Source organism: Musa acuminata, chromosome BXJ3-7 (assembly GCF_036884655.1).
Source record: "Musa acuminata AAA Group cultivar baxijiao chromosome BXJ3-7, Cavendish_Baxijiao_AAA, whole genome shotgun sequence".
NCBI lineage: Eukaryota > Viridiplantae > Streptophyta > Magnoliopsida > Zingiberales > Musaceae > Musa > Musa acuminata.
Genome location: NC_088355.1, coordinates 9,205,431 through 9,448,252, shown reverse-complemented (window position 1 = coordinate 9,448,252; position 242,822 = coordinate 9,205,431). Strand labels below are relative to the sequence as shown.

General features: G+C 37.4%; 27 protein-coding genes and 1 long non-coding RNA gene across 47 annotated transcripts in view; 15 read left to right on the top strand and 13 right to left on the bottom strand.

Annotated features, from left to right (window-relative positions):
* Nucleotides 1–1,779: 1,779 nt before the first annotated feature.
* On the top strand, nt 1,780–2,942 carry LOC103991849 (ankyrin repeat-containing protein At5g02620-like). Its single transcript, XM_065161136.1, has 3 exons — nt 1,780–1,958; nt 2,267–2,742; nt 2,851–2,942. Exons 1-3 carry the CDS (start codon nt 1,780–1,782, stop codon nt 2,940–2,942), a joined length of 747 nt encoding a protein of 248 aa, XP_065017208.1.
* Nucleotides 2,943–4,638: 1,696 nt separating this feature from the next.
* LOC135643176 (aspartyl protease family protein 2-like) lies at nt 4,639–6,460 on the top strand. The gene has a single exon (XM_065159836.1). The coding sequence runs from the start codon at nt 4,789–4,791 to the stop codon at nt 6,160–6,162; it is 1,374 nt and encodes a 457-aa protein (XP_065015908.1). The 5' UTR covers nt 4,639–4,788; the 3' UTR covers nt 6,163–6,460.
* A 5,133-nt stretch (nt 6,461–11,593) lies between these two features.
* LOC103991506 (MADS-box transcription factor 23-like) lies at nt 11,594–28,111 on the top strand. Its single transcript, XM_009410993.3, has 9 exons — nt 11,594–11,719; nt 11,802–11,996; nt 15,273–15,351; nt 25,419–25,480; nt 26,909–27,008; nt 27,090–27,131; nt 27,204–27,287; nt 27,375–27,529; nt 27,610–28,111. Exons 2-9 carry the CDS (start codon nt 11,815–11,817, stop codon nt 27,626–27,628), a joined length of 723 nt encoding a protein of 240 aa, XP_009409268.2. The 5' UTR covers nt 11,594–11,719; nt 11,802–11,814; the 3' UTR covers nt 27,629–28,111.
* Nucleotides 17,532–34,588, bottom strand: LOC135643382 (uncharacterized). Of its 2 annotated transcripts, none has more exons than XR_010498229.1 (3): nt 34,436–34,588; nt 29,238–29,299; nt 17,532–25,496 (listed from the first exon to the last, which is right to left on the bottom strand). It is a non-coding gene; the product is annotated as an uncharacterized LOC135643382 (long non-coding RNA). The 2 variants fall into 2 exon arrangements; XR_010498228.1 differs by having other exon boundaries at nt 34,449–34,578.
* Nucleotides 34,589–36,450: 1,862 nt separating this feature from the next.
* On the bottom strand, nt 36,451–40,791 carry LOC103991505 (cysteine-rich receptor-like protein kinase 43). 2 transcript variants are annotated; one of them, XM_009410991.3, is made up of 6 exons: nt 40,466–40,791; nt 40,256–40,395; nt 39,940–40,153; nt 37,929–38,329; nt 36,879–37,277; nt 36,451–36,773 (listed from the first exon to the last, which is right to left on the bottom strand). In XM_009410991.3, exons 1-5 carry the CDS (start codon nt 40,527–40,529, stop codon nt 36,888–36,890), a joined length of 1,209 nt encoding a protein of 402 aa, XP_009409266.2. In that variant the 5' UTR covers nt 40,530–40,791; the 3' UTR covers nt 36,451–36,773; nt 36,879–36,887. The 2 variants fall into 2 exon arrangements, with proteins under 2 accessions (XP_009409266.2, XP_009409265.2); XM_009410990.3 differs by having other exon boundaries at nt 36,451–37,277.
* Nucleotides 40,792–41,964: 1,173 nt separating this feature from the next.
* Nucleotides 41,965–44,760, bottom strand: LOC135642556 (uncharacterized). Its single transcript, XM_065158804.1, has 5 exons — nt 44,331–44,760; nt 43,494–43,587; nt 42,874–42,911; nt 42,634–42,769; nt 41,965–42,520 (listed from the first exon to the last, which is right to left on the bottom strand). The coding sequence occupies exons 1-5, from the start codon at nt 44,652–44,654 to the stop codon at nt 42,102–42,104; spliced, it is 1,011 nt and encodes a 336-aa protein (XP_065014876.1). The 5' UTR covers nt 44,655–44,760; the 3' UTR covers nt 41,965–42,101.
* A 9,862-nt stretch (nt 44,761–54,622) lies between these two features.
* Nucleotides 54,623–62,718, top strand: LOC135583384 (carbon catabolite repressor protein 4 homolog 3-like). 3 transcript variants are annotated; one of them, XM_065157703.1, is made up of 14 exons: nt 54,783–54,921; nt 55,954–56,054; nt 56,924–57,084; nt 57,211–57,276; nt 57,366–57,418; nt 57,493–57,574; nt 58,851–58,937; nt 61,026–61,118; nt 61,408–61,440; nt 61,529–61,605; nt 61,708–61,816; nt 61,896–61,981; nt 62,054–62,138; nt 62,359–62,718. In XM_065157703.1, exons 3-14 carry the CDS (start codon nt 57,010–57,012, stop codon nt 62,437–62,439), a joined length of 927 nt encoding a protein of 308 aa, XP_065013775.1. In that variant the 5' UTR covers nt 54,783–54,921; nt 55,954–56,054; nt 56,924–57,009; the 3' UTR covers nt 62,440–62,718. The 3 variants fall into 3 exon arrangements, with proteins under 3 accessions (XP_065013774.1, XP_065013773.1, XP_065013775.1); XM_065157702.1 differs by lacking the exon at nt 55,954–56,054 and having other exon boundaries at nt 54,623–54,921; nt 62,049–62,138; XM_065157701.1 differs by lacking the exon at nt 55,954–56,054 and having other exon boundaries at nt 54,625–54,921.
* Nucleotides 62,719–64,530: 1,812 nt separating this feature from the next.
* On the top strand, nt 64,531–99,714 carry LOC103991848 (mediator of RNA polymerase II transcription subunit 13). 3 transcript variants are annotated; one of them, XM_018829064.2, is made up of 23 exons: nt 64,531–64,871; nt 65,712–65,824; nt 68,167–68,240; nt 68,346–68,485; nt 68,581–68,667; nt 68,810–68,897; nt 68,983–69,057; nt 69,857–69,934; nt 70,048–70,130; nt 74,236–74,314; nt 76,184–76,507; nt 76,581–76,667; nt 78,490–78,751; nt 81,137–81,406; nt 85,522–86,859; nt 89,666–89,906; nt 89,977–90,112; nt 90,213–90,300; nt 90,407–90,485; nt 92,712–93,007; nt 94,181–95,267; nt 95,362–95,733; nt 98,424–99,714. In XM_018829064.2, exons 2-23 carry the CDS (start codon nt 65,801–65,803, stop codon nt 99,050–99,052), a joined length of 5,937 nt encoding a protein of 1,978 aa, XP_018684609.1. In that variant the 5' UTR covers nt 64,531–64,871; nt 65,712–65,800; the 3' UTR covers nt 99,053–99,714. The 3 variants fall into 3 exon arrangements, with proteins under 3 accessions (XP_018684609.1, XP_065016631.1, XP_018684610.1); XM_065160559.1 differs by having other exon boundaries at nt 64,731–64,871; nt 92,712–93,011; nt 94,185–95,267; XM_018829065.2 differs by having other exon boundaries at nt 64,731–64,871; nt 89,666–89,929; nt 90,009–90,112.
* A 644-nt stretch (nt 99,715–100,358) lies between these two features.
* On the bottom strand, nt 100,359–101,918 carry LOC135583376 (zinc finger protein CONSTANS-LIKE 6-like). 2 transcript variants are annotated; one of them, XM_009410983.3, is made up of 2 exons: nt 100,860–101,918; nt 100,359–100,761 (listed from the first exon to the last, which is right to left on the bottom strand). In XM_009410983.3, exons 1-2 carry the CDS (start codon nt 101,853–101,855, stop codon nt 100,717–100,719), a joined length of 1,041 nt encoding a protein of 346 aa, XP_009409258.2. In that variant the 5' UTR covers nt 101,856–101,918; the 3' UTR covers nt 100,359–100,716. The 2 variants fall into 2 exon arrangements, with proteins under 2 accessions (XP_009409258.2, XP_065016632.1); XM_065160560.1 differs by having other exon boundaries at nt 100,359–100,774; nt 100,860–101,917.
* A 6,539-nt stretch (nt 101,919–108,457) lies between these two features.
* LOC135642291 (uncharacterized protein At1g66480-like) lies at nt 108,458–110,665 on the top strand. Its single transcript, XM_065158307.1, has 2 exons — nt 108,458–109,149; nt 110,185–110,665. The coding sequence occupies exons 1-2, from the start codon at nt 108,583–108,585 to the stop codon at nt 110,233–110,235; spliced, it is 618 nt and encodes a 205-aa protein (XP_065014379.1). The 5' UTR covers nt 108,458–108,582; the 3' UTR covers nt 110,236–110,665.
* Nucleotides 110,666–110,696: 31 nt separating this feature from the next.
* On the top strand, nt 110,697–112,219 carry LOC103991847 (HMG-Y-related protein A-like). The gene has a single exon (XM_065158308.1). The coding sequence runs from the start codon at nt 111,615–111,617 to the stop codon at nt 112,008–112,010; it is 396 nt and encodes a 131-aa protein (XP_065014380.1). The 5' UTR covers nt 110,697–111,614; the 3' UTR covers nt 112,011–112,219.
* Nucleotides 112,220–119,404: 7,185 nt separating this feature from the next.
* Nucleotides 119,405–122,290, top strand: LOC135642072 (protein TIFY 6b-like). Of its 3 annotated transcripts, none has more exons than XM_065157892.1 (7): nt 119,405–119,663; nt 120,377–120,567; nt 120,653–120,912; nt 120,994–121,084; nt 121,166–121,529; nt 121,715–121,772; nt 121,909–122,290. In XM_065157892.1, the coding sequence occupies exons 1-7, from the start codon at nt 119,594–119,596 to the stop codon at nt 122,105–122,107; spliced, it is 1,233 nt and encodes a 410-aa protein (XP_065013964.1). In that variant the 5' UTR covers nt 119,405–119,593; the 3' UTR covers nt 122,108–122,290. The 3 variants fall into 3 exon arrangements, with proteins under 3 accessions (XP_065013964.1, XP_065013963.1, XP_065013965.1); XM_065157891.1 differs by having other exon boundaries at nt 120,323–120,567; XM_065157893.1 differs by having other exon boundaries at nt 119,406–119,663; nt 120,360–120,567.
* A 16,979-nt stretch (nt 122,291–139,269) lies between these two features.
* Nucleotides 139,270–140,628, bottom strand: LOC103991498 (transcription factor MYB20-like). The gene is made up of 3 exons (XM_009410978.3): nt 140,410–140,628; nt 140,109–140,238; nt 139,270–139,966 (listed from the first exon to the last, which is right to left on the bottom strand). Exons 1-3 carry the CDS (start codon nt 140,621–140,623, stop codon nt 139,339–139,341), a joined length of 972 nt encoding a protein of 323 aa, XP_009409253.2. The 5' UTR covers nt 140,624–140,628; the 3' UTR covers nt 139,270–139,338.
* Nucleotides 140,629–142,548: 1,920 nt separating this feature from the next.
* On the bottom strand, nt 142,549–144,386 carry LOC135642274 (GDSL esterase/lipase At5g37690-like). Its single transcript, XM_065158282.1, has 6 exons — nt 144,022–144,386; nt 143,795–143,922; nt 143,590–143,716; nt 143,404–143,516; nt 143,078–143,327; nt 142,549–142,951 (listed from the first exon to the last, which is right to left on the bottom strand). Exons 1-6 carry the CDS (start codon nt 144,344–144,346, stop codon nt 142,725–142,727), a joined length of 1,170 nt encoding a protein of 389 aa, XP_065014354.1. The 5' UTR covers nt 144,347–144,386; the 3' UTR covers nt 142,549–142,724.
* Nucleotides 144,387–145,632: 1,246 nt separating this feature from the next.
* On the bottom strand, nt 145,633–148,864 carry LOC135642619 (uncharacterized). Of its 2 annotated transcripts, none has more exons than XM_065158912.1 (2): nt 148,126–148,864; nt 145,633–145,989 (listed from the first exon to the last, which is right to left on the bottom strand). In XM_065158912.1, exons 1-2 carry the CDS (start codon nt 148,837–148,839, stop codon nt 145,831–145,833), a joined length of 873 nt encoding a protein of 290 aa, XP_065014984.1. In that variant the 5' UTR covers nt 148,840–148,864; the 3' UTR covers nt 145,633–145,830. The 2 variants fall into 2 exon arrangements, with proteins under 2 accessions (XP_065014984.1, XP_065014985.1); XM_065158913.1 differs by having other exon boundaries at nt 145,633–145,986; nt 148,126–148,854.
* A 2,775-nt stretch (nt 148,865–151,639) lies between these two features.
* LOC135642436 (uncharacterized) lies at nt 151,640–157,089 on the bottom strand. 2 transcript variants are annotated; one of them, XM_065158584.1, is made up of 5 exons: nt 156,255–157,089; nt 155,578–155,636; nt 155,353–155,481; nt 152,479–152,614; nt 151,640–152,093 (listed from the first exon to the last, which is right to left on the bottom strand). In XM_065158584.1, exons 1-5 carry the CDS (start codon nt 156,954–156,956, stop codon nt 151,782–151,784), a joined length of 1,338 nt encoding a protein of 445 aa, XP_065014656.1. In that variant the 5' UTR covers nt 156,957–157,089; the 3' UTR covers nt 151,640–151,781. The 2 variants fall into 2 exon arrangements, with proteins under 2 accessions (XP_065014656.1, XP_065014657.1); XM_065158585.1 differs by having other exon boundaries at nt 151,990–152,129.
* Nucleotides 157,090–161,096: 4,007 nt separating this feature from the next.
* On the top strand, nt 161,097–162,799 carry LOC135642703 (nudix hydrolase 21, chloroplastic-like). 2 transcript variants are annotated; one of them, XM_065159068.1, is made up of 5 exons: nt 161,097–161,353; nt 161,871–161,976; nt 162,067–162,150; nt 162,253–162,381; nt 162,473–162,799. In XM_065159068.1, the coding sequence occupies exons 1-5, from the start codon at nt 161,277–161,279 to the stop codon at nt 162,578–162,580; spliced, it is 504 nt and encodes a 167-aa protein (XP_065015140.1). In that variant the 5' UTR covers nt 161,097–161,276; the 3' UTR covers nt 162,581–162,799. The 2 variants fall into 2 exon arrangements, with proteins under 2 accessions (XP_065015140.1, XP_065015141.1); XM_065159069.1 differs by having other exon boundaries at nt 161,144–161,353; nt 162,082–162,150.
* Nucleotides 162,800–164,663: 1,864 nt separating this feature from the next.
* LOC135642198 (plasmodesmata-located protein 7-like) lies at nt 164,664–166,725 on the top strand. The gene is made up of 3 exons (XM_065158133.1): nt 164,664–165,492; nt 166,271–166,373; nt 166,482–166,725. The coding sequence occupies exons 1-2, from the start codon at nt 164,706–164,708 to the stop codon at nt 166,369–166,371; spliced, it is 888 nt and encodes a 295-aa protein (XP_065014205.1). The 5' UTR covers nt 164,664–164,705; the 3' UTR covers nt 166,372–166,373; nt 166,482–166,725.
* An 8,200-nt stretch (nt 166,726–174,925) lies between these two features.
* LOC135642593 (uncharacterized) lies at nt 174,926–175,713 on the top strand. Its single transcript, XM_065158869.1, has one exon. The coding sequence runs from the start codon at nt 175,062–175,064 to the stop codon at nt 175,455–175,457; it is 396 nt and encodes a 131-aa protein (XP_065014941.1). The 5' UTR covers nt 174,926–175,061; the 3' UTR covers nt 175,458–175,713.
* A 1,369-nt stretch (nt 175,714–177,082) lies between these two features.
* LOC135643782 (pectinesterase-like) lies at nt 177,083–179,065 on the bottom strand. The gene is made up of 2 exons (XM_065161135.1): nt 178,195–179,065; nt 177,083–177,780 (listed from the first exon to the last, which is right to left on the bottom strand). The coding sequence occupies exons 1-2, from the start codon at nt 179,063–179,065 to the stop codon at nt 177,083–177,085; spliced, it is 1,569 nt and encodes a 522-aa protein (XP_065017207.1).
* Nucleotides 179,066–184,565: 5,500 nt separating this feature from the next.
* LOC135643174 (pectinesterase-like) lies at nt 184,566–186,495 on the top strand. The gene is made up of 2 exons (XM_065159834.1): nt 184,566–185,467; nt 185,688–186,495. Exons 1-2 carry the CDS (start codon nt 184,591–184,593, stop codon nt 186,377–186,379), a joined length of 1,569 nt encoding a protein of 522 aa, XP_065015906.1. The 5' UTR covers nt 184,566–184,590; the 3' UTR covers nt 186,380–186,495.
* A 20,138-nt stretch (nt 186,496–206,633) lies between these two features.
* On the top strand, nt 206,634–210,432 carry LOC103991490 (NF-X1-type zinc finger protein NFXL1). Its single transcript, XM_009410971.3, has one exon. It carries the CDS (start codon nt 206,930–206,932, stop codon nt 210,218–210,220), a length of 3,291 nt encoding a protein of 1,096 aa, XP_009409246.2. The 5' UTR covers nt 206,634–206,929; the 3' UTR covers nt 210,221–210,432.
* Nucleotides 210,433–218,588: 8,156 nt separating this feature from the next.
* On the bottom strand, nt 218,589–219,576 carry LOC108953393 (uncharacterized). Its single transcript, XM_018828948.2, has 2 exons — nt 219,377–219,576; nt 218,589–219,291 (listed from the first exon to the last, which is right to left on the bottom strand). Exons 1-2 carry the CDS (start codon nt 219,413–219,415, stop codon nt 218,776–218,778), a joined length of 555 nt encoding a protein of 184 aa, XP_018684493.1. The 5' UTR covers nt 219,416–219,576; the 3' UTR covers nt 218,589–218,775.
* A 600-nt stretch (nt 219,577–220,176) lies between these two features.
* LOC103991489 (protein trichome birefringence-like 16) lies at nt 220,177–223,863 on the top strand. Of its 7 annotated transcripts, none has more exons than XM_065159202.1 (7): nt 220,177–220,638; nt 220,763–220,813; nt 220,906–221,109; nt 221,768–222,017; nt 222,100–222,312; nt 222,572–222,767; nt 222,900–223,863. In XM_065159202.1, the coding sequence occupies exons 4-7, from the start codon at nt 221,870–221,872 to the stop codon at nt 223,726–223,728; spliced, it is 1,386 nt and encodes a 461-aa protein (XP_065015274.1). In that variant the 5' UTR covers nt 220,177–220,638; nt 220,763–220,813; nt 220,906–221,109; nt 221,768–221,869; the 3' UTR covers nt 223,729–223,863. The 7 variants fall into 7 exon arrangements, with proteins under 7 accessions (XP_065015274.1, XP_009409245.1, XP_018684222.1 ...); XM_065159203.1 differs by having other exon boundaries at nt 220,202–220,298; nt 220,399–220,813; XM_009410970.3 differs by lacking the exon at nt 220,763–220,813 and having other exon boundaries at nt 220,177–220,328.
* A 649-nt stretch (nt 223,864–224,512) lies between these two features.
* Nucleotides 224,513–226,483, bottom strand: LOC135642708 (vacuolar iron transporter 1-like). Its single transcript, XM_065159074.1, has 4 exons — nt 226,233–226,483; nt 225,463–225,548; nt 225,195–225,309; nt 224,513–224,961 (listed from the first exon to the last, which is right to left on the bottom strand). Exons 1-4 carry the CDS (start codon nt 226,478–226,480, stop codon nt 224,658–224,660), a joined length of 753 nt encoding a protein of 250 aa, XP_065015146.1. The 5' UTR covers nt 226,481–226,483; the 3' UTR covers nt 224,513–224,657.
* Nucleotides 226,484–233,779: 7,296 nt separating this feature from the next.
* LOC103991488 (probable xyloglucan endotransglucosylase/hydrolase protein 27) lies at nt 233,780–235,804 on the top strand. 2 transcript variants are annotated; one of them, XM_065158225.1, is made up of 4 exons: nt 233,780–234,145; nt 234,238–234,317; nt 234,777–234,985; nt 235,117–235,804. In XM_065158225.1, the coding sequence occupies exons 1-4, from the start codon at nt 233,947–233,949 to the stop codon at nt 235,619–235,621; spliced, it is 993 nt and encodes a 330-aa protein (XP_065014297.1). In that variant the 5' UTR covers nt 233,780–233,946; the 3' UTR covers nt 235,622–235,804. The 2 variants fall into 2 exon arrangements, with proteins under 2 accessions (XP_065014297.1, XP_009409244.2); XM_009410969.3 differs by having other exon boundaries at nt 233,788–234,145; nt 234,217–234,317.
* An 800-nt stretch (nt 235,805–236,604) lies between these two features.
* On the bottom strand, nt 236,605–238,364 carry LOC103991487 (non-functional NADPH-dependent codeinone reductase 2). The gene is made up of 4 exons (XM_009410967.3): nt 237,973–238,364; nt 237,617–237,860; nt 237,358–237,537; nt 236,605–236,943 (listed from the first exon to the last, which is right to left on the bottom strand). Exons 1-4 carry the CDS (start codon nt 238,278–238,280, stop codon nt 236,719–236,721), a joined length of 957 nt encoding a protein of 318 aa, XP_009409242.2. The 5' UTR covers nt 238,281–238,364; the 3' UTR covers nt 236,605–236,718.
* A 2,140-nt stretch (nt 238,365–240,504) lies between these two features.
* LOC135642550 (probable potassium transporter 17) overlaps nt 240,505–242,822 on the bottom strand; it is a 13,608-nt gene continuing 11,290 nt past the window's right edge. Inside the window, exons 3-8 of the mRNA XM_065158791.1 lie at nt 242,714–242,822; nt 242,542–242,592; nt 242,215–242,475; nt 242,082–242,134; nt 241,625–241,994; nt 240,505–241,533 (exon numbers count right to left, since the gene is read on the bottom strand). The exon at nt 242,714–242,822 is cut by the window's right edge and continues 134 nt beyond it. Coding sequence (XP_065014863.1) covers nt 240,686–241,533; nt 241,625–241,994; nt 242,082–242,134; nt 242,215–242,475; nt 242,542–242,592; nt 242,714–242,822 — 1,692 coding nt within the window. The 3' untranslated portion in view covers nt 240,505–240,685. The remainder of the gene's footprint in view (nt 241,534–241,624; nt 241,995–242,081; nt 242,135–242,214; nt 242,476–242,541; nt 242,593–242,713) is intronic.

Sequence of the window (242,822 nt, the reverse complement as noted above, 5' to 3'; positions counted from 1 at the left end):
TAGATAATAGAAAAAGCATTTCAGAATTTATATTCAGCCTTAGCTCATGATTTAATGGATAATAAAAAAATAAGAATATATTGCTCTGGGAATATATTACGATTATAAGTACGTCATATCAAACAATTTAGTTTGGAAGAATTCTAGTAGATCTTTAAGAAAAGAAAAATAAACCAAATAAAATCTACTACAATAATAAGTCTACTATTGCAATATCGAAGAATCCTATCTTTACTAAACACATCGAAATTCAACATTATTTCATTCATAAAGTGAACTGATTGAAAAAGAAAAAATTCAAATGGACTACTGCAGCACTGAAAACCTACTTGCTGTCATCTTTACAAAAGCCTTGACAAATTTTTTTTTTAAAATAATTTTAAGTTACAATTATTTTGAATTAAGAATATGTAATAAAATAAATTTAAATAGTTAAATTAAAATAAATAGATAAGAATAAAGAAATTTATTAGGTTATGATTAATTTCTTCATTACTAAAAAAAAATATATTATATTTTTTAATTAATATAAATAGATTTTTTTGATGAATGCAAAATATTATATATTAAAAATGCTTCTTGCTATTTATACTCTCTTCTCTACGATCTTCTTGAAATTCTACATAAAACCAACTAGCCTCTGTGTTTTTCATCCATTGACCACGATATACCCGCCCATGCTAGGTCAATCAGTCGGCCCCGCTCTCATCCTCGATATGTTGAGAGCACACCATACACGACTCACAATTTATGTCACACTTCATTTATATTCTCCATGTTGGATTTAGCTTGTCCAGATGATACTATGGGTGATCATATCATCGAAAAATAAATAAATAAATAAATAAATTCTCAATTTTATCTCGAGTACATGCTCAAGTAAAATGATATTATGGCAAACTTGAATCTTAGGTTTAGAAAGTTGGATCATGCTTTCTTGCAATGAATTTAATGTAGAGAAGAGAGTCACCATCCAGTTTTTGATATGGAAAGACACCACAATCATTTCTTTCTGATTACCTACTTTCAATTATGCTCTCCACGTTGGATTCAACTAGCTTGGATCACAACTGCGATGATTAAATCACCAAAAACTTTAAAAAATCAAATAAAATAAAAGAACTTACCATGAAAAAAGGAAAAGAAAACCTCAGTTGTAAAGAGTATAGATAATCAAAATAAAATAAAAATGACAAAAGATATCATTCTTTATAAGAGCTTCCATGAAATGGTTTTATGACACAAATCATGTTTATTAGAAACGGAAGTTATCGATTGTGATGTGCCATCCAATAAGAAATTTTTTTATGTGATTGAAATTATATCAGGTTATTAAGCACATTTTTTGAAAGAGAAATACGATCTTGATTGGCTACGTTTTTAGAAATCCGCAACATTGTTTTCCTTTGGTATGTAGACCGGACATCACGTACATCACTCTCTTGCAATTGACCGTTTGCCCCCACAGGATGGGATATTTGGAAAGAAGAATAGGAAGGAAAAGCTTGTTTATTATATAAGGACTACAAGGGAGTCTTACTGTCTGTCTATCTATCTTACGCGTGCATTTCCAATTGCTTGGCAACAAGTTGCATGACTCTGAGAATCTCATTTCATTAATTTCATCATTTCGTTTCATTTAAACATGAAAAGATTTGCTTGTAGATCTTTCCGTTTGGTTCGACATCATAGATTCATATATCTGTTGAACTTTCGGCATATCTAATCTTAAGTACCCACGAGATTTGTAGATAGAAGAGGGGAAGAAGCAAAAAGGAAATGGACCGCGAACTGTTCGAGGCAGCAACCTCAGGAGACGTAAAGTACGTGCAAGATGCAAGCGGCCCTCTTGTTAGCAAGGTCACGGTCAACGGGAATTCAGTGCTCCACATCGCAGCAAAGCTCGGTCTCTTGGAGCTTGCAGAAGCTGTATGCCGTAAGGAGTTCTCCCTCCTGAGGTTGTCCAACTCTCGAGGAGACACCCCCACTGCACCGTCCGACAGCAGCTGGCCGTGTAGACATTGTGAGACTCTTTGTGGATCACGCGAGGCTTTTTACCTTTGCAAGCGAACGACGAAGAGCTGGGAGTAGGCCTGCCGTGGATGGCGAAAAATCCAGTGGGGCAACCACTCCGGGAGCTCACAGACGCCATGTGTGCATTGCAAATCCAGCTACTGACATCTATAAATCTTGAAGCATTCAAACAAGAGTTCAAAATGGAAAGAGAAAATTGTTATTTTTGTACTTCATGCTTTTAACCTGACAGATATAACAAAAATGAACATGAAGATGCCACCAAAAGCACTCCTTTCCACTTTGCAGCGGCCCACGGTGATACGAGGATGGTACAGCTGCTACTTCGATCCAAACCCTCCGCCGCTTACGTCCAGGATGAAGATGGATTCTCAGCTATCCATGTTGCAGCAAGTGCAGGACATCCGAAAATAATTCAAGAACTACTGAGGCACTGTCCTGATTTCATGGAACACAAGCATAACAAAGGCCGGAACTTTCTACGCGTGACAATCGAGAAGAAAAAGTTAGAGGTGGTAAAGTATGTGCTAAAATCCCCATCACTCGGGGGACTTGTGAACGAACAAGATGATGAAGGAAACACACCCTTACATTTAGCAGTCACCTCACGGAACGAGGACATCATTCGATGTTTATTGTCCAGTGGAAGTGCAGACGCTAACGTCACCAATGACTTGGGATATACTCTTGTCGGCATTGCTTCGTCCCGTATCACAACCGTGTCACAACACGCATCGGTTGAGCATTGGAACTACAAAGGAGTCGAATTAGCTATCGTTTGTGCATCTTATCAATGTTTGTATGGTTCATATGTAGGATTTATGTTGAAAACAAGTTCAAATGCTCGTTTACATATTTCAGTTTCTTTTGAGGAAGCATATCTACTCCATTTATATAGGTTATACTAACATTAGAATTTTCCAATTATCAAAATTATATACATATATATATTTTATATTTATCTTTTTCGGAGTCATTGTCTTCTTTAACTATAAATAACCTTTCCTCACGTCAAATCCCGCAATGATGCAGGAATCAGATCCAAAACTCCAGCGGAGGTAATTCACAGAAAAGACCCTAAAAGAGCTGCTGCCCCCTTATTATTAGTATTTTATCCCTATGTAATCCATCTAATTAGCTGATACTAACATATTTCATCTGGTTCTTCGACTCTTCTTTTTTCTCTTCATTTTTCATCCTTTATTTTCCTCCTTTTTGAATGCTACCCAAAGCGTGTTGTCCGTGATTTTTAAAGCCTACAAAGTGTACGCTGCAGGCAATATGAAATTGGAATGAGTTCTGATCAGGTTTGATTGAGCTACAAGTTATAGAACGTTAAGATTAATGTAGGTTAAGAATTAAGATGTTCAAATTTCTTTTGATCGATTTAACCTTGTGTTTCAGATATATTTTGGATTAGAAATGTTGGGTTAGTTTATAAGAGTATCTTGTCCAACATTAATAATAATAATAATAATAATAATAATATATGTTTTACTAATTTTGAGCCAAATTTGATTATCAAAAAAGGAATATAGATGTTAGGCTAAGTGGGGAAGACAGGATTCAAAAACAATAAAAATTGATCGTATTACATGTATCTTAAAAATTGGATCGAACTGTTAAATTATTCTAAGCAAAATATGGAACCGTTAAATCAAGCCGAAGTATGATACATGATTTGATTTAGTTTTATGATGCAACCTTATTTGTAATGTTTCAACAATAATCTGGTTGTATTTTACTTATAATCTTACAATCATTCTATGGTCCGCTTAATGAGTGTATCCTAAGTTAAATTCTGAAGTCGAGTACTTGTGGGTTTTAGTTTGTCATTGGAAAGCTTACTTGGCTGTCGATGAAATTAAATGTCCACTTCGTGAGACGTCACGTACCAAAACCAACCCCATAATTTTTTCGTACGATCCGAGTCTTTCTCACGTGCCACACAAATAAACGCTGAACGCGGAAGTTGAGGTGTGAGAGGGAGTCTGCGAAGTCCGAATCAGATGGCAGCGGACTTCAAAAAGTATTTCGAATTCTCGAAACAAAAAATCTTTCATAAATTTTCATAAAATAGTCTAATTTCAAAAAAATTCTGTAAAATATTTTTTTCATAAATAACCTTTTTACCATGGTCTCTCGTCGAGCTTATCTTCGCTATCGCTATGCACTATCTCCATCATCATATTTTCTTCTTTTATCTCATTGAATTTATTATGAAAAAATTTGAACGTAATCGTACTAATGAGACGAACAATAATAGATCTAATAGGATAGACATAATGTAAGGACGAGGACGATTATGATGCAAGGACAGTGTCCAATAAATATAAAATAAAATAAAATATTTTTTTATACGATGAAAAATACTCTATAATTTAAAAAAAATTAAGACGCTACGTAAAAATTTATCTATCGGAGCTTTTTTTTTTCGAAAATTCGTCCTAACTTTTATTTGCCATCGATGTTTTTTGAATTTGAACGTGGGCGCGTAATTACTACGTCGTACGTAACAATTGGCCTTCAGATGCCAGATAGCAGGAGCTCCCGCACATGCCATGTGCATTGGGATGCCCCCACCTCCCCTTACGTCCGTCCTCGCACGTAAAACGCATCACGACAGACGTAACATCTCGACAAGGTCCGCACCGACCGAAGCAGCACACTTGGTCTCGCCCTCTCCTTCCCTTCTCCTAAGTTTCACTGTCTCCTCTCGCTAACGTCGTGCCGATCAGAATACAGAATCACACGATGTTCTTTCTCTTTCTGTTGATCTGCTGGTCCTCTTTTAGCTCCGACTCTCGAGCTGCAGACTACGTCAAGCTCCCCGTCTTTCGCCAGTCTCCCTTCCCAACCGCCCGCGAAGCTCTGGCCTTCGACTCTGTCCGTCTCTCTTTCTTTTCCTCCTCTTCCTCCATCTCTAATGTTTCTGCCTCTCATCCTCCTCCTCCCGCGGCGCTCTCGGCTCCCGTGGTGTCCGGCGCGTCGTCCGGCGCCGGCCAGTACTTCGTGGACTTGCATCTCGGCACGCCGCCGCAACGCCTCCGCCTCGTTGCTGACACTGGCAGCGACCTCGTCTGGGCCCGCTGCTCCGCCTGCCGCGACTGCTCTCGCCACCCTCCCGTCACCGCCTTCTTCCCCCGCCACTCCTCGTCCTTCCGCCCGTACCACTGCTACCACCCGGCGTGCCGCCTCGTCCCCCACCCCCGCTCCTCTTCCCACGACGCTGCCCCTCCTTGCCGCCGTCAACCGCTCCACTCCCCCTGTCGCTACCGCTACTCATACGCCGACCGCTCCTCCTCGGCCGGCTTCTTCTCTCGCGACATCGCAACCCTCAACTCCACCTCTGCCGGGTTCCTCCGCCTCCACTCTCTTCCCTTCGGCTGCGCCTTCAACGTCACCTCTCCCGCCGGCTCCGAAGCACCGCGCGGCGTCCTGGGCCTCGGGCGCGGCCCCATCTCTTTCCCGTCCCGCGCTGCCCGCCGGTTCGGCGACGTCTTCTCCTACTGCCTCGTGGACTACACCCTCTCCCCGCCCCCAACCAGCTTCCTCCTCATCGGCGCCGCCGCTCACACCACGCTCGCGCCCAAGAACCTCACCTTCACCCCGCTCCTAACCAACCCGCTCTCACCTACCTTCTACTACGTCCGCGTCCTCGGCGTCTCCGTCGACAGCGAACCCCTCCGCATCGAACCCTCCGTGTGGGCCCTCGACCACGCCACCGGCATCGGCGGCACCGTCGTGGACTCCGGCACCACGCTCTCCTTCGTACCCGAGGCGGCGTACCGCGAGATCGTGCGGGCGATGACGGGGCGCCTACCGCCAGCAGCGATAGTCCGGGGCCCACCAGAGTTCGACCTGTGCGTGAATGCGTCGGCGGAGGCGACTAAGCGCGTCCCGCGGCTGGCGTTCCGGCTGCTGGGCGGGACAGAACTAGCACCGCCGGCGGGGAACTACTTCATCGACGCGGCGGACGGGGTGCGGTGCCTGGCGATGCAGCCGGTGAGTGCAGCCGGGCCGGGCTTCGGGGTCATCGGCAACCTTATGCAGCAGGGCTTCCTCCTCGTCTTCGACCGTCGCGCCCACCGGCTCGGCTTCTCTCGCACTGGCTGTACCGACGCCTAATCAAATTATGATAAGCTGAACCGGTCCGGTTTATTTGGCCTCTTTCTGTGCGCACTTTTGAAGCTCTTTTTTCTCCGGCATCGGTTTTTTTACCATGTAAGGCAATTTAAAATGGCGGAGTGCGGTGGAGAAGAGAACGACGGGATTCGGGAGAGGGTTTTGTTGTGAACTGCAGACCATAGCGAGTGGAGTCACGAGTATGTACTTAAACGGAGGAGCTGTCATCCGTCTGTCATGTTGTCCGAGATCTTTACCACTGTAGCTACAATATAAATCATCATCGTTTTTCTCTCTTCAAGATGAAGCCGGGGAACATTTCGGGGTGGCGAGTGAATGCGATTCGACAGAGGAAACAGGAAGGTGGGCCTGCTCAGTGGGGATGAGTGCTTTGCCTGTCGATGGTCGATGGATAGATTTGCACTTCGTGATGATTGCCTGTCAATAAAGGACGGTAACGCGGTGAGGAAGATGAGTTCCGTGCCTAGTCGCTATCCGCTATCTGTTTGCATTGTTGAAAGCTACTCGACTGCCATCATTTGCTTCGTTCGGCTTCTCTTTTGTTGGCATGTACATGCACCTGTGGGGGCATACGTGTTGCTGTACTCTTTTTGTTCTCTGGGAGAGGTCGGTGACGGAACTCTTCTTGACGTGGTTGCGTATCGTTAGGTTAACGGATCAATGATGTATATACTGACTAATCGGAAACTTATGCCGGCATCTTTAATGAAGCAAATTTAAACTCCACACTTCTTCCGTACATTCGTCTATCTATCTTACCTGACTGTGTACTCATCTCAGATCTGCTCAAAAGATGAGCCAGGGAGGAACCAAATCCCAACTTGAGCTCAAGCGTGTGTTTGACCGCGTAACTCACTTCGTACGAGATTCTATTCAAACATACTCAAACAGGAATTTATTTGCTTTACTTTGATAGTAACGAGATTCATCATAATTTATAGAATTAAATTAGATAAAAACAAATTCTTCCATTAGTACTCTTTCATTTTTTATGATAATATAGAAGATCGTAGAACCAAAATGACACACAGAAATAAAGTTTTAGCGATCATCAATATCTCTATTGCAAACCATTCAACGAATTGCATTGGAATTTTGGAGCTATGCTTTTAATGGACGCTTTAAGATAGACCTAATTAAAAGAAGGTTGTCAGTATTATTTCGCTGATTAACTCTAACGATATAGGAAAACACGGCCAAATGACGTATTGAGTAATTTAATGATCCAAAGACATTGGGGAGAATATGCCTTCGCCTAATGCGCCCAAATTAACCCGACCCAATCTATCTGAACTCGACTACAAATTAAGGTTACATTGGGTTCGGTCGGCTCATTTCACAATGTCATTTGCATGTGCAGACCAACAATTAACTATACAATTTCTTCTTATCCTCTTTTATAAACCAAAACACCCTCATTTTGGTTTTGTTGAACAGTAAATTCTAATTGTCTTGTTGACCGTCGTCGCCATTATCATTGATTCTCTTTGTCATGATCTCAGATTATGCTTTAGGCCCATAAAAATGTTGAGATAGTGTGCCAACAGACGTAAAGCAAATCATGGGAAAGAATGAAAGAGAAATGCACAAAGAATTCAACTAAACCTTGATCGCTCAATCTGTATTGACACCACTTGCAGAATACATACACAGAAAAAAAAAAGTATCAAATGAACTTATCTTAACCTATCACAGATTACATCTCCAAATACAGGATTCAGAGGTAATTTAAGTCGGCTTGATGTTTGAGCAATCGCCATGGTAGTGAGCCTTCATAGCATATCTATCATCTTCCAGCCACTCGCGTACTTCTTCTTTGATTCGAGTTTAGAATGATTATTTAACTTGCTGGTTCTTTTTTAAGCTTCGCTGAGATCTTGCTAAATCTAAAGAAGACCAAGGAAGTATACGGCGTATCTTTCTTGTCCGCAACATGGTCCAACTCCGTCTAGGGTCCACGATCCGCTTCCCAGGAAGTGAACCCTCCACCCAAAGCTCCTCTGAATCATTTCCAGCTCATCTTCCTCATCGGAAGCTGTGTTCGAACAACCAAAAACATCGTCTTTCACAAACTTTGTATTCCCTTTGTTAACTTCTTCAGCAAACTCATTATTTTATGCTGCTGCTGTCTCAAGCTGAGTGCACCCTCTGCTGTTCCGAGCTGTAAACCAGTGGCGTGGTCTCAACGAGGTTGCCTTTCTTCTTGGACTCCGGAGCAGCATGATAGGACGATGATTGACACTTGGCTCGGCACTGCCACTGCACTAAGCTCAATATATTGCATCCAAAAGCCTCCCGTAGGATTCCGTCACTTTGCTTGGCTGAGACGGATTAGATTTCCAAGCCATCCGATTGGTCGACCGTACCGTGAGCACGTGGACTCGACTACTCTGAATCGGCGGGGTTGTTGATTAAGCACTATAAAAAGGTGCAAACTTGTCGGAATTAGAGTAATCAGGTTCTCGCTGTCAAGTGTTACTGCAAAGTCCGATGGTGCCATGATGTTTGCCTATGACCTGCTGCATATAAAATATGCATGGCATCCTTGGCCCTTCTTTTATATTGTCCTCCATGCTGTAAAGTTCCGCTGAGAAGTGAGCTCGACGAAGGTGTGCTACATATCACAAGGTTTCATTCATGTCTTCACGTTGCATGTAGCCAACTAGGGTTTTGACACGTAGAGAAACTTTAAGATCTTGGTTCGAATGAACAGAGTTTTGTTATATTTGTAGTTTGGAAGCACCATCTAACGAGAGAAGCAATTAGACGTTGTATGTATTACGCTATGTTCTAACTTTCAGCGATATGATAGGTTTATTTTCTAAGCCAATGCAAAATTTAGTTCTTGATGTAACATTTTGGCAAGTGGTAATTCTCCGCCTGAAAGAGATCACCTAATACGAACGTATTATTGTTCTGAATAAGGAAAACCCCTAATTATTATCGTTATCTTTCTGTAGCGACAATGTTTGGTTTCTTATTTTTTTTGGTCAATAAACTAAATTGCTTTATTACCATTGAACTTTCCTACTTTGTGAACGTTCCTAGCTTTATTTAAAGTAAGCTGTATGGACTAATCATTTGTCTTCACGATTCGATTGGCTCACTTCGTCGAGGCTTAAATTAGGATTTCTATTCTCAATACGTTTTTGTATTATATTGATTGTATTTGAGAACATATTTTATTTTATTAAAATGTATTTGAAGAAAAGAGTATGAGTGAATATACAGTTATAAAATGCTTGAGCATTTAATAAGTAGGATATAAAAATTATATTTTAGATGTGCATTGATGTAAATATACATATATAAAATAAAATATTATATATATTAAAAAAAATTGTATGGTCCAAAGTAGGAAACTCGGTTAAGTAGATGGAGCAGGCGACCCGATGAAACAAATGGTATGGTGAACTTGTAAGAGGAGTCGGCAATGATAGAAATCGAGAAAAGTGGAAAGAAAATGAGGGTTAGGATTTCTATTATCTAGTGACAATCTTGTGATTTCAGATAATTCCATCGATAACTTCATTGAGATTCCACAAATGCTAAAATGCTAATGATACCCTAAGATAACTTCAACATTTGAGAATTTATAAAATAGTATCCAGATAAAATATAATTTGAAAATTAATATCAAACACCAATTCACATTTGAATATACATTATGCCCTTAATATACATTTTGAATATGTTTATAAAGGCAGCCAATATTAATGAGTAACTTAGCCAACTAGAGATAAAATTTGGAAAGTACATGTTACACAGTATTTACGTTTTTATTTTGTTATCGATACTACCAAATGATTGCTAAAAAATGATAGGATTTTTAATTAATAGCTAATAAGTTGTGTAATTAGTTCATCATACCTTTCTACATTTTCTAAGATTTAATGCAAGTTAACATGATTCCAGTAAGAGTTGGCTGGCTTACACGAAAACAGCCAACAATACTGACGCAATTAGCAAAATCAAAGTTCATTTTGTCGGCCATCGCTATAATTTTATTATATATAAAGATGTAAAGTCAAGCATCGATTCATGTCAAATTCCTCATATAAAATGGACAGTCCAAGGCGTATCATATCTTTGTTTAGCAAAGCATAAGGAGAAAAATATTACCATGCAATTCATCCACTTGAGTTATACGTGGGTTTTGACTAAGGAATCTAATCTTCCACCCAAATCTCATATGGTCAACTAATTGGCTAATGTTTTTGGATTTGAAATCGCTAAATTCAATTTTTGTCCAAAAATGAAGATTTTGATTCCAATACATAAGTTTTCTAGTGAATTTTGAAGAATAGTAGTAACATAAACTAGACTATAATGACTTCATGTGAAATCTAACTAATTTATGCATGTAATAATTTGATTAATCTTATAGTAGAAGTAGATAAGATTAAAATTGACTTATGAGGATTTGATGAGTATATCATTTTCAATTTTAACTTAGATATATATATATATATATATATATATATATATATATATATATATATATATATATATATATATATATATATATGTATATATATGTATATATATGTATATATATGTATATATATGTATATATATGTATATATATGTATATATATATATATTATAATTTTTCTTACTTCTTTATTCATTCAACATGCTAACTAAGCTCAACGAGTCTCTTCCAATAATACACGAGTTTTATGTCTTTGTCCACGCTTCTTAAGACAGAAACAAATCTTATATTTTATAGTCTAGTGATCCATCAACAGGTGATTGGTGAGCTGTAAACATCAGAGAATATATCTTTTATTATTTTATAGTCTTATATTTTCTTATCGAAGGAACCCCATCTCGGAACTTGTGCACCAAACCTTTGATCAGATGGTCGGTCCACTACTGAAATCGAGTATGCACAATTATATAATGGAATCTTAATCAGCACACGCAAAGATATACAAGATACAATCAAATTCCAAGGCTAATAATATAAGCGAGCATGCATTAATTACTTGACTCGTCCATACTTCTTGAAAAGATGAGTGTCTACCCGATGATACTTCCGATACAATGCCATTTGTAACATCAATAATATATAAATTGGCATGGGTAAAAACTTCAGCTACCAAAACACCTTTAGTTTGCATGCCAAAATTCTCTTAACGACCAAGAAAAGATTAGGCGTCCGTCTCCGGGCCCGCGCGGGGCCCGCGAGCAATGCGGTCGCACCTTTTCTGCTTCCGCCTCCGGTTTTCTGACAAGAGAAGGGGAGCCGAAACCGCAGGAAATCAAATGCCGAGGCAAATGTGCTTCGATTCGACCCCCTGCGCACGATGGGATGCACGAACGAATCCGTCAAATCAGGCAACGGAGGGGTGGTTTGGTTTAAGCTTTCTCCTTCTCTTAGGGCTGGCCTTTTTGCATAAGATATTATGAGCAGAGAGACAGCGCTGACCTAAAAGGTGGCATCCCCACAAAATAAAGAGAGAGAGAGAGAGAGAGAGAGGGGTAATCAAGAGCTCCAGTTCAGTATTTTCCTCATCCTCCTCTCTGGCTACAGGTTTGTACGCGTCTCTTCCTCTTGTTTATAATCATCTCTTCCATCTCTGTTTTAACTGGTGATATGTTGTTGAGGTGGTCAGAGGGAGGAGGAATATGGGGAGAGGGAAGATCGTGATCCGCAGGATTGATAACTCCGCAAGTCGGCAGGTGACCTTCTCGAAGAGGAGGAACGGGTTACTGAAGAAGGCCAAGGAGCTTGCCATCCTTTGCGATGCTGAGGTCGGTGTGGTGGTGTTCTCCGGCACCGGCCGACTCTATGATTACGCCAGCACCAGGTTCTTTCTCCCTCCCTCTCTCTCTCTCTCTCTCTCTCTCTCTCTCTCTCCGCTTAAACTGATCTAAAGAGGTTCTGCTGATACTTGTCTTGGTAATAAGGACGTTAGTGTTAGGGCTTGGTTGGGGAAAACGTGTGCTTGCTTGTTATGCCACGACTAGACCCCTTTTAGTGGGTTTGGCGACGAGATCTGAAGCGAGTTGAAGTCGGGGAAAGAGAACAAATGTGGATCCGGTTCTCTCAACACTGGTTGTTCTTCAACTACGACACAACTCCATGTGTTAGAGATATTTATACTCGATGTAGACTTCTTAGGCACTGTCTCAGACTTCACCACTATGGAGACGACGAAATGATGTTACCTTCATCTCTATAGTAACAATAACTAGGACAGTTCTTGTAACTTGGTGATCATTTGACGTAGATGATAGCGCAAGAATCCCCGGGATGCATATGAATAAAGAAGAGCCATAGTTCACGTAAAAGGGTTTGATTAAGCTGTTTGTGTCTGAGTGATTATAGCTCAGTTTTTTCCCTTCTCTCTTTGCCTTTATGCTGTCTAAATTGGTGCAAAAATCTGAAGGTTGTCAATTTTAGTCTCAGCTTCTCATCTTTAGTACATATGTAACCAACTAAATCAGATAATTAAATATGCAAAATGGTATGATGAAAGGCAATGATTGTGTTGACAAAACTTGGAGATTGGATTCTTGATATGATAACGAGGAAAAGTAGGTTAGCAGGCAATATTTCTTTGTGTTTGAATTGCTTTTTCCTACCTCTGAGGAAAGATAGACGTTTAAGTTGGATGATACAAGAATAGATCGATCATGCTGTAGTTTCATGATCTAGTAATTTGAACTAGTTAAACAAATAAGCTCTCACTCAAATTGGTTGGTTACTTTGGCAAACATGTTGTACACCTTAAGATGTGTATATACTGCTGTGTTAGCTGAAACTTAATTTCTTTACCTCATTCAGATCTGCAAGTTATCAGCATGATATTTTGTGGACATAGAAAAACTGTTGGATCTTTTGGGCGAGTTAATTAATCTACAGCAATGTTTGCTAGATCGATTGCTTCTGTCGAATCTTAAATTGGAGTAGTTGTCTTGTTATATCACACGACTATGAGCTGATGAGTTGTCTAGTTCTGTATCTCGAGTTGATTCCTATCTCGCTTGTTTTCAGTGTCATGAATGCTCCTTTACTTCAGTCACATAGTCAAAATCCTAAAGACTAATGTAAACATTTAAAAGAAATATTTAATCACTTTGAACACTGTGTCACTTTGAAATCTCATGTTTCATTAGCATATATGTTTGCTCTTTGTTTCCCATTAATCTCACCATTCTACAGTTTAATAGTCTGTCAAAAACAATTTAAACTTCATTGAATTAAAAGATGGAACACCTTAATAACAATCCACCCTGGAGTTTGTTGTCCTATCCAATATTCACATTCGGAATAAGCATGTACATAAACATAGTGGTTTTAGGACATTCAGAATAAAATATTGGTTATCAACATATAGGAGAAGAAACCATTTTGGCTGTATTCCGAAAAGGAGATACATTTTCTCAAGTCATGAACACTTCCACAGATTTTGATGATCACTTTTAAAGCATGACCTTCGTTTTCACGTCTATCTTAATCCTAAATTTGTGGTATACTTTGCTTTCTTCATGGCAAAAGTACATGCAGGGAGGAATACGGTGTAATAACATATTCGTACATAGATGGACATTATATTTTTGTGTCGTGTGCTTGTAGATCTCTTCCGTATCTCAAAAATAAATTCTCTTATTATTACTATAGAAAAAAAAAGGAATGTGTTTTTGTGTTCAAGTAGTTTTTTTTTTTCACAATCTTTGAGTGGTTGAATAAAACCATTTATTTTGCATTTGAGTGAAGGGAGGACCTCTTAATTATAAATTCGAATAATACAAAAACAAAATCGTAAAGCTGTAACTATTTGGTATCTACTACATAAAATGAATATGAAAACTTAAATAGGTTCACATACAAACTAAAAGGAAGAAAATTTCTTTTTTTTTTCTTGTGTATGTATGTATGTATATGTGTACGTGTATATATGTATTATACGTATGTATGTATGTATGCTTTTAGTTTTAAAATTATCAATTATATAGGTAAAATCAGTGAGAAAAATTATATAGGTAAAATCTGTGAGAGGAAACTTGATATGGATGATTATAATCAACGCTGTTCAGTGAAAGGAAATGTCTAATTGATGAACTTTATTAAGTTGTACATTCCCTCCTTTAGTTTTAAAATTGTCAATTATATAGGTAAAATCTGTGAGAGGAAACTTGATATGGATGATTATAACCAATACTGTTCAGTGAATGGAAATGTCTAATTGATGAACTTTATTAAGCTGGACATTCCCTAAAGTCAAATTTTGATGTCAATAAACAAATGCTTGCTACACCTGTCAATGGTCTTGCAATAAACCATTTCATTGGCCTGACCAATTTATAGACCTCAATTAAAGAGGTTTAGAACCCTAGATCGTTAAATGTTTATGCATTTATGTCTGCGGCTGTGATAGGATTGTAAATTATCATGAAATCGAGATAAATTAGATTTTATTGTTTTAGTATAGTGCTATGTCTACAATGTATTTAACTGCATTATTAATATTGTGGGAGTGGATTGGAAAGGTGAGGCTTCCTTCATTTGCTTTCAATTCAAGTAGACACTGAGAAGCCAACTGCGACTCTACCAAATGCATGATTCCAGAAACAATATGGTGTGTATAATTAGCAATTAGAGGGGAGTGTGTAAGTGGGAGTTCCAGTTGTTAGAATCCTTCGCCTGTCATTGTATATCTAACTTCATTCAATGAGTTATTCTAAACTGCCACTTCCCTAAGATGAAATATAGGAATTTGTAGAAGTTTCAGTTTCTCCATATTGCCAGTTACTCTGATGTATTAGGCAAATGGAACACAATATATAATAAATCAGTTATGTATTCAGATCATAAAAAAAGTAAAATGTGAGCATAAGTTAGTAATCTTTATGTTATGTAATTTATTTATATTTTATGACAATAAGCTTCTTTTTTTTTTCTCTCTATTTGGTAACAGAAAACTTCTTTACCTTAGTTTGATTGATCCTCTGTCTTCTCAATATGCAAGCCAGTTACAACTAATCTTATTTTACACTCATCATATACAATGCATATGTTTCTCATGTGTAACAATTGTATAAAATGTCAAAATTAAAGTTAATATAAGGTACTTGTGCAGCATGAAGTCTGTGATAGAAAGGTATACTAGGGCAAAGGCAGAGAACCATCTGATTGTGGACACAGCTTCAGAAATAAAGGTATGTTTTATCCTCAATCATAACAAGTATTTTTTTACTATAGATTTGTATGTTTGTAACCTCCTTGGTTAATTAACTCTGCTCATTTCATCATCATGTTATCCTATTAGGGTACAACCAAAATAACTTTTACATGAAAGGTAATACGCAAGCAGTCTACAAATATATTTTATAGTTCTATTAACCTTTTTCTTTTTTTCGAAAAAAAAATTCTTTGCTTTTTTGGGTCATATAAAGGTTTGGTAACCCTTTAGTTAGATTATTTTAAGGAATATGTGTTTAAGCTATCTTAAGAAAGTCATTTTTTACAGAAAAAGAAAGTATGCTTAACTAATGTGGAAAGTACATTTAATTTTACTTCGAGTAATATCACATGAGAGGAAATAAATTTTCTTGAATAAACAAATCACGTTACATTAGCGAGAAAAAAGCTGTATAAATACCTCTTCATGCCTTCTCTTAAGGTTGTGGAGGTGATATTTATGCTTGGGATTCACCCCACGGTTAAAGGATGGACTTCTCTAAATCATCCTTTCACCCTCTTGTTAAGCAGCAACTTCTCTTTTACAACTAAATTGGTTGAAGATGTAGAATGGATAAAAGTTCAAGGATTTCACAATTCAAAACAATAGTTAGATTCTTGAAACAACCACTTTTGACACTCTCAGATACCATGCTCAATATCCTGATGAGGTAATTTTGGAGGCCCTAAGTCTTCCATCCAGCTGAGAAATAGTGTACCAACAAGATTTTTGCCATGAGAGACGGTACAGTAGCTTTTTGGCAGTGCCACCATCAGATAGTTTTAGGCGGTGATACCATATCAACAATTCCATCTGTCTCCCATTATCCATCGCGTGGTTGAATTCATTGAACATCTTCAAAGTTGGATAATCGATGCCTCTTTATTCTTTAGAGTTCTTTTGGAATCAAACAGTTATTAAAGTAGAAAGGGTATCTCAGTTTTTACGATCATCATCCTCTTTGATTAAAAAAATAACATATAAAACAACCATACGGTCAATTAGATTGAGGGTTAAAAATTAGAAACTATATGCACAAAATAATGTTTGACATGAATAAAATCACTGGATAGAATAAGAAGTTTTTTCATTTACGATGGAGAGGAAAAAAACACAAAAAAAAAATATTTCAAATGATGTGGATATACTCGAAGGAGACCAATAGACTTGACTTCACGATGTCAGAGTGGAGGTAAAGATTGATTGACAAAAGATTTTACCAGAACCAATAAAAATTAATCTGAATGCTCTTGATTTAACTAATGATATCACATTTTATAACTAATGTGAGAAAAGATCCATATAACCAATTTTGATAACTTATTGTTATACGCTAAAAGGCAATGATTGTAACTATATGAAACCTGCTAAACTCAACTTACAATGATTGTTGAATATTAGGACGCCTATAATTAGATGGTTACTAAACTTCAACCACAAATATGAAAATAAATTGCAATGTTTTCACTCATTTAACACTGCTTCAGATTTATGATCTATTGCAATGAGTAAATTGGTTGGTAATTCAAAATATTCCAGATTAAGATATTATAGAATTAGCAAAAAATAACCACTTGGTTTGTCTTTGATAAGCTCCCTTAGTAATATCCTTCTCCAAGTCACACAAAGTTCAAGAAGAATATTAACAAATATGTAGCACAAACTAATGTTACAGATGACGAATGTTATCTGCTACCACTAAATATGTATGTTTCACAAGATTATGCCTATTGTAATAGTTAGTTATAATCCCAGCATATGAAAAACAACCTGCCAGAATTAGTAGGCAAAATCGGACCAAATATTTTGTTGATAAAAAACAATCTATCTTGGTACTCTGGTTCGAGCTAGATACAGAATGACAGTGAATATGACAGACATGAACAAACAATAGAACCAAGCATGAGCAGTTTAGAAAACCAAAAAAAAACAAAGAAATGAATGTATAATACAAGTTGATATCACAGTTATATGAGTACTGCTTATTCAGTAATTAATAGCAAGGTCCAGGGCTTCATGAATCTTTTATTACCATTGATCACTGATTAGAGCAATATCTCTACTTAAATCAAGAGAATTCAAAATCTCTTTCTATTGTTTATGGTGAAGTTACCGCTTATTTCGTAATAAAGAATCAAACCATCAGGAGCAACCAAAGACAGCATATCTCATTCCATATTACATATATGTCACATCTCAACCACAGTGAACACAATGAAGTGCAGGGACTGTGGCTACATCATTCCAGTTGGGAAGCAGTTGCCAATACTTAAATACAAAGTTGGCAATGCATAATAATCAAGGGTATGTTATAATAGGTGGTCAACATCTGTAGCTCATTCTGGAAGCTCTTGCAAGGCCACTGAGGGTTAGGCAAAAGAAGGTATCGGCCTCCATTGTGCTATCATAATCCATCTTGCAAAGATACCAGAATAGCAGCTTCAGTCCGTCTCTCAACTCAGTCATCAAAGCCATTTCATTTAGGTCAGTGCCCATTGACTCATTCAGTTCATTCTAAACAGACATTTAAATCTTCATGCCCATGAGATCGCATCTAATCCCAGAGAACGCAAAAGTAAAATGCTCATTTAGACCCTATGGCTAGCTTTGACAGAAATGCTTGCTGCTCCACTCAGTAAAAGATGTGTTGTCAAAAGGCTAGGTGCTTTGCTGACAAACTATAAATTGCTCTTTACAATTTGAAAAAGCCAAACTTATACAATCCAAACCTGCTCCTCATAAAATCCAGACTTGCTGGAAAAAGTAACAAATGAAACAAAAGAAAATATTTTATGGCATTAAACTTTCAAAAGAAACAACACTACCATTTTCTTGCTGCTGATGTTGACTTCTATGATCCTTAGAACTTACATATAAGCAATTGAATTGATCAATATGTGTCTTAAATCACTGCCTATGTGGTTTCTTGTCATATTTAGACAGATAAATATTGGCTTCTTGTTCTCACAAGACCTCGAAGGAGAGAACCAGCCACAACAACATTTTGCTTACAGTCATAGTCTCCTTTCAAGATACCTATACCATGATGGCAGTTCAACAGACCAATATGGTTGAACGGTCCCACATGGCAAAGAAGATTTTGACAGAAAGAGAGATGAAGACAAGAGGTAAATAGGGAAAGGATCATAAAGCTGTGCCAACAGAAATATAGAGAAATCAACATATATTGATGGTGCTTTAGGAAATAAACAGCAAATAGTAGGAAATAGTTTTGTAAGAACTAGATAATAGAATTTCAAAGATAATAATACAAGGCTTTTAAAATGTAGGATGAAGAAAGAAGACGTTCGGAATCTAAATGGGAGTAACTTCAATAACCACTAAGATTAAGAGTGTGGTAAAGGAGATTGTTGAAGAATCTAAAGGTAGAAATGATGATCCAGGAAAAGCGTTGGTGGGATTAAAAAAATTCAGAAGGCCATTAATACAAAACATGCATTAAAGATTGGTAAAATCATTAGAAACGAGAAGAATTTTAGAAGACATATAGTAGCTAAAAAGAGAAAAACTATATGGTTGGAAAAATAAAAAACATGAAAGTTTTTGCAGCAAGCTAAGTTCTAAGGATGGGGAAAAAGAAATTTATTAGATTGTAAAGCTACAGATAAAAAAAAAGGAGTTCAGTAAAATTAAATGTATAAAGATATAGATGAAAAGGTGATTGTTAATTGTATGAACAATAACAAAATAAAACATTGTATTCATAAATTATTTAGCAAGCAATAGACAACTTAAGCCCTTATTTAATCCATAAAACATTATCATCCTTTCCTTAAAACCTTAATTCAATAGGCTTGAAAAACTGCATAATGTTTAATGATCTAAAATAAGCTTATATTTATCCCTCAAATAAAAATTTCTGTCACGAGCAATAAATTCTTTAGAAAATTTGTACATATTTATTGTAGTTTTGTGTATTGACTTACCTTACGATCCTCCAATGTGTTAAGATATAATGTCATTTACCATTAAGTGTATCTAGATTGCGTGAAAATATTTAACTGATTTTTTTCTTTTTTTGGATATTGAAAAGTTATGTATATTTTAAACAATAACTCATAGGTGTCCTTGCATATACACCAGCATACTGCATATGCAATATATGATGACATAACTACCCGTACAGTGCTTTGCATTTCAAAAGCATGCTTTCATCAATGAAAATTAGAAGTAAACAAAATACATCATGAACATTCAGCCTGAAAATTATGAATGCAACAATTGTAAAGACAAAAAACCCATAATTGAGTCATAATGTGAAATTATAGTGATCAGACAATTGCTAACATTCCATTTGCAACTAATGCTAATAGCAATTCTCATACAATGTTAAAAACCAATCAAACTCGTAATTTAGATTTGAATGGACAGGTGTAACCATGAACCAATATATGGCTCCATGGAAACCGATCAATACTGGTTCATGCCTGGCATTTCACTGATTTGAACCAGCAGACTAGTTGTACCAAGTGGTAGGTTGTTCCCAAACTATGCCAATTCTATTTCTTCAACTAGCAGCCCCCCTCGTTTTTATCAAACCAAAAGAACCCTTTTCCTTTCATTTATTCATTCTCTTGATTTATCATCAAAAGATTGGATTTCAAGCCAGAGTTGGCATTGTTCTTGAATCAAGGTAAATTTGAAGATATTTCTATAATTTCTTTGCTTATTTTTCTTTTGAATCAATTTTTTAGTTAAATTTTATTCATCTATACGTGATCTTACTATGTTTTGGTGTATCATACGTAATTTTATTATCAAACCAAAAGATCCCTTTTCCTTTAATTTATTCATTCTCTTGGTGTATCATCCAAAGATTGGATTTCAAGGCAGAGTTTGCATTGTTCTCAAATCAAGGTAAATTTGAAGATATTTCTATAATTTCATTGCATATTTTTCTTTTGAATCAAATTTTTACTTAAATTTTTATTCATCTACACGTAATCTTACCATGTTTTGCTTGAAGATGCTTTCTTCATTCAATTGAAGCTTGATCTACACATAATTAACATTTTTCCAACATAGATTACTTGAACATACATAGGATCTGGTCTACATCAGTGTCAGACTATGCTAGATTTTCATGTTTGACCTAAGTTCATGCAAATTCGATCTAGATACATACAGATCTAGGCTACTTCCATCAGGACCGACCTATATATATACAAATTGATGCTAGACTTGTGTGGATCTGGTTTATCTCCTCGTAGATGACCAAAATTGAGGCAGATCTGGCCTGCACCCACAACAATCCAAGTGTATGCTAAATTTGTTGTTCATGTAGTATATAGGAATGTGTCAGAAAAGGTTTAGTAAAATACTGATCTAACATGGCAACACATTGATCACTTAGTGCACACCACAAGAATTAACATTTGGTATGAACTACTATGACTTTGTTGCTCATGGTCGAGGAATAAGAAGGCTGAAGTAACATTTGCCTGATGGACATCTTGACATGGCCAAACGCACACCAATCCCTTAAGAAATCAGAAAGACTTTCGAGGTAGAGTGGGAATAGAAAAAATCTCGAGCAGAACAAACATTTGCAGAGGAGCTTGATAGGCAGGCATCTAAGCAGCATGCCTATGATCAGTATGAGTCAACGATGATGTTGTTAATGACCCTGAGATTGCTGTCAACATTTGTAATCAATGAAGCACTATTAAATGTATGAGCAGACGAAGAGGCACAGACATACTTTGCGACCATTCCAATGAGCATAACAGTGGCAATGGTAGCAACTACATTATTGGACCTTAAATATGGTGCCCATCAGTTTATCAGGATAACCAATACGGGGAGTGCTAGTGATGATGATACAACTGGTGGTGCTCCACATTCAAGAACAGTATATGATGAGGTCAATCACATTCCAATCCCTAGCAGGGGGTCCCTTTAAACAAGACATCAATACCATATATGGTTGATATTGACCCCATAGTATCAATTCTCAGTGTCAAAACCACTAAGATCAATGATATACCCATGAGAACAAGAATGATAGACAGGCACTCTCATAGTGATTCAATTTTAATTCTCAACCCTCCTTTTGCATCTTCCAACACATTATATATCTATAATGTCCATCTAGAAATACAATTGATAAACAAAGCCTCCAAATCAATATTGCAGAAAGATATCTTGCTGATCAAGTTGGTGAATTCTGCATATGGATAAAATCCTTCAAGATAGCCCTGACCCTGATTACAAAACGAGGAGTTTTGGTTTCCAAAAACCAAGAACCAAACCAAACTGGGCTGTTTTCTGGAATCAGAACTGGAACAGCTGGTTTCGGTTTGAACCGCTAATTTTTTTAAATATTTTTCATATTTTTATATTTTAATTACGAAATAACCAAAATACCCCTAGAAAATAACAATTATATGTCTATTGCAAGGGACAAACTGGTCATTTGCCCCTCTATCCAAGCGGTGGAGCATTGAGCCGACCGTTTGAGCCCCAACGATCAATCAAGCCCAACATCGATCGGGCCTTTTTTATTTTCTTTTTGAACCATCGGTTCCGGTTTCCCAACCCAAAATTCGAAACTGAACTACTCGGTACCGATTTCGACTCCATTTGGAGCCAATGAACTGTTGGGCCAGTTCGGTTCCGGTTCCAGATCGATTCAAACCGAGTCATGGTCAAGGTTACTTCAAGATGCAACAAGATCTCTATGGTATGATTCTTACATGTGGTAGCTAATCAAAACCCACTAGGGTAATAATCATCAACTTCCTAGCCATGATAGGAAGTCGTGTACCATAAGTCCATTGATTAATCACATCATTGACCCATCAGAGACTATTGTAGATGATATTGGAAATCACACTAAATACTCCAGGTGGCAATGGATAATGGCACCAATTAAGAAATCGATGAATTGATAAATACACATCTAAATCAATTTAGGCCATGTACCATATATCATATCGACCTTATGATCGACATTGATGACATCCCACGTGAAGAAAACAATGGACAAGGCACAAGAAATAATTTGTTTTATCAACAACCATCAACGAGTGCATGCCTCAACGAAAAGATTCATAGAAGGGAGATCCTATGAACGAGGGTCACTAAATTTGATCAAGCAAAGAAAGATTCAAGTGGCTTTTCCAACAAATGAAATAATCTTTACCTTCATATCATTTTTGGAGATGGGATAATCAAATTTCAAGCGATCTTAATTGTTTTAATCTCTTTATCCATAAAATTATAACATTTTCAATATCAAATGGTGGCTTATTGTCTCTTTTTTGTTTTTTTTTTTTTGGGGGGTCAAAGTGGCCTATTGTCTGGCAAAAGAAAAGTGGCCTATTGTAGCTTACTACCTAAATTTAACATACCAAAATTGATATGACCCTGTCTTGGTGACTTGTTCACTCTTTGCAGGGTCATCATCAGATAGAACCTTAGAACAAAATATAGAAAGTGCAACAGCTACTATTAGTGAGGTGAAGTATCTGATCATGTTAATTTTTATCTCACAGAGATAGTATCAATTGACTTACCCTATTTTTTACCTTTAGGGGCGTCTATTTTGATTAGCCTACAACAATATCAATAAGAATTCAACACAATTTCATATTTATATGACATGGATCCCATAACAACATGACATTTCACACAATACTAAACAAAATGTGTTCCTATAATATGTTTTATAATTGTAATTGTGTAGATGAGTAATGAATTCACATGATCTGCACCTCAAAGAAAATTGTCCGTTAATTCCTATCACAAACTACGTCATCCAATGGTTGCGAGTATACTTAACCACTTTCTACTTCATACATATTGCAATCACCTTTTATATTGACACTTGGAAAAGAAAGATTTTGGGCACTATTACATGCATAAATGGCTGCATCATATAACCAAGGATAGGACAACGACGAGGCCAAATAAAAACCATTTGACTCATAGTTTGTCACCAATGATTTATATCAAAGTTTCCAATATCCACCCAATACAGTACGGTTCGATACAAGTGGTGAATACCAGTCTAATTGATTATTGACACACAGAGGTAAATCGAGCATTATCCCCATACCCAACTTGTACCCACACATACCATATGGTACAGGACCAGTACTTTTTTTTACTATGCAGTCTTTTTTAAGTTTTTTTTTATTTCTGAAACTCGGCACATACCGTACGCGAAATTGGAACCCTAGACTTATACCCTTTGATGCATTGAATGTGTAGAGCTGAGAAACCAGATTATTATTTGATGAGATGGCAGATTGACCACACCCATCAAAGCTCATTTCTGAACAATTTATAGAGAGAACCAATAAGACGAGATGGCCCAATACGTGAACAATAGTAGAATATCTGAACTCGAATTGTAAGGCATGGTTAAGCCTCAAAAATCTCTTCCATAGGTCATGCTATTGGAAGCTAGTTATAATCATCTATGTACTATTGGAAACTAGTTTTAATCATATACAAGGCGCAGCAAAGCTAGAGGCACATTGCAATCAGTTGACTCATCAGACATCATTGATGACTAAGAGATCAGAAGGAAAAAAAAGGATGGTAGACTTCTCCCCAAGTTCTAATTGTGAGATCCAAAATGACAATGGCGAACAGATGCAATAATGGTGACCAAAGATCCTATGTTTTTGCTGACAATAGATTGAGCAATCATTTACTCATACCACCCAGGATGAAAAACATGATGATAGTGAATTGTGAGGATAGCAAGACTTTGCTCCATGGTTCCAACCAAGGATTGAAATATCGTACCGTACCAGAGTTTCGACATTCGCTCGGTATGATACTATATACTGAGCGGTATACCGTTCGGTATGTGTATATATATATATATATATATATTTATTTATTTATTTATTTATTTATAAAAGGCGACGTCGCATTTTCCTTCTCCCACACGGGGCGACGTCGCTTTTTATAAAAATATTTATACATTAAATATATATATATATATATATATATATATATATATATATATATATATATATATTCCGTTCGATAATGGGCGATTCGTATACCGATCAACTGACGGACCGATACGTATCGTTCGGTATGGGCGGTATTATTCGAAACTGTATACCTTGGTTCCAACTGTGAGGTCCAAATTTGTGAAAACAAACAGCAGCACTAATGGTGACCAAAGATCCTATGTTTTTGTTGTCCAAAGAGGTTGACAATAGATTGAGCAATCATTTATTTGTATGATCCGAGACGAAAAACATGATGCCATATCTACCATTATTATATTAGATAGGAAAGGAAAGTCGAGAAGAAGACAGTTCGTATGGTTAATCACAAAAACACCAGAATCCTTGCCAAGATCTCGTAAAGGAAAAATGAGCCAAGCTAAGTTGGTTTGGAACTGCGAATCAATGAAGAGAACCTAAGGCTTCTCCAAAGAATCTCTAGGTTTTAGTAATGTATAGATTGCAACTTGAGCTCTTTTACTTGTTTGTAACTGCTACTTCAGATCATATTTGTATTTGTTCCATGTATAGAAATTATTTATCTCTCAAAGTTTCTACCTTCTTCTGAGTCAAATGAATATCCAAGTTATACTACATGTCTACCACTCAAGCCATATAACATTTTCAAATGTCATGATCATACTCCTAAATCGAGATTACTCCACTTATTAGCTATCAGAAAAAATCCAAGTTTGCTGCATATCCAGATTGGTGGTTAATTTTACATGATAAACAAACCACCAAAAAGTGGCAACAATTGAATCACAATCAAAGGTCCAAAACATTGACATAAGACAACAAACTGATTAGAAAAACAAAATCATATTATTATAGGAATCTGAAATAACTTAACATGTTTTTAGGAGCTTTAACAAATAGATTCTTCAGTGTTTGATGCCATACCTCACAATTGAATTTCAGAATTCAGATTATAGTTCACCACTTCACCTTATAGGATGATTATTTTCGAAGCCTAGTTAACTGTGAAAATATAAATCTAGCAATACCAAGAAATATCTAGTGTGGCTAAACCTGGGCTTTGTACTTACAGTTTTGGCAAAGGGAGGCAACAAGCTTGAGGCAGCAATTGCATAAATTGCAAGAAACTCATAGGTATGCTCACTTCACCCTACATGACAAGAAACATTAGCACTTAAAAGTCATCATTCTGTAACTTAGCCAATAACATGTAGCATCAAAAATATAATTGCAATCACATACAAAATAGTATCATTAGTAGACTTCAACAAAAATCATCAGTAATATGAACCATGAACCACAGATGATTATATATCTGTTACATATATGTTCCAGGTCAATCGCTGCCCATAACTAGATAATATCATTAGGTACAAGCAACCAACATCTTTGCACAGTACAGGCTAATTAGTCAGTATTATGAACAAATAGAAGCCAAATGGCATCCTTTTTTAAGTATTAATAAAAAAATATTAAATGCACTGAATGGAGTTCATCATTCATGTTCTTTTGATAAGGGGAAAAAGATCTGAAATCTCATGAAGATAGTTCATGATAATATGAAAATACATAGGATGAATGAGTACAAGATAGACATTTTACAACATTTTTAACAATCAAACATGAAAAGTATAGTAAATACCAAATAGTAATCATGTTTTCAAAGTGATATATGAGATCATATCAACAAAAGCAACAGTCCATGACTGGCAGTACATACTTTCAAATTATCTGATAACAAATTGTAAACGAAAGATAATTATCATATCATTTCATAATTTTATTCTCCCCGCTAGGTAAGTACTCCTCTGCTTGCTTCCAAGTGTGCTAGAGACACAGATAGTATCTATGCAAAGTACAAACACACAGTGAGCAAATGCAATCTAACATTATTACCATGATAATAGTAGTAATAGTCAAGGACTGCTGTACCACCTGAAACAGTATGAAACGATCACCTGGTCCAGTTCAGTAAAATTAATTAAAAAAATCAGAAAATAGCAGTGGGGCCCATCCATCTAGGCATTAGAAAAAAAATAAAATCCATCTAGGCTGCTGCCACTACCATTGCTTTGCAATCCTGCTGCCATCGTCGTTAAGTGACACCGCTGCCAACATCATTGCCGCCGCATTTCTTCTTCTTCCCAGATACGCACCTACCTCTTCTCCTCCTCTTCTTTCTTTGTCTTCCTTCTCCTCCGCCATTTCCTCTTCTTCCTTCTGCCTTCGTCCTCCTTCCTATTCTATTCCTCCACCGCCTCTTCCTCTCTCTTCTTTTCCTCTCTAAAACACCAGTACATACCTATGTACCAACACATGGTACACCAGTACTAACTGGTATGTACCAGTAACAGATCACCGAAATTGGTCTGATACCTGAAACGGCGATCTTTGGTAATAGTAACCATAAAAAGATATGGTCAATGGCTTACCGGTATCCTAACTGCATGTGTGACGTCTATACTTGCAGAAGTGATACTGGGTGGCTATTCATATGTGTTATATCAGCCATATAAAAACTTGAGAACTTATATAAAAGAGCAACTATTTCAACACTTGTAGGCAGTTGATGGGAGAAGAACTTTCTGGTCTAAGTGTCAAGGATCTAGAAAATCTAGAGAACCAACTGGAGATGAGACTCCGTGGTGTTCGAAAGACGAAGGTCATATTTACATTTGCCTTAATGCTTGCTTAATGTTACTATTTATCTCATGTATACTTGACTGTGTTGTTCATTTTACAGGAACAACTTCTAATTAATGAAATTCAAGAATTGAATCAGAAGGTACGGCAACCTACTGTCTCTATGATACTCATTGTGTTTGAAGTAATGCAATTTCTACTGTTTTCATTGCAGGGGAGCCTTATTCACCAAGAAAATATGGAGCTTTACCGGAAAATAAACATAATGTATCAAGAAAACAGAGAGTTACACAAGAAGGTATACTAATATCCCAAGAAAATTTGCAATCAAATTGTTTAAACTGGTGATAAACTATAGCACAAAACTAAGCATGTGCCTCCTCAGGTTTATGCACCAACGGAGGAAAATGACCCTAATAGAAATTCAGTTATCCCACATGGTTTTCATATAACAAAGGAAGTAAATGCACTCATTCATCTTGGACTACACCAACAACATCAGCATGGAGAAGAGTTAAAACTTGGAGCTCCAAAACTAGGGTAATGTTTTTCTTCTAGTATGGATATTTGACATATATCAACTATTAGTTCAATAATACAATGTTTAAAATACCATGCAGCATATTTCAAGTGAAATAAGGAGAGAGATAACAGATCAAGAATCAGCGTTCATGGTCTTCATCATATTATCCCGAGGTTATAACAGTGTTGTAATTATCCTAAGCTATGGTGACAGCACCATACTACTGCTGGTGTGATACAATGGCGACAGCAGTACCTACTTATGGTCAACTTTGGCCATTTAATCCTAAATTTTCCTCATCCACTTCTTCCTATTATCTTTCCCAACTTCTGCTTTTCTGTCTAAGTATGAATTAGAGCTGTAGTAGCATTTTCCTCTTATCATCATCCTAATCACCAATGATTTCTCTCTAATCATGACGAAATGCGACAAGTCTGTTCCCTTTAAACTCAATCAAACTGCACTTGGCTTGATCAGTCCTAGAGTCTAGAGATCCTTCTGTTACTCAAAACAGATCAAACCAAACTGATTTAACATATCAAAGGGATCAGTTGATCCAATTGAAACTCTCATAAATTTCACCAATTCCAGTAGATGCTAGTGGGTTTCGAATATGATTTGGTGGCAAAACTGTAATAAGACTAGAATATGAAGTGAATCATGTCAGACTTTAATTTTACAAACTTTGCTCTTGATGTTTCAAGGCAGCACCTCTTTATCTTCCATTTATATTTCCTCTTTTTGGCAAGGAATTCAATCTAGTAAGATCAACCACTCCATGGCCAAGGTAAATTCATAGTAAGTTTCAAGGCACGCACAAGGACATAAATAGCAGATAAACTAGTGAATAACCTGGTAATCAAAGTAAAAGTATCCATTTCTGTGAATATAGTCCTGAGCCTTGGGATTTTATAAAATTTTATTATTACTTAATCTTCACGATAGTATTGCTCATCACTAGTTTTTTTTTAGTTATCTGATTCCATTTGCAGCTAGTTTGAACACTGAAATAAACATTAAATTATTCACTGGTAGCTATGTTCCATGAAAACACCTAGGTCAATGAAATTACCTCATGACAATAAGTATATCCAACAACTCTTCTCCACAAAAGGTGGTGGAACCATGTAAAGAACAAATAATAATGGCCATAACTTTAGATCATATTTTTCTTGAGCCCATTCTCTCTTCAAATTTAATCCCCTATTTCATTTTCTAGTTTGTCCTTCCTATCGTTCTAACTTGCTATTAAGGTTAACGAAATTGTCGTGCACAATTTACGAATTTGAAATCCAGTTAATACAAGAACATGATAGGGGCATGGATGTGAAACCAAGATCAAGGTATTGTACCTTGAGCCAACGAGGCATTTAACAAAGACAATAATTAGGCTAGTGCCATGAATGTCTCAACCATGCTCAATTTTTAATGTCTTTTCTTTTGATTCATAATATTCTGTTTCTACTAGTCCTATTCGGTTCACAATTATCTGTACCTATGTATAACAGAAAGCCTAACAAAAGCTACAATGATGTAGAATTCTTGTAGCTATGATAATTGACCATACTCTACAGGCACAACCTGCTAACCGTGTATAAACAGAACCATAGTGATTTTTGCATAAAACAGAGATACAGTCTTCCAGATTTTCAGGGTCACAAACCAAGATACTATTGGCACAACTTACAAATATTATCAACAAGTCTTAAAAGAATATTAATATACCACAGAACTTCTTGCAGATTATGCAGCTACTACCTCAAGCTTGTTGCCTCCTTCTGCAATAACTAGTGAAACAAACCACAAATCAGATACATGTGAAATACAAATAAAACTTGATCGATATTTGACTTGGTTAAGAGTTAAGGCAACAAAAGAATCAAAGCTACTTACTAATTGATGTGTGGCCTATGATTGTTGAGCACACTATAACAATACAACTAAACAAGAAAATATATTACAATCACAGGCATTTGTGACAACTGTCAGCAACAACAGCAAGTCACACGACAAGACATAAAGCCCCAACAACAGCAAGCAACCCATAATGTACCAAAATTTGTGAGAATTAAGAAATACCAAAATCTTATTGCTATTTGGATCTCCGATGTGCCCTCAATCTATGCCTTCCCAAATTTTGCATACCGCTCGGTGTTTACCAGCCCAAGCAAGGATCAATACCAAACCATATGATCAGGCACTGACCAGTACTACTTTTTAATATTTGCTTTAGCTGATATTGATGGCACGAGTTGATATTCCGCCCAGTATACTGATATCTTTCTGGTCCGTTAGATTATTGAAATTGGTATCAGAATAATTATTAAAATAACTATAAACCAAAATTCGATGCATATTATAAAAATATTTTAATTTAGCAAATGAAAGGCTAAATATTTTTCTACCTGAAACTGTGAAGACAGTGATGAACCATGTTATAACCCCAATGCTTCTCTAATCATCATAAGGGAAAAGTCCTAGGTAATGTGTTGAGAAGCAAAGAAAACCTTTATTTGAAATGAGTCCACAGAGATTGTGATTAATTATGAATCAACCCTATAGTCAAGGATTAAAAACAGATCTAACTAGATGGTACTGATTAATATTTACTGGTCCAACCATGTTTTGACACCGAGCCAAATTGCCTAGTCCAGTTCAAAACCAGGCTTGCAATCTGATTTTAATGATTAAAACCATGGCAGCCGGGTGGCAGCCAGGCAGCAGACTATATTTTTTTAATTAGTCCTCTTTGTCATCTCAGTGTCGCCAAACAGCTACATTATCATCACCATCACTGGTTCCACCTTGGCCTCTGGAATTTATCCTCGTTCTCACCTCTTCCTCTACCTGTCCTCCTCTTCCCGTCTCCTCCTCTACCTCCCTTTTCTCCTCCATCTTTTCCTCCCCCTCCATCAGTCCTTGTCTCTCTCCCCCCTCAACCTCCTCTGTACTCTCCACTTTTCTCTTGGTACGTTTAACACCGGCCCATATCGAGTTTCGATAAATCGATCCATACAGGTTCTGTCATCAACCAGTATCTTCAATCACCAATGAGAGTTTAAAGATCTAGGATGATCAAAAGAGAAGTGATAAAATGAAAAGCTTTTCAAAAATATACATGAAATATATTCCAACACATATTTATACATGTACACAAGCAAGACCATTCTATATTGCTCAAAATCCTAAAATGAATTTCTTTTAAAAATGTAGAATGTTTAGTGCAAAAGTCAAGATGTTTCCTAAGTTACCTTTCAAATTCAAATAGATTTTAAAGTTCACTTATTTTCTTTGTTTCATGGTAAATCTAAATTATCAACTCCAATAATTACTCACATTTACAAAAATAAAGAAATCTAATATGATTCATCAATCAATCATAAATATGGGAATTTAAAAGGGAACCAAAGTGTGCACTGGCTTGCATCTTTTACCAAGCTCTCCAAATCTGATTTGATCTGGAGGGGAAACTGGCATCCTAATCTGATATCAATTTTATTCTGAGCAAGGTTTACATTGTACTAGAATTTTGAAGTAATAAATATCTCTTTTCCTTTCAAAAAAGAAAAAACAAATCATCGTTAATTTATAATGGTAAATATACAGATTAAGCAAAATCGACTGCCCATATTTATGGATCTTTTTTTTTTCCTCCAAGAATGATGTACTATGGTTTCTCAACCTTCGGCCAGCATCCTCTACTGTCATGACCCAACTAAACCAGAATAGCAACCCTAGTTACAAGGATATCTGACCCATTTTTTGTGGAGTATAGCTCAAAAATGCTTCATCTCAAATTAACCAGAGTTCATCCACCAAGCACTTATATATCAATTCAAGTGTTTATCCACTTTGGATATAGGACTAAATTCTGAGATGTTATAGTCTCCCACTTAAGGTCTTTATGTCCTCTTTTAATGACCAACATGACCTATAATCAAGCCCTAGCATAGTGCACATGAGAACCAACCTAGTAGCTCCACATTGTGATGTGCCCTCTGATTCCGTCCACGAGTAGCCCTTTGCTATTAGAAACTCTTATCATGCCCAATACTAGACTAGATCTAAGACCAATTGTCACGACCCATTAACCCATTTACTTTGTTGAGTTTAAACATTTGGCCCAAAATGCTTTAACTCCACCCATTGACGGAAGACCCATCAAGCCCTTATAAAAAATTCAAGTTTTTAGCCACTACTAATGTGGGACTAAATTCTAGGGTATTACCTCTACTCTGGGAGTTAAGAAATACCTTATAAGGATAATTAAAGTAAGAAAAGAGATTTCTGTACAAATAGAATAGCTAGAAGCTTGACAGACTCATAAAGGCTTAAAGATCTAGGCAATGATTTAAAAAAGCGCTCGGGCGCTCGCCTAGGCGCTTAGGCGAGGCGAGGCTCGACGGCCTCGTTTAAGGGCCAAGTGACGTGCTTCAAAGACGCTTCGCCTGGAAGCTCGCCCAAGCCCAAGTGTCGAGCGCTTCGGGCAAGCACTTGGTTCAATTAAGCAAACCGAACCAGACTGTTAAGTTTGGCTTGGTTAAATAACGTAGTTTGTTACCTCAAAAGCCACCCTTCACACTAGCGCGACCCCAAGGAACCCTAGCACTACTTCTGCCTCCGTCGTCAATGCTTTCTGTCGCTGCCTCCGCTGCAAACGCAACTGACCGGGCCTTCCTCTGTCACCGACGGACGAGTTCGACGACCCCCATAGCTTCCTTCCGCTATCACTCCGTGTGCAGTTCCTTCCACTATCGAGGGAGTGGACCGTAAGTTCCTTTGCCACTGACGACACCCTCTGGAGCTTTCACCGCTGCCACTACTACTTTCCGTAACTTTCGCCGTTGTCGTCCGCAACTTCCGTCGTTGTCGCTGCTGCTGTCCACAGCTTTTGCTGTTGTCACTATTGTTGTTCGCAGTTTCTGCAGCTACCACTGCTACTATTCGCAGCTTCCGCCACTGTTGCTGCCATCGTTCGCAGCGCTGCCACAACAATCTTAAATTAATCCTTTGTTACTGTTAACATTTTTTCTCCCCTTTAACTACTTTAACAGTAAATAATATACTGTTAACAGTATATTTTTAATTTAATATCATATTTTTATTTAAATAATTATATATTTTTTTATTGTATTATAACAGTGCCTCGCTTCGCTCGGGCAAGCGCCTAGTGCCTCAAGCGTTTTGGGACCTTGGCGCCTAGCGCTTTTAAAATCACTGGATCAAGGCAATTTAAGCTCGCAGCCTCGCAAAAGGTGAACTTTACAGGACAAGACTTGGCACCATAGTACGTGGTAAGGTTGCTTCTTTACAATCTATGCGACAAAGGTGCAAGTGCTAGAAACAAGTTTCTTGTTTGCTAGGATAACCAAATCCCACATTAGTGCCTGAACTCGAAAAAGGAGAAATTTGTGCACTGGGCCACTCTATTTTCGTAGTCAGCAAATAACTTTCAAAGATTCTGTTTCAGCTGGAAAGTGTTCAATAAAATGGCAAGGCAAGACAAGCTGCAAATAACATTCCATGAGGAACATACGATCTCTAGTTATGATGTTCATTCCTCATCAACTAACAATTAGAAGCAATTCATAACACAAAATTGTTGGTATAAAACGCATTAGGCATTCTATTATGAGATAACATATGAAGTAGTCGTTTCCAACATAAAATTTCTGACTAGAGCATCAACCTTGTTCTGCCTACAACAGACTAACTTCTAACCAAGCAATAAAAGTGTATTTCTAACATATAAACTAAAAACATAAGATCATCACAGACACTTCAACTACAAAAGGATGCATGCATGCGATACCATCCACATTTCAAGAACACCAATCTAATACCAATGAAAATCTAAGGGACACTATGTTTCCAAATCATCAAAGTTGAGATTTTATTAATGACAAATACACTAACTCGGTAATAAAAGCTGATATCAGAAGCAACCTATAGTTCCGTTATATAATGCATAAAAAATAGCAGTAAGTCATTGATATGTGTCCACGAAAGGCCATCATGACCATTTGAAATCTGTGTCACACTAACAAAAGTGGCAGTTGGTACACCCCAAGTACAACAATTGCATGCTTTGAAGACGCAGACATATTCTACATCGAAATCAGTAATAATCGAACCCCATACTCCAAAGTTAAACTTAAAATAAATTATTGATTCAAATAGCCCGTACAAGTATGTAAAAACAGGTACTCCTAACTAACCAACACCAAACTACCTGTGTGCCCAAATCCTATGGTTCATTACCGAGAATGATGGTCCGCAGTTTCTTAAACTACCATTATCACCCTTGTGCTTGGGACAAAAGAACATCCTATGAACAAAAGTGAAGCAAGAAAAAAGTCGTGTTAAAGCAGAAAAGCTAGTTGCTTGAACCAGCTTTGCAAAATTCAGTTGCGGCCAGAAAGAGTGTGGAAAAGTGTCATAGGAAAACAAGTTGTGAAGAACTTAAGATGTGTTTTTTTTTTTCCTCAACAAATTATGATCTATTACAAATATATTGGCTCAAAATCCATCAAACAGCATGTTATGTGTAACCATATTCAAAAGCTGTTTGCAAGACAAACAAGTTCAAGTAATGCAGCACTCCTTAACACAGAAAACAAATACTTGACAAAGTGACAGACCCCTCGACCAAAACAACGGAAACACCCAGATTATAACCCTCATTTTCACGAAAGTCAATCTCTAATGCCCATGGGAACCTAAACACTGGCACATTTGTGAATGACCATGGTTGGGATCTCCGTCAACTCTAAATCTTTGCAGATACCGAAACAAAACTCAAAAATAAAAGAGGAAACCTTATCAAGATCGATCCGTGGGGAACCTTCGATTTAGCAAATCGAACCGAACGAGAAAAAAGAATCAATGTTCGGATCGATCAGATCAAGCAAAACAGAACTTACGTTGGTGAATTACCTGATATCCTATCGTCGCTCCAAGTTAGGGCAACGCTCGCTCTCGCACTCTCGGGGGCGAAGTCAGGGAGCAGAATAAATATACTTGGAGATGTGCAATAAAGTTTCCCTAGAAATAAACAAAGGGGCCGTAGCTCAATAAATGGGCCATTGTCGCTTTTCATCGGTGGGGGATTCGATCCCCAGCCGCGTCGGTACATATATTCTATGTATGACAATAGCGGTTTGGTTTGGTCCACGTCGCTGTCTAGGATCCCCACTTGCTGTTTAGAGTCTTAAAGCCTTAATTTATTGGCCACTGCGTACGGTGGAGCACCAAAAGCCATGCTCGCCAAGCAACGTGAGCAGGCACTCGCGGTTTTCCGACGCCATCCGTCTCGGAGGGCAGCAGCCAACGCACCTGCCTTCTGATTGGAGAGATCATCGTCGCACGACGGGGTCCCACGTGGTCTCCACCACCACGTCGATCGCGAGGCGTCGGCACCACTAATCATTCCGTCGCCGCTACATCTCCGTTGGCGCCCACCTTTCCGCTGCGGGTTATTTGAACTTAGCAGCACAATGCGGAGGTGCGAATGACTCTGCTGTTTAGCTTAGATTACCAAGTTTTGACTTGGAAGCGTTTCATTTTATATACTGGATTTTTATTTTATTTTATTATGATGCTTACTTCGTGATTCGAAGGGCTGTTGGATTTTAAGTCCACTGTCGGAAACTCTCGTGTTACTACTTCGGTAACACTACCCAACGCAGCGATAGTGTATAGCATCGAGAGACGGTGCACCGATGGATACGTGATACTTCCAGTTCTTTATGCCTCGAATTCTGACACCTTTAATGGAATAGACACTATAATATGTGCTCATTGCCAAATGACGTATCTCTTATTATGTATGAGAAACTCTGATCCACAACATCAATCTAGAGTGATCCAATGATAAAAATTCTTTATGCTTGCACATGGATCTTAAATTTTATATTACGTCGCCTGGTGCCTCATTCTGTTCTTGTATTGTTCCATAAAAGAACACGAAGGCAACTTACATTTGTGAATCGGACTCGACACGATTAATGGTCGCCGAGATTGCAAAATATCGCAACCGGATCCGATCGGATGATATAAATATACTGCATAAAAGTTGGCTCGCTCACGACTTAACAAGCCGAGGTGTAAGAGAGACCGGAGACTGCTAGAGCATTCTCGAAAGGAGATGGCACAGCACATGTCGACTAGAAAAAGAGAGACTACTCCCACTTGGGAGAAGAGTGGATCAAAGATTAACGGTGACAGCGGCACATAATGCGGTTGTGTACAGCAGCATATCTGAAAAAGGTGGCCACTCTGGCAAATCATTATTAGTACGTACATACAAAAAGCCCAAGTGGATCCAAATTATTGTGCATGCTGGTAAGGAGAACACGTGATAGCAGTGTCGATCACGTGGTTCCTCCTCTTCGCCTTTATTCTTTGAGCATTTTATTAAAAAAAACGCTCCTTTTTATCGGGAGTTATTAAAAAAAATATAATCTTTATTTTTTTACTAAAATAATTTGTTCCCATATATTATTTAAAAAATCTTTAATTTTAATAAATTAATTATTATAAAAATTTTTTTTTTAAAAAAAATGATACTAATCATCTTAGAATCACTTCAAATTATTTTAGTTAAGGTTTGAGGGTATTTCCGTTTAAAAAAAAAAACACATTCCCCGATAAAAATGAATATGAGAGACAACAATCATTCGATAAAAAAGCAATGATAAGAAATTTTTTTTGATAAAACGCCCTCCCTGCTGATTGAAACAAACTGCATCGATGTCACAAGACAAAATAGAAATAAAGAAAAGTGTTTAGACCATAAGATTTTAGCCAAGACTATCGGTGATCAAAACATCTTTCGGTTAACAAAGGGAAAGTTTTTATTTCAGACAAATGGACAGTTGTAGACAGGGTTTGTTTAGTCAACGACCAAAGTGTAAACTCATTGATTGGGGAAAGTGACTGAAGGTGGTGCCTCGAAAGGCAAAGATTAAAAGCAACAAGAAAACACAGTCGTGTATGGACTACATAAAGTATACACAACATTTATACAATTCGAGCCAAGCCTAATCAAGCTCAACTACATGAAAGCTACAGCATCATACTAATTCCGAATTCAGACTCAGCATACTTACATTTCTGTTGATCGTGTTTGAGCTAGGAACCGGGCCAACCTCGCCCTGTTTACAAGTAACTTTGATTCATTTATCCGCCCCCGTGTGTCAGGAAGATGGCCAAACACTCGTTTCCTTGGATCAAACGAATCCCTGCCCCCAGCATGCTCGTCTGGAGCACGACCAAGTAAGCCCATCAAAATTCACATGCACGAGCATTTGACAAAAATGAACAAAATATCAGCAAATATGAGACGCAATTTCAAAAAGAATCAACCACATAAATCTATCGTCGCGCGGAGCGCTGCTCCCGGTGCGATGATCGATTTACGGTGATGGTGGTTGAGGTGGTGGCAGCGGTTGTGGTGGTGGCAGCGGTTGAGGCGGAGTTCACGGTAGAGGAAGATTCACCGGAAGAGTAGACGGAGCCGCGGGTTCCATCGAATCTTGGATAACTGAATGCAGGGGTCCCAGGCCTGGTGGGCTCCTCGAGTGTTCTTGGCTTCTTGGAGAGAACGATCACGACACGCTTCATGTCTGGCCGCTGCTTGGGGTCAGACTGCACGCAGAGCAGCCCGAGCTGAACACACAATGCGACTTGCTCTGCGTCCACCGTCGATTTCAGAGCAGGATCCAGCAGCTCCAGACTCCGTCCCTCGTTGTAAAGCTTCCAAGCCTGAGAATGTAAGCATTTGATACAAGTCAACGGGACAACATCCTACTCTTAAGTGTAGGATAAATTAAAATAGGTTAAACATGTAGAAATTGAGATAGAAAATTTAAAAGAGGAACTCGGAGACGTGCAAACACTGTCTTTAGTGTATTCTTTGACCTAGTGTAAATATCTTACACTGTCTTAAGCGTATTCTTTGACCTAGTGTAAGTATCATCGAGGAGTTATCCAAGATATAACCAAATGAATCTTCCATGAGTGCGATCGTGAAAAATCTAAAGACTTTTCACATCAAAGGTATTAATGAATGCACATTATTAATAGCCAGCACTGCGACGGTACGCTCTCGCGTGATGCACACCCGCGCTGTGCGTGGGCATGCGTCGCGTGGGCGCACGTGAACGTCACGCTCACACATGACGCACACAACACGTGAGCAGTAACTGTGCAACGACGATTAATTAATATAGTTGGGATAAATAGCTAATTTTATAATTATTTAACATGCTACAAAATAAATTAAATATGCTTTGAAGAGAGAGTAAGGGAATTGAGAGAGAAGTCTCCCAACTGTCCATGTAATCCCTGAACATGAAAAGGAATTCGGGTTTTTTTCTTTTTTAAGTTCCAACAGCAAGGAGACAGTGGACGTACCCATTCAAGAAGGCTGCTCGCTTCCGGGTCGGAGATTCGAGCAAACGCGGAGTTCTTCAGGCCCGAGATGAGCTCGAGGACCACGACGCCGAAGCTGAAGACGTCGACCTTGGTGGAGAGCGAGCCGCGCATGACGTACTCCGGCGCCATGTAGCCGTTGGTGCCGACGACGCGGGTCTTGACATTACTCTGGTCCTCGGGGAAGAGCCGGGCCAATCCGAAGTCGGCGATCTTGGGGACCCACCCGCCGTCCAACAGGATGTTGCTGGCCTTGATGTCGCGGTGTATGATGGTGGTGTGCGCGTCTTCGTGCAGGTACAGCAGCCCCCGGGCCACCCCAGCTATCACCTGGAACCTTCGCCTCCAGTCCAACTGCATCCTCTTCCAGTTACCCTCTTCTTCTGCGATCCCATCGAGAAGCAAATGTTTACGCAAACAGCAACACCAAAAAATTGTTAGCTATCATCGTAAACAAGATGCTCTGCAATATAGTAACAAGATTTATTCCACCGAACACTTGTATTCTAGATCGACTCGGCATTCAGATACTGTCAGATGTGATGCATGATGCATACGCGGAAGAAAGATCCCTTGTTGCCGGTCTACGCTACAGAGACATCTGGACTCTGATGTTTCCGACCATAATGAGGTTGATGGTAAGAAACCATAGATTATAATTGACTATCAGATGGCAGAGGTGGTAGTCAAATCTGACGAGTGCTACTTTTCCTTAGGACTCTTCCATTGACCGCATGGACATAAGACGAATCCAACTTTTCTTCTTATCTGACCAAGTAAATGTTAATCATTCCATAACATAGAAAACGTAAAGGTTTGGATACATTTCGATCGGTCCTTTCAATCACATATTCTAGTTCTAATATGGACCAGGAAGCATCGCAGAAGATCCACTGGCGTTGTGTGGGAATGCAACAAACAACGGATTAGATTATTACGACTTGATCCGCTTGCCTGACAGGAACCTTTCACTTAGAAACGTCTCTTCCGAAGGGAGGGGGGCGACGAGGTCAAGTACCCATTGGCCAAATAAAACTCCCATCACATCAATGCCATTAGGCAAATGTTACTTTTTGCCTACTTCTGTTTATACAAATTATACATTGAGAAAAAAAGGACTCCCGTCAAAATCGACGCCGTCGTTTTGTGTTGCCGATCAGATCCAGCGGGGATAACATGGTTTCCAGAATGTACAACATCCGTGTCTAAATGTACAGTTTCCTTTTCCCCAGCTACGAACTTTGCGATGACAAGAAAACAGGCGTCGGGGCACCTATGGTATCTGGCTGAACCTTAAATGACCCATTGATGACCCATTTAAAGAATTATACTTATCAAAAATACCTATCTTTACCAGACTAAACTTTTATGGGTATCGTAACACCATTTTTAAATGGTGGAAAATTGGATCACTCAAGAAGCATTTTAAAATTTGACCACAATTATTGGAAACTGACACTCCCAAAAGGGCTCCGATGATTGGCTGCACCCAGCGTGGTTATCCTGTTGAGATGGATTTGTGCTTCTCTTCGTGGAACCTCAACATGAAGGAAAATTCCAAGATCTTTTGGGGCTCACCGTATGCGAGTCGCAACAATAAGCACCAGCAGTAATGGATGGAGCTAGCAAATGTGTGGTGTTGAGCCATGGGAGGAACTAAGATGTGAAGTGTAAGCGACCTTGAGACTTCTAACCTACCTCGAAGGCACACGGGAAGTTAAGGTCTTAATGAATCACAAAAATAAATTAAATGTATATTAAGGTAAAATAACAAATATATTGGTCGTCCAATACCATCTAAATAGTGGGAACCCTATCAGCTGTACTGCCTTTAGATTTTTGCTATCGAATTTTTTTATGATTTTCCTGGAATTACTAACTTGAATTGCAAAATGACCCAAATTTAACTCTCTTTTTTCTGAAATCCCTAATCCCAAGTGCAAAAGGCAAAAAGATACGGAATCGGAGAGAAACAGAGAGGGGCAGTGCTTACCCAAGAACAGGAGCTTGTCGAGACTCTCGTTGGGGACGTACTCGTAGACGAGGAGCTTCTCGTTGGCGTGGGCGCAGTATCCGTGGAGGTTCACCAAGTTCTTGTGTTGCACCCTCGATAGCAGCAACGCCTCGTTCATGAACTCCCTCGCCCCCTGCCGCGACCCCCACCCCAGCCGCTTCACCGCCACTTCCCGCCCGTCCTCCAGCCGCCCCTGCAGGCGTGGGGTGCTTCCTGTCAATCGATCTTTCGAAACCGCCCGCTCCTCCCCGATCGAAATCGCATACCAAAACCCTCGTTATAATTTCTTACTCACCTTGAATACGGAGCCGAACCCGCCTTCGCCTAGCTTCTGCTTGGGATCGAAATTGCGGGTGGCCGCCGCCAGCGCCTCGTACCGGAACGCCTTCTGCTCCTTGGCCGCGATCGCCTCCAGTTCCTTCTCCTCTCTCCCCTCTAAATCCATCACAAATGATCAATCGAGCCGAAAAAGAAGTCAGATTGAAATAGCAGCGGCAAGGTATACCTTTTTTACGGCCGTCGACAAAGGGCTTGAAGAGGCGCTCTAGGAATTTCTTAGGTTTCGTCATCAGCGACGATGACGAATCGAGGGGCTGGGAAGGCGTTGGCGATCCACCATCCGACGCGAGGTGGCTTCGGAATGCCAAACAATCAGGTAATTAGCTAATCCATCGATCACAATTTTTCTTTGCCTTGTCTTCTTCAGTTTCCTTTTTTTCTTTTCTTCTTCGTTTTATCTTAAAATTTTGGTCTTTTGACACATCACTAGAAGGGACGACGCGTCCCGTGGACGAAGAGACGCCGTCGGCCAATTAGAGTCTCAGTGACGGCGTAAGGGAAAGGACGGAGCGGGAGACCAAGAAACCTTCTACTTAGCCCTACCACCACCCTACTAATGACGACGTACGAAAATGGGACCCTTGAAGTTTTCTCCCGGTAACAATCGAGTGTGTTGAGGGGTTGGCGGTTGATCCCTGCTTGTGCTGCGATGCTCGATTCAAGGTTCACGCAAGTTAATTAATAATCGAGAATATCTCAAAATAACAATAATAATAATAAATGCTAATAAAAAGGACAATAATGACGAGGCTGATGAAGTCATGACCTCTGAGTCGCTGGCCGCCACAAGTACATTGTGAAGCAAGTGAGAGATTAACTTTTAACAGATTCCAAAGACGAGACTTCAATTTGGGTCTCATCAAAAAGCAGGATGTAGGTGTTCTATAATGACCTTTTCCCTTTACAATATTTAATAAATATATATATGCTGTTTTTGAATAAATTAGTAATCATATCAAAGAGATATATAGTGTTGTTTAAAAGATACATACATATATATATATATATATATACATATATATATATATATGTATATATATATATATGTATATGTATATATATATATATATGTATATATATATATGTATATATATATATGTATATATATATATATATATATATATATATATATATTGTGGTAAGGTTGATAAGTATTTTGGAACGTTAATGAAAATCAAATTGCTTGAAGAACTAAATTATTTTTATGATAAATATTTTGAGTATGAAAAGCGATTGAACAAATCAATTTGATCAAATTCATTCCGAATTAGCCTCATAATCAAAATCCGTTAAGAATTTGCTTTAGATTTGTTAGTGCAACATTAAAAATATGCAACAATCTATTACAAAAAATAATAACAAATATTTTAAAATTACAAGTTGCAACTATGATTTATTTTTATACTAATAATATTATTTATGATAGTATATTAATGTTTACCTTATAACACTTGTCCTCGAGAAAATTATCAAGATTGGATCATACTAATAAGACTGCTCCATTTTTCCTGATGTAGTCGTCCCACTGCTTCAAGTCACCCAGACAGAAAGTACTGTTACCTGGACTTGATGAACAAAAATGTCATCATCGAGTTTGTCCTGTGCCCTGAATTTGACTTGAAGAATACCTGCTTAAAATTCTAAAGAATAAAATTGCAATAACCATTATAAAAGCACTCTTGATTTCAAGTTCTCATTTGGTACAGCCAAATTCTCATGCAAGCTGTTGTTTACTTAAACCCAAGCTGACAAACAAGTTCAGCTCCTACATGTTTTGCAGTGCATATAGTTCAAGCTCATATTTAGCTAATGCTCTTGTCATCTTCTAAACACAAAGTGTAGGCAACCAAACCCAGAACAGGAATAAATCTTAGATTCCTCACAATGCTCACACTGCTTTTCTTCACGTTGTGGAGGTTGTCACCTATCAGCCATGGCTGAAACATCGTGTAAAGGCAAATATCCCATATAAAGGCATAAGCAAGCCTCTCTGATCCAACATATCGCAGCAAAAAGTCCCACCGGTCTGCAATGCCACCGAATGCAGCATCAGGACGGCCAAAGAAAGTCCAAAGCGCTGATGCTACACAGACTGTTCCACCAATTGCACCAACGATTGATGAACCCTTGGTCATCAATGAACCTAATTGAGACAACTTATTGTAGGAGTGCTTCACATCCATGTCATTGAGGCGGATCGCCATGTAAGGTATCAAGAAAGCTAATAATAAGCAAAAAGCAAAAGCGAAGGCTGTTAGCAGCAGTATGGGTTATAGAAAAGCATCATAACATAAAGTTTTCATTTATCATAATTGATTATCAAGTCTGACATACTGTTTGTGAGGAACATCTGAAAGCCCCATAAGACATCTAGGGATCCACTGTATCTGTCTCTCCGGTGATCCGTATATAGCACTGGGGCAAACAAAAGTGTCCACCCAATGACAAAGTTGAACAAACCTTCAGCGGCCTAGAAAATAAGTTACTTGTTAAGGAACCAAGAGATGAAGTTTAGCATATGGTATCCGAACAAGGAAGAAGGAGAAGCTTATCAACTAGTGTTGAGTTCCTTACAGGATGCAGCACTGGTGCTTCAAGTACATGAATGCCAACTATACTGCCAACAAATGCAGATGAATTAGTAAATCAAGGCATTAACACCTGTGCATCAAGTATCAAGTTACAAGCACAAGAATAGCTTCATTGCCATTAGCATATGTGTGACTGACTTTAGGAATGATAGAAGTGACCCTAATTAATGGGATAAATCTTTGACACAATAGAGTTATGCTTTTAGTTTGACTTTAGCTTTTGCTATTCGTTCGATGTGTTTCTTCTTCTCTCTTTTACAGTCTATTTTTCCTATTCATCTTCTTTTAGCTTCTTTGTTTTCGTCTTTCACCGATTCATGTAAATTCCTTGGGAAAAATGCTCGCAATAGTGATCAAGCTGTTCCGTCAGCTATACTGACAAAAGTTCCACTAATCTTTTAGCAAGTGACCTACCATACACTTGCAAGACATTGGAATTTTTCTCAAGTCTAGTTAATTAAAGAAATTATAAAATAATACTCTTTTATGGAAAAAATGAAAAGCAAGGTTTATGTTTTACAGTAAAAAAAACTCGAGGCATTTGCTCTCAGAGCATTATAAGAAAAACATTAATACTTGACATGACAAATAGATCAGAGTTACCAGCATTCATCCATGGCAGAATAAAGAAGAAGTTGAGAGACAGTCCCACGAGGTCATTTATTGTTGTGGATTTAATCGCCCATATTGGGTCACCCTACAAGAAGATATTAGTCAAATACCATACATGAAATTAGAAGTTCTCTTTCTCCAAACAACTCAACTATGAGATTCCAAACGTCAAACAAATAACATATGTTCATATAATATGCACCAAGTAACAATGCATAAGAGCATTAAAGCATCAGCAAACGACAAGTAACTCATTCGAGAACAGAGCCACAGATTTATATAAGATTATGTTGAATCCAGTGGAAACAGCTTACATCCATTCCTATTCGTGCTTCCCCATGTGACAGACAGTATAGCTTGATTTTGAATCACCAGATCGTCCACAGTCATTACCAGCAACAACATACACAAGTAATTTTGATTAAGACTTTGGATTCTAATTTCCTAAATTTCCACACATCACTACAAGCAATCAAAAGATGCCCAGCAAAACCACAAACATCTTGCATGCACTATAATGGAGTCAGTAGAACGGTGAATCCTGCCCATCTACAACATCCGCAACTGGGACATCTTCTTGGTGGATTAAAAGGCAAACTTGAATCGATCGGAGATCCCTAAGAAAACCTAAGCAGAATGTAAACATATATATGAGGGAGAAGTGATCAAAATGTCAAAAGCAAATTACACTATTCGGCTGCCGCTATCGAGAACGCATCGGATGAGAAGCGTCTCTCGTATGTTGTAATATGAAACTATGAGACTTTGATCACATCTAACTGCAGCTAAAAGACGCAAAATGCCAGAGAACAAGCAGAACAAACATACCGGAGCATAAGGGAGAAGGAAAAGCCAGAGAATATAAGCTGCCTCGGCTGCCCACAAGGCCGCCTGCTGCACCTGCCGCAGGGGCCGGCCATCTTCCCACGCTTGCTGCTCATCCTCAACCATGCCACTTCTTTTCTTGGCTCGGCATGCAATTAGGCAAGCAGATCGTCGATGGCGGCTTCTTCCGGACACCTTTAGCCCATCTCGACCCTCTCTTTCCCTGGCTGACGCTGCTGGTCTCGGTAAAGAATGCGAGGATAGCAGTGCAGGAGGATAAATCCAGCTGTTGCTGCTTCTACTACATAGAATAAGTCTCCATGCCATCTTCGTTCCTCTACACCCTTTCGACGCCAAGCGGGTGATAAATTGGTCACCCTATGTCATATGCTGGAGTGGTAGGCAGACGCGATGGCCACGACACTTAACCCAATCCACCCCTCAACACGGCATGCCCATATCTTGTGGAGACTTGGCCTTATGAGTGTGATAATATTTTAACTATTTGGCACCTGATTTGTTCCTAATATCAATTCTATTCCGTAGGAAAGAACCCAAAAGCCATTTTGGACGAGATATTTGGAAAAAAAAGGTCAAAGTCTTTATAAATAAAATTTTGAATGTCTATATAACGAAAATTCGGATCGAACAATGATCCACTTTTGAACCAATCATATGGAATAGTGTTGATAAGATGATTGGAGGGATTATCATATAAAAATTATATCTTTATGCGATAAAAAATCCTTTCATGCTTTAGTCAGGATTAAAAATTAAGAGAGTTATTATTTTTTTATGATTCCGTTAATGCTTAAGTCAGGAGACTTTTCAAGATATATCAGTTAAGTCAAGATCAAGAATATTTATTTAAGTTATCCTATTATTATTGATCATGAAGTGTTTATTGAATCCATATTATAATCGTGATGTAGTTGTTTGTGTTAATATTAGGGGATACTAATTACCATAACTTATAACATTCTACTCCTAGTTCTACTTATATTACATATACATAACTAAAGTAAAATATCTTATTTTAATTTTCATTAATACTATCCATATGAGTGTAACGAAAAGTAAATAATCTTAAAATTAAAATGTGCTAACTTAGTAAACAAAATGATAAGGTTTTCCCTATACATAGTATTTTTAATACTTGTATATAATTATATCTAACCAAATGAAAACACAAACATTAAATGTTCAAAATTTATACACGCAAAATGCCCACATGTAATCATTTATATTTGTGTTGGCATGCAAGTACGTGCTCACTTCCCTACCCAATCACTTAGGTATGATACTCGTATCCTTACCAATAAAATAAGGTCTATGAGTAATCACTCAATAAAAATAAGTCTTTATAACTTTATTCAAATAAGTATGCATCATGTCATGTATACAATATTTTAAAATTATGAGCATAAGACATTTAATGGTAAATACTTCATCATATAATTTCTTTAATAAATATAATCCTATAACATAGTATATACAAAATAAAGAGATAAAATTCTACGTCAAAAAATTGAAAATATTTATCTACATATGTAAGAAACATAGACTTCTATTTCTCTGCATGCACCTTAGGTCATAATATATGCATGTATACAAGATATTTTATTATAATTTATATAATTTATACTTATAAAATGTATACATTCATATTAGCTCGTGCCTAGCTTATGACAATCATAAAAATATGCTTTCTAAAATATATTATAAATATGATAACATATATGACCACTATTTTACAACGAATAAAACTTAAACTTATCTATCTAAACTTAAAAATGAAGATGTTAATGAAAAATCACATTCCTTAATGATCGAGTTACACCGGAGTGTTGGGTCATTTGATGTTTTAATTAAGAACCCTATCTTTTGAATTATTGATTCATAATAAGCAATGATTCATACAAAATGTTTGATAAAATCCATAATAAATTAGACTATATTCAACCAAAAAAATAATCTAAATTTCATCATTAAGAATTAATCAAATCATCACATAAATTTGTGAAGAAATTTTCTTTCACTATTTTAGCTAATTAAATGATCTTGAATTATCATAAATTTTTATAAAAAAAACTATCAGACATATAAAACTAAATACACGTCAAATTTTAGCTTAAGATAAAATCATTTAGAGGCTAAACCACTCTCCTTATCCATTACCAATATCTATTTTATTCTACTAGAACAAAGTTGGGACTATTTAAATTTATAAGCCTATCTTAGTGCACAAAAGAGGTATTCAATCGGACACTAAGAGAAACTTTTAAAATATATCAAAGGGATAGAACTTAATCATATCCATAAGGGGATCAATTCAACTCAAATAATACTCCTTAAAAATAAGTGATTCTGAGTATCTTAGATTAGGATAGTAATAACTCTATACACGGATCTCAAATTAAAGTTATACCAAAGGCCTTAGAACCATAATAGATTTATATAAAATATATCTTAAAATTAAATATTAATTTAAAGTTTAGGCTACTCAAAAGTAGTTAGAAAAATTAGTCTACAATATGTAAGACTAAAATTTTACATATAACAAGGTAAGAATTGGGTTTTTCTTACCTTAATCTTTCTTAGAGCTGGGTTTCTTAGTTTCTATGAGAAAAACTAAGAGAATGACTTAAGATCTAGGATTCAATCCCATTATATTTTATTTTTATTTTTTATTTTTATTTTTATAATATAATTCTATTATTATAGTAACTTCAATTGAGTCAAATTTAGTTTAGTAAATATATATTTTTTTTTGTATAAACTCATTTTCCTTCAATCTCACTTATGTATATCAATATTTTTAGTATAACGCTTCTATTTGATTTATATTTTTATTACTTTATTCATGCCTAAATAGCTTATTATTTTTCATATATATGAGGTCTAGAATTTAAACTTCGTTACTTTAATCATATCTAAACTCATTCAGTTGAGATTCACTTAAGATATATTACTTTGACTTTGTATGATGCTTAAAGTAAATAATAATATTTATGCATCTTCAACCAATATTTTATATAATACTAAGAAAAATATTTTTTGAAAGTATATACTTTAATTTTAAAAGTTAAAAGCATGAGTATGCCATTTATCATATTTATAAAGCATATATATCACAACTTATATTATTAAATAAGGATAATATATATATATATATATATATATATATATATATATATATATATTATTTGTGCTTCTCTTACTATACTAGTTATAGTTAAATGTACTAGTCATTGGTATCCTATAAACCAAACCAATCATGTGAGTGATGACATATGTAATATGATATGCACTCTTTTTACTTATTATTATTATGTCATTTTATCACTTTATATTGTTTGATGCATAAGTATGTTGTGATGTCCATAGATTTATGCAATGAGAATCGAATCATGATGAGATCATGATAATGAGATAAATTCATCTTTAAACACATACCCTAAATAATCCTGGTCATATGTTACTCGAGAGGGACATCGAGATAATCAGACAAACTTATGATGAAGGCGGCTGATATCATAGCTGCTCGTGTAGGGACACTAATGCTATAATATATGTACTCATTGGAGAATAAGTTCACTAACTGATCTGCTCACGGAATACTGGATGGTCGATGATACCTCATTGTCAGACAACGATTTCGTCATCCTAATGGTGTACTTGGTCCTTAGACTTGAGACATTAATGATGTCATGTATGAGTACTTCATTCTTTGATACTAGACTTATATGTTTAAAAGTTCCAAATCTAGCGCAATCGATCATCGAGAGTGATAGTCATTCTTACGAGGGTTATTGAGTGTCGATAGAGAATCATTCACTCTCGGTATCATAAAAATAATATCTCATATATTTTTGCTCAGATTAATTCTTAGACAAGGTCATTCGGATTGAAAAAGAAATAGTTATTCGGGAGAATTCGATTTGAGCGAGACTTGAAGAGAAATTGTATAGGTTTGATCGCACCATGCCCAATATATGGTCTCTTTGATATTAAATAGATGAAGGACTATATGTATATGGTAACCGAGGATAAATAAGTCCAAATGATTGGATTCCCCTATATCATTTGGGGACTGTGGTATAGTGGTCTAGCACGTCCGTAATCGATGAGTCAAGTGAATTATTATAAAGATGCTAATTTATTGAGCCAGAAGGAGTTTTAATAAGTATGACTCACGACCAACTCGATATTGGGCCTAGAGGGTCATGCACATATAGTAGGTGTTACGACGAGTATAGGTTCGGATATAAGATATTCGTCGGAATTCCTATCTTATTAGATATCCATTAAGCCCATGAATTATTGGATCCTATAGATATAATCCAATAAGAGATTATTTAGTAAAGACTCACTAATCTAAGAGATTTGAGTAATTAGATGAAGATCAAATATCCAATAGGACATGATCCATCAGGGTTAAGTTGATATAGGGCCTCTATAAATAGGAGGGAACCAAAAGGTTGAGTTCTTTTTTGTTGTCATCTATTCTCCTCTCTCTCTCTCTCCTCCTTAACCTGCAGCCCCTATTTGGGGCTTGTAGACAGTAAAAAGAGGTAGCCCCTTCTTGATTGCATGGAGCACACTATGAGGAGAATTGTGTAACAATTTGAGAAGCGTCTTCGTAGCCCCTGTCATGTAGATTACCGCTAGAGATGAGGACAGTTAACCTCTTTCATCCTTTCATATAGATATGTAGGAATTCAGTGATATACGATCTCCCTAGGTCATATAATCTCCTATGTACATGCAGTTTTTTGGTTTCATAGGTTTTTACGTGTTAATCTTTGCACGTTGATAAGAAACCTTTTTCTCTAGAAAATTTATATTTTTTTATTTATGTTCTTCCGCTGCGTGTTTGATGTCGTCCTAGATTTCCCAACATAATGTATGTGAAACTCGAGCATTACAATCCTCTCATTCTAATAAAAATCTCATCCTCGAAATTTTTTACCTGAATAACTCTGAATATTTCTCTCACATCTTTTCTTTTTTTTTCCAAGTTACTTTATCCGTTATGTGATTCTTCTATAGTACTTTGACTAAAGTGATCTTCAAAGTTGTTTCTCTTTTTTACATAAGAGTTATCTAAAATATCCTATTATGTACCTTCGTAAATGCAAGAAGTAAGATTAGTTTGCAAGTCGCATTATCAATTTTATCAAAAAAAAAATTTGTATGATCCTATGTATTGATGATTTAACTTATCTTTCTTCCTAAACCTCATAACTTCTTTTATTGGAGCTCCTTAATACAAGATTTATTCGCCTTAACTTTTTACCATATGGTGCATTAGTCCTATTTGTAAAGAAAAAAGATGAAACCATGCGATTGTGCATAAATTACATAGAATTAAATAAAGTGAATGTTAAGAATAAATACTGACTCTCCAAAATTGATGACTTATTTGATCAATTATAAGGTGCATCGATATTTTTTTAAATTGATTTGAGAGTATGGTTTAAAAATTGATTTGAGGATATTCTCAAGATTGTTTTTAGGATTAGATATAGACACTTTGAATTTCTAGTGATATTATTTGGTATGACAAATGCACCAATCATCTTTATAAACTGAATGAACAAGGTATTTAAGGAGTATCTAAATAGATCTGTGATAGTTTTTATTGATGATATTATGATATACTCACACATTAAGGAAGAACACAGAACATTTAAGAATGATCTTTAAGTATCTTTAAAGAAAAATAATTATATTAAAAATTTAAGAAATATAAATTTTGGCTAGAGAAAATAACATTCATTAGGCATAATGTATCCAATGAAGGAATCTCAATAGATCTAGCTAAGGTGAAAACAATTAGTTACTTACCCAAGCCTAACTATTATAATTAAGGTAAAGAGTATTTTTGGAATGACAAGTTATTATAGACATTTTATAAAACGATTCTCAAAGATAACATTACCTCTCACCCAATTAATAAGAAAAAAAATTAAATTTGAATAGAGTAAGACTTGTAAAAATAGTTTTTGAGAACTGAAAGGGAGATTGATTTATGTTCCAATTCTTGTAATACCATTTGGATCACGAGGATTCATGGCATTTAGTGATGCATCAAAAAATGATCTAGAATGTGTTTTGATATAAAATAACATAGTTATAGCTTATGCCTCAAGATAACTAAAATAATATGAGAAGAAATATTTGACTCATGATTTAGAGTTGGCAATAGTGATATTTTCCCTAAAAATTTGGTGACATTAACTATTGTGAAACTTGGGGCAACATCATATGCACTACGGAAGAATAGAAAAAATAAAACTGGTTTCCCAAAAATTTAACGTTGGATTGTCATTTGAAGATTGGTGCGTAAAAATCGTAAATCTAAAAAAACTATATAACACTTGTGAGATGATTTACTTAGGGGAGATCGTATCTCCCGAAAATATAAAACGAGCATAGATGAAGATGGTCAGATGTCCTCCTCTCTAGTGGTGATCTACATGACAAATAGTGGAATAATGATTCTCCTTTCACAGCGTGATCTTTCCTCTCCTTGTGCACCACAAGACTACATTAAGATCAAGAATGGGCTGACCGTTCTTGTTGTCCATATGTCTCAAATAGGGCTATCGGTTAAGAAGGAGAGAAAGGGAGAAGAATAGGAGGCGACAATCAAAAGGAGTCTAGCCTATAACCCCTTTGATTCTCTCATATTTAAATAGGTTTCTATCAACTTAACGCTAATGGATCATGTCATATTGGGTGCCCAATCTCTATCCAACTACCCAAGCCTCTTGGATTAATGGATCTCTATCCAATAATCAATAATCGTTCTCATTGGGTCTCACCTAACAAATCTAATAATTTATGGGCTTATTGGACATCCAATAAGAAAGGGGCTCGGTAGATATTTTCTATCTAAACCTCTACTCATCGTAATATCTACCACATGTGTGTCATCCTTTAGGCCCAATACCGAGCTGACTGTGAGTCGCACCTATCAGAACTCCTTCTAACTCAGTGAATTATTATATTCATAATAATTCACTCGACTCATCGACTATGAACATATTAGGCTACTACATCATACTCCCTAGATGATACAGGAGTATCCAATCAATTGGATATGTCTATCCTAAGTTATCATATATCTATAGTCCCTCATCTATCTAATATCCAAAAAACTGTATATCGGGTATGGTTATCAGACCCATATAGAATCTACTAGAGTCCCGCTCTAATCAAATTCTCTTGGAGAACTATTTTCTCTTTCAATCTGAATGACCTTGGCTAGGGATTTGTCTAAGCGAGAACATATGAGATATTCCTCTCATGACATCAAGAGTGGATGATTATTTATCAATATTCAATTACCCTCATAAGGTTGGCTATCACTCCCAATGACCAGTTGTGCTAGATTTGAAACTTCTAGACCTAGAAATCTGATATCAAACAATAGAGTACTCATACATGACATTCTTGGAATCTCAAATATAAGGACTAGATGCACAATTGAGACTACAGAATTGTTGTCTAATAATGAGGTATCATTAACCATCTAGTATTCCATGAGCAGATCAATCAGTAAACTCATTCTCCAATGAGCATATGCATTGTACCCTTAGTGTCTCACACGAGTAACTATGAGACTAGTTGCCTCCATCATAGGGACATGTATATAATATACTAGTTTGTCCAACTATCTCGATGTCTCTCTTAAGTAACCTATGATCGAAAATATTTAGGGTTTATATTTATAGGTGAATTGGTCTCATTATCATGATCTCATTATGATCCAATTCTCATTGCACACCTCTAAGAATATCACAATATATGTAACATGCAACTATGAAAATATCAATAATAATAATAATAAAAAGATTACGCAGCGTGTCACATATGTTATCAATCACGTGATTGGTTTGTAAGACACCTATGACTAACATTAACTTTATGTAGATAAACGAGAAATATATAAAGATTACAAGAGTTTAAAATTTTTTTCTTACTTAAAAGGAATTGAATATTAGACAAAAAAAGATAATTGGAATTAGTAAAAGATTATAGTCATGTGATAAATTATTATCTTGGGAAAACGAATATGGTTGCTAATGCATTAATTAAAAATTTAGTCATTTTTATCCATAATTTAAAGATCTCTTTATATAGAAATACAAAAGTTTGAATCTAAGATAATCCTTAAAAGTTTAATTATAGTTAAAGGTTGACGATCCTTATTTGAATCAATTGAAGTTTGAGATTGAAAGTAGGAGAAACAAAAATTCATATTAATGGAGGGGTAATTAGATTTTTAGGTAGATTATGTATAGCAAAGGAGCCTAGCATAAAATAAAAAATCTTAACAAAGGCAAACTCTCCTTATATTCAATGTACTATAGAACAACTAAAATATACATAGATTTAAAATATCACTATTGGTGGTGAAGAGAGATATAATACAATTTATTTATTGTGAAGTGTCTTATAGTAAATCAAAATATAATATCAGAGACCAATAGGTACATTAAATCCATTATAAATATCCCAATTAAAATAGAAGAGATTAATATAGATTTTGTCATGGGTTTACTTAGGATCAAGAAGGGACATGATGAGATTTGAGTAGATTAACCAAGATAACTCACTTTCTACCTATTTGTGCTAACTATTCTATATATTAATATGTTTAATTATATTAAAAAATAATTAGGCTCCAAAGTGTATCTATTGTGTTAGAGACCCAAATTCATATCAAAATTTTTGAAAAGTCTTCAAGAAGCACTATGGATAAAATTAGCATTTAATATTACTTTTTATCATTAAATAGATTATTAATAAAAAAGAATCATTCAAATATTAGAGGAAATACTAAGAGCATGTATCATTGATTTAAGCGATTATGATGTCAAATATATATATATATATATACATATATATGTATATATATATATAAGTTAACTATTTATATAGATATCCATTCGCTATAGTATAAGTTAACTATTACCCAAATCTCTAATCATCATTAATATCCTTCATGTTAAAAATTAAAAATATTATTTATATTTCATAATTATATATCTTTCAACTTAAATAAAATAATATTGGCAATAATTAACCTATTTTTTTGGAATGATACATGTCGTAGTAAAAATATGTGTAATTTTAATATTTTCAAACACATATATGACATGCTTAAAAAAAATTGAACAATTCCTAAATAAATTTATAAGTTCTAATTTATTCCTAGCACCTCTTATTTTCTAAATAATAAGATTTTCCTTTGTCTCTGCCCCATCGATCGCCCCTTCGCCTTCATCTCTTATCCACTACTATCGTCCTGCTCTCTTGCTTCTACCCATTGTCCTCATCTTACTTTGTTTGCGTCTCATCTTATTCGTTGGATCTCAACTCCACTAGCTCCCCGGAGAGTTGTTTGCTATATATGGAAAGGAAAACGGAGGCGAGGGTGGTGGTAATCATATAGTTGAAGAGGTAAGAAAGGTGAGAGTAGTGGAATGGAAGCGACAGTGGCAATAAGTGACGAAGAGAGATGATGGTGATCGAGACGATAGAAAGGAAGAGGAGAGAGGAGACGAGGGCGATGGGACAAAGATGACAATCAACGATGAGATGTGATATCAATCATAATGATGAAGATGAAGATATAAGAGGAAGATGAGACGAGAGAGGAGGTGAAAGAAGAGAGAGGTAGAGGCGATAAGCGATGTCGAAGGATGAGAGTCGAGTGATAGGAAGCAACAATGGTGATGAGATAGAGTTTAAGGGCAATCATATTTTTTTAAAAATAAGAGGCGATACATAAGAATAAAAAAAAGGTGTTATATGAGAAAAAGTGAATTTTTTTTTTAAATTTAGCCAAAAATATAACGATAAATATGTTATATATATATATATATACATATGTATATTTATTATATATAATATTTAACTTCTAGAAACACAAATAGTATTTATCTTATATTTAATGAAAAAATAGTTTTAATAGGATGTGCTACTAAATCACACTCTTTATAGTAATGATTATATTCTTGGTGGACTTTGGATTCAAGTCAACATTGGGCTTTCTTGACTATTTATGTTTTCATACTTTTAATCTTACCATTGATTTGAGTTCAATTATTGAATCTTGAGACCCGGGATAGTTTCGGCAACTAACCACGTCTGTTCGGCTCGAATCGAAACCTCGAAACGAACCAACCGAACTTGACTTGACCAGACTCGACTTTGAACCACGAGTCTTCGGCGGAGGTCGCCCCATTACACGCCCCCCGCTGGGTCTCCAATAAACTTGGGGCGTCTCCACCCCATTGTTGGGGTGACACAGATTAAAGAATGGGCTACGAGGTTTCATGGCTGGGAAGCGCCGGCGCCCCTCTCGCCACGTCGGCCCGACGTCGGCCCTTCAGTCGCCGCTTCTCCTCGAAGTCGATCTCCGCTAGCAGCGTCGACGGAGTGCCCGGGTCGGCGGCGCCCGTGGATCGACGCTGGTATAATCCAGACAGGAGGAAGAGAGAGTTTTATTCCCCTCCGAAACCCGTTCGGCGTTGGGTCCAAGCCGAGCACACGACGCTTCACGATTGCCCAAGCAAAGGTACCATTTCAGACCTCATCCACTTCAAAGTAGTCTTTGAGGTCAAAGATGTGCTTCCGCGTTCTTTCTTTTTGTAGAAAGCGAGAAACCGATGCTTTAGTTTTTGGCAATTGGAAAACCAATCCTAATTCTGGAAGCTGAATTCTGACATGGGTTTGTTTTCCTATGGTTTTGGCTACGTACTCCTGCCGTTGATACTCTCAGTTCGGGGACTAATTTGATCTCTTCTATTCTATATTTATATAGGACAGAATATCCCCATTTTTGCTTGCATCTAATATAAAAGTTTCTTTGAAGGTCATTGATGAAATAAAAAAAAATCAAATCACAATTATTGAAGTTCCAAGAGAAATATGTGTTACAACTTTTAATAGGAGGATTGCTTTTTCTGCATATCATGTAAGGAACTTAGCTATTTGCCTAAATTCTGTGGAAGTGACGTGAACCTTCTTGAAGATGATAACTAAGTGGAAGAAGAATCGATGGGGCAAATTTTATCGAGGAAAGACTCCAAAACCTTCAAAGTCTACGAGACGATGTTCGTTAAGGCTCCAACAAACGTCCACCCAGTTCAAGCAACATGAGACATTTTAGAGATTGGCGCACAACAAGGAAGGTCTTTTATGACTGTTTCGGGCTTATAAACGTAGGTTGCATGTAGACGCCATGTAGAGGCAAAACTGCCTAGAACTAGGCCATCTAGGCAATCATTTTGGGAGTTTTCTAGCTTCACATAGTGGTGCGGAGTGTTAGCTAGTATAGCACCTAGGAGCTTCCCAGGTGACACATGGCTGGATGAGCCTTTGGGATAATGTCTAGGGTTGGTTTGCTACGTTGTTATGTTGCAGTGTCATGTGGGTACTCGAGGGGATTTTGGTTTGTGGCAAACCGTCTTGGATCTTTTGTTGCATAATCGTTCAGAGTATGCAAAATCCATGTTTGTAATTTACATTGCCTATCAAGTGTTTGCTGGAATAGTTACTTGTGTATCCCGAGATAAACGATTTATCGAACCCATATTCTCTTTTGTAGGTCCTTAAGGGACTATGAGAGGTTTCGGGGAGACTGACCCGGACAGACACGCAAGGGTGCTGCACGACATAGACAAAACCAGCTAAGTTCGTGACAATATGGTACTAATTTTTGGATGCTATATCGACAATGGGGTGCATTTTAGTGTGCTTTGATGCTTATCAATGTTCTTGTGGGATTACAAAAAAAAAAAAGATGTAAAATATGAAAGCACGTTAAATGAAAATATAATGTAGTGTTAAATGCATAAATGTAAGTTGTGTCCATGATTCCTTGAGAATAAATTGAGGGGTTTGAAGCTCCTAGATTCATACTAGAGTGCACAAGAAAAGAGTGCACTACCTCTCCTCCATTTTCATCGACAAAAATGTGCAGTGGAAAGCTCTATCTAGGGATTCATGATTCTTAATGAAGATGAAATTTTCATATATAGTGTTACCCTTGCTGATTTTCACATAGTCTTATGGATGTTGGTACAAATGTCTCGCAGTTTGAAGACTAATAGAGATCAAAACAATAATAAACTCTATTTTTTAAAACAACATGAGATAAAATAAAATAATAAAGGTGTTTGAGACCTCTATTCAACGACACTTCTTTGAATGACTTAAATTCATCTCCATAATGTAAGTGTTCCCGATAAATTAGTTCCCTAGGATTCAACAAGCCATTGACCTTTCAATTGACACTTGCTTAGCTCCTATCGAGCACTAATAATAGTAAATCTTTTCCTACTACTTTCGCACTCTGTAGCAGTGTTAGGGGCCATTATACAATTCACCTAAAAGGGTTCATAAAATATAACTGGATCAAAATTTCAATACTAATGAGTATTATTTAGTATGAGCATCTTTTGTCTTTTTCCATTTGTTTTTGGGTTTATTCTCTTTTCAAAATTTATGCAAATTAAACAAATTTATTAAAAATTGTACAAAAATATAGAAGTTTATTTTGTGTTTTTCTTTTCCAGACAGTTTTGTGCTTCTTTCATACAATATCTTGGGGGAATATAATGCTTCTAAACATCATGAGCTTTATTGGAATACTCCTGATTTTATGAACTGGAACTCAAGGAAGAGGCTCATCTGCAATGAAATCAGAAGGTGGAATGCTGATTTACTTTGCCTTCAGGTGAGTTTGTTTCCTACAGCTGTATTTTTTAAGATTGTGCTTTGTGGTTCTTTATCTCATGCTCGCCTACCAAATTATAACTTGCATTGTACTTTTTGTTGTTTTGGTGTTTTCTGATGTTTCTAGGAAGTCGATAGGTATGAAGATATCTCTATATGTATAAGGGGAAAAGGTTATGTTGGCGGCTATAAGGTAAATGTTTTCTGTGTGCAGTGAGCATTGACTCAGTTTTAGGTTCATGTTGTCTTGTTAATAAGATGAGAAGCAAATATATGTACTAGGGACGCACTGGAGGGGCCAAGGATGGATGTGCTTTATTCTGGAAAAAAGAACGGTACTGTTTTTTTTATTCTTTATTTTCTGCTTCTTATGAACCCATTATGATGATGTTTGGTTACGTAACTCCAGGTTCAAATTACTTGAGGTGGATAACATTGAGTTTAGGTCTTTCGGTCTGCGTAATAATGTTGCTCAGCTCTTTGTCCTTGAGGTACTGATGTTCAAATTTGAAACTTAAGTCTCTTCTATCGCTTTAGCATATTGTTTTTGTCTTTAGTCCTTTCCTTTTAGAAATGAAATCACAAAAAAGGCATGGGACAATTTTGGAAACATTGTTTCTGTTTTTTGTTTTAAGAAAACATCCAGTCTTTCTACAACTTTTGGTAACAACCTTAAGTTTAGGAAACAAAGGTTGTAAACAAGGTTAGGGCAGTGATCCCAACAAAATACATAATGAATAACAACTATCATAGCACAACACCATGGTTGTTGCCACAACCAACCTGCACCCACCAACATTGCTGTCCACCACTACTTTACTGCTACTTGGCCTCTACCACCGCTACCATCATTGTAGCACCTATCTGCTACTACAATCACCAATATGATCTCTAACACTATTGTCGCTGCTGCCACCACGCTTCATTGTTATCAACACCATCACTTTCACCATCATCACTATTATCACTGTGATTACTGTCGCTGCTGCTACCATAGCACCACTATCATCACTATCACTACTGCCACCACCATTGTCCCACCACCACTATGATATAATTGTTCCATCACCATTTTCATTTCTAACCAGAGAGACTAGGATTTGAGTCTAAAAAATGACCTCTGTAAATATAGAGATAATGTTGCATATTATGATCCTTCCTAAACCATGGCATTTGCCAGAGCCTTGTGCAACCTTTTTATATAATTAAACTTGTTTTTTTTTTTTTTTTTCATTTTTCCATGGAGAATGAAATAGAAACAAATGTTGAAAAACAAGGATGAAAGTTGGAATATGTTTTCTAGAAGTAAACATGCTCTTAATCTTGATACTGAGGTCTTCAATTTTGCAGCCATAAAAATAGTTTTTTACCTAAGTCTATATGTTGGATAGTGGAGGAAGAATCTTTTACATAAATTATGTGCTATATGCTATCTTACTTATAGCTATGTAAAACCATCATGCTTGTTATGCAACTTTGGACTTTACTTGCTATGCTCATTTTTTTTTCATGGAGAATGAATTAGAAACAAATGATGAGAAACAAGGATGAAAGTTGGAATATGTTTTCTAGAAGTAAACATGCCCTTAATTTCTATACTGAGGTCTTCAATTTTGCAGCCATAAAAATTGTTTTTCCCCAAGTCTATATGTTGGATAGTGGAGGAAGAATAATTTACATAATTATGTGCCATATATTATCTTTATTATTGCTATGTAAAACCATCATGCTTGCTATGCAACTCCAGACTTTACTTGCTATAGGCAGTTATCTGAAGATGATCAAAGGAGGGTAGTAGTTGGAAATATTCATGTACTATTTAATCCAAAGCGTGGAGATGTCAAGTTTGGACAGGTATGCTATTAAAAACTTTGATTTCCACTTGGCACACTTTCCGGCATATGGTATTTGGAGTCAAGAGAATATTATTTTCCATTCTTCATTTGTCACCATTATGCAACTAAACCCCTGAGTCTGTAAAGTTTTTTGGTTGTTTCCTTACAGTTTGGCTTGTTAGTATTTCTTTATAAGATATGTAAATCACTTCATTGTTCTACTGAAAGGTACAAGGAAGTGAAGAAATAAAAAAAGAAAGAGTTGTTTCCACTTTCTAGCATTTCGTTCTTTCCATATCACAATGTTGAACTATTATTTTCATGATGTATTTGATTATGTACATCCTGAATCGTGGTATGATGGGCATTGGGATGTTTCATGTTACAATAATTCAATAGTTGGTTTGCTATTTTGGGTTGTGATACATTGAACGTTTACTCGTCTCACTTGCAACAATAGATTAGATAATTCAGCTTTTCCAACCCATTTAATCATTTATATGACGAACAAACAATAGATGCTAGAAAGCCATAAAGATATGGATCTGATGATAGATTATGATTGTTTTGTGTTGTTTTGAACTTTTCTTCAGCGAAATCTAGAATAAGAATACTTCATACTTCATTGGCATTTACTTGGTCACATTTGCAAAACCAAGAAATGTTTGTGGTTATATCCCCAATTTGTTTGATCTAGATCATCCACTCTACATTTTCTTTTTATAACTTAAAAGTTACATACTGTCAAGACATTTGTTTCTGAAATTGAAATTAAATTAGACTATTGGGTGAAACTTATTATCGTTGTGTATTATACGAATCAAACCATTTTGATATATATCAAAAATTTCTAACTAGAGAGACGAGCTATCCTAGTATTATAGCTTATCAGTAAGCTTATACACTATTTTATCTTCTAAGAGTCATGCTACTATAAAGATCAGATTTCATGTTTATGACTACTGCACATCAAAACAAACCTGAAGTTTTCATGCCCCAAGTCCAAGTATGAGTGAGGAGTGATCTGATCATGACTTTATAAGGTGTAAACTACAAAATCATGAAGCCTATGGAAACTTGTACATTTATTAATAAGAGAAGGAATAAATAACAACTATTGAGGTTGTCATGTTAGAGCAACTTTTTGTCTGAGACACAAAATAAATTATACCAGTAGCAATTCCTTTACATTATTAAATGAATAAAACAAAGACAAATAATTGTATCTAGCAAAAAACTTACTATTACAGCCAAAAGATCACTTCCTATGGTCCTTAATTTGAGAATTTGAGCACCATTTGGGTGCTTCATGTACAAATTTAAGATGTCACATCTTCAAATCTTAATTATTCATGGTGTGAGATGACAGGTGATTGGACGCTGCCATGAACTGAAGAGGATCTTAACTCTTCTAATTGTAGAGATGATTTTTAAAAAAAATCAGATTTAAGTACCTGATTACTTGCCAAGATATAGTTTTGTTGTATGAGGTTCTATAGCAAGATTACAAGACCTAAGATTTGGCTTTATTAGTGGAGTAATCCATTTTTTTTGTAAACTATGGATATGTTTTTGTATTGTTGCCACTTTGCATAAACTGTTAGCTAATATGATTGAGATTCTCATGTTGTGAACCTATTTTGATCTCCATGCAGGTAAATGTGTGTATATGTATGTGTGTGGGTGTGTTAACTGCTGCCTGTTTTTGTGTTAATGAAACTGTTCCTCGCAACTTACAACTCTGCTCAGATTAGTGGATTTCCTTCCGTCTATGGTTCAGCACAGTAGTTGCTCTTGCATTTCCAAAATCTCTGGTCGACAAAATTTTTATGTTTCAGTTATTGTATTTGATTGAAAATTGTTTTGTGCAACAGTAGTAAGTGATGATTTGGCATCATCTTCCTGATTTTTTTCTGAAACTCATTGCTGGCCACTTCTTGTTAAGTAGTGTCACTGTATATCTGATACTAGATCAAATGGTTTATTTTTTCCATTTTTTTCATGCGTGCAAATTCATAATTTTAGCATGTACATTATTAGACTTAATTCTTCCTAAAGGTTTTGATTTTCCTCTTTAAGTTGCTCGAGCTTCTCTTCATTTTCTCAGGTTCATAGACTATTGCTGAAGGCAAATGCGCTTTCAGAAAAATGGGGTGGAATTCCTGTTGTGCTTGCTGGTGATTTTAATAGTACACCGGAGGTATACCTGATCCCTTCACATATATTTGGCATTCTGATGTTCCTTTTTGTTTAAGTATCTCTTTATTTTTTTATTATATTCTCTTCATTAGAGCTAATGATATACTCAATATCGGTTGCAAGAAGAATTTAAGTAAATTCCATAAAAGTTGTTCCTAGCCCTGAGCTATCCTCTTTCTGGTTCAGACCACCAATGGTACTTTCAATTACCAAAATGTTTGTAGTTTGTGTGAAATATGTGGCCATTATTCTGATTGGTGCTGACCTCCTTTAATTTATCATATGTACAGAGTGCAATCTATGAGTTTTTGTCAACATCTAAGGTGAATGAATCTGTTATTATGTTAGTTACATCTAATTTTCATCTTTGATAATTCTAATTGAGAAAATACATGATATTGTTTCTTACAGCTGAACATTGCTTTGCACGGCAGAAAAAAAGTATTTAGGCAGGATAAATGTCAGTTTGTCCTAGATGATCTGCCTTGGTAATTGCAAAGCTCTGTTGTTTGGTAAAAGTGTGCTTGTTATCCTGTAGCTACAGTAGATTTCATCCTGATTTTTTTTTCACTATCTGTGTTCCCTTGCAGTTTAATCAATGATTGGACTGGTGAAAATTTGACAAGGGCAATTGTGAATTCACACGATTCACTAATTACACATCCATTGCAGCTGAAAAGCTCTTATGCTAGTGTTCAGGTTTTTATTTCTTTTTAACCTCTGCAACATTTCCTGGATAATATCCAAAAGTAGTGCATGACTGGCAACGTCTTTGCAGAGAAATGCAAGTACAAGAAATTCTCAGGGTGAACCACTAGCAACCAGCTGCCACTCCAAGTTTCTTGGGACTGTTGACTATATCTGGTGATCTCCTCTCATTGTAGGCATTACTAGACCAATGGATGCATATTTCTGACTTAGATGCTCTTAGTGAAGGTACTCAACTGGACTTGCTTGTACCAGAGTTCTGGATACACTGCCCTTGGACACGCTAAGGAAGCTAGGTGGCCTACCTTGCAAGGTAAGACATTTTTGTCAATAGTGAATCACTTAACGGCTAATAACCTGCCAAACTGTATTATTGAGATTCTTGATTAGTGAAAGGGCTTTCGGAAAATAATACACTGATGACGATTAGAATGTTAGATAAAAGTGTTCCATAGTATACTAATACGGTGAATGTGTAATCGATCAGATTCTGCATGTATTGACTTTAAATCAATCATTTGTTCTTCTTTCAGGATATTGGAAGTGATCACTTGGCTCTAGTAGCTGAGTTCAAATTCACAGGAGGCAATGAGTTACAACAGGATGGGAACTAAATTGATAGGAGCTAGAAGAGGAGGAATTGATACAAGAGCAGAAGCATTTCGATGTTGTCTTTGGATTAATTTAGCACCGTCATCCTTTTTTCATTGGACATTGCACTCCCAGATCAAGCATCTTTGTGAAGGTCAAGATTGTGGCAAAAGCCACCGTATTCCTCTGCAACATGCGAACAATTGAAAAAAATTGATGTACTATATACTTGTTACACTAATATAATGTAAACAGCTGTCTTGTACACACAACCAGGCGCCCTTAATTTCCTTGATCAATAAGCTCTCACGAAAAACTGCCAAAGATGAAAATAATTTGAACTTCTCAGGAACATTTTTTATTTAATTTTACTCTTTCCAGTCAGGTAATGCATAATAATGTGTCTTATGACAGCTCTCCAACTCTTGTTCTCATAACTCTGCAGCATTAGTCTTCTCGAAGACAGAGGCAGCTTAATGAGTATTGAAGTTTTTCACGTTGAAGGTGTAGCTAAATGATTGTTCAGTGGCGGCCAAACAATTAAAATAGGATGATTTTGATCACAGCCATCCGTTGCTTCATTGATTCATGTATTCTATGTGTTGACTCTGCATGGCAACATGGATGACATAGGGCTTTAGCCCAACACCTCAAGATCCCATCACCCAAATTCTTTTTATGTTTTATACTGATGTGACATGTTTAGTATACGTGATATGTTTTAGTAGACACTAAGTTTGCAAGTGGGGACCCTTATAATATATGTTTAAAGATGATAGTATTATATTTTTGTCTTGAGCGGATGTATAGAATATATGTATTTTTTTTGTCTTAGGCAGATATATCATAAAAGGAAACTCTTTAGTTGCGTCCAGTGTTTTGAATTTTTTTTCCCAAGCATATCACGTGTAACAGTGACGTTTTGATCATATTTGATGTTTCAGATATTTTTCACTAAGCAGATGCATTATATACAGAAGAACACTTTGACTTGTTATATATATATATATATATATATATATATATATATATATAAGGAGATGCTTTTGGTCATATCATGCACTCGGAATGATTTATTATTTGATTTGAATGTATCATATAAAAGGGATATTTTGACCATATGCACGTCAAATATTTTTTTAATACGTAACACGTAAACGAGACATTTCACTCGCATGAGGTGCTTTGGATGGACGGGCACAACATGATATTATGGTTCTATCGAATGCTTTAAATATAAATATAAATATTACATATATATATATATATAATATAATATAATATAATATCACGGAGACATCACAGACCTTTTTTTATTTTTTTTCATCCGAACCATCTTACGTAAAGGTACGTTTTTTATTTTTATGTTCATCTATTACAAGTGGCCATTTTATAATCAGCTAAGCAGTCATCCAGAAAAATCAAAGTAACTCCCAGGGTGCAATAATCGATACCTCATTATACAAGGGGAAGAACGAACACCTTTCATAAAAATTAATTGAATAGATCAATATACTCCAATTGTTGTAATGATGATGACGCCAGTGATCGTTGTAATTGTTGTTTGTTTTTGTTCCCTTTTTTAGTTCCCCTCCATACTGTACTTTCCAGATTTATCGCACTTTTAAATGTCCTCCTCTCAAATTTAATCTAATTTTTTTACGGATAAAAAAATTCATAATTTCGACATGCTAATCATTTTTATTGAATTTTTTTAGTTTAAAGTAATATATGAATACAAATATGGCTGGGTCATAAAAAAGCTAATTTGTAATTTCGAGCAATATATCAATCATGGAAGGATTGAACCAAAAATGCTATCGGCAAATAGTATGTATGGGTTAACGGTTATACGAAGCATTGGCGTACATCGGTACTTCTATCATCAATTTATACTTGCAGTGTTACGATTTTATTTTTCAATAAGAAGTAGAAGATTTGGCGTGGAAGAAAGTATGTGCTTTAAGATTGGTGCACTTGCATCTGGTGTCATCCATTTGGCCTCCATCATCATATCCTTCACGAAAGGGGTTCTATAGACTTTTTATCCAATATACCAGTCCATCTATGTACCGCTTTCCTGATCCGCCGTTCAGCGGGGAACGGGTTCGCGTGTACTCGTAGAGGCCCCGTAACGCCTACAGATATATCGATCTGGAACTCTCCTACTCGGGGACCTTGCCTTCTCCCCGTTTCCACCGCTTGCGGTCCGTCCCGTTGTCGCCGGCGGGCTCCAGCTCCACCTCTCCGCTGCCCATCGGGGAACGACGCTGCCCTACCTCCCTCCTCTTCTCCCCGAGCTTGTTCCAAGCGGATCCTTCAAACCCTAATTCTTGATCTGTCACCGGGGCGTCAGCGGCTTCGACACGACGTCGGAGGTCTATCCTTCCTTCGAACGTCGCAGCTGACGGATCTTCCCGACCCTCCACCGCAGGCTCGTCCTGTACCTCTGCAGGTAATCCTTGCCTTGTCTCTTCTTGTTGACTAAAAATGATCGAAGGAACATTCCTCATAGCATTTTTGGCATTCTATCATTATACGACATATACTTGTGTTTTATGTGTTTTTTGGTTTGCCATGTGTTAATTTTTTTGGTAGAAGAATTTTTTTTGTTCTAAGCACTATTTTAGTTACTTGGTGTCTAATCTTGTGGTCAATAAAAGTAAAAACCTACATGGACTTTTGTAATCAAAGTAGTCAATTCTTTTCTCATACTTGAATCATACTTATGGTTGGACTGTATTCCTTGATCAGTAATTTCTTTTGATAAGATAGTAACATGGGTGATAATTGCACTCGAAATGATTTAAATTATTAAGGAAAGTATTTCTTGATACAATCTCTTGTTCTCAGTTTTATTTAGTTTCATGTATGGATAGATCAAAGCATAGCAAAGTCAGCGGGCTTCGAAGAAACCGTACTATTACTGTTGTATAGGAGAGACGTTGCAAGTGTTGCCAAAAGTCCAACTTCCTCATATTGAACTTGTTATTTTGATTTATTTGTTTGGTTCACTTCTGTTCAACAGCAGGCATTTCAAGTGTTGGCTAACACATGATATGAGTGTTGATCATGCTGAAGGTCTTGTTCAGATGTCATGACCCTAATGTATTCATTTGTTAGGCGTCACAGTGTTTTAGTTTTTTTTCTTGCACAATTCTTTGTTTTCTACCCTTATTTGCACTGTTTCTGCAGTCTATTTTTTTGGTTTAACTAACGAATTTATACTTAGTATTTTTTCTGGATATCTTGTGTTGGTCCCATCACTTATAAGCTTCTTGCTATTTTCTTGTAGTGGGCATCAATATGTGCAAATATATCATAGGCACGTTGAAATAGAAGCAGTGGAAAAATTTCCAAATTGAAGATTGCGATCACTAGGATATGTGGACAAATGTATTTAGAATCGTAAGTCCTCCACTTGTTGCTCTAAATCTGATTTCTTATGCACCTTTTGTCACCATGCAATTCAAATAAGGCCTTCAAGACTGTTCTAGGAAACTGTTTCTAAGGTCAGGATTTTATATGCACCTTTTGTCACTCATGCAATTTAAATTAGACATATTTTAGTCATTGCTTTAGTATTTAACAGTTGGCAAGAGTTAACCTTCTATGTGGTGCATTCTCACATATCTGTATACCACCTGTCTGTTTTGACCTTGGAGCAATTCCTGATGTTGGGTGTTAGTGCTAGTAATTGAAGTGCTGCAGTTTGCGGAGGTTTGAACCATGGGATTGATTAGTAAAGCCAACCTGGGTATACCTTGGAGCAATCCTAGAGGATATACCACCTGTCTCTCTCTTCTTTTTCTTCTCCTTTTTTACCGTATGCCTACATCAGTATGATGGAAAACTATATCATGTCTCTGCACTTTCATTTTCTTTTCAAGTGCCTGATAATCGATGCACAATTATAGGTTCTCGTATTGTTTCTTCTGCATGAACACATGGGTGAAAAGGTCTAGATGATAGGTTGCACACTGCATGATGCAAATCTTTCATCTGCTTGCATCACTCCTGGATGTAAGGGACAATTATATAGAGTGCCAGGGCTGATTGCTTGACCCAAGAATAGACTCCATCTCTAAGTCTACCTTCTCTGGAGGCCACTTCTTTGGCACCTCAAAGCACTGACATGCATAACCAACAAATATCCTGTACCTTTTGCACTATATTAATTATTTAGATAAACTAACTATATCTTCAATTCTCTTTGATCATATGGTTGAAGGAACCCTGTAACATTCCATGCTTACCTTGTTAGGTGTTGTGTTTACCTTTATTGCATATGCCTTACTTTTTCTCAGCTAACATTGTTCAGGAATTTTTTTCGTCCATGTGGTAACATAAGAACAAAGAATTACAACCAAAGGATTTTAGAATAATATGCCATCTCTAGAATGAACACAGTGGTTGCACTGCCTATGCACTTTAAGTCAAGGACTTGAGTTTTACTTGGAAATGTTAATAATATGCCAATGCCATATCACGATAGCTTCATGATGGCTGACACACACTAAAATTGCAGGACAGGGCTTGTTAGCACATTTTCTCAATAGACATGTATCCTTCCACTGTTACCACTCTGATGTGACATGCCATTGCTGTCCCGATGCCCAATGCCTGGATCCTACTATCCTCATGATGCAACCATGAAGGCCTAGTTCAAGATGCTTGGTTATGGTTTAGGAAATGCTTGGAGTTAAGGACAAGATGGCCATACCATTAACTAAGCCAGAATTTGCAGGGACATTCTTCTTAGTTGTTGGTTGAACATACTTCTGTTTTATGTGTTAGAAAAGATTTTTTGTCCAACCATACCAGCCTTACTGCGAATCAGTGTAGTATTGTACTAACTGTACCAAGACATACCATACTGGTCTCTGTAGGTACATGTACATGGCCATGTGCTTTGTTGAAGGAACTTGCACTAATACCACAACCTTTCTTTCTTTTTTGCATCTTAGTTGGGCCTATATATAAGATAGATTATCATGTAATTTAAATGTAAGACACCTTGTCTAATATTTATCTTTTCTTTGCTAGCTTTTCTTTGGCTAAAACCTTGTCTAATGTTTATTTTCCATTTGTTAGCTTTGGTTTCTGCATCCAGAAGCTGGTTAATGTGATTCAATTGATTGATTGGATTCTCATGTTTTTAGATTACTAATTCTAGTTTTTCTAGTGTAACACTCAGTATTTACTTTGTTCCTGGTCCCTTTGTTTTTTCTTTTCTCAAAGTTATGCTTCATTCTTTGTCCACCTATCGGGTCTTGAGTATATATGCTTCGGAGTTGGCATAGAACAAAGGTTTCAAATATTTGTTTGCTTATTTATTCAAGAGGAATTTCTCCTATATTGCAAAGATTGATAGGGTGCCAAGAAGATGCATTGAAGGGGAAGGTTCTTGTTTTATGCTTAATCGTGCTCTACACAGAATGGATATAGCTGAGCAACATATTATTTGTTGATTTATGACCCAGGAGGAGGTCAAGACATGCATTTTACTGGTAGAGCTAGGATACTAATGTGTTGAGTGACATGAAGTAGTTATCCACTTATATTGATAATGCTTAAGATTTTATATAACTTAGTAGCCAAATCGAAATCCATTTCTATGATAATGCTTTAGATTTTATAAAATTTGAATCCAAAATGATATCCTTGGATTATTTCATAATATGGTGGAGAATTCTAGATTACATTTTTGCATTAGTTACTCTGATTGCCTTTTCCCTTCTTCTCTGCAGGGAGAACTTCAAGCTGTCTCGTGGTTTCAGTTTTTCCCTTGTGAAGCTGATTCGAACTCTCTATCTGAGAAGAGGTATAACTTATGATGAAGTTGTTATTTCATTAACAGACTCCTCTAAATGGTTGTTCTAGTAACTGATATGTATCTCCTTTTGCTGCTTTACATTACTTTTTCCAGATTGAAAGCAGAACAGAAAGATGCTGCGACTCATTTGGTACTTTCGGCTCACCTGCAGCTCCAGAATGAAGGCTTTCTCAGCACATGGACTAATTCCTTTGTTGGTCCATGGGATCCATCTCAGGGTGCACACAATCCTGGTGGGTGTCTAACCATCGTCTCACTTTTCATGTATACATCCTGGATTGTGTTTTAAGGTTTTATGATGGTTTACAAAGGAGTTACTTGTGAACAGATGAGAAAATAAAACTCTGGCTTTTCCTTCCGGGTCGCCATTCTTCAGTAGTTGAAACTGCTCATGCTGCAATATCCAGATTGAGAGGTTTTGCAATTTATAGAAACTTCCTCATGTTTTTCCAAGTATCTTTATTTATTTTTGTGAGGTAGAGGAATGCATCATCCTTTATTTTTATGGAACTGATCAGTTTCTTTTTTTTGTAATATGTTCCTGTTCTGCTTGATAGTTGTTGGAAGTGGGATTTGGTTGGCACCTGGAGATTCAGAAGAGGTTGGAGTAGCATTAGCTCAGGCTTTAAGGAACTCCTTAGAAAGGTTCTTTTTCATTTTTGCTAGTTTTGTTTATTAAGCAGATATTCTTGTCAATATCATCTGATCTGTATTTTATTGGATTTAATAGATCTCTGAGGGAGCTTTCTTATGTGAGGTTTGGAGATGTTTTCACAAGATGCCATCCTTTGACATCAAATGTTAGGTATGTTATCCAAATGGCTGTTCTCTTTGGTATTATGAAATGATGATGAATCCACCTGCTAATCCATTTGCAATTGAACTTCTACCATGTTGGAAAATTTCTGGAATACATGCAAAATTCTTTTACGTGGCTAATTATAAGAAAGAAGACTACTTTCCTCTGAAATGCATAAATATCATTGTTCTTATCGGGAATCCTAATGGGTTTTGGTGCGTAACATGATCTTTCAAGAAAGAAGACTACTCGCCCAATTTTTGTTTAGTCTGGTTGATGGCACCTATATGCTAATTTGAAGGCTTTTAAAGATTGTGAATCTTTTAAATACATTGGCCTATGAACTATGATTAATACTGAGATTGAAGCTTAAAGCACATGAACAAAGTGGGCTATATGATTTTTGGAGCATGTTTTGACTTTTGATGTTTTCAGATTTTCTTAAAAATGAGTGTACTCACAGCAAGTTTCTGTGGACTACTTTTACTTTATTTGTTTCTACGTGAGCATTTCTGTTCTAAAAGGAGTAGAAGGTTACAAAGCAATTGATCAGATAGATCTTAGAAATATAAAGTACTGTTTCATACTTTTTTTTATCATTTAATGTGGGTTTATCTTGTATAAATATGTCCTGTGAGCTTCATGTAACATCATGTTTTTTTAGCTTGTGATTTGTTTATAAGAACACTGAGAGCTGGAAGTTTGTTTAGGCTGGATATAATGCTGGTTTCTAATGCTGTATTCTCTCTAAGAATTTTTTTTCTTACAACTAACTTCTATATTAAGATGTTCATTACTTTTGTAGGAGACCACAGCCGACAATTGAGTTCACCTTTGCTGCTACTGAAGAAGCAATTTATGTTCATGCAGTAGTATCTGCAAAGTCTGTGAAATTCACAATATTATCATTTTGATTGATGATTTCCAGATTTCCTTTTTAGTTCTTATAAAGTTGGCGAAGGAACTTGTTTAATTTTTATCTGACGTGTTCTACAGGCATATTCGGGGGCTTTGCAGTAGTGACATGGAAAAATTGTTATGGCATTGCTCCTCTCACTCGATTAGAGATGGAATTCCAGGTACAATGTTTCTTCTGATGTGAAGCTTATGTGCTGTACCATCCCTATTTTATGAAATTGGCTGACCATGGATTTTATCATTTGATGGCTGATATCTTTTGAAAATCAACTCATCTTGGTGTGTAGGAAAAAAAGTTATACTAGAATTTTTTTATGATTTTCACTATCATGTATGTGTCAGAGTCAACTGATCTTGGTCTGACGGTCAGACCATTATTATTATTAGTTTATGCATTTTAATTCTTGACTAATTCTTTATTTATGTTGTGTTATTGATGGTCTCGCCATATCTACTTTTGCATTTTCTTTGAACTTAATGAAACATAAAAGACCATCTTAAACTTTTCCATGAAGAGTTGAAGACTACTTTTACCGAAGGACATCTCAATTATTTTGAGTTTTATGTTGTAGTTTTCTGAGTTGGGTTCAGCAAATCTTCATCTGTTTTACCTTTGGCTAGGAGTTTTTATTAAAAGACAACTCTTGTTCAGATGAAAATATACTGATAGGTTAAAATTCATTTGTATTGGAAAGCTGTCCTGTCTAGTCCCGGGGTTTTTGTTTCAGCTTTTATGGTTAAGACAATAGAAGTGGTAGCCACATTATATCTGACCAATCGTCAAATATTTTTTTTCCCCAAAAAGGAAGCTGTATATTACTGCAAATCTCTAGTAACAGTTACACCATGCTCCTCGGAGAACAAAAATGGGCCAACTTAGATGGCTAATCTGACCTCCACAAACTAGAGGATTTAGAGCAAGGAGCAAAATGTGCTAACCATTTAGCACTATTGTTTCTCTCCCTAAACACATGGCAAAACACACATACTTGAAGTCTCAAAATAAGTCCAAATACATTTTAAACAGTTTAATAATCTCCATGGAGGAGGTTCATCCTTGTTAAGGAACTTGATAATCAACTCAGCATCAGATTCAATCACCATTTTGGAGTCCCCCTCCTCAATCACAAGCTCTATCTCACGCTTGATTGCAATCAACTCAGATTTCCAATATGTGCTTTCTGATAGATATTGTAGCCTACCATCATGCATGTCCCCGCCCTCTTCCTAAGAAGGAACCCCTGCTTCACTATTGCCATCCTGCACATTAAATGCACCATCCAATTTAAGCTTAACCCATCCACACTTGGGTTTAGCCCAGGTTACAAGTAATTGATTTTGCCCCAAACATCCCTCAAACATAATTAAAGGCTTACATCATGACATAAGCATGAAAGATTTGCACATGATGGAGAAAGATGATCCCTTAAGTCTATTGAAGGTGGCCTCACTGCGGGCCTTCCAAATCAACCAAATGCAATGGGCAATCAAGGCTCTCAATAGCCAACGACTGGTTTTAGTATGGCTCTCCTGGTGGTAGGGAGCCTGCAATGAAGCAGCTTCCAAAAAAAACCTTGACTCTAGAGAGGATGGGAACCCTCCATAACCTCACCCAACACACCTCACTCTAACCAATGTCACTAGATGAACCCCTCAGAAACCTATAAGAAGATGTAACTGATGGTTGCCCTTTGAGGTTAGCCTTCCATATCCTTCTATCATCACAGGACTAAAAGAAATATTAATTCTTGTAACCAAAGGTCCACTCCCTGACCCAAACAAGTGCAGTATCATATCCTTATCGCACGAGTAGTTTTTAGTCAAACTAGAAACCACAACATTTTCAAAATTGAAATCCATGTTTAAAAACATCGGCTTCAATGAAATAGGAACATCAAACAGCCAGTTATCATGCATCACATTAGTAGAAACACCATCACAGATGATAAAAGAGTAACCCTCACGGAGAAAATGAACAGCTCGGAGAAACAGGCACCGACACTAACTAACATGAGAAGAATTAACATGCTTCGAAGGGGAGATAATGCTGTATTTAGCAGGAACAACTTTGACCCAAAGATTGGACCCCCACCATAGAAACTCTTTTAATTTGAAGAGCAAGGCTAGTAGTGGCCAAATCATGAATACCTAAACCCCCATCTTGTTTGGGGAGAGTAGCAGTGTCCCATGAAATCAGATGAAGGCCCTTAGTATTATCAAATTTCTGCCATAAGAGTCCTTAATACACTGTTCCTTGCGGTGAAACACTTTCTTGGGTGTCCAAGACACATTTAAAACATGAGAAGGGGTGACATTTAAAACAGAGTTTATGAAGGTGATCCTACCAGCCTGGGATAATTTAGAACCATTCCAAGAACCAATCTTACCATTAAGGCTTTGAGACTTACCATCAAAGGTCGATATGGGAATTCTACGAGGACTGATTATAGTATCAAGGTATTTGAAAGGAAAATTTCCCTCTTTGACATTAAAGAAAGAGTAGATATCATGTCTCATATTGGCTCGCATGCTGTGAGGAATGAAACATCTCAGTTTTACCAAGATTAATGCGCTGATTCATAAGAGTCTCATAAACCTTGAAAATATCCTTAATGGTTTTACAAGATCTTCTATTAACCCTAAAGTACACCAAAATATCATCCGCATACATAAGATGTGAGATGGAGATCCGATTTTTAAATTTGAATAGGGTTAACAACTTATCATCGACAACCTTATGAAACTGACAAGAAAGGATTTGGGCCACAATGATATAAAGATATGGGGATAATGGGTCCCCCTGACCGATACCCCTATTGCTCCTGAGATATCTAGAGTCCTCACCATTAATAAGACACGAAAATATAGGAGTAGAAATACAAGCTTTAATCCAAGACACAAATTGCATCGGCAATTTCAAAAGAGTAAAGAGTGCGAAGGATGGTATCCCAAGAAAGGTGGTCGTAGGCTTTTTGAAGTTCAATCTTAAACATAACAAAAAGATTCTTGCCCTTTGAATCAAACATAGAATGAGCCACTTCTTGAGCAATCAAAATATTGTCATAAACACTCCTCATGAGGAAACCCGATTGCTCAATACCAATCAAATTATTTAGGAGAGGTTTGATACAAGAAGCCAAAAGCTTAGACAGAATCCTATACACCACATTATATAGAGAAATGGGCCAAAAATCCAAAATTCTCCTTGGATTGGAACATTTAGGGATGAAGACAAGGAAGGTTTGAACCCAATCAATTGACAAAAAGGCATGAATATGGAACTGGTCGAAAGCCTCAACAAGATGATCTCCTATAGTATCCCGATGTTACCTATAAAACTCAACCATGTACCCATCAGAAACATATTCATAAGAAATAATCTCAGGTTGATAAATGCACTGTTGGTCAGTCTGAATACTATGAATAAAATTCCTCCTATGCCTAACAGTAATCTAATTGTGGTAAAACCTCATATTCCTATTCCCGTGCTGAATTCATTTACACTTAAGCCTTGACCCAGCTCTTCAGGTCAATCTGCCTCATGACTGGAGCAGGAAACAAATCTTGTTGCTACTTGACCTCATGGAAAAACAACCAGATATACTCAGTGCTGGAGATTGGAGCAACACTAGATAGGCTTCCCCCTTTCTTGTTCTCTTTTGTGTTTCTTTTCTTGTTTCTGAATTAGATCTATTGGCATTCTTGTGTTGGAAAGTTATCAGCATGGCAGGCTTTGGTGGACACAATGCACAAAGCAGCGGTTGACAAAGGGGATTTGCTGCTGAAGTAAAAAAACCTTTATTTCACATATTAATACAAATTAACCCAAACTATCAGAGCTGAAGTTGCCTAACCATTCATGTGATAATGTATATGTACAGAAGTACAGCTGTGTAAGTATGTGTAGTCACACATGAATAAATTTGTGTCTAACGCCCTCTATCTCTGGACTAAGATTGATAGAGAGGCCCCATTCTTGAACTCTATTATATAAGTTGGGTGAGTGCTGCAACATTTGTTTGTTTCTTGGATTCAAAATACTTTTGATTACCCCGATATAAGAACTTAAGGTATCAGGTACTTCATGTTTTCATTATTCATTTATTTTTGTTTAAACATGTGAATCATAAACAGTGTTGCAGGATTGTGTTCAATGTTATTTCTGATGATCTGATAAGCTCAAAATATTCTTCCAACTTTTACTGTTTCCTATGATTTATACTATTGTCTCCTATTCTATAAGTTTAAACTTGTTAATTGTGGCAGCTATTGTTGCCCCTACTGGCATGCGGGGTAGGCTTACTGGTTGTTGTCCTAGTGATCTTGTGAAGCAAGTTTACAGCAGGTATTAGGTTCTTGCTTCCTTTCTGTTGTGTCTTTATTGCTTTCATGTTTATGGAAAATGAAGACTTATATGGTAGTGGTCCAAAGATTTCCTTTCAGTGTAATAGTTCCTTTTGTTCTCTCTTTTTTTTTTCTTTCCGCCTCTTCCTTCGCCACTTTAAGCTCAAGTAATGTGTTAATTCTTATGCTAAGCGAGTGAAACCGTTGCTCCATTTCTCGTACACTTTATAATATTAAGTTTACCCCTAGAGTATAGACCAACGTTTTCATCTTCTTTCCCTAGTATTGTGGCATGTCATCTGGCCAACTCTCTGCAGCTTATTTTAAAAGCATCAATCACCAATATGTACGAGTTACTTGAACATGTTATATTGATATTCTTAAAAATAGGCTGATATTCTTAAAAATAAGTTGATAACTAATGCAAGATCTTTGTCTATCTCTCCTCATGTGACTAATACCCATTGCCTCAGTTTCTAACTTCTGTTCTTATATGTACAAAATAATTAAATAAGCAGACCCCATTATTATAATGCAAATATTGGTAAAAAGCAGAAGTCTAAAATTTGTAAACATGGTTGTCCTAGAAAATTGAAAATATTTTTAACTATATAAACCTTTAAAACTAGAATTTATTAACTAATTAACTAATCAAATTTGAAATGCTTTTGTTTTATTTTTTTAAACATGCAGAATTTCATGATTATAGAATATTTAATTATATAGGTAAAATCAGATATGGATTTAAAAATTATAGTAATATTATGTATACTATTTATTTGGAAATTTGAATATTTTCTATTTTTTTTTTGCCATTAATACTTTTTTTTTTTACCAAAAATAATTATCTGTTTCAATGTTTCCTTTTTTTATTAATAATGATTGATGCCTGTCTCTCTATTTTTTTAAAACATTGATATGCATTGAAGTTCAAATATTTGCCTAGTTTGACAAGGCCTCATATAGTATACCACTGATCAAGGACAAGCCATATCACGAGTGGCTGTTGTTAATGACCAGTTGGGTGTTTTTGCTGCAGATATTTATATGTGGTTTTGACTTTTGACATGATGTTACACCTTGTGACAAGACCTTGTTTTGTTGGCATATTTATATGCAATGCATGGTTAACATGTGGAGAGTTAAAATTAATATGGGCTTGCCCTTCATCAATTCTAGGACTGAAGATATTAAATACATATGTAAAAGGTTTGGAGATTCCTATGCAAAATGTGTAGGCCAGCGTATTGTGATTGACCATACTCAGTGGTGCATGATGTTTTGCTACCACCACACGGGCACTCGATTAATTGTCTGATATGGTCTTCCAAATTTAAACTGTGAAGCTTGATCCAACTTAAATACATAGCTAAGTTGTATTTTTAATATTTGTCATAACAAGGTATCATAACCTCAATTTCAGATAACAGGAAATTGTCAGAGCCAAAATATTTTGTTAGTAACTTAAGCCCTTGCACGATAGTCATTAAGAGTCTGAAAGTCCCCATCTTTGTCATAGACAAGCAAAAATTTGAGCAAGTATGATGAAAACCTTTTCAAGTTTTGTCTAAGATGGGGAGCTTTTGGTAGAAAAGATGGATTATGGAGTTTTTATTTTAACTTCTAGTTAGCTATGTGAATTTTCTACCAATGGATGGAATTGTGTAATGAAAAAAAGGTTTGAACATAATGCACCCCTCTTCGAGCCCTTTTCTAAGGATGGAAAATAATAAATTTCATAACACCTTGATTATCCAGTATTCACCAATTAATATGTGATTTAGTATTAAAACCCTATTACCTTGGTAATAGAATTATGACCAAATATTTATTTGTGGTTTCTGAAAGTATGGCTTATCTTCTTTGTCAGCAAGCTGAAGGGGTCAAATGGCATCGCAATTGGAATGCCATCCCATATGGTTCAATCTTCTAATTGCCAACTGAGAGGGCAAAGATGTTATGTTGAAGTCACTTTTGACTGCCATTCTGACATTGTTATGGGATCGAATAATAAGCAAAATACCAATGAATCCCATGTGCACAATGAAGAGCCCCATCTTATAGCAGTTGGGAAAGTCCAGAAGAAGCATGGGGTTGATCACCTTCCAGTTCTTGAAAGAACATTCATATATCCAGCAGAAGCTGTGGTGATCCCTATGATGCATAGAGCCTTTGCTAGATCTTTCAACAAGAGGTACTTCTTTTAAAAATACATTTTATCTATATGAAGTTCGCTTTTGTTTTTTGTCATCTTCTTCATTTTGCAGTCTCTGGTTACAAAATTGGGTGGGAACATCACTATCTGAGATGTGGCCTTTATGGAACTTCTCTGATTCCTCTCAACCTGAGCTCTGGTTAGTTTTATGTTCCAGTGGTCTCTTTTGAACCTGTTTAGCACATTAATTCATGTGCTCAAGCATATCTGCAAAATTTTTACTGCCAAATTGTTCTAATGAATTTCTTGTTCTTAGTATTCTAATAAATTTCTTTTTCATTGTTTTTCTAAATTATTTTTGTGTTAGTATGGCAAGGTTTTATGTATTTGGATGACATAAAGGTGGCCTATTGTAGTATGTTTATGCTATTTTTACAATCATAGTATCCACCTCTTCTTAATATGATTAGATTTGACTTCTTTTTGCAAAGCAGAGCTGAATGACTAGAACTAGTAAATGTCAGGTAGGTTAAATAAATTTCAAAAATGCTAGTTGAACCTTTTTTAAGATCATTGGAGATTGTAAGATTTCCCTTTTGCTTTGCATGAATTTTAGGTTAATATATATTACATTTTCTCAAAAGCTAAACCTTTTTAGATCTTCTGGTTCAGTTTTTACATTGATTCTGATAGTAATGTAATTGTTTTTCCACTCTTTTGTGGCTTCACATGTCATCAAGCATATCCATTTTTTTGGCAGTACCAGAATTTAAAGATGATAAAAATCTTGCTAGGCTTGTTGAATCGGTGATTCCTTTACATATGTTCAAATCACCCAAATGTTTCAGGAGTATATAGTCTTTGGATGTCATATCTGTCCATGATGTTAGTATTGGTCTTTGACAGATGAAATGGTTAATGTAATCACAAAGATGAACAAGGCGGATGATATAACAAGTTCAATATACAGAGAAGAGTAGACTAGTGAGAACTAAAAGGTTTCTGGCAGTAGTTGCAGGCTTCAATTCTTGACCCATGTCCAACAATATCGTGTTACATTCTACAACTTAGAAAGTTTGGTAATATAATTAAATAATAGAAAGGAAATCAAGACCTTGAGGATTGCAAAAGTATGGAACTAACAGATAGTGACCAGCAATGTTGCCTGGCTGCTGCTCTTTCAATGTTATAGATTTTCATGGTGATTAATATTGAAGAGAGCACTTGTTTTAGGTAACACCATTGGGATTCTCAAGTACATTTATATGGTTTTAGTGAGAGGAAAATTTAGCTTTTTTTTTAAACTCCAAATGTTTTTTGTTAAAACAAGGTGGATCTAGGTTTTAACACATAATATGGTTTTCTTTCTGGTCAGGCCTGCAGTGTTATGCTTTAATAGTTTCAACAAGTGTTCAAGTTTAGGTTATGAATTTAAAGAAAAAAGTAGAAAATGATAAACAAATGAAGTAAGTTGGCCAACAAATTTATTGCACATCAAGGAATGAAATTCTGGGTATTGGATAGTGTGGAGAGGAGTACAGGCTCACATCTCCTTGCACATCCTAAAAGGCACTGGCCAAATATGTTAAAAAGTTGGTTCTTGTCCAGACCGATAAATACCTGTCGGGTATGAACCAGTCCAGGTGAAATTGAGGTTCTTGCTGCACATAATTATTATTTGTGATAGGATATTTTCTTCCTATCGGTATCCTTTTCTCTAGGTAGGGAGATATCCAGAATGGTGAAAAGAGAGATGATAAAGTAGAGAGGGGAGAGAGATGATGTAGAAGAAAAGAAGGTACAGAAGAACTCTTGAAGATGGAATTCTGTTGAGAATAATATTATAGCTTTCATAACATAGTATTTTAATTTTGAACATGTGCTTTTCTAGGTCATTTGACATAATATATGCTTGTCCTAGGTATATAGCTTGTTAATATGCTATCAAGTTTTTATACTTGTGCTTTAGATACTTATGTATTCTTATATTATTGTTTTTTGGTACATCCTTTGCTACCTAGTTTGGCGCTTGGAGATGCCTTTATTTCTGATCCTTTTAATGGACTGGGAGTTGAGTTCAATGGCATGAGACTTCAAAAACAATATAATAGTAGCAGCAATAGTATAAGTAGTAGCATCAGCAGCATAAGTAGAACTTCTAGTGAAAGTGAGCATGCAACGGCTGTTGGGGCTGGTGATCTTGAAGCAGATGCTGACTCTCTCACATGTAGACAATCTGGTTTATCTTCCAATGATCAGTTTGAGAATGATGGCCCCAGAAAGGTACTGTTGATGCCATTTGGTTTTTTATTTTTTCATTTAAATATAAGAACTGGCAATCTTTGTATAATTTATCTTGATACTTTTGCTGAAATGGCTCAATTATTATTAGTCTATTTTTCCTGATTTTTACCTAGATACTCATGTTCAGATAAAATTGGCATCCTCATTATCTGTCTTCTTCATCGAATTGTTAAGTTCCTGTTTCTTGACCGAGTCAATGCTTTGGAAGTTCTGGTTCACCCTTGTGCTTACCACTCAAATCTAGTAATCAAAATTTGCCTGGATCTGTATGTTCCAAGTGATGTTTACTGATCCAGATATCGGCACTTGGCACAGGGCTTTTCACCCGGTCATTCTACGAAGCAGGTTGCTGCCTGTTGCTGGACCTGTATCGCCAATTAAGATTTTCAGCTACTTGGTTTAGACTTTAAAATATTAGACTCTTTTTTTTTCACTGAAATGCTGCTCACAATTTGAAAAGGTTGGGATAAATGCAATAAAAGTGAAGAAAATGAAAAACAACTTTAGTCTTTAGATGTTAGAACATTTAACATCTTCAGAACTTTAAAGACATTACTTCTATATTAAAATATGTGTTGGAAGAATAGATATTGAATAATATAAAATTTTGATTCCTTCAAATTAGGCTAAGATGATAATACTAAAAAAGAATTATCTCAAATTTAGATTGAATTATTTAAGAAGTATTGGTAGTGAAAAACCTATTGTTGGAGAATATTTAAATGAATATTTGAAGATGTCAAGTTAGTGCATTGCTGATAGTAAGGTCCTGCGATTGAATCCCATTTCATCGCTTACCTTTATGCAATATATATTTGAAGGACATTGATAATCTAAAGAAATTCATGGGATTATGGATGCAATGAGAGGAGCAAAGAGAGATATGATTTCAGATTGTTTTCATCTTATGTCCTCATAATTGTCAGTTATTACCGTAGTATATGAAATGAGAATTATTGCTTGTACAGTTATCCTTTATAGGAGTGGGCAAAATTACTGAGATAAGCATTAGAAACTAATTTTTAGGATGAATAGAGTAAGACTAAATATGTGATGTAATTTTTGCAACACTAATAAAATAATCGAGGGTTTAGTTAAGGTAAATGGACAAGAAATTTCTGTAACAAAGCTTAGTGATTTTGGATGACTGATAAAGGCATTCTTCATAAGTTTAAGTCAGATAATCAAAGTGGAGAGAGTTAAAGTTCTTGTGTCATCTTTGTGAGCCCTTTAGAAAAAAAAAGTGAAATAATTGTAAGGCCAGTCTAGCTATATTATTGAGAATGTTGAAATGGATGTTTTGGGTTAGCAGAAAATATAGAATAAATATTTTCATTTGTGAATAACTAGGTCTAAAGAATATATACAATGGGAAATCATTTAAGGTGGTATGATGTGTTCAAAGGAGATTGTATATAGCCTAGTCAGATGAGATAATTTGGTTGGAACTAGCAATGCAAGGAGAGAAAGAAGCGACCGAAGGAGATGTAAGAATGGTTTACTTGAAACAACAAAGAGATTCTACTAATTAGTTTGAGTAGTGATATTCCCTATTTAGAGCTAAATGGTGGGAGAAAGATCCATGTGGCTAGTCTTAAATAGTTTCAACATTATGGCCTGTTGTTTTGTTGTTGATGATGATGTTGTTATTTGTATTTTGATGCTTGATCTCTAACTTGAATGTCAACATAAGGAGGATCTTATGCCATTTTTTTTTCGTTTGGTGATTTCTCCTGTATGACTGGCTACTTATTTCTGGTTGGTTAACTGCATCGGAGTTTTAAAGTAATCCTCCTTAAATGCATTAAATCATCCACGTTAAAAATTGGTCTTATGTAAAATAAGGCATTTTTTGGCATTTATTTTTTTACCAGTTCTCTGGTAAGATAATTGATGCTTTTGATATTCTAACTATGGTTAGACTTTCCATTGTTTGCTTGAAGTTGCCATGGTAAATCTAACGATGAGCAGTTGTATTAATGTTTATATTTGTTCTTTAAATCATTGCTTTAGAAACAAGCACATGTTTTCAACATCCAGGGACATATAAAACATCTTATAGTGTGTGCTGAAATTCATTTAATTAAGTTCATGCTTATGTCTGTAGAAGTTCTTTCTCACACAACTTCTGTTCTAACTCTTTTGTGGCTGCCTCCATTTCTGGACTATCTTAGGAAATTGGATCTTTAGATCTTTAATTTAGCTGTTAGTATTAGTAATGGCTTCGGCAAGGCCGTCTGACAAAGTTAAATGAGAAAGGATTGTTCAACCCAAGGCAAACTGTTACATGCTTTTTAAATTCCTGTCATGACAATTCAAAGAAACAACATGAGTTGTTCTTAATGAACTTGTCAACAAATGTAGGTTTCTAAACGTCCCCGCACAGGTGCAACTGATACATGTGTTCAAACCGGCACAGTTTTGAGTGCGACAATCCAGGATGCTTTCATGTCTGACTATAGCATTGCTGAAGTAGACAACTCAGGTGCTGCTGGGGCACAGAATACTCAGGTTGGATCTCACTGGGATTGGGATGGTGATGACAGAGGCATTGGCATGGATATCCAAACTCTTCTTTCTGAATTTGGAGGTTTTGGTGACTTTTTTGAGGATGATATTTTGGCTTTTGGTGAGGTATGATCTTATAATTTCCTTTTTTTAATTCTTTCCTTTATGGGGGACACAATTGATAACTGCCTACATCTGAGCTGCTAAATTAAGTTTCTTTTATATCCATTTGTCATTGTGCTACATCTTTGTCCTGTTTGCTTTTAATCATCAACTTCAGATACTAGAGTAACAAACTCATAATTTGTTACTGATTGTTGGCTAATTTTTATTGTTCTCACTGGTGGCTAGTTTCTTAGGAGACATTTTTGCCACCAGACATACTGCTGATTCTTATGTATGCAATTCCTTTTCTCGTGTGAATCTAATTTGTTCGTAAAACATAAATGCTTATGATAAGTATGTTTAGACATGGTCTGCAGTACCGGTCCATACCGCCCGGTACGGGCAGTATGTACCGGTCCAACAGGCTTCCGGTACGCGGACCGCATGCTACAGTGCTCGGCACGCCTGAATATACCGCTCGGTACACCTGGGTGTACCGAGCGGTATACCGTACCGTACCGGTACCGAGCCCAGGTCGAAACTCCGGTACGGTACGGTATTGCGGACCTTGTGTTTAGACAAATAACAACTTTATTGATCCTCTTTTTGAACTTTACGTTGCATTGTTAATGTTCTAAAAATTGTTGGCCGCAAATGATCAGCTGAGATGCTTCCAATTGTCATGGAGTTTGTAAAGAAAAAAAAAAAAAGAAGCGACTACAAAAGTTGTCCATGCATTTCATCAAATGAATAAAATATAACAAAAAATGTAAATGTTATAACTTATATATATACTTTCTATTTGATTAGGAGAATACACTAGTTATTCAGACCTGATAGCAAGATGTTCAAATAAAAAGGAAAAGGTCGGATTGTTTTAGTAGCTTTGACTGCCTAGGTATAATTGGACCTTAGAAGATTGTTTTCTTTCTTCTTTATTTTCCCTTATATTTTGGAAGGGGGTTGAGGAAAGGAAAAGAAGGGGCAAAATGAAGTATTGCTTTCCTCTGGTTCGTTTTGGTAATGACTGTCTCATGCTTGCCTGATGTTAACGCAGTTTCCTTTCTCTTCTTCTCACTTTCTTGGAAGATGGACCTACATCTTGGTTGCCTCAAGGAGCAAGCCACAGAACTTGACCTTTTTTTTTCAGTTATCATTTTGTGCACTCTGGAAGAGTTTGCTCCCCTGTCTTTTGGGGTTAAGTGACCAAATTAAATAAGGAGTTGGAGAGTGCCTAAATGCTCTTGTAGGTGTTGGTCACAGGATGGACCATTGAGTGTTGTAGTGAGGCCTGCAGAATTAAAAAACAGTGCATCAAACTCAAAGTTAAGACAATGCTGTGGCTTGGTTTGGTAAAAACACTTTCCCACCTGTTGATTGCATCGATCATTTACTATAGCATTGGCTTGGTTTGGTAAAAAAAAAAAGTGATTTATCTTGGATTTGTGCGGATATTTTCTAAGACACTAATACAGTAGATGCCTTCTATTTAGTAATAGTTATAAGCGAGTAGCTGCATGTGACGTTAACAATGTGAAAATAATTAATCCTTGGTTGGAGCGAGTGACTAGAAGAAATGGACGATCTGCTATAAGAGTGGTAGCTAGCTGTTAAGTAATATAAATGAAAAAAAAATGCACACTTGCACAAATATTTTCAGAAAAAAATTCATTTGAATGAGGAAAATGGAATGCATTTTAGATATGTTATTATGTACTAATATCTGAAATCAAAATGTGTCTTTTATTTATCAGCTCAAATTATGGAGCACTTTGAAAAAATGATTAATTAATTTTGTTGAAATATGAAAAATTAATGTATTAAAACTTTGTCATATGAATTAGTGAATGAATTAAAGACATGGATCTAAGCATGATCAATTTTTGGGTGATTCTTGGATTATATGTACATTGAACTGAAACGGCACCCAAGATTCTAAGACTCGATTAGAAAACCCCATATAGCAGCATGATCTGATGTTGACATTCTTATTTTCGTTCCAGCTTAACCATTGGATTTCTTGCACTGGACTTTATGCTAGAGTAATGCAATGCCATCTGCATGCATTGTGATTCAGTCTAATGCCCTCTTTTAGATGTTGCATCACAAGAACATTCAATAATTACAACTTGAAAGAGAATCAATCATGTCTGTATGGTACATGCAACATGAAAGGGAATCAGTCACTAGTTACCACACTTGAAACCCTGTAAACTAGGTGAGGTTGTGTATCAGGAAATTTTATGGTTTACAGATAAACTCCTTGAAACTTTGTATTGTTTCTCTCTTGTCAATTTCTCTACTAATGAAGGATTGTACTGAGGTTCTAAAAAGCAGATGCTGTGTGCAGTGGGCGAGGTACTACATAAAACGTGGCATGATGAGCCATATGCTGCTGCATGTGTAGTTTAATTAAATTATTTAAGAGAATATTCAATTAAATATAAGCAAAATATACAGTCAAGTCTAAATTACCAATAAATAAATATATCTATCAAGATCAGATCAGAAGAGTTTTTTGGATGACAGTTGTACTGACTTGAGAACTAATTTGAATGAAGTTACAAGGAATGATCAAGGATCAAAGTGATCTATGCCATATTATCAATGGACAATATACAAGATAATAGTAATGGTTGAAACAATAGTAATGAGGAAGAAATGTAAGCTAAATATATAATGACATTTTAGGCTTATGTGAATCAAATATTTATGTATATTTCACATATCTGACAATTTGCGGAGTGACCCTATGACTGTACACACGCAGCATTATAGGTGATTTTTTGGAACACTGGATCAAACCATCTCTGTAATTTCACCATCTTAGAGAGAAACATCTCTTCCATTAGGCCTCTATATTAGAGAAATAAAAGCATGTAGAGGTGCAAGTATAAAAGCTCTAATTAGGGGTCCCAAACTAGGGAGCCAAGAAACAACACAGGAGAATATGATCAACAGATTCAACTTGAGCCTCACAAACAGGGAAGACTCATACTAGATCCATCTCCTTTTGGGCGGCACCTCTTACAAATTGAACTTTGTGGTTGGCAGTGAGCCACTTGAAACATTTGGCTTCGAAAGAAGAGGGAGATGACAGAAGTGATCACTTAAATGGAGTTAACAGAAATCTGTACTCAAGACTTCTTTATAACCAAACTCGCACAAGATTGTCTGGTCAAAAGGAAGTCTCAAATAGTAGCAGGAAATTGGGTAGGGCACTTTATCAATTTTGCAAGACTTCTATCGTTTTCTATGGTCATATAGATAAGTTTTGTACGAGTATAATGGCTTCTCATAAATCATAAAGCTTATCATTTGGCATGTATTATGTACAGCTGATTCCATATTTAAAATTTTGGAGCTTGTCATGTTGAATATTTATGTGTGAATTTGTAATTGGTTGCATACACCGCTGCATAGGCAATAGATGGAATGCACTTTCGTGATTGCCAGTACATCATTTCTTCTTTTTAAATATTAGTTAGTCAGTTTCTTTCTTTTTTTCAAATGACCTCTCTTTACCAATTGTATATCTTTCAATTTTGTAATTTCAAAATATGCATTTGTAATGCTCTAGGTGATGGAATCAGCGAGGATATACATGTTAACAATTTAGGGGCTTGTCTGTTTGTACTTAAGGATTTTTAATAGGTTCACTAGGCATTTGCTTGAGGATTGACTCAGCGAAGCCTATGAACCTTAGCTGAGGCAAGGTTTAAAATGTAAGCTTTGGTGAACCTTGTCCATATGTGTGGCTTAAGTGCACCTTTGATAACATTGCTTGTGACATTTTTTGTATTTTCTTTGGCCTGGGCCTGATTTAGAAGCAGCAGTTTTAATAGATTAATTTTATCTTCTTGTTGTGTGATTTTGAACTCAATTTTTTCCCCAACCAAAGATAAGAACTGGGTGTTTTTATTATAATTTATTAAGCCCATTGACAAAATTTTCTAATTATTTTCCAACCAAAGATATTAACTAGGCATGATTTCTCAATTTTTTTAAAGCTGTAGCAATGCTCTCTCTTCTCTCTGTACTTTAAAATTAAAGTTAGCTTGACTAGAGTAATTTTTTTTGGTTGATTGTAACAATGATCTTGATAGTATATAACTTACTCGAACTTCTTCTGATAGCCGCCAGGTACTGCCGAGTCTCAAGCCCTTATATTTCCGGCTGCTGAATTTGGAGATGTCACTGGCAGTCCATGTAATGGGGTCATGGAAGTATCTGAGCAGAATATTTGTCATGCTGGTCTTGCATCTCTAGAAGGCTTTAACCACCAGACGGTGATCCATACAGAGGAGACAACAGAAACAAAATCAGATATTCCAAAGGATACCAGGTTGTCATCTCATGCTGAGTCAGGTCACTCAACTGGTAAGTTTGATTATCTGACAAAAGCAGAAGCTATGATGACGTTTGCTCCAGAATATGCTCCTGTGGAGACCCCTAATAGTGAGTTTTCTACATCTATTTTTAGAAGCCCATATGTTCCTCGATCTAAAATGGTTGAGAGCTCCAGTTCTAGTTCTAGTGCTTATATGTATAATGCCATGCCACCCCCTTGTATCGAGTCATCAGAAGAAAAGTCTGACAAACCAACAAAACTCACATTGTGTGAACTGGGCCACGAAGGAATTTCTTCTGTCAAATCTTCTAAATTATATACACATGTAGCTTGTGGAATAGAAAAGAAAAACAATAGATCAGTTAATAGTGATGTGACTTCAAACAATGGGGAAGGATTGTCTTCTATATGTGGCGTGAAATCAATGAATGCTGCCTTGACATTCCAAAAGAAAGGTGAGCACATGTTGGAATCTGCTGGTTTCTTGATGCCTGTTAAGACTGTGCTTGCAACAGATATCGAGTGCATGATGTACCAAACTGCCATGTGTAAGGTAAGGCATACGCTATTATCTCTTAGGAATAAAGTCTCTATGGGGTTGAGAAATGCCATGTCAGATTTGGTCCAAAGTGACTCAAGTGTTAAATCAGATATAATGACAGTCAAGCATGAGTTAAGGAAGAAGGATAGTATACCAGTCAGATTAGCTGGTGATATTGATGGTGGAATGCAAGATGGTACATTTACCACACCAGTGGGTGTATGGCGTTCAGTAGGAGCACCTAAGGCCACAAAACCTACACGTGTTTGTGAGAATTTGCCTTCAATGCCACTCAATAATTTGAGTGATGAAGGCATAAACTTCCATGGACAAAGGCAACCACTTCAGGATCTTCTTGATGCCATAGCCTTCTTAGTACAGCAATCTACTTCCTTTGTTGACTTCTCCCTTGATACCAATGATGGTTATGGTGCATATTATTGGCTTGGTATACAAGAACAGAGGAGGCGTGAATTTGCATGTGGTCCGTCAATGATTCATGCAGGGTGTGGTGGACTTATTTCCACATGTCATTCCTTGGATATTGCTGGTGTCGACCTAATTGATCCGCTTTCTGCTGATGTGAGCTTCCACTTAACCTCTGCTTGTGTGCTCAGAGTCTTTTTTGCTGCTTTATTATTTTGCATTTAGTTACTCATATAGGTAAAGGTAATCCAGATGAACACAATTTGTTTTCCCTTTCTGTAGGGCACCAATATCTTTTCTTGTGAATTTATATCAATTCTAAGAACCAAAGTTGCTGTTTTCTGCGTGACATTCTGATCCATTTATTGATTCTGTTGCTCAAGACATAAGCCAATCTCAGTATACCCCTATATCATTTGTCTAAGTTTATTCTAATGTTTATCTCATATGTCATAATACTGTTTCAGAGCTCTGTATCTTAGATAAGCAGCAAAGGTCCTGAAGATGGTGCTAATGACTCCATGTAGGGATAAGATTCAAGAATAGTTTTTTGCTGAAAAACTGATAAACAACAAATAACATTAAATTTCTTTTACAAATTTTGTTAGCAAGATGCGGAGAGTGGTGCTGCATATGGCTGTTTAATAAACTACATTAAATATGTCCAAGTTTAACTTTTAAAGAGGAAAATAAGGGCCTCATGCTTATCTCAAAGTGTTGAATTCCAAATAGGTTGAATCCACGGTGGTTAATTATTCAAAATCAGAAAATCCACTTTTTAACTAATGAATAAAGTAATAGCTCAGCAGTGACTATGCAGCAAAGTATTTGCTGCTGCTATGTAGGAAACTATTTAGTATGGAGTATGGACTACAGTAAAATGGATGCTATTACACTGTGTTTAACAGAAAGGTACATAAGGGGGACTGATAAGCAGAAGAGAGAAAAATATAGAAGAGAGAGAGAAGATGGGTGAGAGAGATGCCCAGCAGAATGTTAAGGCACACTGGCCCCAGGAAAAGCATGAATTTTGAATCTCAGGTTATCAGACTACCTACAAATGTTGAATGCCCACTCATTTGATGTATTATTGGATTAATCAGCCAATTTAAAATCTTTCTAATATGAACATAGCTAATGTGGTTCTACTTTCTAGACTGGAACTAACCAAGATTATTAAGTGGAAAAATAGAGAACTGATATGTAGACAGAACAGGAAACAACTAAGTTGTTTCAAAGAATGAACCTAAGCTATTCTAAATCCAAGGTTTTATTTCATTTTCACGTTTGATTATCTTATTCAAAGGGTCAGTATATTGTTTCATATACTGGTATCATTTCAATCTGATAGATTACCAAACCTGTATTTTGATATTTAAATTGTTGCCTAAATGTGTGCCAGTTCCAACTGTATCAATTTCTGTTGTATGTTGTTGACATATAACCATTTAAATATCATGATCAAGGACATATGTTAAGGATCATATTTGCTTATCCATGGAAATCAAAATTTGGCATATTTTGTTTATGGTGAAACTAATGTGAAAGGAGGGGTTGTGGTTAAATATTTTGCAATATAGGTACAGAAAAACATTTTGAGACTTGAATTATGGAAGCTACCCAAAGATGGTAGAGAATTTACTCAAAATTTGAAATATGTTGATTATGGCGAAACTAAATTGGAAAGAGGGGCTACTATTTACATTTTTGCAAAAATGGTGCAGAAAGATTATGTAACTTGAACTACGGAAAATGCTAAAGGATTATCGAGAATGATTGCCAACCAGTTTATTGTTTTGTCTAATTGCTGACTGAAAGGAGCTCTCTTTTTGAAAGATGGTGTTAGTTCGCAGATAAATAAAAAAAAAAGATAGTAACTATATCCATAGCATTGCATCTACTCTCATGATGCTTGCCCTATATAGAAAAAGACGAAGAATTTGTAATTTAAAAATAGTCAATTAAGAAACTTAAAAGAATAGATTGTAGTCTCTATGAATCTTTAGTTAAGGGCTCTAGCATGCAGAATTGCATTTGCTTTTGTTCATTCTTTTGCTTATATCAAAATTTTTAAGTACAAAGGTTAATATTTGGTGGACCAAAATTAAATGCATTCTTCATTCAATAGGTGAAGTCCTTGGATTCTCTTATTAAATCACTATGTACTGGCAGATGAATTAACATGTTCCACATCTTGTGGTTCATTTTGTAGGCTGAGTATATATAATTTCCTTTGAGATCTTCTACCATTATGAAAATTAAATGAGTTCATGATTGATAATTGAAGTTTAAAAGAGCTCTAATTGGAAACTTGATTATATTGCGTAAGGACTATTGTTAAAGAAGAAAATCACATAATCTTTTTCACTTTGTTTACATCAACACTTGGTGATGAGTAATTAGTTATTGAAGTGGTGTCATCACTTAGCATTCCAGCCATTTTGCAGTAAATGTCACCATGATGTCCCATGTCTCTGTAGGGCGCATTCCCTGGTATTTTATTGATGCATGATCGTCTGTAAACAACTGTTCCATTTGTTTTTGACCATTTGATATTTTGGTGAAGCTATGTTGTAACATGAATAACCAGCACCTTAATTATTTTGGTCCTAACGATTGATAAATGCAAATGCCCTTATGGCAACTGAAAATTGATCAAGGTGAAGATCACTTGTTTCCTTCTGAGCTATATTGCTCAGTTTTGACAGTTCCTGTGATACTTGTGTCGACACCACATGATGTAATGTTTCAATGGTGAATTAAGATGTCAACTCAGACAAAGATCGGTTGGACTTGGTTCAGGGTGGAATTGTTGGAGGATCTTAGTGAAGTTTCATGATGTTCATTGAGTTTGATTGATGACTCAATGAACTATTTGAATTGTTTAATCAACTTTTCTAATATGAAGATTGACATGTTATAGTATGCAGTCGTTAATGTATCTTTTTTGAACTGTTTACAGGTTCAAGCATCATCAGTCATGAGTTTGTTGCAGTCAGATATAAAAGTAGCTTTGAAATCTGCATTCGGAAATTTGGATGGTCCATTATCTGTAATTGATTGGTGCAGAGGTTGCAGCCATTTTGTTGATTCAGGAACCCCAGGAGATGGGAATGAGCCTAGAGATTCATCTGGTGCATTTTCTCTGGTTGGTGAACCAATAAGCCCACCCCAATCAACTGGTGGTTCATCTAGCACAAGAGGTACATCTGGCTACCCCTACAAGGTAACTTTTCCTTAACATGTCAACTGACTTAAAATCCATGACAATAGATAGAGCAAGAATTGATGAATCATCACAACAGCGATTAAATCAAGAGACATGCAACTTGGAAGCAGAGCAGCAAAAGGGCTTTTCACGGTTCAGGCCGACAATTATGGTGCTTCCTCTGCCTGCCATACTTGTTGGGTATGCTTTTTTGTCTGTTCTCTATGTATTCCAAAGTGATTTTATCTTGAGCATACCGGTTAAATATCCATCTAAGGAAACATAACTTTCTGTTTTTCAGGTACCAGGATGATTGGCTGAAAACATCAGTTAATTCACTGCGTCTGTGGGAGAAGGCTCCTTTAGAACCATATGCTTCACCAAAGCCGGTAAGTCTGCTGCTAATTATCATATATACACATTTGTCTTCTTCTCTGGTGGGCGCTCTAAAGCACTTTGTATTATGCTAATGTTGATGGGTGATGACTATTGCAGGTCACTTACTATGCTCTATGTCCAGATATTGAACTTCTGACTTCTGCAGCTGTGGATTTTTTTCAGCAGTTAGGGACTGGTAAGTTTCTGGTCTACTTTCAGTATATATTGATTTGGTTCATTAGTCATGTTAAATGCATAATTTGATTTGATGAGACCCTTTCTTTTTCTGTTATTATGAAGCATAATTTTTATTGATGTGAGATCAAACATGATTAGGATTCGACAACTAAGCCAATATTAGTTGCCTGTAGTTTAGACTGAACTGCTTCTAGCATGTGCAAGTTTTGGTAATGAATTCATAACAGGGGTAATCCTGATTGAATATAACTTTTTGGTAATACTACTACAACTTCAGGTTTTTGAATCTCTGAAAATTTGAAGTTCATGGTGGTTATTTTAGCAATATCCTGCATTTTCTCAGTATCTATATAATATCCTAAATTCCTAATTACAACACGAAGGTTTACAGATCCTTTGCTTTTGTCAAGAATTTTGAATTAAGCCTTAAAACCTATTTTCATTTGACTATTCCTGGGGCTTATAATATCTTGAGGAGCGAAGGATGAAGGTGTATTTAAACACTCAAAAATGTCCAATGACCGATCGGATGGGTTGAAGAGACCGAAATCTGATTTTTATCGATTGGTACGCATGTACTGCTTGTTACACATAAAATACTGTGTTGTCACGAATTTAGCTGGTTTTGCCTAAGTCGTGTAACACCTTTGTGTGTTCGTCTGCAAAGGGTTAGTCTTCTTGAAGCCTCTTATGGTCTCTTAAGGACATGCAAAAGAGAAGACAGGTTAGAGGAAGCGTTTAGCTCGAGATCCCATAGTCAAATATTTCAGTAAATACTCGATAGGCAATGCAAATTACAAATATAGACTTCGCAAGCTTTGAACGATCACATGACAAAGGGTTTAAAATGGTTCGTCACGATAAAAAATCCCCACAAGTGCTCAAATGATATTGCTATGGAATAAGATATCAAATTAGCCCTAAACACTACTCCAAAGGCCCATCCAGCTATGTGCTACTTGTGTAGCTCTAAGGTGCTTTGTTGGCTGACAGTTTGTAACACTCTACGGAGCTAGAAAACCCCCAAAATAGTTGCCTAAATAACTTTTTTTGAGCAATCTTGCCTTTATGCTACGACTGCACACAACCTGCATTGGTAGGACTAAGACGGCCATGAAAGCCAACAAAAATAGGGTTGTCAAGTCTACTGCAAGCCCTTTACATGTCGTGCAGAGCATGTACAAAACCGAAAGATATGAACATACACAAATATTGCATCAAACACCTTTTGTATAGATTTGTCCGTGACATTGCGGTACACTTATACAGAGCTTGGACCATTGTGAGCCAATCACTAGTGGAAATTGCGAACCTTGCTTTAGATACAACCTGTGATTGTTTTCTGATATATGTTTCAATGCAGTATATATTGTTTTTTAGACTGAAAACACTTTAACTTTGTGAATCTTGTTTATATTTATCAAGAAATTATGGAAGACAACCCTAAAATGGGGCTCTTTAGGGTTTTGGCTAGCTGAAATCGGCTGTTCACTGTTCTGCAGTGTGTGCTGACATACTGTGCATTAGTACACCAACACTTCCTGGACCCATGCCAATCTGGCCATGGACTCCCCATGGGTTTGGTACCTGAAATGTAGAACCTTACTTATGACCATATTAGATATATCCAGCGAAGTGGGCATAGTTTGGTCAGTGTAGGTGCTATTTAATATGGTGCTTTGTCACGGTATGACAAGCCATTATTCCTACACTCAGAGAAGTATGTTGATGTTTGCCTCTCAAAGTTGATAGTGGTGTTAAAGTAGAAGCCACTGTAGTAGCTAAATATATTTTGAAGCTAAGTAATTTTCTTGAACATAATCTTTACCTTTAAATGACAATATATCAGCAATATTTTGGGACAAAAAAGCACATGCTATACTGTTTTTCAGAGTATTAAGTGATCATGTTATTAAGTAATTAGTCACTTTATAGTACAAACAATTACAATTTTATGTGGGCACTTTGTTACATGTTTTTAATGTTTGTTACTCATATATCTTTGTTCTGTAATATCCTCCTTTCTTAATTTGATCCTAGCTTTTGTAGATTTCTTTGCTTGTGTTACCTTTGAGAGATTATTCTTCGTACAGAGATTTTACTCTCTTTTCATTATTAGTTTGATTTAATATTTATCTATGATGTCTTATGATCTTTATCAGAGTTGACATTTTGACATAGTGACTTCCTAACTGGACTTTTTTGGCCTCCTTTTCTCTCACAGTTTACGAGATATGTAAATTAGGGTCACATACACCTCATTATAGTGGAGGACAAATGGAACTGCCCACTGGGGCTTGTATGTCTTCTGGGCTTGTTCTTGTTGATTGCCCCCAACAAGTGAAGGTATCTAGAAATCATGTGAACATTGTCAGCTCAATCAGGGATTTCTTTTTATCTCTTTCAAAGAGTTGGAGTCCAAAGAGTTTCATCAGGTCGCTTACAAAGGTTATCAAAGATCTAAAGCTTGCTTCGAGTTTCTCAGTAAATCAAAAAGAATGCAGCAGTGGGCCTTGCACTGTATGTATTTCTAGTCTTCTATTTTTTAAATTTTACATATTTAAATTTAAATTTTAAATTTCACTCTAGTGGCTGAAATGATAGGACCCGATTTGGGTTTGGGTCATTTAGACCTGATAACACATGGGGTTCAGTTCTTACCTCTTAGGAATCTGTCAGTGATGCATATTGCCATATTAAGTAGCAAAAGTAATGTGTCATAGATCATGTAGCCAAATTCCTGCCTCTTAGTGCTTTTTGATCTAGTGCCAAAATTTTTTTGTTTTTGAAGAAATATTTGACTTGTATCATGTGTCATCTGGACCTTCAAATTTTGCATGCTAATCAATGTAGTAGCCATGCATTTTGATACCTGAAGAGTTCTCCCTCGTTTGATTCCTCAGTAATTTGTAAAAATACACTCGAGATACTGTTTAACAAAGTATATTATTGGTTTTTAATAAATGCAAGGGGAAATTATTAGTATTAGTTGAAAGCAAGGAGTGAAATGAACTGACCAAGAGAAAGATAAAATGGTGTAAACAGATACATATGCAGAGGAAAAAAGGCATATATTGTCAGTTTTGGTTGCAATCACTGAGTGAACAGAACTGACCTAGAGAATGGAATATTAGTATTTAAAGATGAACTCACTTTTGCAAGGTCACACCCAAAATAGCCCGACGCATAGGTAAAATCGGCCTCATACTAGTTCAGAGAGTTTTCATCTAGCATTTCATAGCTTAAGCTTTCAGTATTTTATAGCACTATTTTAATTTCCTCTGTCAGTGAGGTTCTTCATTCTTCTTTCATTTTCTGCACCGTGTATGAAATGTATTCATGAGCACAAGAAAAAAAAACCCACGCCTTTATTGTAGGTAAGTCTTGTGTGATATGCTTTCGCAGTATTTATACAGATTAGTCAAGGTGATATTTGATATTTGCCTCTAGAAAAAGGAGGATATTTGGCAAATTGCTTACACACATCTAGTAAAATTAACTTTAAAATCTGACATAATTGGATCCAGTCGTTGTTGATCTGATGTTAAACTTTATGTACTTTGAAATATAACCACAGAGACTTTTCATCTTCAATCATTCATGTTCTTTTTTTTTTGTGATGGTTGTATATGACTTATATGTCAATGGAATTCACAGTTGATTAAAGCTCAATTGCCTTTCTTATCTATGTAGGTAGTGTACGTTGTTTGTCCTTTTCCTGAGCCCAAGGCAATTCTGCAAACATTGGTTGAATGCTCTTCTGCTCTTGGGTCAGTTGTTCTCTCGCAAGATAAGGAGAGACGATCTTTGTTATACTCTCAGGTTGCTAAGGCCTTGAACTGTACTGCTGCTGTAGATGAAGCATCAGCATCAAATGTCCTAATGCTCTCAGGGTTTAGTGTTCCGAAACTTGTTTTGCAGATTATTACTGTGGAAACTTTACTGAGAATTTATAGGCCAAGCAGTGAACTTGCAATTCTGAAGGATATAGCTTTCACTGTATACAACAAGGCTCGAAGAATCCCACGGGCTGTTTCAAGCAGTGATATGTTTCAAAATTCTTCTTTCTCAGGGAGATCTCAATCTGGTCTGATGCATATGACTTCTTCGATACCAGGACTTTCAAAGGATTGCCTTGTTCCTCGAATGTCTGGTCCATCTCTTTCAAGAGAGGGTGAGATTGATGCTGCCTTGAGGCCCGGCCCATGGGATAGTTCATGGCAAACATCAAGGATTGGAGGATTAAGTTGTGAGCAGAATAGATCTGCAGATTTGTGTGGTCTAGATGATGCTAGGTTCATGTTTGAGCCACTTTTTATTTTGGCTGAACCTGGCACTCTGGAGCATGGAAGTTCCCCTATTGTGTTTGGCAGTTCAGTTTTAGAGTCCTCAAGTTTGAAATTTGTTGATGATACTGGTGGGATTTACATGCAAAGTTCAACTTCAGGAGGGGCTGCAGAGATTGGAACAGCCTCTGTTGTTGATGGTTCAGAACATGACAATAAAGCACCAAGCCTTCATTGCACTTATGGGTGGACCGAGGATTGGCGTTGGCTCGTCTGCATATGGACAGACTCTCGAGGAGAGCTTCTTGACAGCTGCATCTTTCCATTCGGTGGTATTAGTAGCCGCCAGGACACAAAGGTTCTCCAGACAATTTTTGTTCAAATTCTGCAACAAGGTTGTCAGATATCATCTTCTTGTTCTGATGCTGGTCTTGTTAGGCCAAGGGATATGATAATTACACGTTTTGGATGCTTCTTTGAGCTTGAGTGTCAAGGTATTCAAATAATTAACACTTACGTTACTTTACTGATTCTTAACAAAATTCGCAACATTATTTTTTCAGCCACCAATAAGTTTCTTATGAACAGAGTGGCAGAATGCTATTTACTCGTTTGGTGGTAATGACATCAAGAAGTGGCCTCTGCAACTTCGACGGTCTACACCTGATGGTGTTACATCAAGCAACAATGGGTCATCTCTGCAGCAGCATGATTTGGTCATGATTCAAGAAAGAAACCTACCTTCCTCACCTAGCCCTTCTTTGTACAGCCCGCATTCTAAGTCTAGCTTTACAAAAAGTGGTATGGGACAACCTAATTCGAAAAAACAGATCCTGGTAGGGCAAACAGGTGTGGATAGCTCAAGGAGTTCCCTGCAATTAGTTCAGAGCATCAGCTTAGTTGGCGTTTCTATTGACCACTCGTTACATCTAATCCTTCAGGCAGATATGTCTTCATCTGGTAAGATATGCATAACTGCACGTTGTTAAAGATATATTCAATCTAATTGCATTGGTAGAAATGTGTTCTATGTTTTCTTTTGTGTTGCATTTGTAGTTGATGTTATTTATCAAGATAATTTTGTTCTTCAGTGAAAATGCATCTTTGCTGTAACTGTCTTAAATAATAAAGCATGAATGTTAAAACTTAAAACACAAAATTGTATAGAAGGTATTTGGGTAGTTCTTTAACTTATATCATTTTGATAATAGCTGCTGATTCTTAGTGTAAATTCCTGTCTTAGCTGGGGCTTTTCTCGGTAGGTGTATATTTCATGTAACCTGGAACATCACTCCATTATTGGGATTGCTATTTAAGTTCATAGATTCCTCTGTAGGAGTCTGAAGTGGGAGAAATCTGCAGAGATTTGGCCTTATGTTCTTTGTGCCTAAACTAAGGGAGCAACATTTTGGAGCTTCTGAATAAGTCTATCTTGAAGTCATTAATAAGTAAAGATGTGAACTGTTGACCTATTTCTATTATTGGTTAGTTCTTTAATTCCTTCACTCATCAACTTAGGTATCAAAACTATGCAAACCTTCATTCAGTCTGCTTGACTTGCAAATATCTCGAAGTGGCCGCACTATCCTCTCTGGGTCAATTATTTGCCTTGAAAAACAGAGAAAATGGCCAACCGGGATTAAGCATTTCCAACTCTCCTGAATGAAGCATCATTGAGAGACAGAGATGCCAAGCAGGAAATGGGAAAGAGAGATGTTAATGATGGAGGCATTGGGATCAGGCTTGGCAGCCTCTTGTCTTGCTAGTGGACTCTTGCGCTCAGTGATATTGTGTCGGTGGTCTTCGGTTAGGGCAGTTAGCCTTGAGCAGGATGGTGAGGGTTCTAATAATTGTCGATCGTGTAAGCCAAACTGGTATCGAGATTGGGGGTTCAACATTTGAAGTTCTAGCTCTCGACCCTGCACTTCCCTTTGTAGGTGGCATGAGGATTGCTTATCCTGCCGAGGCTCCTCCCTCGCTTGAGGTATATTGCAAAGGTAACAGGCCCGCACCCTATTCATTTCAAACATAATTCAGCCACCATTATCTGGCTAACATGAAACCTTCGGGGTTTAAAGTAGCTTTGATTACCAAAATGGAACTTGACATTAAGGCTTAGGCACTAATAAAAAACAGATGCAAAAAAGCCTTTGAATCCAAATTTTTTAGGGGATAGACTCCTTGGGGATAAAAGCTTATGTTTCCTGGAAGCCAAGAGTTTCAACAGTAATTACTTAACACAGGAGCCACAGGAAGCTTTTTCATAAGTTATAGGGTTACACTGGAAACATGGTCTGATATCTTGCCCCAATTGACAACACTGTTCTTGTCCAGAATTGCATACTGTAGCAGTATATAGATGCTGAAATAGAAGACCTAGTCTTATATTTTTTTTATTCTATAGGTATTAACAGGTAAGTTCCATATCAATCATTTGTACCTGATAGTTCTTTCATGATAAAGTTTACCAATTGGCAACTAGTCATATTGGCATCCTAAACTGCAGTATTGGCCAAATTTCATGCTACATGCCTGAGTCATATTGGCATCCTAAACTGTATGACACAGTCCTGTTCAAACGTAAACATAAGATTGATATCTCTATGGCTCTTGTTGAAAGATAATTCAATTGGCAACTAGTCATGAGGAACAGATGGGGTGCAACTTTGAGTAACACACTTATCTGTCCTTGCATTAGCATCTTGGTTGGTTACTGACTATTGAACTTGAAACGAGGTTTCCTCTTTTTAAGTCTGGGATTGCCCCAAGCGGGTGCATATATTTGCTTCTATTGATCTTTGACTTGTGACACATTAATTTTTCTCAGTTAAATGCTAAATATCATCAACATCATAATGTGGAAAGTCTTACACCTAATACCAGGTTGGAAGTCACATATGAGAATGGAGGACTAGTCTTGGGAAACAATATAACTATTTCAATTGTCAAAGATCTCCTTGGTTTGTTGGCATCATCCATTAATAATGAGGGTATAGCTGGGAGAATAGACAAAAGCAAATATTGAAACATTTTGAACCATCAAAGAGTTTATTTGGAAGCTCAGGTTGATATTTTATTCCATGCAAGCTTAATCTTATACGGTTACATATCAATTTTAAGTATCATCATAGGATCTCTAACCAATGATCTTGAGATGTGCTCTCTTTTGTGACTAAGATATTAAATACTTTCTGTGCTTGACTAGATGCTAGCTTGTTATGCCAATGATAGACTTGCCGAGAACATTTGCAGCATATATTGCAAACCTTACATATAGATATGAATTTTGAAGTGAGATTTTTTTTCTTGGGAACTGCAACAACATTCAAATCCTTCATGTTGGTATCTGCAATGCCATGAGGTTTTTATGTATCATACAGTGATAAAGTTTTAGGCTTTGAAGTCAATTTTTTTCATTAAGCTATAAGTACAAATGTTTTATCAACATACTATTAGTCAATGTATATATGAGTGTGTCCTTAGATTATGATTTTGTGCTATCTTGTATCCCATATACAATTTTCATAGTTGTTTTATTGATAGAAATAAACTGTTCTTTATCTATCAAGAACTTTGATTATGTCTGCTTGTGTATCGCTAAGCTTGAAGCTTGCTGCAAACTGCTGGTCACACATTAGTTGTTTGTATAGGTGGGACTCAAAGTAGCAGCAGCTCAAGTGTCACCAGCTATGTAGAAGGATTCAGTCCACTCAAGTCATTGGGGTTGATGCAAGCCTCGTATCTCCTGATTCCATCACCTAATATGCGCTGCCTGCCTCCGCTACCTTTGCATCTACCTACATGCCTCACATCAGAATCGCCACCTCTTGCCCATCTCTTGCATAGTAAAGGTTCTGCAATTCCTTTGGCCACAGGGTACATTGTGTCTAAAACAGTTCCACCCATGGGACAAGATTTGGGAGAGCCAACAAGAGAAGATTGGCCCTCCGTTCTTTCAGTGAGCCTCATTGATCACTATGGAGGCAACAACAGCAACATCCAGGAGAGAATGATCCGGGGGGCTGGTAGCAGTAATGCTGTTAAGCAAGTTAGAAATGTGAACCCAGAGTCGGTTAATAAAGATTATGAACTGGAGACTCATATAGTTTTGGAGTCTATAGCAGCTGAGCTTCACTCTCTTTCTTGGATGACAGTTAGTCCAGTTTACCTTGAGAGGCGCACAGCATTGCCTGTCCACTGTGACATGCTTCTCAGACTAAGAAGGCTCCTCCATTATGCTGATAAAGAACTCATTAGGCTGCCAGAAAACGTGCTGTAAGTTTAGATGGCATTGTGGTTCTTACTTCCGATAGCAGTTCCACACCAAGATGTCACAAGATGGCATACCTCTTGATTGCACAAATTTGCAAGTTTTAATGCAGATGTAAAGTGGTTGAAAGCAGCAACTAGTCAATCGGAAAGCTATGTAATGTATATTAACCATGTTCAATGGCCATCCTTAGGTAGTAAGTATTTTTACCAGACAATGTTCTCGCTTTTTCACGCCTCTGTTGTAATCTTTGGTTCAAGGGTCTAGTTGATTCCGTCAAAGCTGTTCAAGTTGATCGGATTGCAATGAAGCTGCATTATCGGTAGACCAAATGTTCGTGCTTGCTTTTTGGTTGGTCTTTTATAACTGCAGCCATGTACAACAAGGTGGCTGGACGCCAAATTGTAACAAGCCCTGTTTACGAAATGAACAAGAAAACACTATTGTACTCAAGTTACTCCGAGCTTAAAAGAGGGCAGACGTGATCCATGTGGCTATTTAGGCCTTAAAGCTGTTTTCGATAGGCAAGGCAGACACCAGGGAGTGAGGGTTTTAGATTGTAAGTTGACAGCTACTGAAGCTAATGGTGGGACTAACATTTCTTTCGGTAGATGTAACAAATGATACATATAATTTGATTATCATATGCATAAACATCAGAATTCTGTAAATGGCCGTGTCAACATGGACTGATTGCAGAACTCATCTTGATACGGGCTTCTTTCGTGTTAGGGCTTAATGCGTGATGCAATGCAGCTCTTATTCTACAATTTCAAGTTCATGCTGGTTGGTGTTAAGGTGATTACTGCTTCCGTCTTTAAGCTGCGAATAGGGACGTACTCTTTGCAACCCATTTTTGTCTGTTTGCATTAGGACTCTTTTTATCATCTGCCAGAATGGAAACAAATGTAACTTCTCGCATGTCCCACCAGTACCAAACAATGATCTTAAATATGTCATTTCCGACTATTGATACGTTTGTTGTAACTTAGTGAGATGTAAGCTCCTTAAAATTGCTCACCTGCTTACCATCGAATATATGCTTTTGACAATTTTTTATCATGAACCCTTGAGTTATAGTGGGGCTAATTCATGTCTAATTCTGTTCTTATTTTGACGATTTTGCAAGAGACTGTTATTGTACCATCAATGGATTTTCTGCATTATTTCTGGACCATTTGGTTACGGTAAATGAACAGTTTTCATTTAATCAACGTGAGATTGTTCATCGCAGAATTGTTTCCCAGATGCATCACAAACGAAGCGTTGAGTACATTTCGCAGGATCCATTGTAGCGCATTTTGGACAATCATAGTTCATAATTAAGGCTGCATAATTGAGGATTGTTCCCATCATAAGCTACAAATCAACACCTATGAAGCCTATATTCTAATTTTCTTTCTAGAAAAACACAAAATGATGAGAAATTGTACAAAAGAAGAAGAAGAAGAAGAAGAAGAAGACGAAAAGGCCGTGTGCAGAGTCGAGCATTTAGCCGTGGCCACAGGCCAATGCAGGCGTTCGCTTCACAAAGCGGCCCTTCATCCTCGGCCGCTTCTCGGCGTTCAGCTTCCTCACCTCGTACCGTATCTTCTTCGAGAACAACCTTGTCCTCCGCTTCTCCCGGTACCTCGTCACCCTCGCCTCCCTCTTTCCATCCCCGAGGTAAACCCCTATCTCGCCTCCGTGACATGCCCGCTCTGTCTCCATTCCGCTTCCTGTCCACATATCCTGCATAAATTAACCTTCCAACTTATTGAAGAATCAATCATAGTGTATATAAGAACAATGTTTAGTTCAGTGCTCAAGAACTTACCATGTAATCGGGCCAGCAATTGTCTACATTAATTTGAGGCCGCTCGCCGTCAGTCCATGGGGAAGAGCCTTGGCTCGACCATGCCATGATAATTGACTCATAGTCAAGCCTTAGCTTGGCTTTCTTCTCCGCTCCTTGCTCCACCTTCACTGCCGTACCTGCCACTTCGTCTTCTTCGGATTCTTCTTCTCCTCTGGTGAACGGAAAACTACATTCCAAATTCAGCTCCAATTCACCCTGGCTTTCATCCTCGTCACGATCAGGCTGCTCCATCTTCACGTGCCTGGCATCGTCCTCTATGCTAAAGCCAGTGTTCTCAGCCACTGGCTCCGCCAGCTCGAGATTTGCCGTGCAAAACGTGTCATCACCGCCGACGAGGTCGCCACCAAGGAGGCTTTTTATTCTCGCCGCGAACTCGGAAATCTCCAAATCCATCGCAAGGAACCCGTCCATCTTGTTGATTGTAGAAGGGGAGGCCGGAGTGTTATCCGACAACTCCACCGAAGTCTTGGCGGCGGCGTCGTCACCGGAAGAAGTAGCGTTCGAATTGTCGAGAGCCGGTGGTGGGGAGCAGAAACTGGCAAAGAGAGGATTGCGGATCGGGACGCAGTATGAAAGCTCTTCTTCCTGCTCTCCATCATCATCCTCATCCACTGACGCATCAACGAGCTGCTCCGGCAAATCTCCGGCAGCCATCATATTGGTGCGGTGCTGAGGCCGAGAGGTGCGTGCCTTGCGCTCGAATCCCTCGAGCGAACTCGGGGACGACTCGCCCGGCTCACCAACCAGACTCGTCGTAGTGAGTCGGACACGCTGGTGGCGGCGCACGAGGGGGTTGGCGGAATGCACGGAGGAGTCGCAGATCTGGCAAAGGAAAGCGTGATGAGCGGTGCAATACCACCGCGCCCGGTGGCGGAGGCAACCGTAACATGCGCGGGCCGCCTTGCCGCCCACCGCATCCGGTGAAGGTCGCTGCTGCTTCTCGGAGTCATCCATCGCTGCGGCGCTAAACTGGAAGAGATCAAGAGTGGGAGAGTTGCCGATTAGAAATATCTAAGCTGAGAAATATCTCAGAGACCTTTATAGTAAGTATCAGGAAATATCTCATTGACCCTTACCGCACCTATAAAAAACCCTGCATCGGCACGCATCTTAACATCTATACCAAGCCAATGATGCATCGTTTTCGTGGGGCCCGAGCCATTATATTCAAAGTTGCTGTTTGGTAGGTCGTTGGGTCTGTTGAACAGATGTAGTTTATTGCTACAATCGAGCACGCTTTTTGGGTCAACCAGTGATGAGTGGCCGGTCTTTCACGCTTTTGCCGGATGGAGAGAGGGGATAGGAATGAACTTTTGGGGCCGCACTAGCGGGGCCTTATCTCGAAGGTGATTGGCTAATGGAATGGAAGGCATCCGCTTCTCTGGATTCCTATTGGCTGGAGGTACACGGGCGGAGATTTCGTGGGGGCCCGCCGACTGGGTATGATGGACGCAGGGCGCTGGAAACTGTACTCACCGGTCGGTCTCGGTATCGTATTTAATGAACAGCTATTATTATTAGCCTTTCCACATCCTTATGGATTCGCACGGTTTTACCCATTTGCGAAATCTTTGCATAGGATAAAACAAAAGCAAAATATCTGATAATATATGATTTAAGATTTTTATAAACTAATAACCCAAAGCATAAAAGACTTCTGTAGCGATTAGTTAATGAACATTTATAACCAATGAAGGGGATTAGTTAGCTATCTTTGATTTGAAATCTTCCAAGATTAGTCAATATCTTCACAATCTTTAAGCCTTGGAATCTTCCTATGTCCTACATATATAATTGAATTCTTAGGCATCCACATCATTTTAGTCCAAAATACTGCTAGAATCTTTTTAGTTGAATAACGAACAAGTAACATGATTACATGCCAGAATGAGTATAAACAATCTTTAGCACGACATTAGTGTTATAAACATTTGAAGCTTGATATATTAGCTTTCATGGATCTAGTTGTCACAATCTTGCAAGACCTTACCAAATATTTTTGTTTATTTTGAAATAATCATATCAAATAAATTATTTGTCTCCATCATCAAGCTTATACAAAGGAATTTCTCTCTCCTATGCGCTTAAAGGTAATTGGGTACTCTTTCTCAAAAGTTTGTGCTTCTAACTTGATAATCAGAGAAGATCCAATTCTTGACACTCTAGTGGTACCTATTTCACATGTCATAAAAAAATTTGTGCATTATAGGTTATTTAAGTCAACACATTCTAAGCCAAACCCATCAAAGATTTATGAAGATAACTATGGAAGATAATTGCATCATCGGTCAAGATTGGCTCAACAAAGATTAGTCTTTGAAAGTCATCATGATGAAGATTTTTTACATATAGTATTCTAGTTACATTCATTTAAAGATAATAATGTCAATTACAGAACTTAAGTAGCAAAGTCAAATGATAACTACAAACCAAAAGAATATATATATATCATTTAACTAAAGTCTGATCATTATATCATTTAATATTATCCTTTAAGTTATGTTTATATAACGGATTTTTTATAATTATTAAAAAATTTAACAAGTTCTCAAACATCATTCTCGGTATATTTATTTCAAAATTTTTAATTATATTTTATTATTTTTTAGAATCATTACTTTTCATGATTTATGAAAACAATGAGGGATTCTTTGATTCTTGTGTCATAATATGATTTTTGTAAATATACAACACAATACTAAGAATGATAATGACAGGTCTCCTTTCATTTTAAGATATTATCAAAACTATTAGTTATGGTTGTTCTATAAGATGATGACATCAATGTTATATAAGAGTTTCTCAATCTTCTTTTATTATTCACTCTCATCATTTCTTTTAAAGAATTGAGGAACAATAATCTCATGAAAATAATAAAGGAATATCAACATAAATTTCCTAACTATCAAGATTAAATTTTAAGATTTTTAGTCCTATTAATTTATTATGTTTTAAGAAATCTTATATTATCAAATTTAGCTATCCTTGTTCTATGATTAGGATAATAAATTTTGTATCTCTTTAAATTTTTTTGATAAATAATAAAATATTCAAAAATAATCTTTGAATCTAATTTTTTATATAAATTAAAGTCCTTATCACAAAACGTACTAACACAAAATTTAGTAAAAGAACCAGAATTATGATTGGACTTATTATAACTAACACAAAACTTATCATCCCTATCACATTTGATATTTTTTTATTTTTCTATCTAATTATCTCATGATTTTATTTATATATACTTGAATGCATCAATAGTTTGAGACCTTATATATATATATATATATATATATATATATATATATATATATATATATATATATATATATATATATATATATATATATATATATATATATATATATATATGGGTGATAAAATATCTCTCTCCACTAAAACTAAAAACATATAGTGACCCATAGATGTAAGCAAATATAATTACAAGAAGTTTATAAAACTATATTTCATAATAATACTTGATTATAAGATCATTGCAAACTCAAGTTTTACACTAATTCAATATAGATTAATCATACAAAAAAAATTAACTTTTATTTAATCATGATGAGTTTACCTTTATAAAAAAAAAAATATCCTAGCAATTTTAGATAAAGAATTCAACTTTCTAGAAATGTAGGAACATAATATCAAATGAATCATTTCTAGATATAAACGATGAATACCGACTCCTATCGTTTTCGCTTTAAGATATTTTTTTAATAATAAATATTATATCCTCTTTTGGTTCTTATATTAAAATGAATCTTTATTATTAGTAATATAAGTTGAAGTGTCAGAATCTATTAAATATAACGTTTGATTTGAAGCATATCAAGATCAAACTTATATCTTTTCTTTTTGAATCAAATTTTATAGCCCATCTTCACAGGATCTTTCTTACCATAGTAGTAGCATTTTATTGTGAAAAAATTTCTTTTATGAGTTTATATAGTATTTATAAACTTAGGTTATTTATATTTTAATTTTTTATTATTACCTACTCCTTGAGTAATGACCAAAATATTATGAGTTTTTTATATTTTAATATTAATTCTTTCTAAATACATATACTAGTCAATTAATTTAAGTTTCATTTATCCTTAATTTAATTATAATAAATTTTAAAATAATTAAACTAAAAAATAAAATTAAGAATAAATTATACAAGAAAAGACCCAACTACATTTATGCCCAAAGTTCTTGAGGTTACAACTTTGTTAGGCATATTGAGTTCTTAAATTCTTTAAATACTATTGTACTAAATTTTCTAATATTAGGCATATTGAGTCTTTTATTTATTTTTTAATCATTTATCTTAATTATTTATTCTATAAAACTTTCAATAGTTATGCCTATGATCCTATCAACTAGTCTGATTAAGGTCTAACATGCTTAATATAAATTACATATGTTTAAATTATTTATAATAATTTAATTTAAAAAATATAGAGACATTTACAAGATTATAATGAAGAAAGAACAAGTACAATAAAATGATATAATATTAATACTTTAAATTTTTAAATAAATATTGAACTATTTATATCATCTCTATTCCACCTTTGGGTGAAATATTGATATATCTAGTTTTTATATAAAATTATTTATAAAAGACTGATATCATCCTTGTGGAATAGTGTTGCTATCTTTGAATGTACAACTTTAAATTGTAAGGTTATCTAAAACAATATCATCTTATCCAATCATATAATTATTCGAAGTATATTCTCTTTTTGGGTTATCTAAATCTCATAATTATATGCATAATTATAAATATTATTTTTCTTAATTTTATTTATGATTAATTCCTAAATATTAATCAGCATAAGGAAAAACTGATACGATAATTGTAATCATGATGAAACATAAATTATATATTTTATATGAAAATAAATATTATTTTATAATTTTAAATATATAAATGTGAATAACCAAACAAATATCAAAGAATAATAATTAAATTTTTATTTATCATATATAAAATTTTATTAATATGTCATGTGGGAAATCTATAAAAAAAAGTTATAATTTATAATTTTTTTAATTTTATATGAAACCCTAGACTGGTCAACCCTATTTAATTGGGTAGGCTCATAATTGGGCTACTCAAATTTTGCTAATAGATTTGGATCAACCATTCGTCTAATTAGGTCTATCAAAATTAAAATTAATTAAGGTAAAAAATTAATCAAAATTTAACTTCTTCGAATTGAATTAAAACTTGATTGATCGAATCTAAATCTAATCAGGTAGTCAAAATATATTCATGATTAAGTCTGATCAAAATATTTGATTGAAATAAATTAAATTACATAATTTTATAATTAATGACAGAAAATTTTAACTTTTAAAGGGTAAAACTATAATTTAATTAGGATATATAATAAATATATATATTTTTTAAAAGGTAGAACTGTGAAAAGGATATCAGTTAAAATTAAAAGACTTATAAAGGTAAAACTATACTTTAAATAAATGAAACCCTAACTTTGGCAGCCACAACTATCATTGTGTTCCAAGGTGCCCATGCGTATAAATCAGTGGTGTAGTGGTCGTCCGCTACCTGTGGGCCTCACTAGTCGTCGTGCCTCTTCTCATGTGTCCAACTGACGACCTCACTAGTCATCGCGCCATTCTACCATATCTTGTTGTCATATTCTTTACCAGTGGAGCACCTCCATGGTGCATCATTGACCAAGTGCCATCGATGGACCATCCTTTTGTGTGGTCATGCATACATGTTGATTGACGACCCCTATGGTCGCCATAGCGCAAAACTATGCGCACACATCCATTGTGCAACTGTTGGGTACCGCGACCTTCAACATCAATCGCAATTAACAAATATAATTGCAATCGCCTACAACCAAGGTAAGCCAATCGTCATAAGGTTATTACACCTTTCAACACTTCCAATACTTATGCAACCGTTGCCCACGACTGAACTTACGACTATCAGAGATTATCACCCTCAATAATATTATCACCGATAATAAGTTGTCAATAGTGGTCCATCAATCAAACATGAGAAACCTTGTATTGCCTATAAGCAAGCAAGAGGACGAACTAGATAAAAAAGTAGATTAATAATACAAATAGATCGTTTCAGCATCATAAATCAAAATCGAAAGGTGCAAAAGAAGGGTGCTTAATCTAAATACGATCTGAAATACTTTTATGATTTGAAGTATTTGATTTCAAAATATGGCTTTGATACAAATTATATATATATAATCTATGATTATATTACCGTTATATGAAAAAATTTAATCTAGAAGTTGAAATCAAATAATAATAGATAAAATATATACTACTCAGAAATCTTTTATCTAATATGTAGGCGTATCGTTGTCAGATTCGAAAGCCATAATGATGTCGATCTGTAAGAAAAACTAAACTCGCCTTCTCCTCTCTTCATATCAGGACCACTATGAGTGATGGAATAAAAATAAAGAAGATATGAGAGAATATTTATAATCTCTTAAAAACTGATTCACGTGACTAAAGGAAGATAAGAGAACATATGTAATCTCTCAATAATATTAATTATCTATTGTCCCTAATTTAGAAATCCCTAGTAAATTATATATTTTTATTGACGAAAGAAAAGAATATATAATAAGTAATTAGGAGAATCTCTTCTATCAAAATCATCTTATATAAAATCCTATCATAATTAGACTTTCTTTCCATTGATCGATAATTATAATAAAAATCTAATCATATCTATAATATATCTTACATCTACAATATATATATATATATATATATATATATATATATATATATATATATATATATATACATATATACATCATTTTTCTACTGATAAAATTAATACTATCATCTAAATCATGATTCCAAAAACTTTACAATAGCAATCCATATATATTATACCAAATTTTAGAGGAATAAATATATATGCGCATGTATATATATCTAAGCCAAAAACATACACTTATTTTAATGAGACACGACGAGGCCAAACTCGGGACAACGAAGAGAAGCCTTCATCTCTGATCTAATTACGTGACACTCCATGTGTGAGTATCCTCTTCAATTTCTATGAGCGACATGAAGCTTCATGTGCCTCATATTTTAATCATAGTCCAAGCCATTCACACATCTTAACCGTCCATTCCATCCATATAAGGTGACAAAAGGACAGAGCCTATAAAATAAGACAAGTCGATCCCACAAATGCGAGTGAGAGTCTTGTCAATAAATGTTTGGGATGCAAGAAATGAGTTTCCATGATGACTGAGACGTGACACTTACATGCTATTGCTCCTTAGATGTTGAGGAGGATCCATACTCACCCTTACTTGTGTTTGCATCACCATAACGTCATATTTCAACACTATATATATATATATATATATCCAATCATGGATACTTATCTAATTAATACTGAACTATTTCACATGGAAGTTAATATTTATATGTATCTTGGCACTTTGAAGGCCTCGCGAGCACATGAACGAATCACTACTACAATACAATATATAACTTCCTTCCGCAGGGAAAGGATGGAGAAGAAGTGCGACCGAATTTGTTGGTTGCATTCCCCTCTATTTAATTCACTCCTCCTTCCTTTTTATCTGCTTCCTCCTCCCTTTCCCATCTTTTCCCCCATCTCTTCCAAGCCAAAAGACACAGAAACAAGAGAAGAGACAACATGGGCAACGCATTGGGTGCAAAGAAGAAGACTGCAAAGGTCATGAAGATAGACGGCACCACGTTCAAGGTGAAGCCCCCTGCGCGGGCCATCAATGTGCTCCGGGACCATCGAGGCCATGACCTCCTCGAGTCGGGAGAGGTCAGTCGCCTCGGTCTCCGGGCGAGGCCACTCGACCCGGACGCGCCGCTCAAGCCGGGGAAGCTCTACTTTCTCGTGGAGCTGCCCACCCGGCGAGCCCCGAGAAGGGCCTGGTCAGGGAAGCTCCAGGTGAGTGCCAAAGAGCGGCTGGAGAGCCTCAAGCTCACCCGCCGTTCCATGTCGGATCTCTCGCTCGCAGGTAGGTCCTTCGCCGCTGATGTCGAGGAGGCCAAGGACGGGGCGGTCCGCCTCCGGATGAGGCTACCCAAGGTGCAAGTGGAGAAGCTCATGCAGGAGAGCCGGGACGCCGCCGAGGCCGCCCAGAAGATCATGCGGCTGTGTGTGGAGAAGGACGGTGCTGCTGCTGCTACAGCGAGGGTGCTGCAGCCGATGATACCCGCTGTTCAAACCGATCGGCAAAAGGAGGTCCGTGATCTCGATCTCTCTCGCTAGCTCTGCTTGTGGTGCTGGTCGGCGAGTTAGCTCGCTAAGTTTAAAGTTAATGGGATCAGAGTTGGTCATTTCGGTTCAATTTTAAGTCCATTAGTAGCAGCTTTCTTCCTAAAAACTCCATCCATTACTTCACATGCCAAATCTAAAGCACAATAGAACTAGTCTTTAACTGTTACCACTTATAATACTGGGAAGTTGAACACTTAAAAGAAGAAGAATTTGCAATCTTCTGGTATTGGATCAAGCTCACCTTTTTATCTGCAGATCCATTCGACATGGTCATGCTCTTTGCGCTCTCTTTTTCTCTTTGATGTTGTTCGATACATTGTTTCTGATGATTGGATGCTGTAACTGCAAAACCATGGACACCTGGCACAATTTGCTGATTGATCTTAATCAAACATTTTAGTGATCTCCACTGGCTTGATCTCTTCTCATTGTCCTCACAGAATCATAGGACAGCGAGCTTTAGTTAATGTTAGTCAACTTCATTAGGAAATTGGAGAATGACTCACTCCACATGATCTCAAGGATCATAATCCAATTATTTGATAGTTTGTCCAATACTTTTACTTCTCTGTATGGCCTTTATATATATATATATATATATATATATATATTTGTTATCAGAATATTATCTTCACCTTGTTGCTAGTTGGCCAAACCCACAGCAAATTTTCTTGAGGGTTAGTCTCAATGACCAACTCCCTCTCCCTGAAGTACCAAAGATCCTTACTCCATTGATTCGGTACAACTTTCCCGCAAACACTGGCTTCATATAAAACTCCTCCGCTTCCATCGACAAATCAGGTCTACCTGTACCTCCTACATATGGTTCTTGAAGATGACCAACCTTCTATGAATGTATTCTTGTATAGGCTACACCATATTAATTTTTACGACAATGACAAGATAAACTTCTTAAGTAGCTTGGTGCAGTATTAGATTGTTATCTATGAATTGGTCCAAGGCTCTGCTGATTTGTGTTTCCACACATCACTGTTACAGAGGCAAACGAGGTTCGCTGTCACTCCAGACGAGATTATTGCGTATGTTTAGTAGGCCAGGAGAAGAGAGTGTTACTTGCGGGTCGAACATGAGAAGCTGCTCATGGCTTCCTATTACCTGCCACAGTAGCTTCTGTTATGTTCTTTCTTCTTGCCTGGACTCAATCATGTGATGGAGAAGATGGGTTCCCATGTGATGGAGTCAGGGCTTTGTTTCCGCCAGCAAATGTGCTCTGTCATGCACGTATGGGGTTCCCTCTTTTCTGTTGTTCATGATCGTGATCTCTCCTCTTCTTCCTTGGGGGCAAAAGATAAAAGAAGCTTCAGAAAGGTAAGCATCAGCTGAAACTTCATGTTATGAGTCGATATGGAGCATATGCTATTCTCTTCACATGGACAGCAAATCATACTGGTAAAATGAGGTGTCTGGTGATAGAAAATATCAACAATACCAGAATAAAATTATCTTGCAGACAACGAAGGTTCATAATATAAGATCTATCCAATCCAACTGCCTCAATATCTATATTGTAACACTTCAACTTAGTCCCACGTTGGAAGTGGTAATCTTCGAGTGATGGACGAATTTTGGCTAACTTATATTAATATTTTAGGTTAATGATTTAAAGATAATAAAATTAGTATTTTGGAGATCGAATAGGTAAATTACTCCATTAGATTGGTCTCTTTCGCAGAGCATTTTTCTTAGGGGGGTGTGACGACTAATAAATGATACATTTTTTTTACTTGATCGAAAAAAATCATCTTATACCAATAAGATGTTATTATTATTATTATTAGGTGAGCATATAATTATCCACTGTGCGTTGAGGATAACACATACCGACCACCATATAATGCCCTTTAACTTGAAGACTTGAAAGATGGGCATAATGAACGTCAACTTGATCGATGGATTATGTGCGAAAAGACCGATCCGTGTGATGTCCATCTCCCACCGCTCGCCGCGATCCGATGATCCCCGCCGTCATCTCTCATCGAGCCGTTCGTCATCACTTCCCGACGAGCACATCCCCCTTCTTTCACCTTGCATTTCGTCGTCCTCGTCATTTAATTATGTTTTTCTGGTATTTCTTTGTATTTGTTTAATCTTTTGTGTTCTTCCTTGCCCATTTCTCCCCTCAATTCAGTCCTGCAGATCCGTCCGTCTTCCCCCTTTAAAAGCCCTCTCAATCCTCTGTAACCCAACCCCCATAACATTCCATCCCCTAACCCGAATCCTTTTCTTCTTCCTCTTCTCTTCTCTTCTCTTCTCATACAGACTCGATACAAAACGCATATATTCCATGGCTAGCGGTACTGAAGAAGGCAGCAAAAGCATACCCTGACGTACGTTAAGAATCTTCCGGTTCATGTTGTCCATTATAATAGATTCTTTGTCATAAATTCTCCAATATGCGGTAACGAAAGATGATACTGGAGGCGATCTCGGCGCTGAGCGACAAGAACGGGTGTAATAAGTCTGCCATATCGAAGTACACGGAGACCAAGTATGGCAACCTACTGCCGTCACACTGGTCGCTGCTGACGGCCCACTTGGCCGGCATGAAGGACAGCGGCAGCCTGCTGTTTATCACGAACAACTACTTCAAGCCCAAGCTGATTCCCCGAGGCACCGTCCTCCCGCCGCCGCGCCCCCGCAGGCGGCCCCCCAAGCCCAAGGACCTCCTCGCCGCCGCCGTCGCCAAGTTCGCCGCTGGATTCTCCCGGCCCCCCTTGGGCGCCCGCCCACAGCCGTTAAGCCCACTGATTCTGCTACTACTGGTGGTGGGTCTCGGCCTCTCTAGGCGAAGCCTGAGCTGGTGAACGATGCGGTCTGACGGCGGCAAACAGGGAACAAGTGTTGAGGTCGACCGCTGACCTCTTAAACTTCCTGCTGTTTCTTGCCGTAATTGTTGCGCGTAAAGATGCACATAGTCAGGATTGTGGTGTACGTACATTTCGCTGAGCTTTTTTCATTTAGGATTATTTTCTCTGGGATGTGAATTTTGTAGTGCTCTTTTTCTTTTATTTTAACTGTTAAATATCCCCTCCTATTAGAACTGTTTGTGTTAATTGTGTGCTCTTTGCTGGCTCAATGAAATCTAGCAAGCATTAATTATCTAATAAAAAAAAAATGCAACAATCACCTTCAAACAAGCATCAGCTGCAATTATTTACTTCCTTTCCTCTTCATAAATCTGCAACATCTGCATGCTGTTTTCAGTCATCCTCTACCTCCTGTAACAATGACACGGAAAGCCCATGGGAGACAAGTACAGGTGACGAAGCACACTTAGAGAGGTCTACTCTTCAGGATAGTCTATGCATATAGTTCGACTTTACTGCAGCAGCACATGGGTTCTAATGAGTCGGTGTCTTTTGTCCCGACAAACCTCTTCCGCTGTGCCTCTTCAGATCCTGGAGTTGTCGTCTTCAACCTGATTGGCCAGCGTGGTGCCATTGGAGCTCGGTTGCCAGGGAACAAAAGGAAGCGCAGTGATTGGTTGCATGTTCTGGTGGCATTTTGCCCATGTTCTTGTCATCACCACGTATAACTAAGACAGGGAATGGTGTGTTCATCAGGACATGAGTTTCGTCATGTTCACCATATGCATGGGAGATTGCCAATATCAGATGGAAAACTGAGAAGCATTTCACATTGTAATAGTTAAGGTTGAGGTAAAAAGTAAGATTGTAGCGAGTCCAATATAACCCTTAGCTAGACTAACACATGAAGAACTTGTTAATATCAAGGAGAATACAGTCTTTCATGTAGCTGGTATCATCATAGTTCATGTGTCGTGTGTGAAAATATTTTCATGCGATTCTGCATGCACACTCTCTTTGCCACATCGTTTGCATTCCAAATGAGATGATTATGCACTAAAATGAATGTGTGTCCAATCATGGATATAACTCTGGTAATCCTATCACATCCATCTCATGTAATTCCAACTCAATATAGCGTATCGTGTCATTTAGTGCTACTTAAATTAACTCGCATTCGTTGCAGCAAATATAATCAAATCATTCAGGTGTTAAGGGAAGTATTACTCAGACCTGTGCCTTGTAGCATAATTGAAACCATAAAGCCTTCGGAATTAGCATGCTTATTACCAAACACTAATAGGATTATATATCTTCGTCAATAAAAATTCTCTAACTTTTTTTGTTAAACAAAAAGGTTATTGAGGAAAATGAGCCAAATATTGCTGTTCGACATCATCGAGTAAAAGAGATTTTGATCAGAAAGAAGAGAGAACGACTTAAGAGAAGGCAGCAAATGGATGATATTGATCGTTTAATTTATTGCTCCTGATAAATTACACTTGGTTGCCAAGAGATTAAATCAACAATACTTATGCACATCAAGAGAAGCTCACATACTGCTGTTATATGACCATCCAATTCTTCTCAAAAGGCTTTCTTTAGTGCAAATGAATGGTTAAGTGATCGATCTATGCTCGTCGACTAATAGAACAGCAGTAGTAAACTTGGTTACGGTGTCTATGTTCTCAATTGATATTAATTTGACTAGAATTATTGATAGTCTTGCCGCATATTGTTTCTGTTCTCCAATAAACAATTGAAGATTTCACTCAATCCTCATTTGTCATTTATCATTTTTTTTATTGCTTCCCTTATGAGGAACAAAACACCAAAACTAAGAGACCAAACAAACATAAAGTAGAAAATATTATGTTTGAAATTCTAATGATTCTTTCATATAAACCCAATGATTTGTACTTTTTGCGTGATTGGTTATTAATTGGTTTGGGTAAATTTAGGTTATTATTTGGGTCGACTCCTTTCTAAGAAGGATATGGGTAGAAAAATATATATTAAATTTATAATTTAAATTATTATAAATACATGAGTCTTGAATCGAAACAAGTAAAATAAATTTATGGGTGTTATACATATTGCTATTCTTAGCAATAATTCATCTAATATATTCTTTTTCTCGTATACCTAAGCTTGTTTGACTTAATAATAAATAATATACTCGTCAATTGAGCTTGGAACAAATACGAATAAAAGATAAATATTTGGGATGGATTCAATTATCTAAATAATTAATCAAGTTTATTAAAAGTAGAATAAAAGTCATGGGTATCTTATGTTGTGGAGAAAGTGGACTTCTTGCAATTGCAATTATAGTGACACTTATTCACCTAGCAAGATGTTGTCACCACGCTTCCCTAATAATTTGCAATATATCCATGCACTAGATGGTTACATTTAGATATTGGAAAGCATGTTAGCATGTCTAAATTTACTTCATTAAGGAAATTTCTTTCATTACCAAATAGTCCTCGAAAGGATATCAGTTAGAAGTTCATATATATTCTTTCCTTACTTTTTAAGTGACATATATGATAAATAAGACTTAAATGGGCGAAATAAATCCTCTAACGATGAAGGAATATTTAGCAGCATGCATTATAATAATGATAAAGATGAAGGTGCGCATATCAAGATCTCTCTCTCTCTCTCTCTCTCTCTCTCCGTAGCTATTTTTGACCATCTAAAAAAGGATTGAACACGCAATAAATGAGATTCAACCTGATTGAGAGGCCAAGTGGGGGACATGATTAGTGCTAATTATTAATTAGATAAGCCACAAGTCAAATGACGTTTTGTATATCTTAATCATCAACCCAATTCATTTTGCCCGAGAACAGCAGAGCACATTGTCTAATCACTAATGGCAGACACAAAGTCTAAGAGACCCAACTCATTCAACCCATATAGCTTTTCATGTCGGCAGACCTCGTGCCTTACAAGCCTCCGGTTTGGTGACTTCTCTGGATTTTTCCTTACGTGTGGTTACAAAGGATATTGAGTTTGACTAAGAATTTCTTGTAATTTTTCCCTTTTTATTTGTCCATATTATTTTGGATTTTTTTTTCTTGGAGTTTTTTTTATATATTTTTTTAAAATAATCCCGATCTTTCATCTCTTAACAAATACATACCAATTTCATCCTATCGTGAGAGTCCTCCTCATGTCTCTTTTTCTCTTTTCCTTTTTGTTATCATGATTACTATCGCACTTGCTTTCTCTCCCCTTTATTAAAATCAGTATATTATTAGTTTGATTAAGACTTAATAATATCAAATTTTAATAAAAAATATATATATTAAGAGAGTAGAAAATAAGGATAATAAGATAGAAATGATAGGATCGAGACAAAGGTATTGGTACGAAAGATTCGAAATAATTTTATATTTTAAAAATATAAAAATATTATGTGAAAATTAAATCAAAAGTGAGCGCTCTAAAAGAAAGGGGTAAAAACATGATATTTTTAAGGAAATTTATCTTATTATTTTTTTCATTCTCGAATTTTTAGGAAGAACTAAAAAATCTTTGAATAAAAAAGATGGTTTCTGAAGTCTTTAAATGTGCAAAAGGGACACGTGTTGCTGTGCGGTGAGTGGCTTTAAGACAATTCCCCTGCAGCCAATCGTGGATGGTCGTTGGAACACAATATTCCTCGGCGATTGCCACTGACCACGACGAAACCTCGGCCACTTAAAAGACAACTCGCGGGCCCCACCGGACGGGGCTCCAACCTGGCACTTCCCATTAATGGAAGTCCCCTGGCGCCGGGGAACGTATAAGTCGGCATCTCCTCGCCGAATATATCGGCCAAGGAAAGGACACCTGTGACTGCTAATCAAACTTTGCCACATTAATCATGATTCCAAGACAACCAGGTTAGCTGTTAATCCTCTTCTCTAATCGAGTTGGGTGCATTGTCTCGAGGCCTAATTACGTACATCTCGTGTCCAAAATATGGCATTAGGTGACTGAGCCACTTGTCCTTTACAAAAGGACAAGTCTCCACAACGACAAATCTTGTGCATATGATAATATTCCACTTGCAATTTGGATAGGTTGTGGAGAAGACCATGGTGGTGCGCATATAAGTGGAGGATTACATAAATGAGAGGACCACGAACACCACATCTTAAGAAATTGGTCTCTTTGGAGGTATAAAATAATAAGATAATGGTAGCAATTGGGTTAAGAAAATGGCACACATGTAGTGTCCCCAATGCAGGTAGTCAAAAAAGACTTGAGATGCATGTTAAGAATAGATAACGTAATAAATTATGTTTTGTGTAGGTGCACCTGATGCAGGTTATTTCTTTCACCCATGTGATATAGAATAAAAATAAGAGATGATCAACTAGTTGAAAAATCAAAAAGTAACAATAATACTAAGTTCATGACACAAAAATAATCCTTTTATTTGAAAGAGTAAAATACTTTTAAAAAATGTAGATCATTACCATACCATGAAAATAATAAAACTTATGTCTATTGTTTTATTCACAACATATTCTCTAGTCTGCGTGCAGGAGACGAATTAATAGCACACGAAGCATATGGTTTATATTATCATAAAGTTCAAGAGTCAGCAGCAACTTGATGTGATCTAATGCTTAGATCTTACATGATGGAGATGTGATAAGAGGATTCATTCAACTGGGAATGCAATATACTATTGCATGTGGAAGAAGTGAAAGGATGGAGAGGGTGTGTGAGCAGTGCGTAGCTTTATGCAATTAAAGTTAGCTTTTATTGCTTTTAATAAACTTAAAGGGAGTTTGAAAGCACCTCATGCTCACCCACTTCCCCCAAGTCCCGTCTCATTCATCTCTTTGTTTAATGGGTGGTATTCTGCAGTCCATGATTGCACAAATAGAATGTGGATGCCAGTACATGTTGCATGACATCATGAGCTATCCATGCCCAATAAAAAGCATACTGAAGTGAGAGAATAAAGGAGATGGTAATCAACGTGCATGCTCTCGTGTGGTTACCACACATGTAAGAAACATGGTTGGCTGTGGGGAGTTTGTCTACGAACGAGGGATAGCCACATGGGCTCATCGAAAGAGTTAAATTAACTCATCATGCGTTACCATGTGCAAATATATTATGATAAGATCTATGAACATGAAGTGGGCAATAGGACATCTGTATCAACTATTGATTCTTTGATGTGATGACTTAAGATATAGAAGACAATGCATCAATATGGGGTTTACTTATGCAAAAGCAAATGCATCAAATTAAACAAAACAAAACACGAAAGGAAGTATATATATATATATATATATATATATATATATATATATATATATATATATATATATATATATATATATATATATATATATAACATATTACCTTTAAGAACACATTGTGATGCTAAAATTATTAAAACTATTGCAAGGTTTTTGATATTCTTTATTTACCTAAACAAACTAATAGTATATGTATGCTATACCAAAACAAATAGGCTATATCCAAACTATACAAAAAAAAAAAATTAATTAAAATCACTGTAAGGTCATTGACTCAAGTTTTGCACAAGTCTCAAAAACTAGGTTTTCAAACAGATAGAGAGCTGCTTGGGCATAATGTACGCAATGAATTTGGTTATTACGAATTGATATTATAGAGTGCATCAAATGCAATTTGCCCTAAACTTCAATTTTTGGATTGACATGTTACCATACAATGAGTATAGAATTAGTCATTGATGATTCATTACATAGATTTAAACTCTGATAAGGCATATTTTGGTATCGCCTATGTGGACTCGCAGATATGACGATGCATACGTGGAACCTTAAGTATAATATGGCGCACAATACACATGTGACGGACAATCGCTTGTCGCCCCCTCTATATGAATAACATCATCACGATACAATCGTCTTGGAAAGCTCGGGGCGATGCCGCGCGATGCCAATCTGTCCAGGTTGGTTGACGATCGCACAAAAGCTTAAGCCGACTACTTAAGGAGCCAACCGTAGTTAATTGATCCCGTATGACCAACTCATCCTCGTATGTATAATAGCTAACCCTCCTTAATCAAGAGGAGGAGGACTTTTCATATATTTAACTCACTCTTATTCCACTAAATGCTAATTTAAGCTTTGGAGAGGTTGAGTCGAAAAATTTCCCTCTCAACCTCGACCTGTGTGTAGGGTCCGATGAGAAAAAACAGGCAACAAGACTCATAGCTTAATCTGACCCAACACACATGTATGCTCCCCAAGTCTCCGCATGGATAACCTTGCACATCCGGGATCGGATTGAACCGTGCTAACTCCTCGACCATGACATAGAGATTCAGTAACAAACTCCACAAATTATACAACGACAAAAAGTAGGCCTAACCTTAAATCTTATTTGCGATATGATCAATTAAACCTTTTATTTCTTATTTCTTGCTTTCTTAAATTAAGTTCTACTACTTACATTTGTCACCAAAAAAAAAAAACCTTTATCCTGTAATTTCGTTGATGGCCACCTACCATGTAGCAGCTGATCATGATCCAAGAAACAGACAGAGGTTTTGACCAGAAAATTACAGTGCCCAATATGGCCAGAGTCCGAGGGGTGCCGCATCTGTCAAAGTACATCCATCCATCGTGACACAAATTTGGGCCAGTCATGGGACCATGTGATGATGATGGTAATGGATGGTTTGAAAAGAACGAGGTTTACTTTTCTTTTCGAAAAAGAAAAAAAAAAAAATATATATATATATATATATATATATATATATATTTGTCGAAATTGAGTGTGTTATATAAATGAGAACGATAACAAAGTCAAACAATTTGGTAAATAAGAAAGAGAAATATAATAAATAGTTGAGGGTGACCGAGCGATCCGCTTCCGGTTCGGCCTGAGGCGTCGAATTAACCGCCGCGTCGAAACGGCTCCCCACCCCACGATTTCTTATCCGCCCTCGTGATCGCCTCCCGAGACGCGCACACAAATCTAAAAAGGAAAAAAAAAAACGTGTCGAGCACGTGTCGATCTCGGGCCGCCCGCTTCGCAGGTTGGGACCGCCGCGGAAGTCGAAGCAGAAGCATAATTTACTTATTTAAATCTACTCGGCGGACATACCTGCCTTTGATTGGAGAAAAACAATATGCAAGCGGGCCCGACGCTGGCTTTTAGTGATAAGACAGGTGTGTTTGTGCGGAGAAAAGCAGAAAAGGGGCGAAAGTATGGCTCTTCCGGGAATCTCTTTGGCGGGCCGAACACGTGGGGGAGGTGACCGGCACCAGCCAGTCGCCCCAACCGGATGGCCCGGCATCCCCCTCCCACCCTTGTAAATCCTTGTCTGTATTAACCACCGCATGCCAATTCCTCCTCTAAATTGCCTTGTTATTTAAAAGTGTTTTTGTTTTTATAAAGCCTTTGGTCCTTCTCGGAAGGGAGCGTCAGGGAGGAGAGAGAGAGAGAGAGAGAGAGAGCGAGGAAGGGAGAGGCGAGGAGAGACGTTTAGGAACAGTAAGGGGGACGAGGAGGCGGTACGAAGTGATCCAGATCTGTCGGCGTGTTCCAGGAAGTGATCCTTTGGATTTATGATGGAGAGAGACTTCTTGGGCATGAGTGGTGGGAAGGAGGACACCAAAGGGAGCCGGCATGATGCAGGTGTACCTTTTAGGCGCAATAGGTTTAAATTTTGTTCTTTTTTATCTTGTTTTCATTGATCTACCGAGCTCTGCCTCATAGGCTTCATGTTTAATATTTTTAGAGTTGTTATACTTGCGTTGCTATTTTGTTGATCTTGTGGATTTATCTATTTTTGGTTGTCAACAAAGCCCCTACTTGTAAACAAAGCCTAACTAGGAGAAATGATGTTCTTATGGTGGTAGGATTAATCCAAGGTTTTGATTACCTTCTGTTTCTTGTGGTGTTAGCTAGATAAGGTTAGCCTTAATTCCTGAATAATCCTTTTGGATTTTGGATGCTGCGTCTTTCGTTTCCATTGCTTAAAACTAGATTTGCAATTTATCTTATGAACGAGCCACTCAGTTTTATGTTCTTGGTAAAATATTGAAGCCTGTGGCTCAATTTATAAGGAAATAAATAGTGTAATTTACAGATTAATTTCCTTATTCTCCTTTATGTTGAACACAGAGTGAGTACCACAGGTTGTCTTTTTTTTTTTTTTAATATATAAAAAAGAAAGTTGAAGATGTCAGCTAACTTAGAAAAGAAAAAAATGTTAGGAGTATTTTCCTACATGATTATGAAATTTTGACTTTGAAATGGGTATTATTCTTTCTAATCTATATTTTGTTTTAAAGCTGAGATTAATGGTGAATGGCCGCAATCTCATTCTAGACTTGGTGCCTCTGTAGGCTCGGCCGTTCGGTGGCCTTTCACCAACAAGGCCTCTGCTATGCAGCAATTCATGCTCCACAAGGCTGCGCAAGAGGAGAGGGCAAACAAGTACAGATTTGATCGATTGTCCTCTCCCACGTTTCATCCTGTTTCGGTTGTTGATGCCTTCGAGGCCGATCGCAGTGACTTCTCTGCATTGGCACAGCAGGTGTGTGTACATCTTCGGGTCGTTAACCTCGTTACGCAACACTGGAATTGTTTTTATCAAACTGACACATTCTTGTATCTTCTAGAGATCATTCAGCCTGCATGATTACCAGCCTCAGGCCACTACGACCTTTAGTTCTTCCACACGCCAGTCGAGTGAAGCCGGAACATTCCCTGTGGTTTCACATCATTCCCTTCCCATTACAACTAATAGCCCTTTCTTCAAGATTCATGGCACCCAGAGTGCTCCGAATATCATGATAACCAATTTAAATCAGCAGCCTCTCGCAGGAGTTGCATTGAACACCCCTGTTGTTAATACTTGTGTTGGAGCCCTTCCATCATGGTAAGAAAAGTGTCGTTATCGTTAATGGGCATGCCAGTATCGTTGTTGTCTTTGTCTCTTATAATGGATTCCTTCATACAGGAACATGCCCAAACCGGCCCCGACGAGTGCACAGCTAACTATATTTTATGCTGGCACTGTTAATGTATATGATGATGTCTCTTTTGATAAGGTATGGTGGGTATGATCTACCGGAGGTTGAAATGTTGATTTCATAATGGTGAAGCTGTTTTCCTAACATCTGTTCTTTCAGGCTCAAGCAATTTTGATGCTGGCAAGTAACGGATCCAATGGGGCTTCAAATGCTTCAAGATCTGAAGCACCTTTGTCGGTCACACCTCTGGTTCCACCTAAAATTTCTGGATCTGATGGGTTAAATGCAAAGCAGATCTTGAACCCGACTCCAATTCGTGTGGCATCACCCTGCTCAGTCTTCTCGAACCCGATACCGGTGACCTTGCACACGGTGGCTAACTCAAGTAGTGTAAGTAGCACCAAAAATGATTCAGTTGGTGCGAAGGTTGTTGGTACCTTGTCCCCCTCAACGCAGCAAGGGCCACCCAGAACATCTTCCGCTGCTGTAGGCTCTATAACTAGTGCAGCTATCATGCCCCGAGGTATATTTTGTTTTAAGGATGATCAGGTGTGCATAATTGAATAGGTGGATTGCATGGAAATTAATTGCACAAGAAATATGTCACAATCATTCTCTTCTTCTTCTTCTTCTACAATCAAGCCATACACAGGCTTTTTTTTTTTTGTAGTGGTTTCATCTAATTAGATTGGTGATATATGTATGCAGCTGTACCTCAAGCTCGGAAGGCATCATTAGCACGATTTCTTGAAAAACGTAAGGAAAGGTAGGTTTATCATGTTCATATATGTCTTTGTTGCTCATTAGAATGCTTATGTCTTCAAGAAATATGCTTTCGATCGACCCGAGTTTTTTTTGCACTAAGCTGTTGATTTTCTTTCGATGCCTTATTACTTTTACAGGGTGAACGATGCGATGCCCTATTCTTGCATCAAGAAAACCTCAGAGATTGGTAGCGGACTTGAGAGTGCCAGTGCATCGAGCATTTCTTCATTAGCTGATGTCAATGTTTCAAGTAACCGAGAGGACTCATCGGATTTAAGGAACCAAAAGAGTGGTATCAGCTATGGGGATTCTCTAAGTACTAAATTAAGGATATAGAGAATGTTATGTATTCGAGCCCCCGACTGCAGTGTTTTCAAAATCAAATTGGAGGACTTATCATATGTTCTGTCAAATAGAATGGCTTTCATAAGTAAATGTGATTGGAGCTGTTCAAACATTAATGAGAGAACTCTGTGTAAAACTTTCCTGTCAATGTATTCTACAACTAAATTTCATTTACGGGGCATCAGATACTCAAGTCGCAATTTTGTTAGTTGGCTTTCATGATGCTCGGTATATGACTAGATTTTACATTTCCATCTTTTCCTATTGTACTTGTAAATACATACGGGGATTCTTGTAAAGTTGGGAAGACTACCATTAAATACAAGATTCACTCGGGTAGATTTGCATATATTGATTGTCATCACAGGACATCTTCTTCTCCATGACAAAAAAGAATGTTTCAAGTGCGAAATATTAAAACAAGGATGCAACATAGTCTCGAAGATTACTTGAAAGGTTCATGGCAAGTTGATAAAAAGAAAAGGAAGGATGCACGCATCATCATCTCAAGATTCACTTGTTAGCTTATGACAAGTTGGTATTGTATATTTCTTGTGTTTTCCCTAGGAATATGGAGTCGAGTGGAGGGCTGCAAAAGAACCTTCGACTATTTTGGTCTTAAGTTGTAGAGAAGTTAGGAAATGTGAAGCGCATTAAGATACATGTAAGTTGTACGCATTCTAAGGTCGTGATACATGTAAGTTGCATATTTAGAATCTAATACATGTATTCTCATACAAGTTTTTGAAAAGTATTGAGAGTTTAATTCCCTTATAACTTAGTATCTTAGATAGACGCCCAAGTTTTTCTTTGGCTCATCAAGCTTGTTTCTTTGGATATATATATCACTTGTTTTGATGAGACAATTGTAACCATCATCATCAAGAAATACAAAGAAGATCATATTTGAAGTCGACTTACAATTAATAATATCTTTAGAAAGATTATGAGACATAATATCTCATTAGAATAAAATCAACACTCACATTCAATGTCTTTCGTCTCTTCAATCTTTCACATGTTTTGATTTGCGAGAAAAGACTCCACAGAAGTCTTTTATTTTTTTTATTTTTATTGACAATGATAAAAAGAGTTCCACACTAAAACTATTAATATATTTAGTAAAAGACATCTGAAAAGAGAGTTATTGTTTTGCCTTAACTTAAATCTATGGAATCTTTTAAAGAACATCTTCACATCATTGTCCCTTTGCTACCATACAAAGAAAAATAAACTTGAAATAGAAAAAAAAATTATATTACCAAGATAGGATGAACTTCTTTCAACTAACAATCCATGTGTGTTTCTGGAGGAAGAACGATAATTTTAGATTATCTTATGCTTTCAAAATCTTCCATGAATTGTCTTGTCTTCAATTATATCATCTAATCAAATATTCTAGAATTATATTTTACTTTCCACTTGTCTCGTACAGTCTCGATGACAAAAACATACACTTCAGATTGCAAGTAGTATGATCACGAGAGTTGCACACAAATCATACAAAGGGAGACATAAAGATAAAAGAATATTTGTCAACACTGATTGGAAGTGGCAAAATGCTTGCAGACGTAAGGGAGGAGAAAGAAAAATGAGACGTGAAATATCATTGATGACGATGGAAAGGGAGGAACTAAGCGTCGAGGAGGAGAGGAAATAAAGAATCGTTTTTCGTTTGGAAAGGAAAGAAACTTACCACGCATGCATAGATGGAATCTTCACTTCTTTGCGATGGATCTTCGAGTCATTCTCGTGTTGTCCTTCTATGGTGGCGTTGTCACCATAGTTATCAAACCCCGACCGGACCGATTGATCAGACCGGCAAATTCGTGAACCGGACTTCCAACCGGTTTGACCCTTAAACTCCTTAAAGAAGATTTTTGTTCTACTAAACTCACCAACACATATATCAAATAAGAGTAACGAGTTACGTCCTCTGATGTGCTAATGCTAGTGCCTGCAAAAATAAGTTTATTGGTTTCTCTCAAACTATAATATCTTAAATTTTGTGTGCTAATACGTTTTTTTATGGATTTATCATAATTTATATTGTGCTAATACGCTTCTACGATTCTAAAAGACATCTTTTCTAAACATAAGCCATTACCCCTTAGAAATTAAGACAAAAAAAAAGGGCTCGAGCTTCACATTTTTATTATGATGATTAGTTATTTTAGTTGTTTTTGGCCGAAAAGAACTTGTTATAGCTCATCTTCATTCTCCAAGGAGCTTACAATCATAGTTGATCGGACTAGGCACTATGTCTTGAATATGTCATGCGTAGCACTCACATAATCTCTAGAATTCTACTTCGTTTCATACTTGAATTCAAAATCAAATAAAAGTCTTTAACATTTAATTCCAACGGGGGAGAAACAGGCCTTAAATATTGTTGGCCTAAGTAGGAGCACACTTGAAGTTAGCTTTTCCCCAAAAGTAAGGCCATTAGATCTTGTGGAGGCCCTATAGTTAGTTAGGTATTGGATCCTCATGATCCGGTTTATGAGTCATCTATCCTTGGATTTAGAATTTTATCTTCTAAATGTTTTCTATTAAGAGTAATCAATATAGGCTATATAATGATGTATCTTTGAGAGAAAATATGGAACTCGAGCTTTCCTTTCCATCCGAGCTTTCAATTCCTCATTCAAGCATGATATCAATAATCACTGGATCCCAATTACCAAAAAATTGCTTAGTTTTCACTAAATCTCCTCGTTTATTTCATTTGTCCGAAACAAAATGATACATTAAGTATTGACATTAGCTTATGTGAGTGCACCAACATTCGAGTTTTTACGATGATTTATTTACTTCATACCAATAGCTATGAAAAGATATTAAAGACTTATTAGCAAATATTCATGTGTTAGGAGTGAATAAAAAAAAAAAAATCTCACATCAAAAAAATTGAAAAAGACAGATGACATATACTCAGCTTGCTCATAACATAACAAGTTTAAGTGTTTTTTTTAGTTAAATTGGTCTTTGACCTGATATATGTTAACCCTAGTTAACTTGAAAAACTCATCATTGATTTATAACATGGTATCAGAGTTAAGATTTATAAAAGATTAAATAATAAAATTAAATATTAATCATGATTTGATGAAAAAATAGGTTCAAATATTCATCTATGAGAAGAGATTGAAAAAAGAATTAAAAGAATAATCCCACCTAAAGAATACATATATTGGATTGACTTATAATTTAACAAGCTTAAACTTTTGGATTAAAATAATATTTGACTTGATATATGTTAATATGATCGATTTAACTAAGGCTCATCGATATTATTTTATAAGAAACTAATTAAGGTTATCATGAAATATAATTGAATCTAATACTTCTGGATTTGCTAGGTGGGTAGCACAAGAACTTTAAATAGACATTTTGTGATTGAAGTTTTATCTTTTAACAGAGTCAAGAGCCTAAGATCCATGTCGAATGAATGAAACAAAAGGAGAAACACAAGTGTTATTCTTGAAAGCTGTTGTGCCAAACTGCATTAATTTAAAAGAGAGATTTTCCAAATTCTGCATTGAAATTTGCTGTCACCAATCTTCCTAAAATTGATGTTCCAAATCAACAAGAGAACTAAGCACAAAAGTGCCACTTCTTTGTACTCTTTTGCTTGTGTTTCAGTTGAATATTACTAATTAAGCTCCTAATCATTGTGACAGTACACACCCCCCCCCCCCCCCCCCCCCCCCCCCCATTATCTTTGTGAAAAGATTATGATAATACATGTGGCCTTCAATTCACACCAACACCACCACCACCACCACCACCACCGGGTGTCTTTTTGAACACCTCTCAGAAACACGCAAGAACATTGTAGAAGGGACAGTGGGAAGTAAAGAAGGCACCAGAAATGGAAGGACATCCTTTCACCGATAAGAGCACCTACATGCAATTATAACTGAGGTGGGGGTGTGGCCTCAGGATGGTGAAAGACACTCGAGGAAGGAGATGCAGTCTCCCTCTTTGTCTCCTCGCCTTGAGAAGATTTGAGGCTTCGATAGAGTCCAGTTGGACAACGCGCATTCGGCAGGCAAGCACGTGGAGATCGGGGACCGGCCACTATAACTCTATAATTATGCTGTCTCCATTCTCTTCTTAGGTGAAAGCAACATAAAGGGAGGATTGATGTTGAACTGTTTTGTTGGAAGAAGCAGTACTGGTGCTGGAATAGATGTATAGATGGCTTCACTCAATCCATGACAGGTGCAATTTCTCTACGCCTTCATAGTTTGTAAAGATTTATTGCTCATTGGAAGCATTAGAAGCTTGAAAGTGGTGGATATCAATCATCATGGTTTGACATTTGGTGATCGCTATCCGGGCATTGCAACTTCAGCAGCCCCCACTAAGTTCCAACCCAAACTTCCAACATAAAAAAGGAAAGAGAGGGTGAAAGAGAACGTACGTTTCAGTGTTTCAGTGGTTCAATCTTCCTATGAATGGTACGTTCTCTTTGGTCGGCCGCGGAGGGGACGGCGAGCGGCCCACATGTCAGCCGACCACCCTTTCTCTTTGCTTAAAGTATGCGCAGATTTGATTCATGGTTATCTGATAGGTATCATGATTTAGTGATTATAATTTCAATAATCACCTCAATCATGATCTAGTAGTTATAGGGTGGTTTCAGTAACTACCTCAATCTAGTAGTTATAGGATGATTGTCACTAGATCATATAAATAGGATCGTAGTTCATGAAGCAAGAAAAGAGAGTCTGTACATTTGGTATCTTGTAAGTGTTCTTATCAATCCTCTTGTTTTTTAATACTACATCAGTTTTCTTGAGTCAAAAGGCTTCTTTTTACTTGAGCATTATGACTTTTAACGATAATTCCATGTCTCATCTCCTTATCCCCATCTTCTCGGTCAAAAGGTATGAATTTTGGAGTATCAAGATGAAGACTCTATTCAAGTCTCAAGATCTTTGGGACTTAATAGAGAATGAATATGCGGATCCAGATAACGAAATCAGGCTGAGGGAGAATAGAAAGAAGGACTCAAAGGCATTGTTCTTCATTCAACAAGCTGTACATGAGACGATCTTCTCAAGAATTGCAGCAGCAACAACCTCAAAGGAAGCTTGGTTGATATTTCAAAATGAATTTCAAGGTTCATCAAGGGTGATTACGGCAAAACTTCAAACCCTCCGTCGTGAGTTTGAAATTTTGTTCATGAAAAGCAATGAATCGGTGCAAGATTTTCTTTCTCGAGTGACTGAAATTGTTAGTCAAATGAAATCTTATGGTGAACTTCTTCCTGATCATATAATTGTTGCAAAAGTTTTGAGAAGTTTAACTCCGAAATTTGATCATGTTGTTGCCGCAATTGAGGAGTCAAAAGATTTATCTACTTATTCATTTGATGAACTAATAGGTTCCTTGCAAGCACATAAAGTAAGGTTGAACAGGCCACTTGAAAAAAGTGAAGAAAAAACATTTCAGGTTAAGGGGGAGTCTTCTATTTCAAAAGAAGATAAAAAATCAACAGGAAGAGGATGTGGCAGAGGAGGATTTCATGGTAGAGGAAATGGAAGAGGAAGAGGACACTTTGATGGGCATGAACAAGGGCAATCAAATTATGATAAAAAAAATTACAAGAGTAGAATTCAATATCAATATTGTAAAAAGTTTGGTCATATGAAGACAGATTGTTGGAAAAGAGAAAAGCAAGCAAGGTGGAGAAAAATGAAGAAAATAGTAAGTTGTTTATGACTCATTCACAAGTTCATAATATCTCAAATGATATTTAGTTTCTGGATAGTGGATGTTCTAATCATATGTCAAGCATAAAATCAAAATTTAGAGATATTGATGAGACTCACAAGTTGAATGTTAGACTTGAGACAACAAACAAATCCAAGTGGAAGGGAAAAGAACAATTGAGGTGAAGACAAATCAAGGGAAGGTAAAATACCTTGATAATATTTTCTTTGTTCCTACTTTATCATATAACTTGTTGAGTGTTGGACAATTAGTAGATGATGGATATTCAGTAATATTTGATGATGGTTCATACACTATTAGAGATAAAAAATATGGTTTGATTATAGTAAATATTTGCATGATACAAAACAAGATGTTTCCACTTGATGTGTCAAATATTGAAAGACATACGCTTATCACAACTCAAAAGAATGAGTCTAGTTTATGACATTTAAGATATGGACACATTAACATTAAAGGTTTAAGGTTGTTAAGCCAAAAAGAAATGGTTTTCGGATTGCCCAAGATTAATACACTTAATGTATGTGAAGGATGTATTTATAACAAACAAAGTAAAAAAACCATTTCCTATTGGAAAAGCATGGAGAGCATCCAATTTTCTTGAATTAATTCATGTTGACTTATGTGGACCTATGAATATAAAATCATTTGGTGGAATTCAATATTTTCTATTGTTTACGGATAATTATAGTCGTATGAGTTGAGTATATTTTTTGAAATTGAAATATGAAACATTTGATAATTTTTGAAAGTTTAAGGCACTTGTAGACAGGCAAAGTGGTAGATATATAAAGACACTTCAAACAGATAGAGGTGGTAAATTTTTATCTAATGAGTTTAATTCTTTTTGTGAAGAAAATGATATTCACAGAGAATTGACAGCACCATATACACCGGAGCAAAATGGTGTAGCTGAACGTAAGAATCGGACCGTTGTTGAAATGGCAAGAAGTTTACTTAAAGGAAAACATTTTCCAAATCAGTTTTGGGCAGAAGTAGTTGCAACAATAGTTTATTTGTTGAATATTTCACCAACAAAGGCTGTTATGAATCGAACTCCTTTTGAGGCTTGGTATGGTATGAAACCAAGTCTTAGACATCTAAGAATTTTTGGTTGTATTGCTTATGCTTTGGTGAATTCACAAAATCATCACAAGCTTGATGAAAAATCTGAAAATTATATTTTAATTGGTTATTCTTTACAATCGAAAGCATATCGATTATATAACCCTATTAGTGGCAAAGTTATAATTAACAGAAATGTTATGTTTGATGAAAGAGCAAGTTGGAATTGGGAGACCAATAAAGGTGAAACACAAATGTAGATTCCAAACACCGCAGAATCAAGTGACAGATCCTACTCCAACAAGTTCATCGTCAACCTCACCCAATAGTAGTTCAAATTCGGATTCCTCAGTTGAAACCCCTCCAAGAAATTTCAAATCATTAACATAAATTTATAACTCAACATTTATTTTGTTTATTTCAAATCCAACAACTTTTGAGGAAGCAGTTAAAAAAGAGGAATGAAGAAAAGCAATGAAAGAGGAAATCAAGTCAATTGAGAAGAATGAAACTTGGGAGCTAATGGATCTACCGAAAGAAAAGAAAGTGATTAGGTTAAAATGGATGTTCAAAACAAAATTTAAATATAAATTATTTGGTTTCACTGATAGTGATTGTGCAGGAGCTTTAGATGATCGAAAGAGTACTTCAAGTAAGTGGAGCCATAAAGTATTATGGAACGGATGAACAAACAAGTTGCAGATATCCTCACCAAATCACTTCCAGTTCGAAAGCATGTTTATTTTATGTCGCAAATTGGTATATGCAACTATGAATCAGGAGGAGTGTTGAGATTTGATTTATAGTTATCTATCTAGATAGTTATCATGATTTAGTGGTTATAGGATGATTTCAATAACCACCACAATCATGATCTAGTAGTTATATGGTGGTTTCAATAACTACTTCAATCTAATAGTTATAGGGTGGTTGTTACTAGGTCCTATAAATAGGACCGTAGTTTATGAAGCAAGAAGAGAGAGTCTGTGTGCATTTGGTATCTTGTAAGTGTTCTTATCAATCCTCCTGTTTTTTAATACTACATCAGTTTTCTTGAGTCAAAAGACTTCTTTTTACTTACATCATAGTATTCTATTTTTTCCTTGCTCCTCTATCCCTAACACCTTCTCCTCCACCGCGCATAGGTTACCCAAGTCCTTGTGGCATTGGATAACAAACATATCGTCCGGTTCGATTACTTGAAGCTCTATTCAAGAAAGGAATAAGGAAAAGCCACCACCAATGTAGGCAAAATTCTTTTGATAGGGGGTTATATTCTTGGAAGGTGAGATGTGAGGCTTCTCTTCCTATGTGCTATCCTCGAGTTGTCTCACTTGAAACATCCGGAGTTGACGTGAAATTCCTTTTTTTTTTTTTTAAAGAGTAAAACTAAACTTTATATACGTCCTTTTGCATCTTTGTAAATCAAATAATTAACCTCTAAAGATTAATTTTTAATCTAAAAATTAAAAATTATAAGATTTGATTGTGTTAAAATTTGAATGGTACTAAGAGAGGGATGAATTAGTGTAATAATATTTTTAATCGATCTTAAAACTCTGATCAATAAATCAATATATTTCAAAAACTTGATTGATCATGTTAAAGTTGTAAGCAAAGAAAATAAACCTAAGTAATAAGTAAATGGTAAGTAAAAGAGACAAATAATTTATAATGGTTCGATCTTCTTAACATATGTCTACTCTCAATTTTTTTTCGCTCGAGATCATCAGCTTTCACTATTGATTTTCTTTCTAACGAGCGAAGATCAAGTAGTCTTATTACAACTTTCTCCTTTTTCAAGCTAAGTAGATAATCTTTATAATCTATTTTTACACAAGATCGTTCACTTTCAATAACTTTAAATTAAGAGTTTAAAATACTTTTTAGCTCAAAAATAGATAATCCATTAACCAAGTTTGAGCAGGGTATTTATAGGTTTAAAAAACTTCAAGAATAGAGTCAAAAATTTAAATCCTCGAAATTTCAAGACACTGAGTGGTACTACTACCGTAATTATACTATAAATCTAGACTCTAGAGTTTCTACTATCGACCTAAGAAATACTATTGTCGGCATAAGCGATACTACCACTATTGACAAAGCATGAATAGTGCTTGTAAATTGATTTAGATGGTACTATCACCTAAGTCTAGTGATACCATCACCCAGGCCTAGTTTAAACTATCAGTTTAAATTTCTAATGGGCTCAATTCGATCTAGATTCAAGCCCAATGGTTTTCTCGACAAGTTGGCATGATTTCAACCCAATATCAACTCAAATTGACCCATAATAACCTCGATCAAGACTCTGATAAATCAACTATATATACGACATATTCACAAAGCTTCCGTTGTACACTATTCTAACATATCATCCAATCTTCCAATACTTCATCCAAACCTTTTACATATCGTTGTTTCCTTCGGTATATCACTAATTCCATTAGTATATTGATTTTTCTATGACATCTAATCTTCCGTCACAATATCTGATCCTTCCAATATAATGCCTAATCTTTAGCGAGAGGTTCGATTTTTAATATATTAGCTAATCCTCTAACTCGGCATGATAATTTTTCGACACAATGTAACGGTCGACTCTCTTACTAAATATATGACCATCCAAGTTTATGATCAAAATATTTTTTATGTCACTTATATCAAAAGCATATTAGTCTAATAAACTCATCAATTAGTTTCATCGTCAAGGGATAAATCATTTAGTCTTTGTTGTTAAGGCCAAAATACTCCAAAACATCCAAAATGATTCTTGAATCAATTTCAACGAGCACACTAAGTACAACATGTTGCACTGCAACATGCATCGTACCAAAAATAATGACAACCTCACAACAATCAAGACCACCATTGGGACCATGGTCCCAAGCCCATCATAATTTATCTTGATCCACCCAACTCCAAGTGGTTCCTACCATAACAAAAAGTAAAAAATTATTATTTTTAATTATCTCCTTAGACAAGTTTGAATTCAGCATAAGGAGTATATAGTAGGACACGGTCTTATACAAGAAGCTACCAGCATCGAGAATAATTTCATTAAAAATATCATCATTCCTATCTCGCCACAATCCAGAAAGCAACAACAATAATAGTAATATATGTAAGTGTAGATCTATCCCTAATCCAATCCAAGACCCATCATGCTATTGCTCAAAGGATTCTAAACTCATTCCCCATCGAGTACAAAAATATTCTCAAAAGCTAATAATGAAGGGGCAATCAAACAATAAGTGCCTATAAGACTCTTGCTGTAAATGACAGAAAACACATGAACCTTCATTTGTAACACCAATGGAAGCCAACCTGTCTACAATTGGGAGGCGACCATACAGTCCCTTCCAATAAAAATACCATGGCACGAGGTCAAATGGGAAGTTGCCAAAGACATTACCACCTATCCCAAACATGATGGGACAAAGTATAACTAACTTAGATTGCAAGATCCGATAAGCCGATTTGCATGATGCAATGTAATGTGTATCATATCTCTAAAACCAATCATCATATAAGGGATTAGAAATATCAATTCTACAAACCCTATCAAGAAGGGATGAACTAAGCAACTTCGCAGCAAAGGCATTTCATTCCGATTTCCATCCAAATAAAAATATTAGATTAATATAAAGAGGCATATCATAAACTTAGTAAAACCATTCCGTAAAGAAAAAGTTACTCTAAAAAAAAAAAAAAAACTATCATAGCATATAATAAATGTGATAAAGTGAAAGCTCTTCCAAAAGAAGAGAGAAATCAACTTCTCTACACATACCTTGTCATCACGATAGCATTCTAATTAGAAAGGGACTTTTTACTTTGAAAAAGCAATTCTCCATATAATACACTTTTTACTTTGAAAAAATTAGAAAGGGATCATACACTTTTTACTTTAAAAAAAAATTAGAAAAGGACCATTCACAAGACATTCCAAAGTGGGAGTGAATAAGAGTCATCGCAATAGTATTCTAATTAATCTTATCATAATTTTTTTCATATTAATTTTAACAAAAGACAAAAAGCCTATAGCACTTTTTACTTTGAAAAAATTAGAAAGGGACCATTCACAAAACATTCCAAAGTAGGAGTGGATAAGAGTCATCGCGATAGCATTCTAATTAATCTTATCATAAATTTTTCAATATCAATTTTAACAAGGACAAAATTAATTATGATAATTAATCTTATCATAATTAAGCTTTTAGAACTGCAATAGACAACTTCCTGGGTAATCAATATGTTATCATGAATATTGTGCCTAGAGATAAAGACAACTTATTCCCTAGAAATTAGATTGAGAAGCAAAGGCTTAATTTTATTGGCTAGAACTACTAATATAAGGTAATTAACATTGCATAAAGAAATGGATTTGAAAATATTAATCATGTAGGGAGATCCAATTTTGGGAATGAAAATAATATGGTTTCTAAACCAATCAAAAGGCAACGTAGGATGATCATAAAAATAGATAAAAGACTCTAGAAATAAGAGTCCTCAAGGATGTCCCAATATATTTTATAAAATTCTACAATAAAACCATCCGGACCTCAACTCTTGTAAGGCCAAAAGAACCAAGTACATCAAGTATCTCTTTTTCATTAGGAACCAAGACTGACATATCAAAAAGCATCACTAGTAATGTGACTATAATCAAATCATAAAATACTGTAATAAGCCTAAATTATTATGAAAGTATCAATTAATTTAATTGATAAAAAGTTTTGACATTTAATTATAAGATTTATCTTTACTATTTATAAATGAAACCAACACCTCCTACAAAACCAGAGTCAATAGAATCGTAGTTTTTAACTTATACCAATCTACCATAAATCCTCATGTTCAAATTTATTATGAATGTGGCCAATTCTATTTAACTTGTGCTAATTCCATTTAAGAATTAAGTTGGGAAAAATATTTAAGCCCCTAAGATAATAGAATTCGAGTAAAATTTGTATGATCGAGACTTACATTTCTATACACATCGACATTGTTCTCATGACCACTCATGTTTCCCATTGACAAAGAGTGACCTGTGCTCGCTTGTCATATCATGGATGTGGCACTTGGCCTTTACACTCTCCCAAATAGCTTCTTTTCCTCGTATAGGATGATCCAATATAGGTTCTTTATGGGACTTTGTAGTCTTCGAGTGCGGGTTCGGATGCTCAAGGATGTGTAATATGGCATGGCGTTCCTATATATATTGATACGTATTTTTGATAATAATTAACGTAATTAATGTGTCAAACTGATGAGTTAGTCAAGATAATGATAATATGATTCGTACGATCACGATGAACTATGAAAGCTATTCGATTTAAGAATCTTGAGGATTAGTGAGCATGATCGTAACTCAAGATAGATTGTGGAATGTTCAGAGATATCAAAGACAAGTGAGAGATTAAGCATGACAAGTTGAAGACATCATTATTTTGGAATGTAAGATTATCAAGAAGAAAATTACACATGCTACAAAGGGGCTAATCTTAATGAAATTTAATAATAATTAAAAAAATTAAGTTGCTATCAATCTATAAATAAATGAATATATATATATATATATATATGTATAATTATATTACACACACTACAAAGGGGCTAACCTTAATGAAATTTAATAATAATTTAAAAAAATAGGTGCTATCAATCTATATATATAAGAGACATATTACCATTTGCAGTCGCTGTCAAAGAAAATTGCAATGATCATAATATAAATGATGAACAATATTATCTTCCAGGAGCTTCGGTTTTTTTTTTTTTTTTTGCAAAAAGAAAAGGATATAAAATTTTTACCACAAAAGTTCCTAAAAAATAATATAGTTTGGAAGAAATAAATTCCTCCACAAACTAGAAAGTTTGTTTACCTGAATATGAGTGGTCATTCGATTTAAGAAACTTGAGAATTGGTGAGTATTACTGGAACTCAAGTTAGATTGTGGAATGTTCAAAGATACCAAAGACAAGTGAGAGATTGAGTATGCCAAATTGAAGACATCAATGTATGATTATTAGGAAAAAGATTACACACACACACACACACTACATAGGGGCTAACCTCAATGAAATTTAACAAGAACTAAAAAGAGAATTGAGTTGCTATCAATCAATATATATAAAAGAGACATATTACCAAGAAGTTTCATTTTTTCTTGCAAAAAGAAAAAGACATAAAACATTTATGACACAAGTTCCTAAAAGATTTAGTCCGAAAGAAATAAATTCCTCCACATACTAGAAAGGTTTGTTTACCTGAGTATTTGTGGCCAGCCAATTTACTATATGATTTTCTTCACAGAATATATACGAAAATTTGATGATCATTCGTATCAAACATCAATATCTCTAACAATATTTAGAATTTTCAAAGAGGAAAGAGATTATCAATTAAAGATATCGATCGTCATCTTAGAGTCTGATTCAATGTGATTGAAAATACTCGAACAAGCCACATGCCATTTCAATTCATTCCAATTGTAGAGAACAATTTATTGTGCACTAACTCATTGGAAAACTGTGTGTATACGTGTTTCTTTTCAGTTTGTTTACCTATTAACAGGCATTGTCATAGGAATGAATGCTCACAGGTCAACAAAGAGCCAAGAGAGGGTTCTCTTCTTGACTGGGGAAGCTTCGGATGGATGGGTCGTCGTTTGCCTTTCTTTTGGAGCCTCTGACCTAGTTTTTCTAATGCATATTCACTTTCGTTTTGAGATAAAAAGCCTCCTAGCAAAAGTAGTGTCGATACAAGGCAGCCACATGAATTTTCTTACGTAGACCCATTGTGACTGATCTCCGTCAACACTCCCCACGTCCCTTTGTTGAAAGGTGGTTGTCCTTCTTCTACACTTGTTATCCGTTGGCACGTGGTTGACCCATGTTGCTCAAGCATCTCTCACGAGTTTGCTTGTACCGCTATGTTCTCTCTATCAATTCCAACACCTGCTATGTAACATCAAGGTAGAACGATGGCTATCATCCTGGTTCAAGTCAGACTGACAAGAAACAGATCCTGCAGGCCACAACTTTCATAACAACTCCTTCGCCATTTTCCCAGTGACTTCACCGTCCTGGAAACTCATCCAGTCATATATGAGAGGTTTACCTTGCTCCAGCAATTGGGTCGATGTGATGTTGGAACTTGGGCAATCAGGCAATTCCGCACTCGAAGGTTGTCAGACTCCAACGCAGTTGTCTTCTTCTTCCACAGCGACTGCTGCTTTTCTTTTCCTCTGAACACCAAGGCGTTCACCATCGTTGCACTGACCTCTTTACGTTCATTAATGTCGCCTCCAGAACCATGATGAGAGTGCTTAAGCGACTTGAACTTTCTTGGCCCATCAATATCTCAACCACGAGAAGCTCCACCTTGCAATATACGACTCTTCATGCCTAACTGCCGATCAACATTCAAGTTAGGGACGTGTATCATGAAATGAGATCCCACGAATTCCTTCCTGTTTGGCATTTCGTCGAACACCTTAGCAGGAGCATATAACCTTCATCTTTGCCTTGGGAATCCTCTGCATGGTGGTATCTACATGGATTCACAGCAACAAGTCTAGTGATAGATTCCTGTTGTCGGCCGCCTATGACCAAGTAATTAACAATGTTTTTTCTGTCCTTTCTCACATCAAAATTCACTTAAATTTTACTTCATCACAAGTATCTAATGCTGACTTAAAATAAGGAATAAAATCTCATTTTAATACCTCGGATTCGCACCATCTCCATCGTTTTTAATGCTTGATAACGGTAGATACTAGTAACACGAAGATTCCACGGGGCAGCTCGCATTTCGAAAACGATGGTTTGGGCCTCTCTCTCTCTCTCTCTCTCTCTCTCTCAGAGAATATTTCAAAGCATCTTTTTCACTTTCCTCATCTGCAGCCATACAAGCCTTGCGATGCAGACTGTTCAAAAGAATGGCGCTTTCTCTTTTATCTTCTTTCGCATGGCTTCTTAATACATACTTCAGAAGCACCAATCGACTTAAGAGTCGACGGTAAGAAAATTGGAAGACTTACCGACGATCAGTTAAGTCAGCAGCCATCTTTTGCCATACATTTCAAGAACAGCGATTGCACACCAAGAAATTGGATTTTACAGTAGAGACCACAGTGGATGTCTTATTCGCCTCCAGTGTTTCCAACCATTCATATCATCATAAAACAAAAAAAAGAAGGAACCTTTAATTTTGTTCTTAATCTTATGGGCGACTTTTCACGTCGAAAGAGATATCTCCTTGCAGTTTTCTACCTTGCATTATTGTTTGTAACATGACATGGTGATGCAATATATTTACTGGTCACATGATTCGTGTGAATACTTTCAAAGAAAAGTGGGCATTTCATGGCTTTAGAACTGATTTAGAACTCAGATCTTTTAGTTATATGCAAATCATTTGTTATATTAAACAACAAATTACTGATGCCACATAATATAATTTATATATTCCCAACAGGCAGAAATTCTTTAGTTGCAAAATGATAATGGGAATTTTGATTTCAAATCATTCTTACTGATAATAAGTCCAAATTTTTTTGAAGATGTCAACTATCTTGGTTGGTGAAGATTTTGATAGTGCCCCTATGCTCAAACATCATCTTTGTTATTTATGTTTTGTACCAGAAGAAAACAAAAGTCTCAAATCAGTTGAAGATTCTTACTACTAAAAAATGCAGAATTTCTTGGTCTTAATTTTCCTTATATTTGTTTTTTTGTTTATGAGACTTGTGATAGAACCCATGACAACTATTTCATGTAATTTGCTTCAAATTGCGTCTCCAACACTTACCATGGAAACTCCTATAGATTGTCATCCAGCGTTAGTTTAAGGGACTATAGAAATAATTTCAAGAGAAAATTTAGCAAAAATAATGTAATTATGCCTAGTAGTTAATGAACCTTATTATTTTTTTGGTGGCCTTACCACAAAATTCAAAGTGATTTGACTTCATATCTGCCAATGAGCTACCAGTCCACAAATCAAAGCTTTGACATTTTATCATGACTTATATAATGCTTTGAATGGACTGATCTAGTGATGATATTGCTGTAGAAAGCTGTATTGGAATTGTGTCAGTCAATCGATTAAAAATATTCTATCAGGAAAATGTCAAAATGTGATGCTTCTCACTGAACCTTGCAATCCGTAGTATAAAAACTATTGCTTATATGTTCTGTCATCCTACAATATCTCATTCCACGGACTTCCTCAACTATGATTACTTGTTGTACTTTGGGGTACTATTTATTAATAATGATCATCCTGTATGGCACTGACATGGTTTCCATGGTTGGATATCCACGTACTAACTTGGCAAATGCTCGTCATCAGAGTCACAGTCAAAGCAGATTCATGGAACGCCCACAAGCAAAAGGATAGGAGGAAAAGAGGAGAATGTGTGTGTATGCATTGCAGCAGCACCACCTTCAAAACCGCGTCTTCAAAGTCCAGTTTGGAAGGGGTCTTCGACGCGTATCCAAAAGTAAAAGGCTGCAGGAAATGGAGCACAGATGGCTGCAACTTTTGTCAAAAGACTGCATCGTATGCCTTACTTATGCATTGCGCAATATTGCAGTGGCCAACATTACAGAAAATGAACACGCCGAGTTCCCCAACAACATCTGCAATTGTTGGCTGGGAATGATCTTGTCCGATTCTTGATCTTGCTTGAACACTGTGCGTATGACCCAGCAGAGGTACACAAGTTTGACTATGTCAAGAGACACCAAAGTTTTGAATCAGATTTAGTCTTAACTTGGATGATGAATTCCTTAGGTGTGAGACGTCCTCAGATGGTGGAATCTTTCCACTAGTTGACACCGTCTGTCCCTCATCAATGTTAAGTCTACTAATTGATAAGTCAACGTCTGGCGGCAATGGTATCGACATCGCTAACGAAGAAACTGATGCCACCATCTAAATTAAGTCCATGATTTGGTCAGGCACTATGGAATTAAATTTCCCTTCATAGCAGAATGGTATTTATGATTCCCATCAACTTTGATCATAGACGAGAACCGTCGTTGGAGCTTGTTGAGATACAAGCGGATAAAAGAATCTTGCAGTTCTCGTTCGCAGGATCAAAAGTTGATAAGCCAAATACATTTGTTTCAGACATTAAAAGAATATATGGACAAATTTTAGTCGGTTTACTGCAAAGAAGACTAAAGCTTCATTTTGAGCTAATTTCCAGTAGTTCAATTTTCTTTTCTCCATCAATCTGATCTCAGTTCCAAACAATCGAACATCTTTTCTCTCTCTCTCTCTCTCTCTGCCAATCTGAACAACGCGAAAAAGTACGGAGAGAGAGAAATCCAACAACAACAGGGGAGTTACTCCCTTTTATTGTATCTATCTATAAGAACAATGATTCAGTGTCAAATTAGAGGAGCTCAAATTTCCATGACTCCTGATCCAAGACAGCTCTTTGACGCTGGTTAAAAGGATCGAGGCCTAGCTTTCCATCCAATTCATCATAGATGGAATCCCATCCACCGAAGTCATCCGCACCCCAGAGCCATATCGATTCTGGCCACTCCACGAATGGAAGTTGGAGGTTCTCGGGCTCAAATGAAGAGTCGACAGAAGAGCATGATGATGAAGGAAGAGCAGCACAAGAAGAAGAGGACGCAGCAACCGCATAGGGGACTATCATCTCATGAGGCTCCATCATCGGCACTTCATCGGTACAAAATCCAGGGGATTTACAGAGGAATGCCTCGGTCTCAGTAGGAGTAAACCGGCTTGTCATGATGCTGTCCTCTTCTGCTTCCATCTCGGCCGTCGTGGAAGAATGTTGCAAACCCAGCTCGTCACTGCTCTTGTTCTCATCAACCAAAGTACCCACATGTTGCTGTTGCTGGTGAGGAAGCTCATCTGCCGATGGAATGGGCTTGTGAGTCATGGGGTCAATGCCCATCCTTCTGAGCTTCTTCTTGATGTGAGTGTTCCAGTGATTCTTTATCTCATTATCAGTTCTACCAGGGAGATGAGATGCAATCTTAGACCACCTGCCAGAGAGGAAGCAAACAGACGAAGGTTTGGTAGGGTCAAGTGGAGTCCAGCAACTCTAACACGAAAACCATGTAACACAAACAAAGTTCAAGATAGAAGAACATGAAAGCGAGAGAGAGAGGGAGAGCATCAGGAGACCTGTTGCCAAGCCGAGAGTGGAGCTCAATAACCATCTTCTCCTCATCGTCTGACAGCAATCCCCTCTTCAGATCAGGTCTCAGATAGTTTGTCCATCTTAGCCTGCAACTCTTACCACATCTCAGCAAACCTGCATCAGCAACACACTACAATTAGCAAATTAAGACAACAACAAGTGCTCTTGTTGATGATCTAGCAAACTTTCCACTCAAAAATCTACGAAAGAAATTATGAGTCACCAAGCAACCAATAGAGGTGTGCGATGTTCAAGTTCACATTCATGATTGAAGGCGAGAGAGACCTGAAAGCTTGGGCACAGCTCTCCAGCAGCATTGACCATTGGTGAGGATGCAGTTGATCAACTTCCTGTCCTCCTCTGCTGTCCAGGGCCCCTTCTTCAGCCCCACCTTATCACAGCATGGCTGCCTCCCCATGCCACAACTTCTCACCCCCTTCCTCTGTTCTGCTTCAACACAACCGCTCGAGTGCGAGGTACACAGCAATGGTGATAGCATGGCGAAGCCACCAGCTTCACCTTCCTTTATAGCGCCCTCGCTGAACCTTGCACCGTGCTTCGCAGTCCAAGTCGAAGGCACACGTGTCAACTGCGGATGGACAATTGCTTGTTCTCACGTGGGAACTTGGTTTTCGGATAGCGCCCTCCCATCTGCCATTGCTTGCTTGGTCTGCAAGGGCCCAAGGATGCGACTCAAAAGGCTGCCGCTACATTACGATTTCTCCTCAAGAGATGGTCAAAATTTTCTTCAAGAAATCAGGAAGAATACATGCTATTTTTACCTGATAACTGCACCTAACATAACCATTCCACTCCAAGTCCATCTTGCTATTGTTTTCAAAGTCCTTCTGGTCTCTTTTGGTCTCTCTGTTCTTCATTTTAATTTGATCATACTTGGGATGGATGGATTTAGGATGAATGGAAATTGTATGAACATTGTTCCCACCTGACAGAGATATAGAACGGACTGACCTTATCCTCTACCATATCAAGTTCCATGAGAATGCAAAGAGAGGGAGTGTAAGAACACCCTTTGCATGCATTTCCAGATATTTGAAGTACAGGGCATTTTCTCAAACATGCAGATACCAAAGTCTTTCTTGCAGATGATAGATGAAGTGGGGATATTGTTGATTTGTTTATTGCTTACGAACCTAACTCCATTAGGGTGAATGAGAACTTGGAATCCTCTCACATGGCTGATTTCTTTCTTTCTTTCTTTCTTTCAGGCAGACAATGAAGCAGGAAAACTATCCTTTCTCGTATGTTTGATCCATTAGAATTACCTCAATCGAATTACCTATGGCTATTTATTTTGGTTAGCACTGTTGCTACTACTAAATAAACTCATCAGCATCCGCGGAATAGAGGCTCTTATCCATTGGGACTTGGAATTGTTTTTGGATGTACCGAAAGTAACAGCATTTCTGCTGGAAATTGTTTCAATGGGAATTTCCTATCTCACCAGATTGGCAACAATTGTTTTCGACGGTGTGCCATTTTGATCTGGTTTTTGTTCTTCAAACTAATCGGCACACTGAGTTCGTCCTTTTCTTTAGGTCGATAAAATTTGATTTGGATGAATATATATATTCATCCAAATTTAAATCTTCATCCGTTTGACTTGAAACTTAGACGATGAAGGTTGGATTTAAAAGTGAACTCTGGAAGCGATCATATGTGGTCAGTTGTGGTGATGTTAGTGATGATAATGATGATGGTGGAGGTAGATGGGCACAGATAGAGGTGGGAGTGGTGGTGAAAGAGGCAGAACAGTGGTGCTCAGTAGTGACAATATGTGGTCACATGTCGTTGACAATGTGGGAGGATTCTCACTCTAGATTTGGGTCCCGAGAGTGTAGGTATCGTCAACCAGTGGAAGTGACAATAAATATATGCAAAATCTATCCACAAGACAATAAATCAAAAAAAGAATAGATCCGTGAGTACAGAAATTAAAAGATATTCTTTTATTTTTTACATTTTTACATACAACAAATTACAGAAATCATATTTTTACGTACAACAATGTAATACACCTAATTTACGTGAGTTACGTCTATAGTCCATGTCAAAAAAATATTGAGCAGATTTCGTTTTCTCTAAGAACATCATGCCACATTTTCGCTGTGTGTGTCAGATCTCTCTATTTCTCCTATTAAAGTCTTCATGGTTTAATTCTTGTTCGGATCAATTGGGCCAAAAGACTTACTTTCAGTAATGACCAATAATCATTTTATTATTGTTGATTTCTTGCAATTTTCAATTACATTTTACAATAATGATTTCTAGAAAAGAAATTCTAAGGATTCCACATTTCAATCTTATTAGATTCTATGGATATGTAGACCCAAGAGAGCTTACTGAGAAAAAGAACTTCTATAAACCGTAATCAAGATATCAACTTGTAACAATCACCAAAAGTTCCACAGCGAAACATATCATTTGCTATTAAAACTATAGTGTTTTTAACATATTTTAAGCCTTTTGTAGCACAAAAGTAATTCCCTTCTATGACTTGATTACGCTGCAAATTATAACCGGGACTTGAAGTGCACAAAGCGCTGTGAATTGAGGTGACCTCGCAACATAATGGCTAATCAAAGAGGGGAGGGGGAAGGAGCGATTCCAAACGCAGGATGAACTCGACCAACGTCTGGATCAGCGAATAGTTCATTGGCGATCACTTCATTTGCTGCATCGGTTGGGTGATACGCATCCCAAAACACGTACTCCTTGCGATCGCTGCAGAGTCTCGAGTTCGGCAAGCAGAGGCCACCGACAGTGGTGTCCACATTGCAGCAAGACGTGTGGGAAACCTTGAATCCTGCACCAGTGCGAACAACTACAAGTCATCTCTACATCTTCATCATGCGACTGACTTCACCGAAGCATTGCAAATATACTTCACGTCCATGAATCATCAGATGCAATTACTATTGTCTTCTTTTACCATATTGTTCTGGGTGGTTGATGAGATCCAAAACGATGTCGTAGCAGTCTGCAAAAGCCATTTGGGCACCAGGCAGCTTGGAGTTGAGCCCAACGAGTAGCTTCTTTACGCGCGAGTTGAACTGCAGCACGTAGTCATTGACAAACTCCAAGCACTGCCCGTCGGCCGCCGTCGCCCTCTGCGATGGAATGCAGCCCATCGGCGCCAGTCCGTGGAAGACCACGTTCCTTGCCCCAAGCTTATACAACCTCTTTAAAGACCAAACATGTAGTTTTGGATAATCTATTCAACTAGTAAGAAGCCAGTCTTCGGGTTGGATCACGTACCGTTAACTGGGCTTCTAAGGTATCTATCAGGAGATCCTCGAATTGTGGGAGGGTATATATGTGTCCATCCGCTAAGACGGATTGCAAGTAGTTGTTTATGTAGTCATTGCTTCCTGAAAGGATTTAAGATGAATGGTTTGCTTTGAGTTCATGAAACTGGAAGAAGGAAGTCGAATTTAGTCATACCGAGGCCGATGAAATAGAGTGCATCGTTGCACAGTTTCTTAGTGGCCAGTTTTCCAATTTTACGTGTGATTGCAACCTTTGTCGTCTCAAAACAACTTATCTGATCGTCAAAGGAGAGTTTCTGGATCTGCAAATTAAGGACATTTGTATTAAGGATAGATACATGCAGCAGTTGACTTTGAGACAAGCGAAGAAGATGGCCTACAAAATATATTCCGGTCTCGTTGAGGATTCCTGCGCCACCAGAAGCATAATTGACACCTCGGAGAATAGCATCATCATTCATAGACAACGAGAGGTATGGCGGAGGAGATGGAACCCCAAGCTTAGCAGCTGCACACCCATGACATAGAACCCGGTTAGCGTAAAGCAAGAAGCATGCATATATACGAGCTTCGTTAGGAGAAGTGGCCATCAATGCTGTCGACTCACATATGATGTCTCCTATGGTTCTCCCGTTGGTGAATCTCCCAGTGGGACGGCCATTATAGTAGTCGATTCCATACCACGGGTAGTCCGATTTCGCCAGGGAAAACGGGAGGTAATTGTTGTTGCCGACGTCCGACAGCGAGTCCCCGAAGGCAAATATGACGGCTTCGCCTGCACCGGCGGTGATGGTGGGGATGGAAGTGGCAGCGAAGAGGAGGGAAATGGTCACAGTAGCCAGAAGAGCTGCCATGTTCTTCCTGACCCTGGAACGTGATGCTGCTGAAGCTGGATGTGGAGATGGCAATTTATTGTGGGTGGATGGCGCCATGTGAAGCCATGCTCATGTCTCGAAGTTTGGCTTTTCTTCCTGAGTTCTTTCCTGGACTTGGTGGAGAGATTGTAACATGTATCATTCGTATAAGAAAAAGAGGGGGAATTGGGTGAGGTGGTTGAGGATTTTAGCGAACAGTTGGTTGTCTTACTTGGAAATGTGGTGACAGTTAATGTTGGAAAGCTTGCACAATAAAACACACAGTTCTAATATACTGGACTGCCATTACCCAATGAAGTGATGATTCAAGTATACACTTCAGCTTTTGGGACATTGTAGTGACACTTCCTTTTCAGGTTACTTGGAGAAAATTGGTCTGCAGGCAAAGTTTTCTGTAAACAATATAATGAAAAGGTTAAATTAATCTGGTGCTCCTGCACAAAAGTTTCCCACATTCTCTTTGTTATAAGTTTGGGCTGGAGCAAATGTCAAATTAGGCTACCAATACAAATCTATGTTTAGCTATGAACAAGAGTTAGGAAAGAATTTCTGTGTCTTAACCATACTCTAAATCTATGTGGAAAATCTTCTACATACTATGGGTGAATATACCTGCATTCCCTGAAGCCACTTCAAAGCTGCATACTATGGGTGATTGCCTTCTATCTTTTCTCAGTGTGATCATTCAAAGTTTATCTTTGCATTTTATAATACAGTATCTATCAATATTTATTAAAAAAAACTATATATAAATGATCAGCTAAAATCCTCTACTAACTATTACACTTTGATGGCAGCATTATGATCACTAGTGGCCTGAATGAGGACTAATTCGAGGCTCAGTTCAGCCCTACTAACAGAACATAATTGCTTGGGACACAAGTTCTTCTAGATGGGATGGAGTCATCAACTTCTAGGACAAGTCCCCATTAGGAAATCTTATTCTGAAATTAGGTCACAAAAGATGTGACCTAATTAAGGTTAAACCATACATTCTGATCTTGATTAAGGTTAAACCATAGCAAACCACATTGTGAGGTCATGAGGGCTCTCTGTTAGCATTTATGAGCCATAAAACTACCTAAAGAGTGCCTTTTCACATACTTTAGTGATACAATCAGTGTTCTGATAGGAGAAAAGAAAATAGACAAAGTATATATGTTAAACTAAAGGAGTGCAACAATGAGATTAAGATCACATGACTCTTGTTTAAATAACATAAAATGGCTGAAGAAGACAAGATGGCAAAGCAGCCAGGGCTGCTTTAATTACCAAAGCTAAACCATTCTTGAGTTTTCAAATAGTAGACCTGTTCATGAATTGAATGGTTATTGGCAAAGCACTTGATGAACGATGCCTTTAGCAAGTTTAATACATTAAGAAAAAGACACAACAGCAGTGTTTTTTTCAGTAGACCAAGAAAAAGAAAATAGCCAATACATGTCTTCACGTGCATTACAAATTTACAGGATCGTTTTTCACGCATTCGCTGCTACAGAATTTCATTCTATCTTATACTTAGAACTACCAGCTAATTGCAATCAACGATCTATTGGTTCAACAGCTGTCCTGAAGAGAAGGATGTAGACCTTATCGATGGAGAAGTATAAGAAACCTCCCAAAGAATGTGTGACATACGAACCAAAACTTGTTCCGACAATGCAATGCCAAGCTGGACCATATGTTGAATCAAATTCCTGCTGATAGAAAAGAAAAACATGTCATGTACAATCTTCACAGCAAAAGCAGCAAACACCATGTTATATGGCCTATGAATTCCTCAATAAATTGTCCCTCATCGGGCAACCCACTACCTGCCCGTCTTCCATCTAGTTGGTCCTTAAGTCTTCAAGATGAATAGAATTGCCCTTGTGGTGTAGCCTACAGGGTCTTCTACTAAAAAAAAGAGAATCACTATTTCTCCGATGAAGTAAAACAGTGTGAAATTTTTTTTATTATTTTTTGAAGTAAAATCATTATAGCAGTATACAATACATCAGATAATGTAAAGGTCATGTTTGGGCTACTTCATGTTTGGGCTACTTCAGAGGATGCATTTCAACAAGAGTTACATGTGATGATTTAAGTGTTGTCAAACTGTAAAAAGGTTCACTAATTCAGAGTGGAGCTAACATTGTTGGTTCTTGGGTTATTTTAAAACTTGCATGCTAATGAAAGAACATGTGATGATTTAAGAAGCTTGGAAAATATTAGTTCTTTGAAGCAAACAGAAATACCACATTGTTTCTTCCACTACTGTATATGTTAGGTCTGTCTATCTTCTTCCTTTCATCTCATTTATCTTGCCTTATTAACATTCATACTTTCTTCAGAATATGCATAGCATCACCATGATTTAAAGTTCAAAACCACAAAGCCATGATGCCCATTTTTAATCTTTTGCAAGATTGGTTTTGAATTCCACATTCAACATGGAATTGCACAAAAATAAAAATAAAAAAAGAAAAAACTATCTAAATCATGTTCCTAAGCATCTTGTTCACCGAAGCACTCAAGGCTTCCAAATCTTCTCTGAAATTCTGTCCCCCATAAATTTACCTTGACAAAGCTGGATCACTTGCAATCACTCTATAACTTAATTTAATGATAGTCCTAGATAAATTGGCAGTTTTGATACGTTGATCTTTCTATTTGGCATGTCGAGCCAATTGTGCAGACATGTAGAATTCTTTGCATATCCATTAGCAATACTCCATTAAATGCACATTATCATCAAAACTACATCGGTTAATATTATGGACTAATAATGTCAACCCATCCAGCTTGGTTCACATTTTGAACCAACCTGACTGGCCTAATTGAGGTCCTTCTCTCCTACCATTCAGAATATGCATAGCATCTTCAGAATTGCCTCATGTCATAGTCTGTCATTAAAATTCTTAATGAGATTCTAAGAAAGAAACGTACCTCTAGTCATAATAAATATACTACCATCAGACAAACTATTTGCCACTAAATTAAACAGAGATTCAACACCAATAAAACACTTTCCTATTAGAATCCTTCACAGTTAACTACATCACAAGTACAGCAATCTGGATGTTTTTTATTACAATAAAAAAACACCAAAGAGAACAACAAAAAAATTAATTTGACAAGAAGAGATACTCAAACTACTTACAAGACAGTCAAACGTAACTTTAGACACGATTAAAAGCTAATCTAAGCTCAGGACACGGTAGAACCAATGTAATATGAATGAAATTTGTGAAAATGCAACAAAGGGGAAGGCAACACAGAATAAGACAATGGGTAACAAGGACTTGTATAGCCGACAACACATTGATAGCAAATGGTTTGGACAAGGCCAGATGGTTGGCATTCTGTTAATAGCACTTTTACTCTTCCAATTTGATCAATATTAATAAGTTGATAGAACTTCAAGCAGAAAAAGATACCATTTGAAGTTTGCTTGGTGTCTTTAAGTGGGGTTGCTCTGCTATCACAACTTATTGATCAATATCAATAAGTTGATCGTTGTGTTTATGTCAAACTTGATAAGAAGATGTTCGAATCATGTTAAGAAAGAAACAAGATTAGTTTCAGATGGAAGAATAAATAAGCTGCTTTTTCTCATGATTTTTCTTCTGCAAATTTGTCAAACTAGAAGAATAGAAAGTATACTACGATTTCCCAAAGGCTTAAAACTAAGGCCATGGGAGGTTCTTCTCAGAAAACACAAAAAATCACTAATAGCAGAGAACAATTAAACCGTCCATAGCAAACACACATCAAAAAGAGGCACAAACCCCTCTTTCAAACGAAAACAACTACATTAGATGGTTGAATAGAAAGTAGAGAGGGACGAAACGTGCCTTCTTGAGGGCGCAGGCAAGCCGCTTGCTCTCGAGTTTGGGCATGGAGGCCAGCGTCTCGCGGGCGCACTTAAAAGCCCGCTTCTGCAATGCGAGGGGCATGTCGGCGGCTCTCACCTTGACGTTCGGCGGCTGCCGCTGCTCCTGGGGAGGATCGCCGTCGAAGCCATCTCCATCTTTGATGCCCTTCTTCTCCTCCTCCTGTTTGTCCTCCACATCCTCCTTCTGCTTCCGCTGACGGGGTTCCTGGTGGTGGTGAAGGTGTTGGGAGTGATCGTGCAGCTCCCTCCTCTCGGACTTGGCCGCCGCCTCCACGACCTCCTTCTTATCCTGATCGGCTTCCGATTTGACCTTGGTGCGCTGGATGAGCGAGCTCAGGTACTGGCTGCGCCGCTCCAGCTCCTCCGACGCCCCCTCCACCGCCGCTTTCTTCGCTGCTCCTCTCATCGCCTTGTGCGGCGGCCACCACGAAGCATTCCAAGAGAAAACAAGAAGAAGAAGAAGAAGAAACCGAAACCGATCAAAAAGAACGGGCGCGGCCCTCGTGTGCGGCGTGATGTCTCCTACTGGAGTTTGGTAGAAGATTTGGCATTGCCGTGGACCTGTCCTCCTCCTCCACCTTTGCCCCTTCCTATTTGCTTTGGGCTTTGGATTCACCTGACCATGGGAGGCTTGGGTGATGGTGACATGCCAGCGGCGGAAATTTACCGGCATACCACTCCGTTTGCTTGTTTGTTTATAGGCCTAAAAGACCCTAAACGGGTCGGGCACATCCGTTCGGATTCTCCACCCGCCTCATCACGATTTGAGACTTGTGCAGCGACCATGATTGGCTCCTTTCAGCTCCGCGACAGCGCTGGTCGTCAGGGTCTCCAGCTCTGTGTCGTCCTCTGTCTGTGTTGTTGTACCGGAGAAGGGGTGGGTGGAAATGGAAGCTCGTCTTTTCGCCCAAGATTAGGTTTTGAACAGGCGGCAGGAAGCCATTGACCCAAAAGTACGGCTGGTAGGGAATAGATCCAAGTCTCGATTTGGTTGAATTTGATTTTGACTTGAATAATGTGAAATACATCTTAAAATTATGCAACAAAACCGATATAGACTTCAATTTGATTGCTTCGCCTTTGAAGTATTATGTACCCGTGTGTTTTTACCATTACCAAAGGAAGTCCGTGGCCACCACTCGCAAGCAAACTGCCTGCAATTATCACCTCGTCTGATGATGTCCTTTTTCAAGTTGCTCTCGTGTTCCTGTCGCAATCGATGGGTGCCGTCGCGGAACGCGGGTTCCACCAGGGACCCCACTCGGTCAGCCCAAATCCTAGCCCCATATGTAAGGCAGGGTCGAGCGAGGAGACCGGGTAAGGGAATCGGGTAATTCCTTCCCCCTTGGTGTTTTTAAGAGAAATAAAATCACCTTATTCTATTATTAACAGCAAGTTGGATTAGAGAATTAGAGTTTCAGCTTATTTTGAACAAGATTACAAAAATAACCGCACAAAAAATGAAAATAATATGTATGAAATAAAATTAGTTAATAGTAAGGATACCAAATAAATTTTCATAAAAATATTCTATTATATTCCAACCAATCCAACTGTTATTATCGAGAGAGAGAGAGAGAGAGAGAGAGAGGGAGTTCATTACCCCACTTCGGTTTTGATGCCTTGGTTTCAGGTTGGGTGGGGACCCCACTTGGATTTGCATCAATTAGTGACCGTTATATGGATTTAAGAATGAATCTCGACCGCTAATCAGATCGAACTGATTCAAAAGTATTACGACAGAAGACCAACAGAGACCAATAATTTCGACTCAGTGGAAGGGGCCCTTTCCCGTTACGTGTATCTAACGGAAGTGATGCTTCGATCTCGTCAAAACACCAGACCGTTGGTTTACCGATCGATTGAAAGAAGAGCATCACCGCATCGGATGCGGAAAATGAGAGGTATCGCGTGGATACTGATGCTCATCTCTCTCTGCCTGTCTCTCCAATCTTCACATAATTCTCACTTGATTCGCTTGTGGAAACCAAGTCGTGTCGGATGAAATGTTTCGTGGGTACAGCTTCACACTAGTAGGGAAAGTATAATGCACGTTTCCGTAATTAGCGGGGAGGTTTCCTCGGCGGAGGAGCGTTACATTAATGAGGCTTGAGACTGGCCCGGCCATCGAACTGGAAAAGGTAAGAGGGATCGATGGAAGCCACCATGTTAAAAGCATGCAAAGTCTGCAACGTTCGTAATATGCATTACGCAATAATTGTCATCCTCTTATACGATACGAATGCGCCACCGTCGTGTGCTGGTGGGCGGAGAGGAAAGGTAGAGGGGACAGGAGGAGTCGGAGCGATATTTGAACGGCTGTCGGAAGGTGTACGTCCCGGTGGTTCCCACCCCATGTGGCCGAATCCCACGGCTGCCGCCGCTTCCACGGGGTGGTTGGGAATGGACGTCCTCATTGTTATTGCGTGCGTCTCGGAAGAGTTCAGATAATTCAGTTGGTATGGATGTTGATCGTTACTAGTAAGATGGTATGAGTAAATGAAGTGTTGGCATTTACGTTTAGCAAAAGAAAGAAGTGCACCCCCGAGAAAATGAGCCGACGTACTAAAATGGAATGGGATGGGGGAATCATAAAATGAAAAAGGAAAGAGTTGGAAGAGAACAGTTGGCTTCTCTATCTCTAAATTAGAAACAGAAACATGGACCACTCCACTTTGCAGAAAGGTGGATGCTTTTAGGTCAGGACTGGCTCTTTCTATTCGCAAATAGACTAGTCGCATCAGGTCCGACTTATCTTGCGTACCATTGTCTGGCCGTGATAACCGCACGGAATGATTTTTGGCATGACAATCCAACAAATCATACAGATAAATTATCATTTATTGTTATCGGTGCGAGCAATAAAAGTTCATGAGAAATTATTTATTTTAGATAATCTGAATATAATACTTGCTAACTAAGGTTTGTATCGATGATGATAAATAATGACCTATTAGTTAGCTCTCTTTCGAACTCATGTTGATGATGACAAACGATGATAAAAGCTCACTTTGATTATAACAAATGATAATTTATTAGCTAATGTTAGAAAAAAAAAGATGCATGAGTCTCTTGGGGCATTGAGAAGTACATTTAGCTCTATGTTGACCGAGGAGTAAGCAAATCAAGATTTTATAAGCCTCAATATCTTCCTCTACTTTCAAAGATCTCTTGGGATTCATTCAAGACAAATAAATTCTTGTAAATTATCATGCTAACAATGATAATAATGACTCTTTACATACAAAGAAAGTTAGAAAATTATCTATTTTGAGTGACACTGTCAAATGTCTTTTCAAATGATTAATGAACCTTTATCAGAGTATAGGGAAACAAATGCAATTTTTCTTAAATGTAGAGATGCAATAGCAGCTCTAAACTGAATTTGAAGAGGTTCTTCTTGATGAGTTTACACTTCTTCCACCAAACATGTATTTTTAACCAAGTGGCTCAATTGAACCAGATTTCACAAATTGATTTCTTACAACAATGCCCCTTCTGCTTGGAAACAAAGCAATGTGATAAAATTCAGCACAAGCAACCACAAAATAGTGACTAATACATGACTATGAACATAGATACCAAAAAAGAGGAGGGAAAGCTATACCAAGCTTGCTAGCTATCGATGTTTATGTCTTTCTTCAAAACAAGGTTCCCTGATTCATTCTTGCTGAAGAGCTTCTCAACCAATTGGTCCCAGTTAGCTCTTCCACTGGATTTTGAGCCACCACCTGAAGTTGCACCCTGCTGACATTCAGAAGGAGCAGTAATGGTGGCTTCACTGGACTCTTCTGTCACGGCCACAGCATGAGGTATGTTCAGGCTCACTGCTTTTTCCAGAGCAGCCTTGTGTTCTTGCTCAAAACTCTGTTTCCTGTCCATCTTTTGCTGTGGTGGAGGTGTTTTAGGCTCCGTGTCCTTCAACAACTGCAAAATAACCCATCTTCAGGACCCCTGGAATTTCTGAAATTAGTCTAGAGTTAATAAGAATGCGGTCGTCAGTTAATATCTAAAATTCGAGCTAAGATGAATCTCATTGATAAATCTTGTGTACATATCAACCTTTGCTTGATTGATAATTTTCAATATGAATTCCTAATTTTAAAAAGGCCAAGAGTCATAATGGTTGAAAGGAAAAATATTTTATTGTTGACATATATGAAGCCCACCAAATCAGGTAGTCCAGTTGTATGATCAAAATCCTTACCAGCAAAGCAACAAAATAATCAGCCTTTACGATAATTTAAATTTACAAAAAATTGCTGATAGAAAGACCAGTTGGTATCGAAGATGAAGTAAATGAAGGTCTTACATCTAAAGCCTTCTGTGCTTCATGCTCTATCCATATAATTCCATGGTCCGATGTGGCACTACATGATAGTACGATGTGTTCAAATCTTCCTTCTATAGGAATGGCAGTCCTCACCACAGGAGGATATCTTCCGCATCTGCAACAACAAATATCAATCAAACTAATTATCCATCAACAAAAGATTTCTATAAAACAAGGACAAGTGACGCAACATTAAGTACATAATGCAATTATTCTTTTCTTGGCCTCGTGTGAATCCTACACCAGATCACATCGCAACGAGTTGTAACTGATAATTGATTCAACATATCTTTAGAAGAGCAGCCCATGTACATGAGGCTTCTGCCAATGCAAGTTCTAGGGAGAGTCAATATATACAACTTCACCCCAAAAGGAAGAGATTGTCTTTAAAATCTACCAAATATATCTGCATCAATCACTTTGTTGGCTTGAAGCAAATCAGGAGGGAGGCATAGATAAATATAAATTACACATTAATAACACCAAACTCCAGATGAAGTTTAGCGGAAAAGATATATGACTATACATGAAAGTACCAGGAAATATTCAGGAGTCCAACCAACAGGAATAATTTTGCTAAGGAAGAGCCAAAATCTTGTTTGGGTTACCATAGTGACATAATGCGAGTGGAGACTCACTCACTGTCAAACCACCGGAGACTAATAAATATAAAAGAAAATAAGAATGTTCCCAAAGAATTGGAAGTGAGGAAGCCCAGGCCCTGGGGGCCAATTTTGACTCACAGGGATTGCCACACTCTGTTTTGACCTCTCATGATGAGACTTAATGTGTAATGATTTGTGTTAAATAAAGAAAAAATAGAAGAGCAGGCCTTCTGGTTGAAAAGGAATAAAAAATAAAAAATAAAAAATAAGCAGCCTCCCACATACATAATTAACAGGGGTTACTTTTGGAAAGATGAAAAGGAATTACTTTACAAGTGATGATATATGAAAGAAACAAGATGAAATAGTGCGGTTACAACCATTTATTTCTTTTGCAGCTTTCTTGCCTAGGCATAATGAAATATAAAAGAGTACAAATTTCACAACCAAATAGACTATCAATGACAAGTTAACGGAGTAATTGTCATTGCAGCTCAATCAGTTTAGCAACTTGAGCCACCGCCCATTCCCAGAGTCGCTTTGCAGAAATTGTGACCAGCTTGGTGAAAAAGTATCAGTGAGTACTGTTCCAATTTTGAAGCAAACAATGAAACTGATCTCTTTCTGAGAGAAATTTGAATTCTGATATCAACCTATGACAAAGTTAAAGCTAAAGCTCTTGAGGCAGGCCAATTCTCCCAGTGGTCCACATATATAATGTTTCCAAAACTAGAACAGAGAACTGTAGATGGATGAATGACTAGAATGAGTCAGTCAGTCCAACCAGAAGGGTTAAGTGGATACTGACTCCAGGTCTATGATAATTCCAAATTAAACACACAAACCTGTCTCAGGCAATAAGAAATCTAAGTTTTCTTGTTAGATACAAAAAGGAAATGATTCTTATCACAAAGCTAACCAGAATCCTAATATTAGATAACTTAAAAGGCATAAGATAATTGCATTTTTTATGAGCAGAAGGGATAATTAATGTGATGCATATAGAAACTTTCCAGAACTGGTGGCTGTTAGATAACTAAATATAAAGGGACATTAAAAACTTGCTTGATATATTTTTCTAGGAGTTCCCAAATGAACCAAAAGGTTAACTCATTTTCTATCTAGAAAATAGGAGATTAAGAAAGGTATTGCAGTGGAAGAATGGCAATTTGTCTCCAACATAAAGAAACATGTTTAGGTTGGACAACATCGATTCAGGACCGGTAGGTACAAGAAAATACATCTAAGTAATCAGAAGATAACAATAAACATTGGTCTAATGTCCATCGATACTCAATAGAAGTCAAAAACAGACAGGTTGCAGGATTACAAGCAACTATAGTTCCCAAAATGTATTAATAATGAAAGTTATTTTAGGCACCAAACAAAACAGAGTTGCATATCATAATTGTTATCATGATGACACTATAATTTGTTTATTACCTTCAATGCTCACCCAATATGTGCTTTAATGCATCATCAGAACATGATGCAAGAGCTATCTTGATATACCATAAATATGTACGAAAGGATAAAGGGACAAATAAAAAATAATGATAGGCAACAAAAGCACAAAGCAAAGACAAATAATATGAGCTTAAACACAAGAATGACGTAACAATTGGGTAGAAAAAAAGTTTCTGTTGCACCATGTTGTATCATTGCCTCTGTTGCATAATGAACCTTAACTCTAACTTTTTTTGTCAAAAAAACATAACTCTAATTGAACAGCCCATTTTCCTCGATGTATCTATCAAACAGAGTTTGACTACGTTATATCTATAGCTACACATTTTACTACAAAAATAAATTTCTCGTTCAACCTAAGACTAATTACTTCAAATCCCAGATCAACTAATTTCTTCTCCCTCATGCAAAGTTAGATCCCAAATCACTTTAATATGTTCTAGTTAAGTTGAAACTAATCTACCAATCCAATTTTGGGAGAAAATTTTCACCTTTATGGTCAAAAACATTATATCATTTAGGTAGAAAGGAAAATAAACCAGCTTCTTTTTTCACCTCTCTAAAATGCATATATCAAGGATCTGTAACATCTTGCATAAGTTGGCTATGAGTTTTATCTAATAGAATTAACAAAGTTCTATGATGATCATGAGTCCTCGAGAAAATAAAAATCGATAATTTGATTCGCAACATATCAAGAAAAATATCTTATTGCCAAGAAGACCTTCTTTATGGAAAGATATAAAAAAGCAATGCTTAAAATGTCAAACAGATCAACTACCTGCAGAACTTTCTCTCAACAATATGATACATTCGTCCAGGAGCATAAAGCCTTCTCGGATCACGAAGCTTTTTCTTCTCTGGTATAAATGTATCTCTCAAGCAAACCAAAAATAAGAAGCAGGGCAAGCTGTCCAAACCAAGAACACCTAGTTAATAATTGTTACAAATGTTTGCCATTCATCTGAGACAACCCCAAGGCTTGTGTAAGAAAGAGAACGCTCACCAGAAGATAGATCCAAAAATATGCTCCAAGGGTGTGGGTGTTCTTGGTAAAAAGTCATCCTGGAAGCAATAATATTATGTCAAGAGAAACATTTAGATAGATCGATTTATCTTATGGCACTTAATACTTAAAAACAGAACATATCAGACAAAATGAAGGTTCATATCAGTGCATTTGCTGGGGTGCAAGGAAGAAGTTAGTCCCACCAGCTGTGAGAACGAAACTATTGAGAAGAAGAATCAGACTTTCAAAAAGATTTGCAAACTAATCACATGTGTAAATTTGAATATCAGACAATAAATTGACCATAACTTAGTCCCAAAGTTGTTGGTATGAAACTATTCAAAAGTCATAGATTTAATCACTGGTTGCAATTCCCCCCAACAAGCTAATGTACCAACAGCAAACAGATATCATTTAATCCAGTAACAATAATAACATTCAAGGGCATCGTTAACCTACTCTCACCAACTACTAGTTGAAAAGGATATAGAATGACTTATCAATTTTGATCAGTTCACAAGTAATCTCTAAAGTAAGCAAAATTCTCAGATTTCCCCGTTCGATGAACCCGACGAGTTTTAAAGAAAATACATTTCACAATCCCATTTCTTCTATCCAAAGAAAGCAGCTGAAGAAGGTACAGAAACGACATACAAATGGAGACACGCACTTGCCTGCAGGATGACGGAGTTGATGACATCGGCATACTTGACGGCGAGGTTGAGAGACATGCATCTGGCCGGGGCAATGGCGTAACATCTGATCTGGTTCCTGGGGATTCCACCAAACTGGTTGCGGTGGTTGACGACGATGATGGTCATGAGGGCGGCGATGCCGGAGCCGAGAGAGTGGCCGGCGAAGACGAGCTTGTACTCGGGGCCGAGCTTGCTCAGGAGGTCGCGGAGGGTGTCGCCCTCGTGGTTGAGGAGCCAGGTGGCGGCCTGAAGGAGGCCGTGGTGGACGAATCCCCCATCGAACATCTGCTGCCCCAGGCGGTTGTCGAGGAGGACCTTGTAGTCGCTCTCGCGGATGAGGTTGAGGCCACGGACGGCGAGGATGACCTCCTTGTGCTGGCGGTCGACATAGATGAGGTAAGGGGGACAGCAGCCATCGGGGATCTGATCGTATGGGACACGCTTGACGACGTCGGAAGGGTCCATGCGGTAGCCGCCGGCGGGGGCATACCGCGGGTTGGCGAGGTCTTCCTCGTACACGGCAAGCACCGCGCGGCAGGCGCGGGGTATGGGTTCGACATCCTCGGCGGCGGCCGGCGGCCACGCCTCGCTGTCATAGGCGCCCACGTAGGTGAGCCGCTTCCACGCCCATCGCGAGCACCCCAAGCACAGCACGCACTCCAGCCCGCACGACACCGACATCGCCGCCCTCCGCCGCTAGTCGCAAGGGGACCGATCTTAATTGAATGCGTGACCTTCTGACAAAGAGCAAATAGAAAGACGAAAGCACAGTAAAAGGAGTGGCCGACGATCAGCAGCACGGTGGGGAAGGAGAAGGTTCCCGCTGTAAGAAATAAAAATTATTATAAGAAAATATTATCAAAGTATACACCGTAATATTAATCTATATAAGAAAACAGTTAGATTTTTTTTTCTCTTTTTCTATTTTTAGATTACAGTAATTGATTATCTCTTTTTTTTATTTTTAGATTACAGTAATTGATTGATTAGTTACCTATATAAGGTAATTAAAAACATTTCTCTCATCGAGATCATCGTATCTTAAAATAAATATTTTTTATTAAAAAATAATTTTAATCAAAATTTAATATTTTAATCAGAACTCAATTTTAGAATCTAAAATTCTTTCGACAAATTAATTGATACGATATAAAATAATTTAAAATTAAAATAAATTTAAAAATTATTTAAAAATAATTTTATCCTATTATATTTTAAAATTTTGAAAAGTATTTAAACATATAAATTTTAAAAATAATTTAATAAATATAATAATATTATATTAAGTCTGATTAGTAATACGAATCATAATGATTGTATATCATTCGTGTCATATCTCTTTTATATATTATTAATCTTTTTTAATATAGTCTAAAATATCTTTTATAATTTATTTTATTAAGATAATATTATTATCATATTTAAATATAATATATATATATACATAAATATACATAATAATAAAAATAGATAATTTTAATTATATAAATAAAAATATCAATTATAATGTCCACTCAAATATATTATTATATCTTTTATGGATTGCTCATAAATTCAATCATAAAAATATATTTTTTAAAAAAACTTTAGACTATAAGACCTTATTAAAATGAATGAGCAAAATATATATATATATATATATATATTAGAATTGAAACTCAACTTCTTAATTGACATTAGTTGTTTTTAGACTTTTTCCCTAATAACCAAGTATTTTATATACTTAGAATCGTCATATTATTTTCAATGATTTATTGAGTTTGACCACACTAAGTCATTAGATGTAATTTCATAATTATAAAACTTGATTAGTGACATCAAAATATGCTACGAAATTATCTTATAATATCAATAATATATATTATAATATTCTTGTGAATTATCCTTTTAGCTAATGTAAACATAAATAATAAGCGGACTTTCAAGTTGAGTTTTCTATATGTGAACATATAGTTTTTTATCCCTTGTAGATATATTATTTTATTCCTTTATAGTTTTTCAATATTTTATTCCTAGATAACTTCAAAATAGATCTAATACATAAATAGATCAAAAAGTAGATCTAATGCATAGATCTAGTTTATTTAATGTTCTATGATAACGTAGATTGCTTTGATACAAATTATAAGAAATAAAAATTATTATACAAAAATTTTATATCAAAATTAAAATCAAATATCATAGATCAAAGATAAAAGTTTCTTATATTTTGAACACGATAATTAATAGGATATCTTGGATTTTGTAAAATAAGGCATCGTGATCTATATGCATCATAAATCTATGTAAAGAAGTTAGTTTTTCTTTCTCTTCTCTTTCAATTTTCGTTACCACTATAATTAAGGAGTAGGTACGGATGAGTATAATTAAGGAGTAGGTACGGGTGAGAGAAATAATTTATGATGATTTGATCCTAGAAGATCTTGCCTATGATAAAAAGTCTAAGAAAAGTAGAGTTCATTGAGCAATAACCAATGTAATTAAAATTCTATTATATTTTAATTAATTAATTAAGCTCATAAAAATATTAACATTAATTTTATGCTGAAGTTACAGATGCATCCTCCCCACTTTTCACGTGTTCTTCAACTTGTTTTTTTAAACATGTATCTACGATGACCTTTAGTTTCTTTTATACACAAATCTTGTGCCTTAGCCTCATTTATCTCATCTAATCCGTGGCTGTCAGATCACACTCCATCCTTCGAACATAGCTTATGAACCTAATGAGATAAGATAATAAATCGACATCAATTATGATCTGCTGCTGCAAATACATCACCATCTGTTATGGAACAGAGAATAACAAGGATACTACACGATAAAGAGATAAAAAGAGGAGGAGAAACGGACGCGTGAAGCGGACAGCCAAAGACTCAATCGTCATTTTCGTAGGTTTTGCGTCCCCCCTTCCCTATACAAAATGTATTACATAGCGAAGAAATTTCTTTCAAGTATGCCTTGCGTACCGATCAAGAGATCTGTTTACAGAACTTTCTTTGTTGTTAGTCCTTAGTAGAATCGTCGTCTTCCTAAAAATTATTCCCTGCACCAACTGTTGATCATATGCTTCAGCATCATGTGCCAGTCACCACATGTCGCCAAATGTTTGGGTGGAACTCGACGTTCGTTGGATCAAGTTGGTCTACGCCAGCTTGTCTCCAGTCATAAAGTATTAGAAAAAGCAAAGACAAGGAACACTTTGCTGGCGTCGACTTCCTCCATTCTCCATGCGTTTGGTTCAAGTTTCCTGATGCTCTCCGATTAAGCTTCTAAAGGAAAGCATTCAATGAAATTTTAAGTCACAGCCACTCATGCAATAGACAGCTTCCAGGTAACAATAGGTTGTCACCCTTGTTACTCCCACAAATCTCGTCCATATCTATGTTTCTTAAAGAAACAAGTTTCATCGACCCACTCTCATATGAGGTGTCAACAGGAGGGGGCATATCTTTCATGAGAAAGATTGGAGAAGATGCAGTAGGTTCTGAAGGAACAGTGCGTCCAAAAACAACTGGATATAGGTGTATACGGTGATGGAGCATCAGTTTAGCGTATCAGTTTCGTTTCTGTTCTTTCAATCAACCCAAAGAAATGGGTTTTATCTGATTAAGTCTATAAAATTTTCTAGAGAACTTTTGTGGAGGAACTTTCATATAGCTTTGTGCAATGTTACTACAACGTTGGAGCAGAGTACGATGCATCACTATTCCAGTACCTATTGCCTGCTCTCCAAGACGAGCAGGCACTTGATATGATGGGAGAAGAGCGATCGAAAGCAAACTTTAAGCACGCCAAAATCCGTGTCTACGGTGCTCTTCTGATCATAATGAGCATGGCCTTGAGACACTTGTTGTGGCTCCATTCCAACACATACAAGTTTCCACAAGCCGGGAGATTATCGCTGAGTCTACTGACATAGAAGCGGTGATCTTTGTAGGGATAGACGGGCTCGTTCTTCCCGGGCTGCCGGGTTGGGCATCTGAACGAACGCACTCGACAAGAAGGTGGGCTCTCTACTGTTCTTGCTTTGGAGAAGTGATATATATATATATATATATATATATATATATATATATATATATATATATATATATATATATATATATATATATATATATATATATAACGGAGTGCTATCAACATGACAATGATATGACATCACCTAACCATATCCAATCAAGTCAACCTAACATTCATTAGTGCCGCCAAAGATTATCCGGTAGGCGCACAAAGGGAGGATCTATTTATTTATCTTTGGACTCTCATAATTAAATTTATTTCTTTGAATTTCTTTTACTAACATAACATAAATATGAGAGAGATCTTGTTGGACTAGTTTTGTAAAGTCTCTAAACTTGATGAGACTATTGTATCGAGGGAGCAAGACATAACAACTAGCTCAATCCATTTATGAGAAATTTCCTATTAGATCAAAATAAGTTGAATACTATCATTCGAATCTGAATCGTTCGTAGATCAAGAGTTCTCGATTCAGACAGCTCATAGCGGACCCAGTTCGGTGGAGTTTCTCACATCGAGGTACTTATAATTTGCCACAATGATTTGGGAGTCATTATTGCGACGTGGGGCGCGCGGGACAAGCTTGCGACCACGGTGTCCGCCTCGGTCTCGCTATCCCCGCGGCGTCCATCTCAGCTGCCACGCTCTCGTGGTACCGAGTACGCCCGTTGTTTACTAGTATCATAACACGTTTCTCTCTCCCACGTTGGCTTGTCGGCCCAACTAGCCGTAAGCGTCACACCCTCTGTGTCTCCTTATAAACTCCTCCTTTCGCCCCCAGTTCGATGCGTTAGGATTCCTCTCGCTCTCTCGACCCGTCTCTTTGGTATTTCGAGGGGATAAGCATAGCAGAAAGGGCGCATATTTCTCTCTTCCGTCTTTCCTTTTCGGGCTTCCTTCCAGCTGCATAGAAGTGGATATCCCAGTGCTTGTTTCCGTGAGGCCAAACGAAGCAGGTAGAGCGAAAGGAAGAAGAAGATGACGGTTGCTTTGGTGTCTCGTCAAGGAAGGCAATTGCAGCGCTACGACAGCTGCGGGAGCCGTCTTATTGTCGGGTGCGTTCTCTTCTTCTGATTGCTTCGACGATTTTGATTTCCTTTTGCAGTTCTCTTCCTGATGGATGTGAAGAAAGAATCACAAAAGAAATTTGATTTCCATCTTCGATTCATTTCGCTCGGTTGGTGATTGCTTCTCTCGTGATTACGACAGAAAGATGGCATCTCGATTGTTCTTGAAACCAATTATTGTGCCTTACTGTTGGGTTCATCAGAACACATCATCTTTTTTGTTCTTATTCTCAACTTTCCTTCTAAATGATAAGCTTAAATCCCACTCATGTGTGGTCCACATGTCCTTGCCATTCATTCTTCTAAGCAATGTTTCGCTTTCATACATCGGATGATGACAAATTGACACCAAACCGCCAGCCCTTTTTTTTCGAGTGTTTGAGCTGGAAACTTACTGTAATTGCTGTACGACACCTTCTCTCCCTCCCAAGTAAAATGCCTGAGCAAGCTTGACCTACTCGATCAACGTCATTGTCACCTGACGTTTCTTGCTTCGGTTGGGCAGGTGCATCCCGTACAGGTTCAAGACAATGCCATGTGACCCCGATCAAGCTGTCGAGGTTCTTGTTATTAGCTCCAGCAAGAAGAGACAAGAAATTATGTTCCCGAAGGTATATATAAGTAACAGATTTACTGTTTTCTGGAAATAATTGAACTTGATTTCAGTTGGATTATAGATCTCTACGTCATACTTCTGACAGGGCGGTTGGGAACAGGATGAATCCATAATCCAAGCAGCTTATCGGGAGACATTTGAGGAAGCAGGTGTCTTAGGACATCTTGAGGTCAGTGTACAAACCTTCTTAGTGTATGTACTACACTCCATCCTTTCCAGCTTCGTACGGGGAGGAAGTTCGCTAACGAGGACTACCTTTCATGGATCTCAGGATAGCCTTGGAATATGGAGATATAAGAGCAAAAGCCATGATAAGATTCACGAGGCCGTCATGTTCCCTTTGAATGTTACCGAAGAACTGTACTGCTGGCCTGAGAAGGCTATCCGAACACGGAAATGGGTGAGTAGAAGAAGATCGAACTGCTTCGTCTTTGTTTTCACTGGAAGATGAGGTGCCGAGTTGCTTACTCTATCGTCGCTTGGTGAAACAGATCAGTGTAGCGGAAGCAATGGCGGAGTGCAAGCACTCGTGGATGAAGGAAGCATTAGCTAGATTGGTGAAGCGTCTCTCGAGCGAGGATTTGGAGATGATCCCGTGACTGCACCGACGCCAAACTCTAGCTTCGTGTACATAAAACGAAATGAGGCCATCATCGGAGCTCAAACCATTTCAGGTGACCTCAAGTCTGATGTACGATATGTGTGGGCAAAGAGATTAGGAAAAGAGTGCAAATGTGTGTTTTTCCTCTTCCGTAGGGAAGTAGAACAACTCCAATTAATTCGATGATGAAATGAAGGTGAAAGTGTTCATAAACCAAGGAGTGTTTTCTGCGGTTCTCGTGCTTTTTTGTGTGCCCATGAGCACCTTTTATACATTATAAACCTCAGGAAGAGGGAACGACTCGATAAGTAACACCAATTAATTGGAGTTATGAGAAATGAGGCCCTTCCGTCGTCGCCATGGATGGGAAGGAACACCGCCGCGCTCCGAGACGATGATGATATTAACAGATATATGTTGGGCCTGGGCCGAGTGCATCAGGCCCGGATATGATGATGTAACCAGGTGACAAAGTTGACAAAGTTGAAACCGCACCTGATGGGAACATGAAATCATGGCATAGAAAGTTGCATTTTAGTAACACAAGTCGCTGTCATGCATTATTATCTGTCTTTAGAACGGTGATTCTTTGGATATGCTCCAAAAGGAAAAAAAAATGATAAGAAACCTCTAGAAATATTTGTTTATTCTTTAGGAGATAATCCAAAAGCATGAGAATCTTTCAAAATAATTTTGTATTGAAAGTTACTCTGATGACAAAAGCACTTTATCATTGAAACAGGAAAAAGGGGTGCTATGACAGTTTTAGCACTAAGATGGGATAACTTAAACCTCAGGTTAGGCCTCAACAAGAGAAGATAAAATATTCAAACCATAGTCTGCCAACGGATGGATGAAAACTATCACTAGCAAGAAGAAGACAATGTAGATAGATACCTCTGAACCCATTGAAGAAGAACCAGATTCACCGATCAAAATCAAAGATACTGAAAACTACTCAAACACCTGATTCGTAAGAGTGTGATCGGTCATCCAAAAGAAGAAGCTACGTGAGAGATCGCGATGACAATTTCCAGAGCATCACTTTAGGGATAAGGTGAGAGAAGGAAGAAATTATAATGTTAAATCTCTTCCTTAGTCTTGAAGACTTGCAATTCTAGCCGACAATAATTGTAGTGGGACCCAAACCACCTCTCGACAATTGACAACCAATAACGTAGATCCCCATGGGAGTTTGGTGGCTATGTAAGGGAGAAGAACTAGAGTCATTCGAAAGCATCACAAGTCAACTATGACCAAATATTATATAGTTATAGTGATAGAGTGAACACTTAGGGGATGAACTACAGTCAATAATCCAGTCATTTAGATATAAAATATCATGAGAATATTTCGCTCATGATATAGTTATAGTGATAGAGTGAACCTATTAGACTTATTTCCATATAGATTTTTTGTACATTGAGATTTGACCAAAGTCAGGTTGGTCATATTCACAGTATGATGTAGAATCATTAAGGATATAGGATTAAGGAGGATAACTTGATAGTTACTAGATTAACCTACCGAATGATTCATCCAAATAAGGTTGGGTTTGCTATACGGTTTCAGCTTTTCACCTTACCTAAACACAAATGAAGTTTGAGTCAATATATTTGAGTGCTCATGCAATCAATCCCATAGAAGAAGGGATGTCCAGCACGTGTTATTATAACACTAGCAAGTGTCATGGATATCTTAAATCTTCCCGATCTAAATACTACATACTTAAACTGCTTCTAGAAGCCTATGGCATTATTTCTAAGGAGATATAGTATGAATTCCTCTAAGACAATATCTTTTCCTAGATACAAATCAAATTAACTTTCACTAAACAAATCATTTTAACATTATTAATCAAACTGATATAAATTGACTGGATGTGAGTGTGAGAAAGTGGACTAACGAAGTTAAGAAATCTCTCTAATTTGCAGGCTAAGCAACACATATGATCAGGTCAAGACAATGACCGAAAGTTCCTCTGAATTGGACCAATAATTTGTTTGTCCACTGCACAACCCACCTTCCATGCCGAGGAAGCATTTCCATGAAAGAAACTTGTTGCTATATATTTTAGTGCCCCTCCTTCTTCCCAAGTGATTTGGCACACTCCCACCACCCTCATGCAGGTCCAGTGCTCCTCCCAAGAGCCAAACCATACAAAGGCGAAACACACGAAAGAGATGTCTGAGCTCTTCCCTATACTCGGTCTCCTCTTCTCCCTTATTTCCTCGACGACGATGGCGTCTTTCGATGACTATACCTCCTTCGTCTACGTTGGCTGCTCGCAGTCGAAGTACATCCTTGGTTCTCCCTACCAGTTCAACGTAGACTCTCTTTTGACGTCGGTCGCCAACGCCGCCACCTTCTCCTCATACAACAACTTCACCTCCTCTGCCGCTTCCGGTTCGTCCCCGGCCTACGGCCTCTTTCAGTGCCGCGTCGACCTCTCCGTCGCCGACTGCGCCTCTTGCGTCCGCTCCGCCCTGGATCAGCTCTCGTCCCTTTGTCCCTCTGCTTCCGGCGCCGGCGTTCAGCTCAAGGGCTGCTTCGTCCGCTACGGCAACGACTCCTTCCTCGGCGAACCCGACACCACTCTGCTCTATAAGAAGTGCGGCTCCGTCGTGCCTGGTGGCGGGTACAACTCCGACCTCCTCGGCATGCGTGACGCGGCCCTGTCCGGTCTCTCGGGAGGCGGAGGGAGCTACAGGGTCGGTGCCGGGGGGCACGTGCGGGCGCTGGCGCAGTGCGTCGGCGACCAGAGCGTGAAGCAATGCAGCGACTGCGTGGCGGCGGCAGTGGCGCAACTCAAGGACAGCTGCGGGGTCGCCAATGCTGGAGATGCTTACCTTGGGAAGTGCTACGTCAGCTACTGGTCCGACGGAGTATATACTTCGAGGCACTATCACGGTAAGCGGCTTTACGTTAACTGGCGGTGGTCTGCCGTTGCTTTCTTTTGCTTGCTCTCTTAACACTTTGGGCTGTGTCCGAGTTAGGCTTGTTGTTTTGAGAACTTAAAGAACATTCTATGCTTTGTTTGGATGTTTCGGGGTTTATTTTATGTAAGTTTACAAGGAGATAGAGACTGCTGTTTCGTCTCTTGTAAGAATAATGCCCAGTGGGAGAGACTTCGATAATATTCTTTAGGAGAAAGAATATTAGTTAATTTGAGAAAATAAATGGACTATTTACATCGTCATTGCTTAGATCTACCACATTATGGCCATGTCAATTAAATTCACCGTTAAAAGGTAGAACTATGGGACTCTCCTGTATTTGGCTGTGTCGTCAAATACTGACGAGTTGGCCATCAACACGTACGTTTGGATGAATATACTGTAAAGTCTCGTAGTGGCCAAGTTGCCATCCACTTTTTCTCTCCATAATTCCCACGAACTTTACGATAAAGCTACTTCTTTCTTCCGGCCACACAACGCTGCTTTCTCCCAAAAAGAAACTGGGAAAGCAAAGCGATCAAATAAAAAGAAGTCTTATACGCTTTTTGATGTCTCCAAAACTAATCGTTTGCCTTTTCAATATAACCATTGAATCCAGTGACAGCAGGATGAGATAGTAATGCATATGAATCACTCGGTAACATCTTGAGCTATCTAGTTAAAGTTCTGCAGCTCTTTTGTTCTCTTTCAGTGGCCACTATTTAGATTGCTCGACTTGATCGAAATCTCAGGTGGTGTGAGTGGGAAAACTCTGGCGATCATAATAGGCGTCACTCTGGGACTCGTCATCATGATCATATTCTTATCCTTCATCCGAAGAACCGGAAAATGATGGTCATTTCTCATCACCACTTCAATTTCAAAATGTTATTTAACTTCAAAGAAAAAGGTCATTTAGTATCGACTCATCTTCCTGTACTTGTGTTTTTGTTTAAACTGCAGGTAAAGACTAGATGGAATGCCTCAACTTTTGATGGTGTCTGTGTTGGTTGCTTTTGGGCTTTGGCTCTTTCTAGCTTTTTGGGTTCTTTCGAGTAAAGTAGGAGGGGGTTGGAAAGATGCAAGTGATAATTTAGTGAGGAGGCCCCAAGCGCAAATCTTGCAGGGACTGGAATTTATTCATATGATGAGCGCTTATGTTTGTGCTGCTTCGGGTAGTGTCATGTGATAGCTTCAGTTATTCCAACATTTTATTTTTTTTATGCATGTTTAGATTAAAACAAATTGGATTCTTTGGTTCGCCAATTCAACCATTTCAAACTTATTAAACGTGGAGATGTCGTTTGCTAATTCGAGTTGGATATTGATTCAAAGACAATTGAGATCCTTCTTGGGCATCTATCCCAAGTTGATTTTAGTTAATACCATCTTTATCCAATTATGATAGTCCTTAAGTAAAACTATGTTGAAGGCATTCTCGATAATATCTTTTCGATGCTTAAGTTAGTATGAATTCGAATGATTCAATTTATATTTTTGTGAGAGAGAGAGAGGGATCTATTGTATAAAGAACCCTTTTATAGTAAACTTTAAATATTATTACTCTTGTAATAGACATCGGTTATGAAGAAGGTGGTACGCCTCCTCCATACTTAACCATAACAATGGTGCATCGAATCCAAAATGTGACAACTCAGTCCACGTAGTCATGTGATGTTGTAGTGTTTGTGGTGCTAAGATATTACCCGTATTAACTTACTGACACTAAAGCAAATCATGAGTTATTGGACATTTGATTGTTTTGGCTATATGTTTATTATTGCACTATGCCTGGGATTGATTAGGTTGTGTGTCATCCAAAAATGCTTTGGGCCAATTCAATTATAAGATACATTTTGAACTAATTCGATCACATATGTCGTCGAGATATGTTTTAAAGTGATATAATCGTGTATGTCACCGAGATATGTTTTGAGTAGATTTGGCTATATATGTTATTGAAATACACATGGGGCCAATTCGATCGCATGTGTTGTCGAGGCTTTGGTTCAATTCGGTTGTGCATGTTGTCTAGATGTGCTTCATGTCAATTCGAACATGCATGTCATCAGACATTGAGCTGATTCAATCATGCATTAGATTTGGCGAGTCATATGTGTGACTTTTCGAGCGAGATAGTATCCCTCTAGTGTTGTGCCCACACATGCGAGGTGTCACCGTCGCCCTCTCTATCTAGTACTTAGCCATCCCTCTCAATTCAATCTCTAAGTGATGGGACCCCCTCCTTCTCAGGCTACTTGGTTATCCCCTTCATGATGCGTTGGAGGGAGCCGACATTGGCTTGGAGTGTCGTGGACTTGGATTAAGACTACAAAGTCATCTCGCAAAATCCAGCTCTTTCGGCCCTAACCTCATTGGCCATCTGCTTGTAGATCTTTATCTTATTCTGGAGCTTCATGATCAAACTGTCGAGAAATCTTGGGGTGACATTACATGCGCAGCAGAAGAACAAGAAAACAAAATCCCTAATTTTTCAAAAAGATGTTCGTCATCGTGTAAAGATTGGTGCGCAAAAATCCGTGAAATAAACTGCGTATAGAATAGATTGTGTTACCTAGGAAGATCATATATCCTTATTTCCTTACAGATCTCTAAGAGAGGGTGAAGGAGGTTAAGCGTCCTCCTCTCTAGCGATGATCCACATAGTAGGGCTGTGACGACGCTCCTTAAAACTCTAGGCCTGCTCTAAGGTGGAGAGGGGGAGGAGAATAGGAGAGGCAAGCAAAGGCTCTAGCCTATGAACTACTGAATCTCTCCTATTTATAGAGGTCCCTTGTTAAACCCTAATGGATCCTCCCTTAGTGGGTATTGGATCTATATCCAATTACCCAAGCCTTTTAGATTAGTGGATCTCTATCCAATAATCTCTCGTGGGCTCTTATTGGATCTCGTCCATGGGATCTAATAATTCAGGGGTTTATTGGATATCCAATAAGATAGGGGCTCTGACGGATATCTAATATCCGAACATCTACTCATCGCAATGTCTACTATGTGTGTGTGACCCTCTAGGCCCAATATCGAGCTGGCTGTGAGTCATACTTGTCAGAACTCCTTCTAACTTAGTGAACTATTATCTCTATAATAATTCACTCGACTCATCGACTACGGACGTACTAGACCACTACGCCGTAGTCCCTAAACGATACAGGGGAATTCAATCCATTGGACCTGTTTGTTTTTAGTTATCATATACCTATAGTCCCTTATCCATCTAATATCCCAGAGACCGTATATAGGCTATGGTGCTGTCAGACCCATACGGTTTTTTCTTGAGTCTCGCTCTAATCGGATTCTCCTAGAGAACTCTTTCTCTCTCAATCCGAATGACCCTGGCCAGGGATTTGTCTGAGCAATAACACATGGGATATTCCTCTCATGATACCGAGAGTAGATGATCTGCTATCGATACTCAATAGCCCTCGTAAGGTCGACTGTCACTCCCAATGACTAGCTATACTAGATCTGGGACATCCAAACATATAAATCTGGTATCAAAGAGTGAAGCACTCATATAGGACATCCTTAGTGTCTCAAGTCTAAGGACCAGATACACCACTAGGATTACGGAATCGTTGTCTTACAATAAGGCTTCATCAACCATCAAGCATTCCGTAAGCGGATCAATCAGTGAACTCATTCTCCACTAAGTACCTATATTGTATTCCTAGTATCCCCACACGAGCAACTATGAGACCAGCTACATTCATCATATGGACGGGTATACAGCACACCAGTCTGTCCGATTATCACGATGTCCCTCTCGAGTAACCTATGACCGAGATTATTTAGGATCTGTGTTTAAAGGTGAATTGATCTCATTATCGTGATCTCATCACGATCCGATTCCCATTGTACAGATCCAAGGACATCATAATATATACATGCATATATAATAGTTAATATAAAGTGATAAATACTAAAATATAATAAGCAAAAAGATTTCGTGTCAAGTCACACGTGTCATCATTCACGTGATTGACTTGTTGGACACCTATAACTAGCACAAACTCTATCCCATTTTTATCGAATGCTCTAGCTCCACCAAAATCTAGAATCATGCCCCCTTCTCATTATAGAACTCTTACTTAGGGCGCCTTATTTTTTAGTTAATCCCATTTTCTTATTTTTGAGGAATTCTAGGCATAATCTATCAACACTACCATGAGATGTTGATTCTACATAAAGAGAAACAAGTTAGGGGGAAGAAATGCCGAGCATAAAAGGATTGTCGAGTCCAAGACATTTACCATGACAACGTAATTGTGTGAGACTACCATAAGGTCCTCAGTAAGCCTCACATACAAACCCTTCACTAGCCTTGAGTGCGAGATGCTTCGATTCCACTGTGCAGCTTGACTGGTCCTTGTGATCTCCTAGGAGGGGGGTGATCACATCTTCTTCCCCCTCGGGCCACTCTATCGCCGACTCGCAATGGTATGAGTACTTTCGGATGGGGCAAACTACGAATATGTTAAGGGATGCAAGGCCACTTAGGTGGGCCAAGGAAGCTGAGGCTTGGATCCCTTTGGAGGTGGGGACTATTGTTGCTGCGCCCAATGCTCATCCCACCAACTCACAAGAACAGGAGGATTCGGTGGTCTGGATGACTCCCCCCTGACGATGGCAAGAGGGGAGGGCAACAGTGACACCTTGCACGTGCAAGCGTGACACGAAAGAGAAATTTTCTTGTAGAAAGAGCTACACATGAGAATGGCCAAATTTGATGTGTGATCCGGTCATGCGAATATCAAATAAGATATTTCACGACTCTAAGGTAAGGTTAGATTCTGGTCGTGGGCTGCCGCGATCATGATGAAATGGGCCTTTTGAAAGGAAGTTAGGGTTTTGGCTTACGGCTTATCTTAGATCTGGCAGAGAGAAAGAAGACATATACGAGGACAGGACAGGTTTTCTCTATTTACTACCCCTCCAGATTACTGAATCAGGGGAGTTATCAGAAGATTAGTCATAACCTTACTTTAGAACCGGAACTAGACTCAAATCTCACTCTGATATCCTATACCTATTGCTACTATACCTTCATTCGGTTCCTATAACTTCATTCTTAAAACACATAGCAAGTAGGCAAGCTGGCAGGAATTTGTTCGAAGCACATTTTGATGACATGTGCAACCAAATCGATCTAAAGCACACATCAATGACACAATAGCATAATAGGTCCAAACGTAACTCAACAACACATGTTCAATTTCACCCAAAGCCTATTTTGACGACACAGGATCAAATTGGCCCAAATTGCATAAACACTATCAAATCTACTTGAAGCGTATCTCAATGACACTTTGATCAAATTAACCCAAAGTGTTAGTTACAACCTAATCAACATAAAGTGAAATGTAACGACAAATATAACCTGAACAACCAAATGTATAATAACTCATAATTTGCTTAAGTATTAGCAAGTTAATATGGATCAATTTCTGACTAAACTTCATTATGCTTAATATGGCTGACACCTCATGATCATGTGATAGACACCTTAGTGCTATGAGATAGATACCTCAGTATCATATAGTCGACACCCTAGTATCACTTGGTTGACATCTTAACATAAGGTTAAATAAGTCAAATGTTATCACATCCCGGATTCGATGAATCATGTTCATGATTAAGTCAAATGGTATTTGGAGTTTACTATAAAAATATTTCTTAAGCGCATTTCTCTCTAGAAAATATAAACTTAATTCTTCAAATTTATACTTAGGCATGGAGAGATATTGTTAAGAATGTCCCAAGCTAGACAAAAATGATGTCGACTGAAATCGACTCAGGATCGATGCAGATGAAGAACCTCAATTAGCTTTAAATCAATGTCTAACTAAAACAATCAAAAACTGACTTATACAATAAATCAATTCTTAATTCTTAATAGATGATATATTCTTCATGAGATGTACCATTTCAAAATTGAGTTTATCCAAATCTTGTATCAATTCTTATCGTACTCTCTATAAAGACGTTTCCTTCAAATCGACTATCAGATTTTTTTTATATTTAAGTTAATTGTTACAATTGTTTTTGTTGTTGGTTTAGAATAAGATAGAAAGGTTTAGGATGCAAAGACATGATGAGGAGGCAGAAGCATCACGGAGAAGGGAGAAGAAAAATTAAGTAGGGTTTAATAAGGTATTGGTGCTGTTTGACACATTATTATTATTATTATTATTATTATTATTATTATTATTATTATTATTATTATTATTAAATAAAAAATTATTTTAACTTATTTGAGGCCAAGACAGTATTCTCCATTTTCGAGATTTTGGATGGTTATTTATGTAAAATCAAGATTTCTATAAATATATCCATTATGGCTATTACTATTGTTCTAACTATTATGCTTTCTAAAGGATCTGTGTGTAAATTTATTGTCTAATTATTATAAATTTACATATATATATATATATATATATATATATATATATATATATATATATCCATAAAGATCCTCTTGCTACAGAAGTATTAAGAGTTCGAATTATACATCTTGATACTAACATTTCTCTTTGATGCTGCAGTTGAGACAATAAGGCATTAAATATTGAAGAAATTTTATTAATCTATTGGGGGATGAATCCGTCGTCTGATTCACAACGAGAAATGAAAATGAACTTAGCTAAGACAGTACAGAAGAAATTCCTTTTATGGTCACTTGGGCTTCTAAGGCAAGGGATAATAATATCAATCTACTTGCTCAATTAGCGCTAAATATTGAGTTAAGTTTGGATCTATCGAATGGCTGATTGATGAAGATTAGAAGTAGGAAACGATGGTGTCATTACATAAGTAATGACTAGGCTGAACTTGATCTGTTAATCCTATAAAACGAAGGAATCTATACGTAAATCCCACCATCTTTTCTTCTTTTTTTTTTTGTATGACAATTCTAATACCATGAACAAGAATAAATTGATCTGCAGCAGGAACTGCATATCACCCCTCTGATGCTTTAGCACAATATAAAGTTAGCAATGGATTATAATTGTTATCAGCTGATGTCAAACCGCCATAGGAGAGTTGATATTGCTTTGGTTGCCGTGGACTCTCGATGTGGTGTCAAACCCGGTATGCTTTCCTCTTGCAAGAAGACTCATGTCAGGAGGGGCTTTCGATGTGATTCTTTCGATGTTAAAATTAGCATTCGAAGATAAAAAGGGGATGAGTAGAGAGAGTTCAACCTCATAGAGTTTTGCTCTCTTCTGATTCGATTTTAATTAGTGCGATAAGGTCGGGCTCTATCAAAGGGAACCTTGGTAAGCAACTAAACTACCTCAAGTTTGACAGTTTACTGGTGTGACGGATGGTAATAGCTTCTTGGTGAGTACCTCAAGAGTTCACTGGTGTGATAGATGATAATAGCTTCTTGGTGACTGATGAGAATAACTTCTTAGTGAGTACCTCAAGAGTTTATTGGTGTGACGGATGATAATAGCTTGTTGGTGAGATAGACCAATGTTATGTAATAATGGTGGGATTCCATCGTATTGCTTTCTAACTAATTGATTTCGTCTTAATTATGAATTTTATAAATATATGATAAGTCTATTCAAAATAGGTCATTCAATGATGATATTATAGTCTAATGGGATCTTGATCATAATGAATCTTATCATCATTATTTTTTGACCTAGGGGCTAAACTGAATGTGACAACAGATTGATAATCCTGAGAGGTGAGATTGAGTATCGGTAAATCCCATCAATAATGAGGACATTAGGGTAAGATAGTAGTTAATCTCATTTTTAAAAGACATTAAAATAAAGTATATTGATATAACTATTTATGTCGATCAATATTCTTTTCTCAAAAACCGTTAACATCCTCAAGGAGGTGATGATATCATCATGATTGAGGTCAATGTGATCTATCTTTTCTTCGTTGAAAGTAATTTTCGGATCCCTCTCAAGTAGCTGATATTTTTTGACATGAAGTCTTCGATGACAACTGATGGGTTTGCATTAGTGATTTCCTGAACTTTGTTTTTGAATCTAGAAATGAAATCAATCAGAGCTGCCGTCATGCATTTGGACCAACAATTGCTAATGAAGTGTTTCTTGAAATCCTTTGCTAAGGAGTATCATCTACATGAAGAGCGGCAAACAAACAACATATCAAAGCCTCCTTTCTTTCGTAGATGGTCATCCGGGCACAAAAAACCATCGGGCGCTCCAATGGATCAATGCTTATGTCCAATATTTCCAAAGTCCAAAGAAGAAATTCCAACGGAATTAATTCATTTTGAATCTTTTGGATGAAGGGCGATCTCACAAGACATCGATGGGTCATCGTTCTTTTGGAGATGGGATTCTCGATGCATGTTCCTCTGTCATCCATTTTCTTGGATTTGCATTTGCAAGGTAAGGTTCATGAGATTTATAGATCGGATCTTCAACTTATGCAAAATATATTATGAATAGCTTAAACCTTCGACTTTAGCCATAGAAAATTATGAAGCACAATCATTAGTCCTAAGAATCATCAATCTAAAATATTTGGACACATAGGTTAGGTCATCGAACTCGATCACAACATATTAGAAGGAGCCACCGGTGATTGAAGCTACTATTAGATCTAAGTAGCTAGTAACATCAATATCGATGTTAGGCCGGACGATATCTTCAATGTTCAAATTAGTATTTCGACATACATAACAACATAACATAGAATTTAATATTAAAAATCATACATATATTTTTCTTTTATAGTCGATATCTTTATAACCACTAACGATTAAAAAATATTTTTTAAATAAAAAATATTTAAAGAATAAATTATATCTTGATCACACCTAACATGAAATATTTATCTGTTGGGTCCTTATTTTTTTAATAATATAATTTCTAAATAAAAATGAATATTCTTCATATATATATATACTTTCAAAAAAGACATATTTGTGCATAAACTATACTATTTCCATTGAAAGGAATATAAATGTGCATAACAGCTCCGTTATATCAGCCTTTATTCTTTTTAGAATTTGTCATTGTTGATGACCGAAACCACATTTTGTCCGTTGGACCAATTCCTTGCTTCCTCGCGAAGGTAACCGGAAAGATGCCTTTAAAGATTGCCGCCGAGTGCCGCATCAGCGGTGGATCAACTACTGCCCGCACACCTGGCAAGCTGTCGAGTTCAAAGAACAGACGTGCCCATCATCGAACCGCGTTGCCGATCTCCTCCTCTTTCCAAATCAGTATAGTCTTTCCACACTCGGTTCCCCGATACGAACGAGTGTACCCCATATGCTATTGCTGATGCTACCGGGACCACCTTGGGGAACCTCCAGTTGGGTACGTCCGAAATGATGTCGAAAGTACACGTGGTTGCATTTCCTCGTTAAAAAGGAAACCCACGATTCATTTATTTCCTGCGGGCTCCCATCCGGACGAGGCGGAGAAAACAAAGTGGGCTTCTTTCTCCTCCGCGCAAGATTTGCTTTTACTAGTACAGGGTTTCGCGTCGATCTCTAATCGATCCGATCGTTCGTTGATCCGGATGGCGTTGGAGTGGGTGGTGCTGGGCTACACGGCCGGGGCTGAGGCGATCATGCTGCTCTTCCTCACCCTCCCGGGCCTCGGCGGCCTCCGGCGGGGCCTCCTCACCGTCGTACGGGGCGCCCTGAAGCCGCTCCTTTCGGTGGTGCCCTTCTGCCTCTTCCTCCTCGCCGACATCTACTGGAAGTATGAGATGCGGCCGACTTGCGAGCAGGAACACGCCTGCACCCCCTCCGAGCACCTCCGGTACGAGAAGTCGATCATGAAGAGCCAGCGCAACGCCATCCTCATTGCCTCTGCCCTCCTCCTCTACTGGCTCCTCTTCTCCGTCACCAGCCTCCTCGGCCGCATTGACCAGCAAAACCAGCGCATCGAAAATCTCAAACGCTCTGAATAATCCCGTGATCGCTAGATGCCAAACAGTAGAGTAGATTAGTCTTCGGATCGCCTTCAGTCTCGTCTTCTCGCCCTTTTTCTCTATCATCCGATTGTCAAAGAAAGATGTACTTGTGATTCGTACGCTCTGTTGTTGATCTGTGTGTCCAATCCAAGCGTTTTCGTCTCTATTGCATTTCAATTTACGTGCTACGTTGTCTGTTTGATGCTATTAAATACTGTCTTCTGGAAGAACTTTTACGTTTCTTCTTATTAAACTTGCGATCTACCTCCTCCATCAATTAATTCTGTTACATAGTGACGGCTGTATAATTAATACCTCTCTGTTTTTTTATGTTGTAAATGTTATAAATCATTGAGTTCCGTCATTGAGAACTGTAGAAGTCAGAGTCGTACCCTCATTCTCCTTCATAAATGTAAGAAGGGCACACTCATTGAGAACTGTAGGAAAAAGATTTTGAAGAGAAATTTATAAGTTAAACAGGTGTTATATAGAGTAAAACAAACACCAAGTTCTGATACCTCGTTCCATCTTTCAACTTCGACACAGATGAGGCCGGGTTCGTGTCTCTGACAGCGGGCTGTGAGGTCTAAGGCCACCTGCAACACCCAGCATTCGATCTGCTCCTACGCGCCAGAGGTCACCGAGCACAGACCGGTTTCCCAGAAGGGCGACGTATACAGCTTTGGCGTTCTCCTACCGGAGCTGCTTACCGGCAAATCTCCCTGAAGCGGAGGCGCTCAAGGAGGACGACATGGACTTGCCGAAGTGGGTCGAATCTGTTGTCAGAGAGGACTCGTCTGGCGAGGTGTATGATCCAGAATTGATAATTAGAATGTTGAAGTGGAAATGTGACGGCTATTGCAGCTTGGCATCGATTCTGTTGTCAAAGATCCAATAAAGATAACATTTCTCATTAATTTTATATTAAAAATTAATAAAATTAAGATTGATTTATAAGATATCAATGGTTTTCATTCCGAAACGGTTCTCTATATTATCTTAATTAATCAATTCAAAATTTTTAATTAAGAATATAAAAAATTATAAATAATAATGATAATTGATATTGTTTCATTTGATTCAATCAAACTAAATAACTCAACATTAATTTAATTAAGACTCAACTCAATCTGAATCAAGCGAGCCAAGGGTCCGAACCCAATATCTTGATCCATATATTAATAGATTGGGGTAGTACTCTATCTCCATATCACTTAGCCTCATTTCATCATCATTTATTTTTTCATTCTTAACTTGACAGGTCCTCATGGGCATTTATACGTCAACTTCAATTTAAGTATTTTGAATCGACTCAATAAAATTGATATCTTGTATATATCTTATAGCTCAAAACCAATGATATTGATGTGATGAAGATTTCTTGCTTTCATTGCTTCAATTATTGCTCTGATTATTCTTGGATGCATAATAAATTTTACTTAGATTGCTACGCGTATATAAGTGACATTTGATCAATTGAAGGGTTGTGCTGCATGATCAGCGGAGTTTACAAACTACCAAAATATCTCAAGTACAAATTGATAAGAGGGAACTATCCAGGTGAGTGAGCTACACACCTATCCAGTAGTTGCATAGTGTAGCTCATTGTTTCCGCCAGCGTCCTATCCATAAAGCCCGGAGGCATAAGGGACCCCCGTGGTTCGAATCCACGAGTCACCGGACAAAAATTTTCCGGCGGTGAAAGGTTCGGCTTCCTGATCAGTTGTTAGGACATGGTAGCCTGGCCAATTTACTCGTTTGCTGGTATCAGCACGGTCGCCCTTGCTCTGGAACTCCGCATAGTACAAATTGCTCACGCTCATGTTCTTGTTCCACGCGAGCCACCCAGCAGGATCAACTAGGTCATCCAACCTTGACAGCAAGTAAACCGTTCGAGAGTACTGCTGCCATGGCCGGCCGAGAAAGGTCTGGAATGACCCCTGCACCGGCTTCAGGTCTGGCGCGGCCATGACAAAAGCGGCATGCATCACGATGCCAGTGTTCTCATGGAAGTCGTCTCGGCCTTGGGCCGTCACCGTGTTCTTCTGCCTGTCCATCGGCTTCCTCACATAAATCTTGGGGTTTTGGAACACCACGGCGGCGTCACCGAAGATGAAGTCCACCGTACCGTAGATGTCACAATTACGGTAGAACTGCCGGTTTGTGTGGACGTAGAGAGTGTCTTGGTATCCCTTGAAGCTGCAGCGGTAGAACACGGATCTGTCCGCAGACGAACGAAGTGCGACGGCTTGATGCTTCTCAGGTCCAGCCGTGTTCTCGAAGCCCATGTCTTGCCCAATGAAACCTTCGCCGTCGACACCTGCAGCAATTTTACGTGCATTTGTCGATGGTGACAGTTCTAAGAGCGAGCATTTTGACTTTCAATTTGACTATGACATTTGATCTATGTAGGAAGGTGGCCTCTGATTCTAATGTAATCTATGTTTAAGAAATTAGTCGAAAAGAATTGCAACCATTTAATGGAAACACATTGAATAATGCGAGGTAAGTTTACTACAATTATACAGAGTGAGCGTTATATCATGTATGGAATTTTTTTTTCATTTATTTTATGAAAGAGGTAGGACAGCAAATGAGAAATATTTGAGGTGTTTCTGTATACATGAGTAACGCTTTTCATTATTCTGCAAAATATTACATGGGAAGTTCTAATCATCCACCCAAGTTCAATTATAAACCTCGTTAAGATCTTTATGAGAGAGAAAGAACTTACGAAAGGTAGCAGTATTGAACGTTGAGGTGCCATCTACGACGTTCTTACTACCGGTTACTATGGTGTCATCTTTCCCGTCTCCAACCATCATTAAGTTCACCATGTTCAGGGCGATATCGACGGTCTCACTGTAGACACCAGCCTTGACGTAGATCACAAATCTTGACGTGGTTTGCCGTAGGTTTACCGACGCCGCGACTGCTTCTGAGATGGTCTTGTAGTTCCCGGAGCCATCTTTAGCCACCACAAGATCGGGTTTTATGGTTACGCCCGTCTGGATAAGTTTGCGATCAGCTGCCTTTACCCACCGTGGAAACCCATCGGATAGCAACCGGCGGTTCTTAGGAGGCGGCTTGTCCCTCGGCGTTGCTATGTTAACGGCGAGCATGTTGGAAAGTGATTCCGATAGGTGGTTGGTGACGAAGGACGAGGATGCTAAGGGGAAGGTGGAACCGAGCTCCACAAAGCCATCCCTGCACGTCCGTTCATTAGCCTTTGCGGCGCTTAGCCACGTCTGAGAGTCTTCGATGGACGAAGAAGAACGCATGGAGTGTTGAAGACGGATGATGGTGTCGTTATACAGCTTCAAGCAATCAGCCAATGCTGCCTTCGCCGGCTTGTCTAACAGAGTCATGTCCATGGATGATATTTGACGGAGGGCAAGGACGGTGCGGGCCGTGGTGGCCCGGAGGAGAACGTCGCGGAAGTCCGATTGGGAGATGGACTCAGCAATCTCATTTTCGAGCATCGAACTGCACACTTGAGGGTGAGGCGTTTGGTTACACCATGAGATTGGATCATTGGCGGCCACCTTGAGCACTAATAAGAAGTTGAAGTAGAGGATGACTAAATTTGCTAACAGCGTGGCCATGATGCGAAGTTCCGAAACAGAGGGAAAAGAAGGGTTTGAACGATTTGGCCGATTGCTACACTTTATTTATATAGACTTGATGAAATGTTCTCTTCTCACGTCTTGCCTAATCGTGATTTCTTTTCTAAATAGTAAGCATGAATTGTTAGGAACGATTTGATTTCTAATCTGAGGCACCATACGAAATCAACTTTAATTCTAAATTTATATTATTTTTTTACATTCCGAACAAATTAATTTGTTTACCGAGAAAATAAGCAAGATATTTGTATATAATTTGATAATTATTCTACATATTTATTACAATAAATAATCAGCTGTTTAGCACTATTGCCATCTCAAACGTTGCTTCAAGGTTTAAACTATTTTACTATTTTAGAATTAGGGCGATTTCCTATTAAAAAAGTCTCCCTTTTTTTTAAACGCTCCCTGTTTTTATTTATTTTCTAAATAATATCTCTAATTTTTAATTTCATAAATACCCTTACCTTTCCCTACCTTTGCCACTGTCATCGAATCACAAATGAGGAGGAGAGGAGGAAGCGAAAAGGCAATAGCTTATGCTATTCGTGTCTCTTTCTCATCCTTTCTAAGTTTTATAGATGCATGCACTATTAAATTATGTTGCTCTTTATAATTAGATAAGATATATAATATAATTAATTAGATTTTGATGACAGATATTAGTTAATAAAAAAAATCATATTATAGTAAGATTATTTAGGGGATACCCTTGATGGAAGGAACTCTCCCAATAACTTATTTTAGACCCTCTACTCTCGCCTATATAAATAGACAGAACCTCTAAAGACTAAAGAACGATCTCATAAAGGACGTAGTTGAGAGATTATAGTTTTCATCTCAACCTCCCTGAACCATCAATCTAAGTAGTCATATGAAACGATAGAAAGAGAGGAGAGTCTAGTTTTCCTTGCAGATTGACAGCGATTTTGGATCTAAAGAAGGTGCCCTTACAGATCACATAGAGATCCTTTTTTCAGATGACATCAAAAGGTACGTATCATAAAATCGATCGAATATTATTTGATTTCAATCCTAGCATAAAAGATTGTTTCTGTAGTACATAGAGAATATAACAATTTTTATACTTACAATTGGTATTAGAGTCTAGGTTCTTGAAATCAAATATCTTAGATTTGTTGTTTTCTGATTTACAATGTTTGAATGATCCATATTTTGTTGATCTAAATTCCTACATCTTCTATTTTATCGCTTGCTAGCGAGCGGTGTTAGATTCCTTATAACGCGATCTTCAATAATCATGAAGCAACGATAATCATTGTGCAACACTATTGCCAACCTCACTAAATATGTACAACATATTTGTTGGCGGTAATGACTACACCGAGCAACGTGTACTTCATACCAACATCAATAGCTGTGCGCAACCATGCATCGCAACAGTTGTGGTCCAACCATGCCTAATCGAAAACCGTATCTAAGCGACACCCAAGCGGCAACCGCACGAGGGTAGAAGCCACGCATGGGCACAAGCTGCGCCCAGGCGGTAGCTATGCATGGGTAGAACCCGTGTCCAAGCGACGACCACATGCGAGCATAAGCCGCGCACTAGGAAGGTAAGAAATATGTTTGTCCTTAAACAAGCTCCTAGACAATGATATATAAAGTTTCATGATATTATTATTTCCTTCAGATTTAAAGAAAATATTATTTATCAATGTATATATCTGAAGGTAAATGGGAGCAAGTTTATTATACTAGTCTTGTATATAGATAATATTTTACTTGCTAGTAGTGATCTTAGTTTATTGGACGAAACTAAGATATTTCTCAATAAGAACTTTAAGATGGTTAATATGAATAAGGCAGCCTATGTTATTGACATTATGATATTCAGGAATAGATCTTAAAGGTTATTAGGATTGTCTTAGAAAAGATATATTAATCATATCTTAGAGAGATTTAATATGCAGTTTTGCTTAGCCAATAATACACCTATTACTAAAGATGAAAAATTCAACCCAAACTAGTGCCAAAAAATGATTTAGAAAGGAATTAAATGAAGAATATTCCTGATGGGGGTGTATAGTTAGAAATCTATTATATGCTCTACAAGATCATATATCGGTTTTAGAGTTGTAATACTAGATAGATACCAAAGCAACCTATGAATGGAACATTGAAAAGCTGCAAAGAAAGTAATGAGATATTTATAAGGACAAAAGATTATATACTTACATATAAGAGATCAGATCAGCTTGAAGTGATGAGATATTCAGATGTTAATTTTGTAAATTGCATCGATAGTAGGAAGTTCACTTTATGATTTATATTCATGTTAGCTAGTGAAAAATTTCTTGGAAAAGTACAAAGCAATTGCTTATTGCATTATCAACAATGGAGGTTAAATTTATGACGAGGCCACAAATCAAGCTTTATGGCTGTGAAATTTCATCTCATAACTTGGTGTGGTTGACTCAATTGTCAGACCATAGAAGATATTTTATGATAATACCATAACAGTTTTCTCCTCTAAGAATGGTAAGTATTCTAGTGGTTCCAAGCATATCAAAATAAAGAGAAAGTGTCTAAAAATAATAAGTATCAATTGAGAACCTCAGCACCACTATAATGATTGTTTATCCATTTACTAAAATTTTATAATATAAAATATTTAAATAATAAATTCTTAGAATAAGACTTGTAAGTAAGACATAAAAGATATGGTGATGCATGTTTACATAGATCCTATTATTGATATTTCTTTTGTATAATTATAATTATTTATTTTTGCTATCCTATTTATGTTTATATTTATGTTTATGCATATTATAGTTAAATGTAATAACAAAACTATTTTGATAAGATAAATTACAGTGGATCATTATGGTCTATATTAAAAAAAATAACAATGTTGTGGTACATAGAAGAGAGTATGATATTGATGATATGCAACTGCTATGACTCGCATTGATAATTTGATTTAATATAATATTATTATATTTATTAGACTTATTGGTTTAATTTTTAAAATTCATAATCATGTATAAAATGCTTTTCAAAATTTTTTTTTGAATCCAATTAGGTAAAATTATTTTCAACCAAATTTTGATTTTGAATATCTTTTATATTTTATCAATTAATTAATGGGCCAAGTGGGAGAATGTTAAATTATGTGGCTCTTTATAATTAGATAAGATATATAATAGAACTAATTGGATTTTGATAACAGTTATTGGCCAATAGAAAATAAGTCCATATTATAATATGATTCCTTAGGGGATGTCTTTGATGAGAGAAACTCTCCTAATAATTTATCCTAGACCTAGATCCTCTGTTCTCGCCTATAAATAGACAGGACCTCTAAGGACTAAATAACTATCTTTAGATGACGTAGTTAAGATATTATAGGTTTTCTCTCAATCTCATTGAACCATCAATCTAAGTGATAGGATAAAAAGAGAAAATGGATAAAAAGAGAAGAGGCGAATATAGTTTTTTTTAGATAGCATCAAAATGTATGTATTATAAAATTGATCTAATATTATTATATAACATATAACATTTTTTCTTATCTCCTTAACAAAATTGAGACAACTAAACTTGTGCTTCATTGAAAAGGCTTTAGATAGTTGACTGGATAGTGTAGTTTTGTGCTTCGATGATTAAGACATTACCTTTTTGCATTTCTATGTATCTGATATGTGAATATTTCATGGAGCTACCAAACAGAAGAGATTCAGTACGTACGATGGTGCATCCTAAAACTAGATCTTAGTTGACATTAAACATAGTTTTTCTTCCCTCAATACCTGACCAATTAATATATATTGCTTTCATTTGGATCAGTACAACTATACAGAATGAGGTTTCCTTGTATAAAGTTATTAACAAAACGTTGCCTTTACGTGGTGGTAATAGAAGTGGATAAGAACTTAGAATTATATGCAGGGATTTGACGGATGATTTATGCTTAGCAAAAGTATTGGGGTGTATTAGACCATCATCATGACAAATGGTATTACATCTGATCCGATTAAGTATTGAAAATGATAAGAGACACCAACAGAAAAAAAAAAAAAAACTATTTGAGATAAGATTAGAGAGTGATGAATGATATTAGATTCGATCCGATGTGGTATTGGATATAACAAGATATTTGAACAGAAAAATACATGAGGAAATCTTATTTGAGACTAAAGGTTTGTAGATGAATGTACTGGATGACTGAAGGAGAGACTAGTGGCTCCTATTACAGGCTTACTTGCCTCGGGGCATGCAAATGCCTGCAGTGCAGGTATTGGACAGGGTTAAATGATCCTTTAAAAAGAACCTCCCAGTCGTGCTTGCTGCATGCACATATGGCTTCCGTGAAGGAGGACGCAACACATTGTCTTTGAATTCGGATTGTGAGCTACAAAATCAAAACCAAGTGGATATTTTAGCGAGTACTTATCCACAGATTTGCAGGAGCTGTAAGCAATGGTATTTGTTTTGGAGGGCAGGAGCCATGCATGAGGTCTCATCACGCAGCACAGATAAGATGACCATCTTAAAGCTGAGTGGGGACAGTGACGATGTAAAAAGCTGATTACGACTCGTGCCAAACTTGGAATTCTCCAGGGATGACACGTAGGCGTTTCCTACCTCCGTCTCACTGAAGAGATTTGGTGTGCAGTAATTTTGGGTGAAGGGAAGGTTCTCTTACGATTTGGTCTCTTGCAGACCGAACTTGTGAGCCCAACATCTCAGTTTGACATGATTTCACCTGTGTGACTCCACGAATCAGGTTAGTGAAGCCCGCAAAGGATGAGGAAGTTGACGGATTAATGGATCTATGCCAAGTTTGAAGAGATCCTCAAAGACAAAAACCAAAATAAGTTCCATTCAAGTTTCGAAACTTTTAGTATATACGAAGCATGAAAACAGATTACCAAATGATTTAATATAAACTTGATATAACATGTGATCTACATAAGCCATAAACTGTTTCAATCAATCAATCAAGAGAGAACTCGAGCCAAAAGCGAACTGTTTACAAGTCGATGGACGACACGCCATATTTATCTCCAACGAACAGTGCACATTGTAGCTCTCCATATGTGTCGAGAACACATACGGCTACTCATATAAGTGTTTGAGATGAGCGGTGGATGGTCACTGTCCGCGAGCAGCTTCGAGATGGTCGTCGTATTTGTGCTCTCTATGATAAGATGATGGCTACTGCTAGGAGATAGCCACAATTCCTTTCTGACCTCCAAATCCGTGGATAAGGGTCGCTACAGTGTCCGCTTGGTTTTGAATTCGATTACGGCCAACTCTGGGCTGAATTCAAATACAACGTGTTCGATTCATGCCGTGCAGTCCGAATCGAATTTATATTTCCCCTAAGATTAACTAACGCTGTCCATATGTGTTGTTCTACATGCGCATATACATGTCTCGAGGGCCCCAACGTTCTCGTAATGAAGCCTATATAAAGGACAGCCGTTCCCTCTGCTTGCAACCATCCAAGACATCCTTCTACAAACTTGTCGCTCCCAATGGCCATGCTTTCAGCACATTTCTTCTCCCTGTTTCTCCTGTTGGTGGTCATGGGGGTTAACGGTAGTGGTGATCCGATACTATCATGTAGCCAAACACCTTACCCTCAGGTCTGCAGTTCAATGGTCAGCGGTGTCCCTCTCTTCGCGCAATCCGAAACCCAGTCAGGTTTTCGTGACCAACTCCTCCAGGCCACCTTGGACCGCACCCTGCTCGCCCACAAGCATGCATCAACCATGAACCTCGCGCCGCTCGATGATCCGGCCAAGGCCGCGTGGGCTGATTGCTTGGAGCTGTTTGAGGACACCATCGGCCATCTCAACCGCTCCCTGGGACACTTTTCGTCTGCCGAAGATGCTCAAACGTGGCTGAGTGCCGCGATGGCTAACCAACAGACGTGCAAAAATGGCTTCGCCGAGCTGGGAACTTCGTTCCTCTTCACATCCTCACTTTTCATGGCCAACAACATATCGGAGTCGCTTAGCAACTCGCTTGCCGTCAACAACGCGATGCCACGGGGCAAGGCACCGGGCAATCGCCGTTTGCTCTCCCAGGGGTTCCCAGGGTGGGTGAAAGCGGCGGATCGCAAGCTTCTTCAGTCGTCGAGCTCGACGATAAAAGCCAATCTGGTAGTGGCTAAAGATGGTTCCGGAGACTACAAGACCATCTCAGAAGCTGTCGCGGCTTCTGCAAAGCTAAGGAGTGGAACGTCAAGGTTCGTGATCTTTGTGAAATCTGGTATATACAACGAGAACGTAGTGATCACCAACTCCATGAAGAACATAATGATGATTGGAGACGGAATGGATGCCACCGTAGTCACAGGTAGCAAGAACGTTCAAGATGGCTCCACAACGTTCCGCTCTGCTACTTTCGGTAAGAGCCTATCTATTCTCTCATAAATGTCTCCATCAAATTATTATATCGAAGTTAATACTTTCATCCAATTACGCATCATGGTCGATATAGAAAGGCTTCAAATTAACGATTTGCTGTTTATAGAAGAAGATTGAATAATCTTCTACCGAAACTTCATGGTGTAACGCTCGTTCTCTACAAGTATGCCTCGATGACGCCTTTGTCTTACTGGTCGCAGCTGTCTCCGGTGGCGGTTTCATAGCACGGGACATGACCTTCCAGAACACGGCAGGACCCCAGAAACATCAGGCGGTCGCACTCCGTTCGGGGTCGGACCTCTCAGTGTTCTACCGCTGCAGCTTCAAAGGCTACCAAGACACTCTCTACGTGTACTCACAGCGACAGTTCTACCGCAATTGTGACATATACGGCACCGTCGACTTCATCTTCGGCGACGCCGTCGTTGTATTCCAGAGCTGCAACATTTACGTGCGGAAGCCAATGAGCGGCCAGCAGAACACCGTCACTGCCCAAGGCCGAACCGACCACAACGAGAACACCGGCATATCGATTCATAATTCTATAGTGACTGCGGCATCGGACCTCAGGCCAGTGCAGGGCTCGTTCAAGACATATCTCGGCAGGCCGTGGCAGAAGTACTCCAGGACAGTTTTCATGAAGACATCGCTGGACAGCCTAATTAATCCGGCCGGGTGGCTGGAGTGGAGCGGGAGCTTTGGTTTGAGTACCTTGTATTATGCGGAGTACATGAACACGGGTGCAGGCGCTGACACCAGCAAGCGGGTGAATTGGCCAGGCTACCATGTCATAGCGAGTTCGTCAGAAGCCAGCAAATTCACCGTGGGAGGCTTCTTGTCCGGTGACTCGTGGATTCCGGCCACTGGGGTCCCTTTCAGTTTCGGCCTCTGATAGACACACCTTAAATTGTTCATTGAATGATTCGGCAAGTCAATATGTAAGAAGGTATACCTACCGATATGTAGTCGTCTGTTCCTGTACAGGCATATAGCTTACTTTTTCTCAAGTCAAATTGTACTAGTTTTGGTTTTCACTGTAATTCTTAATGTAACCTTATTTAATGGAAGTGATTGGCTAGACTTAGATCTTTGAGCTACTATTCATCATTCAGCTCCCCATCATTATATGCAATTTGATCTGACAAATGCTGAAAATAAATCTACTGGGCCAATTGAATGGTTATGATGTGAAATAATGAGCGGAGATCTTACCCAATGTGCTAGGCTTCCACAGATTGGCTAATAGAGCCAAATTGCGTTCATTATTTGTTTCTAAAATTCCGTCGACTGTTTTCTATTACCGATCAGAGGAGTCTTGCATTGCTTGACATATTTGTAGGTAGAATTAGTACAAAGAGATTTAAGAGTTCCACAAGATTCATAGTAGTCGAACCAATTGCAGAATATGAAGTGACGATCAAGTTGCTCTGCATTCGACGATCAAGCTGCTCGTCTATCCTTTCTAACTAAACTCGGCAGCTGCTCATCGCATGATAATTTACTTTAGGTCTCATGTTTGACTCTTTTTCGTTTGGCCCATAAATTAAAATTACAATAGTTTTCTGATCCATGACAAAACTTGACGGGCTAATATTCAATCAGTTTATATGAATCATGGTAGACTCTGTTAAATTAGCCGTGTTTAACATAGTTCATTTTGTACAAATGATCTAATTAGGAGACCAGATCGATTCAATTGGTGTCTTTCTTTTTTTGGTCAGCGGCAGTGATATTAAATAGATTGTTTGACTTTTCATGATGTTGATAAACTAGAATTCAATTGATGACCTATATATATATCAGGATAATTATATAGACTTGAACCTAACACACAAACTTGTATGCATAACATATTGTCCTGTTTGCCAACAACACTTCACACTATAGATAACAGTTTTAGCATTTCATCCAACCTTGGAACTTCTAAGAGCATTTTTTGAAAACATAAATTCTTGGGTGTCAAAAACAGCAGTAAAATATATATATATATATATATTATTTAACTAAGGATTTCCTAAAGACCTTTTGGATATCAACCATCCACTACATGGATGGCCAATTATGAACATTAAGCTTCTATCTTGGTTTATTAGACATGCCATTGCAAAGACATCTTCTTCTACAATGGCATACACCCCAGCCAAATACATTACCTTTACTTGCATCTACTGCAAACACATTACATACGTGGTGTTTATGCATAGTGGTCAAAGCAAATCTCAGTCAAGATGTCCCAGTCCTTGTTTACCACAGGACGTCAGCATTGTCTTTACTTGGTTAGTAATCAAAGCTTGCAATCCATGACGGTCATGAATAAACCATTGAGGTCGTGACATAGGAAAAACAAATTTTGACAGTATTCTCAACCTTAGAAATCAACGTCAATCCCTAACTCTTGAAACGAGAGTCTTCTAAATTATTGCTCGAGGAAAAGCTGCATGTCTCAAAATCTTGCGCAGTATCCTCGTGTAATAAATGTCTCAAAGTCTTGAGCGGCATTTTCGTGTAATGAACGTTGAAAAGCTTGATGTTCCACAATGAAAGGACGGAGGTATGTAGTGTTTGCATGGAGATAAGCTACACGACCTGCCGTGTCGATGGCGTGCAAGAACTGAAACTAAAACTCAGCCACAGCACCAAACCCGAATAATTAAGGTGTACTTGATATGAGTGGATGGTAACGTAAGTTGACCACTTATCCCATACGTAGTTGTGGCTGTGGGTGGAATGTTTGGCAAGTAGCTAACCAACGAAACATCTCCTGGATGCAGTTTGTGTGAGAGAGTAATGGCCTTGCAATGGTAGCACATGAGACGCAACCAATTGACAACTTGCCATGGCTAAAGCTAATTATGATAGCAGCGTCAAATAAGAGAGACTGGTGATCAATAGCTATGACTACGATTAAGCTGACTACTTACCCCTTTAATAACAGTGGCTGTGGGGGTAGTGTTTGGTATGCCATTAACCAACCAAGCAGCATCTCTTGACTGCATGTAGTGTTGCCGAGACAAGCGACGATGAATTTATTGTTCTTGGTTAATGAGACAGACGACGTGGCCAATTGACAATTTGCTACTATCAGCTGATAATGATACTAAAGTTAAATAGCTGAGACTTGTGATCACCGGCTACGACTAGATAATTGCATAAGAAAATATTATTGATATTTTAGTTAATTTGATATAGTTCTAACTTATCCAAGATACTTTTGAAATGAAAATGATAATTTCTCAAAGTGCTACCTGCATAAAGACTGAGAAGTCTTTTGATTCGATCTCTCCGACAGTAACCCAAAAAAGATCGATGTGATGATTAGTAAAAAGTACCCTCCTTTATAACTATATTAAAAGTAAATTTTTATACCTTGCAGTAAAGGGATGTTTATAATATTTTATAGAATATTCTTTGAGGGGTAGCCTTTAACAACCTCAATTTGGTCTTTTGTCCGTGTATGTGATAATGGTAGAGACAACTTATAACTATATGCTTCGGACTCATGTTCATATGGGCAGATCAATGAGCGGCAGCTTTTGCCTCCTTCTAATTTAGATACCACACAAAGGATATGTGTTAGATGGTAATTACTCGATGATATCCTCATTGTCATTCCCCCCTTCCCTAAATGTATGCTTTAGGTGCTCTTTGGGGATGGTCTTAAAGCACAATGTTTGGTTCATCTGATATATTAGTCTTACACTCCTTTCATCACTTCTTTGAGGAGGAGCAAGGGTAACCAATTAACATACTTTGGACATAACCAAAAGGAAGGCTGAGGAGCTCATCCTCCCTGGCACAAGAAGTGTAGGAGTCAGGGTACTCGACCTAGGTGGAGAGGAGGTTGGTGCCCAACCTTTTCACCTTGAGCAAAGGACAAGGTCAGTGCTTAACCTACTTGCCTCGAGCAAAGAAGTGATTAGTTTTTAACTTTTTCACCTCTAAAGGGAGATATCAATGCTCGACCTACCCACTTTGGGCAAAGGGAGGGTCGACGTCTGACCTCTCCACCTTAGGCAATGAGGGGGTCAACGTCCAACCTCTCTACCTTGGGCGAAAGGGCAGGTCGACACTCAACCTACCCATCTCAGGTGAAGAGGAGGTCAGATTTTTTCGACCTCTATGCCTCATGCAATCCTCGTTTTAAGTGAATATGATTTTTTTGACTAGTAAACATTGGGCACCTCTTCCTTTGTGCCTATTACCATGACAAATTTCTTCTCACGTGGGTTAGGTTTTTTCGACTCATACATGTCGGGCACATTTTGTATTATCTCCCATCATACCGAGTTTTTTCTCATATAGGTTGAGTTTTCTCAACTTATATACCTCATTGACATCTTGCTTTGTGTCACTCATCATAGTGAGTTTCTTGTCATGTGGGTTAGGTTTTCTTGACTCACATTCTTTGAGCATATTTTATCTTGTGCTTCTCGTTGTGACTAGTTTTTTCTCATGTGAGTTGGGTTTTCTAACTCACCTTGAGAAAATTTTATCTTTTTCCTCCCATTATGATGAGTTTCTTTTCACATGGCTCAAGTTTTCTTGGCTCACACATCTTGAGCATATTTTACCTTGTGCCTCTCATCATGATGTTTTTTTTTCACATGGGTTAGGTTTTGTTAGCTCATGTACCTCAGGCATATCTTATCTTATGCCTCATTTCATAGTAGATTTCTCATCACGTGGATTGAGTTTTCTCGACTCACGCATCTCGGGCACATTTTACCTTATGCCTCCAATCATGATGTGTTTCTTTACATTTTTTGAGGTAGTATTCACACACTTAGCATCCTCATACCTTCTAAGGTGTCCCTTCATTAGGAGCCCAATCGAGTTGATATAGTCTTTTTAGAGTAATGAAATATTATTTCCTCAACTTGCAACACCTACACCTTAAAAAAAAAAAATTATTACAACTAGTACCAAAGATGTGGTAGACTAAGGTTTGACACTCAGGACACAATTGTTGGGAACATGGGAGAGTATCACATGCGCAGCGAAAAAATTAAATCAAAATTAATTTCCTAAAAATAGATTTATATCAAATCACGTGTGACGATTAGGAGCAAAAAACTCATCAAATCAAAAATTACATAAGATGTAAAATGATCTCACATAAGGAAACTCGTATATCCCTGCTCTACATATCCTAATTGGTGGATGAAAGAGATCTCATGTTCTCTCTAAAGATGATTCATATGACAGATGAAGCGACGATTCACCTCCTCTCATGATATATTCTTTCCTCGCTTTTGTTCACCACCACCACGCAGCAAGAGCAATCCTTCTTGTTGCTCTCTCATACCAAAGAGAGGGCAATCAGTTAAGGAAGAACCATGAGAGAAGAGTCATGGGCAACCGCTAAGGAGTCCAGCCTTATAACCCTTTTAGTCTCATATCCCTTTTATAGAGAGCTCTTTTTGCTAACTCTAATTGATCCTGTCTTATTGAGTATTGAATCTTTATCCAAGTATCCTAGTATATTGGATACTAGATCTTTATCTAATTATCCCTGGCTTAATGAGCTTATTAGATAAAACATGAGCCTATTAGATATTACATATTCAATCCTTTATTCGTCGTATTATATACCATATATGTATGACCCTCTAGGCTCAATATCGAGTAGGTCATGAGTTTCATTTGTCAAAACTTCGTATTAGGCTACTACAACATAGTCCTCAGACAGCATAGGGAGATTAAATCCATTAAACCTGGGTGCCCTCAATTACTCATTAGGACATCCTTGGTGTCCTCAGACTATATATAGAACTTGTATACATATAAGTTTGATATCAAATAGTTGAGTACTTACTCATATAGGGCATCCTTGGTATCAAAGAGTGGAGTACTCATATAGAACATTCTTGGTGTCTCAAGTCTGAGGACCAAACACACTGTTGTCTGACGATGAGGTATCATTAACCATATAGCATTTTGTGAACGAATCATTCAGTGAACTCATTCTCCAATGAGTACCTGTATTATTTCTCTAGTGTTTTCATACAAGCAGCTATGAGACCAGTTACTTCCATCATATGGATGAGTATATATAGTATATCAGTCTCTTCAATTATCTCGATGTCCTTCTCGAATAACCTATGACCAAGAATATTTAGAGTCTGTATTTATAAGTGAATTAGTCTCATTATCATGATCTTATCATGGTCCAATTCCTATTGTACAAATCCATGGATATCACAATATATCAATCAAACAATATAAAGCGAGAAAATATCATAATAATAATAACAACTAAAAAGATAATACAACATATCATATGTGTCATCACTTACATAATTGGCTTACAAGGCATGTAACTAATAACAATCACCTCGATTCAACCCCGAGGTATGCTTCAAGGGTAAAACTTCTTTAAATTTATATTTTGTCATGTCCTTGGCAACACAAGCTTTTTTATTATTTTAAGACGATAGATTTTATCTCTAACGACCTTGATAACTTGATAGGGCCCTTTCTAGTTTAGTGCTAGCTTATCTCGTGATTAAATTGAGTCGTTGAATTTAGCTTTTTGAAGCACCAAGTCCCTTAGCCTAACTCTCTTAGAATGAACACCTTAGTTGTAAAGCTTGGCCATTATTTTTTCTATATCTCAGCATGCTTATATATCCTTTTGCACTGATTAGGTCGAGTTTGACTCGAATTCCTTCTTCAAAGATTTTTTTCACTAAAATTCTCACCCCAATATGTTGGAAAGATTATCTCAGGTGATAGGATAATGTTGGTGTTGAAGGCTAAACTGAATGGTGACTCTCTCAATTTGGTCCTAGGTGTCATCCAAGAGGCCTATAAGATACTTGGTAGTTTATCCACTCAAGTGTCTTTTGCTCCAACAACCTATACTTTTGACCCTTTGAGAATAGCTTGGTTAGTAGGTCTAAGGATGAGCTACTAAGCTGAATTTTATCCGAACTCCATAAGACTGGCAAAACTCCTTAAACTTTGTATTGTTGAATTGAGTTCCATTGTCAATGATTATAACTCTTGAAATTCTGAAGCTTAAATCTCTTGACATGCTTCTCAATGATCAATACTAGTGGCTCAACCTCTATCCACTTTATAAAATAGTCAACTTTAATGATGAGAAACATTCACTAGCTCAAGCCTAATTAAAAGGGTTTGAGGATGCCTATACCCCACTGAGTGAAGGATCCTCCCCAATTGATCAAACTCAATGGGAGTATCGGTTGATGTTGCATTCATGCAAATATCTAGAATTGATTATACTTTTGGGTATAAGCTATTGTATTTTTACAAGTGTCGACCAGTAAAACTCTTACTGAAGTACTTTAAAGGTAGGGGTTCATCCACCACTGTGCTCCAGGCAAAACCCTCATGTGCCTCGGCCAACACCCACTCAAATTCTCGAAATGTTAGGCATATGAGAAATGGCTAGCTAATGGCCAGCTAAAAGACCTATGATATAAGTGATTATTAATGAGGCAATATTATGATTGATGATGCTTGACTCTTCGAGCCGATGCAAGGTCTATCAAGAGTATTTTTTGTAGCGCATGATCTCTTCGATCCAACTTAGCTCTTTTCCGACTATAGTCACATGCTGCATATGTATAGTTCGAGCTGACAGAATCTCGACTAGTGATTTGACCATCCATCATAGCTTGAGCTGATGTTAATATGGCAAGCATGTCGACTTAGGCGTCATCTTCACGGGAAACCTACAAGTTAAGTCAAGAGAAGTTATGAGTTAGTTTCTACACCTTAATGAGGTACTTTGTCATGGTCGTATCTAAGGCCTTATAGTTCCCCCTCACTTAGTTCATGACCAATTGTGAGTCACTAAATACTATCAAGTCCTAAATTTGAAGGTCTCTAGTGAGCCAAAGCCTTGAGAGAAGTGTCTCGTACTCAACTTTATTGTTTGAGATTTTGAACCCAAACTGAAGAGCTTACTCGTATAATTGATTATCCAAGTCTTTCATAATAAGTCCAATGCCACCTCCATTTAAGGTAGTAGATTTATCCACAAATAATTTCCATGCAGGTAAGGTATGCTAGTTAACCTTAGATGAAAAAAGAGTTGGTTCTAAGATAAAGTCCGTTAGTGCTTAAGCCTTTATGATAATTCTTATGACATATTAAATGTCAAACTCTCCCGGCTCTACTAACCATCTCAACAACCAACCTAAGGCATCAAACTGAGAAAGAATCTACCTAAGTGGTTGATTAGTGATCACTTATACAACATATGCTTGAGAATAGGGGTGAAGCTTCATTGCTACTAAGACTAGCGCAAATACGAGCCTCTCAATAGGGTATACAACTTCTCGGGTCCACTCAAAATGTTACTGACATAATAGATAGGTTTTTGAACTCATGCATCAACTTATACCAATATCAATTTGATAGCTTAGTCAATGGTAGCGAGGTAGAGACTTAGAAATTTATCCAGATAGAGAAAGTAAGTTGTGGCAACTTAGCAAGATGGTCCTTCAACTTCTTAAAAGTATCATGACACTCCTTGGTTCATAGAAAACCTTTTGGGATTCTTCAATACCTAAAAGAATGGTAGACATATATTACTAAATTGGGATAAAAATCGATTGAACATTGCTAGTAACATGTTAACTATTGAACCTCTCTTATCAACCAAGATGGATGCATCTTTAATATGGCTCATCCCTTTTCAATGTTTATATATATTCCTCTCTAATGGTTGATAAATCTGACAAACTTCCCCGAGTTAACTCCAAAGATGCACTTGGCTAGATTGAGTCACACATTGAACTTTTCAAAACTTAAAATGTCTCGGTCAGATCCACTTGGTACGAGTCATTCATCTTGCTCTTCATCATCATATCATCCATATAAGCTTCTCTCAATCTAATGCTTATATATTTTGTTCACCATTCTTTGATATGTTGCTCGAATATTTTTTAACCCAAAAGATATGACTTGATAATAATATATGTCATAGTCGATGATAAAGAAAAGTATGTTCTCGATTCTTTAGTATTATTCTAATTTGGTTATACCTTGAGAATGTATCAATAAAGGTGAGAAGCTCATGACACAAAGTAACACTAACCAACTGATCAATTTGAAGGAGGTAGCTATCATTTGGGTATGCTTTGTTATATTAGTATAGTCAATACACATATTCCCATTTTTATTAGATTTTTTAATAAATACAATGTTGATGAGTCATCGGGGTTACTATACTTTGGCAATAAACCTGCTCTTAACAACTTATCTACCTCTTCACTAATTGCTTGTTGACAGTTATGGGCAAACTTATAAGGCTTTTGCTTCATTAGTCATGCCTCATGGAAAATGTCCAGGTGATGTTGAGCTATGTTAGGGTCAATTCTTATCATGTCTCTCGGTAACCATATGAACACCTTAGAATTCTCCCAAAGGAAGTTGATAAGTTACATCTAGCTCTTCTCGAGAAGGGTCACCCTGACCTTAATAGTTTAGTTGGGTTAGGCTTTGTCTAGGGGACCTTAAGTAGCGATGCCACCTGCTTAAGATGTGGGGTGAACTTGGTCAAGTCTCCAAGGTCCATAGGTGGTAACTTGGGTTGGGTTTTCTTCAGCATGAAGATTGTCATCAGATAGCATTGACATGACTCCCTTAAGTTGCTTCTCAGCTCTCTAATATCGGTCCTCATCAGGAACCTTATTATTATGTGATAAGTCAATACCATTGCCCTCATCCTATTCAATGTGGATCGGTCTATCGTTGCATTATACACCAAAGGGATATCCACCATCATAAACTTAGTCAATATTGTTTTGGAGTAAGGTTCATCTATAAATGTGATGTGTAGATTCACAATCTCGAGAGACAAGATGGAGTTATCGGTGGATCCCATCAGCAAAGAAGTCATTGGGTAAGGTTATTAGTTGATAGCCCAAGTTTTCAAAAAGCATCAAAGTAAAAGATCTCAATAGAGCTACATGTGTCGATCATAACCCTCTTCACTCAATTGATCGTCATCACAAAGACCACTAAGGCATCATCACGATTCAAGTCGAGGTACTCAATCTCTTCCTCTTTGAAAGTTATTTTTTTATCACTCTTCATCCTCAAGTATTTTTCAATGGTAGCTTGGGCATAAGTATTATAGGTTGAAGAGTTGTCTCCCTCCTAGGTAGGTCCACCAATGATGACATTAATCTGTCTTTTCACCAGCCCTTGAGGTTGGGGTGAAAGTTTTCGGTACTTTCGAATGAACCGTTTGATATATCCCCAATGTATGAGCTCTTCAATATGCTCTTCTAAGTCATGATATCTTCAGTGTCATGACCATAATCTTGATGAAACTAATAATATTTGGATTTATCTCTTTTTACTAATGAGGTTTTCATTAGGTGAGTAGTGAATAGTGATCGACCCGAGGTAGGGTCAACCAATGCTTCCCCTTTTGACTATTAGAGCTCTCATTATATCTCCTCTAAACGTTCGTCCATCTCTTATAGTTGGATCCATAGGGAGTCCTTCGTTAAGTCCACTAATTGAGCCTTAGATGCAAGTGAGGCAGAATGAGGATGATGCAATCCATTGAAATCCACAATCATGGAACAAAACATCCCCTCGACTGGTATTTCGATAGGCCTTGGACACTCCTGTGATGTTGGCATTATGTAAAGGTCGGAAAACATCGATGTGTGCTAATGGCGATGGAGTTAGGAATTGCGGGTGAGCTAGTGGTACCGCTTCTTAAGCCAATTGGGGCAAAAGCAAAGTAACGAGTTGTATCATGCCTGTTAGCATCTGCATTTACTGAGTGAGATTTAAGAACACCTCCATGGGGATAAGTATGTAGCTTGAGATTGTATTTGGGAGTGAGAGATTCGGGTTATTAAATAGGCACTAGTATCTCATTTGTATTTACATCGAGGTAGATGCATCGATGTGAGAAAATTATGACTATTGTCTCCCCTTGGTAAAAGTATTATAGGTCATATAAAGTCTCTTCGTTCAAGCATTTATTAAGGGGATCGATGAGCGAGTGTTCTTGCAAAATTAAACCCTCCTTCTAATGACAAAAATGTTATGAGAATATATTATTGACGTTTTGATCAGCCCAATATAGGTTTAGCTTATATGCATAATATTGTCCAAGGTGCCTTCGAGATGAAAACGATAATCTCTCGAGGTACCACCTATACTAAGATCATGATCGGGAGTGATGAAATATATGATCATGACTTGGTCCCTTTACACCTAAATTTACTCGAGAAAAAGAAATGTGATGATGAACAATAAAAAGTATCATCATTTGTAATTATATTAAGAGTAAGCTTTTATATCTGATAGTAAAATGATAAAATATTTTATAAAATATTTTTTGAAAGAATAATTTTTAACCATCTCAATTTAACTTTTTATCCAAATACATGAAAACAATAAAGATAACATATAACTATTTATTTTAAATTCATATTCACGTGGGCAGACCAACCAAGAGCAACTTATTATCTCTTTCCTTAATATAAATATCATTCAAAAGACATCTATCGAATGATAATTGGTGCAAGATGTCCTTCCTATCACTACCACTGCGTGAGCGGACCACTTACCCCTCGAACAGAGTTGTGGTCGTAGGTGTCGGGTTTGCTGGTCTTTCGTCTATCAACTACATATCATCCCTATGAATGCATTGTGTGGATCTGACGATGGGTAGCCGTGCAGTTGTTGTACACGAGATGGTGACCCTTTGACGTATCCCATGGGACCGCGACCAGTTGACGATTTGCGCAGCTCAATGTGATCTAAGCGTCAAAACCACTGAATCCAAAGCTACGACCGGTTGGCTGTGACCACTTCGGCCGGCTAATTCCTGACTGCAGTCCCGTGTGAGACAAGGGAGGTGCATGTACTTGGACACGAGAAGTAGCCGCTTAGTTGTCGCACAAGGACCTATAATTTGGCATCGCTGCATGCAGCTACCAGCGTCAAATACAAGAGACGTGCTCGGACATCACGGTCATGCCGGGTAGAAAACATTGTCTAAGTCAATGTTGTCCGTGGAATCCCAATCTTCATCATGTTGGATCAGAAATACACACGAAAAAAATAAGAAGCCGATGGGGAGGCTTTTGGTTACCAGATAGCTTCATATTTCGTCCTAAATTCCTAACGCTAGAACAATTTAGTGTTGTCTACATCTTGATCTTGGTTTAGAGTGCTTAGTGTAGCATGATTTGGTCTCATCTGTCTCGGCATTACCAAACTCTATGTTAGGATTGTGCAGCGACTCTTTTTCCGCATGCATAAAACAAGAGAAATGGAATATGCACGACGAAAATAAGTATATTGCAAACAATAACCTGAAAATAATCATTGGGAACATGTTTCTTGAACAAGATCTATTGAAGATTCAAGTTCTATACAAGATCTGAATTGATGTATTATGTTCCAGGAAAGTCAGTAATCTTTAACCAAGTTGATCATTACATCACCTTCAAAATCAATCCACAAAATAAATTTTAATGTTAGCATAATTTGTTATTATAATTAAAATAAGATATTCTATGATCATCATGTGCAAACATATGAAAATTTAAGGTAAAGAAGTTGATTAAACTAATAGTATTTCATGGAAACCTCACTAATCAGTCTTCTGTCGATGTACTGTATTTGATAAACAAATATAGCCAAATATATTTGATAAAATGAATATTACATGTGACATATAAGCTTATGATAAAATTAGTTTATGTCTATACTTGAAAATATGAATCCATTTGCTACTATATATTTTCACATTATATATATATATATATATATATATATATATATATATATATATATATATCCAATTATTTAGATCTTTCATGTCTGTTACTCCCATCAACAACCACATGTCAAACCTTCCTACTAATTATAGTTATTGTCATCTGATTTAATTTTAAAAATCATAAATTCTAAATATCTAAAATATTCTTATTATTCTACACTTTATTCCTTTTCTCTATCCCTTCATCGCACTTAGCATCTTCTTTCTTCTTCATCGTACTCTTTGGTCGTGGAAGATAAAATGAAGAATCCAAAAATACAATAATCATTGGAAAATAGTTATTAAGACAAAAACATATATGTAAAATTATTCTTTCTCTCTTATATAGGGCCAATTATATATTACCTCATATAATTAACTATTTATAGTATCACAGTCCTTATATTATCAAAGGTTACATTGAAATCTATATATATTTATAAAAGTGAAATATTTAACCTCATTTCTCCTCATGTCGTTGGCTTTGCTGATGAAAATATCATAGGATTTACCACTGAGCATATGCTGATTCTGTCTCATTTCGATTTATTATTGAACACATGTAATATTTTCATCAACAGAGCTTACGACATGAAAAGAAATAAAGTTAAATATTTCACTTTCATAAATATAAAGATCCTAATATAACTTTTAAAAATATAAAGATTGAAATACTAAATATAACTAATTATATATAATTAGCCCTCTTATATATAACAAACTTGAATCTATAACAAGTCATTACTAAGTTATCGTAAAAGTATGCTATTGGGAACAGTAATGGGCCAAGCATAGGCTGGATGAGACAGAATCTCAATTTGGACCCACGTCTACAAGCATATGACCCAACTAAATCCAGATCAAGCTGAAGGGTTGATCAAGTTTATATTTAGTGGGGAGGGAATTGAAGAGTACTCGATAAACACAGACAGCTACTAGTGGCGATCTACACCAGCGGAGTTCAGACTATGTGTAATTTTATGTGCAAGCGTAGCATCCTTTAAAACATGGCTATAACATATCTATTTTTATTATGATTCTATTTTTATTATAAGGTTGCAACAAATACGGTCCAACTTCTCAGTGGCTGATGAATCTTCATATATTTGACAACCGATAGGTGAACTAGTTAGCCAGTCACAAGTATTTGAAGAAGCTTGAGATTAGTGAATGGATTATATTAAGAGTTAAGGTTTGTTTTAGCCTTTCTAATTTTAGCCATGAATATTTTAAGTTCTTATGATTTATTTTTATCTAAAATAATCTTTATATTTTTAAAAATATAACATATAAGCTCCTCTCATCAAGTCTAAATTACCAGATATTAGAATATACTTAAGTGGCATACTGATTTATAATAAATTATTAATATAATAATATATATAATTTAGGGTTAAGGTCTATTTTAACCCTTATAGTTTTGGACACATACCTCTTAAACTATTATGACTTACTCATATCTAAAATAATTCATACATTTTCAAAAACGTAACATATAAGCCCCTCCTATTAAGTTTGAGTTAATATACGTTAAAATATATTTACGTAATATGCTAACTCATAATAAACCATTAAAAAATAGTAAGAGGATACATCATTGTGGAAGTGACCACCAACAATAGCACTGAGTCGCTAGTGCCTAGTATGACTTTGAAAGCTTTTGAACTCGTTGTTAGTATGGGAAAGGCTGAGTACGTACGATACCCTATTAGGCAACAGTAGCTTGGTATTACTATTAGTAGTTGCTTCCACGACGATACCTCCTGTTATTGATGGAGGTCTTAATTTTTTTTAACTTAAATTATGTGTCATTATATTAATTATTTATTATGAGTCTTTATGTCAAGACTTTAACATTTATTAACTTAAACTTGACGAGAGGAGTTTATATGCTATATTTTTTAAAATGTAAAATTTATTTTAGACACGAGTAAATTATAAGGGCTTGAGAGGTCTATGACCAAAACTATATGAGCTAAAATAAACATTAATCCTAAATTATATATATTATTATATTAATAATTTATTATGAGTCAACATGTTATGTAAGTAGATTTTAATATCTTAATTTAGATTTGACAAAAAAAACTTATATATTATATTTTTTAAAATATAAAAATTATTTTAGATATAAGTAAATAATAAAGACTTAAGAGGTCAATAACCAAAATCACAAAGGTTAAAATAGACCTTAACTCTTATATTAATAGTAGATCAATTTGTGTTGGAGAGCAAGCAATATTTGCCAACAAAATATGTTCGTTAGTGATTCCTTTAGCTTCAGTTTGTAATGATGGGCGGATCATAATAGATCAAATGCTGTAACCGAACTCAATCCTATCTATCACGTCACTGAATGTTAAATGTCAAAAGGGGATGGGAAAGAGAGAGGGGAGGCTTGAGATGGATCCTTAGATGGATCCTCCAAAGTTTGAAAGCTTTCAAAAGATTTACAAATTATAGATACAGCCTTTGGGTTTTTCTATTGTGGCTGCGAATCTGAGATGGATTTGTTCGATGTCCTCACTAAAGATTCTTAGTGCATCCGTGGCTAGGCTCTCACTACCGAAAGATTTGATTCCAACCATTCTGAAGTGGGTCCCATATGGTGTTAGACCCAAAGACACCCATCATAGAGGAATCATCTTTGATCTTTTTATTAGGCCTTGTTTCTAAAATTCACCAACTAACATAGAAAATATGATACTATCAATGTATTTCTGGATTCTTGAGAAGAGAAGCCTCATCGAATTTCCAAAAGAGGTAAACCTTCTTTAATGGTGGGAGAAGAATGCATTAGCGAGCAAAATATATTTTTATTTTGACCCAAAAAAAAAGGAAAAAAAAAAGAAGGATATGAATTTTAAAATAAGCCTCCATCTTTCCATGATTTCCTCTTGTTTAGTATAAATGTATTATTATAGTTTTTCTATAATAATAATTGATAGTGTTATGAGTACCGTAATTAATAAATCAGCCTGATTGATTCACTACCCAAGGTGCAGGTTCATCCAGGTGCTTCTTCCTAGCTGACGTGAGAAACTTGATAAGGTGAGACTATATAAATTGTCCAATCGTGAATCGTTCTGTTAGTAAGGATCTGGTTCAGGATGGTCGAGTAGGTGAACTAGAATCTTCCTAATTGTAAGGTTCCTTTATGGGGATGGGTTATCCGAGTGTCTTCGGGTAGTCGGTGATTCTGCATGACAGGTCGACATCAGGATTGCCCGGTGTCACCCCTATGATGCTTAAGTTAACGAAGGGGGAAGACAACGATGTAAGCTGTATCACTGAGTTAGTGTATAGAGAACCCCTGTCAACGTGTGTTGATGAATTCTTTTTTATATCTAATCCATGGGCCTTCTTACTAGTTAGTTGAGATAAGATCACATTAACGATCTGATCATTCTGGTCTCTGATCTTAATAAGGTAGGATGATTATCGCCAGATACGGGGTACATCGGGAGACACTACGATACTGTCTTAAGGTTCGTGACTTAGAACCCCATTTAGGTGTCGATCTTTATGGCAAATGAACGAACACAGGACAAAATCATCCCTATTAATAACCAAAAAGGTTTTTTTTTTTATATACATAACACTTCTGATTTAGATCCATATCGAAGGTAAGCTAAGCATTTTGGATCCCAAGTTGTAATTGTCCATAAATAACTCTTTCTACTGTATTTTTGGTATTATTAGACAATTAAAAAAAATATAAAAGAGATATAATAAAATTTAAATAAAAATTTATTTTATTTTCTTTAATTATAGCTCAAAGATCCATGTACGTTACATATGATTGTTCCCAAAAAAACATTTAGGATTATGGTGCCATAAAGCCAACAACAATGGCCATAAGTTCCAATGTCGATCTCGCATTGGTCATGTGCAATAATGACAATCTAAAGAGACACTAAAAAATGTAAACTAGAGATGAGACCAATACTTATACTATTGTTGTTTAGTAGCATGCAATCTTTTTGTTGGAAAAAAATGAGTGTAGTTACTCTACTTATGCAAAAAAAAAAAAAAAATCTCCAATCTACTCCCTTAGTACCCTTGTAACATCTTATTCCTACTTTCTTTCATATTTTACATAAATAGGATGCTACCTTTTTTTTTATGCTATCAAATATAATATAGAAAAAAAGTAGATAAATTTAAAACCTATAAATTTACTAAACAAAATGATAAGATGTGTTTGACATCTATACATAGGCTATCAACATATACTCTCAAATATCACACCTATTTTTTTTTTAATCAAACTCATATACATAAAAAAATGTTCAAAAGTCTTCGTCTATATCTGCTTTAGTATGTTCTATACTTGCTCACCTCTCTACCCATCACATAAATGGATTAACAATATCTTTACTTGCAAAACAAAATCAACACTGACAACTCAATAAATATAAGTATTTATAGCTTCATTGATGTGAGCATACATCGTGCCAAGTATGCAGCCTTTCAAAATCAAATACATTAAACATTTCATTATGAACTCACTTTCTAGCAACTTTAGCAATATGTAACCTCATAATATATAGGATACATAATCAATAAGTAAAACTCTGATTCAATGTAAGTCTAATATATCTATGCAGGCATTTGTAATATAAAATTGTAATACATCAATGATCTCCTACATCAAGTATCATCACATATACACACATGCTCTCCTACACCAGACATTGTATATACTAATGCATAAATATTTCATTGCAATTGCCGATCAAAACATAAATAATAAAGAGGTAAAATTTTAATTTAATCAGAATACACATATACAATAATAGTTTATAATATATGTCATAGGAAATCACAGTATCTCAATGAACTTCCCCATTGCATTTTATCATATATATATATATATATATATATATATATATATATATATATATATATATATATATATATATATATATATATATATATATATATATATATATATATATTCCCATACCGCACATATCTATAAGTGCATAAAATTATGATAACTCATCTTCTTATTACCTCTTTAATAACATATAATAACATAACATAATAAGTGCATACCAAAATGGTAAAAATCTTAATGCGTAATAAATTTTAATACATATACACACGAGTAAGTCAAAGCACATACGATAAAAAATCATAACACATCCATTAATCTTTATACGATGTATCATAATATATATATATATATAACAAAAAATATCTCAAAATACAGACATGCATCATCACATGACATAAGCATAATAAGAAGATAAAGTTTTAATTTAAAGTAAATTAAAATATACACATATGCAAGAATAATTTATAGTGCATATAATAAGAATCATATACATTCATAAACTTCACTATCACATTTCATAACATATACTTATTCTGTCACATTATAGGTCATGACATATATGTATATCTCACATGTTATAATATAAACGTGCACGTGCACTTGCACATTATCATATATATATATATATATATATATATATATATATATATATATATATATATATATATATATATATATATATATATATATATATATATATATATATATATATATATATATATATATATATATATATATATATATATATATATATATATATATATATATATATTTATTTATTTATTTATTTATAGTATATTAAATTTATATTTACCTGATTCAGTTTAAAATGATTTTCTAATCGAAGGGTCATGGTCCTTAGTGATTGGATGTGCTAGGCAGATAAAAAAAAATATCAAATTGGATTATAGCATCATGATATGCCCAAATTAAAAATATTACATTTTAGTTTACTTGTAGCAAAACTTTGGTAGAATCCTCTACTATACATGACTATAAATTTGCCTAAATTTTATTATTAATTTGCTGACAATTTAACCTATAATCGATGACAAATGATTACCAATCAACTAATTGTACAGTTCTATAAAAAAATTTTGTTTCATTATTATGATTGATAAACCATCTTATATTATCATCAAAATTTACGGAAAGTTAGGAAATATATATAACTATATGTATGTCAAATTTTAGCTAAAAATAGAATTATTATGAGGCTAAAATATGCTTACAATTTACTAGTCTCTTAAAACTAGATTAAGATTATATACACGTCCAAGGCTCATATCTCATTGCATAAAGTTAGTATTCACTTAATTCTAAATTCTACATAATATATTGAAAGAACATGCTCTAATTGTATCCTAACAAAGTCAATTCAACTCGAAAGAATCCAATTACTGAAAAAGAGATTGTAAGTACTTCAGTTTAGAATATCCATAACTCTATACACAAATTTTAGTTTAAAACCATACCACAGATTTTAGAATCATAAGTGATTTATATAAAACATATCTAAAAATCAAAGATTAATTTAAAACCTACATTACTCAAAAGCATCAGAAATTATTAATATACAATCCGTAAAGTTGAAGTATTAGGTATTGCAATAGAAGAATTAAGTTTTTTTTACCTTAATCTTTTTTAAACTAGAAAGGGTTAAATTTTGAGAGAAAATAGATTAAAAAAATAAAGAATTTTTGTGATATTCAAAAGGTTAAAGTTGAAAAAGAAGAGTTAGTGGTATTCAAAAGGTTATAGGTTAAAGTTTTTTTTTTAACATAGTTCTAGTGTTATAAAACTTATTTGAGTCTGAATTGGATTAACTAAGATGATATATGATAAGGATGAACCTTGATACCCCCAGCTTCCCTCGCCACGTAAGCAACACCTAAACAAAGGCCCGAAGCCACCTACTCCCTACGATCACCGACAAGAAGTCACGTCACTTGTCTCGACTTCTCGAAGTGGGCCCATAGGAACCACTCCTCATCGATCTCACAATCGAGAAAATAAATCTGACTCTGTATTAATGGTCGACGGTATAATTCGATTTCACCAGCCTTCCCTTCCACACGGGACGATGAGGGGACCATGCCCCACTTGACCCGAAGAAGGAAAGAAGCTCGACAGTTCCCAGACATTGCCCCTAGGAACACACACTAGCAAACCGCTTACATTAAATGTTTTCTCTACATTGGGTAAGAGGAGTCTTGATGGAGGCATGTCCACTCCACCCAATGCCCAAGTATAAAAGTCATGCCCTGGACTAAGCCAGGGCAAATAAGAAAAAAGAGACTCTCTACTCTCTTGATTACACTGCTGATACTTTTCTCTTCCTCCTCTACTTTCCTGACTTAAGCATCATATGGGTCGAGTTAGGACACTCCTAGCGCAAGCCTGTTATGTAGGATCGTTGACATAGTCTAGAGACATAGTTAGAAGGCAACCCAACAAAGGAGACCGCCCAATTGCCAAATCAAGTTTCTCCACTCGAAGACTGAGCCGCTCATAGCAAATCGACTTCTCCTACAGCTTCCTTCATCCCACCTGTAACACTTATTCTCCATGTTAGCTAGAAGGAGTCACCAACATGGACATGCACTTTCGATAGAGAACCAATCGAGTCGACTCACTAGTCAACGATCCTTATGTGTTAACAAAATGTTTCGATCCAATTTTACCCTTCAACCTCTCTTATGTGTCTTAATTTATTTAGAGTAATTCTTCTCTTTAATTATCATCTTAACTTAATTATTAATTATTCCATCCACACATAAGTATTTATTATCTTCTACATATATAATATTTAAATCTTAAACTTACTTGATTGAGATATGATTAAATTTGTTAAGTCTTGAGAGACACTTAAATATCTACTATAATATTAAAGTATTTTCTAATCATCATGTGAATGTTTATTGTTATGACTTAATCTCATACTTAAGTTTATTAGCACGCTTAGGTTTATTAAATTGAAGGACATGTCTTTTCGCTATAAAACATACTTAACATTACGATCCTTTTTTATACTATTTCAAAAAACTTATTGCGAAAGTATGACTTTAACTTTAGAAAATTGATAATACATGTCATATATAATGCTTATGAAGAATAATTATCACAAAGAACATCCTTAAGATGTGATATGTGTGTGAAAAACTTATACTCAAACTATAATGTTTTTGTTTAGTACTCTTGGTTACGAAAAAGAAAAAAAGAAAAGAAAACTTGAACTGTGGAACAAGTAAGTCAATTACAGACAGACCCGAAACATTTTTCTCATGGCCCATCTCAATCATCGCTAAACCCAACATACCACACGATTGGGCTGAAATGGGTTTGGTTTTGCTTGTTTCCCAAGTTATAGTGCGTTGCGATGGGCAGCTTATCGCACCACACACGTATCAAATCCAATGTTGACCACGTGCAACTATTTTTAAACACACAAAGGATAAATCCTTCCTCGATGCCGCGATCTCTCAGATCAAAGCACGAAATCCAACGGTAGATGTCCATCCTCACAAGGGCGAGCCATTTGCCTGTCCCGATCGCCGACCCACCGTATCCCTTTTACGTCTTCCCCAAGTCTCCCATTCCCTTATATCGATCGCCCGCTCCTTCCCCTTTCCGATCCCTCAGAAACGGAGGCGTCGTCGGTGGAATAGCCTCTTGTCATCCTTCTCTCGTGTATCATATTTGTTTCTGTTTACCCCCTCCGCCCCATTAGAATTTTATCCTTAGGGTTAGGGTTTGCATCTCTGTTATCAACCAAGATAGGAGAACGACCGGAGGTCCAGGGTTTCATTGCAATAACCGTGAGTCCGACGATGCGGCCAGACACTGCCGATAACAACCACCACCAACACCATCACCGCAACGACCGTAGGCCAGCCTCCGGCTCTTCCGGAGGCCGCATCCACCACCGGCCCATCGTTTCTGGCGGGAACCGCCAGGAGTGGGTCCCCCGTGGTTCCGCTCCTTCTGTAGCTGCCTCCACCGCCGCCCCCGCCGCCGCCAACCCCATCCGTCCCACTGCTCCGGCAGCGGCCGGACCTGCCCACCGACATCGGCCCCGCCAGGCCCATATCCCCCGGCCTTCTCTGCCGCCAATCGTTGCGGCTCCTTCGGATGACGCATCGGATCCCTCTCTACCGCGGCTGGTCCAGGAGATCCAGGACAAGCTGGCGAGGGGGGTGGTTGAGTGCATGATCTGCTACGATATGGTGCGGCGCTCGGCCCCGATCTGGTCGTGTTCCAGCTGCTATTCCATTTTCCACCTTCACTGCATTCGGAAGTGGGCCCGCTCCCCTACATCATCCGATGCCCCATCCGCCTCAGTAGACGGAAGTGGCGACCGCGCCGGATGGCGGTGCCCCGGATGCCAGTCGGTACAATCCGTCCTCGCCAAGGATCTCACCTACAGTTGCTTCTGTGGCAGCCGAGGGGATCCGCCGAACGATCTCTACCTCACCCCCCACTCCTGCGGTGGACCCTGCCGGAAACCTCTCGACCGGACTCCAGCGGTTCCCGATGCTGATAATGATGAGTCCCGTTGTCCCCATGTGTGTGTTCTTCAGTGCCATCCTGGGCCGTGCCCACCGTGCAAGGCCTTTGCCCCACGTCGGCCGTGCCCCTGCGGCAAGAAGACGATCGTCCGGCGGTGCTCCGATCGAGAAAGTCCCTTGACCTGCAGGCAGCAGTGTGATCGTCTCCTTTCTTGTGGCCGTCACAGGTGCGAACGGATTTGCCACACCGGCGCTTGCAGCCCCTGCCGGGTACTTGTCACAGCTTCTTGCTTCTGTAATAAGAAGATCGAGATCGTTCTTTGTGGTGATATGGTGGTGAAGGGTGATGTCCAAACTATTGGAGATGGGGTATTCTCTTGCAATTCTATCTGTGGTCGAGTTCTTTCTTGTGGGAACCATTTCTGCGGAGAGAAATGCCATCCGGGGCCCTGTGGTGAGTGCGAGTTACTGCCTGAGAAGATCAAGAGTTGTTATTGTGGAAAGACCAAATTGGAGAATGGAAGGAAGAGTTGCCTGGATCCGATTCCTACTTGTTCTGGACTTTGTGAAAAGGTCCTTTCTTGTGGGATCCATAGGTGCAGAGAGATTTGTCATGAGGGAGATTGCCCTCCTTGTATGGTACTGGTCGATCAGAGATGCCAGTGTCGGTCCTCAAATCGGACAGTGGAGTGTTACAAGGTTTCCAGGGATGCAGAAATTTTTGTTTGTGATAAGTCCTGTGGTAAGAAAAAGAATTGTGGGAGGCACCGGTGCAATGAGCGTTGCTGTCCTCTCTCTAGACCTGGTGGGGAGCTCTTAGGCAGCGATTGGGACCCCCACTTGTGCTCCATGCCTTGCGAAAAGAGGCTCCGGTGTGGGCAACATTCTTGCCAGTTGCTGTGCCACAGCGGGCACTGTCCGCCATGTCTTGAAACCACATTCACTGATCTCATGTGTGCTTGCGGAAAGACATCAATCCCACCACCAGTTCCCTGTGGTACCCCGGCACCATCGTGCCCCCATCCTTGCTTGGTTCCCCAACCATGTGGCCATCCTGCTTCCCACACCTGCCATTTTGGGGATTGTCCTCCATGCTCAGTGCCAGTTGCAAAGGAATGTGTTGGAGGGCATGTGTTGTTGAGGAACATACCATGTGGATCCAAGGATATCAGGTGCAATCAACTCTGTGGCAAGACTCGGCAATGTGGGATTCATGCTTGTGGTAGGACTTGTCATCCTCCTCCATGTGATGCTTCGTTTGCTTCAGGGTCTGGTTCTGGTGCGAAGTCTTCTTGTGGGCAGGTCTGTGGTGCGCCGAGGAGAGATTGCAAGCACACTTGCAGTGCTCCATGTCATCCTTCAGAGCCTTGCCCTGATCTTAGGTGTGACTTCCCAGTCACAATAACTTGTTCTTGTGGCCGTATTACCGCTAGTGTGCCTTGCAGTGCTGGAGGCAGCAGCAGTGGGTTTCATGTGGACACTGTGCTAGAAGCATCTATCCTTCAGAAGCTTCATGTTCCGTTGCAGCCAGTGGAAGCCAATGTGAAGAAGATCCCTCTTGGCCAGAGGAAGCTTTCTTGTGATGATGAGTGTGCTAAGATGGAGAGGAAACGTGTCCTTGCAGAGGCATTTGACATAACTCCTCCTAATTTGGATGCTTTGCATTTTGGTGAGAATTCAACAGCCTCCGAATTGCTTTCTGACCTTTTCAGGCGGGAACCAAAGTGGGTGTTGGCTGTGGAGGAGAGATTCAAGTTCTTGGTGCTTGGAAAGACAAAAGGTGCATCGGGAGGTCTTAAGGTACATGTCTTTTGCCCCATGTTGAAAGAGAAGAGGGACGCAATTAGACACATAGCAGAGAGATGGAAACTTGCAGTCCAAGCAGCAGGATGGGAGCCAAAGCGATTTCTTGTAGTACATGTGACGCCCAAGTCTAGACCACCAGCTCGGATATTGGGCTTCAAGCCTGGTGTTCCAATAACTGCTCAACCTCCGGCTTTTGATCCTCTAGTCGACATGGAGCCTAGACTTGTAGTTTCAATGCTAGACTTGCCTCGGGACGCAGATATAAGTGCATTGGTGCTAAGATTTGGTGGGGAATGTGAGCTGGTATGGTTAAATGACAAGAATGCGTTAGCTGTTTTTGGTGACCCAGCAAGGGCTGCAACTGCACTGAGGCGGTTAGATCATGGATCAGTTTACCAGGGTGCGGCTGTGGTTTCTAGTCTTCCAGTGCTTAATGCATGGGGAACAGGACCTAAAGAGGGTGGAGTTGCTTCAAAAGGCAGCAATTCATGGAAGAAGGTTGTTTCCTCTGAATCAGACTCTTGGGGCGGGGAGTGGTCGTCTTCTGGGGCTGATGCCACAGTGCCTTCTTGGAAGCCGACGGAGGCTGCACCTATCTCGACTTCATCAAACCCATGGAGTGTTCTTGATTCTGAGACAACTATGAATTCAGTGTCCACAGAATCAGCTGCTGACCGGATCATGGTTTCTGGTGTGAAAGGTGGATCACCTGAAACAGATGGTGTGGTCTCTACTGAACAGGGTGCTGCTGTTGGTAATGTAGAGATGCATGAAGAGGTGGATGACTGGGAAGAAGCCTATGAGTGAGACTGTGGGCCGACTTTTGAAGTTGCTTATTTTTTTCCTTTTGATGATGAAGTGGCCTAAATCAATTAGTATATGAAATTTACATTTAATGTTGTTATATTCTTGGCACTAGTGCTCATCTTTTGTTATTGTTATATATTTTGTCAGATAATGTTGGCGGCAACATGTGAACAGAAAATTTGAGCAAATTGTGCAAGATTCTGTCTTTTATTTGTTTTTTTGGTACAAACAAGATTGTCCTGATTCGATATTGTGAATGTTTAGTCTTGATTCATTTCCCTACAATCTGCTAACTTGTTCTTGTTCTGTTGGTCTTGTTGGCAGCCAAGTGCAAAGATTTTGCTCGTTTCGAGTTCTGTAATGTGTTTGTTGAGTGCTATATGCCATCATCAAAGAAATTGTTCTTGTTATTTGCTTCTGAGTGTTCTTTACCACAAATTCTTCCTCCAAAATACTTGCGACAGCAATTTTGAGAAGTTTACAGAAATATATAATAACTACGTCGATAGCCAACTTCCTATGGAAACAGCTTAAGATTCATGAATATTGATCGCCTATTCTTGTTTATGTGACTAAAAGTGAGAGGAAAGACTGGTCTTTTGAGATTGTTGCATTTATGGTTTGGGTAAGAACAGGTTTTGTAATGCAAGTTCGTCTTTGGGTTAAGGACTTCGATTCTGTCGTGTATGTCGTGTATGACGTGTCATCATCCGCGTCCATCGTGCTTTAAGCGTCGTGCAAGGACAGCACGCCCACACGTTTCCTTGTGAACCGCTTGAAGTCTTGTGCTGTCTTGCCAATGAGAGAGACAAATATGAATAGGATTAGTTGAGTGGTTGAGAAAAAAAACATGAGTGAAATTAAAAAATGTTAAGAATTAGTATAAATGAGTTGGAAATTAATTCTACTAAGACTTGTCATACATGATAAAATTTGGTTGAATAATTTAATACTTTATAAGGAAAACATGAATTGTCGAAGTTGTCGATACTATCATTTTATTTAACTAACATAATATTCACTTGACTATTGCTTTGACTCTACTCGATTCATACACTACATGAGATCCGAATCTACAAAGCTAACGTCATGGTCGACGGAAAAACTGACGCAACAAGATATCACTTCACATCCCCAGGTTCGACGTACGATTTTACAATCCATTGATGTTGAAATGTGCATATAACCATTCAAACATTAATTATGATTCATGATCTTAGGAAATTTACGGAAAGATAATTTGATAACCCAATAAAAATAAAAAAATAAAAAAAGATAAAGACATCAAATTTACATGATTCAACCAATTGACTTATGTTCACGAATAACAAAACTCTACTATAAAAGGGACAATTACAAATGCCTTAGGAAAATATTCTTAGACCATAAAACATATAAAAACTATTAAACAAGAAAAATCCAAACTATAAACCCAAACTATTTTAACTAAGTGTAGACTTAATAAAAATTAAATCCAAAATAAATAATTAGATTTTTCTTGTAATGCTTCTGACTTCAAAGCTCAAGCCATTATTTATAGTTGCAATAAGAGATAACAAGCTTAATTTATCCGATGTGGGACTGACTATATGGGACTTGCCAAATCTTATCGGATATGTCTCTAACGTAGTTTTTGTAAAGTCTTAGCTCAAATCACTACAATTCCAATGGCCTCTAAACCCCCTGACAGATTAAACAAGCAGAATTTATCGTAACAATATTATATGAACATATTGAAAAGAAAATATTTTAATTTATTTAATTTAATTAAAAAAAATATTATTTAAAAATATTTTGTAACTTATCCCGACTTATTATTGGCCTAGAGTTTGTTAATTAATATCCTATTTGTCATAATTAATATACTCTCGAGAAAACAAAGTGCAAAGATCGAATAACTATTATAAACTTATAGGGTTGAACTAGAACATCACAAGTGAGAATTAAGTGCCGCCTAGTGATTGTTGGATGCTTTTGACCTGTTACGAACACCCATGTTCTAAACTATAGCTAAGAACATAAAAAAAAACTAGTAGTGGTACGCAACAATAAGCGGCCACGGGTCTCTATATTATATCACAAACCATAGCCGCATTTGTTTGATGTTGAGTGAGAGAATCGCATCAAGAATTTCCATTGGGTCTTTTTTTTTTTTTTCATAATTTAACTAAAATTTTCACGTACGGAGCAAGTGAATCATATTATTTATTTCCATCGATATCATTGATTTACCATATTTGGCCTTTATTATCACATATGAATTATGAAATTCAAATTATACGATCCATTTATTTTTCATAGCTTTCGATACATAGTATTATTTGGTTTTATTAATTAGACACAAATGAGTGAATTATATTATGTTTTTGGGTTAAGGTCCATTTTGATCCTTGTAGTTTTGGTCATGGACCTCTTAAACCCTTATGATTTACTCGTATCTAAAATAATCTCTACATCTTAAAAAATATAGCATATAAGCATCTCTCATCAAGTCTAAGTTATTAAATATTAGAGTATGCTTACGTGATATGTTGACTCACAAAAAATTATTAATATAATGATATATATAATTTAGGATTAATCTATTTTATCCCCTATGATTTTGGCATAGACCTCTTAAGTCCTTAAGCCCTTATGATTTACTCGTGTCTAATGTAACCCATATATTTTTAAAAATATAACATATAAACTCTTTCCATCAAGTTTGAGTTAATAGACGTTAGAATCTACTTACGTGACATATTGATTCACAATAAATCATTAATATAATGATATGTATAATTTAAATTTTAAAAAAATTAAGACAACTATCAATGATGATGAGGCATCATTCTGGAAGAGACCACCAACAATAGCATCGAGTTGCTGCTGCCTAGTAGGGTGTTGCTCACACGTAGCCTCTCCCGTGTTAATGACAAGCAAAGGAGCTTCTAGTCTTGCCTCAGGTGAATGTGGGTTGACCAATCCGACGATAAGCATGCAGTGGTCTCCTAGTCCCTTTTTCTCCTCATGAGCATTTTCATCCCCACCACTTCTCATTTCATCTTCTCTTGTGCCCCCACTCATCATGCCTACAACATGGTGATCCAATTCTCCCTCACCTCCGCTTCTGGCCTCTCCTACCTCTGCCTCTTTGCCTTCGTTTACAGCTACAACCTCCATCGCTTATCAAGGAGAGCAAGTGTGTGCGAGAGGGCTACATGGACTAACTCAATTGCTCATTTCGTCTACTCTTCATCTTTGCAATGTAGTGCTTCACGGGGGAGGTGGCTTATAAGGTATAATGGTATTTGTCGGGATCGAAGCAGGTGCCATTCGTGGTGGCAAGCAACGTTGTGATCGACCACATTGTGGCATGCACCTTGGAGCTAACGAGTAATATCCAAAATCTTCTGAGTTCGTCATCAATGCGTGAGAGGCTATATGCATATGATGCCTTGTTATGTAGTAGTGACTCTGTGCTATTATTGGTGGTCGCTTCCACAATGATGCCTCCTCCCATCATTAATGGAGGTTTTAGTTTTTTTTAAACTTAAATTATATATATCATTATATTAATAATTTATTATGAATCAATAAGTTTTTTTAAAACTTAAATTATATATTATTATATTAATAATTTATTATGAATCAATATGTCACTTAAGTAAACTCTAACGCCTGTTAACTCAGACTTAATGGGAGGAGCTTATAGACTATATTTTTAAAAATATATATGTTATTTTAGACATAAGTAAACCATAAGGGCTTAAGAGGTTAATGGATAAAACTATATGGGCTAAAATGAACCTTAACCCTAAATTATATGTATCATTATATTAATGATTTATTATGAGTTAGCATGTCATGTAAGAATACACTAATATCTGATAGCTCAGACTCGGCGAGAAGGGCTTATGTGTTATGTTTTAAAAAATATAGATGTTATTTTAGACACAAGTAAACCATAAGGGTTTAAGATGTCCATAACCAAAAATCATAAAAGTTAAAATAGACCTTAGCCCTATGTTTTTATATTAGTGTCATATTTTCTTTAAATTTTGCCTCACTTAATTTTTTGATTCGATATATTAATCTAACTTTTAAAAAAAATCATATTTTAAAATTTTAATAGATTTATTAAATATAAAATTGAAATAGAGGCAAAAATGAAGGTAACACTCCGGTAGGTATGCTTGAGAAATGAATTCAACATTTAACGATTGTTATTATTCATAAATTTTAATATAATTAATTAGTTTGATAATAACTTTATTTTTAAAAAAAAATTAATTAATTAAGAGAATATAAATAACTCATAGGTTTCTCATCCTATCTAAACGAAGAATAAGATAGAGATGAAGGATGAGACCAAACGGGGACCGGGGAAGAACTTACCATATCATCTACATTCTTAGCTTACATCGACATAAAATCAAATTATTCATCAATGAGATTAATCACAAGACCCTTGAGTTCTTTAAAAATAATTACCTTTAAATATCATACAATAAGAACACTTAAAAGTATTCCTCATCTGTTATAAGCTTTTCTCCCACCAAAACATAGATGACATTAAATATTTATAAAGAAGCCAAACCTAAATGGTAGGATTTTCTTCTTTCAACAGCACTCTATCTCATATGAAATTTTTTTATGAAAGGGACACTAGTTTTAGAAATCTAAAATATATATCAATCTCCAAATATATTTATATTTTTATATCACACCCTTCTTTCGAGCATTTATGGTAAAAATTATATTATGAATTTCCATATCCCATGAATTTTATTTTTTTTATATTTTATATTTTTATAAAATAAATATTATCTATAAAAATTACATGTAGCTAAAGGGATAAGAGTTATGGTCCTACTAAAATTAAACCTATAATCTGCCCTCTATATAAACCCTTGTTTACCCTTCACATCTAGCATTATTTTTTAGTCCGAAAGTTTAGGTTATTACGAAGGAAGAGGAGAATCATCACCATCAGAAATCAGGTAGTCATCTTCATAAATTTTTGTTTTCTTAATTGTATCAAATAATATATATATATATATATATATGGTAACATGTCAAAATAAAAAAAATATGATCTGTTCTATAAGTTTAGTTTCATAGATTAATGATATTAAGACGTTCTCATGTATATTTTTATCATGGTAACTCTGTTCTATAAGTTTAGTTTTATAGATTAATAATATTAGGATGTTCATATTTCATGTTTTCACAATTACTGATTTTTTTTATTATGAAATTTAGTGTGTTATTCTCAAGGATATTTTTATTCAAAAACAAATTGATTTTTCATAAACTGAATAGGGATGGTTTGTTGATGACGTAATTTCACACTAATTTATTTAATAATACCTCTATCATGAAATTGTTTGCATATCATGAAAACTATATTAATTAATTATATGATTATCATGAGATTAGATCAATTAATTGTTTTTACATCATGAAAATTAAATTACTTGCAGAATTTACTAAAATTTGGAAATTAAGAAAATTATTAAGGAATAAAAAGAAAAGAGAAACTTGGTTCAAGACTTGCCCTGCACAAGGCTAGTCTGACTCGGACCTAAACTGTGGAAGCCAAGATCGGGTCAATTTCAGGTCGAAGTTAACTAAAGCCTATTGCCTGATTGATCTAAGACTCGAGTACAGTCAATCAAGAAGATGGTACAACCCTTTAGGAACTTTACAAACATGGATCATAGGAAGGTTGACTCGACTAAGATATGAATAACCTTACTATTGTTTAGTTTAAGAAGACTCGTAGTTGACTGATTTTGGTTATCCATCCTATCATTTTTGGGATTTTCTTATTTTAATTAATTTATATGACACTGAGTTTGGTTAAGGGTTTAATTTTGATGTTGGCTTTGACCCTATTTGCATGAATTTTGAATTTTAATTTTAGAAATAGAAATTAGTTGTAAATATGTTGATATATATTACCATTAGACATTATTTGTATTATTTTCTTACATATTTTTTATACATTAATAATGAGTAAGGAAAACTAGTCATTATTCAAATACATGAGTCATACATACATCAATTCAATCCAAAATTTTAAACTATTTGATTGAGATTGTGGGATCTTTCTTTCTCTCCTTTTTCTTTTTCAATCATTCAGACCATTTTCTCTTTTTTTATCTATTTTTTTACTCATTCTAATTTAATTCAAAAGTTTGAGATCTTAGATTCTCAAACTTTTTTGATATTTATGAACGTGAGATTATTCTTCTACTTTTTCTTTTTTAATCTCTCATAAATGAATATCTTCTTTTTAGTATCAATGAGCTTTTCTCGATAAAAGTAGATTGGCCTATTTAGTGGTCGATGAATTCATCCATTATTAAGAAGAATATCTCTCTACTTTGATGAGCTATAGGTATTACTCTATAAATCATTACGATATTAATAAGTCTTTAAGTGTTAGATATGATTATTTTTTGTCCAATTTAAGATGATGATGATTTATTAATTTTTTGAAGCACTCTACTCAGCATGGAATGTTGGTCTTTTTTTTTTTTTTTGTAGTTATTTAAAATGATATGTAGGAAAAGTGAGGGAAATTGATTTTCCTTTTCCGCTAGATGGAAATATGGAGTTTTATTATCTATGAGTTACTTAGACTTCATTTATCTTATGCACATATTAGTTGTAATAATTCAAACATGTGGATATTATTTTTAAACAAATATCTTATTTGTTCAGTAGCTTACGTTAGATCTTATAATTTAAAAAATATTTATAATTATTAATGAAGTCTATTATAATAAATAATATTATGTCAATAAATTGTAGGAAAAATGAACCGCAGTGTTGGTAACGAGGGAAACTCTACTCAATACAATGGGTTGCCAAATGGATATCATCATTCTACTACGCACAACCCTCAAGTTTTTGATATGAATCTTAGTTATGCTTCTCCCCCGATCTCTAATATAAATGAGCACGATCAGTCTGCTACTACACCGGTAGAAAATAGGGAGGGTGGTGATGGATTTAATCATGCATCTCAAGTTATAATTCACTTCATGGAGGCCATGAAGGAGTATATTTTATCGCAACACCATGGTCAACAAATTGCTAGCTCACAATTGGAACAATTTAAGAGGCTTTGCCCTTCTACTTTTGACGGCAAGCGTGATCCTCTATTAGCCAAAAGATGGATACGACAAGTGGAGAAAACCTTTGAGGTTATGGAATGTGCTGAAGAACGTAGGGTGCCATTGGCCTCTTTTATATTAGAAGAAAATGCAGACTCTTGGTGGATCACCAAAAAGAAAGTACTTGAAGAAGAAGAAGAAGAAGGAAAAAATATCACTTGGAAGGAGTTTAAAGATGCCTTCTACGAGCAATATCTTCCCATCTCCATTCAGCAACAAAAAGAGCATGAGTTCCTTTGCATCCGACAGAAAAGCATGACTGTAACTGAGTACGACAATCATTTCACTAAATTATCTGACTTCCTGCAACACATCAATTTCAACGATGCTCAAATGGCAAGACATTTTGAGAAAGGACTAAGATCATTCATTCGAGACCGAATAGCAATCCTGCAATTGCCAACCTATATCGAAGTCGTCAATAAAGCTCTTATTGTTGAAAAAATCGAAGAAGATCGTAAAAAAAGAAAGGATCGAAAACACCAACTTAGCAGGATTGCTTCCTCTTTGAATGGAAAACCCTTGAAGAGAAGAAGAAGAAGTAGTAGCAGCAGCTGAAAACACATGATGAGTGATTTTCCAATTAGGGTTCGGTATTGGCGAACTGCACTGAACAACAAAATTCAAGATAGCAGCAGCATGACACCAATTGATTTCAACAAAATTCAAGAAATCAATGAATGGGCAATCATGTATATGAGCATGCATGAACATACGGAATGATTTAAATGGAAACCAATTATGCACATATACGTGCATGCATGCTTATTTATAGGAGGATGAGCGTGCATGTCTATTGAATTATAACAACACATATGATGCTTGTTTATGTTTATGAGAATGAACGTACATATTTGCCAATTTAGATATTCTCTCTGAATCACAAAATGGCTGCATTTATTATATTAATTAATTGAGATTCTATTGTAGTCTCTTTTCTAGATATGTAAATCATATTAATGATATGGACCCTCCCGTCCTCATCTCATTAATATTTGAGTGGAGACTGATGTATCAATTAAATTAATCATAAATTATTTAATTTAATTAAATTAGATAAAATAATATCAACATTCAATCATAATACATACTTCTCTAAAAGAATGTTTAACATTCAATAATTTTATATATATTGAGCATAAAAGTAAATATGGGTCTTTTTTTTTCCCTTCCAAACTAAACTAGACAAACACCAACAAATCTTGAGAGCAAATATATTAATATTTGGAGTTTTTTTATATTAATATTTCGACAATTCAATCTACAAGAATACAAAGAATGTACACATAAGAATACAAGAGAATGTAATGATGGCATCCTTTTGAAGTAGCAGACAATCAGCAAGAATATATTAATTATGTCTCCTTCCATTCCTCCGGCATCAACGAATTACACCTTATCTGACTCCCAGTGGCCGCCTCCTCCTTTCCCACGGAACCGCTGCTTGACCTCCTTTGACACCGGAGTCATCGGCGTCTGTCTCCACCGGCGCGGAGACAGTGCTGCCTCCTCCACTACGTCCCCTTTCGACCAGCATATATCCACCGCATGCCGCGCCCAGGATCCTCTCGCCCTCCTCATCCCCTCCAACGCAGCCGCGTCCTTCGCACTCCGCCGGTGCCGGTCTCCACCTCCCGTGCTGCTTCTGCTCGCCATGGTGACACGATCCAGCTCCCTCGTGATCCATTCGACATCGTAGACGTCGAGCAAGGCGATGGCCGGGCAGACTTTTGAAGCGGCGAGCGCCTCTAGCTTGTAGCGGGACGGCCGAGGCATGTTTCGGGCGGCATCGACGCCGACTCGCCGGCCGTCGTCGGACTCCCGGACGACCTTTCCGGATCCCTGCTGGTACCACGCCCACGCTGCCGCCCGAACCAACGCCATCTCGTCATCCGCCGCCCTCCGCTTCACCCAATCCATTCAAAGAAGAAACAAACAAGTGGGAAGAATCACAAGGTAGAACATAAAAGGAATCAGCAATGTCATGTACCGCCACTCCCCGTGCGACACAGAAACCTGACATCAGCATCCCTCATAAGGAGTGCGATATGCTTGACTGCTCGTCCGCACGCGTCGATGACGGGCCTACTAACTTGGAGCAATCTGAGTTGCCTGATGTATAGTTTCTGTGGTGGGCCCGGTCTATATCCTCGTGGGCCACGATAGACAAACGAAATCGACAAAAATCCCCAATTTGATTCCTGACCATCCGTTTTCTATAGATGATGAGTCGTCTCTCCACCACCCATCATTTCCTTCCAATAGAATAGAGTGCTGATGGACAAAAGATTCGGGATTGGACAGATCTGAGCCCAACTATAGTAACTAATGGGCTCAATATGCTCAAAACGAACTAGTGGATTCAACAGTTAATGAATGGGCTCTCATGATGGTAATATATATATATATATATATATATATATATATATATATATATATATATATATATATATATATATATATATATATATATATATATATATTATAATCATGACAAAGCACAAAACCCACTCCAGAATACCAACATTTGACAATTATTAATCTCGAGGAAGAGCTCAATATTGATTGAGAGCGTGTTAGAGCTATAAAGACCATATGAAAGATCCAAGTGTGCAACTTTTAAGAAAATGCAAATGCATTGAATCCGTCGTGTCCGATATTTCCATCAATATACGTTGCATTGAAAATTCTAGGTAGATCAATCATGTCCGTCCGTTCTGATGGCTGGGTGTGTCCTGTCCGTTTGATGGAAGCGTCACCGTAAGGCGTCAGTGTTGTTGGAACATTAATGGCGTCTCCTCGTGTATAGGTGAACTTGCGATGAGATATTTCCCACCCTTTTCTCTCGCCTCCGATTCCGTCCCCCTTGCTTCCCGGTGCCGTTCACTCCATCGCCGCTGCTCCGTCACGAGGTGGGTGGCTATCCGTTGCCGCCTCTTCTGGTGAGTCGGTCTTTTCCAGTCAAGAACATGCAATTGGTGTCAGCTGTTGTTTTCTATGACTCCATCTCAGGATGATTCTTTCCCTTGGTTGGGGTGTTGTTCTGAGGTTGTTCAGCGATATGCTTTCTGTTTTCTGCTTCTCTTTTCTCAGTTGGTGTGAGTTTGGTTGTGGCGTTAGTGATCTAAGGTATGAAGTTGTAGTTTTACTGTTCTGTTCTTGTTCTCTGGTTGTGTTCTCTGTTGTTCTTGTCTTTGATGGGAGAAAAGGACTACTTCTGGAACGAGAACAAAAGGCTTCTTTTCTGATCAGGTATCCTAATCTTTCGTTTGAGTGATGCATACGTTCACTATTTCCCAAGTAATAGTCTATTTTACCACGAATTGCTCCAGAAGTAACCCATCCACTTGTCTTTCTTTCTTGGTGGTATTTCTAGGTTGTTTCTTAGTTCAAGATGCGAGTTTTAAGGTTAAATGAGAGTTTTAAGGTTGAGAGTCTTACATATATGTTTTTCTGTCAGTTTGCTCCTTCCCCAAGAAAATACAGTTCATAAGAGCAATTCTTTTTTTTGTGTATCAGAATTTTGATGATATGGATATGTAGAAACATAGAACAGGCAGAGGAGAAGAGAAAGATAAATTAGAAAGTTTGTAAGGGAAAGTAATATTCCATCCCGTCTCCTCTTTCCTTCCAAAGCATTGCTGACAAAGAACACACCACAATACTCGGATTGTCGTATATCTTTTCACTGGATAGGATGATCGTTTGAGCCTATCAGCACAGGTAACTCCTCTAGTCTTCATTGTACATTTTTCCTTCTCTTCTGCCTTTCCTTTCATCTTCAGTATATCTAAATATTGGCCCTTTCTATATTGATATGGAATTGGATACGGTATCAACATTTTGTTCGAGACGATTGTCTTTGTGTTTAGTCTTGCTATACAATGAGGAAACTGATCCTATTTTGCTTTTGCTGATTGCTCTTGTACACTTGGATTTAATATTAGGAACTTGTCAATTTGTTCTCTTTGATGCCGTATTTGTCTCTGTACCATATCCTATAAACTCCTACTTTCTGGAAAATGGCATTAGGAAATTGAGTATCTACAAAAATTTTGCTCTCAATATCTCAATAGAAGTGTCTCTTGTTACTTTTACATAAGCAAGATAATATAATAAGCGTACCCAAAGTACGAGACTCGTGCCAATGTGAGGTTTGGGGAGGATCAATATTCGTAACCTTATATTTAAATATTTAAATAGACTGTTTCCGTGACTCTAACCCTGGTCTTCCAGGTCACAGATAAGCAAGAAAGTGTATGATTATTTTTTTTAATGTTTTCCTTATTGTCAATACTTTGCTGGTTATATCAAATATAATATGCTCTTGTTTTATATGGATCTTTTTGCATTATTTTGAATCAGCTGCACGTCTCTGCAGATTTTGCATTTTAAGGAAGGCATTTAGTGATTCATATGCAGCCGAGAGGAGTCATAAAGTTCATTTAAGAGAAAGACTTGGTTTTGTTGTATATCTGTAGGGATGCAAGGCATGAACATAAACACTGTCAGAGGCAATAAAATCTCTCTTGCTCTTATTATTCTCATATGTACAACTCTTGTAATCTGGGCATGCAATAAAGTTGCAATACTTGGTATTCCTCATGGACAGCTTGATATTCTTTCTCCTGGTATGTCACATATTTTCTTTTCATGAATTCTTGGCATTGTTTACATCTGTTTTTAACTTAATTACTGTCTTTTTATGAATAGTGGTTCCTCTCAGGCGTTCCATGAACTCAACGGATGGTCCAAATCAGCACCAATCTGCAGATGAAGACTTATCTGTTGTAGAAAAGGTGGAAATTAACCCATCTAAAGAAACAAAACCTATTCTTAGTCTTTCACCAATTGGTTCTCCGGCAAGAAACTTATCTAGAGAGGGAGGATTGGATACTGAACGTAAAACGATACCTTTGATGAATGGTATGCAATAATAAGTTATAGATTACATGTTCATAATGATTTTCACCCTCTAAGATAGTGTCATAGTTATTTTTACCAATGTAGGTTTTAGATAAAGAACTGTGGAGCTCTAAATGTAGTGAATTGTTACATGTTCTATAAGTAATCTGGGTATTAACTTTTTGTATTCTTATTGTTCTCTATCCTGCCTGTCACACTAGTGAATTTGATTTATAACCAACATTATAACCTGAAATTTTGATGTTGGTCATTATTGTAGTCTGTAATTATGCAAAGGGGAAGTGGGTTGCAGACAACAGGAGACCTTTATATTCTGGTCATGGATGCAAGCAATGGCTGTCACCCATGTGGGCATGCAGGTTGATGAAACGTACTGATTTCTCCTATGAGAGTTTTCGATGGCAACCACAAGGTTGTGAGATGCCCGAATTTTCTGGAAGCAAATTCCTAAAAAGGCATGTTTGGCTGGTTAGCTTTTCTTCAAATCTTTCATCAAGCGAGCCATTGTTTTGGTTTCAGACCGTAATTTTCATGCTTACAAACAAGATTTCCTAACGATCAATTGCTCATGCATTTTCTGTTTGCAGAATGCAGAACAGAACAATTGCTCTGGTAGGGGATTCTTTGGGAAGACAACAATTTCAATCGCTGATGTGCATGATCACTGGTGGGAGAAAAAATCCCAGAGTAAAAGATGTCGGAAAGGAGTATGGATTTACTAAAGCGCGCAACGCCATCAGACCCAGTGGTTGGGCTTATCGGTTTCCAGAAACCAATACCACTATTTTGTATCACTGGTCTGCAAGTTTATGTGAATTGGAGCCTCTGAATGTTTCAGATCCAGCTACCAATTACGCTATGCATCTTGACCGACCTGCAAATTTTTTGAGGAAGTATCTTCATCGGTTTGATGTGCTCGTACTCAACACCGGACACCACTGGAACAGAGAGAAGTTTAGAGCTAATGGATGGGAGATGTACGTTGATGGAAAGAAAAATACTAAAGCAAAGCTTGCAGCGATGGGAGATGCGAAAAATCTGACCATCCACAATGTTATCAAGTGGCTCGATTCACGACTTCCACATCTTCCACATCTAAAGGCTTTTCTAAGGGCATCATCTCCCAGGCATTTTGTCAATGGAGAATGGAATTCCGGGGGAAGCTGCGATAACACTGTTCCATTGTCTGTGGGGAGTGAGGTTTCACAGGATGGTTCCGGTGACCCTGTTGCTGAGGCCGCAGTGAGAGGAACAGAAGTAAAACTTTTGGACATCACTGCATTGTCACTGTTGAGAGACGAGGGACACATATCCAGGTACGGTATAAAAGCCTCGCAAGGTAGGCATGATTGCTTGCACTGGTGCCTTCCAGGTGTTCCTGATACGTGGAATGAAATACTTTATTCACAGATATAGGCTGATGTTTCTCAACCCAATTGTAGCTGTAGGTAACCCATGATAACATGCATCATTAGGCAGGAAGGCTGTAATTTCATGACCTATGTTATGGAAGCTTGTTTTTTCTTTCATTATATTTTATTTTTGTAGAGATATCATTCTGGTCTGATGTCCGCTTTCTATGGCACAAAGTTATGGTCGTGTTATCATTGACCTCCACATTGGACATGCAAAGATCTTGTACATCAAATGAAGGTTCAAATAGGTCCACAAAGGGCGACGGACACTTGTTCTTCCTAGTTGTGGTGGCACTGCAGAGGACGTTGTCGTGGCAAAATCCTATGGAGGCGTACTTCTGCGCAGCTGTGTACTCGTCAACCCAACGGCCTTCCTTACCCCATCCGCAGGAAATGGTTCACCATATTTGGCTGCCTTTTCCCGACAAGCTTCCCTTATCTTCCACTTTCGAGTTCGTGCTCCCCATCAATCTTGCCACTTCTTCACGTGATGCATAAACAGCTAAAAGCTTAGAAGCTCTTTCCTCACCCCCTTACATTGTTATTGAAGGGACCAGTCACCAACCAATATAGAAGTTATTGCCTAAAGTACATTGGCTTTTGATGTTCTTACTTAATATGCCCAATCCAAGAAGAAAGGATTCGCATTCCCCAAGGGCTTTTCCTACTTGTTTACCCATAACCTTCCACTTAATCTACGAGATCCAAGAACAAAGGCATCTCAGTTCTCAACTGCCACAGCCTAAAGAATCAATCTGTCCCATGTTTATTGTTGCAGTTTGATAACCTTAAACAACTAAATTAATTCACATAGTTAGCAACATCTCGTGCAGCAATAGTTCTTCTACATGAAAGGGTAAAGAACACTACAGATTCGCAACATCAAAACTTAAACCGGATGGGGGGGCTCGCGCCGCACGCACGTTGGCCTCAGGTGGATTGGACTACTACTTTTGCCATGGCGTAGGCCGCGGCGGACGCGAGAGCACCGATGAAAGCGGTTTGGACGGCGCTGGAGAGAGGGTGGTTCCCGGTGAACTGGCCCTTGACGTAGCCGAAGAAGAGCAGCGCCGCGAGGGTGACGCCGATGGACGTCAACATGGCGTTCTGGGCGATGGGGATGAACACGTATGGCAAAAGGGGCACCAGTCCACCCACGACGTAGGAGAGAGCAATCGTTAGAGCACTCTGCAGTGCCCTCTTTGGGTCTGGCTTCTCTAATCCAAGCTCAAATCTGAAATCATAAATTGCTCATGTTTACATAACACCTTTTGGATGGAAAACTACTGCTTCTTTGAGCATGTGTAGTGGGCATTTGTCAGTGTTTCTGATGAATAGGAACCGTAATACATCGCCACGATGAAACAAATAGGATTCGTTGAAGCAAAATGATGAGGGACAAATTGAGTAGAGATGGAAATCATGGGAAATGGATTAGTTGGATAAGGATGAAGGAAATCCACTTACTTCATCATGAAATCAAGCCAAGCCTTTGGGTTGTTCCGCAGCGCGTTCACCACGGGGCTGTACTCGTGCGGCTCCAGCCCGTACTGCGCGAGTATTTCCCCGATCTCTGCTGCCTCTGTTACAAAGTACAAATATTGGCAACCTCTTCCCTTATTCAACGATACACGTATGGAAAGTCAACGGGCCATCCAATCTAATAATAATGTGAGTCGGCGCTCCGTTGGCATTGTAACGAAGTTAACCAAATCGAGTGGGTGTTGAGACATACCGATGTCGGGAACCGTAAGGATCTCCTCTTGCTCCCGCTTCAGCTCCCGCATGTAATGGTCCGCCTCGCTCTTCGCCGCCAAATACCTGCCACGTGGAGAAAAGATTGTCCGTCAGTTTGCGTGGCCGTTACGACGGCGTCAATTCCACGTGCATGTTTAGGCCGACGACGTTAACTGCTCGGGAACCGGCGCGAAGACATCCGGTGACTTCACCCACCCCCTGTTTATAACGGACACACCGAAACGGTACAAGCGCTCGGTAGCCGCTCCTTCGGAAAACCGTTCCGTTTCTCCATGACCCAAAAATTTACGCGTGTGCTTAAATGGAAGCCAAAGGAGGTCAACATCAATAAAGAAAAAAAATGATGGGAGAAGATTTTTATTTCAATTTTTTTCCATTAGATAAGGCAATATTTATATATTTGAAGGTATATAAATTTGTGAAAATATATATTTCCCCAAAAACTAAGAAGCCCTCTTCTGGCTAACTCATGAATCTCGATTATAACGATGAAGTGGTTGGGAACTTTTGCACGCAGTGGTAGTGAGATTTTTGTTTGTAGTTCGATAAATATACATATGCAACTCCATGTTTGCAAGTAAAGCCTCATGCACATAAGACGAAGAGACCGATTTCCTCCAACATCCACACTTGTTTGTGTTTGTGAAGAGCGCATATGCAATAATGATGGCGTTTTTAGAGCCAATAATTTCAAGGCAGAGAAGAAAAACATGAAGACAAGAGGAAGGGGAAGGCGGAGTTACCGACCCGCCGAGGCCCATGGAGATGGCACCGGCAGCGACCTCGGCGAGGCCTGCGGTGAGGATGAGGGAGGAAGGAGCGTTGGCGCCGGAGAGGCCGGCGGCGAGAGCAAAGGGGACGGTGAGGCCGTCGGAGACCCCTAAGATGACGTCCCGCACCACCTCTCCCGCGGTGAAGTGGTTCTCCTTGTGGTGCACCAACAGCTTCTCCGTCGTTGAGGTGCCGTTGACTTCCCATGACTCTTCAGGCGCCATTTGATCGTCCGAAGGAGTATCCTCGGTTATTCTTCGGAACTCGGGAGTGGGGAGGAGAGTGGGACGCCATATCTTATAGTTGTATGGTGTTGCGCACGCTGCAAATAAGACACGTCATTGTAAGATATTACGATAACGCCACACCTAGTATGCTAGAGTAGCATTTCCCCTTCGATAATTTAAGAAAGACAGGTTGCTTTTGTAGAGCAAAGACAATGTTTCTCGAAAATTTACAATATTATGACCCAATTATCTGCACCTGATTTAATTTGATTGGGACCGAATCTCACCTCGATCGGGACGCCATTTTTCGTACGGTCTAATAGTCGATGCATTTGGATGTCATGGATATAGGTGAATGTGGATTGACACAAGAATATATATATATATATATATATATACATATATATATATATATATACATATATATATATACATATATACATATATATGTATATGTATATATATATATATATATATATATATATATGTATATACATATATATATATATATGTATATATATATATATATGTATATATATGTATATATGTATATATATATGTATGTATGTATATATATATATATACATACATACATACATATATATATATATATATATATATATATATATATATATATATATATTGATGAATTGATGCGTCATGGATGATGAGTCAGCACGGCCTGATCCACGGGTTGATGTCGGGACGTGTAGAACGGCGCCATGCGACGCTGTCTCGAGTTTTCCGGGATGGGACGTACTGAGCAACGCCTTGGTACGGATTCTGGCTCGACATGTGAGGTGCTTCTCTTGCTGACTTGGCTGTAACGTGATGTGGAATTGATCGTGACGTGACATAGATCCAAAATATACCTTATCAATATTCATATTATCTTAATAAATTTATTTTAAAAATTAAAATTAAAATCAAATTTTATAAGTAATAACAACAAGTCACGGTGTTTGTGGCTAGTAAATTTGTGACAGATAAAGGGTTTTTCTTTATTGAAGTAGCAAATCTAAGTTAGGGTTTTAAACTTTTTTTTATATCTTTTTAATTTTATTTTATAATAAAATAAGTATATATTATATATAATGTAATAATCTAATTGCATAATCGTGTAAGTAATAAATACTAAATGCTGTTATTCCTATCCCATTAAGATCCGATCCTAATGATACTTAGTACGATATGATTGACACTTCTAATTTTATAAGATTTAAGTAATTTGATTAATAAATACTTCCTAAAATATAATGTGGCTATGTCTCTAGTCAATGTGTTATCCTTTCACTAGAAATATATTTTTTTATTTAATTATATGAATTTTTTTTATATTTCTCTTTGTAAGATTTAATTTCAAGAAACTATGATTTGTACTTCGAATCATGGCTTCAAATGTGTAAGTAGGGGAGTTGTACCCACGCATGATATTTCCTCGGACTATGTTAGAATAAAACCACCACTGACTCTAATATTTTCTATACTAACCGCTGTACATGAAAGAAAACGATGACAAGTACTCTCAGGCCTTCTCGAATCAAAACACGGACGGATGCATCACTTAACATCGAGAATGCAACCAATAAAAGATTAACTATGCAAAGTTCTCGGAGTTCCTTTTTATTATTGGAATGATAACAAACATAGGAATACAGCAAGAAATTAAGAAATCATTTATGATAAGTTTATTAGGAAAAAAAAAAAAAGCTTACTTCCATTTGGCCATATAAAAAATTGCAAAGTGAATGAAAATGGGACGACTTATTTCCATTGATAATATTTGGATGAATTCCCATCGTACAATGAGATCACTTTATTATTCCCTGTTTCCTAGATCTTGCGTGCTTTCAATTATAAGTATATAAAATTCAAATATTATAATATAATTTTTCAAAATTAAAATTAAAATAAATTGATTTAAATTGTTTTGATCAATTTAAATCGTAATTATAATTCCAAGATTCGTAAACCAAACATATAAAAGAAATTGACTGAATAAGGACTCGTAATAATGACGATAATTGATTGAATTAACTTGTTTAAAATCTATTGGATTTATTTTTGTAGTTCCCTACATTGCATGCCACAAATTTTGTTTGCATCTTTGTGCTTGGTGTATTCGGCTAGCTGGTGCTTGGTGTTGAGCTCCTTTGTGCTTCTAGAAATATTGCCCAATTTAGGTAACAATAATAAATGAAATCTCAGCATTCGTACTATTATGTATATTTTTTATATTGTTCTTAATAAAATTTGGACTTGAGGTGTCATTTGAAATGGTTACGAATGATCATTTGATTTAGGTTGAAGTTGTTACACAATGGATTAGATATGATTCTGCTTTGAATTTATTCAGGTAAACTTGTTTTAATATTCATAATTATTTTATTTTCCAAGTTTACACTAATTTTAATTTTTAAATTAGTTTTAAACTAAACCAAGTAAATCAAACTAAAACTAAAAAATAGACAGGGAAAAATAACAAAAGAAAAAAGGGTGAATTATTGAAAAAAAATCTTAAATTTAAGAAATTTTCATCACAACTTTGAAAAATTTTCATATAGCACTCCTAACTGCATAAAAAGATCATTTTGTCTTATTCTCCGCTGATCCCGTTGGCCTTGTCCTTGCATATCTCACCTATAACTCTCATATAATAAAGTAGAGGGCGTAAGAGGTACCATTGCCACTTGCAATCCTCACGCGATAGTTCATTCTCGTTGTCGTCGCTCATAGGCCTCAACGAGAGTTTATCATCGCTACTCACAACCATAAACTCAAGCCTAGTCACCTCACCCACTAGCTCTCATCATGCTCACCCACAACCCCTCGTGCAAGGAAGGATGGGACATGATGGCCTTCTCTGCCTCCATAGATCTTGTTGGCTTTTGTTAGACCCATTGTCATTTTCGTGGGCACAAGGACAAATCAAACAAGGGTCAATAGAGTTTTGTAGAGACAACGATGGCTCTTGTACCTTATCTTTCCTAATGCAACAATCATAAGCATCCACAATAAGAACAGTGATGCAAGACGGAGGTGATGACAGATTTGATGAGGACTAAAAATAAAATAACTATTTATAAAAAGAAAGATATTTTGTGATTTTTTTTAAAATTAAGATGATACATAAAAAGTTTTCAAGTTATGATTATTTTTCGAAAATTCGTCTTTAAAAAATCTTCCTTTTGTGTCCTCGTGTTAATAAATGTTGTAAACCATGGCTCACCTGCTTTACGGTGGCGCCGCCCAAAAGATGCTGCGGGCGTGTGGCGGCCACACGGCCGCTGACGGACGTACAGCAGCCGAACTAAGGATGCATTGCATGCTTTCCTGCCTTCACTGGCGCGTGTCAGCATGCAGCTCAACCCAAGAAGGATTACCCCACAAGAGAGAGAGAGAGAACTCTATTTTGTAACATCAAGATCAGAAATGAAGAAGGCTAAGTATTTCTCGATTGAGTAGGGTGGACACTGATCCACTATTGTGGATTCCCCACGAAGTCGTTCTTGCTCAGTAAGATTGTGGAAGCTTGTGGTGAAGGTTGCATCTTCGGCGGTTCACACCCATGGGTTCCGATGAAACCAAGAAAGCTGTATGTATCTTCGAGGTTCTGGCCACCGTGCAACACTCCAAGGAAAATAAATGGAGAGAAGATAGTTCATTACTGCATTTTACCCATCAGAGCCATCATCTTAGAGAACGCTAGACATCATCGAATTCCTTTTTCTTTGTTTGTTTCTACATAAAAGCTCGAAATTTATAGATCAATAGTTTCCCATAAACAATAGATCTTCCGATTCGTGAAATCAAACATAAAACGCCAGTAGAGTTTGTGGCTATTGATGTCACGGACAGCTACAGCATCGTGAATTCAGCTGTCAGCTGCTACGACCTCTGACTTCAGCTGACACACTGCGAAGAAAGAAAAAGAAAACAAAAGGCTAAAATCTAAATATAAATAGCTGTCGAATAGGTCGTGAGGTGTCCCTCTAAGCTGTGAGGTCACTGTCAGCCGCGTGTTCTCCACGGAACCATATGAAACCACTTCATCTTTGTCCCCATTTTAAGGCTGATGTTGTGTCCAGCACATGAAGGGGTAGAGCAACTTTTGCAGTACACTGTTGATGTAAATATATATGCCAATGAAATTAAAAGGATTAACTTATTTAACCAATCCGAAATGTGTCTAACTACTCCTTGAAAGATTTTATACTGAGATCAGTCTATTTTATTAGACTTAATTATGGGAGATTAATTTTTTTTAATTAAATTTAAAATCTTAAACTATAAATTTAAAACCACAAATTACAATGACATTGAAATAAATTGGTATAAGAAATACCAGGTTGATATTTCTAAGTCGTATAGTTCATTAATTGAATTGATTAATGTATTATTGTACAAATTATAAGTCATATGTTTAAGTTAAAATAGTAACTTACTGTATTTTCCTCGATCTAAACTTCTAGCAATATGTAACTCGTTTAATATATCAAAGAACTTAGAAAGTTACATATCAACGTGGAGGCCAACTAAAACGCCGAAGAAATTAACAGGATCACGTCCTTCCTCCTTTAGTGCGAGGTGGCTTGCGATAGCTGCTTTTTCTGGTCTCCTCCTCGCTTTTCCAGTACGCTCACGGAGCAGTGCCTGAAACATTCAAGTCGCCGCACAATACGAGGGAGAAGTGATGAGCCAGAGAATAAGGTTCCACTAGTGGAGTTGCCATCATAACACACGCACTGGGTAGAGAAATATATACACTTCCAATGATGATGCTTGGGAAGGGGAACACGACAATGAGTGGGAAACCTACAGTTGCGAGCAAATTTGCTTCACTTGTATTGCCATTGTACTCGTAAATCAAACGACAAAATGAGAGATAAGGAGAGTATATGATAAAAGATCTAGAAATGTTGAATGAAAGATAAGGAGAGTATATGTCAAATTGCAAATTGGACATGCTGACCAACTTAGTTTGTAAGAATTTTGATTATGGCTAATAAGATGTTGAACTATTTAATGTAAGGCTTCACCTTGAAATTGCTTACCCTTCTTATCCTTCAAAAAATTATTTATTAAGGTTTAAATTTCAGACACTAAAAAATAGTTTTTGGTTCTAAAAACTGTTAAAAATATCAAAATTGACTATTCTAGTTCCATACTTTTTTTGTTGTTGTTCTAAATCACCCTCACAAAAGAAAAAGCGTTTTTAATGGGCCAAACAGAGGGCCCAAAGGCGACCCATTTATGCCGGTGTGCTTCAACATATTCCTCCCAAACTTTGGCTCCAATAACTTCAACATATCTAATACATTTCGGCATCAAAATACAGTACTTCGAACTTTTAGATAAACCTTGATAACATTTAATAATTAAAATTATATTCTAATTTAGAATTACGGGGAAGTAAACCCAAATAGGCGTTTTGCTATGCCTTTTAGCCGATTAGCGCCCTAAGTAGGACAGTACAGTAATTTTACTGGGCAATTATATTCTCACTGAAACATAATGATTAATAGTTAACATATTATTGCATCGAGTATTTTATATTATTGAGTATTTTAGGATTTTTCACTCTTTTTTATTCTAATTAGTTAATATATTATTGCATGGGTGATGGATATAAGTGTTATTATTTAATATAATTTTTATTTTTATTAAAAAATGTAGGTATTTGAGTCTTTAAGATGAATATAAATAACAAAAAATTGGTACTCTTTATAGTAATTGGAGCCTACCCAACCTGTTTAAGTTGGATCACAACACTCATTACTTGTATTAATGCTGAATATAATAACAATAATAATAAAATTATAAGTCTTAATTATTTAACATAGATAACATAAAAAGTCATATGTTTTATTATGATTAATACTGGTATGATTGAATTTAACAATGTATTTATCATCAAAGATCAGATATGATGCATATGTGTTATTTCAGGGGGAAAAAAAAGACAATTTATGTTATTCACAAACATAAATACGTGCAAGTGATTTTTCATCATTTGAACGATGAATCCGCCAATATAAATCTCTGTGTGAGATCAAATGGGATATATAAATTTTTGAGAACAATAAATTAGCGGTTTGTAAATGTAAAAAGTGGAATTCGCTCAAATTATTACATGCAGAGGGAGAGAGAATTAATCCCCATCCGCCCGTTTTGCCTCCGGCCGTCCGATGAGTGAATATGGCCGCCGGCTTACGTTCCTCTTGACGGAGACCCCACACTGCTTGGGTTGCAGTGGGCCCCTTTGCAACTGTTTGGAGGCGTGGGTTGCTGCGAAGGTAAAACGATGAGTGGCGATATCTACAGTGGATCCTCACTCGGTGCATCACATTCATCTGATGCGACGGATGTGGCCGTGATGCGACTGAACTCGTCCTATTTTGACTTCATTTAGTAACTTTAGTAATTCAAATAATAATTAAATCAGTAATATTTAAATTTACTTGAATTATATATATTTTTGGATTATGAAATGGAAATAAACAGGGGGCAAGTGGGGCCACGCAGGCAGCTGCAGCGGAAGTGGTGGGCGTTACTCTCAATCAATATCGGGTAGGTAGACTGTGTACCCACTCACGCCCCGGGATTCTTTTGGCGCGTCTCCGCGATCACGGTTGGCGTGAGAACCATGGCAGCCATGGATTCAATCCGGTGCTCCCCTCCCTCCGTACCTCTGCATTGATCGCCATGGATTGGACGACACCCAGCAATGAAGTCCTGCGAGCTCTCCTCCCCTCCATGGACATGTTTTTACTGCCTCGGTTCCAGGTTCTTCCCATCTGAAGATATTTATTGGCACTAACCTTGGATGGAGCCACAGCGAGCATCGCCATGGTTCCTACATGTTTGGGAAGCGGGCAATAAATGAGGTTAGAATGTGACACTGTGATGCTTTCTGTACAGAAACCGCTTAAATCTTCATTTGCTGTTTCCTCAGTCCAACAAATCTTTCATTCCTCTTAGATTATTTTCTATTATCCCTAAAAAATAAGATAAAACTTGCAGGAAAAACAAGGGAGCATGTTCGTCAAATCCTGCGGCTTTGTTTCACCTTAGGCGTTCCCTCTTCACGTTATGTGTCCCCCATTATTCTATACCATCAGATTTGACTATGTTTCATATATGAACACCTCTTGTAGTCTACGCTTTGTCCTAAGTAGTCTCATGACTATGTTTTCTACTACCGAAACAGTCATTATTAAGAGTCTCTCGAGCACCCAAGCGAGCAGTTTTGGTGCGAGTTGACGACACCTCTTGCTAAATGCATCTTTCATCTCATACCGTGAGAGAGAGTAGGAGCAGGGGTTGGGCCCTTGCTCTGCAGGTCCTGCTCCTCAGTCACTACTGCCCCTCTCTCAACCAATAAAAAGTAACTCTTCGCTCGTTCTCCCAGTCCTTTCTTGAGAGAGAGAGAGAGAGAGAGAGAGAAAGGAGGAGGGAGAAGCATGATGGGTTCTTTGGTTCTCTGCTTCTTTGGTTTTTCTCTTCTGTTCTTCCTCTGCTTCGCCAATGCGGTCACTACGGTTATTGACAGCCTCCCAACTCTGTCCTTCGAGGAGGGATACACCCAGCTCTTCGGCGACGGCAACCTCATGCTCCTGCGCGACGGGAAGCGAGTCCACCTCTCCCTCGACGAGAGAACAGGTCCTCCTCCCTCACCGCCCGTTAAAAATCTCACCTTTGTCCCTCATTGGCATGTATCTGATCATGCGCAGGTGCTGGATTCGCCTCTCAAGACCTCTACCTCCATGGCTTCTTCAGCGCTTCCATTAAGCTCCCTTCCGATTACACCGCTGGCGTCGTCGTCGCCTTCTATGTGGGTTTCTCTCCGTACAGAGATATGCTTTACTAGTCACTCTTCTATTTCCTCTCAACTTCACTCACTTTGAGTTTTTATTTCTGTCGTTTTATCTGTCTCATCTTTCTTCGGAGAAATCGACTTTTTATCTGTCAAAAAATTGTCTTTTCGTATCTAAGTTTTCAACACCAAATACATTTCGATGACCTGAAGAGTGGCATTTGATGTTTTCCACCATTCTCTCTCTTTTCTTCTTTAGCAGTCCTCCTTTAGCTGTTTGATAAAAGTGGAGTCTTGGGTTCTGTATCATGTGTTTCATTCTTTCAACAAATACTTGTGCACCTTTTGATTAAACCATCATTTTCTTGGTCTTATATCTTTTTTAGGTTCATCGATAAGTCCCATCGGTCCATCAACTTGTCTTGGGCTCGTTTGAGAAATAGTATTGACGCTTCATTGATGTTTCGCCGCCTGCAGATGTCAAACGGCGATGCGTTTGAGAAGACCCATGATGAGTTGGACTTTGAGTTCCTGGGGAATGTAAGAGGCAGAGAGTGGAGGGTTCAGACCAATGTCTATGGAAATGGGAGCACTGCTGTTGGAAGGGAGGAGAGATGTGACCTCTGGTTCGACCCAACCGAAGATTTCCATCACTACTCCATCCTTTGGAACCATGACAGAATCATGTGAGTTGTGAAAGAAAGATGGCCAATCAAAACACTAGATCTGGCTTCCTACTTTTATCCATCTCCTCTCATTGCTTTTGTTCCTTAATGATTGATCCCATCCTCATGTTGTTGTCTGCATTGCTGTGCAGATTCTACGTTGATGACACTCCAATTAGAGAGATTGTGAGGACGGAGGCTGCGGGAGGGGTCTTCCCGGCCAAGCCGATGTCACTGTACGCCACCATATGGGACGGCTCCAACTGGGCCACCTCCGGCGGCCGCTACAAGGTCAAATACAAATACGCCCCTTATGTCGCCGAATTTTCGGAGCTCGTCCTCCATGGCTGTGCTGTCGATCCCATCGATCATTCTTCGCCTTGTGAGAGGCCGGAGAACGCTCGATACGATACACTGACGATGTCGTCGGATCAACGAGCACGGATGACGAGCTTCAGAAGGAACCACATGCAGTACTTGTATTGCTACGATCGTGATCGATACCCAACACCTCCGCCGGAATGCAGCATCGACGAGAGCAGCAAAGAAAGGCAATCTTACGGGCTGGACGGCGTCAGGTTGGGGGATAGCCGGCGGCGCCACAGGAGAAACCAAGGAGAACGTGGTCGAGTGGTCGAGGCGGATGCTTTCCTGTGAGCCCAAGATGCGCATTGAGTTGAGAGCAAGCAGTGAAAGGTCATGCTGTATATTGAGAGGATTGATTGAAACCAGAGATGTTGTTGGCTTGGCATTGGTGAGAGTATGGTTTTGGTGCTTTCATGATTAGATTTCTATGTCGTTATTTGGGCTATAAATCTCTGACAGATTTCAGAGCTTTTATACACGGCATTTCGAGAAAAAAATATCTGACTTGGTCAAAGATGGGAGATCTAAGCAAGAACGAGGCTTTCATGCCCCGTTACATTACTCATGTATTGTGATTTCATGAGGAAGAAGAAGCACATGGCCTTTGGACCTTTTCTTTTGGTGCATAGTGTGAGAAAAGATTCTGCTTGGTCCGAGTCATGGAAGAGCGAGCGGGCCCACTCCATCGGTAGTAGGCGACACTCTTGCGTGGAATTTAATCTCATTGCCTATTCACCATCAAACAAAACGTAGCTGTGTTGCTTTGCACGTGACAAATAATCACAACTCATCGTATCACCAAAAACTATATATATATATATATATAAGTTTAACATTCATAAAACATAGAGCATATATAATAATCACCACATGTTTACTACGGTTAGCAGTGGTAGCGACACATAGCAAGCAGTGATTACATTTGGGGCATATATCAAGATTATTTTTTTAGTTTACTTTCTTTGCGTCACACATATATCAATATGCATACACATATATACAAATAAAACTTTTAAGTAATTCACTGATGTAATCTTTTCCTTTACAATTAATTGCACAAAATAATTTTTTTGCACATATTTCCACATTTGGAAGAGTTACAAGAACATGTGCATTCCATAATTGCTATCGAGAACGGAAGAAATTTAGGTGTTTGCATGCTGCATTGGCTGCTCGTAAAGCGAAACGACAAGAATCACGTCCCGCAAGCTCACCTTTTAAATAGAAGAGATGGAAGTCAAGATAAAACCGCAATCATAAATATGATGGCACAGTTCTCGGCAATATCACGACTTGCACAGTTCTTTATTGGTTTCTGCGAGTACCAAAATAGCATGATCATAAACATCACAGCAAGCACAGGTTTGCTTTCTGAATCGTACAACACATTATATCTCGCCATCCCATAACTCTTCCAGTGACTTGTAAGGGCCATTGGCAGAGACAAAACCGTCTCCTGCAGGGCCTCTGGATTGTGGAATTTGGCTAATCTTCTGCAACTCTTCGGCTGTTAATTCCCAGTCAAATATGTCGATGTTTTCCTTCAACCTCTCCTTTCGGAAGCTTTTAATAATCACGCCCACCCCTTGTTGATGTAGCCACTTCAGCGAGACCTGTGAAAAATAAGGAAAAGGAGAGACTTAGCGAAACTTTTGATACGTATGAATCGTTAATGATTAAAAGAGTTAGATTACACATATTAATTCCTGATCATAAATTAGAAACTTAAGTTCTTGATTGATGAATATTAACCTTTAGCTGTTGAAACTCATTTTAATCTTTCATTTCTGAGAATTTTTTTTTGCATTCCAGATAACGATGACTAGCACAAAGAAATTAGGAAGTAATGACAGAGAAAGGGGAGCAGTATTATGAAGATTGAAGGCTATCTCATTCCTTACTGCTCTTCTATCATGTACAAATGATTTGACATCAACCAACCAACACAACATGCACAATACTCCTCCATTGAAACATCTTAGTCTAACATGGATGATGCATAGGAATAAACAACATATAACTGATACCTGAGGTACGGACTTCCCTTTGGTCAGTGCAATCTGTTTGAGAACATCACATTCCATGACTTCGTTGGTCCCCCATGGAGTCCCAGTCGAACCCAACGGAGAGTATGCGCAAAGCTTGATACCTTTGTTCTTCGCATAGTCCAACAGTTTGTTCTGTTGCCAAATGGGATTCATTTCCACCTGACATAACTCGCACGATTACTACATATTAGGCTATGGAAATATTTGCGCCATCCATTCCCAGCGATGACCCAATTACCTGATTGACGGCCGGAGGGATCGAAGCAGTAGAGAGAAGTCGTTCCAGCTTCTTACAGCTGAAATTGCTCACTCCAATCGACTTCGTGAGGCCTGCCCTCTGACACTCCTCCATGGCTTCCCAAACCGCCTTCAGATCAATGGGAAGGAAGTCATCTTTGTTGATCGGGAACTTTGTATCACTTGGCTTCATACTTATGGGCCAATGCACCAGATACAGATCCAGATATTCTAGTTGAAGAGCGCTGCATACACATCCGGTCACAGTCAAATGTCCTCTTTCTGACGAAACAATTGGTATTTCTCGACGAGAACGGAAATGGATGCGCGAACGAGGTTAGGGATCCAAAGCGTTACCCAAGGGACTGTCGAAGGGCGGCGACGACGCGGTCGGCGTGGGCATCGGTGCACCACAGCTTGGACGTGATGAAGAGCTCCTCTCGCTTGACCAGGCCCTGCCCGATGGCGTCGGCCACCGCTTCGCCCAGGCGTTCCTCCGTCCCGTACAGCGACGCGGTGTCGAAGTGGCGGTAGCCGAGGGCGATGGCGTCCATCATCGCCGTGCGGAAGGCTTCGGGAGTCGCCGGCGGGAACGAGGCCGTGCCAAGGCCCACGAGTGGCATGGCGTGGCCGGAGCTCAACGTCACTTCCGGTATCACTCCCATCTCTCTCCTCCTCTAAGCCGATCCAACACAGCCCAACCGCTGCTCTCTCGAATAAAGGGTTCCAAGAAGAAGGAGAACCCAATCAATGCATTGGTATTCGGAACATAGAAGACAACGCTTGTCAGGTGGGAACGGAATCTTCGTTCATTTTCAAGATTTCAAACCTCCAAGTTTGACCTTTTTTAATATTCGTATATAGCCTTCTAAATCTGTTCTAAATTAGCATATATACATAACCGTACCAAATGAAAAATATCATCAATCATAATCTGTCGATTGCTATTTTACTCTCAGTCGAGAGCTAAAAACGTGTTTTGATAATACCTAATAATCATTAATTAGTGAACATTGTGTAAGCAAACGAGGACGATAAATTGTATGACCAGTGAGTTAGGACGGCAAGGCTACTGAATCAGTTGACCTTAAATGTCCAGTCGTCCCTTTCCGACAGGTCAATTTTATTACGTCACGTGCACTGGACGGCCGACGTTAATGCAATGAATTCGGCTTCAATATTTCTTGGACCCAACGGAACGGTCGGTCGGTTCTTCACCCAAACCCGTCTCCTCCATCCGATTACGCCCTTATCCAAACATCCAAAGATTCTGCTATCTAAACAACGCATTGAAATTTATTCCACCTTCATCGGTTACGTGTGTCCCACGTAAGATACCAAATTATCAATTATTGAGGTCTTCGATCGAAGTCCACTAGAAATTATTTATTGTGGAGATTTTTGTTGATTGCTCGTCTAGTTCACACCCAGTTAGATGAGCTTGATACGATGAATTGCATCAAAATAGGATGCTATGCAGTAAGCATCAGTTCAAGAAGAATAGAAGACAAAATTCATGTACCTGAACAAAAGCAACAAAAAAAACAACGTCTTAATATATAAGAAAACAAATGATTGGGTCATTTTGGCACAGCAATTAGATTTTGTATTTATCATAACATGTACTTTTTTTCTTAGGTCAGTTCTGCCATAATCTTCTCAAAATAAGTCCACAGTTACATAAAGCCCAGATTTCAATAGACCCATCTAGTCAGATTTAAAGTATTATTTTTGAAAGATTTTATTTTCGTATTTTTATATTTTAAGTAAGTTGATTAGATAAAATTTTAGAGATAACAATTTTTTGTTTAAATTATTATTTTAGATATAGATAGCATCTATATATAAATAGATAACATCTATATATGCATTCATCCAAATCTAGATGTCTAGGCATATAGGGCTCAAATCAAAAGTAGGATCTTAAAAGTAGTTTAAGAACGTATGAGTATTTTTTTCTTTTGAGAAGTTAAATATTTTTTTAAATTTTTTGTTTTGATTTTTTTATTTGATTTGATCGCGGATTAAAAATACCTTATTATTATAATTTGAGAAAGGATTGCATTTGCATGTGCTCTCTCTCGAGATAGTTGGTGATCTTCCTCGTGGGTACCTCCTTGAGACGGGAGACGCGGGCTGGTGCTGGTCGGGATCCAAACTACTGGACTACCCTCCTCAGCGTATCGAGTGACGACTTCGGGGTGAAGACTCTCACAGCTTGATGGTGATCGCCTTTCTGCAAAACAGCCTTCGTCGGGTGATTCCTGGCCCCTCCGACGAGCAAATTATATTGGTTTATATTCCCCTCCCTTTTTTTCCTTCTCTTTCCTTAGGATCAGCCGGGGGTATTTATACCTGCACGCGAGAGTCGGTTGCCCCTTGGTTCGGCATCGCCGTTGATTCTCGCGAGGGTGGGACAACCCCTCTGGCGAGATGACGTCTTCGAGGGTGCTTAAGCGGTGTCAGACGGCACTGTCCCAAAAGCAAACAGCATTGTCCCAAAAGCAAACAACACCGCCCCAAGCTCTTGGGGTGGTCAGGTCACATAGTTTCGCAGTTGAACTTGATGTGGCGTGCACCCCATGATTCTGGTGGCGTACGGCATTATGTTTGTGATTGTTAGTTTGCGATGTTTGTTGGTGATTCGTCCGGGGCTAAAAATATGCCCTATCATATATATATATATATATATATATATATATATATATATATATATATATATATATATATATATATATATATATATATATATATATATATTATTTTCTCTTTTCTTTTCTTTTATTTGGTTTTATCTTGGACTAGTAATATCTTATTATTATTACTTAAAAATCAGTTATACTTATATATGATATATATTTTTTCTTTACATCATCAGCTACAGTAACAAAAGCATAAATAACATATAGATTTTGCTTAAAAATATAATCACCACCGTTATTAGTAGTAGATTTAAAGTACTCAAATTTAAAGATTACATAAGCTTCTTGTACAACTATTTTTCTCCACGTTTTGTGAGGCATTGGTATACTTTTAATGGCCAACCATGCCAAAAGCCTGTTCTTACCACTCAAGCCTTATAGAGCATGCCTATCTCCAGACGCTGTCGAAGGGGAATCCCCAAAGCGGGCAGTGCCGATCTACAGTTGCCGTGTAAAAACTCATAAAACCCAAGCAAAATTCTATCGAACAAACTGGTGTCTTTACCAACGTGAAACCTTGTCTTACCCCGAACATGCACCGCTCCTGCTTCTTTAGCCCTCTCCAATTGTGAAATCTCCTCCTCAACATAAGCAGGAGAAAGCCCTTCAGAGGAGTTCTCTATATGTGCCCTCAAGCTGTTAGTAACTTGGGTTACAAAGTCATCTCCCCCGTGATTAAGGAAATCAGCATAGCCATACTGAATCATGCATCCATATACCCCATCAAGCCCCAGTCTAGTGATCATTATCCTCTCATTTGGAGCAACTTTGGCAACCAATAAGTACCTTAGAGTTGTAAAAATGGTAACCCTGTGGAGCGAGCGCGTGTTCTGTATGTAGTGTCCAAGGATGGGCGTTAGTCCATCCTGAATATTGCTGTAAAAGAAGCAAAGCCCAGGAACTCTTTGGATCTCTGAGCTTTCCAAAAGCTCACCTAGCCATTCAAGAGTTATTTTGTTTGCCATTTCATACTCTAGCTTTCTCTGACGCCCGTAATACCAGCCAAACATAATGAACGCCAGGACTATAGATACAGCAAACGGCAGCCAGCCACCTTCCAAAATCTTAGTGCAAACTGCACTTGCATATGCACCTTCTAGGATTGAAAACGGAACGAAGTATAAAGCAGAAACAATGATCGGGATTCTCCATATAATGATCATGACTAGAGTCAATAAGATTGTGGTGATGAGCATGACCAGTATGACAACAACACCTGCAAAAATTAGAGAACCAGTAAGTATTCATGGAGATCACTGTGATATGTTACGAGAAATCTGAGTTAAAAATATGCCATCTCTCCGTACCAAAAGCATTCCCTAACTCTTTTCCATCACCAAAACCAAGTATAACAGCAACACAAAGAAGCATGAGTATGTAATTGGTCTCCGGAGAGTAAACCTCGCCTTCCTTGTGTTGGGATGTGTGGACCACCTTGACGCGTGGGAAATAATCGAGAACGACTGATTGTTTGATCACAGAAAATGTTGCAGAAATTAAGGATTGACTGGCAACGATAGCTGCCAGTGTTGCGATAGTAAACATCGGCCAGTATACTGGACCTGGCACGAACTTGTAAAAGCCATCATTGTGATCATTGGGATTCCTAATCAGGTATGCTGTTTGCCCTGCATACGTGAGGACTAGCGAAGGATATATGCTGAAAAGGAATGCTATCTGTGTGGAGAAATTAAAGCCATGAAAATTTCCAATTAAGTGAAGAAGCATGAGACAAATAAATTTTGAGCTTGTCACAAGGTGTACCTGAATGGACCTCTTGTTGAAATGACCGAGATCAGCAAACATTGCTTCAGAACCTAAAATGGGATCAGATGGAAAATGTGGTGAGGTTTAAGTTAGTAAGGGGAAAACAAGCTTCAGGCTACTGAGCAAGCACCTGTAATGCATAAAGCTGTGCCACCAAGCAATTGCCAGCCCGTCTTTCCATTCCTCAGGAAAAAATGCACTATATACTTTGGTGATATGGCTTTGAATATGCCTGGGTAATATCGCAGAATACTGTATACCCCGATGATTGGAGTGGTGAAAGTCCAAGATGCCATGATTGGAGAAAAGAGGAAGCTCACTCGCGCGGTGCCATATTTTTGCAACAGGAATAAAGCGATGAGGACTGCAGCAGATAAAGCTTCCACCGCAGCTGCATGAATTCAAAATCAGGACAGACAGAACAAAAATTGAATAGCTGGCCAGACGAATAACTCACACTTGTGAATAGAAGGTAAAGGCCCTCTTAGTCCATCCATCGCTGATAACACTGGTGGAAGACAACAAAAGTATTTCAAGAGTTCATTGAGGTAATATCAAATAAAGAACATGCAAAAGGTAGCAGTGCCAGCAATAGGATATCCATCGTTGTAGGTGTCCGTGCTTTATACCTGAAATAGCTGGTGTTAGTATGCCATCTCCAATGAGCATGCACATACCCAGTATCGCGATGAAGAGCACAATTCTTCTTGCAGTCATACTACGCTCTATAAATATTCC

Bases quoted from the DNA above. Each gene is read 5' to 3' on its own strand.
- LOC103991489 (XM_009410970.3), top strand. From the start codon at position 221,870: ATGCAAGGCATGAACATAAACACTGTCAGAGGCAATAAAATCTCTCTT. The intron at 222,018-222,099 runs GTATGTCACATA...TTTTATGAATAG, and splicing joins GCTTGATATTCTTTCTCCTG to TGGTTCCTCTCAGGCGTTCC. The intron at 222,313-222,571 runs GTATGCAATAAT...TCATTATTGTAG, and splicing joins AACGATACCTTTGATGAATG to TCTGTAATTATGCAAAGGGG.
- LOC135642619 (XM_065158912.1), bottom strand. From the start codon at position 148,839: ATGCCGGTAAATTTCCGCCGCTGGCATGTCACCATCACCCAAGCCTCC. The intron at 145,990-148,125 runs GCACGTTTCGTC...CTTTTCTATCAG, and splicing joins TTGCCTGCGCCCTCAAGAAG to CAGGAATTTGATTCAACATA.
- LOC103991506 (XM_009410993.3), top strand. From the start codon at position 11,815: ATGGGGAGAGGGAAGATCGTGATCCGCAGGATTGATAACTCCGCAAGT. The intron at 15,352-25,418 runs GTATGTTTTATC...TTGTACTTACAG, and splicing joins ACACAGCTTCAGAAATAAAG to TTTTGGCAAAGGGAGGCAAC. The intron at 25,481-26,908 runs GTATGCTCACTT...CAACACTTGTAG, and splicing joins AAATTGCAAGAAACTCATAG to GCAGTTGATGGGAGAAGAAC.
- LOC135642556 (XM_065158804.1), bottom strand. From the start codon at position 44,654: ATGGCATGGAGACTTATTCTATGTAGTAGAAGCAGCAACAGCTGGATT. The intron at 43,588-44,330 runs GTATGTTTGTTC...ATCTTCTTGTAG, and splicing joins TCCTTCTCCCTTATGCTCCG to GGTGACCCAATATGGGCGAT. The intron at 42,521-42,633 runs GTATGTCAGACT...GCTTATTATTAG, and splicing joins TCAGATGTTCCTCACAAACA to CTTTCTTGATACCTTACATG.
- LOC135642708 (XM_065159074.1), bottom strand. From the start codon at position 226,480: ATGGCGCCTGAAGAGTCATGGGAAGTCAACGGCACCTCAACGACGGAG. The intron at 225,549-226,232 runs GTCGGTAACTCC...TCCACGTGGCAG, and splicing joins ATCTCCATGGGCCTCGGCGG to GTATTTGGCGGCGAAGAGCG. The intron at 225,310-225,462 runs GTATGTCTCAAC...ACTTTGTAACAG, and splicing joins CCTTACGGTTCCCGACATCG to AGGCAGCAGAGATCGGGGAA.
- LOC135642436 (XM_065158584.1), bottom strand. From the start codon at position 156,956: ATGTCGGTGTCGTGCGGGCTGGAGTGCGTGCTGTGCTTGGGGTGCTCG. The intron at 155,637-156,254 runs GCAAGTGCGTGT...TATTGCTTCCAG, and splicing joins TCAACTCCGTCATCCTGCAG to GATGACTTTTTACCAAGAAC. The intron at 155,482-155,577 runs GTGAGCGTTCTC...TGGTTTGGACAG, and splicing joins ATTTTTGGATCTATCTTCTG to CTTGCCCTGCTTCTTATTTT.
- LOC103991498 (XM_009410978.3), bottom strand. From the start codon at position 140,623: ATGCTATCACCATTGCTGTGTACCTCGCACTCGAGCGGTTGTGTTGAA. The intron at 140,239-140,409 runs GTCTCTCTCGCC...TTGCTGATGCAG, and splicing joins AGCTGTGCCCAAGCTTTCAG to GTTTGCTGAGATGTGGTAAG. The intron at 139,967-140,108 runs GTCTCCTGATGC...CCTCTCTGGCAG, and splicing joins CACTCTCGGCTTGGCAACAG to GTGGTCTAAGATTGCATCTC.
- LOC103991488 (XM_009410969.3), top strand. From the start codon at position 233,947: ATGATGGGTTCTTTGGTTCTCTGCTTCTTTGGTTTTTCTCTTCTGTTC. The intron at 234,318-234,776 runs GTGGGTTTCTCT...CGCCGCCTGCAG, and splicing joins GCGTCGTCGTCGCCTTCTAT to ATGTCAAACGGCGATGCGTT. The intron at 234,986-235,116 runs GTGAGTTGTGAA...ATTGCTGTGCAG, and splicing joins TGGAACCATGACAGAATCAT to ATTCTACGTTGATGACACTC.
- LOC135643174 (XM_065159834.1), top strand. From the start codon at position 184,591: ATGGCCATGCTTTCAGCACATTTCTTCTCCCTGTTTCTCCTGTTGGTG. The intron at 185,468-185,687 runs GTAAGAGCCTAT...TACTGGTCGCAG, and splicing joins GTTCCGCTCTGCTACTTTCG to CTGTCTCCGGTGGCGGTTTC.
- LOC135583376 (XM_065160560.1), bottom strand. From the start codon at position 101,855: ATGGATGACTCCGAGAAGCAGCAGCGACCTTCACCGGATGCGGTGGGC. The intron at 100,775-100,859 runs GTAAGTTCTTGA...TAATTTATGCAG, and splicing joins ATTGCTGGCCCGATTACATG to GATATGTGGACAGGAAGCGG.
- LOC103991848 (XM_018829064.2), top strand. From the start codon at position 65,801: ATGTGGACAAATGTATTTAGAATC. The intron at 68,241-68,345 runs GTATAACTTATG...TACTTTTTCCAG, and splicing joins AACTCTCTATCTGAGAAGAG to ATTGAAAGCAGAACAGAAAG. The intron at 78,752-81,136 runs GTACTGTTGATG...CAACAAATGTAG, and splicing joins AGAATGATGGCCCCAGAAAG to GTTTCTAAACGTCCCCGCAC.
- LOC135642291 (XM_065158307.1), top strand. From the start codon at position 108,583: ATGGGCAACGCATTGGGTGCAAAGAAGAAGACTGCAAAGGTCATGAAG. The intron at 109,150-110,184 runs GTCCGTGATCTC...TCACTGTTACAG, and splicing joins AAACCGATCGGCAAAAGGAG to AGGCAAACGAGGTTCGCTGT.
- LOC135642703 (XM_065159068.1), top strand. From the start codon at position 161,277: ATGACGGTTGCTTTGGTGTCTCGTCAAGGAAGGCAATTGCAGCGCTAC. The intron at 162,151-162,252 runs GTCAGTGTACAA...CATGGATCTCAG, and splicing joins GTGTCTTAGGACATCTTGAG to GATAGCCTTGGAATATGGAG. The intron at 162,382-162,472 runs GTGAGTAGAAGA...TTGGTGAAACAG, and splicing joins CTATCCGAACACGGAAATGG to ATCAGTGTAGCGGAAGCAAT.
- LOC103991487 (XM_009410967.3), bottom strand. From the start codon at position 238,280: ATGGGAGTGATACCGGAAGTGACGTTGAGCTCCGGCCACGCCATGCCA. The intron at 237,861-237,972 runs GTAACGCTTTGG...ATGTGTATGCAG, and splicing joins GCCCTTCGACAGTCCCTTGG to CGCTCTTCAACTAGAATATC. The intron at 237,538-237,616 runs GTAATTGGGTCA...GAGTTATGTCAG, and splicing joins TCCCTCCGGCCGTCAATCAG to GTGGAAATGAATCCCATTTG.
- LOC135642072 (XM_065157891.1), top strand. From the start codon at position 119,594: ATGATGGAGAGAGACTTCTTGGGCATGAGTGGTGGGAAGGAGGACACC. The intron at 119,664-120,322 runs GTGTACCTTTTA...TTTGTTTTAAAG, and splicing joins AGGGAGCCGGCATGATGCAG to CTGAGATTAATGGTGAATGG. The intron at 121,085-121,165 runs GTATGGTGGGTA...CTGTTCTTTCAG, and splicing joins ATGATGTCTCTTTTGATAAG to GCTCAAGCAATTTTGATGCT.
- LOC135643782 (XM_065161135.1), bottom strand. From the start codon at position 179,065: ATGGCCACGCTGTTAGCAAATTTAGTCATCCTCTACTTCAACTTCTTA. The intron at 177,781-178,194 runs GTAAGTTCTTTC...AAATTGCTGCAG, and splicing joins GTTCAATACTGCTACCTTTC to GTGTCGACGGCGAAGGTTTC.
- LOC103991847 (XM_065158308.1), top strand. From the start codon at position 111,615: ATGATACTGGAGGCGATCTCGGCGCTGAGCGACAAGAACGGGTGTAAT.
- LOC103991849 (XM_065161136.1), top strand. From the start codon at position 1,780: ATGGACCGCGAACTGTTCGAGGCAGCAACCTCAGGAGACGTAAAGTAC. The intron at 1,959-2,266 runs GTTGTCCAACTC...TTAACCTGACAG, and splicing joins AAGGAGTTCTCCCTCCTGAG to ATATAACAAAAATGAACATG. The intron at 2,743-2,850 runs GTATCACAACCG...GTTCATATGTAG, and splicing joins TGTCGGCATTGCTTCGTCCC to GATTTATGTTGAAAACAAGT.
- LOC135642198 (XM_065158133.1), top strand. From the start codon at position 164,706: ATGCAGGTCCAGTGCTCCTCCCAAGAGCCAAACCATACAAAGGCGAAA. The intron at 165,493-166,270 runs GTAAGCGGCTTT...TCGAAATCTCAG, and splicing joins TACTTCGAGGCACTATCACG to GTGGTGTGAGTGGGAAAACT.
- LOC135583384 (XM_065157701.1), top strand. From the start codon at position 54,663: ATGGGCTACGAGGTTTCATGGCTGGGAAGCGCCGGCGCCCCTCTCGCC. The intron at 61,119-61,407 runs GTATACCTGATC...TCATATGTACAG, and splicing joins ATTTTAATAGTACACCGGAG to AGTGCAATCTATGAGTTTTT. The intron at 62,139-62,358 runs GTAAGACATTTT...TTCTTCTTTCAG, and splicing joins TAGGTGGCCTACCTTGCAAG to GATATTGGAAGTGATCACTT.
- LOC135643176 (XM_065159836.1), top strand. From the start codon at position 4,789: ATGTTCTTTCTCTTTCTGTTGATCTGCTGGTCCTCTTTTAGCTCCGAC.
- LOC135642274 (XM_065158282.1), bottom strand. From the start codon at position 144,346: ATGGCGCCATCCACCCACAATAAATTGCCATCTCCACATCCAGCTTCA. The intron at 143,923-144,021 runs GTGAGTCGACAG...ATGGGTGTGCAG, and splicing joins AACCATAGGAGACATCATAT to CTGCTAAGCTTGGGGTTCCA. The intron at 142,952-143,077 runs GTAAAAGAAGAC...GCACTGGTGCAG, and splicing joins CAACCACCCAGAACAATATG to GATTCAAGGTTTCCCACACG.
- LOC135642593 (XM_065158869.1), top strand. From the start codon at position 175,062: ATGGCGTTGGAGTGGGTGGTGCTGGGCTACACGGCCGGGGCTGAGGCG.
- LOC108953393 (XM_018828948.2), bottom strand. From the start codon at position 219,415: ATGCTGATGTCAGGTTTCTGTGTCGCACGGGGAGTGGCG. The intron at 219,292-219,376 runs GTACATGACATT...GATTGGGTGAAG, and splicing joins GTGTCGCACGGGGAGTGGCG to CGGAGGGCGGCGGATGACGA.
- LOC103991490 (XM_009410971.3), top strand. From the start codon at position 206,930: ATGCGGCCAGACACTGCCGATAACAACCACCACCAACACCATCACCGC.
- LOC103991505 (XM_009410990.3), bottom strand. From the start codon at position 40,529: ATGACGAAACCTAAGAAATTCCTAGAGCGCCTCTTCAAGCCCTTTGTC. The intron at 40,154-40,255 runs GTGAGTAAGAAA...CCACGCCTGCAG, and splicing joins GGTTCGGCTCCGTATTCAAG to GGGCGGCTGGAGGACGGGCG. The intron at 37,278-37,928 runs GTACGTCCACTG...TTACATTCTCAG, and splicing joins CGAGCAGCCTTCTTGAATGG to GCTTGGAAGCTTTACAACGA.